At 36.2% G+C, this 288,358-nt stretch overlaps 7 protein-coding genes and 4 long non-coding RNA genes across 22 annotated transcripts in view; 4 read left to right on the top strand and 7 right to left on the bottom strand.

Annotated features, from left to right (window-relative positions):
• LOC127863454 (zinc transporter ZIP12-like) overlaps positions 1 to 6,809 on the top strand; it is an 11,227-nt gene extending 4,418 nt beyond the window's left edge. Inside the window, exons 6-12 of the mRNA XM_052402984.1 lie at positions 90 to 254; positions 1,124 to 1,201; positions 1,659 to 1,740; positions 4,364 to 4,516; positions 4,781 to 4,968; positions 5,804 to 5,936; positions 6,799 to 6,809. Coding sequence (XP_052258944.1) covers positions 90 to 254; positions 1,124 to 1,201; positions 1,659 to 1,740; positions 4,364 to 4,516; positions 4,781 to 4,968; positions 5,804 to 5,936; positions 6,799 to 6,809 — 810 coding nt within the window. The remainder of the gene's footprint in view (positions 1 to 89; positions 255 to 1,123; positions 1,202 to 1,658; positions 1,741 to 4,363; positions 4,517 to 4,780; positions 4,969 to 5,803; positions 5,937 to 6,798) is intronic.
• A 6,279-nt stretch (positions 6,810 to 13,088) lies between these two features.
• LOC127863462 (uncharacterized) lies at positions 13,089 to 19,249 on the bottom strand. The gene is made up of 2 exons (XR_008041064.1): positions 15,289 to 19,249; positions 13,089 to 14,055 (listed from the first exon to the last, which is right to left on the bottom strand). It is a non-coding gene; the product is annotated as an uncharacterized LOC127863462 (long non-coding RNA).
• A 2,616-nt stretch (positions 19,250 to 21,865) lies between these two features.
• LOC127863461 (uncharacterized) lies at positions 21,866 to 38,769 on the bottom strand. Of its 2 annotated transcripts, none has more exons than XR_008041063.1 (2): positions 38,542 to 38,769; positions 21,866 to 22,833 (listed from the first exon to the last, which is right to left on the bottom strand). It is a non-coding gene; the product is annotated as an uncharacterized LOC127863461 (long non-coding RNA). The 2 variants fall into 2 exon arrangements; XR_008041062.1 differs by lacking the exon at positions 38,542 to 38,769 and adding an exon at positions 24,067 to 24,411.
• Positions 38,770 to 52,698: 13,929 nt separating this feature from the next.
• Positions 52,699 to 71,848, top strand: LOC127863468 (thyrotropin-releasing hormone-degrading ectoenzyme-like). Of its 7 annotated transcripts, none has more exons than XM_052403003.1 (23): positions 52,699 to 52,805; positions 53,183 to 53,326; positions 55,296 to 55,824; positions 56,335 to 56,490; positions 56,940 to 57,063; positions 57,416 to 57,536; positions 58,591 to 58,739; positions 59,383 to 59,437; positions 59,640 to 59,698; positions 59,901 to 60,044; positions 60,429 to 60,494; positions 61,078 to 61,143; positions 61,727 to 61,902; positions 62,780 to 62,877; positions 63,272 to 63,455; positions 64,317 to 64,464; positions 65,471 to 65,538; positions 67,634 to 67,741; positions 68,536 to 68,691; positions 69,026 to 69,154; positions 70,014 to 70,095; positions 70,445 to 70,501; positions 71,216 to 71,848. In XM_052403003.1, the coding sequence occupies exons 1-23, from the start codon at positions 52,742 to 52,744 to the stop codon at positions 71,294 to 71,296; spliced, it is 2,964 nt and encodes a 987-aa protein (XP_052258963.1). In that variant the 5' UTR covers positions 52,699 to 52,741; the 3' UTR covers positions 71,297 to 71,848. The 7 variants fall into 7 exon arrangements, with proteins under 7 accessions (XP_052258963.1, XP_052258962.1, XP_052258965.1 ...); XM_052403002.1 differs by having other exon boundaries at positions 70,014 to 70,099; positions 70,449 to 70,501; XM_052403005.1 differs by lacking the exon at positions 69,026 to 69,154.
• A 5,932-nt stretch (positions 71,849 to 77,780) lies between these two features.
• Positions 77,781 to 103,426, bottom strand: LOC127863466 (hepatic leukemia factor-like). 2 transcript variants are annotated; one of them, XM_052403000.1, is made up of 4 exons: positions 102,690 to 103,426; positions 100,257 to 100,499; positions 98,609 to 98,815; positions 77,781 to 84,354 (listed from the first exon to the last, which is right to left on the bottom strand). In XM_052403000.1, the coding sequence occupies exons 1-4, from the start codon at positions 102,787 to 102,789 to the stop codon at positions 84,038 to 84,040; spliced, it is 867 nt and encodes a 288-aa protein (XP_052258960.1). In that variant the 5' UTR covers positions 102,790 to 103,426; the 3' UTR covers positions 77,781 to 84,037. The 2 variants fall into 2 exon arrangements, with proteins under 2 accessions (XP_052258960.1, XP_052258959.1); XM_052402999.1 differs by having other exon boundaries at positions 98,609 to 98,824; positions 102,690 to 103,415.
• Positions 93,905 to 95,094, bottom strand: LOC127863467 (uncharacterized). Its single transcript, XR_008041065.1, has 2 exons — positions 94,571 to 95,094; positions 93,905 to 94,418 (listed from the first exon to the last, which is right to left on the bottom strand). It is a non-coding gene; the product is annotated as an uncharacterized LOC127863467 (long non-coding RNA).
• A 2,910-nt stretch (positions 103,427 to 106,336) lies between the features above and the next one.
• Positions 106,337 to 130,546, top strand: LOC127863475 (ataxin-7-like protein 3). Its single transcript, XM_052403026.1, has 12 exons — positions 106,337 to 106,590; positions 108,637 to 108,752; positions 112,996 to 113,012; positions 113,643 to 113,835; positions 114,829 to 114,914; positions 117,803 to 117,886; positions 118,800 to 118,883; positions 121,458 to 121,483; positions 121,744 to 121,787; positions 124,504 to 124,572; positions 126,965 to 127,107; positions 128,563 to 130,546. The coding sequence occupies exons 1-12, from the start codon at positions 106,543 to 106,545 to the stop codon at positions 128,688 to 128,690; spliced, it is 1,038 nt and encodes a 345-aa protein (XP_052258986.1). The 5' UTR covers positions 106,337 to 106,542; the 3' UTR covers positions 128,691 to 130,546.
• Positions 130,547 to 133,141: 2,595 nt separating this feature from the next.
• LOC127863473 (uncharacterized) lies at positions 133,142 to 233,770 on the bottom strand. Of its 4 annotated transcripts, none has more exons than XM_052403020.1 (27): positions 233,645 to 233,770; positions 218,808 to 219,074; positions 215,903 to 216,065; positions 214,730 to 215,518; positions 209,780 to 209,902; positions 206,304 to 206,413; positions 203,431 to 203,612; positions 200,670 to 200,771; positions 199,058 to 199,189; positions 197,535 to 197,649; positions 196,631 to 196,790; positions 196,254 to 196,369; positions 194,916 to 195,155; positions 193,738 to 193,981; positions 192,808 to 192,949; positions 189,354 to 192,094; positions 164,389 to 164,571; positions 153,981 to 154,194; positions 153,051 to 153,163; positions 149,704 to 149,828; positions 148,895 to 149,011; positions 146,121 to 146,267; positions 143,912 to 144,076; positions 140,808 to 141,028; positions 139,571 to 139,654; positions 136,440 to 136,604; positions 133,142 to 135,684 (listed from the first exon to the last, which is right to left on the bottom strand). In XM_052403020.1, the coding sequence occupies exons 2-27, from the start codon at positions 219,045 to 219,047 to the stop codon at positions 135,474 to 135,476; spliced, it is 7,344 nt and encodes a 2,447-aa protein (XP_052258980.1). In that variant the 5' UTR covers positions 219,048 to 219,074; positions 233,645 to 233,770; the 3' UTR covers positions 133,142 to 135,473. The 4 variants fall into 4 exon arrangements, with proteins under 4 accessions (XP_052258980.1, XP_052258976.1, XP_052258977.1 ...); XM_052403016.1 differs by lacking the exon at positions 233,645 to 233,770 and adding an exon at positions 222,936 to 223,080; XM_052403017.1 differs by lacking the exon at positions 233,645 to 233,770 and adding an exon at positions 222,936 to 223,080 and having other exon boundaries at positions 193,738 to 193,978.
• On the top strand, positions 226,647 to 231,530 carry LOC127863476 (uncharacterized). Its single transcript, XR_008041066.1, has 2 exons — positions 226,647 to 227,084; positions 231,354 to 231,530. It is a non-coding gene; the product is annotated as an uncharacterized LOC127863476 (long non-coding RNA).
• Positions 233,771 to 260,567: 26,797 nt separating the features above from the next.
• On the bottom strand, positions 260,568 to 266,773 carry LOC127863453 (mucin-1-like). Its single transcript, XM_052402982.1, has 4 exons — positions 265,672 to 266,773; positions 265,164 to 265,622; positions 264,418 to 265,125; positions 260,568 to 260,908 (listed from the first exon to the last, which is right to left on the bottom strand). Exons 1-4 carry the CDS (start codon positions 266,771 to 266,773, stop codon positions 260,568 to 260,570), a joined length of 2,610 nt encoding a protein of 869 aa, XP_052258942.1.
• Positions 266,774 to 274,413: 7,640 nt separating this feature from the next.
• On the bottom strand, positions 274,414 to 274,911 carry LOC127863452 (AAC-rich mRNA clone AAC11 protein-like). Its single transcript, XM_052402981.1, has one exon. The coding sequence runs from the start codon at positions 274,909 to 274,911 to the stop codon at positions 274,414 to 274,416; it is 498 nt and encodes a 165-aa protein (XP_052258941.1).
• Between the last annotated feature and the right edge of the window lie 13,447 nt (positions 274,912 to 288,358).

The raw sequence follows: 288,358 nt of genomic DNA, 5'->3' as shown, positions 1-288,358 counted from the left end.
GACACTTTATGCACATGAATTTAACCCCGTTTTTTTTTCAAATCAAGACTCATATAAAATATTTGATACCACACAATTTTCTGATTTAGGCTTTCGGCGTTCATGGTCACGAGGAAGACGATGAGGATGACGACCACGCGCATGCGCACAGCGAGGCCCACTTCGCGCCCTTCCTAGGATACAGCCTGATAGCTCTAGGCGGTATCTACGTATTCTACTTGTTCGAGAAGATAATGTCCATGTACAGCGGTCACGTGAGTGAAGTTTTGATGTTGTTGTTGTTATCATTGTTGTTGTTGTTGTTGTTGATTTAACATATTTTACTTCATGCTTTCAAACAAATCTATATACTTTAGTTTTCTATTCGTATTTTGTGGGATAAAGCTTCAGTTTACGTCCTTGAATTGTTTGAAATTTCTTACCGCCTTTTATTGGTTAATATCTGGTTCAAATAGGTTTAAAGGAGTTTTAATTCAGAAATGTTAAATCAAGATAAACAAGACTATATAGACTATCTGGATGGTTAAAAGCTTAAGGATTTGTAAATTGAAGCATAAAAATCTATACAAAAAGTATTGAAAAAAATGCACACAATTATTTGCGCAAAATTAAATCGCAAATTTAAAATGTCGTTTGTACGTGTGCGTTTTTATTTCCTCTTCTTTTCAATTACAAAAATCACGATTTAAAACCTATGATATTCTGTCACTTTGCATAACTCTCGAGCTTAAATACCAACTATTTGTTCGTAATAAAATAGACATAAAACTGTTTTAACGCCACTTTGTCTTCAAAATTGAATTGATGTGTTGGCGCCCATTGACATCAAACACGATTGTCAAACATAAAATTTCACTTTCAAAACAAAAAACCTACTTATAAACAGGTGTCTTCTTTATAAAGCGCTTTAATGTATAGCTGTTTAATAACACGGTGTCCACGATGGTGCTTTAGTACGTTAGTAAGATTGCTTGGCGTCACAAAGTGACTCACGTCAGTGTGATGAGTAATCAGTGAATAAATATAGGATTTTACCAGCTGCTGATTAAATGTAAATGTAAGTACAAAAAAAGATTTAGTCAATAGGTGACTGAGTTTATGCGGAGTGTACTTTGTGATCCAGGGTCGTAGCCACGAGGAGGACGATCCCGTTGAGATGGTGATGGGATATGGTGGCTCGTATCCTAGCAATGGAAACAAGGTAGAACGGGCGATCTCGTGTGATTGATGAACATAGGTTGATCTACATTTAATCGATTGACCCCATTATTTTTTATTGTGACATTAATGCGTTCAACCCTGGTTTATCAAATCCATGTGTGGTTTGTATCTAATCAAACAAATACATAAACGCATATGAATAATGAGTGTTTTAAATTGTGTCTAATATGAGTTATGATGTATAGGGAAATTGCAGACGTATTAAGTTCCTGCCGTAAATCATGATCATAGATATCTAATTTTAAAGATACTAATCGACATCTGATACAAAAGAATGTTTTAGTTTACAAATTACACGCGTTTTCTTCTCAAAGATATTAATCTAGGTTAGTTATGCCTGTTGTTCAAATATGCAATTCCGGTCTAAAGAAAATATCAGTTAATGTTTAATTGTGAATACACTAAAGGGTATTTTATATCGTTTCTTTATTTTCTAGCACTCACATGGCAACGGGTTCGGCTCCAATGTGACCTTGCCTAGATATGACGAAGGTCACCAAGAGGAACGTCCTAAATCCAGTAAGCCCGAAATATGTGTGTATTATAATCTGCTGTTGATAAGTGTTCATCGCATTTAATTGAATTTTTATACGTACATTGTAGTCCATTTGGAGAGTGTATGTAGAAGACGTAAATATAGGCGCTGTCATCACATGAGGCATAATTTTAAGTTTAACAACGATATATTTGCTAAACTGATGATATGTTTAATTCCTCTTCAGTCAAGTACAAAGATACTTCACTATATGTGGTGTCTGTTCTTCCTGTTCGACAGGAAGAATTTCGATATTACAATAAGGGAAGGTTATGATGTTTGTATTATTGCAAGAGATGATAGAGTAGTGCTTCGTGTATTGACAATAACATTATATTAAAACTCAATATATTGCATTTTAGAAATGTCTTTCATAGGTAAGTTATAAATCGCTTGGCTCAGGTGTGCGTGTGTGTGTGTGTTGTTTTATAGATGATATCCATTATACTTGTAAATCTTAGTGAAATCAGGGTGTTGCATTATATAATTTGTATCCACATTGATCAATTCAATTTTAGGAATGATTGTTAAATTTATAAATTCTGTGAAAACCGCAATGCGATCATCCGAAATCCATGCTGCAGACATTAATCGTACATATAACGCATTGTTCCTTGTATTATATGTAATAAACCACTGTTGTTGATCATGATAAGTATAACCTGTTTTCTTTACGATAGTGGACTTGAGATATAAAATTTCATTTGGTGTGTTTGTCTATTTGAAATTTACTTATGACAACTTCATACATGTAACTAAAAGCAAATTTAAAAAGTATTTTGTACATGTCATTTTATGCATGTGTAATGTAGTTTCTGAATGTATACTAGTTTAGGTTACCGATATTATTTAGTAAGTATAACCAATATAATAATATGCTTATTTTCCCGAAATGAAGTTGAAATAAAAGTCCGTCCGGTACAAATATTTCTTCCAATTAAACACGAACATCTGACGACATAGTCCTAGATCAGCTTTGTTTCGTATACACTTTCTCAATATGATTACAATTTACTATTATTGTTATTTATTTTCAGTAAAAAATGGTTTCAAAATTAACAAAACAAAATAACCATTGAAACGTATGAAAGTATATGCTTCTTCAAACTTTGCCTTTTATTTGAAGACGAATTAGTTTTGTATATGAACTACTTATTTATTTCCATCTTTCTATTTTAATATTATTTTTATTATTTAATATGTGTTTCATTCAAGTTAATAATTCTATAAGCTCACCTTAGCAGGTAGTGCTTATGTGGATCTTTAAGAATATCGTAATGTACGTAGTCCGTTAGTTCATGCGTACGTGAAGGCAGCGTTCGTGTGTTAACCCATTTATGCCTAGTGGACTCTCCCATCCTTCTAAATAGGATCAATTTTATTTCCAAAATTAGGGATGGTCTGGTATATTTATTTATATTTTTAGAATATTTCTCACAGAGGTTCCTTTAAGCAAACAGCGCAGACCCTGATGAGACGCCGCATTATGCGGCGTCTTATCTGGGTCTACGCTGTTTGCCAAAGCCTGTTTTCTAGACGCTAGGCATAAATGTGTTAGCTTTTTCTTCTAATGACTTCTTCTCCTACACCTTATGACAGATTTAAACGAAACATTACAGGCATGAACGTTGGGTTATCGTCTTTCAAGGTGGTTCAGATAGTTCCGATCCATAGCATATATTGGTCATCAGAGCTAAAGTTAAATGTAAAAATAAAAACTTCAAAATTCTTCATCTCTGAAAATACATGGCTCATGCGTTTTATTTATGGCGTGTTACACCGTCTAGTGGTCCTCTGTCTTTTTTTCAAATCTTGCCCCTTAGGTTAACAATGGCCGGATCCTGGGGAGAATTTTGTTTCCTTGTGGGTATATTGTAAACACGTTTTGTGTGTATAGTCGTATGGTGGTCCTTTACCAAGTTGTTTTTTTTTTCAAAATGTTCCATCCTTAGTGTTACTTGATTCCTTTATATGTATAAAATAAATACTCTAAACATTTTTTTCTTCTCAAACCACAAGGTTCATCTGTTGTGTTTTATTTAACATTATATGATAGGCATCTACATAGTTTGTTCAAGTAATGCCCTTCGGGTCTAAATTGATTACAGCCTTTCTTTCTAAACAATGGTTATGCCATGAAATAGTTAATACAATTTTCGTCCTTTTATTATATGCATGTACAGTTTATATTTACATTTAATATTTAATATAAGTTTTATTAATTGAAAGATATTATATAACATATGTAATTTAAAATCTATATGTGATTTTATATGTTGTTAAAAATATATACTACAACATACACTGCATATTTCATTTGTTGTGTACATTCACATGAAAGCGCGATGTATGATCTATATACGTTCTGACCGCAAGATTTTTTTGCAGTTTGCTATAAACAATTGTGCGAACAAATCGTGTGTGTAAGATCGCAATAGCAAGAGTGCATTTTATATTAAAAATTCGCCAGCTTTAAACAATTGCTAATAAACTACATCCATGCGGTTGTGAGCAAAGCAAACGGCTGCATTTTGCGGGGCGTTTCGCACGAGTCACAATAAGGCGAATATTACGCATGCACATTCATCGATATCAACTTTTTTGCAGACATGCCTCCAATCGCCATAATGGTGGTCATCGGCGATGCGATTCACAACTTTGCCGACGGGCTCGCGATCGGAGCCGCGTTCACAGAGAGCAACAGTCTCGGTATCTCCACCAGCATAGCCATCTTCTGCCACGAATTCCCACATGAGCTCGGTTGGTGCTAGCTTACAACGTCGAATTATGAAATAATAATAATAATAATAATAATAATAATATTATTATTATTATTATTATTATTATTATTATTATTATTATTATTATTATTTTAATTTTTTTTACTATTATTATCATCATTATTATTGAAAGAAATACAAATACAATATTTTGCATGATGTTGCCTATTTTTTTTAAACATATATCTCCCTGGCTATGTAGCACAAAATTCGTCTTTGTGATGCGTTATCTCAAATAATTCAGGCGATTTCGCGATCCTGCTCACGAGCGGCTTGTCCTTCCGGCGGGCGCTCCTGTTCAACTTCCTGTCCTCGTTGACCGCCATGATTGGTCTTTACGTCGGCCTCGCCGTCTCCACGGACCCCTCGGTACGCAACTGGATCTTCGCCGTCACCGCGGGCCTCTTCCTCTACATCTCTCTCGTCGACATGGTAACGCTCACTTCCGTTGATTTGTAATGTGAGGCTCGCTCTAGGAAAACGGAGTTTAATGTATGTGCGTACATTGTCGTCCCAGATGAGCATGTGAAGTCCGCAAGGTTCAATAATGAATGACAATGTTAGGTTTCATGGTATTTGTAGTTTGAAGGAAAGTATCTTCTTCGAGAAAATGCAGTTTTAGGCGGAAAGTATCGTCCCTTATTAGCCTGTGCGGACTGCCCAGGGTAATCTGGGACAACACTTTACGTACGCATGCATTAAAACCCTGTTTTCTCAGAGATAGTTTAAATTGTATATACCCCCCTCCCTTTAACAAACATCGTCTGCGTTTCCGAATTTAAAAAAATATTCAATATATTATAAGACGACTTTTAACTTTGTGTTACTAGATCTTTTATCGTGGTTTATTCGACCGATATAAAAAGGTGTATGCTTCAGTCTTAACGAGCGGTTCACATTTTAGCGCCGAACAATATAAATTAATAATAGATGTACATTGTAGTTAAAACATAGCTTCTATTCTAGTCATCCCATTGTTTTTGTCTTTTTTAACGAACAGAAACAAAACACACTAAATATTATTATATTGTTGTACAATTAGTAGTATGCTCAAACATAAATATCGTAGATGACTTTTTACTTTGCATCTCTATTTTTATCTCGGTGCTGATGAAATAACGATAAGTTTATGAAAATGGTATTTGTTTCAATTGGTGGAAAGAATATCACGTCTTCGACACGGTGGTGTGGAACATGCTTGATAAATATTTTGTTAAAGCTTAAAACTTAAGGCAGCCTTCCTCTACCAATCGTTTATTTTTTCCAGCTTCCGCAGTTGCTTGAGAAGCGGAAAGAGAAGCCCCTAACGAACTTCATCTTCAACAACGTGGGCATTTTCATCGGACTCGCCATCATGCTGCTGCTAGCGGTGTTTGAGGAACAGATCCGAGGTATAGGAGGTAAGCAGTGCATTCCCAAACCACCACTATGTTTAGATTAAGCCTGTTTATTTTGAGTTCGATTGATCGTAAGTTTAAGGCTTATTGAAACTATCGAGTCTGTTTCCTGGATAGAACCAGGACGTGGTGTCTTTGTGGAGAGCGAAAGAACGGATCGCTGTATTTGCATTCAAATAATTATACTCGATACAAGATAAGATACTTTAAGGATTTAAGATTTATCAGTTTAGTGTGCATCCCGATAGGTTATTTCTTCACTTACAAATAATGAACTTTCAGGAGTACGTGTATTGCAAACTTGTCGCAAGGGTTACTTCCCCTATCGGGACGGCGGTGACTTGGGATATGCTTGTCTGGTTTTACGTTGCAAATATAACACCAGAGTTACTCCTGCTGCTACAAAATGTTTATGCTGTTAAAGAACCAGAACCCATTTATTGTTGTTGTTTTGTTTTGTTGTTTTACAGACAGCAGTTCGGTTATTCATATGGAATCATTTAACTTAGAAGGAAACGAACAGTAACATATGTAGGCATAGATACAAATAACTGCAGCAAACAAAAGAGATTTGATAGTTTGTGATATTAAAAATATGCATGTACTTGTATTGACGTCGCGTCTGACACAGTTTATTCATTCGTAAATTGTGTCAAACAATTTTATTTTATATGGTTATGATACGTTTGAATGAAGACAACATTCTTGTAAAAGCGCCATTTAATTAGTAATCATTGTAAAAAATTTGAAAAGACGACGGTTTTATAGGCCTGGTCTGACATCTTCCTTGTATAAGTATGAACATTGTCTTTATAGTAATATAACATAAAAACACAGTAATATATGATTTACTTGTATGTTTCAGGAACCGCTTAACATATTAACAAGAGGAAGGCCAAGTCCACGACCATAATTAAAAGTACATAGGATTTAGTGCACGTGTGTCAGGTTTCGTCCTAAACTAGTGTGTCATGTTTGCACTTTTTGTTTTAAGAGTGCAGAAGTGAATTATGCTTAGAAAAGACCGTGTGAAAAGTAAAATACTGAAAATAATAAAATGTTAAACCATACTTACTAGCCTAAGAACTGCGATTGGTGGTCAGCCTAGACACATGCGCATTATTCTGCTTGTTGATTGGTAGTCAGCCTAGACACATGCGCATTATTCTGTAGTCAGCCTAGACACATGCGCATTATTCTGCTTGTTGATTGGTAGTCAGCCTAGACACATGCGCATTATTCTGCTTGTTTGGTAGTCAGCCTTGACACATGCGCAGTATTCTGTAGTCAGCCTAGACACATGCGCAGTATTCTGCTTGTTTGGTAGTCAGCCTAGACACATGCGCAGTATTCTGCTTGTTTGGTAGTCAGCCTAGACACATGCGCAGTATTCTGCTTGTTTGGTAGTCAGCCTAGACACATGCGCAGTATTCTGTAGTCAGCCTAGACACATGCGCAGTATTCTGCTTGTTTGGTAGTCAGCCTAGACACATGCGCATTATTCTGCTTGTTTGGTAGTCAGCCTAGACACATGCGCAGTATTCTGCTTGTTTTTTTCTATGCATATACTTCGCAACAATATGAATTTTGTTGTTACATGGATCGTTTGTGACAGCGAACAGATTTTATAAACATGTTGTTTTATTTATATTTAAAATATGAACCATTTAAACTAACATACGCGTAATGTATATTGTTTATTGATTTATTAATGATACTGGTTATAAAAGAGTCATGTTTGAATTGTGTTTTTGTTGTTTTTGTTGTTGTTTTTTTTTTTTTTTTTTTTTGCATTTCAGATAAACCTGTAATTGTAGTCAAAATATTTTGGATATTATCAAACAAGTATATACGAGATATGCTAAACATTTTCTATACACAAAAGTATCCGGTATAAAATGAATCAATACAAACTACTACTTGTCCATGTTAAATTTTAATTAATATATGTATTGCAATAGTGTCATTTGTTATCTTTACTTGTAAAAAAAACTTACAACACAAAACGCGATGTTGCTTCCCTAAAATGGTTTTAATTAGAAAATACATAATTAGAATGTTTCCTACTGACGGGACATTTTTTACATTTTATTGCATATAACATAGGCCAATACTTAGGACAGACGCAATGTAGGCCAATACTTAGGACAGACGCACTGAAAAATCTGATATAGCTTTACAATCGTTCCAAAATACGTTTTACTAATTTTAACTGTACTGTGTCTGCTATAACGACAACAAAACAATAAATTGTTCATGTTATATCTTCATAGAAAGATATAAAGTATGATATTGTACCAATATAAATGTAATTTCATGAAAGTAGAAATTAATTTTCATTTAAAGGGGCCTTTTCACGTTTGGGTAAATTGACAAAATTGAAAAAAAGTTGTTTCAGATTCTCAAATTTTCGTTTTAGTGATGACATTTGTTAGGAAACAGTAATACTGAACATTTACCATGCTCTAAAATAGCCATTATATGCATTTTTTGACGATTTAAAAACCTGAAAATTATAAAGCGTTGCAACGCGAAACGAATTGATAATTTGGAGAGTTCTGTTGTTGTCCTTATATTTTGTGAAACTACGAGGATTGCTTATATAAAGTATAAAATACACCTAATATTGCATCAGGTAGGATAGCCGAGTGGTCTAAGTCTTTTTTACTCCAGGACTCCAGGGTCAGTGGTTCGAGCCATGCTGAGGGTTACCTTTTTTTCTTTTTTTAATTTTATTCTTGAATTTTTACTGGAGCTTTTTAGATCCAATGTTTACATTTATCAATATCAAGCATTTAATGACAAACTTCAAAACATGCCAAAATCTGTGAAAATGCCCCTTTAATGAAAAGAGACATTCATAGCTCTGGGGCCTTTATTCCTGTTTGCATGATTGATTCTGTGACATACAATATCGTTAAGCATGGCTTCAAATATTTTAAGAAAGGTGTGTTTTACTTATTTTTATTTTATAATTGTCTTTAATTCTTTAGCATACAGGTCATCGGCAAATTTAGCAATCTGTCCAAAAAGTTCATCGCAGCAATTTCATATCTATTTAATCAACATATGTATATTTATTTCATGATTTTACATATAGAAAGGAATATGTTTTATTTCAGATCTTGCATTTCATTGAAATTTATTCTTGTCAAAACAATAAACAATGTAAAGTCGACAATTTGCTGATGAATGCATATATATTGTATAGATCATTGAATTGCACCTCTTTGTATTGTATTTTTTATTATACAATACTATTATTTAAATCATTTATGTCATGTTCATTGTGCATACATAATTGGATTTTTATTAAATTGTATCATTGATTTGAAACAAATTTAGGTATTGACCTACTATTTTGTAAATTTGGTAAATATATTTACTGTCAACTGCTGTAGATGACCAGACATTCAAATGCTATACAATTTATTTGCAAAGAAAAACTTGCTTTTTATATTGTGTATTGTTTCATCTGTAAAATTATACATTTGTAAATTGCCAATGTGTTTGATCGAGATGTTAATATAAACATAACAGTAAATGTGCATTATTTGTGTACAATATGCAGCTAGCCGCACTGAAGCAGTGCAAAAGCAGATGTTTATGGAAACTTCGAGTTTAGTTGCCCGATTAGTTTTCATTTAATCTCACGTGTTAACGGGAAACAGTTTCTAAAAATTGTGTGTATGCCATTAATTTATCGAAGCTATCCGTTGAAACGTTATGCGACAACGTCGGAAACGGAAACGTATATACACAAATATATGAGAATTGTTGTCGAGGTTTTCAGAATTGTGTCTTTTTATATCAAGAATTCGATTTTTTCTATCAAGAATGATTTTTAGTTCTTGATATCAAAAAATTGGTTTTGTTATATAAATACATTTTGATAATACCAAATCAAATATTTCAAAATCTTGGTATCAAAAGATATGAACGATTTCTTGATATCAAAAATGTTTGTTTTTTTATCTAGAATTCGATTTTCGAATATCAATAATGATTTTTCTTTATATCAACAATTGATTTTTTTATCAGAACATATATCAAGAATTATGTTTTAATTTGAACAATTTTTTAAATTAAATATCAAGAATTGGAATAATACGTATAAAAATGTCTCAAAAAAAGTACAATCGTTCGATCTGCCATGAAAATAAGGCATTCAAACAAAATACAAAACATATTTTGTGACGAGTAGAGTGTTGAGACCAGCTCTTTGTAACTTACGAGAACCCGTATTCGGGAATTGATGAACATTCCAACTGCTATCAGCTGATATTATTTGATTTTCAATTAGTAAATGTGTCATTATGTCATCATAGCAGTAAGTTGACATGACTAGTATGGAGCAACCAGGAATTAATTTAGTTCACGTTAAAATGAGCTTAAAACTGTTTTATTATATTCCAAGAAATTTACTTTTTAGATCGTGACAATTGATTACTTTCTTTTTTAGCTTGATATTGCTTGTTTTATAATAATTTATCTAATCGAATAAAATTTCTATGAGATATTAAAATAGATTATTCATTTTCTTTTATTCCACATTGTGACGAAATCCGTCGGTGAGTAATCGAAAAAAAAGTAAGTCGTGCGTTATCAAAGCCTCTGAGTGAATATGAATATTCATACGATTTTTTTTAAGTATTTCATAATCATTTGATAATATTCCAAAAACGTGCTTTTGTAGATAAATCACTTATAAAACATTTGTCAGTTTTAAAACGAAAATGTGTGAACGAGTCTCTTTTTATACACACCGTTTGCTTATCCATGGGATAAAAATGTACTTGTTATACTATAATTTAAACATTTTTCTCAGTACTTAACATTTAATGACACTGTTAGATAATCGTTTTAATTTCAAAAGAATACATCATTTGCGGTGTTTATATTTTATTAACACGCAGGACATGTCATTTACAGTTTATTTTATTCTACATGTTTACCAGCAATACTAATATTCTGATAAAAAAATATTCTCGTCTTAGAAACAGGAATGTAATACAAGATGACAGTGGTCTTACAGCGGTAATAAATACGGAAAGAAGTTGCCTCCCTTTGTTAGTAAAAACATAAATCATAACGCTCAGTCTGTTTGTAAAACAGTTGCAAAACTAAAATATAAATACGGAAATAGAAATAAAAAAAGACTTACATATCGACAGACTAGCGCCACACTACACATTCGCAAATATTACACATCGTTCATTATATTTACACATCCATTAATTTCAGTTTCACTATTTGAACAACGTGCATAACAAATACATCAAACATAAGAAGCATTTCAAGTTTGAAGATTTTCCCGATAAGAATTTGAAAACATAGAATTTTAATAAATTGTCGGAAAATAAACACTACAATTGCAAATATTACCAGTAATGTGATTAAATGATTTAAATGCCAATCAAACACGCCTTATCGCGATGTGTTTAACCCATTAATGACTAGTGAACTCTCCCATCCTTCTAAGTTGGATCAATTTATTTCCAAAATTAAGGATATCTAGTATATTTATTTCTATATTAAGAAGAATTCTTACAGAAATTCCTTTAAGCAAACAGCGTAGACCCAGATGAGACGCCGCATCATGCGGCGTCTCATCTGGGTTTACGCTGTTTGCAATGTCCTTTTTTCAGGACGCTAGGCATGAATGGGTTAATTCGAACGGTTTTTGACTAATTACTTCGCAGTAGCTCGTAATAGTCATATAACATTATTATCAAAGCATCATATAAAATCTAACTTTTTCTATGAAACGAGAGGCATGTGTTTGAAATGCGATTAATCAAAAGGGTATAAGCAATTTCCAAAGCTACTTTAATGCAAATACTTATCCACACAAGATTACCGATAGGTGGACTGCTTCAAACCACAGGTGGTAAGGGTGTGGCTATGATATTAATTAGTAAAAAAAATAATTTTGAAAAAAAAAAATTATAGCCACACGCTAACCGCCTGTGCTTCAAACACACAATTTCTAAAATGCCGTATTAAACCTGTAGAAAGATTAACAAAAAAACGTTAATTTTCGTACGTTGCACATTCAAAGGTACTTACGAACAGCATTTTTTTTCTTTGAAAATTTTTAAGTATGTCAAATGGAATGTTTAATACGAATTTCATTTTGTTCAATAAGAACCTATGTAACATCATATATATTTTATGACCTCAGTCTTAAGTTGAAAACACATTACTGTACACAATTTGCGATTCTGTCCAAACATCGTAGTGCCTATAAAAGAAATTTCTAGTGATATAAATGGTCGATTATTAAAACCTCAGTTTTCAATGAAGACTTGTATGTCCGATTGAAATATATTTTAATAGATATGTTCCAAATATTAGAAGTCTCATGAAAAATCTGCAAATTAAAGAAAAAACACGTGTGCACAGTTAATTACTGATATATTTGTGTGCTTTTTCGAAGTGTTAATGTTATCTAGCTATGTCTTTAAATTTTGTCAATAGGATAGCACCAAGTATTTTAGCCTCGCTCTGTGAAAATGGGGTTTTAAAGCATGTGTGTCCGCACAGGCTAATCAGGGACGATACATTCCGCTTTAATGATATTTTATGTTTAAAGAAAGTCTCTTCTTATCAAAATCTTGTTTGGGCGGAAAGTGTCGTCCTGATTAGCCTGTGCGTACTGCACAGGCTAATCAGGGACGACACTTTCCGCCTAAACTAGATTTAATCTGGGACGACACTTTACGCACATGCATTATGTCCAATTTTCTTAGAACACGACTCATTTATTTGTACATTGGAATACTGCGTTTGTATGAATATGCAAGACACATACCACATATATTATGACATTCGTATGTGCGTATGTACGATGAAACTTATACGGATCGTTTCCCTTATTGTATATGTTACGAATGATACGACATTTTACTATTTGTACGAACTTGAAGGCACAGATTGCTGTCTTTCACAAAGCTCGTAGAAACGAAGAATACGAAGTGTTTAAGTATTGATACTCGCAATTTTAAATCGCGAAAAACATATGAACTTGTTTAATTATGGTATTCGGTATATCTGAACTGAATCACTAAGCTATGGAATGGCAACAAAACCTCATTAAAATCAGGTGTAAAAGAACACAATAAAAGGTTTTAAAATAAAAAACAAACGTATCTCTCCTTGTTTTTCCTTCGTTTTGTTCATTCAAGTGACCACGCGACTTGCTTTTGAAACAATTTTCTCGCACAAGCATTCGTGCCATAAAAATATAAATACGTGTTAACCGCGCAAATTTAAATGTTGTACAAAGCAACTTATCATATTATATCAACTAATCAAGCACACTTCAAATCACAGTACTGTATGTTGGCCTTCAAAATGACGCGCGGTGATTGGTTGACGCGTTGACACCTCTCGGCAGGTGCTTGGCGGAGTCCTTTTGTTCTCGTGAGCACTAGCAAAGTTTGCACTTCCATTGTACTGACTATTATTATTTGTATTCGTGGATCTGACGACGGCACTATCGAGATCGCCCACAGTTCCCGATTGTCCATTTGCATTCCCATTATTCTCCTTTTGGCCTTCACCACCAACACCGTTTTCAAAGAATTCCGGTTTGTCTAAGATTCCGGACCGTTGTTTGTTTTTCTGTTTGAACCGTCCTGACCTGGAAATCGACATAGTGTGTCGTAGCCTCGCGTTCTTTTCCTTTTCGGTTTCGGTCTGCACGCCGCTTTCCTCCTTAAATGACTCAGATCTCGCGAGATCAGCCCTCGCTTTCTTTGAGGATTTCTTTCCCCAGAATTTTAACCAAGACATTTTAAGCTGCTAATTTTGTTTCAAGTAAAGTCATCCAATAAAATACAATCCACACACGACTCAAAATATCTTGCACAGTACCAGCTTAATAAAAAAAAATAAAGTCGGATATGGTTCAACCAAAATAAAAAAGACCTATTTATTTGTTTAATAATTCTGAGTAAATCATTAGTATTTTGTTCCAACGCAGTTTCGTACCCAGACGACACTCCGAGTAAATGTTTCAGCAGTAAACTGAATAATCAGCCTCCACAATAGTACACCGTGTACGTGTCACATGATGACCTGGGATCTAACCAATGCACAGATAGGTCTAGCTGCGTCCCTGAAAATATAACAATCATTCACTTAGAGACAAATGTTTGATATCGGATTGTCTCCTCACATGTAATGTATATTAGTAAGTTCGAACGGAATATGAAGCAAACGTGTATTTTACATGAAAACACAACCCGTGATATTGTGTTATACCGTTGCAATAATTAAAAATATACAATATGCGATTTCGAAAAAGGAACATGAGTCGTCTTAAGAAACTGAGAACCGTAACACGAACATCATTCTCGGTGAAAGTTTCGATTATGTACCTGTATCAGGTCATTGTAAAACACTTGATCCTATAAACCACCGTGAGTTTAACTTTTGAAATGCACGCAATAGCAATCGATTTGTCAATAAAATCCATATCGAGCAACCAATTTATGTGATACTCCGTTTGAAGATAAGCACACCTGATATTACGCACACGAGTACAGGATCTACCAAACATTATCATTATTCCTTATACTACTGAAGCTGCGGCAGCTGCTGTCGCTGTTGTAACAATAACAACACAAACACGAACAACAGAAACGAAGTACAACGATAAAAACAATACCGTAATTATATCACATAATATTTATGAATGCATAATATATGATTAGGATGCTATATTTGCTATGTTGCTATTTATGCTTAGGCTATGTGGGATTTAATTGTGAAACTGCATGGTTTTATTGAATACTTATGTCGCATGTGTAAGAAATATCGAAAACAAATATGTTCATAGTTTATACATTTTTTAGCAGTATATAGTAGCTGCGAAGCCAGTTGTTGGGTATTAAAACTTGCAAAAGCTAATGAATTAATAATCCTTCTTTAGTACCACGAACCTATTGAATAATAACACTTGCTATGAATGAAGCCACATAATCCTATTACATGTATATACTATGCGCATTTTCTATCCGAATGAAAGCCGATATCATACCAAATATGCAAAAAGCGTGATCCTTTGGCGAAAGGGAAGTTCAAGCATTCAATTAAAAGCAAAATGTTGAGGTTTTGTCGGGGAAAAAGTCAAATCTTACACATTTGTCACAATCATTAAGAAAATGCGACATGTTGCAGAAATTCACATGCATAACTGTAGATATTGTCTCATTCGGATCCAAAGGCAATGTAATATGTCATATCATATAGTTTGTCTGATGCGAAATCTTGTAGGTGTATTTAAAATAACAATCAAATACAAAAATTAAACAAAAAATAGCAAATCAGTAACAAAATATTGCCGTACCTTACTAGTAATCTCGAAAGTTTCAACGATATGAATCACTACAGTCAATATAATGAATATTCAACTTAATTTCTAAATCAAAATATAATTTGTCGCACGTTAACACGCAGCTGTGCGAAAGTCAGATTACGATATGATGTCCCTAATCAACCTCCAGCGTGTCTATTCAAACCGAATGTTTACCGCAGAAGGAGGGTTTTAGGCGATATAAAAAGCGTTTGTTTGTCAAGATTATATTTGCTTTTAACAAACAAAACCTACTGTCGCGTAGATAAGAAAACCAAAATCAGCGTCGACAGGCCCGCAACCGCGGAACGCATCCCGGGTACATCGAGGTTTGCAATCATTTATTCTGCATGTATTGGATAAAAGAGACCACAGCAATATGTGTGTTCTTAAATTTTAATTTTTCCTGCATTTTTTTAGTGTTTTTTTATAATTGTTTTACTTACGTCACATCTGAAAGGCTGACTAGTTCTTTTCGTCCGTGTTTTTCATGCAGTCACAACCGTTTTGTCGCGGTGACAAAGTGATAGTGTTCCCTGTTTTGACAATTATGCTTCCATGTCGCTTAAAACTGCATGTCAGTTGTCATAACCAAGGTGATTTTTAAGTTCTCAGATCAAACCGTGTGTACGTAATTACATATTTGTTACACGCAAATATTCTTTAAAAAAACAAAGATTTGCTTATAGACTTGTTCTGATATATGTGTCCAAAATACTAGCATGTTCATTGGCACTTACCACAGACTCGTTAAGTATAAAGCATCTTGTATTTTGTAAATGATTAACCTATATTCAATCGTCACCTTCAGTGATTTATCATACCCTGGCATTATTGTTTCTAAGCTGTTTACCCCTACCCTCTGATTTGCCTTTCTTAACTATTACGTCAGCATACATAGTCTGTCTATTAATACATCATGTATTTGGTTGCAGCCGTAATTGTTTCAAACCATGCATTTATACTGCTAATCCTTCTTATCTATACATATATGTATAGCTATCAACGTTCATGGCAGGTATTCGTTAAGACGTTAAGACGGTGTATGTGAAGGATTATGTTGAGAACATTTCAATGTCAAAAACAAACAAGAGTAGATTGATTGTATTTCGTTCTTCAAGTTTATCTAAGGTCATTAAAAACTTTGTGAACAGACGTTCTAGATCTAATAAAGTTCTACTGAAACACACAGTGAATGTCAGGTGTCTCACAACACAGGACCATAATTATTAAACACTGGACGTGATGATATATCCAATGACTGTTTGGAAAAAAAACACAAAATGTGTCAACTGATTAGAGTTCTTAGTCTCGAGATAAATAAAATCAACTCGTTCCTATTTGACCATGATTTTCGCCATGAAGCTAATATGTAAAAAGAAACCAAATCAATAATATCATTACAATCAACTCATATACAAGTTCAAAACACCAAACTTGTGTTAGTCGGATCTTTGTATAGCAACAATCACAAACATGTTAATCGTGGTTCACTGTATTCTCGAATATTCTATTCAGTATGAACATTATGTTTATAATCAGATACTGAAAGACCATGCATGAAAACATTTGCGCGGCAAAATCATTGAGCTTGAAACACTGCACTGAAAGTAATTTAATAATGATAGAAGATTAAATACAATTTCCATAGTTCGTGAGTTCAACAAATACTTTCAGAAAACGTTATATGCATACAGATATACCGGTAAACAGATAAAAACATCAGACCGTCAACACATCACGATTGGTAAATTTTAACAAGGGAAAGAAAGCTTAACGTTGCAAGTTACCAATTTGCATTTGTAGAAAAAAAATGCAATATCAAGAAGCCTTTATCAAACAAACAAATCCCAACAATTTAGCAGCATAACTTAATTTATCTCGTTGAAAGCATCGAAATACATTACACATTGAAATTGAGCTGCGCAAAAGTCGAAAAATTGAACTTAATGCTAAAAATTGCATCCGGAAAAAAGAACACATTGTCTATTTTTGCTATAATGATAAAATGGCATTAACTCAAACAAATATAAAGCAAAAAGCATTTTTGAAAATACTGAATCAATAAATTAAAGTCACATCAAAGCCACCAGAGCGTTTCAAGAGCATCGCTGCAGTCGTGTCAACAAATGGCATAACTGCCAATGCATGGTAATTCGAGCCAAAACAAATACACATAGAACATAAATTTGAGCCTGACTTTGTTTACTGTTTAACAGATGTGCTACTATTAAAGGAACACCGTGACCAAGGCATACTTCTGCCAAAGTTAAAAGATGCGGTCACCAACAATGGTCATCAGCAATTTTATCCGGAATAAACGACTTGGTGTATAATATGTGACTTGTTGCGAGGAGAGTATGGGAAAACATTGCACGTAAATGGAACACATACTCAATATCACTTTCAGCTAGCGTGTGAGATAGAAAGCACACAAACACACAAATAGAATCATCAAAACAAGATAACTGGTTTGTTAATGAGTTGTGTCAAACACCGGTATTTAGGGAAAGTGCAAAACCATCGACAGTATTTAGTATCTGAGGTAGTCCGGTCGCATTTGCGAAATGCATGGATTTCCGAGATTAATTGAAGATTAATTGAAATTTATATACGCATGTTGATCCATTCTACATAAACACTGATACTTGTGGTGGAAAGGTTTTTGGATACAGACTGATAGAGACTCTGGATTTATGAGAATTGTCAAACATTAAGATGTCCATGCAAATCGGCTCGAAAACAGCCAGCCTCGCCGAAAGGTCTTATCCTAAATATAGTCAGGTCCTTAAAAGGGTCTAATCCAAAATGTGGAAATTTTCAGAAGAGACGGTCGTATCTGTAGAAAGACAATCGGCCTACGGAGGGTCTTATCCTATGACGAACATTATTAATGTTGTCTCAGTGCCCTGATTATTGTTTCCAGACACATTATCAGTTAAGGCTTGTTATACTACCCATGGCTTACATTTATATAAAAAGCTACATGGATCTAACACATACATATTTCAAAAGACTGTAATTGAAAACTTGAAGGTAACATCCAAGTCTATTTTCTTTACCAGACTCCATCATTTTACATTATTTTATGATGCATTGAGAAACATAATAGAAAGAACGTGCAGCCTCATTGGTACATATACCGATGTCACTTTATATACATGTATTTCAAGCACCATGAACATTAACTACATCATGTACTACCGTGATAAAGTACACAGTTGTTTCGGGGGCACTACCGGGGTATGTACTGACATAATGGTGATGATGACACATTCAGTTGGTCATTTGGCGTTCAGTTACTACTACAGGCTGATGAATAGTCATTTAAGAACGTTCGAAACCTTATATAGATAAACATTGCAAGCCATCATCGCAAAGTAGTATTCGTGTCAACTGTGGAAATAAACGTAAGTACTTTTTATTTAAATTGCATTTTTGTTTTTTTAATGGGGACACCTACATCGCATGTAGAACAAGTGATTGTAAAAATAACGATGTATACAGTTACATGTGTTTATCAGAAGATAATGAGATTTCTAAGAACGCCGTATCTTGGTCGTGCAATTTTCGTTGATATCAGAACATGATTAGATATTAGATATGGATACGTTCGGTAAATATACGTATATATGAAACAACAAAGGGGACAGATGTCAACTGTATGTCCATAATATGTGACGATTAGCACAGAGCCAATCTGGCGTTGGAAAATACATGTTTTCCAGATAGAATATATTTGGGAAATTTAGTCATACGAAGAGCTTTATCAGTTAATCGATTAGAGCTGCTTGATATATATTGACCACATCACGAACCTGGTTCTACCAGTTCATTTATAATTCACTCTTTTGTTGTTGCACGAGATCTTAATAGGTACACATTGCTCTAGTCCAATGATACGGAAGTATTTTATATTTTAGTTGATTTCTAAGTATAATACATCAGACATGAAAACCAATCGCTTACCGATAACAAATCAACGAATGTATTAGTCAGCACTGTGACAAATTGCTCCATGATAGCCAAAATGCACAAGGACTTGCACACAAGAAACCGTTTGAGATAAGACACATAACTCAACACTTTTCACAGTATAAAGGTTGTCATACCTTAAGCCTGTGACTAAATTTATCATTTTTTCTTCGACATCAAGTTTGTTTTGTAACACAGCAACGGGGTTTCGACTTAAAATGTTCAAATATAATAAAGTTTGAGGATAATTTTGTAGCTTCTACTTTATAAAATGTGTATTCTGATATTTAAATTAGCTTTTGTTGTGAATGTAGATAACATCAAATAACCCATTCTTAAATAGGTCTAGTAAAACTGTCATTTTTGCGTGTGTTTTTTTTTTTCAAGAGAATCCAGTGTCTGGTACAAGCACATAAAAATAGAAAAGTGATCAACTGTTTTAATTTAACATGTGTGTGAACAAATATTTAAACATTTATTGAATCAAATATGTCTAAATTGTCTTATATTTTCCGAAATATTTTTTTCTGAACCAAGAACCGCCACGCACAATGGACGGAAACTGAATGTTGTTTAGTACAACAATATTTTGCAGTGCAATCTTACATTGCGATTCATATACATGTTCCCCTTAAAGACTGACGGGATGACTAATTCAACCTGCACTTTACACTTAAGATTGTCCTGAGCTCTGGCTGTAATCAGTTTCAATTGAAAATTTGGAACCAATCCAAAAACTATTTACCTGATACGCAATTGCACGATGATTGGTAATCGAGGAAGAAAATGCATAAGAACAGCAAATGTGCCGGTAAAACGAGGCCAAGTTTTTCCTTCCTTAAGCAGCACGGTGACTCATTTACAGGGTTGATGTAGATAATAAATGAAATAATAGGTGCTTAAACATAGGTCGGAGAGCATGTGGTAAGTTCACAATTGATGAAGGGACAATGTTATGTGATTAAAAACAAGAGCACCGCATAACGGGTGCCACGCTCGGCTACGGGTGCAGTTTTGAATAAATTAAAGCTTGTCAGAATTTAATTTTTTGAAGTCACAGTGACCTTGACCTTTGACCTAGTGACCCCAAAGTGGGTGTGGCGTGTATAACTCATCAAGGTGCATCTACATATGAAGTTTTAAAGTTGTAGGTGGAAGCACTTTGATTTTAGAGCCAATGTTTAGGTTTTAGCACGACGCGGAAGGAGGACGGCGGACGTCAGACGGCGGACGTCGGACGGCGGACGACACGACGAGCTGGCTATGACAATACCTCGGGTTTTCTCCGAAAACGCCGAGCTAAAAAACACTAAAATCAACCGAATATCGTACTCGTATTAATATTTCTGTGTTTCTTATAAGAAATATTTTATCAGTGTTAATCCGATCTATATGTTTTTAAAAATAAATCGATCATGCAATCAATAAGCAACAAATATTGTATCATATAAAACAAGCGCAACAAGAATATAATGAGCATAGTATCGACAAATGAATTTGTTGTCTTAGCTTTGCGACTAGGAATCTAATCTTCATTTAGCGCCGAAGCCATGTTTGACTTTCGTTATCAGGAAATCTGAAAACACGGCAATAATCTTTATCGAGTAAGAATCAATAGAGTTTCGTTGCAAGATCTATAATCAAATTACAAGTCGACATTGTTTTTTGCGTTTTATATTGGCTTTCAATGAAACCACGGAACATAATATTGACAGTGTCGCCATATTTGAAATGTATTCATAGAATTACACTTTGTGCAAAATGCGCAGAGGTTATCGCGTGTAATTTAAAAATATTGCAAAACAAGTCACCGTGAAAACATATTTTTCATTCTTAAAGCGCAGATATCTTTAATATAAGGTGCACACATTATTTATTTATGTGTCTCTGCAATATTAAAATGGTGTGTTTTTGTAAACATAATTTGCAATAATAACACCGTATAAATTGCACATCAGCATTTATTAAAAATTATTTTTCACAAATTGCATACATGACAAGTAATTAATATAGCCTCCCATTTGATCTTTTAATCAGTGAAGTGGAATCGTTTTTATATAACCATTAAACTGTATTAATTGAAAAGTGTGTCATTTATTAAGTAGTTTAAAATGAAAGAGTAATAAACTGTTGTTGTGGTTTTTTAAATTAAAACGAAATTAATTCAATTACATTCAATTGCCGTAGAAAAAAGGCACACACAGACAGTGATATGTGAATTATTACATGTGTCGAAAGTGTTTAATGTCCATGCGCTATAAATTTCAGAAAACATATAACATGATTAAGTAAATGGTTTTAAGATTTTATTTTAATAGCTTGTTTCATTTATGTTCATGTACAAATGGAACTCGGTAGATACACACGCGCATCGAGAGTTAATGTTTAACAATCTCAAATGTGTGTGTTCTATAAATGCATATGTATAAGACAAAGCCCAAAGTAATTAAATCAATACATACATGATACAAAAGCAGAGTTTATTTGATATTGTATGAACTGAATCACTAAGCTATGGAATGGCAACAAAACCTCATTAAAATCAGGTGTAAAAGAACACAATAAAAGGTTTTAAAATAAAAAACAAACGTATCTCTCCTTGTTTTTCCTTCGTTTTGTTCATTCAAGTGACCACGCGACTTGCTTTTGAAACAATTTTCTCGCACAAGCATTCGTGCCATAAAAATATAAATACGTGTTAACCGCGCAAATTTAAATGTTGTACAAAGCAACTTATCATATTATATCAACTAATCAAGCACACTTCAAATCACAGTACTGTATGTTGGCCTTCAAAATGACGCGCGGTGATTGGTTGACGCGTTGACACCTCTCGGCAGGTGCTTGGCGGAGTCCTTTTGTTCTCGTGAGCACTAGCAAAGTTTGCACTTCCATTGTACTGACTATTATTATTTGTATTCGTGGATCTGACGACGGCACTATCGAGATCGCCCACAGTTCCCGATTGTCCATTTGCATTCCCATTATTCTCCTTTTGGCCTTCACCACCAACACCGTTTTCAAAGAATTCCGGTTTGTCTAAGATTCCGGACCGTTGTTTGTTTTTCTGTTTGAACCGTCCTGACCTGGAAATCGACATAGTGTGTCGTAGCCTCGCGTTCTTTTCCTTTTCGGTTTCGGTCTGCACGCCGCTTTCCTCCTTAAATGACTCAGATCTCGCGAGATCAGCCCTCGCTTTCTTTGAGGATTTCTTTCCCCAGAATTTTAACCAAGACATTTTAAGCTGCTAATTTTGTTTCAAGTAAAAGTCATCCAATAAAATACAATCCACACACGACTCAAAATATCTTGCACAGTACCAGCTTAATAAAAAAAAATAAAGTCGGATATGGTTCAACCAAAATAAAAAAGACCTATTTATTTGTTTAATAATTCTGAGTAAATCATTAGTATTTTGTTCCAACGCAGTTTCGTACCCAGACGACACTCCGAGTAAATGTTTCAGCAGTAAACTGAATAATCAGCCTCCACAATAGTACACCGTGTACGTGTCACATGATGACCTGGGATCTAACCAATGCACAGATAGGTCTAGCTGCGTCCCTGAAAATATAACAATCATTCACTTAGAGACAAATGTTTGATATCGGATTGTCTCCTCACATGTAATGTATATTAGTAAGTTCGAACGGAATATGAAGCAAACGTGTATTTTACATGAAAACACAACCCGTGATATTGTGTTATACCGTTGCAATAATTAAAAATATACAATATGCGATTTCGAAAAAGGAACATGAGTCGTCTTAAGAAACTGAGAACCGTAACACGAACATCATTCTCGGTGAAAGTTTCGATTATGTACCTGTATCAGGTCATTGTAAAACACTTGATCCTATAAACCACCGTGAGTTTAACTTTTGAAATGCACGCAATAGCAATCGATTTGTCAATAAAATCCATATCGAGCAACCAATTTATGTGATACTCCGTTTGAAGATAAGCACACCTGATATTACGCACACGAGTACAGGATCTACCAAACATTATCATTATTCCTTATACTACTGAAGCTGCGGCAGCTGCTGTCGCTGTTGTAACAATAACAACACAAACACGAACAACAGAAACGAAGTACAACGATAAAAACAATACCGTAATTATATCACATAATATTTATGAATGCATAATATATGATTAGGATGCTATATTTGCTATGTTGCTATTTATGCTTAGGCTATGTGGGATTTAATTGTGAAACTGCATGGTTTTATTGAATACTTATGTCGCATGTGTAAGAAATATCGAAAACAAATATGTTCATAGTTTATACATTTTTTAGCAGTATATAGTAGCTGCGAAGCCAGTTGTTGGGTATTAAAACTTGCAAAAGCTAATGAATTAATAATCCTTCTTTAGTACCACGAACCTATTGAATAATAACACTTGCTATGAATGAAGCCACATAATCCTATTACATGTATATACTATGCGCATTTTCTATCCGAATGAAAGCCGATATCATACCAAATATGCAAAAAGCGTGATCCTTTGGCGAAAGGGAAGTTCAAGCATTCAATTAAAAGCAAAATGTTGAGGTTTTGTCGGGGAAAAAGTCAAATCTTACACATTTGTCACAATCATTAAGAAAATGCGACATGTTGCAGAAATTCACATGCATAACTGTAGATATTGTCTCATTCGGATCCAAAGGCAATGTAATATGTCATATCATATAGTTTGTCTGATGCGAAATCTTGTAGGTGTATTTAAAATAACAATCAAATACAAAAATTAAACAAAAAATAGCAAATCAGTAACAAAATATTGCCGTACCTTACTAGTAATCTCGAAAGTTTCAACGATATGAATCACTACAGTCAATATAATGAATATTCAACTTAATTTCTAAATCAAAATATAATTTGTCGCACGTTAACACGCAGCTGTGCGAAAGTCAGATTACGATATGATGTCCCTAATCAACCTCCAGCGTGTCTATTCAAACCGAATGTTTACCGCAGAAGGAGGGTTTTAGGCGATATAAAAAGCGTTTGTTTGTCAAGATTATATTTGCTTTTAACAAACAAAACCTACTGTCGCGTAGATAAGAAAACCAAAATCAGCGTCGACAGGCCCGCAACCGCGGAACGCATCCCGGGTACATCGAGGTTTGCAATCATTTATTCTGCATGTATTGGATAAAAGAGACCACAACAATATGTGTGTTCTTAAATTTTAATTTTTCCTGCATTTTTTTAGTGTTTTTTTATAATTGTTTTACTTACGTCACATCTGAAAGGCTGACTAGTTCTTTTCGTCCGTGTTTTTCATGCAGTCACAACCGTTTTGTCGCGGTGACAAAGTGATAGTGTTCCCTGTTTTGACAATTATGCTTCCATGTCGCTTAAAACTGCATGTCAGTTGTCATAACCAAGGTGATTTTTAAGTTCTCAGATCAAACCGTGTGTACGTAATTACATATTTGTTACACGCAAATATTCTTTAAAAAACAAAGATTTGCTTATAGACTTGTTCTGATATATGTGTCCAAAATACTAGCATGTTCATTGGCACTTACCACAGACTCGTTAAGTATAAAGCATCTTGTATTTTGTAAATGATTAACCTATATTCAATCGTCACCTTCAGTGATTTATCATACCCTGGCATTATTGTTTCTAAGCTGTTTACCCCTACCCTCTGATTTGCCTTTCTTAACTATTACGTCAGCATACATAGTCTGTCTATTAATACATCATGTATTTGGTTGCAGCCGTAATTGTTTCAAACCATGCATTTATACTGCTAATCCTTCTTATCTATACATATATGTATAGCTATCAACGTTCATGGCAGGTATTCGTTAAGACGTTAAGACGGTGTATGTGAAGGATTATGTTGAGAACATTTCAATGTCAAAAACAAACAAGAGTAGATTGATTGTATTTCGTTCTTCAAGTTTATCTAAGGTCATTAAAAACTTTGTGAACAGACGTTCTAGATCTAATAAAGTTCTACTGAAACACACAGTGAATGTCAGGTGTCTCACAACACAGGACCATAATTATTAAACACTGGACGTGATGATATATCCAATGACTGTTTGGAAAAAAAACACAAAATGTGTCAACTGATTAGAGTTCTTAGTCTCGAGATAAATAAAATCAACTCGTTCCTATTTGACCATGATTTTCGCCATGAAGCTAATATGTAAAAAGAAACCAAATCAATAATATCATTACAATCAACTCATATACAAGTTCAAAACACCAAACTTGTGTTAGTCGGATCTTTGTATAGCAACAATCACAAACATGTTAATCGTGGTTCACTGTATTCTCGAATATTCTATTCAGTATGAACATTATGTTTATAATCAGATACTGAAAGACCATGCATGAAAACATTTGCGCGGCAAAATCATTGAGCTTGAAACACTGCACTGAAAGTAATTTAATAATGATAGAAGATTAAATACAATTTCCATAGTTCGTGAGTTCAACAAATACTTTCAGAAAACGTTATATGCATACAGATATACCGGTAAACAGATAAAAACATCAGACCGTCAACACATCACGATTGGTAAATTTTAACAAGGGAAAGAAAGCTTAACGTTGCAAGTTACCAATTTGCATTTGTAGAAAAAAATGCAATATCAAGAAGCCTTTATCAAACAAACAAATCCCAACAATTTAGCAGCATAACTTAATTTATCTCGTTGAAAGCATCGAAATACATTACACATTGAAATTGAGCTGCGCAAAAGTCGAAAAATTGAACTTAATGCTAAAAATTGCATCCGGAAAAAAGAACACATTGTCTATTTTTGCTATAATGATAAAATGGCATTAACTCAAACAAATATAAAGCAAAAAGCATTTTTGAAAATACTGAATCAATAAATTAAAGTCACATCAAAGCCACCAGAGCGTTTCAAGAGCATCGCTGCAGTCGTGTCAACAAATGGCATAACTGCCAATGCATGGTAATTCGAGCCAAAACAAATACACATAGAACATAAATTTGAGCCTGACTTTGTTTACTGTTTAACAGATGTGCTACTATTAAAGGAACACCGTGACCAAGGCATACTTCTGCCAAAGTTAAAAGATGCGGTCACCAACAATGGTCATCAGCAATTTTATCCGGAATAAACGACTTGGTGTATAATATGTGACTTGTTGCGAGGAGAGTATGGGAAAACATTGCACGTAAATGGAACACATACTCAATATCACTTTCAGCTAGCGTGTGAGATAGAAAGCACACAAACACACAAATAGAATCATCAAAACAAGATAACTGGTTTGTTAATGAGTTGTGTCAAACACCGGTATTTAGGGAAAGTGCAAAACCATCGACAGTATTTAGTATCTGAGGTAGTCCGGTCGCATTTGCGAAATGCATGGATTTCCGAGATTAATTGAAGATTAATTGAAATTTATATACGCATGTTGATCCATTCTACATAAACACTGATACTTGTGGTGGAAAGGTTTTTGGATACAGACTGATAGAGACTCTGGATTTATGAGAATTGTCAAACATTAAGATGTCCATGCAAATCGGCTCGAAAACAGCCAGCCTCGCCGAAAGGTCTTATCCTAAATATAGTCAGGTCCTTAAAAGGGTCTAATCCAAAATGTGGAAATTTTCAGAAGAGACGGTCGTATCTGTAGAAAGACAATCGGCCTACGGAGGGTCTTATCCTATGACGAACATTATTAATGTTGTCTCAGTGCCCTGATTATTGTTTCCAGACACATTATCAGTTAAGGCTTGTTATACTACCCATGGCTTACATTTATATAAAAAGCTACATGGATCTAACACATACATATTTCAAAAGACTGTAATTGAAAACTTGAAGGTAACATCCAAGTCTATTTTCTTTACCAGACTCCATCATTTTACATTATTTTATGATGCATTGAGAAACATAATAGAAAGAACGTGCAGCCTCATTGGTACATATACCGATGTCACTTTATATACATGTATTTCAAGCACCATGAACATTAACTACATCATGTACTACCGTGATAAAGTACACAGTTGTTTCGGGGGCACTACCGGGGTATGTACTGACATAATGGTGATGATGACACATTCAGTTGGTCATTTGGCGTTCAGTTACTACTACAGGCTGATGAATAGTCATTTAAGAACGTTCGAAACCTTATATAGATAAACATTGCAAGCCATCATCGCAAAGTAGTATTCGTGTCAACTGTGGAAATAAACGTAAGTACTTTTTATTTAAATTGCATTTTTGTTTTTTTAATGGGGACACCTACATCGCATGTAGAACAAGTGATTGTAAAAATAACGATGTATACAGTTACATGTGTTTATCAGAAGATAATGAGATTTCTAAGAACGCCGTATCTTGGTCGTGCAATTTTCGTTGATATCAGAACATGATTAGATATTAGATATGGATACGTTCGGTAAATATACGTATATATGAAACAACAAAGGGGACAGATGTCAACTGTATGTCCATAATATGTGACGATTAGCACAGAGCCAATCTGGCGTTGGAAAATACATGTTTTCCAGATAGAATATATTTGGGAAATTTAGTCATACGAAGAGCTTTATCAGTTAATCGATTAGAGCTGCTTGATATATATTGACCACATCACGAACCTGGTTCTACCAGTTCATTTATAATTCACTCTTTTGTTGTTGCACGAGATCTTAATAGGTACACATTGCTCTAGTCCAATGATACGGAAGTATTTTATATTTTAGTTGATTTCTAAGTATAATACATCAGACATGAAAACCAATCGCTTACCGATAACAAATCAACGAATGTATTAGTCAGCACTGTGACAAATTGCTCCATGATAGCCAAAATGCACAAGGACTTGCACACAAGAAACCGTTTGAGATAAGACACATAACTCAACACTTTTCACAGTATAAAGGTTGTCATACCTTAAGCCTGTGACTAAATTTATCATTTTTTCTTCGACATCAAGTTTGTTTTGTAACACAGCAACGGGGTTTCGACTTAAAATGTTCAAATATAATAAAGTTTGAGGATAATTTTGTAGCTTCTACTTTATAAAATGTGTATTCTGATATTTAAATTAGCTTTTGTTGTGAATGTAGATAACATCAAATAACCCATTCTTAAATAGGTCTAGTAAAACTGTCATTTTTGCGTGTGTTTTTTTTTTTCAAGAGAATCCAGTGTCTGGTACAAGCACATAAAAATAGAAAAGTGATCAACTGTTTTAATTTAACATGTGTGTGAACAAATATTTAAACATTTATTGAATCAAATATGTCTAAATTGTCTTATATTTTCCGAAATATTTTTTTCTGAACCAAGAACCGCCACGCACAATGGACGGAAACTGAATGTTGTTTAGTACAACAATATTTTGCAGTGCAATCTTACATTGCGATTCATATACATGTTCCCCTTAAAGACTGACGGGATGACTAATTCAACCTGCACTTTACACTTAAGATTGTCCTGAGCTCTGGCTGTAATCAGTTTCAATTGAAAATTTGGAACCAATCCAAAAACTATTTACCTGATACGCAATTGCACGATGATTGGTAATCGAGGAAGAAAATGCATAAGAACAGCAAATGTGCCGGTAAAACGAGGCCAAGTTTTTCCTTCCTTAAGCAGCACGGTGACTCATTTACAGGGTTGATGTAGATAATAAATGAAATAATAGGTGCTTAAACATAGGTCGGAGAGCATGTGGTAAGTTCACAATTGATGAAGGGACAATGTTATGTGATTAAAAACAAGAGCACCGCATAACGGGTGCCACGCTCGGCTACGGGTGCAGTTTTGAATAAATTAAAGCTTGTCAGAATTTAATTTTTTGAAGTCACAGTGACCTTGACCTTTGACCTAGTGACCCCAAAGTGGGTGTGGCGTGTATAACTCATCAAGGTGCATCTACATATGAAGTTTTAAAGTTGTAGGTGGAAGCACTTTGATTTTAGAGCCAATGTTTAGGTTTTAGCACGACGCGGAAGGAGGACGGCGGACGTCAGACGGCGGACGTCGGACGGCGGACGACACGACGAGCTGGCTATGACAATACCTCGGGTTTTCTCCGAAAACGCCGAGCTAAAAAACACTAAAATCAACCGAATATCGTACTCGTATTAATATTTCTGTGTTTCTTATAAGAAATATTTTATCAGTGTTAATCCGATCTATATGTTTTTTAAAAATAAATCGATCATGCAATCAATAAGCAACAAATATTGTATCATATAAAACAAGCGCAACAAGAATATAATGAGCATAGTATCGACAAATGAATTTGTTGTCTTAGCTTTGCGACTAGGAATCTAATCTTCATTTAGCGCCGAAGCCATGTTTGACTTTCGTTATCAGGAAATCTGAAAACACGGCAATAATCTTTATCGAGTAAGAATCAATAGAGTTTCGTTGCAAGATCTATAATCAAATTACAAGTCGACATTGTTTTTTGCGTTTTATATTGGCTTTCAATGAAACCACGGAACATAATATTGACAGTGTCGCCATATTTGAAATGTATTCATAGAATTACACTTTGTGCAAAATGCGCAGAGGTTATCGCGTGTAATTTAAAAATATTGCAAAACAAGTCACCGTGAAAACATATTTTTCATTCTTAAAGCGCAGATATCTTTAATATAAGGTGCACACATTATTTATTTATGTGTCTCTGCAATATTAAAATGGTGTGTTTTTGTAAACATAATTTGCAATAATAACACCGTATAAATTGCACATCAGCATTTATTAAAAATTATTTTTCACAAATTGCATACATGACAAGTAATTAATATAGCCTCCCATTTGATCTTTTAATCAGTGAAGTGGAATCGTTTTTATATAACCATTAAACTGTATTAATTGAAAAGTGTGTCATTTATTAAGTAGTTTAAAATGAAAGAGTAATAAACTGTTGTTGTGGTTTTTTAAATTAAAACGAAATTAATTCAATTACATTCAATTGCCGTAGAAAAAAGGCACACACAGACAGTGATATGTGAATTATTACATGTGTCGAAAGTGTTTAATGTCCATGCGCTATAAATTTCAGAAAACATATAACATGATTAAGTAAATGGTTTTAAGATTTTATTTTAATAGCTTGTTTCATTTATGTTCATGTACAAATGGAACTCGGTAGATACACACGCGCATCGAGAGTTAATGTTTAACAATCTCAAATGTGTGTGTTCTATAAATGCATATGTATAAGACAAAGCCCAAAGTAATTAAATCAATACATACATGATACAAAAGCAGAGTTTATTTGATATTGTATGTGATTGATTATCAAAGTGGTATGAATATATAACTTCATATGTCATATAAAAAGAAATGTTTAGGAAAGAAAATGCATGAATATTTTCAGAATACATTGAATTAACTATGATTCAACATTTTAAAAATATAGACGTTATTCGTATTAAATGAATACTGCAAAACATTATACATTATAACAGCAACATGACTAGACATATAGTTCGGCGCATCTGTCTGCGATTGGTCACAATTAAGAGATGGTCACGTTAAAAATGTTAACACAACCTATCTTACAATGACGGTTTAATGGTCCAACGATTGTGATGATGATGAATCGATGATGAAATATTGCTGGTGGTGATTGGAGTGGTCGTAGAGGTTCTGACGATGTAGGTAGTTATGGTATTTATGGTTTTATCCCCCTCTTTAAACATTTGGCATGCTATAATTCATCTTGGTGTGCTATTACTGCAAATGCATATTGAGATACTGTTTGTGTAGTTATATTTGTTGTTCTTAAGTTATAGTGTTTTTAGGTTGTTTTCAATCAGTTACATTCCATGGAAACAATTTAATATGATCACTTTTTTCCAATGATTTGAACCATAGATACGTGTGATTTATTTCTCTAAAACAGAAACGAAAATGTGTTCTTGGCTCACACAGCTTTTGCTTCCTCTTGAAACACGAATATTTGTATTCACCTCATCACGCTGTTAATACCTCGTATCACACATTGCGTACCTGTTTCCACTAGGTTACTACCTCGCATCATACATAGCGTACATTGCGTACCTATTTCCACTAGGTTACTACCTCCTATCACACATTGCGTACCTATTTCCACTAGGTTACTACCACTTAACACACATTGCGCACCTATTTCCACTAGGTTACTACCTCTTAGCACACATTGCGCACTCTTATCACACTTAACATACCTTTTATCGCAATGTTCACACTTTTATCAGACTGCTCACACCTCTGATCACACTTTTCACACTTCTTATGTCATATTATTAATAACTTTTAGCACACTTTTCACACCTCTTAAAACACTGTTCTTACCTCTTTTCACACTTTTCACACTTTTCACACGTATTATCACACTGTTCAAACCTCTTTTGTCTAGTCATTTTACTTATTTTGTTTGAGTACAAAAATGCCTCCAGCGGATATGATATTAAAATAAAATAGCACCAATAGATGTATATAAACATTAATATTAAACCATTTTCTCAATTAAAACTTGGCTTTTATACATAAACGTCGCATATCTAGGATGGTAGTTTTATTTTCGTGCAAACTGGTTTTTGTCTATTCATTGAGGTACAACCTTACAAAAAAGCAGTATGACAAAAACAAAACTAGTGGGTTTTGCATTAGCACCGACTGGCCCTCGTTCGTAACAATAGGTAAATCACCGCGTCTGTCAACTATATGTAACATTATAGCGGTGACATAGGTACTTATAGCGAGCTGGCGGTGATACTATCTAACAGAAGGACGACACTGTTCAGTCTGTTATTTAAACGGGCAGACTTACCTCTATGTATGTAGGAAGCCAAACAAAGCAAACAGACATGTTTATATTAAACGCAACATTCAGCGGGTTTTATAATATTAAACGATTTATTTATCGGATCTTAACCTTATACGATTCGTCATTAATGTACTTACCATGGTTTTCTTTAATGTTTATTATACTCTAAATAAATGCTTTCGACCAATATATTGCATGAACAGGCATCACGTGTTTTACGTAATAGTACAAAGAGACATATATGCAAAACGTTTATGCACTTAAACTTAAATTTTGAGATTTCGTTACCACAAGCAAAATGAACCGCGTCAAATGGGTCGTATGTCATACGCGGCCAGCGTAGCTCCAGACCAGCCTAAATCCGAGCAGTTTGGTCAGGAGCTTCCCCTTTCCGTTAATGTGACCAAAAACCTTGCGTGACTTAACAGAGGACAGCATCCCTACCGACCAGCCTGTGCAGATGCGAATGCTGGTCTGGAGATGCGCTAGTCGAAATTCGGCGTAAAACCCATTTTCGCATGATGCGACTCAAATGATAAACACACATGTTTGAGAAAAACAATAAGAAACTTTCATACTTTAAGAATCTATAACAAGCGTATATGTTTTGCATTGAATTAACATAATTATACTTTACATACTATACATTTAATGTGACTATTTGAATTTCAATATTTAATTGATTTTTTTTTAATTATCCAACATGTAATTTACACTCGCTTTCTATGTTAAATACTCCCATTATATTAAAGTTAGTGGTAGTGAAAACTGAAACTGCATTATATCAAATGAAGCTACAAAGTTATTAAGGACATTTGTGGTTATAAGATATTATTAAAAATAAGCATTTGCTGAACATCAGTGTTCTTTGTATAAATTGTAGCCAGTATATTATGACATTTTCTTTATTAATGACGCCGTCATGCAAATGCAGCCACGAGCCATTGGATGATCAAAGCAAATGTAGTCTAGTCACTTTATATTTAACTGAATTTAAAATCTACTTTGGTTTTTAAACTACAAAGCCGGATTTCAATGGTAAAGTGTCGTTAAATATAAAACATTGGAGAAAGGCAACCCCTTAAAGGTACATTGTCGTTTAGTGCAATACTTTGTTGAAAGGCAAATGTTTAAACAAAACGGTCGTTCAGTACGCAACATGGATGTATGACCCTTCAAGGACACAATGTTCTTTAATAATAAATGGGATGTACAATCCAAACATGAAAAAAAGAAAACTGATTGCCGGAGGAGGGGGTGGGCGGGGGAAGTCGGAAAAATCTACAGGCTGCTGTGTATATATTTATAGATGTAGCATTCAACTACTTCGAGTATACATACATCAAAACAAGAACAACTTACAATTCCTGTTTTACTACATACACACAACATTAGTTTCGTATTAAAGCATTAAAAACATACATTTCAAACGGCTCCCAAATCATTCAAAATAGCAAATTCGGCAAAATTTTGGTTTCATTTCTTAACGGTCTGAGAACATAACTTTTTAAATATTGAAGAACTCCGCAACACTGCAGAACTTTGAAAGTTTTTTAATTTGGACGCCAAATGTTTTATTTGGGACGGTTTCGGGGCGTTTTAAAATCGGCAATGGTTCGGAATGTTTTGGAACCTTCCACAAGTGTCTCGTAATCTTCGGAATTTTTTATCGAATCTTGAGAGGATGCGGTAAGATGAAGAAAGCTTAACGACGATGAAGAGTTTAATAGTTCTGGTTGGCTCTGTCTTAATAATACGTCAAAAAGCCTGCCAATGTTTTCCGAAGATACAAACTTACAAGCGACAGGTTCCTGTGTATATCCGAGAAATATAATTTCCATTTGACATATTATTTTGCATCCTTTGGGGATCTGCTCGGGTGGATGAAAAAAAATAATCTTGGCAGAGGGCTTCCCTAAGATATTGAGTCAATATAGATGTGTTCCGAATGGTTGCCGCTGATTGGCCGATTAACATGAAAAAGTACCGAGTTGAAAACTTGGCGTCCAAACTTTGACATTATTAAACCTTGGACGCCAAAGTTGTCTATTTACATTAACGATCAGGTTCCATATCGCTGTAGCAGCGGTACGATCAGACACAGAAAAGGCCAATATCGTTGCTAAGACACGCAAAAACAGTCCATTTTGGCAAATTTTCTTGGAGATTCTAATGGACGGCAGATTTCATGTCAGTTTTTGAATATAATTATTATATTTTGGGAAGCCAAAATGTGGCCATTACCCCCGCGATATGCTACTATTTATCCATTGTATATGGGTTTACACTTGGTCGTAGTTTTCTTTATTTTAGACCTATCGATGCATCTTTTATCGCGAAATTTTGACAATAAGTGGATAAATCACAACATCGTAATCTTTTATTCTCTAGTAGAAACATTTTATGTTATCTTGTCAAAAAGATGAATAAATTACTACCTAAAAACTGTTATTAGAAATGATCGAAGTTTACGCCCCCCCCCCCCCCTCCACCCAAACCGAAAATCCTGGAACCGCCTATTTCGTTTAATGGGAAAAAATAAAATAGTGCAAAATTTTGCAAATGCAGGATGCTTCAATCATGTATACGTTTAATAGCAGTATGTACAAAATACAAAGCGTTAAGCCAATGGATATTTAACTTTTTTCTTCTAATCAGTTTTTATTTTGTATTGAAAGTCCAACGATGCATAACAATTCAATTAAAGAAAGGACCGCGTTTATGCCTTAAGGGAATAATACTTTCATAATTCATATTATGGCAGTTAACTATCCAGATTTACTTAAACAAAAACCAAATAAACACGAAATAGCGTTGGGAAATGCTATTCATATTGCTGAAAGAAATTAAAAAGAAGGAGTAACAGTTAATGGCTTATAATCCTGTCACTTCATGAATGATTAAAACATTTTGCATTTAATGTTTACTTAACTCGCATCGTAAAACATAGCAGGCTCATGGGTCAAATTAGTTAGTTTCTTCAACGGTTACAAACGTTTGTATATTATAATTGTCGACCTTTCTATATGACTAAATACTAAATATCAATATTAAGTAATGTATAAGTGTTTAGAGTGTCATTGTGGTACTACAGCCAGAAGCATGAAAAGGGACAATTGCGTGTGTAAACAGCCTATTGTTAGTATCCGATTTTGTTGTCCATACTCCAAAACATAAACAATTGCAAAACAGTAACAGCGCTAGTTTACGTCGTGAAATGTTTATATGGAATAAATAAAAATTCTCTATTTTTTCTTTTACTCTTATTTTTGCGTCAAAATCACAAACCGGATTCATGACTTCGCCAATTAATAAAAATGATCTTATGAGAGAGAAAGGCGAAAATAAATGTAAACTCGCAAATTCAAAGCATTCTACAGTAACAATTTATTGTGTGCACCTAAAATAGCACTAATCAAAGTACAACTGAAGCAATCGAAATTTGAGTACCAATGTTCTAAAACGGCGACTTCGATATGGCGACTTCGATATAACTTGTGCATACCCAAAGCTTGATCCTGACACCATCGTCTTAAAACTTTGGTACGTAAAATCAGACTTGTTTTAAGGCGTACTAGTAGTTAAACTTTCAATGCGTTTCGTAATTGGGCTGTTAATCCTTTCAAATCCTTATAAAAGTCGCTCTTGTATCAATATAAATGGTATAAGTAAGTAAGTTAGTAAGTAAGTATACATGCAAGTGTATTTAAAAGTTTATTTAGCTTTACAAACTGTGACACTTGCGTGAACTCTTGAACACCTAATCGAACTAGAAAGTCAAACATTATAGGTATAATGCTTTCAGTAAGCATTATTAAATTGATTGTTGATAAACAAATTATGTTTTCATTTTATTTAATATTTTTCTAAAGAAAACATTGAGACAATTCTAGTTGAATGCCCCTCTTTGAGACTTTCGGTTATGAAAAGCCATGTAAAAGTTCGAATTCTAGTGCATGTTGTACCATCTGTTAGTATCATTAGTATCATTAGTAGTTGGTTTTTACCTGATATTGTAAAACACGATCAATTCACAGAAATCGATGTTCATGCAACAAAAAAATCCGCAAGCATTCTTTTATGTTGCTAATAATGTTTTAGCATCCTCTATACCGAAGAAATAATGTTCTGCAATCCGAAATTACATTGGAGTTAAATATTATATAGATAAGATGATTTCCTTTCAATTACAATATACATTTGACATGCGTCACGCGTAAATGGATCGTATGTCATAAACGACCGGTGTAGCTCCAAACCAGGCTTCGCGCCAGGAGCTACATTGAATGTTGTAAATTCATGCCATATTTCCAGTTGTCATTGATAGCTACACTGGTAGTATATGACGCGTGCCCTTTTAGAGAAAGGTGTTGTTTTCAAGCCTTAAAGGGTTACACTAAGTCTTTTAAGGAACCTGTTAGTGTTTATCAATGTTTTGTGTGATGATACGATAAGCTGCCTTTTATGTATTATGAATGTTAATAGTTTAGAATACTTAGTTAAAAAATGAAATCGTAAAACCTATGAGAAAGTTCGTGCCGGAAGAAGTCATGTAGTTCGTATTTCAATGTACATTTTTTGCTTTGGGCAGCCACATTTTATAATTTTCTGTCAGTATGATCATACGGGAAATATACATATTCTACCTTATGACAATGTGATGATAATATAAAGTGTTTAAAATGATATCATACAATCTCTTGTTTAATACTATGTAGACTTCATCAACGATTTGTATGCGTACGTGCTTAATTTAATATGTGTCTTGTTCTGATAAAATTGGGCTTAATGCATGTGCGTAAAGTGTCGTCCCAGATAAGCATGTGCAGTCCGCACAGGCTTATCAGGGACGACACTTTCCGCTTTTATGGTATTTTTGGTTTCAAGGAAGTCCCTCCTTACCCAAAATCAAGTTTAGGCGGAAAGTGTCGTCCCTGATTAGCCTGTGTGGACTGCACAGGCTAATCTGGGATGACACTTTACGCACATGCATTAAGCCCAGTTTTCTCAGAACAAGGCTCATTTGATAAAAATGTGAGTTCAATCATATCGATCAGAGTCAACATATTTTTTTTTTTTACTTCATATGCTGATTTCAAATGATTATACTATGTTAACTTTCGTTGAATAGTTCGACGCCATTAGCTGGGATTCAATACACATACTAGTATATGGACTTTATTGCACGAAGCCATAGCTAATTTTGGCTTACCAGTAAACGGAATTGGTTCATAACACAGCTGTCATCACATGAGCTAATATAATAGGGACATAAAAATAAACCTAACGTCGACAGGTTCGCACCGATTTGTGTCTGTTCGAACAAAAGTAGGAAGACAATCGGTTTAAACCTGGTATAACTGGTATCACCATTTAATTTATAATTATGACTATTTTGTTAGATTAGTCAAAGCCAGAGTGACTTAATATCGGACCAGTAATACATGAACGAACCATTGACAAATTGCACGTCAACATGAAGACTACCGTTTGACAGAATTATTATAATTTAATGTCAGTATAAACAAATACAACCTGAATTTCCAAATTATATGGTCTTCCAGCGCCTAAGGCTGCATTATGTGAGGACACTTAGTGTGCACAGAACTTTTTTTATTATTTACTTGTTAGACTTAAGAAAGTTGAGACGAATTTTGGAATATAGTTTCAATTTCTAGCGATTCACTTTTAATGGACAAACATTTAATTTGGTGCGGCGTTGCGCCTTTCGGGGTCTCAGGATCCCTCCTGTCCGATATATATTGACCACCAACCAACCTCACAATGGCCGGGAGCGGGCATTCATCCCGGGTCGCCTATGTGAGAAGCGCGTGTGATACAAGTCAACCAAATACAAAGTGGATGTTGTTCGGAAGTAAACGACGCGCTATATTTCTTATTTTAGATATACCTAAATGTGATCACACTGTACGATTATAATATACATTTAATGTTTAAACTTACCGAATCAAGATTAACCCCATATACAAGTAAATATTGGTTTGATCCGCCAAACATAAATGCATCTAAATTACTGGCGAATTTTACACAAATATGCACATTCAGCTTTATCAGGCGCTTCAATTAAATATTGCTTATAATTATAATCAAATCGCCATCAATTGTCAAGATAACGACATCCTGATACAATATTTAAATACAGTTATTAAAGCCAATATACGTGTACATATGTTTTCATTTGAGTATAAATATAATGAATATATATTATATAATTTTATTTGATAAACTCAAAATATTATACTGCCTGGCTAGATTGCCCTTTAAACATGCAACTAACTTAAGTGTGTAAGTCTGTTTTAAGGAAATACATCTAAATGTAATTTAACACTGATCATGCATTCAAAGGTTCACGCTAACCTAAGGAAGTTCAACGCTAACATAACAGCCATCAAACATACTAGAAATACAATATATTTAATCACAATTAACTATTAAAAAGAAAACGATTACTTACATTTACCGTGTAAGCCACATGATATTTAAATACACACACTGTATTGAGACAAATCCCGATAGTTAAATGAAGGCATTTGGTTGACAGCTATCTATGGGAGTTCTACGTGCTCATTGATTATACGTATCGTGTATTGGGAAGTGTTCAACACCATTCATATAGCCCATATACCCCGGTACTCTTATTACTGTAGAGCCATGTGAAACTGTGCGTTGAGATTTTTTGCGCCAACGTAAAACTTCACTAATTGAATGTAAAAATAATTTGAATCAAATCTTAGTTGTCAAATGTGTTATATTTCACAAATTAATTGTTTTACTTTTATAAGCATGTATATTATTATTTACATTATGAATGTACACTATTCGTATAAACTTGTTCATGATTTAGTTTTTATTTCCTTATAATGCAACATAACTCCCAGTCCCTGAACAAACCCTGACATTGGAAATAAAAAATGACATTTTTTGTGCACTTGTTGTTGTTCTTGTTGTTTGTGTCTATTTTAGTTGTATTGCTATTGTTTGATTATTGTTGTGTCTATTTTTGTGAGTGTGTTATGGGGTGGGGAATGGGAAATTATTCAGGTTCAAATCGACTTTCTTTCAATTTATACAAATTCCAACACAAAAATTGTACAGTCGGAATGACATTCTTAATTTTAAACGAAAAGTACACTACCGCGCATTTCATTGACTGTTTGTCAGACGAATATCCATTTGTATACATTTAGAATAAACCTAGTAGTACTTGTTAACAAATAGACCTATCCATTGAATACTTTATCTATAGAGGTGTTAGATCGTTAAAGGCCTACAATGTACTCGCTCAACAGGCGTTCGTTAAACTCGGGCCCAAGTAGGGTATATCAGTATAACAGACCGATTGAAATCAATTTGGAGACAACATCGTAAACAAATCAAGATTATTGGGGTATCGCAAAGCCATAAATTGAGAGCGTGTAAAATATGTATTATTTCTAGTGCATACATTATATAATTTAATCATTCTCACCGTGATCGTTGGTAATACGATTATTAAACCATAAATATACTAAAACCTAGCTTACAAACTGAGTTGCGTTTGTTTGTAGTAAATTTGACAAAAGAATACAAGATGAACATTCGTTAAATTAAAATGCTCATACGTTCAATATTCAAACCATGTCCATTGATATTTAAAGATAAAAAATTAAAGTGCTTCTTTTATATATCTGTTTATTTTATGAGATACATATGCCAAAAAGTATAAATTGAACTAAAAGTCAAACTGAAGAAAGGACTGTAGTCGCTTAAACTATATTGAACTAAATTAAGATCGTTATTTGATAATCATATTAAATTGATATACATTTGTACTTGGAACGAACACATATAATTTAAATTGAAGTAATTTAAAGTCGCTTTAACCGAAGACAGCTGAATTAAAGAAGTCTACTCAGTATTCGATATTTCTCTGAAAAAGGATCAATTTCCCTCAATACAAAATGCATGACAGAGTATTGAAATATGGCGCTTTAATATATGTATTTATGTAATGATTATGCACTTGTTGTACAAGTCGTAAATAAACTTATGTTCTGTTCTGTTCAATGTACATGTAAATTTGGCTTAAACATCGTGTATGGTCTGTGCGGTACCAGCGTTGATAATGAGCACTAAAGGTAAATGCTGATGGACCCTCTGGCGTTTTGTGGACGATATGATACGTCATTTATGTATTTTAATGCAAATGGTTTGAATAAATTATTTTGAAACAACATTATCTTTCAGAGATATTTCTTTCATGTAAATATTTACTAAATGTACATTGAAGCTTAGCAATTGTAAACAATTCACATACATGTATTATTTGGAATGCACTCTATAGATGATATTTATTTTATCGATGTTGCTATAAGTATGGTGGTTTAACGAGTGTCATAATATGTACCATGGTGTAGCTAAATGATATTTGTATTTTGCATGGACTTTTTCTCGAAAAAAACATGCTTGCGAATATGTAACGTCTTTATATATGCCAAGAAAAGTAACTGACACTAGTAGAAAGATGTTATTGTGGAACAAATATCGCTATGCGTTTTCATACTTTTACTGCAGTGAAATTATTTAATATTATGTTTTCACTGAAACTAAGTTAACTTTTACTAACAACATTTCAAGTTCAATTGCTAAACATTTTTGAAAAAAAAATAGCATGCATGTATGTAGTATTGATGTTTAGATCATCATGTCGTTCGAGAGTAACGTATTTGTTTCCCTAATGATGCTGATCGGCCGACAACACCCCCGGGCCGTACGAGTTGAATGCAGATTACATTTACACGTGGGCTTCGAGATTTGATCCGTGTGTCAAATTGCATTGAGATAAGTAATTAAGAAGATCAATCTCATTGCAGAGCACGTACAGGTGTTAATTACTCACACGGGCAAGTTGAAAACCACGAGGACGTGTGAAAGTATGTGATTATGTCAATCTTAAATGCAGAAGATAATTAACTTTAAAGAAGTTACCCCAAATTAAAGCTTTAGCCGGTGTAAACTGCTTGTCAAAATATTCAATTAGAAACAGCTTTTTTTCCACATGTATTTTGGATAAGTCTCGTTATTGTTGTTGTTGTTGTTGTTTTCAATAGCAAGATGACAATATAATCAATTATTTTGCTTATTTTAGCTGAATATGCTATTTACATGTTTGGAGCATAGTAAACATTAAAAGGAAACATAATACATGCCTCTGTAGTTTTAAATTTCCCTTTCCCCAACGACAGTATTTGATGTTTAAATGTTCACACATGAAATAATAATCGTGATTTACGGAAAGGAAATGACTACAGTTCGTGCACATAAATAAAAACTAATGACATGAAAATGCAAGTTTTCAAATGTTCCGAAAATAAAAAATACGCTTTCTCTTGTTCTGTCACTTCAATATATGCTTGTAAGCGACGTTTCTCAACATTTAGACATGAACAATGTGTTAATAAGTTGTGGTTTGATAAGGTTATTAAAATATCTGAAAACTACACGAGTAACTCTGGTAACAAAACAAACATCGCCCACGATTTCCACAGGTTTGAATTACAAACACGTGCACTTTTAGTCGGTTTTGTCATTAAAGTTTATTCGGATGAAAACTTTTTGTATGCATCTGAAGTTAAAACAACAGAAAGCGACATGTTCGTCAACTGAATGAATTTTACTGAATATCTGCCGCTCGACTAAGAAATTGTGTTCGTGTATACGTAAACCACTAACATGCATGACTACCATTAAGAGTATTTACTTAACATTTCAAGCATATCAACAAACTAACTGACCAACAGACCAATCAACGAAGTCGATCCAGTATTCCCTCCTTCGAATTGTGTGCGTGCTCTATAAATATCCACAGATGTTATCAAAACATGAAATATAAACCATTAAAAATGAAGACCAAATAAACCTTCTAGTACAACATTTGATGGGCGGACACAAACTGAAATTCTCAGCAAACATTGACATTAGGGCAACACATTGAGAAGGTGATTGTAAATCGTTAGACATTGCTAATTACTAATAAATGAGTCACTTAATGTCAATTAGCTGACAGTACATTTGTTCTTTTTTTTTCTTTTCTCACAATTGTATTGCTTGGAAGTGTATACAGGTATATGTATTGTGGAAAAACAACATCAGTAATTGCGTTTCTGTGTGTGCAATTTATTCATTAAAACATTAAGTTTGTTGGCAATATATCTACCGGGTACAAGTTTTTCCCAAAACTATAATTTCCAAATGGCACATCTGGATTAAAAAAAAACATGTTTTTTTGGTTTGTCTTTGTGTTCGTCAGCTGTCTTCACTGTTGTATTAAGTCGTTTTTCAAAGCTGTTGTTATAAATATTATGATTGATACATATGTGTTGAATAAAAGTGTGACTTCTATGCATCCAACACGTATAGCATAAGTTAAAAATCATATATTAATAGACATAAGACGACCGTCACTTATCTCAAATATTCTTGTTTGAAATGACATTTTTATGTTTATTCAAGAACAATTAACCCTGATCAAAATTTGTGAATCTTAATATTTGGTAAAAATGGATACAGCGGAAAGCATGAGAATGCCTACAATGCTGTTATCTTCTCATGCTAAACAAATGATAAAGTTAGCGACAAACCGGTGATCGAATGCGTTGGTTGCTTATTAATTGACTAAATGACTAGTATAACAAGTTGTAAAACATATCATTATGTTTCACTGTGAGCGCATTGCGAAAATAAATCATTTTAACGAGTTTGACGTCGGTCAACTCTCCTTGGCCGAATTGGACCAATTGATTTTCTCAACAAAGACAACAACAAACAATAACGCAACCATTAATGCATCAATCATTTATCAAACAATGTCGCTAAATTAGCAAACATGACAATAAAATTGCGACATAAAGATGTCATTTGAAAAGTAAGAAATTTGGCCACCTTCACGAATACTGAAATTAGTTGGACTTTTTCTGCAGACCAACACCTGATAATAATTTTGTTTTAGAGGTATACTGTAGGGAAAATATCCCACGTAATATAAACAATTATATATATTTCCAAAAATAAAATCGGTGTACCAAGGCACAATAAGACCTCACTTGGAACACGCCTCCAATGCCGGAATGCCGGCTGCTCAGTTCCTCCAGCAAACATTGGGCAGAGTCCAGAACCGGTTCAGTGAGATACTTGCCAATGAGAGAGATGGAACAGACCACACGCATTCCTCCTTAAGCAGATCACAAAGGCCTGATTCTCAGAAGATCACCTGATGCCCAGCAAAGCAGAATTAAGCATTTAAAGGGCAATGTATGTCCGAGAAAGCAAAGCAATTTTAAGAAAAAAATCATAACCAGAAGCGCACTGATGAGCTGCTCTTCGCACGAATTATCCACATCTGTCCAACAGCCCCACATCTCACAACAAAAGAAGAGCATAGTGATGCTATTCTTGGGGAAAGGTAACCCCAGAAGTCATGGAAAGAGCCTAAACAGATGGGTCAGAAACAAATGTAGTCATGAGATCGGAATTTAGATACATGCATTTCCCAGAGTCAGTCAGACAGAGGAAATACCAACATGCATCCACTGCACAAGCACAGAGCTTATGTGAAAGCCTTGATCCATACTGCAATCATTTTATGCAGCTGAAAAGACTCGCATATTGTTTTCGTAAGAGATTCCCCTTTCAATCCTGGAAGTAACAACAGTCAACACACTTTCTCGCCTGACAGCAGTGATTAAAAAAGTGCTTCAAAATCGTATTTTAGTGTTTCGCTCTTACAGCGCAATACAAAGAAATGATGCGACAGAGAGAATGCAAAGGCTGGGGGCGGAATAATACCAACAGGAGAACGGAGTCAGGTAAAACAAACGAACCCTATCATCAAGGAAGTGTTCAGAACTTAACTACAAGGGGACAGCTTTCATCCCCTTTTCCAGACTAGAACAGATTATTACCCTCCGACTGCTTACAGATACTCGAGGGAAAACGTATGCCAGGAACCTGCGAGCCTGCAGAAGAAGATGAACGGACAGGTGGAGGTTCAGAACGGACAGGTAGGTGGAGGTTCAGAACGGACAGGTGGAGGCTCTACAGAAAGGCCACCAGTTTCTCCAGACTGCTATAATATCGGCGATCGGGAATGAGAAGGAGAAGAAGAACAAAATAGAATCGTGTAAGAACTTATTTAGTAACGTACTTAACTGAAATAGACCAGTAACAAGAATTAGAAAGATGAACAAATACAACCTGACACTTGGAATTTTATTTTTAAAAGCTTCTTGATTAAAACAATGTTGAGTGTTGCGAGGTGTGTGTAAATGTAGTTCATGATTGTGTACGGTATGCGTGTGTACTTCTCGGTTTATAAAAGACAATTAAGGGTCACGAAAACAAGTGCACTCGTATGATGGTTTTGCTTTTGATGGCCTATTATTTTATACACAATTGGTCACTTGCCTCAAATAAAAGGATATCGCATGGTTACAGATGGTTCTTTTATTTCATAAAACATATATTACATATTCTACAAACTTTATTCCGAACAGCCAAATGCGTTTATTGAGGAATAGATCTCGTTTTTAAATATTTTTGTAAACTTCGACCCTCATTCACTACCCTGAATGTATATACAAGTATGCCTCGTTCTGAGTTTGCCTTTTTAACGTTTTTTTGCGCTAAACATTAGAGGTTTCTAAAACCATAAAGTGACTTAGATGGTTTGCGATTGTCATAAAGAGATTTATATAGGCGGTATGTCGGTTGCATGTGCCTATCTGTCCAATTCACACAGAACGCTATAAAACTGTTGACAACTTATCGCGGTTTCCTGGAAAATGAATCATTGTACAAAGAGCGCATGTCGTAAATGTTAATTAAAAGTGAAACGGATTTGAAAACATTGTAGTCTTGTGGTCAATCATCTTCATGTTAAGTCGTATTCCACACCATTAACTGTAGCCCTCTTTGGATAAAATGCTGCACATGGTTGCATGACTTAAGAGATTGTACATGTTTGTGTATAGTGTGTACATAACAACAAAACGAAATGTACTGTAAGGTATAATCGTTAATTTTTTGATTAAAAATAATGTCCAAAGTTTCGGATCAAAATAAATAGAGAAGCTTGGGACTCAGGTTATTAATAATGATGGGAAAAATAATAAGATCTTTAAATTTAATAAACTAACTGTGTTTTATATTAAAATTTAATATTCTTTGTTCGTTTAGAGCGTCGTTTACACAGCGTGTTACTCGTTATATCATTAATGGGACTGTCGAGGAGATACATACAAAAATATATGCAAATAATATGCACTTGACTTGAAACATGACCTCGTCTAGTAAACGAGTTTCCTGTTCATTCATTAAATATGCTTAATTTTGCTTAAATTACTGGTTAAACTCAACTACAGTATATACATGCAAGAGTGAAAATGTACGTTATAAATATATGATCTCCAACATTAAATATAACCTGGGGGTACAATCGATGTACATGTTTTGTTTTAAGTATTTAAACCAATAATTAAATGATATTTCACACGTTATCAAGACATTGCGTGTTATGAAATCCCCATAACATTTGTTTTGAAGAATAAAACAGTTTAAATTCAATGGGGATTAAAGATTAGCCATTTCAAAACAATAATATGCAGAGCTTACGTGCAATGCAGCACATTATTGCATTGAATATCAAAAATATTATCGAGATTTTGCGATTGAACAAAGCGTGTGTACACGAATTTGCGATACGATCGCAGACATAAAAAAATAGCATGACCATCAATGTCCATCAATAAACTATTTACAAAGTTATTATTAATGATTACAAAATGGTACAGTGTCATAAAACGCTATATGAACGTTGACCTGTCACGTGATTGGAACGCAATAACGCAATCCTAAAGGCAATACGTCTTTAAGCTCGCACATCATGTCTAAACCCCCTAAAACAGCGTATCATGACATCTGACGTTTGTAAAGTAACCAAAATAAATCATTACAGTTACTGTAAGTTGCATGAAAATGAATCAATTTAACGTCTTTTCTACAGGAAACAAGCGAAATGTTGTTCGTGATTTTTTGAAGAATAAGAAGGAGAGGACATAGAAAAAAAAGAACAAATAGTAAAGATGAAATAGACAAACGGACAGAAGTAGGAAGAAAGACAAATAATTTACTTAACTTTTACTGCATATGTTTGTGATGTTAAAAAAACTGCCTTGAATATTACGATGACACATCCCATTGCGCGTAAATGTCTTTACCATGAAAATACGGGGTTTTAACAGTCTTTAATCTCCGGCAAGTGTCACTGCTTTTTGTTTTGGTTTTACATAAATTGTAATTATATTTTCAATTTAAGACGACACGAATATGTTACAATAGGTGCATTCACTCAGTTCACTTCCTTATTTGCCAAAGCGATTGTTACGATTGCTAAACAAAAACTTCCTTTTCTTAAATCATTTGTGAACGTTTGCATGTTAAGTCGAAAAACTCTCTCAAATAAAGCCGTACTCTATTTGTTTAAAGCCATACGTCTCTTTCATAATACTATCTGCGCCGAATAAAACATGTGAATAAATGTACTCAGCAGATTTAAGAAAATTATCAACAGCATATAAATAGAAACAAACTTTAAAACAAAATAATCACTTACCAGCATTAAGGAGTTATTTAGGATTAACAATCCTTGGCTAAGGGGTTTCCTTATCGATGTTTTCGCAATCTCCATTTACTGCATACATGTTTCAGTGCAGTTTAGTGCACTGTAACCTATTTATTACGCAACGAACAGCAATTCAGATTGTGTCTGCAAGCATTGCAATAGTACAAAGCAGTTTCATTTGCCAAAAAATGTCAACAGTAAAGCGCACACAGTTTACTTAGTTAAGTCATTATTTGGAAACACTCGATATCCGCAATCAGTATCCTCGGTATGTTATGGGGATTTGTATAACTGCGCCGCAAAATATCGACGAGCGCAAATATCGATCTGTCAAACTCGATGACAGCTATCATTAAGAAAGACTTTATTGATATGTCTGTGCATACACTTCCGCGCAATTTTGTCTGTGCCTGCGTGTGTACAGTCACAGGTGGTTAGCGTGTGGCTATGATATTAATTAGTGAAAACATCATTTTGAATGATAAATAATCATATTATAACGAAAAATTAACTTTTCTGAAAAAAAAAATTCACTATCAAATCACAGGTGGTTGGCGTGTGGCTATGATATTAATTAGTGAAAACATCATTTTGAATGATAAATAATCATATTATAACGAAAAATTAACTTTTCTGAAAAAAAAATATTTCACTATCAAATATATATATAACAAGGTATGCAACTCAAAATCACCCCAAAACGGGGTGCATCGCTTTGAACAGCCATATCTTCATCAATTGTGCAGCGATTTTCACGATCTCGGTCTTATTCAACGCAGAAATGAATTTCCTTTCTGGAAATGTATATGTCTTGCAATATTTTTACAAATGCTGGGTCAACTTTTAAGAAATAACACGATACACAACACGCATGACCCAGTTGACAGTGATCATGTATTCTTTATGAATGAAAACTCCAGTTGTAAAGACACACCTCCGCATTGGACCAATGAAATCACTCGTATGTTTAAAATGTCAGTTAGTTGAAATGTATGTAAACAAAGGTTTCAAACGGCGCTGGACAGTTAGTCTTGATGCAGAATGTAACGACAAGAACGGTAATAATGTTTTTTCATACGTTTTATTGAATTATGGTATCGAACTACATGAACTTTGTAGGGAAGTTGCCCTTTACTCCGTGAAGATTTCAGTCTTAAAGACAGCATGATCACTGTCAACTGGGTCATGCGTGTTGTGTATCGTGTTATTTCTTAAAAGTTGACCCAGCATTTGTTAAAATATTGCAAGACATATACATTTCCAGAAAGGAAATTCATTTCTGCGTTGAATAAGACCGAGATCGTGAAAATCGCTGCAAAATTTATGAAGATATGGCTGTTCAAAGCGATGCACCCCGTTTTGGGCTGATTTTGAGTTGCATACCTTGTTATATATATATTTGATAGTGAAATATTATTTTTTTTCAGAAAAGTTAATTTTTCGTTATAATATGATTATTTATCATTCAAAATGATGTTTTCACTAATTAATATCATAGCCACACGCTAACCACCTGTGTGTACAGTCAGCTATAGCGAAAACGGAGTATTAAAATCGCAAGAGATAACGAACCACAATAAATATATAATCATTTCGGATTTGCTTCCCTTGATAATAGAGTTGTTCTATGAGGTACCCGGTAAGGGCGCTTTAAAACTGTAATAATGTCACGTCTATTGCGTACTCGTTTTATTGAAACTATGGAAATGATGAATTGCTTAAACAACATATGTTTATATGTAGAATGTATAGGATAAGATACATAAATGTGACTGTAATATTGCTGTGCGCGCGTAATATAAATTAATTACCCATCGCAGAAATAATTAAATCTCTTTAAACTTATATTCGTACATAGTAAATCCGTTGTTTTGTCTATATATTTGAAGCGAACAATTCTTAAATTAATCTGCAACACATGCACGATTAAAAAATCAAAGAGCGGAGAACAACTTTGCTGTTGGTTGCTATCGTTTAACAGTGGGCGCGCAAGTTTCTCGCATCACGCTCTTAAAAATTATATGTGTATAGCAATTAAAAGTTCAATGTATTACCGGTAACGCACATATTTAACATGTTGGTGAAGTAGTTTAAACATCATAGGATGTTATCTTAATAAACAAAGCATAACTTTATCCAAATTGCCTTTTGTCTGCAAGATGTGGATTACACAATATTTCTACACAGTATTTTTTTCTATTTTGTTAATGGGCCGGTAATTAGTATCAATATAAATCCCAACACGGATCATATACGGCACGATCCGGCACGTGAACCGTGTAGCGGTCGTGTTGCTCCGTGACGATGGCAGCATACGGGTTGGTTGATCCGTGTAGCTGCCGTATAGGTTCGGGGACAGCCGTATTTATGCCTTGGTCGTCCATGTGCATCCTCGACAGTCTGGGAACACGTTTCAGTGAAACATGTTGTAATTATATGGTATTAATTATCTAGAGAATATATGTGGTTAGTGTGTTGAACGAGGATAGTTTATAGTGCAAGGCGTAGAAATGTTATACGGTGAGCCGAGCCCAATACAGTTTCCCCATCTAGGACACTATCCATGTATTAATTTTATCCCGATGGTTCCATTTTTTTATTCTTTCTTTAAATCTTCTCGCCGTGGATATAAAATTGCAACGTCGATTCAACTCAATAGCAACCGTCATTAGTTAATTGCGGCAAATCGGAAAGGCAATGCACCCCATTATCCGGCAGTAAATATGGCAATTGACAACATTCTGAATAAAAAATGACAAAAGAATCACACGAGTAATATAAATGTATGCTCACACTACTCTGCTTTTCTCTCTCGCTATGTGAGACGCCAGGAGTTGTCAAGCCTCTCTTCTTGTTTAACAATCCTGACGCTCACGTACCAGGTCTTCAACATAGGCCTTGACTCCAGAATAAGCTCTGCTGCGTTTTAATTCTGTCTTCTTTGTCGTGTTTATGTATTTCTTCTTGCTCTTCGTGTAAAGCATTTGCTTCTAATTGAGCCAATCGACCATAAGGACACCATGTGCCTCTTTCGGGACGAGGGACGTCTTATTTTTCTTTGAGCGTCAATTTTCGTGGGTGGTGCTGATGCATGTAGATCTTCTTGTGAAGCTGATTGCGTTCTTGATCTGGACCTCGAGCTTATTACTTCTTGTTTCTGATGTTTTTCACCGGAAGCGGATGGTGCTCGTAAAGATCGTTTGTGAACTGGAAGGCCCACTTTTACAGTACGTTTTATTTTGACTGGCGTTTTAGCTATGTACACGGAATAAGAAGTGTGGGGATGCGTGCGAACGTGTGCGCGTGCGTGTGTGCATTTCTAAGTTTATGACTGAGGCTGCATTATGTGAGGACCTGGAGTGTGTCCCAGCACTCCAGGCAGTATTATGTGAGGACCTGGAGTGTGTCCCAGCACTCCTACAATACCTGCAATTTCCAGCTCTTGTTTACTGCAAGATTTCAACACTAGTGTGGTCTTGTGCTGTTTGGGGGGAATTCTGAGTAACCGGAGGAAACCCATTCTGTCCGGTATAGTAACAACCAACCAAATTCACATGCAATACCATTAATGTAATTGTTTCTAAGTGTAATGCTACACTACAATTAAATGTAATTGTTTCTAAGTGTAATGCTACAATACAATTATATATAATTGTTTCTAAGTGTAATGCTACCGGTTAGACTAGTATGGCATACAGGGAAAAAAAAACATTTTTAAGGATTAAAATTGGACATTCATTCCAATGCCATTGAAGAATAATTGAAAATCTAATGCCATAAACTATTCCATAATACAACACAACACCAATGCAGGTACATTCATATTCACACAATCGTTTTAAAATCATCTTAGCATTGTGTCCACAATGGGACACTTGATAAGTATAAATCTTGATTTTAGAGACGAATATGATATATTATGCCTTAAGAACTTATATGAACAAAAATAAGTAATAAGTTATTCGACTGCATTATGTGTGGACCCGGAATGTGTCCTTTATCATCACAGACTAATTTATTTAGAACTCCAAACCATTGTGGCGAATTTTGAATAGGGGATTCAATTTCCAGCTGTTAATTTTAAGCAACTGATGTTTTATATTGGCTTGCTCTTGTTCATTGTGAGTGGCGGGAACAAGAGTACCCGGGGAATGTTCCACCTGTTCACCAGCAAAACTCACGTGTGCATGGAGTCGGAAAGGATCCCGGACTGTGCAGGCGAGCAATAGCAAGTCAAACAAGTGCAAACCATAAGCATATAAGTAAAAACAAGTGATAGAGGAAGATGAAGTTGGGGTTTTAAGCGAAGAATTGAGTAGGCAACTGAACATGCCGAAATAATATTCATAAATACGATGTTCCGTTATTGACGTCGTTGTTTTGCGTTAACGTACTCTTGATAACAATGACTGGAACGCGAGAATACGATTTGCATGAGCGAATTCAATATGCGTGTACTAGCGATAACGATGCAAGAACTTTGCTTCGTGTCGCGTTCCCAGCCCTTTAACCCAAAGGTCGCTAGCGCGAAATCATTTTGCGAGATAACGATGCGAAGGTGCGCGAATACGTGATAGTAATAACTCGATATCGCATCGTGATCTCGCGTTCTCGCATCGTTATCTCGTGTTCTCTCATCGCGAGTTTGCTCCTTTGTGTCGTTTCCAATCGTTGCCGCCTTGTAATCAAATGATTGTCTTATATACACATATTACTGCAAGCATGACCCTTTGTTGAAGGGATAGGCTTAAGAATTCACCTTTCAGGGTTACATACCACTCAACAATCAACGGTGTATACCTCGGGAGGGGCTACAAAACGTTGTGTATAAATAAACTTTGTAATAAACAATTACATGTATTGCTTTCGATAACATAAACAATGTTTCTTTCAGAAAAGCGTAACATTATTCTTGGCAACAAGTCCGAGATATGAATATCGCAGTGTGCATATCAACTTGTGAGTCAAAACAATCGTAAAACGTAAAATATGATGATACAATGGATATTTGTTGTAATTGTAAACTCAATTGCATGTAAATTATACAAAGAGACATATAGACATTTGCGTTTTACATCTTATTGTAACGGATCTTTACATGTACATGTATGTATAAAATGTATATTTCTTCTTCCTTACATTCCCCTTTAAGGCACTTATATGTCTGTAAGATCTAAATGCCGGTCCTTATTATATGACATCCATTCAATATTGGCACCCATTGAATAATGTGTGACGTTTTCTTATGCAAGTATACTTACTATTTCCGAAAACCCTTAATTAAACCACATGGCACCCAACACTTGACCTATATCGCAATATCTGAGGGTAATTTAAGGAGGTTCGGTTTTCTTTCCACTCGTTCAAAAGACGTTGACCTTGGTACCGTAGAAGTATGAAACTTATGTATTTTGTGAAAATAGGGAACGCTACAAGCGAGATTAATGATACTTGTTTTGGCAATTTTAATGATGAATAGATAAGAGAAAAAAAAGAAAGCAGGCAAACATGCGTTTGCAATTCAGAAAATAACGTTAAAGACGTGCAACATATCAATAATAAGCAGATTAATAGAAACATTATAATATGCGTATACATCTCTTGAAATTTATAAAATTGTTATAAAGTCGAAGTTCGTCCACATGAACTAAAATAATATAAATGAGGCGTGTGTTGCGAAAACCGCGGTTTATATTGCACATGCTTTATGTGTCCATCCGGATCAAAATTCCGCACTTTCCATCTGCAGTAAGTCTTTAATAGATATCAAACAGAACAGAAAAAAACATAAATGAAGACATTATCTTTGACGACACTTTATAGGCGTGCATTCATTGAAGCCCACGATGACCACATATTCAACGTACGTAAAGGAAATACAAAAACTGATGCCCCTTTAACCTTACGACAGTTCCATTGTCGAAAAAATTAGTGCAACTCACTTGACTATTTTACACGCAATCGTTATTCTTTCTCACAATATTAAATCTACAAGAAGATGCAGAAGCTGTTTTCTTTGATTTGTCTTTATCTTTCAATAGGACTATCGCAAGCTAAAGCACGTAAGCATAACTGAGTTATTTAAAAAAAAGTGTTTGCTGTTCGTTACTTTATGATCTTGTTATACGAACTTCTTCTTAACGAAATTAGCTTTTGATGATGGTGATGATGATGATGTTGCTGCTGCTGCTGCTGCTGATGATGATGATGATGGTGGTGGTGATTATGATGGTAGTGATGACGATGATGATGATGATGATGATGATGATTATGATGATGATGATGATGATGATGGTGGTGGTGGTGATGATGATGATGATGATGATGATGATGATGATGATGATGATGATGATGATGATGATGATGATGATGATGATGATGATGATGATGATGATGATAGGTCGGCGAATACGGGGCTTGATATATGTTCCCGTTCCAGGGAGCGATTATGACGCCGTTGCTAAGGAATGCACGACTTCCCTTAGCGACTTCCCTGACATCCGGCTACCAGGGGCACTGCGACCAGAGCGATACCACCTTGACATAGTACCAAGCACCAACGGTCCACCCTATATTTTTCACTGTAACTAACTAGTTTAAAAACAAATCAGTTCATATGCAGTTTTTATCAGCATAAGATTTATAATATGTGCTGAATTTATCAACAAATATTTGTATCACACATACTATATTTAACTGTAACGAGATATTATTATTTTTACCGATTCGAAGCTCTGATATAAAAAAAAAACATCTATCCAGGTACACTATGTTTTCGAAGTTCAGTTCGATAAGCAATTACATGATTTCTTATGAAGTTTATGCAGGTTGTTCTTATTGCCAAAACCTACCGATCCATGGATTTCCAAGATATCTTCTAATTACTTTTGTTAATAAATTATGTAAACTTTAATTAAATAAGACACGATCAATTTATTTCGAAAATCATACAATTATGATCTAAAGTGATGTGTTTGTTAACATTCACAAAATCATGACGTCCATCGCAGTTAGGTTTTTTAACAGTAGCTATGTTGCAATCGTTACCGGTATGTATATATATGGTATTGTAAACTAAGAATATGCAACTAATTTAGTTTAAAATTATTGATTTATTGAGTGGCATAAATATGTAGAGATCCGGTTAGCTTCAGCGAACATTTATATTAAGTATTATAAAAGCTGAAGTTCCTTTTGCCAGCAAATGGCAATTTTAAATGGTGTCATGAATGTTATGATAGTTAGTCTCCGTTAAATGAGTCTGAAAACAAAATGTTGCAAAAACAGCCACCAGTGGAAATTAGGTCATTCCACTTCTTTGCCGACAAAAGTTCGGGATTTCAATGTATTGTAATTATTGCTCGGACATTGATCCACAGACATACACTCTGACATACCGACTACAGAATCCGGGTCTGAGTTCGCCACATAGGACGATAATCTCTAAACCTGACGACAAATCAAATATCATTTCCCTCCTTGCATGGAACTATCTTCATAAACAGAGGAAATAATAAAATACAAACACAATCCCCTATAATTTTTAAATGCACGATTAACAATTTTCAGGAAGTATAACTTCAGACTTTCCGACTAATGTTTTCGACCTGTGCTTATTCAAGCTTTAAACGAACACTTTAAATCGCACTGATCTACGGTGGCATAGAGGTGACATTCACTCCTCCTTTTTATTCATTTGTATTGCACTTCTCTTTTTCTATCACGTTCCCACGACATAATATCTCGAGGGAACGACTTACTAACTCGTGGGAACGAGTAAGCTGTGTCGTGGGAACGACTTACTAAGTCGAGGGAACGAGATAGAAAAAGAGTAGTGCAAAACTAAATAAAAAAGAGTGGTGCAGTAAATTATTCAGTTTTCTCGCCTTTTATATTTTGTCTCCTCGACCTTTATATATTGTTTTCGCTATCTTTATATTTTGTTTTCTCGACATTTATATTATGTTTTCTCGACTTGCATATGTTGCTTTCTCGTCTTTTATAATTCAAATGAAAGGATAGTTCAAATACTCAACTACAACATGTATTTGGAAGGAAAACCTTTAAATCTCATTGGTTAAATAATCAGAATCTTGATAGTTTTGCACTCCTCATTTTTATCTCGTTTCCTCGACTTAGTGAGACGTTTCCACGACAAAGCTTACTCGCAATCTCCTCTTTTGTTAAATGCACCCTCCTTTATTTACTGCTCCGCTCTTTATTGCATTGCCCTCCTCTTTTATTAACTTTTGCATTCCTCTTTTTTCTATCTCGTTCCCTCGACTTAGTGAGTCGTTCACACGACATATCTAACTCGTTCCCACGAGTAATTAAGTCGTTCCATCGAGTAAGCATGTCGTGGGAACGAGATAGAAAAAAGAGTAGTGAATGTCACCTCTATGCCACCGTACTGGTCTGATTAAAACAACTTCAAATATTGTGAAACAATTAAATTACTTTCGCATTGACGTGCGTGTGCTTATTTGTTATTATTATGCACATGCATGTATGAACTGTTAGTATTCCAGTTATGTCAATGGACTATCTTTCAGGTACAACGACGATAATACTCATCTGCAACGAACCGACGGAATACATTCGTCTACACTCGCTAAATCAACTATTCCTGTCCATACGTCTCGAGCTTCTTCCGGACGATTACATCTTCACAAACAACTGGACCCACGCGTACCAGCACGAGACCGATATCTCAAATCATACCAGCCCCTTCTACAATTTTGATACATTTTACGAATTTGTAAAGGGACGTTTTGTAGGTACTCAAAATAGCGAAGTTGATCAGTTTTTGGCCGGAAATTCCACCATTTTTGAAGAATTGAATAAACCCAACGAACAAAATGAACCGAACGGAAAGGCGAGTAAAACCGAAAGAGAAATTTCTGGATATAGCATTATATCCTGCAGTCAAACGCCGCACGAAATGATAGAAATGCAGGTGAACAAGCCTCTTACCACCGGGCGTGTTTATAAATTGGAATTGAAGACCATGAGCATAATAACAAGCGATTCAATCGGACTGTATCATGCTGCGTTTACAGACAAAGTAACTGGGGCAGAGTCGTAAGTACTCGTGCTAAGGATTCTTTAAAACATGTCGAAGCTAAACTATTGAAGAATGTTTATACGTTTTAAACCTCTGTCATAAAACTGAAGAATTTCTATAATAACATATGAGAGCCATTCGCGGTGGAATCAACGGCGGTTGTTTTTCGTTTCCCTGTTTTCGGCGTAACTGAGGCACTTTTGAGCTAGTTTTTTTTTTGCGAAAATATAGACAGCGGCAAGATTGAACGCAAATCTAATAGCGCGAATTTAAAACAGGAAAAACATACATAATGCAGCTGTTTTAATAAACGAACAAAAATTGCATTTAACGATTACAATTAGCAAAATAATAATAATCAAGGATTTTATATAAGCGAATGAGAATATAAATAACCTCCACTATAGCATTGAAAGTAATTTTGCATTTTTTTTGTGATCTCGTAAATCATTGTAACTAAGAAGGGCCTTTAATTCTAATTGTTTCTGTCGACAATAATAAGACAATTATTGTCCATTTTCCGGAAGTGACGTGTTGACGACGATGTTCGAGCCGACACGTGCGCGGTACGTGTTCCCGTGCTTTGATGAGCCGGACTTCAAGGCGGTGTTCACAGCGACGATCACACGCGCAGAAAACAAGATCAGCATTATGAACCTGCCCAGACGGATGACCCTTGGACCGTAATTATATTATAATAATGTATTGTTGCTGCTGCTGTTGTTGTTGTTTCATGACGATGTTATTGTTTGTTGTTAATGTTGATTGATGATGATGATGATGATGATGATGATGATGATGATGATAATGATAATGATGCTGCTGCTGCTGCTGCTGCTGCTGCTGATGATGATGATGATGATGATGATGATGATGCTGCTGATGCTGCTGCTGCTGCTGATGATGATGATGATGATGATGATGATGATGATGATGATGATGATGATGATGATGATGATGATGATGATGATGATGATGATGATGATGATAAAGGATGATGATGATGCTCATGATGATAATTATTATGATGGTGATGGCGAAAGTGCATGACTTTTTTTATAATTTTCTTTAAAATTATTTTAAAATGTTCAGACATTTCGATTTCGTTGTAATACGCTCTATGTTCTCACAGGGACGCTAACGGCAATTACGTGGACGTGTTCGACGAGCCGCGCGATGTACGAATGTCAACCTACCTCTTAACATTCGCCATCGGTGAATTCGATTCCATAGAAGGAAACTACAATGATATACAGGTAGGTGTTTTTGTCTGGCTGGAATTAAGTACTTTTTTCGAGAAAATAGCGCGAAAATACGTAATTAATACTTTTTCATACGTTATATTGGTAACGTTGTTACATAAAGGGCAGCAACAATGATATATTTCTTGCTCTTCAGTAACGAAAAATAAACTGTACTTGCACGCAAGACATTGGATACACGATCTAATCTGAAGTTTAACAAACACCAATAGAACAACCACGCCAATACGATTATTTAATGGTCTTGATAGGGGATGGTCGCATTTTCTAGAAGCGGGTTTGTTTTGTATATCCATGGCACCAACCTAGTTATAGGCCGTTATAGCGTTCATTTCCATGGTTTCAGACACGCGTGTTTGGCCACAGAAGTTTTATCAACGACGCGCAACTGATTCTTGACGTCACCAAGCTCGGTTTGGAGTTCTTTGAACACTACTTCCAAATCCCTTATGTGTTCCCGAAATTAGGTAACCAGTTTGGAGTTCTTTGAACACTACTTCCAAATCCCTTATGTGTTCCCGAAATTAGGTAATCAGTTTGGAGTTCTTTGAACACTACTTCCAAATCCCTTATGTGTTCCCGAAATTAGGTAACCAGTTTGGAGTTCTTTGACTTATGTGTTCCCGAAATTAGCTAATCAGTTTGGAGTTCTTTGAACACTACTTCCAAATCCCTTATGTGTTCCCGAAATTAGGTAACCAGTTTGGAGTTCTTTGAACACTACTTCCAAATCCCTTATGTGTTCCCGAAATTAGGTAACCAGTTTGGAGTTATTTGAACACACGTCTTCCAAATCCCTTATGTGTTCCCGAAATTAGGTAACCAGTTTGGAGTTTTTCGAAAAGTCCTTCTAAATCCCTTATGTGTTCCGATATAAGATTACCAGTTTGGAGTTGTTTTTTTTTAAACTACAGGTACTCCCAAATCCATGTGTTCCCGATATTGGGTTACCAGTTTGGATTTTTTTCGAAAACTACTTCCGTATCCCTTATGTGTTCCCGATAATAGGTAACCAGTTTGGATTTCTTCGAAAACTACTTCCGTATCCCTTATGTGTTCCCGATATTAGGTAACCAGTTTTGATTTTTTCGAAAATTATTTCTAAATCCCTTATGTGTTCCCGTAATTAGGTAACAAAACGCGAGCGTAGCATAAGAAGTTTGAGAAGTAGGGTGGGGGGATACATTAAATGACTTCAAAGCTTTTAACGCATATACATTGTTCATATTTAGTTTCCAACATTACGGTTGTGTCGCGCGAAATGATAATAAATCACAGACTCTTTGCGCATCACGTAACATCTTTGATGCGGGCAACATAATACGCACTCTGGTATCATATCTCGATTATTAAAAGTATGTTTTGGTATTAACAAACAAGAATTACAAATGTAACAAACAAAACATTGACAGTCAAACGTTCAGGGGTGTTACTGTTTTCAAACATGTCATTTTCCAACGGTATTTTGAAAATAATAAATACACGTTTTAACATTTTATTTGTATGTACGTTGACTTTCAGACTCAGTTGTCGTACCCAAGATGGACTTTGGTGGAATGGAGCACTGGGGTCTCGTGACATATAACAGGAAGGCGGCCATATTTGAAAATATAGATTCGTATAGCTTTGTCAACCTGAATACCCTAGTTGCCCATGAAGTCGCCCATCAGGTTCGGTCATACGTGTAAAAACATTCGTTTTTGAACCGCGCAGATCGTCGCATGCAACAAAACTAACTGCATCCTTGATAAATTATTATTATACATCAACCAATATCGTTATTGCTAATGCATGTGTTAGTTGACACCTCCTATCAGGTTTGGTCATACGTGTACAATTTTCTAACATGCAACGCGCAGATTTCTCAATACAACAAAACAAACTCTATCCTTCATGAAACATGGTTATCTTAATTTAGGATAGATTTCCTCTGGTTTGGTCACCTGTGTTAAGTATATTTAATTCTATTTGTTTGGTGGCAACAATCAGTAAATATTTCCAATCGTTTGTAAAACTATAATCAGTGCTTGTTTCCAGTGATGTTGTAACCCATTTATAATTTATATTTTGGTAGTTTGTCGAATTATATACACCATATATTTGTATTGGTTTGGTAACCTTTTTTTAGCACTTATTAACCTTGACTTTGGTAACCGGTATTCAGCATGTTTTCCAGTGGTTTTGTAACGTATGCTCAGCTCATGTTTCCTACTAATCTCCATTGGTTTGTTAACCCATATTCAGTTCCTGTTTTTTGATAACATATATTCGTATATATTTCATTTGAAACTTATATTATGTAAATATTTCCAGTGGTTTGGTAATCTGGTGTCTCCGTCATGGTGGGACGATCTGTGGCTTAACGAAGGTAATGTACATCCATCGATGTGCAATGGGGAATGTTTAAGCAAGAACTTGCAACTCGTTTGCTTTTCATTTCTTGATGGGACTGTAATATTTACATATTCATGATAGTGAATTAAATTAGCCCAATCCGTCGATCATTTTACTTCACTTTGACTTTCTATAGATACGCATTGAGGCATAACATGTTTCTTTTTGGTGTGTAGGTTTTGCAACTTATATGATGTACTTTGCCATGGACAAAATGAGTCCGGATTTACAAATAGTAAGTGCACAGTATTTATCAATTGAATGTGTATGTTCCCATATGTCGCGATTATTATTTCAATAAAAGCGTGTTTGTAATCAAAATTATAGTTTTAGTTTTCCATGCAGCAAATGCATTAAAACATTATCCAGATTAAAAGCTAACGAACTAGACCTACCTGTTACTAATACTCTTGGTAAGCATACTTACATGTTTTCAGGCGGACTTGTTTTTCACGTCCCCCGTACGCGGCATCCATGAAGTGATGACTGTGGACCAGAAGAACAACTCCCATCCCATATACGTGCCAGTTAAGGAACCTCAAGAAATCGAAGAAATCTTCGACGTGATATCGTACGCTAAGGTAGGATCCCAGAGAAATTTCAGGACATATCTGGAGCGCGCTAAGCGAGTTTATATCATCGAAATTTAATGTTTTACGAAATTTCAATTAGATTTTAACCGTTTTATCGAGTACAAATTTTTAACACGAAGTTGTATGTTAAAACCGTATCAAGCGTTAATCAATATATTTTGGATTGCCTTGTCTATTTGAAGCGGACATTTGATTTCACTAATTATGCAATAATTGTTGGTAAAAAAGACATGCATATTTATACGAGTATATATAATCATAACAAACACAAAAATGAGAAGGTATAGAACTATAGATACATTATTCCCACTAATATCTGCCTTAAACACTGTGAGGTGAGGCTCTTTTTATGCGACCTTGTCCTTGCTGCAGGGCGGTGCGGTGATCAAGATGATGGCATTCTTCCTTGGAGAAGGCACATTCCAGAACGGGCTCAAGGTAAGAATTTCATATTTTCTCTCGGTCAATTTAATAGGTTGATCAGTTTTTGAAAGAAAAAAGTGTCTTTCAATTTAATTCGATTTACAGGTTTCATTTTCAAAACGAGGAGTATGGCATGACATAATGTACTGACATCCATCTTGCAGTTATTAAAATGTGTGGAGCAGCAGAAACTTTTAAAAGTATGTTGTTTGTTGTTGTAGTTGTGTTTTATTTCAAAACACCGATGCGGCAGATTGTCATGAAAGTTAAAAAACAACTTTTTATTAAATCGCCGATGAAAGAAGCAAAATAGACGCCTTTTTATTTTGTCTTGTATGCTTAATGATGAAATATAAACGTGTTTCGAGTTGATGATGAAAAGAGAAAAAAAAAATTTATACATGTTTTTATAACGTGTTATTGTGCTTATTACTTATTCATTTGTTGTGCAAATTGTAATTTTCCCATATGTGTGAGCAAGTCCCTTTAATGACCGTCCGTGCCTAGTATCATTTGCAGCGCTAAATTGTCATTTTTCCAATATGTGTGAGCAAGACCCTTTAAGCACATGCCGTGCCAGTTCTGATATCAATTGCAGCGCTACCTGATCAAGCACAGCTTCAGCACGGCCTCTCACAACGACCTCTGGGTGGCGCTGTCAGAGGTGGGTGACACATGATGTACTGGAACTCAGTTCGTTTAATCGCGATACAATAAGTATTCTGAATAACGCGTGCTTACAAACATATTGTCACTTATTAAAAACAAAACGCCGTAATTTATCCCGTCGTTTTTAATCCGGTTAAATTAATCAAACTGTTTTCCGAATACGCTAATATACATTCCGGTTTGCGGAAGACGATGGTTATAACAAATCGACTTGCCCTTTTTCCCCAAAAAATTACAACTTTTGTTTCAACCCCGTCCCCAACATAAATTACAACTTTAACTCACTTTTTCCCACCGCAAATAATATTATAAATCTCGCGCTGGAACGTGACTGAATGCATGTGCATCAAGTGTCGTCCTGGATTAGCCTGTGCAGTCCGCAAAGACTAATCAGGGACGATACTTTTCACCTAAACTGGAGTTTCGCTAAGAAAATGCTTCTTTTTTAACAAAAAAGAAAAAATACAAGCGCAAATGGCGACCCTGATAAGCAATTGCGGACTGCACAGTCTTATTTGGGACGACACTTGTCGCACATGCATTATGCCACATTTTGCCCGATTTTCTTGACCTTCCAGCAAGCCAAAGAGGACGGGTTACCGATGACAGACGTCAAATCTGTGATGGACACGTGGATCCTGGAGCCTCACTACCCGGTTGTCATGGTTACCATAGCAGACGACATGAGCAGCGTCTGCTTCGAGCAGAGTGTCTTTGTGGAGACCGCGGGTCAGGAGTCACGTGCTGACGACGTGTACGCATTTGATAGGGAGTTTGAACATGTCATACCAGCACAAAACACAGACCCGGGCCCGTAATCACCAACCCATGCTAAGAACCAAGAAAATTACATCCAGCGTTAGAATATATACAGGCTTCCACTGGTGATTATGTCATTGACAAAAAATGTTCTACGTGAAGAATGCTGTAGATAGATATGGTTAATGCCAAGCTTTGACTCGAACATGAAGCGAATCCTATATATTCAAATATAAAGAATATTCTTCATTCTTCGATTTAAGTCGAAGAATGGTTTCTTAATGCCTTTTCCCCTCATATCAACAATTTTTATATTTATCTTAGCTATCATTACCGGTAATTTCACTCAGATATCGTGCGGCAAAAGATGCTGAATATGTAAAATAATAACATTGTTTTGCAAATAAACGCATTCTTTTTGAAAGATATACATAAAACAATACAATTGATGAAGATTCGGGGTCGTCTTAAATCTCAAAATGAGTTTTATTGCATATTAATGTGGCGTTTGTCACAGAGTTTCGCTGGTTGGATGATTGCTTTTGGTGAAGCCCGACGTCATCGGAACTTTCCATGTCTGCGCGTCGGTAAATGCTAATGTCTTCGAAAATATGGGTAGAAGGGATTTTTCGAAACCTTGAGAAATGTGAAACAGTGCAAAAGTGCAAAACTATTTTTGAAACGAAAGATATCAACGCATATATGACAATACACATATTCAGTCTCTTTCACCTTAATGTTCCAACCTATATAACACCAGACACCTTTATGGTTCGTCGTTACACAAATTAGAAAGGCGTTGGACTAAGAGGTCAATGCGAACTCTTCATAATAATTATTATTGTGTTTATTTGCCGTATTTCTGTTCGCAGGATCTGGCAGATACCGATTGCCTGCACGTCTGCAACAGAGCTGGACTTCGAGAAGGGACCCGATGACATTATGTGGCTACAGGAGAAACGGCAATGTTGTGAGTATATTGCGTCATAGCATACTGCGCATGCGCATCACTTTGTTACGCTTAAGCGGTTGTGACAATGGCACTGCTATATTTGACATACTACCAGGGTATTTGCTGCATTTTAATCAAGATGCTCTCCCCATTCGATCATACCTCGTTTTATTAAAACTAATGGGGTCGGAAAAAACGATGAACGGGCTACTTTTTTCACAACGATTGCACATCGATAAGATGCGCTACTATTCAGTCTCAAAGCACGGAGCGTATATTGGTCAAGAGTCCGTGCTCAAAGTAATAAAATTGTATTTAGATATCACATTAGGTACATTATGTAAATCGTATACTTGAAGCTAGGGTATTGTGTAAAATTAAAACTGACTGACAAGATAGTGCCCTGTTCCAGTTGCTATAGATATCCTTGCGCCGGGTGATTGGTTGCTATGCAACGTCAAGCAGGAGGGTTTCTACCGGGTGAATTACAGTCTGGAAAACTGGCGCCGCCTGACGGATCAGCTGAACTTGGATCACACGGTTATTCACTCGATAAACAGAGCGCAGTTGATCAATGATGCCTGGGAACTCAACAAGTAATGTCCATCCCAGTATAATTATTGGCCTCGCTTTTGGAAAACGAAATTTAATGCATGTGCGTACGTCGTCCCAGATTAGCCTCTGCGGTCTGCATAGGCTAATCAAGAACGCAACCAGTCGCAAGAGTGGATTTTTGCTAAGAAGAGTCCCTATGTAAACGAACAAACTTTGTTTTAAAGGCGGAAAGTGTCATCCCTGATCAGAGTGTACGGATTGCACAGGTTAATCTGGGACGATACTTCACGCACATGCATTGAACCCGTTTTCTAAAAGCAATGCTAATATTATTTACTGAATAAAGGTTATGTATGAAATAAAAGTTTTCATCAACAGTTAATCAAGCACTCCCGAAATAGCAAACGGTTCGCAATTAATGTTTAATTGTAGATTTTTTTCTCTCTCAATTTTGATGTTTCTTCAAAATAGAAAGCAGATTACAATAAGTTACGCAAAATTTTTGTGCGAAATGTTTGGGTTTCATAACGTTGTTACTACGGAGAAATGTGCATACCGTATACAATGTTTTTAATTTATATATATCCTATTAATATAAATGTTCTATGCTGCGTTATCAATTTAGCCGCGTTCTGGGAAAACTGGGCTTATACATGTGCGTAAAGTGCCATCCCATATGAGCCTGTGGATTCCGCGCAGGCTAATAAGTGACGACAATTTTTGGCCAAACTCAATTTTCCTTTGAAAGAGACTTCCTCTCAACGAACGATTCTATCAAAGCGTTAAGTGTCGTCCCTGATTATCATGTGCACACTGCACGGGCTAATCTTGAACTACACTCTACGCACATTTATGAAGCCCAATTGTTCCAGAACGAGGCTAAATTAAACATTGTAAATCAGGATGGGACATGTTACCGCGTCCGTAGCGCTAGAGACGTTGGAATACCTGGAAAAGGAGGCGGAATATCTGCCATGGAAGACGGCTTCTCTCCACCTGGAATATTTAGACCAGCTGCTGCAACTCTCCAGACACTACGGGCAGTTCCGGGTATCGCCTTTATGAATTTACCTAGTATCACGAACATACTGAAGTCAATATTCTGATCAAAATTTGAGTTTTTGCTCATTTTTGAGCTCCCCATCATTCTCAATACTCAGATGAGTGGGAACTCAAAACTCGTATTCTACGTACGTTCAGCTTAAAACCTAAACATACTATCATTTTCGTTAAAAAAACATGAAATAACGGATACAACATTAAGATGACGGTATAGTCCGACCCCTCGGACAGTGCCGGGTTTAACTGTTACATGGTTTGATCTCCAATAGTTGAAAAGTTAAATGATGCTCTCAACTGTTTAAGCAGTCTGTTGAATTTTAAACAAAGTGTATACCACACAAACTATCTCGTTTAAAGGGGCCTTTTCACATATTTTGGCATATTTTGAAGTTCGTCATTAAATGCTTTATATTGACAAATGTAAACATTGCCTGTTAAAAGCTCCAGTAAAAAATCAAGAATAAAATTTTAAAAAGGAAAAAAGTAGCCGGTATCAGGGCTAACACCAGTGATCCCCGGAGTCCTGGAGTTAGTCTGAAGTAAAAACGCTTTAGCCCTCTCGGCTATTCCGCCGGGTTTACACATTTAAGTATTTTATACGTTATATAAGCAATCTTCGTAGTTTCGTAAATTTAAACGACAACAACAGAATTCTCCAAATTATTCAATCGTTTCGCGTTGTAACGCTTTATAATTTTAAGGTTTTCAAATCGTCAAAAGATACATATAATCGCTATATTGGACTATGGTAAATGTTCAGTAATACTGTTTCCTCACAAATATCATAACTAAAACGAAAATTTGCTAATCTAAAACAACTTTTTTCAATTTTGTCAATTTACCAAACCGTGAAAAGATCCCTTTTATATAAAAACAAACCATGTTGAGCAGTATTTATCACGAGAACAACGAAACTAAAGATATTTTGGATATATAGAGTTTTTATTATCTTTGTGAGCATTAAAACAATCTCCTTATTTTGTTGGTGTTTTAGATTTACATGAAAAGTAAATTGGAACGTGTGTATTGCAAGTCATCGCATCGCTCGACTCTTCAACAAAGGTATTAATACACGCATTCAACGTTTTTAAACACCGTTGTTCGTATTTCCGTTAAATGTAGTACGTTAATAATCAGAATGAATGTAAGTAACAAAAGGCATATGCATTCAACAAAGATACAATGAACCACATAAAGGTACGGGACGAGTAAGCCGTATTTAAGTTCTAACGTAGGCATAATGAATATGTACTTGCAGTAGTTGTAGTTGAAATGAGCATGTATATTTTAATAAATGAAATCATGGAGTATTGGGGTGGTTTAATTTTTAAGATTGATCACAGTGACCGACTCAAAACAACATGACAATAATTTTAAATTCGAATAAATAGAACATTAAATGAAGCTTCATTCTAATATATTTTTTATAGATAAAATAATATATTGAACTTCATCACATGTTATTCCGTGTTTCTTGAGTATTACATCCACTACTACATGTTACATTTGTATCGTAAACATATACAAGCTAATAGTTGCAGCATTCCCCATTGGTATACCTTCTGTAGATAATATCTCCTTGGTTACTCGGTACTTACTTTGGAGCATTTCCTATTGGTTACACGAACTTTGGAGCATGCCCCAGTGGCTACTCGGTCTTTGGAGTATTTCACATTGGCTACTCGGTCTCTGGAGTATTTCACATTGGCTACTCGGTCTCTGGAGTATTTCACATTGGCCACTCGGTCTCTGGAGTATTTCGCATTGGCCACTCGGTCTCTGGAGTATTTCACATTGGTCACTCGGTCTCTGGAGTATTTCACATTGGCCACTCGGTCTCTGGAGTATTTCACATTTGTCTTTGGAGTATGTCCCAATGGCTACTTGGTATTTGGAGTATTTCTGATTTATTACTCGGCAATAGGGGCATTTCCCATTTGCTTCTCGGTCTTTGGAGTATTTCACATTGTCTACTTGGGCTTTGACGTATTTCAGATTGACTACTCGGTCTTTGGAGCATTTCCCATAGGTTACTCGGTCTTTGCAGCATTTCCCATTGGCTACTCGGTCGTTTGAGTATTTCACATTGGTTACTCGGTCTTTGGAGCATTTCCCATAGGTTATTCGATCATTGGAACTTTTCTAATGGTCATACGGTCTTTAGATCATTTTCCATTTGCTACTTGGTCTTTGGAGCATTTCCCGTCGGCTTCATGGTTTTGGGATTAGTTAAAAATGGCTACTCGGTCTTTGGACTATTTCCCATTGGCTATTTGGTCATTGAAGCATTTCCTAATGGTTACACTGTCTATGGAACATTTCCTATTTGCTTCTCGGTCTTTGAGGCATTTTCAATTTGCTACACTGTTTTTTGAGTATTTCCCAATGGCTTCTTGGTCTTTGGTGTATTTCAAATTAGCTACTCGGTGCATCGAAGCATTTTCCAATAGAAGCACGGTCTTTGGAGCATTTCCCTCTTGAAACTCGGACTTTGAAGATTGGAGTGTTTCTGATTGCTTCATAGCCTGTAGAGCATTTCCGATAGGCTAATCGGTCTTAGGAGAATTTCCCATATGCTACTCTGTCTTTGGTGCATTTCACAATTGCTTATCGGCCTTCCGAGCATTTCCAATTGGCTACTCGATCTTTAGAGCATTGCCCATTTACGACTCGGTCTTTGGAGCGTTTCCCATTGGCTAATCGTTCTTTGGAGCATTCTGAATACTGTAGCTATTCGATCTTTGGCGCATTTCCGATTGGTCATTCTGTCTTTGAGTGACGAATCGCATGTCGCTGTTTTTTGGAATAAAAAGTAGTAAACCGGCTTCACGTCTGCAAAAAAACAGGTTTTTTCAACATGTTTGGTACACAAAGTTGTTCAAGTATTGAAAAAAAGTTAGTTCTTACAATATCAAGTTCAACGTTCAACTCGTCCATGAAACTCGTTAAAAGACTCATATAAAAAACGAATCACCAATCTCATCAAAGCAATGAGATATCACAAGTTCAATGTTTAAACTTTATTTGTGACTTCTACTAAACAAAGGGAAATTAATAACTGGGGTAGTTAAAATAATTTACGACAAAGGTCTGTGTTTGAATTAAAACAAAAATTACCGCGTATTGACTGTGTCGATGTGTTTGCCCCATTTTCTAGGATGCTACATCGGACAGTCACACGTTGGGCCTGCGAGTTTGATCTGCCCTCATGTATTCAAGACATGCTCGATATTTACACAGCACATGTCCAGGACGAAAACATTCAGTAGGGACGCAAGTATACGCGGTTATTAATGCAAATGTGTCAGAAATTATAATATACTAGTAATTGACATTTAATTGCAAAATAAATGGTGCATTTGCATGCGGTATGTTTATTTCGGACAGTAAAAAACGGGTTGCCACAAAACCCAAAACTTTGAAACAATTAGAATGACTTGCATTATGGAAGCTAAAAGATCAACAAAAGACAGAACTTTTTCCGGCTCAATATATGAGCCTAGTTTATGGAAAGGTGGGCACATGCTAATCAGGGAAAACAACTTTCCGCTTTTACGGAATTTTTCGTTTAAATGAAATTCCATAAAAGTGGAAAGTTGTTTTCCCTAATAAGCATGTGCCCAGCTTTCCAAGAACTAGACTACTATTTTGATCCGGAAAATGCATACAGTTCAGTTTTCCCATAACGAACCTAATATTTGTCGTTTCATTAAAAGCAAAGAAAAACTATAACCAACCGGTGGTTCATTTGAAAACATGCGTTGATATGTTAAAACCTCGTCCACCCTTAGTAACAAGGAATTAGAATCAAGTCAAGAAATCAAGAAATGTAAAAAATACAAATGAACATAGCCAAATGACTTATAATAGAAAATAATGCAGGGTAACAAATACAATAAAAATGAACGTGGTGAAAAGTAACAATATTATGCACGATGTGTATGAATTTGTATTATATACGCATTGCAACATCTTGCAAGAACAAGTGTGTGTTTTTATTAGGTCAGGTACTAATATTAAACAAACAACTTGTTCTTAATTTCGATTCACATGTTTCAGGATAGAAGCGGATATATTGAACACAGTGTTTTGTGTGGCGGAACGCGAAGGTCAATATGTGCCGTTAAGCAAGCGGAAGGAGGCACCATTTCAAAACGAGGTGGACGCTGAAATGCTCGCTTCCGGTTGCGTGCGCACCCCTTGGGAAATAATGGAGTAAGTGCAGCTATGCAAAGCATTTGCGATTTTTTTTAAGGTTTACATAATATAAATTTATAAATGCGTTACAATGCAGAATGGTTGAATATAGTATATCTACTGGGAATTCATATAAACACACATCGCTTCTTGATCGCGAAGATTAAATAGTAAAAGATTGCTCAAATATTGTTTTAAAATAGATTTATTGCTCTATAAAAAACGTTTTGATTGAGATGTGGTTATTTTGCTGTCTTGCTTCCCTGTTCAGTCATATTTAACAGTTTTAGGCATTTAATTGCATTCGAACATTTTGACACGTGACAGAACGTGTATTCACGAAATTTTTTAGGAGCCTGGACTTTCAGTTACATCAACCTTTCCCCAATAAGGGTGTCCTTGACCGCTTGACCGCCACTCCGACTGGCCGACTCGTCGCAACTCTTTACATGCTGGACAGATGGCCGGACATCGCTAACATGTCGGTGGATATTTTTGTTGTCTTTGAATTGTCACAGAAAATCTCGTCCTTTTCATTTCGAGTATGATATGCCGCTACAGTTTATGTAAAATTATGCATGTAGTAGGTAGGCAACGTAATGAATCAACTGTTCTTGCCCAATGATGATTCTATATATAAAATTAGAAAACTACGTACTATGTCGTTTCTAGACTAGTCCACGGATCTACTATGTTCTAGGTCTGCTGTTAGTTGTGTACACTGTTCTGCTATGTTCTAGATTCGCTGCTGGTCGGGAAACTGCCCTTTTATATTCTAGATCCGCTGATACTCTCATCCAGTGTTCTACTATATCCACGGTTATTTGCTAGTTTTGGTACACTGCTCTGCAATGATCTTTGTACGAATGCTAGTATTGATCACTGCTCTAGATTGTTCTAGGTCAGCTTCTAGTTTGGTACACTGTTTTTCTATGTTTTAGGTTCGCTGCTAGTCTGGTACACTGTTCTACTACGTTCTAGGTACGCTGCTAGTCTGGTTCACTGTTCTACTATGTTCTAGGTCTGCTGCTTGTTTGGTTCACTATTCAACCATGTTCTAGGTCCGTTGCTAGTTTGGTACACTGTTCTACTATGTTGTAGATTCGCTGCTAGTTTGGTACACTGTTCTACTATGTTCTAGCTTTGCTGTTATTCAGGTACACTGTTCTACTATGTTCTGGGTCCGCTGCTAGTCTGGTACACTGCCCTTACTTGTTCTAGGTCAGCTACAAATAGGGTGCACTCTTCTATTATGTTCTAGGTTCGCTGCTAGTCTGTTTCACTGCTTTTTATGTTATAGGTTCGCTACCAGTCTGGTACACTGTTCTGCTATGTTTCAGGTCTACTGCTGAACCATATACTACTGTATTATTTGTTCAGGAATTGGTGGAAAAAATCAGCACGCAATGGGAGTTACAACAGGCAAGTTACAGATGACCTGACTGATTTCCGGACAGTTTATTTTGTTTTGTTTTTGCGTGACATTCTATCAAAAAATACACTGATAATCTAATATCATATAAAAACGTGAATACTTTTTTTTATAGAAAAATCACATATATAAAATGAATGCATGATTTATCTTTATGAACGCGATGGGCACACCTACGATTCAATTCGGTTTACACATATTTTATCCGTTAAAATCACGATACAACTAACTTTTTCAATTTTAATGTCATAGATCCAATGTTGAGACGTAGTCAATGTTGATGTGCTAATTTTGAAGAAACGGGCCAGTTTTGTAACTAAATTTCACGAACTGTAACAGGTAGAGAACGTGCTGAATATCGATGACGTCGGAAGGGCCATACTGGTTCAACAGAAGGTACGTGTTTGGGGACTTAGCCCTGCTTTGACCATAATACGATGGTCATTTGCTATTTTTAATAACGAATGTAGGTTATCATAAGAATGGTGTTGTTTTGGATTCGATATATAATAAATGTATGTATAAATGCATGTGTTGATAGAACGTAAATAACCTTCATTAATTGTAGGCAGGTATAAACTTACATAAGGTGTGTTAAAATAACTCTACCTATATTATAATACCCAGATGAATATTTTTTTATTGCATATATTGTATTTTCTTGCTTTCGTTATACCTTGTCAAGCTAAAAAATCTTGACATTGTGAATAAGTGTTTATTATTCAACTATGCATTTATTTGGTATCACATGTTCAATAAATGCATGGCATCCAATTTCGCTCAGTACTGTATATCTTTTAAAGTTTGTAAGTTAACTTCATTCAAACAAAACGATATTAAAAGACACAAAGACCGCCACAAAACGAAGTATGCAACCATGAAAACGTCAGTTTATTTTAGTTGTTTATGACTGATTATTAATATCTATCAACATCATGTAATTGTGTTCTACACCGCCTGTCACTGTATGTGATTGCTACAAGCATCTGTTCAATTGAGCCGCATGTATTCAATGAAATGTAGAAATGTGTTGTTAAATATACATGTGAACACTGTTTGAATGTTGCAACTCATTTCTAAGTTATATAGTCTAACTTGTCTGTTATCCAGGGTCTAATAACGGCTCGAATCAACTACTGGGAAGAGATACAAGACGAAGTGATATCATGGCTGTACAGACCGAGGGAATAATAATTGTAGACCTTTGTTTTGGATCAGACAGACACGTAAAACAGGCGTGATAACTTTTCTACAGCTAGTATTAACATACTTATTTCCATGCATTCAACAGACGAAATAAAAGCACCAAAATACAACAAAAGACCCGCGCAGTATTTTCTTTCAAAGATTTTATTAAATTTTAAGTGCTTCTTTAAAGCGAGTGCTTGCCGTTTTGATTTGTCTCCAAACAGAAACATGTAACCTTTCATGCGAAAATGTCACTTAGTAAAATTGACAAAGAGCAATACACGTAAGATTCATACAGTTCCTTCCGTTTAATTTCAATGAAAAAATCGTCTAGATTGAACTCGCACTCTTTATTGTAAGTTTAGTGTTAGAAGGTTTATTGTTAACCGTGTAATATTTCATTGAAATTAATGTATAAAGTGCAACTTAATTTGCACATTAATGAAAGAGATTAATTAGTATATGGACTGGTCATTCAGAACCGCATTTGATACGGGTGATATACTTAATACGAGTCGTTCTTTTCAAAAAGTTTGATTAAATATGTATTAACTATGTGAAGGTTATTTCATTATTTCCTTTTATGTACTGTGTGTATCTATATAAAATATGTACTTTCGTATTAAACGGTGTATTCGGTCCTAAGACAAAGTCATTCATTTTACATGATTTCAACCAGTGGTAAAATAAAAAACATTGGTAAAGTGTCTATTAAATCTTATTTATTCGCGCGATTATAAACGCTCATTGGCACGTTTTCCTCAAGTCAGTAAAACAAAACTCAAATGCCATGATTGTCCCATACAAGCTGTATGGTGGTCTAGGAATCGGAATGTCCTTGTTTTAAATTCCACTCAGGCCACGGAATTTTCCTGAGCAAAAAATTACTCCCACACTTGATCCTCTCCTCCTCTCCACCAATGTGTATAAATGGGTACCTGTGAGGGCAATAAGTCAATGTGTATAAATGGGTACCTGTGAGGGCAATAAGTCAATGTGTATAAATGGGTACCTGTGAGGGCAATAAGTCAATGTGTATAAATGGGTACCTGTGAGGGCAATAAGTCAATGTGTATAAATGGGTACCTGTGAGGGCAATAAGTCAATGTGTATAAATGGGTACCTGTGAGGGCAATAAGTCAATGTGTATAAATGGGTACCTGTGAGGGCAATAAGTCAATGTGTATAAATGGGTACCTGTGAGGGCAATAAGTCAATGTGTATAAATGGGTACCTGTGAGGGCAATAAGTCAATGTGTATAAATGGGTACCTGTGAGGGCAATAAGTCAATGTGTATAAATGGGTACCTGTGAGGGCAATAAGTCAATGTGTATAAATGGGTACCTGTGAGGGCAATAAGTCAATGTGTATAAATGGGTACCTGTGAGGGCAATAAGTCAATGTGTATAAATGGGTACCTGTGAGGGCAATAAGTCAATGTGTATAAATGGGTACCTGTGAGGGCAATAAGTCAATGTGCCGTGGCTGCATACTGCACCTTGATCCTCTCCTCCTCTCCACCATTGTGTATAAATGGGATCCTGTGAGGGCAATAAGTCAATGTGCCGTGGCTGCATACTGCACCTTGATCCTCTCCTCCTCTCCACCATTGTGTATAAATGGGTACCTGTGAGGGCAATAAGTCAATGTGCCGTGGCTGCATACTGCACCTTGATCCTCTCCTCCTTTCCACCATTGTGTATAAATGGGTACCTGTGAGGGCAATAAGTCAATGTGCCGTGGCTGCATACTGCACCTTGATCCTCTCCTCCTCTCCACCATTGTGTATAAATGGGTACCTGTGAGGGCAATAAGTCAATGTGCCGTGGCTGCATACTGCACCTAATGTAAACGGACGACCTATATCCCATTGCTTGGGAGGTACATGTTAAAGTCGGTTGAAGATGAATCCTGTATCATAATCAGACTACAAACCCATGCCTTTACATTTAATACTAATTTTATCAATATTTTGACCGCTGTCTTGTTACGTGTATTTTGCTTTGACCGAAGAGCTAGGCAAACGTGTTGCGCGACACACGCTGCCATCACACAATCATCGGTGGTGGCAAGTCATTTGCCTGATACGATAACGTTACAATTTGGCAAACTACATTTTGGCCATATTTGCCACTGGAAGCCATACGTTTACCTTGATATTTGACATCGTGGACTTCATGTGTAAGATGCGACAGGTGCCACTTGCAATTGGATCGACTCTGAGTGGTGCAATCAATGATGTCATCAACTCAGCGTCACTTATATGTGAAGGGCCAGAGTATATTCACCTTGTACTAGAATCATACGTTGAAATGTCTTTATAGGAATGTGAATGGTTGCGGCGCGGAGACAAGGCAACATGTATTGCGATTATTGACATGAGCAGAGACACAGCAATTCCACAACAACTCAATACATTTAGACATTCGCGGACAACAAGCGTAATCGTCAACTATTGGGAAGGGATACAGCGTGCAACTACGTCTGTGCCAACCTTATTATTGCAAGTTTAGTTGTCTCTGACAATCAAGCTGTTCTGCGATAAAGTCTGGTAATGAAGAGATTCCTGAACTGTTAAACTGGATTGAGGAGGCCAATGCCAGGGTAGTGACTCATGTTGAGTGGACTGCTCGTATCAAACAGTGTCAAAGAGCTTCAGATAATTATTAAATGTGTCAATATTACGTAAAACTTGCACAAAAATACTGTAATCGAATTAATTACGTCAACATGTGTCACAGTAAAGTTTATACACTAGCTACTACTGTCACAATGTCAACTTATCGCTAAAGTATCATAGGACCGTGTACTTGACCTTTCCGGATCAATTACACTCAATATTAAACATGACCTCTCATAACTGGGTTCTAACCGAAACAAATAACAAGAGCGCCTGAAAGGCCTAAAGTCGCTCACCTGAGATAACAAGATATTATTGGGACAAAGCTTCTGACCAAGTTTCATGAAGATCGGAAAATCAATGTGGCCTCTAGAGTGTTAACAAGGTTTTACTATAGCCATATAAGGAAAAATGCCCCGCCCCCTGGCAGCCATGTTTTTCAACCAACCGGCATCATTTTTGAACTCTCCAAGATATTATCGGGATGAATCTTCTGACCAAGTTTCATGAAGATCGGACAGTAAATGTGGCTTCTAGAGTGTTAACAAGCAAATTCGTTGAATTGATATCCCCCGCCATTATACTTCTGGCCACAAAAGTTTTCTGGACGGATGGACAACGCCAACATGCATCATCCTCTTATCAATATATATACTCATACCATGTTTCAATGAAATCCGTCAAAGCACTTCCAAGATATGGCTCCGGACACACACAAAAAGCATTTTTTCAAGATACAAAGGGCCATAACTCCATTATTATCCGATGGTGTATAATGCCATTTGGCGTGCATCATCCTCTTATCCATACATATACTCATACCAAATTTCAAGGAAATCCCCCAAAGCACTTCCAAGATATGGCTCCGGACACAAAAGTGCCGGACGAACGGAAGGACGGATAGACGGACAACGCCAAAACAATCTCTCTCCACATATGGCGGGGGATAACAAGATTTTACTATAGCCATATAAGGAAAAATGCCCCGCCCCTTGGAAACCATGTTTTTCAAGCATACATAATTATGTTCGATCTCATCAAAGATATCATTGAGACCAATCTTCTGACCAAATTTCATGAAGATTGGACAATATATGTGGTCTCTAGTGTGTTAACAAGGTTTTACTAAAGCCATATATAGCCATATAAGGAAAAATGCCCCGCCCCTGGTGGCCATGCTTTTAAAGCAACCAAAACCATTTTCGATCTCATCCAAGATATCATTGGGACAAATCTGAACAAGTTTCATAATGATCGAAAAATAAATGTGACCTCTAGAGTGTTAACAAAGTTTAACTATAGCCATATACGGAAAAATGCCCCGCCCCCAAAGTGGCCATGTTTTTCAACCAACCGGCATCATTTTCGAATCGTCCAAGATATTATTGGGATGAATCTTCTGACCAAGTTTCATGAAGATCAGACAATAAATGTGGCCTCTGGAGTGTTAACAAGATTTTACTATAGCCATATATAGCCAGATAAGAAAAAATGCTCCGTCCCATTGGCAGCCATGTTTTTCAAGCAAACGTAACCGTTTTCGAACTCATCCAAGATATCATTGAGACCAATCTGTCATGAAGATTAGACAATAAATGTGGCCTCTAGAGAGTTAACAAGGAAAATGTTGACGGCGCACGATGGACGACGCATGCCGGACAAAAACGATCACAAAAGCTCACCATGAGCACGTTGTGCTCAGGTGCGCTAACAAATTAAGGGGTAAAGCATTTGATTTTACTCCAAATGGCAAAATTTTTTCTTTCCAAAATGGCCGTCGGCAGCCATATTGGATTTTGATATTTTGAGGCTATTGCCAAAGACTAGCAAGAAACTCGGTGGTTTGTCGTGTATCGTGACTAATAAACTCACATCAAGTGATAAAATCTCCAAGGTCAATTTTGCGAACGGGTAAACAGGCATAGTCGTGCACTAAAAGTCGCAGTTGTCACGATGGTCATATCGTTTGCATTTTGGGAAATTATTATAAAATTACCTGACGAATTAATAACGAACTTGCAGTATGTCGTGCAACATTATGCATATTTGTAATTTGACCACGTATATGTATCTTTGAGCTAGTGGCACAGATGCAACATGTGACGACCCGTCTTCACGTAGTGATCATTTTGGGCAACGTATTTACCGGTCAATGTGCCATATATATGATAAATGACGCATTTACAATCAGGACAAGTACAGGTTTTTGGACAAACGGACCTACAGGCGGGCACATTCTTTGCTTAATGCTTCCCACTTTCCGGTGACATATTACTGAGTCGTTTACTATAACGATGGTTTATGACATTATTTTTCTTGAACATTACAATTAGTCCAATTCATTAAAAAGAGAAGCGTCAATGGAGGCGAAAACATTGTTGAGGAAATATTATTGTAGTTAGCGATATCTAACATGTATAGTACAATTCAATATTGTTATTTGAATTCTACGAGTCCAATGGTGTATATGTTCTAAAAAACGCCGTTCATTTTTCACAAATAAGTGCTTATGAATATACCTTCGTCGTGGTCCAATCAGGACAATCCGTTTGAATAAGGACTTGTGGGTCAGAAAAAGCTCTTCACGTTTGATAAAATCAGTAGACAAACGCATGTTTCATGTTAAACGATGTCCATTTTACAATGTTTACAATATTAATTGGCGAATACCTCAAGTGTAACTGGTTCGATTGGGTTCAACTAGGCGCCAGAATAAGATCATTAAAGGAAATCTATTACAGAGCCAACTTGTTGACAAACAAGCGGCTATATCTCTGGTCCACAGTTGTTAGTGGACGCCAAGTTGTGACATTGTGGCTTAGTGAAAGTGAGATAAAGATTAGAAAGGGCATGCCGTATCCCTGCTCCACAATACGAAGATTTTGTCTCACAAATAATGTGTATTTAGGCCATACACAAGATGTTAAGGTTTGTTCACGATAACGTTAATAATGACGATTGCATTTCGCATCAAGTCAATATTTCTGTTATTTCATGACAATGGGACATTAACTGCGGGGAAACTGATCCCAACTGGTCCACTATCAAAACATAAATAAATTGTAGTCATGCTCAAACTTAGGTTAGAAAAGATTGAATATAAAGGGAATTATATGATCTACGTCTTACGCACATCTGATTGGCCGATTGTGATTTATCGATCATTTTTTATTACAACTGAACGGTTTATATTTTAGTGGACGTAATGGCATCACATAATCATTTACTGCAAATGCTAGTATATACAGAAAGGCAATTGAATTTGAAGTGTACTGTTCACACTATGTATATAAAACACACACACACACGCACCACCTCCACACAAATGCAATATTTTTTATGAGTAAACATGTTAAACACAGTCACAGAATAGTGTGGACAACACTTAAAACGTAAGGCTTGTTTTAAATAAAGACAAACAACGAATGTAGTTTGCATACTTTATAGTCAAATACACTCTACATTTGTGATTTCAAGGCATGTATACGAGCCTTGTTATGGTAAAACTGGGCTTAACGCAAGTGTCGTCCCAGAGCCTGTGAACTCCGCACAGGCTAATCAAGGAAGACACTTTCAGCCTAGACTGGTTTATTGCTAAAAACATACTTCCTTTAAACGAAAAATCCCATAAAAGCGGAAAATGTCACTCCTAATTAGTCTGTGCCGACTGCACAGGCTAATCTGGGACATTTCATGCAGATGCATTCAACCCAGGTTTCCCAGCACCAGGCTAACATATTCACATATAGTTCACATGTTTCATAGTAAAGTCAGAATACAGAAGAGTAAATATTATCTATTAGAATTATACTGTATAAGGCATCAAACATCGTTCTGTTGACCCACATTCACAGCTGTGTCAACAGTGTCATACACCAAAAAATCTCTGTTTCGGAATATCTATTTAATCAATCTTAAATGGTGGCTTAATACTTCGGTTTTAGAAACAATTGTGCTTCGAAATACCTGCTAGTGTACTTAGTGTCACTTTCCCTAACATCATTACAGAACGCTGGAACAGAAAACCTATGCAATAAATATACTTAACAGTACACACATTTATATTAATAAAGAACCAAACAAAAAAGGATTTGCCTTAAATTTCCAGCATATTATTATTATGTTTGGATACAATTAACTGAAATTTCTATGAGTGGTGCAAATCTGCCCAACTAATCAACTAGTATTATCCAGTCAGATTCGCAAATTAGATGATTTAACAATAAAGGTACGTTAATAGTGAACATTTCTGACCTAACTGAGCAATTTGTCAGTAACTTGAAAAAAAGTTAGTTTTCAATTCAGCATAAATATTATGGTAACAACACTCGGAATTGACAAGAATTGTAAATACTTTTCATAGTTAATAAGCTCCATCATATGTGAACATCAACTCGGATGCAATATAACAATTTCACCCTCAACTGTCATATTTTTAATAATTTCACCCTCAACTTTCATTTTCTCAACAATTTCACCCTGAACTTTCATATTCTCAACAATTTAAATTTTACCTGTCACAAGCACACTTTCAAAAATACATTTACACAGCAATCAAATAGACACAAGCTTTAAAGTGTGTGTAAACCTCACCGGTTATGATATAATACTGGCACAATAATCAACGAAACACCTGACGAAAAATGGGTATTTGCGTTAAAAAAATGGTTAAAGTTACCACAGGAAAACATAAATGTGAACAATAATCAAATGTTTTTAAAAATAAAAATATGCATGAAAGTGAATTATAAAATCTTCAACATTAGGTATACACAATTTTCTTCCCTTATTCAATTTAAAACTCTTTCATGGCATTGGAAGCTATAAACCAATATTAATACTAAGAAAATAGAGGATTTTATTGTTTGTTGTTTGAGAATGCAAAAAGTATTCAACTGTTCCTTTATTAAATAGCTCTGTAACTGCTGCGCCTGAAATCCCTCCCCACGTTGCGACTTTGTCTGAGGGCATTAAAAGTTTAGGAAAAATAACTAGTTACGCAATAATGCAAGCTATATGCCTACTAAGTCTCATCTTGACACCTTATATACTTGTCAAAATATGTCCCTGAGAAAATTTGAGCAAGCATATTGTCTATTGCAATACAATTATGAAAGCAGGAAATATGTTTTTTACGCACTGCACTTCACCTCATTGAGACTAACCTAAATAGTAATTTCAAAGTTTAATTAACCTAGCTCTTATAGCTTTAAAGATATGCTTCAAACAAAGTTCAAATAATAAAACTAATTAAGGCAATAACCCTCAGAATATGGAAGCAATAGTTATGGCTCTTGTAAACTTCACATCCCTTAGTGAAATACCGGTATACAACTTACAAGCTTCAATTTGATATCTCTAGTTTTGGAGATAATTTAATTTAAATATTCAACTAAACAAAGAACATGTTGTTTTTGATTGTTTAAGTTAAAAAGGGGCATAACTTCAGTATTTCTAACATAATTCATATCAAGAGCAATGCCTAAACGTTGTAGGTTGAAAAATTAAAGAAAACGTGTCCAACCAATTTTTGGTCTACAGATAGGCGTCCAATACACTACTATATACCCTTTTCTATCAAATTTTGAAAACCACTTCACTTAAGTTTAACAAGCAATACAATAATGACATATCAAAGGTCAATAACAACTGCATAACTAAGATACTGTTCACAAAATGTTACTGGTTTTATTATTTTTGAGCAAAAATGTAGAACGCATTAAAGAAATTTTTCATAACAATTAAACTTCAATTGTGCTTCTTTTGGTTCCTTACAAAAGAAATTTCATATCACAAGCAACCTAATTCAAAATACATATACAATTATCATTTCGATAAAAGAGTTACACATTTGACATAAAACATGCATTATGTAAAACAAACATCATACACAGCACACATTTTAAGTGGGATTTCAATCAACACAGCCCGATATGACCGAAGACTTGCAAATATGGGTCTTATGCCATATGTGTCCAGTGCACTCCAGGTTAGCCTGTGCAATCACACAGTCTCGTAAGGAGCTACCCTGTCAATACGTGACAATTCAGCGGACAGCGTAACTCATTACCAGATTGCGTGGGCTAGTCTTGAGTTAAGCTTGCAGCTTACAGCATAAGACTATTTTTTGCATGACACTGGTCATCTAGTATATACATACTCAACAACACAATGGATACAATGTCAATAACTTTTTCACTGAAACTTTGTTTTATACATCAACAAGTAATATCAGAATAGTCACGATTTAAAAAAAATCTGCTTCCAGAGTTTGGTTAAACAAGAGGGCCTGAAAGGCCCAAAGTCGCTCACCTTAGATAAAAAGAAATGACCTGTTCTTTGCAGTCCAAGATATCAATGGAACAAATGTTCTAACCAAGTATCATGAAGAATGAACAACAAATGGCCCTTTTGCGGCCATGTTTTTTTAACAGACCTGAACCATTTTTTAACTCTTCCAAGGTATGTCCAAATTTCATGAAGATTGGGAAAAAAATGTGTCTTCTAAACTGTTCACATGTTGTCACTACATGTATATACATATAAAGAAAACTGCCCCACTCCCTGGCTGCCATGTTTTTTCACTGATCAGGACCATTTTCAAACTCGTACAAGACATCCACATAACTAATGTTTTGACAAAATTTCATGATGATAAGGCAAAACATGTGACTTCTAGAGTGTTCACAACCGATCCAAGCCATTATCGAACTCAACTGTCCTATCCAGGTGTGGTAGTGCGGTCTCCTTTGCTTACGCAAATGAACAGGTCACAGGACAGTTACAAAATGGTGGTTATCACAATAAATAAACTTAATTTGTAGAAATTGTGCTAGTTTACAATGAGTGCATATAACATGTTTACAAATACTAACATAATGCTTTATATCACACATGCATATGAAATTGGAGTATTTAAATATTATCAAAATACAGATGTACATATATAATAATATGGTTATCTGGTATGATAATAAAAACAGAGTTACAGACAATGGTTATATACCCAAATAAAGCTATTGCTACATGTATGCACAAAATCTAAGGCCAAAATGTTATTACCTGAAATGATATAAACAGTTGCAAATATTTAAAGCTTTAGTCCAGAATGAGAATCAAAATTTGCAAAAAGAAACATGCAGAATGATTAAAATCTACAAATAAGTAATCAATATAATACTTCATCTGACAAAATACAAATAACATGACTTCACAACAGCAGCCTACAACAAATAACATCCCGTCGACAAAAAATGCTAGTCATTAAGAAACTCAACAAATGAAATACACTACAGGTCATCTAGAACAAAATGAAATACACTACCTTTCTTGAACAAAATGAAATACACTACCGGTCATCTAGAACATTGAAATACACTACCGGTTATCTAGAACAAAATGAAATACACTACCGGTCATCTAGAACAAATGTGTGCCTTACTCTGGGATATCAGGGCTTAATGCATGTGCTAAAATTTTGTCGCAAATTAAACAAAGCAGTGTGCTCTAACTGCATTTTTTGCCTAGGGCCTGACTCTTCATAGCAAAAAATCAGTTTTGGTGGAGAGTGTCATCCCTGATTGCCAGGCGCACGGGCTAACCTGGGATGACATTTTATGCATATGCATTAAGCCATGTATTCCCATAGCCAAGCTCATAAACATATTGCAAAACATCACTGGGTGGTTTGTTGTAAAAATGAGTAATATGATAACATGAAATACATCAAATATCCCTGAAGTTTTTTTGAGCCGATTGTACTAAATGACTATAATTTGAATACATTAATACAATAATACCCGTAACAAAAAGATGATTTATATTTATATTCAAGGACACTCATATTGAAAAGCAACGAAAATATCTAAAACTACCAACTGCTGATTGAACTACGGGGAAATGCAACTCAAATAAAATAAAGTAACATTTGTTGCTTGTAATATCAACAACAAATAAATGACATGAACAATGTGGTTCAGGTTTTTTTCTTGATTATGTGGAAAAAAGAGGAAGAAAGGGATTTATAAAATGTTGCTTAAATAATGTGCGATACATGATGTTGTATTCGCATGTACCTCATTTTAGGATTACATAATTCCCGGTGTTATGACCAAGCACTGTGCTTTACGGACCTGTACCAATAATTTATTTCAGGGGCTGTAGTCTTAAGGTGTGTTTCTTTTTTCCAAATGAAAACAAAAAATGATCAATGAACTGAGAACACATACATCTATAAAAAAAATCTGAGATCGAACTGTTAACTTCCAACAATTTGCTGGCATTAAAAAACATATGAAAATCAAAAAGTGAAAACAAATTATTTTAAAGTATCAGAATTTCAAATTTTATGGCCCTGTCTATCCACATTCAGGGATAATAGTTTTTGAAAACCAATAGCCAATTGTGCTTGATATTTTCACGGGTCACATGAACTTTTCAGGGGTCAAAATACTGAAATCTAGATATTAGTTGATTGCTCTACAAATATTGCTTTGTATAACTTTTAGTATATCTTGCTTAACAAAAAACCAACTTTTTGTATAATAAAACGTACGTTTTATATTAATTTCATGGCAACATTTGCATTAAAATGATGCATAGAAGATAATTTGGGGGAGTCAAAAGTGACAAAATTTAACAAGAAACCGTCGGAGACGGGTGATGCTCCCCAAAGGTTTTTTTTGTCACAATATTGCACTATAAATTCAGATAAAAGGAAACGTCTTGAGGGCACAGTAGTTGGGGAGACAAGAATTTTTAATAGAAAATTTCAAAGGGCCATAACTCTGTGAAAAATCATCCGACCAGAACCTGCTGATAATATGCACATCTCCTCTTGGTAGTAGAGCTTCCCATAAAGTTTCTTCCTATTTTGTAGCACATACGGATCAATGATTAAAACCTAATAAACAAACATGTTTCAAGTAAGAATGCTGGGGAGGTAACTGACCAAGGTCTCCCATTCAGTGTTATCAAGCATGAATAGCAACACAAACAAGCGGCCCCATTTCACTATCTTAAAACTATTAATTTTTCCAAAATAAATGTCTAAAAATTCCAAAAAGAAGATTCCAAAATGTTGGACATATTTTGAATGTAACAGAAGGGCAAACAACTACAGTCACTTTAGCCCTTTATTTCTAGCACAGGTACTACAGTTGCTGAGAAATTGCCCGGACAAGAAATGCACTATATGTTCAGTTAATGGAAAATTTCAAAGGACCATTACTCTGTGAAAAATCATCCAAACAGAACCCGCTGATAATATGCAAATCTCCTCTAGGTAATGAAGCTATCCATAAAGTTTCATTCAATTCCGGTCATCAGTTGCTGAGAAATAGCCCGGACAAAAATGGTGCACTGACAGACACACAGACACACGGATGGACAGACAAATCGGCGACTATATGCTCCCCCCCCCCAATTTTTTTTTGGGGAGAGCATAAAAATGCTTGCATCAAAAAGCAGGAATCTGCTTCAATTAAAAGCCCTGACATTATAGTAAAACTATTTTTTTAAACATTATCACCTGTAAAAGAATATAACCAGTAACATAAACATCTCAACAGCACTAGCAGTTAAAAAGCACAAGTGCAAACAATAACAACAACCTCTTGTTTATAAGTAACTCAGACAATATATTATATATCCCAGAATACATTTAAATATTTGACTGTTGTTATTTAATTTGCTTTGAAAATACAGGCATACAGTAGATAAATGTATTATACACAGTATCTGTTAAAATACTTGTTTTAAAAGTAAAACCCATAACTAACAGCAATAGTTCTAGCATAGTAACATGATGCCTTATCAATACGGCTATAAGGCATAATAATGGCTTTAAAAACTGTATAAACCCATAAAATATAAAATATAGGCAACATTTAAGAAAATTGTACATACAAGACCCTGAGTGTAACTTGAGAAGACATTAAAAACTGGGATTAAAACAATCGGTCAACAAACATAGCACAAACTCAACAAAGAACTGCGAAGAGCAGTTATCACAGCAGCAAAAATGCTACCAGAAATCTTTTCTTTAAAAAATCTTATAACAAGGTATGGTTTTAACAAAAGCAAATAATGTTTACAATCAATATATACTACAACAAATCAAAACTCAATGTCTTGCGGTCGAACGTTTTTGCAACAAAAGCTGTCTCAGAGAATTCGCCTCTTCACGTAAAGTGCCGACTTGAGCGCGCAAAATTGCATTTTCTTTTTCGAGAAAACTTGCTCGAATTGCTATCTCATCTTCGCGTGCTTTGCGGGAATCCCTGGATTTTTTTGCTGCATTGTTGTTGCGTTTTCGTCTCTCAAAATATTTGTCGTCCTTCTGTTCGTCTGGGATCGCCTTCTTTTCACTACGAGGTCTCTTCTGAGAGTGGGACATGGCAGCCAAGGCACGGGCAAATGTTGGGTTGCTGCTTTCTGGCACTGAAAAAAACAACATGTTGGTTTAATTTAAATATGGGATGTGTAATCTTTAGTTTTAAGTTCAAAACCTGTATGATATATGTTTATAAATTTATCTTATTGATATTGATTTTTGTTAATTGATGTAGAGTCTTATCTGTTTCATAAAAAAAAAAACATATCTAGATTTTCCCTTCTGAGGATTGAACTTTGATATCTAGGTTGCAAAAGTCGCAATGCTTTTTAGCAGACCTCATATTCACTACTATCTGTGTAAGTCTTAAAATGTAGTTAACATTGCTAATGGCTGAATCCTACATGTACCCTGGGCTAGTTTTCCAGTAAAAATGACAAGATTCAAGATTTCTTGCAGAGAAAAACACAACAAATGTAAAACATAGCAACAAACTTTTCAAAAAGGAAACAATTGAAAAATATTCCTAAGGTATGACCCTGTTACCATAACGCTCAGTATTTGTTACATTTTTTTATACTTATTTGTAACTCCATTGCACACTGAACCGGTGTTCTTACTGCATTTTTACTGCAACTCAAGATGCAGCAGTATTGCCATGTAAATAAGTCTTTCGTCTTGAGAACATAGTAAAGACGAACACTGAGATTTTTCATACTGACAGCATCCTTGCTAGGAAGTAAGGAACACTGATGACCCCATTAACCTAGCAGCAACACAGTAGATAAATGAGGAACACTACAGGGACGCACAAAAAAATCTTCATAGACGGCCAGATATTTTCCAGCTATCTTACTGTGTTCTTAGTTGGTCTATGGTGTTCTTATTACAGTGCAAACGCCAAGGTCACAGTAAGGCTTTAAATACATGCCAAGAAGGTAAACACCATGATGTCAGATGATCGCTGCATGAACGCCAAAATATAAAAACATAAAAGCAGTGAAAATGCTTGGGATGTGGTGAGAATGCTGCGTACAGCCTCACAAAAAAGGTATCAGGACACTGGTTCAAGTTTTGATGGTATTTGGAATTAAGAAAGGAAAACACTACTGAGTGGGGCTATTGGAGTTTTCCAAAAACTGGCTTTTGGTCATAGTAAGGATGCCATGAATGTCTTTGACCTGTACATGAAATTGCATTGAGCTGTAATAACTGTGTGGCTAGGCATAACGTATCATAACAAGTACTACAATTAATTTCAGGAATGACTGACATTAAATTAAGTACAATTAAATAAAAATATTAAGATTAAACAATGAGGGATCATCTCACTTATTTATTTCATAAAATACAAGAGCTGTCACCATAGGATGACATATGACCCGAAAAAAGCAGATTTCGGAACCTAAACGCAGACCCTCAGTTCAAGGTCAAAGGGGTCAAAATTTGTGTGCTAGGGAAGGGCCTTGTACATATACACATGCATACCAAATATGAAGGTTACATCTGAAGCCACAAAGAAGTTATGAGCATTTTAAGAAACCTAAACGCAAACGGTGACGGACAGACAGACAGACAGACAGACGGACGGAAATGCAATAACTATATGCCCACCTTCAGGGGCATAAAAAGCAGGGTTCAAATTAATTAATGTAGCAACAAACATGCATATAGTATAAACTCTTATACACAGGTACATTTTTTTTCACAGGTATTGGCTTTCAATTAAGTGTGCACTACATAACCTTCTAAATATATTGTTTACATAAGTATGGGCATTATTATTGTAAAGGCTCCTAACATCAATTCACTCAGCAGACTAGTTCACAATAGCAGTGATGTAACTGAATGGTTCAATAGTTTACCAAGCATTATTATTGCATGAGTAACCAAACTTGGTTACAATAATTGAGCAAAATCCACTTATTAAGAACAAAACACACGATTTTTTCCTGTGACCATTGTGAAAATTATAAAATGAACAACAGATAGTATACTTTTGGTAATATTCACTTTATTTTTAAGAACTTGAGCAGCCTTAAAAACTTTTTTGAGTCAGTTAAGAAGAATACATTTTGAAAGAATCAAGAAAAGTGAACTAATCATGTTCACTTGCGGCTTAGTTTTAAGCTACATGTACTCTTAGCAAACCAAATTATGTTTTATGTTAACAACAGCCTCAAACATTTGTAATTCTTGTGGCAATAGTTGTTATTCCAATACAAGGGTGAGAGTTAAACTCAAAGGTTTACATAATTGAAATTTTACAAATCACATCTCATGATTATTTATTCATTACCCTAAAAAGAATTGAGTTTTATTGGATGAGTCTTATCTGCTATAAACATCATTAGCAACTTTTTGCATGTTTAACATGATTGACTTTTGATAAGGCACATTCAATTATCAATTTTTAAAACTGTCGAGTGACTGATATATATCTTTTACCCCACATTGACGACACTGAAAACGGGTTAGCTCCTAATCCCTGAGGCGAGGAACTTCCATAGTTTCCGAACCCGGAACTGAATGCTGTAATGCTTCCCATATCCGAACCTCCATTCATAATGTTCTGACCCGGAAAATATGTCCGCGTGCACTCCAAAAATCTCTCAATCATATCTCCCATGGCTGCCCTGGTTTCAAAGTTTCCAAAAATCTGTCAGAAGTATTCGCAGATTTCTAATGTTTTTCCCTAATCACTGTCAGAGGTAACTCTTCTTTTATTTTGTTTAAATTGATTTCTTGTATAACATTTTTAGACCTTTACTCTTATATTACTCTCTTCATATTAATCAAATTTCTAAAACTTCACAACTATTTGGCATAATGTGACTTTTTGCTCACACTATTCAGCATAATGTTATTTTCTTCTATATTGCAATTATGCAATTAAGTAACTCTTTATTTACTTCTGTGAAGTTTTTCCCAGCAACAAATCCCAGAATGCATTTAAATGCTCAACAGTTTATCTAATCTCATTTGTTGAAGTGTACATATACAGAGAGTTTTTTTGTTTCCTTTCATTTAAAAGCCTTTCTCATTGTGGAGTCATTCACTTTAGTATTCTCAACAAGAAAAAACAGTAATTAGTACAAATCAAATCACTCAAATCAGTTATAATCCAAAACATTAACTGTTTGGTAACTATGCTTCTGATGAACAACTTGCAAGTGTTGGCTAACATTGGCTGGCCAAAAGGTGATATCTAGACAGCCATAATTGAATATGTATTGAATAAAATGCAGTAACGTTACTTAATGTTACGTCATTGCGCAACATTACGCAATTAAGTAATGATGTTAATAATAGCTGTACCTCCAGGGGTTTGGCCAATACACACAATAATACAAACAATCTAGGATTAAATAAAATACTTGTCTAAGGAGATTACTGAAGCACTTTATGTTTAAATCAGAATTAAGACAGATGTTGCTATCCATTTCAATATATTTTGAGGCGCAAATATTAATACCATGGCACAAATTCAATTCGGTTTTTTTCCTCAGCTTGAGACAAACAAGGAAACAGATCACATAAATGTTTGCTTTTAAATCTGTAACTGTCAAAAAGCAGACAGGACCACTTCACAAGTTCAATTTGAGATCTGCATAAGGAAGACACATGATATATTGCAGTATTTTTCATCAAAATCAACACATTAAATTTAATTTTTTTCCCAATTTAAACTCATGTTTATTCTGTAGAATTTATTTTTATTTTCTAAACATTCACAGCTATCAACAATTTTTCCCTTAACAGTTTTAGTTGATTTTGAACACAAGCTCACAGATAATGTGCACTTAAATGAGAATTTAAAATTTCACATAATTTCAGTTATTATCATAAAAAATGTATACACAAACGGGGACTGTATGTACATTTCATTAATAAAGATTTTAACGATACTAGCATCTTTGTTCATGGGCCAGCAAAAAGTGACCAGGGGGGAGCGTTTATAAACATTATTATTAAATTAAGCTAGGAAAGAATCCCAAAGTTTACAGGGTGTGCTAAAAAAGAGTGCAGTGGAAAGCCTCACTAGTGATTTGATATTTATTAACAAGAACTTAATTACATATGAGACACGCTCTGTGAAAAGAGACTGCGCAGGCTTATTTAGGACACAAGCAGATGCATTAAACCCCTTTTTCACAGAGCGAGGTTCATTTGATCTTATCTGGTCGTCAATATGAGCTGCCACAACAATGTTTAATTTCAATTATCTACCATAACTTTCCTCATAACGTAAAAAGCTATTTGTATATACAGAAATGCTTTGAAAGTATACCCTTCCAGTGTACCATAATAAACAGACTCAACAATGTCTTATCAAAGCTTCTTTTCTGTAAATCATTTGGTGGAATTGACTGCTTCATTTTTACAGACTTATAATCCTGCCTTGATCCAGTATTTCATCATGAGCATATGCAGTTGTGAGTTATTCACTAGCAAACAACTTACAAAGTAGACAAAATTTCATGTGGTTTAGAAGTAATATGATTAACCCAACAAAAATAGTATCTTTAATCTTTTTTGTAAGAGATGATAAATTTATCAAAAATATTCATTAATAAAATAAATATTGTGCAGTGCTCCAGCTAGGCCTAAATGGAATGGCACCCAGCCCTTCCGAAGCCCCGCCCTGCCCTTCCGACAATTAATTTATAAATCTATTATTACATTGTAATTAATTTACTCCTTGTTGTAGTCATTTTATTTGCATGGTTTAATAATAATGGGAATAATATATTCTAACAATTATTAATAACATAAAAGTTAATATGCAACAGACAACAGGGAGCATTCCAGATACGCCTGCGCGCTTGCAAGTGCCCTTTTGACAAAATACTGCGTGTCAAAAGCGCCCTTTTGACAAAAAAAAGCCCCCCCTGCCCTTTTCAAATCCTTGCTGGAGCACTGATTATGTATATAAAATGTTAAATTAACTAATTTTGTACAAGTAAAAGATATATTGTCAAAACAATAACTGCATACAAACATAACGTATTTGACATGTTGAAGAAGAGAATATTTATTTGTATTTAAATTAACACATGTTGTTTCGCCTACTTAGGTTGCTATACTTTGTTGCATAAATAGACAGTGATAAAATTGAATTGAATAACTGTCCACACCCACCCCTGTGTTTATTTTGTTGTGATGAAAAATTTGATAATTGCATGTTTGCAAAAAAAGTAAGTATTAGTCAATTTTACAGCTTTGCATTTCAAATAAAAATCTTAGTAACAATTACGGCAAAAAATAGTTAACTACACAATGAACAACTTTCCTTCATAAAAAATGAATACAGTGGAAATTTCATTTAGCTAATTGGAAATATGATTATGACATCAAACTTAGTAATTTTCTCACACGAATCTGTTTATTTCATGTTCTCATATTTTTGTAATATTCTGTCTTTACTAAATGTACATCTACTAGTATACTTAAGCAATTTTTTAAATAGTTTTAACTGTATGTTTAAACAGTATTCATGCAAGCATGGACAGGGTTTCATTTTTTTTAAGGTTAAAAATATCCAATTTAACATTCTGTTTTTGTAGTTAAATCAATTTAAATGATGAAAGTATATAAACAGGTGTCTACTTAACTTAAATTTTGTCCCAATTAATAAATTATAACTTGCCAGACTGCAGATGATTCATTGTTAAAAAAGCAAATTTTATTCCAACATTGATGGCTTATTCCAACTAGTATGTTTTATACATTCTTTTCAGATTTTAATGTCTTCATTAATATAGACACTGAACAAGTTTGATAAATCGGATGAAAACTGTGGACTTAATGATCGCATAAACAAGACAAGATGTGTTTGTGAAACACAATGTCCCCCTATATGATGTTTGACCTTGTAGGATGACCTTGACCTTGTGAAGGATGACCTTGACCTTTCACCACTCAAAATGTGCAGCTCCATGAGATACACATGCAAGCAAAATATCAAGTTGCTATCTTCAATATTGCAAAAGTATTCATAAAATAAGCGATTTGGGCCGCATATATTTGACCTCTGACCTTTAAGGATGACCTTGACATTGACCTTTCACCACTCAAAATGTGCAGCTCCATGAGATGCACATGCATGCCAAATATCAAGTTGCTATCTTCAATATTGCAAAAGTATTTATAAAATATATAACAGTTAATAATGACCATGTCAGACATCACTGACAACCAAGGCCTGTGGTTTAAAAGAGATCATAACCAGAGTTGATCAAGAATCTATGGACATAAGTCCACAGGTATGTAATGAACATCAAAGAAATTATAATATTATCATTTAAAAAAAAACTTTGACAAATCAATCATTTGGGTTATAAATAATCAAAATAATAAATCTGTACAATAACTGTGAAAAGAACTTCAATTCTTGGTAAGGAAATATATAATATGAGATTTATAATTATATAAATTACTTCCCTTGAATATAAATGTCTGTAACAAATCTCTATTTTTAGAAGCAAATAATTAACTACTGTGACTTTAGATGCACCACTCAAAATGTGCAGATCCATGAGATACACATGCATACCAAATACATGTATATAAAGTGGCTATGTTCAATATTGTATAATTTTCTCCCTTTTTAAAGCTTATTTCTTCTCTTAAATCTGTATCTTTTACCATAGACCGTAGAGGATGACCTTGACCTTTTACCACAATGTGTTTGTAAGAAACACAATGCCGCCTACTGCGCCGCTTTGATTTATTTAACAACAAGAGCTGTGTTTGTGAAACACAATGCCCCCTACTGTGCCGCTTTGAAGCCATATATTTGACCTTTGAACCTGAGGATGACCTTGACCTTTAACCACTCAAAATATGCAGCTCCATGAGATACACATGCGTGCCAAATATCGAGTTGCTATCTTCAATTTGACCTTGAGCTTGAAGGATGACCTTGACCTTTCACCACTCAAAATGTGCAGCTCCATGAGATACGCATGCATGCCAAATATTGAGATACTATCTTCAATATTGCAATATTTGACCTTTGAAATTAACCTTGAAGGATGACCTTGACCTTTCACCACTCAAAATGTGCAGGTCCATGAGATACACATGCATGCCAAATATCAAGTTGCTATCTTCAATATTGAAATTTTTTTACCTTTGACCTTACCCTTGAAGGATGACCTTGACTTTGACATTTCGACACTCAAAATGTGCAGCCCCATGAGATATGCATGCATGCTAAATATCGAGTTGCTATCTTCAATATTGCAAAATGTGACCTTTGACCTTGACCTTGAAGGATGACATTGACTCTTCACCACTCAAAATGTGTAGCTCCAAGAGATATGCATGAATGCCAAATATTGAGTTGCTATTTTCAATATTGCAATATTTGACCTTGACCTTGAAGGATGACCTTGATCTTTCACCACTGAAAATGTGCAGCCCCGTGAGATACACATGAATGCCAAATATCAAGTTGCTATCTTCAATATTACAAAAGTTATGGGCAATGTTAAAGTTTTTGGATGGACGGACAGACTGACTGACAAACAGACAGACGGATGGACAGACGGACAGTTCAAAAACTATATGCCACCCTTCGGGGGCATAAAAAAGTCATGGCGAATGATAGTTTTCGTACGGACGGATGCCATATACTTGACCTTTGACCTTGAAGGATGACCTTGACCTTTCACCTTTCAAAATGTGCAGCTCCATGAGATACACATGCATGCCAAATATAAAGTTGCTATCTTCAATATTGAAAAAGTTATGGCCAATGTTAAAGTTTTTGGACAGACGGACAGACGCAATATATTTGACATATGACTTTGAAGGATGACCTTCACCTTCACCTTTCACCACTCAAAATGTGCAGCTCCATGAGATACACATGCATGCCAAATATCAAGTTGCTATCTTCAATATTGAAAAAGTTATGGCCAATGTTAAAGTTTTCGGACGGACGGACAGACGCCATATATTTGACATTTGACCTTGAAGGATGACCTTGACCTTCATCTTTCACCACTCAAAATGTGCAGCTCCACGAGATACACATGCATGCCAAATATCAAGTTGCTATCTTCAATATTGAACAAGTATGAAACATATAAAAGCAATATGTCAAAGGATATAGGAAATATTTAAGGTAGTACCCAAACTTTAACATAGATTTATCAATAGTATACATATTCTAAGTATAAAGGGGCAATAATTATGACAAATGGTTGATAGAGTTGTCTGCTCTTGTTTATAGATTGGGGTGATGTTGGTTAACAAGTATGCAAAATATGAAAGCAATATGTCAAGGGACAATGAAAATAAATGGGGTAGTACGAAAATGTTAACATTTGCACGCTAACGGAAACGGCACAGAAATGGAACGCCGACGTGAGTAGGATAGCTCCACTATATATATTTCATATATAACACTTGAGCTAAAAAGACCATTGAAATCCAAAACTCACAAAGCCAAAGGCACCATTTGCAACCAATTAAGCAAATTAATAACAAATAAACACAAAGTGTGACGGAAAGACGGACAGACGGATGGACAGTCCGAGCACTATATGCCTCTCCTTCGGGGGCATAAAAAAGAGCTGTCACCATGGGATGACATATGCCACCTATAAACGCTTTGATAGAAGTTATGAGCATTTATCTAAACCTAAACGCAGATTTTGAAACCTAAACACGGACTGTAAGTTCATGGTGAAGGTCACAGGGGTCAAAATTTGTGTGCGTATGGAAAGGCCTCAGCATACCAAATATGAAGGTTATATCTCAAAAGAACATAGAAGTTATGAGCATTTTTCGAACTTAAACACAGATTTCAAAACCTAAACGTGGACCCTTAGTTCAAGGCCAAGGCCACAGGGGTGAAAATTTTTGTGCGTTTGGAAAGGCCTCGTCCATCTACACATGCATACCAAATATGAAGGTTATATCTCAAGGGACATAGAAGCTATGAGCATTTTTCGAAACTTAAACGCAGATTTCGAAACCTAAACGCGGACCCTAAGTTCATGGTCAAGGTCACAGGGGTGAAAATTTTTGTGCGTATGGAAAGGCCTCGTCCATATTCACATGCATACCAAATATGAAGGTTATATCTCACCGCACATAGAAGTAATGAGCATTTTTCGAAACTTATACGCAGATTTCGAAACCTAAACACTGACCCTAAGTTCAAGGTCAAGGTAACAGGGGTGAAAATTTTTGTGCGTATTGAAAGGCCTCGTCCATATACACATGCATACCAAATATGAAGGTTATCCAGGGGTTTCGCTGTCAATCGCCATTCGGTGCTAAATTTTTAAAAGTGGCTCCAGTTTTTTAAAAGTGGCGAATAAAAAAAATGGTAAAATCCTATCCGAAAATGTACTGCGAATCAAAAGCACGCGACCGCGCATTAGCGGCCAGCATCTGTCAGTTTTAAATATTGATTTACGACGATGTAAGCGACCTACAGTGCAGATTGCAATCGCTGAAGCGTGTAAATGTTACAAACGGTGTTTTTACTGCTATTGTCAAGTTTTATGGGGGTTATTATCGGATTAACAGCTCCTTTATGATATTGAGCAATAAATCAAGTAACATGGGGACAAACTGTCACGACGATCAATAATTATAATGATTATTAGGGCCACTATATCTTTTATCAAAACCATGAGGCAGGCAAAAGCATTTAATTTCTCCACAAAAACAAATACAAACTTGTTTCAACAGGTATTTGTGAGCATTTCTGTTTAATAGTTTCATTATTATAATGTTCTGGAAAGGATATAATTTGATTAAGATACCAACAATTTCTGAAATAACAAGATGCGTTTGTGAAACACAATGTCCCCTTATATGATGTTTGACATTGTAGGATGACCTTGACCTTGTGAAGGATGACCTTGACCTTTCACCACTTAAAATGTGCAGCTCCATGAGATACACATACATGCCAAATATCAAGTTGCTATCTTCAATATTGCAAAAGTTTTCATAAAATAAGCGATTTGGGCCACATATATTTGACCTCTGACCTTGAAGGATGGCCTTGACCTTTACCTTTCACCACTCAAAATGAGCAGCTCCATGAGATGCACATGCATGCCAAATATCAAGTTGCTATCTTCAATATTGCAAAAGTATTCATAAAATGAGCAATTTTGGCCACATATAATTGACCTCTGACCTTGAATGATGACCTTGACCTTGACCTTTCACCACTCAAAATGTGCAGCTCCATGAGATACACATGCATGCCAAATATCAAGTTGCTATCTTCAATATTGCAAAAGTATTCATAAAATGAGCGATTTTGGCCACATATATTTGACCTCTGACCTTGAAGGATGACCTTGACCTTGACCTTTCACCACTCAAAATGTGCAGCTTCATGAGATACACATGCATGCCAAATATGAAGTTGCTATCTTCAATATAGCAAAAGTTATTGCAAAATGTTAAAGTTGGCGCAAACAGACCAACAGACAGACAGGGCAAAAACAATATGTCCCCCACTACTATAGTGGGGGACATAAAAACAACACTGCATTAATGCACCTGATTTACAATATCGATGCCTGTTGATTATAATCAACAATTTATGCTATTTAAAATGAAAATAACTTCAATCACAACCATATACAATTTATTATCCATAATTCAGAAGTTGGTATTTAATAATGAATGAGTGCTTGTTCAATATTTATTTTACTAGGTTTGCACTACAAACAGTTTTTTTTAAGGTGTTTAAGTCCTGAGCTGTTTATAATTGCAATTATTACATAGATGCCGATGGCTTGTATAAGATCAATCCTTTAATTGTGCATATGGTGTTAATATGTAAATTCATTCAGGAAAAATGATTTACAAATTACAATTTATAATTACATGATAAGAGTTCCATGCATGCAAGTTTGGAAATCCTGCGACTAAAACTGTGACCTAATTTAATCAATACAAAATCTCCCTCAACAAAAGCGCTGTATTTGAACCACTTGTTTGTAAGTTCAGTCCAAAATAAGATTTCATGCTACTTAAATGCTATATTTGCCATATGTTATCACATTACAATCACGCGCTACACCTATACTATCAAAATAATCATTTCAACGGTGTCATAACCCCTCGTAAACTGAGGTTTGCCTCACCAAAGATGGGCATTGCATAGGGACACCAAAGATAACACTATCTAAACTTGAAAATCAACTGATGTAAAATGAATTCTACATGTTTAAACCTTACACAATATATCTGATAGACTTAATTATAGAACATTAATATGGAAAGGCAACAGTCGAGAAATAAAACAGACTGTACACTTAAATTTGTTGAAAATCAAAGCAAACATTTAAATATTCAACACATATATAGAGACAAAATAATCCAGTTACTCTCAATTGTTGCTTGTTTGTTTTGTTGTTGTTGTGCACAATCATATAATTCATAAAAATATGTTACACACAATGTACATTTACCTATATGACAGGTACGGTATGTCACTTCTGATGATATTTTAACAGTTTCTTTTAATGATATGCTACCACACCAGCAATTGTATTTTCCAATTGGGAAAAGTACCTGTACCATATCAAATTGAGAAAAGTACCCGTACCATATCAAATTGAGAAAAATTACAGCAAACCCTGAAATTGGGAAAATTTGCTTTGTGAAATCTTCAGTTTGGGTTTTTTATTGCTTGTTATAAATTGCACAAATCAATTCAAATATTTATTTAGTTTTATATGCATTTTGGCTTGAAATGTTCAGTTTATGATTTCATTTTATTTGTTAACTTGCCGATAATTAAGTTTTGGAACAAAAGTGACCAAAATATCCCTCCTATTTGTAATTTTTTAGACAGTAAATAGGAACTTTATAAAGAATATAAATAATCACTTCACACAATGACATTAAAGCTGAAAAATCATTTTCACCTTCAAACGGAAGATTGAAGTCACCACTTCACCAGCCACACAGTTCCTTTTCTAATACCCTAACATAAAGCAAAACAAGAGAGCTTTTATGGCTAAAAGTGCCTGTCTAAAAACAGACAATTTTAGAGACCAGCGCTTCTAAGATTTGAAACTAGATACTGCCACCACAAAATGGACCTTCAAATAATTGTGCAAAATTTAGCCATAATATCAAACTTTATGCCAGTTAAAGACAAAATTTTCTCCCAATCCTTACCATAGTTACCAAGCTCTACAGTCTTTACCATGGATCTCAAGCTTAGTTAACAGAATCGCAACACTGTTCAGGTTGTATGCGTACCTGAGTGGTAAAGGTTTACTAAATTAACTAGAAATGGCCCGGCAGAGGCTGACGCGTATCCCCACTCCGCATGTTTGACCCAGGGGCGCCCCAGGGTTGGTAATGGGGCCATGCATAGTTGAGATTGACCGTATTGTAATAAGAGAAGTTCAGTATCAATTAGAAGTGAATCAGTGAAGAAATGAAGAAATTATTGTAAAAGGCAATTTTGGGTGGACGTGGCCTATGTGGGCGGGGCGCCCCAGGGTTAATAATGGGGCCATACATAGTTGAGATTAACTGTATTGTCATAAGAGAGGTTCAGTATCAAATTGAAGTAGATCGGTGTAGAAATTAAGAAATTATAGTAAAAGGCGATTTTGGGTGGGCGTGGCCTATGAGGGCGGGGCGCCCCAGGATTGGAAATGGGGACATGCATAGTTAAGATTGACTGTATTGTCATAAAAGAGGTTCAGTATACATTTGAAGTGAATTGATGTAGAAATGAAGAAATTGTAGTAAAAGGCAATTTTGAGTGGGCGTGGCCTATGTAGGCGGGGTGCCCCAGGGTTGGTAATGGGGCCATGCATAGTTGAGATTAACCGTATTGTCATAAGAGAGGTTCAGTATCAATTTGAAGTGAATAGCTGTAGAAATGAAGAAATTCTAGTAAAAGCAATTTTGGGTGGGCATGGCCTATGTGGGCGGGGCGGGGCGCCCAAGGGTTGGTAATGGGGCCATGCATAGCAGAGATTGACCATATTGCCATAGAGAGGTTCAGTATCAATTTGAAGTGAATCGGTGTAGAAATAAAGAAATTATAGTAAAAGGCAATTTTGGGTGGGCGTGGCCTATGTGGGCGGGGCGCCCCAGGGTTGGTAATGGGGCCATGCATAGTTGAGATTGATCGTATTGTCATAAGAGAGGTTCAGCATCAATTTGAAGACAATCGATGTAGAAATGAAGAAATTATAGTAAAATAACCTAAAACAAGAGTGCCAAACTGTCACAAGATACGCCCCTTTTAAGGCTTTGGACAACTTGATAACTTTACCATGACCCATATTTGAACTTGACATACGTATCATCTAGACACAACTTCTGACCAAAGTTGATGAAGATCTGATGAAAACTACTTCACTAAGAGAGCGGACACCATGCTAAATGCTTGAAATGCACTAAGTGACCTCGTGACCTAGTTTTTAATGAGGCATAACCCATATTTGAACTTGACCTACATGTAGATATTGTCTAGACACAACTTCTGACCAAATTTGGTGAAGACCGGGTGAAAACTACTTCAATTAGAGAGCGGACACCATGCTAATGCTTGAAATGGTTAAGGTGACCCTGTGACCTAGTTTTTGACCCAGCATGACCCATATTCGAACTTGACCTAAATATTGTCTAGATACAACTTCTGACCAAGTTTGGTGTAGATCGGATGAAAACTACTTCAATTAGAGAGGGGACACCATGCTAAATGCTTGAAATGCACTAAGTAACCCTGTGACCTAGTTTTTAACCCGGAATGACCCATATTCTAACTTGACCTAGATATTGTCTAGATACAACTTCTGACCAAGTTTGGTGAAGATCGGATAACAACTATTTGAATTAGAGAGCGGAAACTGCACTGCTGTGGACGCCGCCAAGGTAAAACTATAATACATCCCGTTTTTTTTAACGGGCGTATAAAAATGAGTACAAATCTCTGACCCGGTCCCACCCCAACCCCATAACTTTTGACCCAGGGGTCAGATCAAAATTCAGAATAGAGCACGTCGCACATATGCACATAGCTACCAAGTGTGTAAGTTTCAAGATTTTAGTGCTAATAAAGTAGGAGATAATAGTGGCCAGGATGGACGGACGGACAGAAAGACGGACAAACGGCGAAGATAACCACAATATCCCCACGCTTTTCAAAAAGTGTGGGGATAACTAGTTCTTAAGGTGCAGATTACACAAGTTGAGCCTATATATATATAACGTTATGCCAGTTAAGAAAGAGACATTTGTCTTCAAATTCTTACAATTATTCATCTAAGCAACGCTTCACATTTATGAACTTATAGCTTATGATAAACTAACGAAAACCTCCATCAGAATGAGGTTTCTTACAGGCAGGTATTTCTATAGTCGGTGGCTGTGCAGGTGTCTCAGAGAGGCTGCTCCTACCATGGCTGACACGTTTGTCTGAAATGCGTCTCATTGGCACTGGCTTTGCGAGGAGGTTGTGGTTGAAGGAAGACGGCATGCCAACCATGGACGCCGGGTGGGAGTTGCTATGGTAACCATGGTGGGTGTTGTGAGCTTCTTTCTGCTCTTCTGGGCTCCCTTGAGGGAAAAATGCGACCATTTCATTTTGGCCATGACAAGTATACAATCATAACAAAAATTTGAGTTGCTTACTATTGACATAAATTGAATCAAGCAAATTCCTTAAATTGATATCCCCCACTATGTAAATGTTGTTTATGGATGGATGCAAACACCTAAATATACAAAATAATCATAAAACAAGGGCTATTTGTAAAACATGCATGCCCCCCATATGGGCTGTCCGTTGTAGTGGCAGCCATTGTGTGAATACGATTTTTGTCACTGTGACCTTGACCTTTGACCTAGTGACCTGAAAATCAATAGGGGTAATCTGCAAGTCATGATCAATCTACCTAAAAAGTACCTATGAAGTTTCATGATCCTAGGCGTATGCGTTCTTGAGTTATCATCCGAAAACCATTTTACTATTTCGGGTCACCATGACCTTGGCCTTTAACCTAGTGACCTCAAAATCAATAGGGGTCATCTGCGAGTCATGATCAATCTACCCATGAAGTTTCATGATCCTAGGCGTATGAGTTCTTGAGTTATCATTCAAAAACCATTTGACTATTTCTGGTCACCGTGACCTTGACCTTTGACCTAGTGACCTCAAAATCAATAGGGGTCATCTGCGAGTCATGATCAATGTACCTATGAAGTTTCATGATCCTAGGCCCAAGCGTTCTTGAGTTATCGTCTGACAACCACCTGGTGGACGGACCGACAGACAGACCGACCGACAGACCGACCGACATGAGCAAAGCAATATACCCCCTCTTCTTCGAAGGGGGGCATAAAAATATTTATTGTAGGGTGTATAATGCATTGCAATTCACCTGATTGAAATCTTTTCACTTCTGATATAATATTTTATGGTGAAATCTTGTTGTGTACTTGACATACAGTCAGCAGATATAGCCCAAAACAGTTACATCATACAAAACAAAAAAGGGCAATAACTCTTATTTAAACAAGGGCAGGGTTATGATTCTAAAGGCATTAAGCATGGCACTGATTGAAAGCAATCAAGCTTCATGTTCATATCTTATATAGTTTCTGAGATACAGCCCTGAAAAGTTTGTGACAGACGGATGGACTGACAGACTATGCTTATTCTATATCCTAATGTCTTTGGCAGGGAATAATATTTTAAAGCTTAAAAGTTTAATCAATGAAATTTTTAATTTGCACATGCACACATACTTTTTAAAGGTCTGTGACTGGTTCGGTAAACTGGCCCAATAAAAATAAGATATGCAAGCCTAAATATTCTGAAGTTTGATAGACAACAAGAGAATTTTTACTGTTTTACTAACCAGTAATCATACTGGATGACATTCTATATAGTACATGTACATAGAAGACAAGTGTAGGATTATGCTAGATCATAGATGAACACCACATGAATACTTCATCTACATGTACTGTAAGACTAGCCACTCACCAGGGGGTGTGGGTGGTAAACCTTTTTCGGATTTCATCGCGAAGTTTACTGCATTTTCATACGAAGCCGCTGCCGAAGCCTGGGACATCATTCCCGCCAGCAGCATCTCTTGGTTGCCATGGTTACTCACTGACATGGCCGACATGGCCAGGGAGTCCATGATATGCGAGGGTAGACTCTGGGCAAACTGCTCCATGTAAAAGCCTGCAAGGGCTTTGCTGCTGGCACTGTGGTGGCCATCCCCTGAATGGATGGGATTCAGGGATTTTTTTTTCAAGATATGTAATAATTCAGGGACCGTATTCACCAAACCATTCTTAGACTTAGGAATAAAGAATAGACTAAGAACCAAGAAAAATGCGTTCAGTGTTTAAATGTATACAAGCTAGTCCACTGGTGATAATTTGATTCACGAAATGTAAAAAAAAAACAAGAGGGCCGAGATAGCCCTAGTTCGCTCACCTGAGAGGAGTCGGTTCATTAAATCTTTACCAAACGTCAAACTTGACCTAGATATTGTCCAGACAAACATCCTGGTCAAGTTTCATCATAATTGAACCAAAACTTTGGCGTATGGAGTGTTTTTGTTTTTGTAAGATTTTACCTGGTGACCTATATTTTTAGTTGACCCCCCCCCCTTACCAAACATCAAACTTTGCTTAGAAAAATAAATATTTTGACCAAGATTCATAAAATCTGAAACAAAATTGTGACCTCTAGAGTGTTAACAAGGATTTTGTATAAAACATGTACAATGAAAATTTGGACAATCCAAGGGCATTCATTATGGGATTATTTATGTGATTTTGCTTATTATCAAACTTGACTGAGATCTTTCATCAACTTTCATAAAGAATGCTTGAGAAGTGTGAATGCTAGAGTGTTAACAAACCAAATGTGGACGAACGGACGGCGGATAAAGACCAATTCTAAAACCTCTCCTCATCAATCAGGTTAGCTAAAAAGTGTGTTTCACTGATCTGAGCCATTTTCCAACTTGTCCGAGAAATCAATAAAACCAATGTATCGACTAAATTTCACGATGATTAGGCAAAAAATGAGACTTCTATCGTGTTCAATCACAAGGTTTCTCTCTAGTCACACTAGGAAAACTATTTTGAACATTTGCAAACTCATCTGAGATATATATAAAACGAATCATTGCACCAAGTTTCATGATGATTGGGCAAAAAATGTGACTTTTTTACTATATAAATATAAGAAAACTCCCCCCCCCCCTCCCCCGGAAGCCATGTCATTCAACTGACCGGAATCATTTTTTTAACTCAACTCTCGTATCAAAGAAACAAATGTTCTGACCAAATTTCATGAAAATTGGGCCAAAAATGTGACTTCTACAGTGTTCACATGTTTTCACTATATACATATATCGAAAAATGCCCGGCCCACTGGTGGCCATGTTTTTTCACCGATCTAGACCATTTTCGAACTCGTCCGAGAAATCAATAAAACCAATGTTTTGACCATCTTTCATGATGATTGGGCACAAAATGACTTCTAGAGTGTTTACAAGGTTTCTCTATAGCCAAATAAGGAAAACTTCCCCGCACACTGGCGGCCATGTTTTTCAACGGACCAGAACCACTTTTAAACTCAACTAACATTTCATTGAGACAAACATTTTGACAAAGTTACATGAAGATTGGGCATGAAATGTGACTTCTACAGTGTTTACAAGTTTTTTACTTTTTTTGACCTAGTGACCTAGTTTTTGACCCGACATGACCCAGTTTCAAACTCAACAAGATTTAATTGAGACAAAGCTTCTGACCAAGTTTCATGAAGATCGGACAAAAAATGTGGCCTCTAGAGTGTTTACAAACAAATGTGGACGGACAGATGGACGGACAGACAACGGCCAAAGACCGGTCACAAAAGCTCACCATTTGATTAGGGTCATTCATGGCATAAAACTAATAAAAACTGTGTATTTAAATACATATGCAAACAAATATGTAACAAACAAACCATATTTATATAGTTTATATACAACGTCAACTTATTTTCATTTTAATGTATTGGGCACGAAATGAGCCGGTGATAATTGGTTATTTTATCACTGCATCCTCAGTGAAACAAACTCACTGGCGACCAGTCTATAAACGGCGCTATGTAGGTCATGTCATGGGTCAGTGCGTGCTGACCATCCCACGTTCGCAAAATGGCCTCCAAATTACGCCAGCGCGCAAGCAATAGCATGGTCATCAAGCCATATTCGTTGTTTTACCCTTAACAGACGTTAAAATACAGCCTTCGAAATATATGCTGCAAAATCTGATAGCATAGAAGCAAGTTAAGCGTTTTCACGACTGATTATATAATGGTTATTTTGTTATGCATTTAGAGGTAACAGTCGAAGGGCAGAGGTTAACATACATGAAAAAGATGAGAGCGCGTAAAAACAATATTTACCTAGGTTGTCCGCTAGACCTCTGCCGCTATATCCGGCCATCTGTTGCAGCATGGCACTATCAAGCTGACCGGGAAAATCACAGAAAGTTCCATCACTCATTTTGGAAAATTGAAGAACAATTAAAGCATGTTACACACTGATTAACAAGATAGCCATTACGTCATTTCGGCCAATTGACACAACCTGTGTACTGAATGCGCAATAGGGCAACACCATGTTGATGTGGGGAATGTACTATGACGATAGCAATGGATTCGTAGTTTTACTCGACGGATTTTATTTACGAACTTTAATTAATGTACTTTTAAAACGTTTACTTAATACGTTGCCAGTTGTACTTTAGCAGTGACTTGTTTAATTGATAAAGTACTGTCCGGTCAATGTGAACTCCCCATGTTTGCTTCAGTTGGACCAGTCCACAACTGACCAGTCACGTGATACACTGGACACTACAGAGAGGCGCCTTAGGGCGGACTTACAACAACTTCCCTTTCCTTGAATACAGAAGATCGACAATTTTGACACAGAACACAAACTTTTATTAATTGTAAATTCAATAAACACCCTGTTTTATTGCATAACTTGTTTGTTTAAACTAATTAAAGTAATGTCAACAACTACTATGAAGACATGGTATAAGGTTACACGTAACCATGTTTATAGAAAATAATTAAGTGCATAGGCATGAATATTTGCATATTACATTTTATAATTAGTTAATGATCTTATTTTAAAGGTAACATGCAATTAAACTTAAACTAAGTCACTCGAAATAATGACGATTATCAACCGAATACGACTCTCTTGATGATTTGGCTGTGTTTTATTTTATTTATTCAGTAGATATGAAATAACAAACTAATATCATTGATAAGTAAATATTTATCATAACGTATACCGGTAGCTATTTTCTCGTGTATCGAAACATTTAAAGAATACTGCCCCTCTTTCTATTTCAAGAAAATTCCAATATATTGTTTCTATCGTCTTCAATTTAATTTTCAATATCGCTGGTATATTATAGTGTAAATTATTATTGTGTGAACAATAATATAAACTTGCGTTTGGGCAAAAACGTACGGTAGATAACTACGTCTCTGGTTTGGAGAAAGTGCGCGATTTTCGGCGAATATCATGAAATTTGGCGTGAATCCTAAGCACAATTGCCAAATGTTACAACTGCGACTGCGCGGGATAACCATATCGGAGTACGGGTCGCACGAGCCGCGCTTGTGCCTGTTATATTTTGGGAACCGAACCATATTTTCTAAAAACATAATTACATAAGTGACTTTAACAATATTTTTCACTTGTCTGCGACTCCAAAGAAAAGATGCCATTGACTGCAAACATTATTAGTCTTGTGGCCGCAATCATTATCAATAAATCAGTCCACGAGATTGTAGGAGGCCTGCGAGAATCGGCGGGTAACTGCTTTGATTCTAAGTGAAACACGATGTTATTTTCCACAGTCATACTTTAAACATACAGATTACCGGTACATATCATTTATCAAAACGATATCCAGTAAATGCTTGATAAATAAATTTTGCAAAAGAAAAAAAGCGAGACAAACCATTTTCATTCTTTTTATGAAAGGTTTAACCGAAATACTGATAAAATTAATTTCGATATATTTTTTAAACGCGTATCTTAGTTAACTCAATGAAATGCTCAAGTTTTGTTTGTATGTGGTTTTTTTTATAACTTGTACACGCAAATTGTTTAGAGTCTCATTCTCAAATTGAAAAGTCGTTTGAATGAAAGTTTAGTAATGGCGTAAAACAAGTAGAGATCATTAACATTAAGTGCTTTGACACACGTTTATCATTGGATTGACTATGATCAAACTGAAAACCGTGCGTTCTGCATACCAGACACTATTTTTATGAAAACTTGATTATTTGGCCCATCAAAAAATTAGCTGACTTTTAAGATCAACTCATTTCTGTACAAACTTTTTGCGAACATAAAAATAATGTCAGAATGTATCGGGTCTCTGCAAAAATATATTTCCTACCCGAGGACTGTGGCGAATTGGCGAGTTGACCGTGCTAGCCATACTTACATGCACAGCGTTTGCTTGCAAATATATAACCTAAGGAATACCGTTAGGGTCATCGTGGTTACACTTTAAAATCCAGAGGGCGACAATTCGATAGTGCGATAGAACGATGGCGACATTGCGATAGTACGATGACGACAGTGCGAAAATACGATGGCGACAGTACGATAACGCGATAGATGGCGACAATGCGATAATAAGATGGCGACGATACGATGGCGACAGTGCGATAGTACGATGGCGACAATGCGATAATACGATGACGACAGTGCGATAATACGATGGCGAAAGTGCGATAGTACGATGGCGACAATGCGATATTACGATTGCGATAATGCGATAATACGATGGCGACAGTACGATGGCGACAGTGTGATAGTATGATGGCGACAATGCGATAATACGATGACGGCAGTACAATTACGCGATAGTACGATGGCGACAATGCGTTGATACGATGGCGACAGTAAGATATGACTATCGCATTGTCGCCATCGTATTGTCGCACTGTCGCATTGTCGTCATCGCACTATCGCGTTGTCGCTTTGTCGCCATGGTACTTTCGCACTGTCGCCATCGTACTGTCGCCATCGTATTATCGCATTGTCGCCATCGTACTATCGCGTTATCGTACTGTCGCCATCGTATTGTCGCACTGTCCTAATCGCACTATCGCAATGTCGCCATCGTACTATCGCACTATCGAATTATCGCCCTCTGGATTTTAATGTGTATGCACGATGGCCCTCACGGTATTCCGTAATAACCCACAATCGCTTTCAATGGGGGAATATTGGATACTATGCTTCATCTCGAGTGAACGCAACATTGCATCGACCTTAGTAAAATATTTTTGTTAAATCCTGAGTAATACGCGTGTTTTTTTTATCCGAAAGTCGCCGCAACGACTTTCAAAGAAATCAAGTACATCGGTACGATATTGACTTTTTTTAATTGGTGCGACGGCCATGCGTTAATTGTCGTTGGACTACTACCATGGTTTCATGCGACGAATATAATTGCTGTAGCCATCACAAAAATTGCACTTGAGCGGATCTTCTAACGTTTAATTCCTAACTACTGTATGCCACCTTCGATTAAAATTCATGTTGCGCAAGAATGAAATTCACTAATTATAATGAAGTGATATTGTACGCTGAAAGACTAAAATTAGCGATATGTAAGCCAAATACATGTGCTCCAAAATTGCATGCTAGGTGTGTATATATATAGACCCTTTGTGATAAACAAAACCCACCGCCACTTCTTTTATGAGACTGTGATGGATACTTACGAAAAAAAATGTATAACCTCCCTAACAAAAAATGCACGTAATGGGTATTTTAGAGCATGGTAAATATTCAGTATTACTCCTCACAAATATCATAACTGCAAAAAAAATGTGCGAATCTGAAACATTTTTTTCAATTTTGTCGATTTACCAAAACGTGAAAAGACCCCTTTAAGTTTAACGTATGGTCAGTTAATTTACGTTTAAATGCTGCTCAAGAACTGCGAACGATTTGGGTAAACATCCTTGTAAAGTTGTGATATATATTTATGTTGGAGTCTGGCATGTTCACAATTTCCAGTGCAATATTCAATTTTTAAACAGTTTACAACTGTGTTTTGTATTTTTTAGATCTAATACATAATATAAACACTTGATTTTTTTTTCGAACGCGTTGGCACGTTCTCGGAAAATCTTTCGATTTAGTAAGCCGCGGTTTAGACATGTTTGTGTACTTCCGACAAAATAATAACAAACGAATAAAAGTTGTTACGAAATGGCATTAAGCTGTGATATAGAGTCGTTGAATATTGACGATTTAAAGGTATGTTTTAAGCGAGGAAGCAGTAAAAGAAGGATACATAAATTTATTATTTAGATATGTTACTGTTATGCGGACTTTGTCCGAAATTACTGAAGGTCCGAATTGATCAAGTTTGTAGGTTACATTCAACCAATCATTTATAATTTTTCGTTGGAAACAATATTATATGTTAAAAGGCTGGTGAACATACATAAACTGACGTGGGCAAGCAAGCATATTTTATTTTGAAAATGTATAAAAGGTTAAAGAACTCGGCAATTCCTAGAATAATCCTTAAACCAGATTCCAGAAAAAACCTCTAAACTGTCAACTATTGAACTAACACACTGTGAAGGATGGAAGTATAACAACTAGGCCCACACTAATTTAAACACTGTGCTTTAAGACTGTTTTAAGTCCATTTTAGGCAGTATTTTTCTTTAAATAAATTGTATTTATTCACCCTATTTCCAAAAACAAAAAATCTGCTCTCAAACTCATGGACAAATAAATACAAATACATGTCACTAATATAGCGCAAAAAATATTATAAAAATATTCTATTGCGCTGCACAAACACTGCACATTGGTTATCCGTGAAAAAGATTGAAGAAATGAGTTTTAAGTCTTGATCTAAAACAGCCCTCATTGTCAATGATTTTTAAGTGGCTTGGTAGATTGTTCCACCACTTCGGGCCAACAACAGCTAAAGATCTATCCACCATCTTAGTTCGCCTCCTGGGAATAACAAGATTACAAATAACAACACAATAAACTACAACATACATACATTACAGTAACATACATCATACATTATTGAAGCATTAGTCTTATCTTAATTTTCATTTCTTTCATGCCCTTAAAATAATACTTAATAAGTATGACAATTGTTATTAGTAAGTAAAGAGGTAAGGAAAAAACAAATTGATCAGATGTTCTTATGATTTGCAGCACTTATCATTTGAAAAATGCAACCAATATAATTATTTATGGTCCGTTTTCCCAGCATCAAATTTTTGTAAAAAGATGCTTTTTCCCCATGCAGTTTGGGGCATACTGCAGCCTTTTTATTCAAAGAACTTTTTATTGTTTGTTAAATATTTATTTGTACAAAATTGCAGATTTAAATAAGATGAAGCCTGGGCAGAAATGTTCTAAATATATATCTTTTTTAATATAAAACAATATTTGGTTTTGAATTCTACTCTTTGCATTTTCCTCTTATTACATTAAAATGGAATACACTATTTTTATTGCTTTTCTTTTATTCCTTTTTCGGGGGCCAAATTTAGTCAAACAACTTATCAATAAGTTGTGTATTGGTTCTCAGTGCTCCAGCTTGGCCTAAATTGAAGGGCGCCCCGCCCTGCCCTTCCGAACCTCCGCCCTGCCCTTCTTAGGGTCCCCCCTGCCCTTTAAAAAGAAAAATTATTTTTTTTTACATTATTATGTTAATTAATAAATCTCGTATTACATTGTATTTCATTTATTCCTCATTGTAGACATTATATTTGAATGGTGTAATAATGGTTTCATAATAATGGGAATAATATATTCAAACAATTATTAATAACATATAAATTAACATGCAACAGGAAGCATTTCAGAAACGCCAGCACGCTTGAAAGTGCCCTTTTGACAACAAACTGCACGTCGAAAGTGACCTTTTGACAAAAAAGCCCCCCTGCCCTTTTCAAATCCTATTTTCGGAAAAAAACCAAGGTATTGTCATAGCCAGCTCGTCGTCCGCCGTCTGACGTCAACTGTCTGACGTCCGCCTTCTGCGTCGTGCTAAAACCTTAACGTTGGCTCTTAAATCAAAGTGCTTCCACCTACAACTTTGAAACTTCATATGTAGATGCACCTTGATGAGTTCTACACGCCACACCCATTTTGGGGTCACTAGGTCAAAGGTCAAGGTCACTGTGACCTCTAAAAAAATATAAAATAAATTTTTAAATTCTGACAAGCTTTCATTTATTCAAAACTGCACCGTAGCCGAGCGTGGCACCCGTTATGCGGTCCTCTTGTTTATGAACAAATTTGCTGAATAATTCTTTTTTTCAGGAAGAACTGGCTTTTATAGTAAATGACATCATTGATGACGTAACACTTGGCTTGTGTTTCGAAGTCCACCGTTCCTGTAAGCTGGGAACTCTATTTCTGGGAGATACAGATCCGCAGTATGTAAAAATGTTGGTTAAAAAAGACATTTGTATAGGTTTAGGAAAATACAAAAGGGGCAGTGTCCTGCTTTTTTAGCTCACCTGAGCACAATATCGTGCGTGCGCCGTTTGTCATCAACTATTTGCCTTGTGAACACTCTAGAGGCCACATTTATTGTCCGATCTTCATGAAACTTGGTCAGAACTTTTTTCCCAATGATACCTTGACCGAGTGCGAAACAGGGTCATTCTGGGTCAAAAACTAGGTCACTAGGTCAAAAAAAAGAAAAACCTTGTGAACACTGTAGAAGTCACATTTGATGCCCAATCTTCATGTAACTTTGTCAAAATGTTTGTCTTAATAATATGCTGGAAGTCACACTTTTTTGCCCAATCATCATGAAACTTGGTCAAAACATTGGTTTCATTAGTATCTCTGATGAGTTTGAAAATGGTCCAGATTGGTAAAAAAACATGGCCGCCAGGGGCGGGACAGTTTTCTCTATATGTATTTAGTGAAAACATATGAACACTCTAAAAGTCACATTTTTGGTCCAATCTTCATAAAATGTTGTCAGAACATTTGTTTCATGGATACGACAGTTGAGTTTGAAAATGGTTCGGATCGGTAAAAAAACATGGCCGCCATGGTTGGGGGGGGGGGGGGGGGGCATTTTCCTTATATTATATAGTAAAAAATGCTTGTGAACACTCTAGAATAAACATTTTTAGCTCATCTGAGTACAACATGCTCATGGTGAGCTTTTGGGATGGCCTTTTGTCCGTCGTCCGCCGTGCGTCTGTCGTGCGTCCGTCGTCAACATTTTACCTTGTGAACACTCTAGAGGCCACATTTCTTATCCGATCTTCATGAAACTTGGTCAGAACATTTGTCCCGATGATACTTGACTGAGTTTGAAAATGGGTCATGCTGGGTCAAAAACTAGGCCACTAGGTAAAAAAAAAAGAAAAACCTTGTGAACACTGTAGAAGTCACATTTGATGCCCAATCCTCATGTAAATTTTGCCAAAATTGTTGTCTTAATGATATGTTGGTTAAGTTCAAAAATTGTCACGGTCCTTTGAAAAAAATTGTCACCAGGGGGCGGGGCAGTATTCCTGATATGGCTATATAGAATTGGAACACTCTAGAAGTCACAAATTTTGCCTAATCATCATGAAACTTGGTCAAGACATTGGTTTTATTAATATCCTGTATGATTTCGAAAATGGTCCAGATCAGTGAAAAAACATGGCCGCCAGCGAACGGGGCAGTTTTCTCTATATGTATATAGTGAAAACATTTGAACACTCAAGAAGCCACATTTTTGGTCCAATCTTCATAAAATTTGGTCAGAACATTAAATTTTGTTTCCTGGATACGACAGTTGAGTTTGAAAATGGTTCAGACCGGTAAAAAAAACATGGCTGCCAGGGGGGGGTCTTTTTCCTTATATTTATATAGTAAAAAAGCTTGTGAACACTCTAGAAGTCACATTTTTGCCTAATCATCATGAAATTTGGTCTAAACATTGGTTATGTGGATGTCTCGGATGAGTTTGAAAATAGTTGTGAACATTTGAAAAACATGGCCCTATTAACAGAGGATTATTATGTTGATGATTGGGTGGGGATGAAGTGCAACAAACGTATTTTTGCCATCTGAAAACCCTTTATTAAATAATCTCAAAATTTTAAGTAGTAATATTGATTTCACAGAAAAATTACTTAGGGGAGAAACAACTGTATATAACAGTTTAGAGTAAGGCTCCAAATTCCTGTGCTGGCCACTTTTCACACATTTTGTTGCATGTAATTTAATGACCTCAGACCAATGAAATAACCATTAGCCACAGCAGGTACCTCATTATCTCTGACAGTTGCTTGATGCCTAACCCCTTGTTTACAGCCCTTTGCAGTGAACAGCATGGAACAGCAATTGCTATACAGTGGTTTCAATATAGAGATAAACACATAGATACACCTGTCTGGCATTTATTTTCGTATAAAAATCAGCATGCTGACTGCATAAAAAGAACAGATTACAATACTGAAGCAAGCTCTTGAAATAGCAAAATTATGTACTTATTTATTTCCAAGAAAGGTTTATACAATATATATATATTTAATGGGCGTGATATTTCATATTTCTTAGCTTTAAGTACAGTGATGCCTGATTGAACTTACTCAATATGGCTATTACTAGTATTTAACTTATAACTATCACACAAGCCCAGTGTATACATTTTGTATTTTGAATATCAAGAAGAAAAAGTAAAGATATGTACGTAAAAATATCCTTTACGGCTTAGGCAACAACTGTTGTCAAAATTCAATTATATTGATTAATAAAAAATCGATTGAAATATTCTCCAACTTTACTGTTGAACATTTATTGACAAAAAACTATCGTGTCTACATTTACACATATCATATCACAGATATACTTTGTTCAAGAATTAAAGAGATAGAGAAAATGTACTTAAAACCAACTATTTGCGATACTTATGATATTAAATGCAGCTTGTATTTGAGAATGAATTTCACAATTAAAATGCATTTTAGTTTTGCATTGGTTGTAAACAAAGAGTAAAAGCGTAGAGGAATTGTTTACAAACATTCTTACAAATGTGAATAATTAACAAAAATTAACTCTTAAATGAAGTATGAAATTTCATTTTAAATCATAAATACAGATTGATATACAAAAGTCATGTTGGCCTACATGAATAATATGTGAAATACAGTATTATGTGAAAGTCAGAAATACCATTATGCTAATTAATTTTATATACAGACGTCATGTATGATATGTGAAATGCAGTATTACTTAAAATCAGAGTATCATTGTTTTAAATAATTTTAAATGGAAAAACAGTGAAAATGTATTTTAATCATAGAGCACACTAAGTCTGTACTACCGCCTCTCTGCTCAGCACTCGTCCTCTTTTGAAGATTTTACACTAAATAATCGAACTATAAAGCGCAAGTTAAGTATGTACACCTGTCTGTATGAAGTACCTTTATTATTTTGAACTCCACCTTCCCAGAATAGTTAAGTTCCTTTGGGTCTAGGTGAGCACCTTAGGGCCCATGGCCCTCTTGTTTGCTTCCCTTGCTACCTATTTGGACTGGTCAACATGACTAATGTAAAATGTTTTGAAATTGAATAATGTTATGCAAATACTCGGTAGTCAATGATGAATGAAAAAACTCTGCTGAAAAAATCAGAAGTATAATTGTTAGACTTAGAAATTCCTTGAATTTACATAATTTACAGAAAATGTCATAATAATGTTCTAGGGTTTTGATGCCTGGGGCTGTATTCCAGTAGCTTCTTAAGTTTTCACTTAAGTTAAGAAATTTCTTAAATAAATTTCTTAAGTTAAATTTGAAATGTCAAAAACAAAACATGAGACGCTTAGTATTTCTCTTTAAGAAATTCCTTTAAAAGTTAAAGGAAGTCAACTTAATTTAAAATATATGAGTAAAAATACACAGAGTAAAGAAATTTATTAAGTTAATGAAGCTACCAGAATTTAACCTTAGTGAAATCTTATGTTAAAAGAAAAAATGGCGGAGATAAAAAAAATTATTGCGCAATATATCAACTTAAGTTATTTTTTAACTTAAGAAGCTACTGGAATACGGCCCCTGGATATCTGCAGCTCCAGTGATACCAGTGAAATTATATTATATAGCCTATAACAATTCCTGATTTCAATTGGACTGACATTCAAGTGGAGGTCTATAAAAAGTGATATAGACCTTATATACGCCTGATTGGTAATTGTTGGCACAAGTACACTTTTAAAGAATCCATCTACTCTTCAGTATAATTCAGAGTACCAGGTGTAAGGACAATATTCTAAAAAGTACCTTGAGGTATGGCCGGTGCTTTTAAGTGTATTGACTGTACCCAGGGTAAATTGTAGTTTACAAAAGAGTACCCCGCGACCGGGGTACTTTTAAGTAATACCTGAGCCGACAATGAGCAATTAAAAGCCTTAGCCAATCCTTGAGAGCAGCAGACGACATTTCAGTTTTACACATTTTGAAAATATACAACATAAAGTCATAGATACTCATATTTTTAATTACACATGGCAAAAATATTTGCACTCTTACAAAGGCTTTGTTGAGATAATTTCATTCTGCCCTTTTAAATGTTGGGTTTATCATTGTCATATTAATTCTTATTGATGTATGAAGTTGTTTACTTATACTTGTTTACTTACATGTGTTCCTTGGTTTATTTCAGATCCCAGAGGGAACATGGTAAGGCCAATACAATTATTTTAAACAATAAAATGTTTTTATGCCCCCGAATCGAAAGATCGGGAGTATTTTGTTTTTTGGCCTGTCTGTCATTGTATGTGTGTGTGTGTGTGTGTGTCCCAAAACTTTAACCTTCTTCATAACTTTTGCAATATTGAACATAGCAACTTCATATTTGGCATGCATGTGTATCTCATGGAGCTGCACATTTTGAGTGGTGAAAGGTCAATGTCAAGGTCTTCCTTCAAGGTCAAAGGTCAAAAATAAAATAAAATTGAAAGCTGCGCATTAGGGGGCATTGTGTTTCTGAAAAACACATCTCTTGTTTTATATTACTTTATTTGCTTGAAAAATAATATTGTTCTCTATTATAACAGTTCTGTTATCGGATGTTATGTTCATAATGAAAAGTAACTTAACACAATTACATGTAAACACATTCTGTAACACTGTTAAAATTCTTATATAATTACAAATATTTGTGTTTGTAGTTAACATTTGCAGAACATAAAAAGTAAGATGATGTTACTTTTGAAAATTGAAAATACTGTATTTGAAATGAAATAAAAAAATTATATTAATAATTTACAAATTGAAATGTACTGATAATTATTGTGTTTGTGTTTACAGCCATTGTAGATGAGCCTGGTGTGGATGTGTTTGGGAATCCTCCAGCCAGGAAACAGCTTGAGTGTGTCTGTCCCAACTGCCAGCGCAACCTTGCGGCCTCTAGGTTTGCACCCCATCTAGAGAAATGCATGGGAATGGGCCGTAATAGCTCCCGCATTGCCAGTAGACGCTCGCAGAAAGCTTTGAAAGACAGGTTGGATTTTTTGTTTGTTTTTTTTTAAAGAGGGATTTCATGTTTGTTTAATTTATATTTTGCATAATTAGTAATAAAACAACAAATGAAGAATGCCACTAACAAAAACAAAAACGATGAATTTTTTATAGAATTGTTTTTTTATTAAAGGTAGAATTTATATTTGAATTTTATCCACTTTGGTTATAACTTGTTTCTTATTTTTATGCTCCCCCAAAATTTTTGAGGGGAGCATATAGTCGCCGCTTCGTCTGTCCGTGTGTCCTTCCGTCCGTGCACAATTTTTGTTCGGGCTATTTCTCAACAGCTAATGACTGGAATTCAATGAAACTTTATGGGAAGCTTCACTACCAAGAGGAGATGTGCATATAATCAGCGGGTTCTGGTCGGATGATTTTTCACAGAGTTATGGCCCTTTGAAATTTTCCATTAACTGTACATTACTGTGCAATTCTTGTCCCCCCAACTACTGACTGGAATTCAATGAAGCTTTATGGGAAGCTTAACTACCTTGAGGAGATGCCGTGTTATTTGTGGGTTCTGGTTAGATGATTTATTTAGAGAGTTATGGCCCTTTGAAATTTTTAAGTTGCTAAACCATCCATCGTATTATTTTGTACAAAGTTATGTCCCTCAAGACGTTTCCTTTTATCTGAATATATGGTGCAATATTGTGACAAAAAAAAACTTTGGGTTGGGGAGCATCACCTGTCTCCGACGGTTTCTTGTTATGTTATTGTCCTGAAAATGAAATGTATTAATGAAATAAAATTGTGCACATTTAAAGCATCTTTGATGATAAAGTTTACAAAAAAATGTTGAACTTATGAATAAGATAGCCTTGAGATTTAGCAGTGTTTGGATTGGTAATTGGAATACATTTTGACTGTAATAAATTTTGACCAGTTTGTTTCCATTACCTTATAATGGATGTTCTCACAATTGAGTTTTTTTTAATTTATTTATTAATTTGTTATATTGTATACAATCAAGAATTGAGGCAGATGGTAAACCAGACAGTGGAGATAGTGAGGATGATTACAATGATGCCGACTGGTCATTATATCCTGATAAGAAAGGTGAGAATGGCATATGGATTTCCCTTATCTTTCTGTCTTTGCGTAGGTCCTTCTGTTCATCAAGCTCATTTTTATGCTCCCCGAAAATTTTCGGGGGGGGCATATAGTTGCCAGTTGAAGTTCCTTACTTCCTTCCTTCCGTCACACTTTTGTTACAGTTTCTCATTGCGCCTTCAATATTTTACTGATCTCTTACATATTTGGCACGTAGGTACCTTCCATGGACCTCTACCTTTTCATGCTGTTTGAGGTCACTGGGGTTGAGGTCAAGTTCACCGAGGCTAATAATATATTTTGATGTCTCAATTTTTTTACAGTTTCTCATAGCACCTTCAATAGTTTTCCGATCTCTTACATATTTGGCAAGTAGGTACCTTTTATGGACTTCTACAGTTTGATTAGGTTTGAGGTCACTAGGGGTCAAGGGCAAGGTCACCGTGGCTAATAATAGATTTTTCTGTCACAATTTTGTTACAGTTTCTCATAGCGAGTACAAAATTTCACCGTTCTCTTACATATTTTGCATGTAGGTACCTTGCATGGACCTCTTCCTTTTAATGAGGTTTGAGGTCACTGGGGTCAAGGTCACCGAGGCTAAAAATAGATTTTTCAGTCACAATTTTGTTACAGTTTCTCATAGCGCCTTCAATATTTTACCGACCTCTTACATATTTGGATTGTTTGTAAGTACCTTGCATGGACCTCTACCTTTGTATGAGGTTTGAGGTCACTGGGGTCAAGGTCACCGATGCTACTAATAGATTTTTTATGTCCCCCACTATAGTAGTGGGGGACATATTGTTTTTGCCCTGTCTGTTGGTTGGTTGGTCTGTCTGTCTGTCTGTCTGTTTGCGCCAACTTTGACATTTGCAATAACTTTTGCAATATTGAAGATAGCAACTTGATATTTGGCATGCATATGTATCTCATGGAGCTGCACATTTTGAGTGGTGAAAGCTCAAGGTCAAGGTCATCCTTCAAGGTCAAAGGTCAAATATATGGGTCAAAATCGCTAATTTAATGTACACTTTTGCAGTATTTCAATATTCAAGATAGCAACTTGATATTTGGCATGCATGTGTATCTCATGGAGCTGCACATTTTTAGTGGTGAAAGGTCAAGGTCAAGGTCATTCTTTAAGGTCAGAGGTCAAATATATGTGGCCCAAATCGCTTATTTTATGAATACTTTTGCAATATTGAAGATAGCAACTTGGTATTTAGCATGCATGTGTATCTCATGGAGCTGCACATTTTGAGTGGTGAAAGGTCAAGGTCATCCTTCAAGGTCAAATATATGGATCAAAATTGCTCATGTAATGTCACTTCTGCAATATTGAAGCTAGCAATTTTATATTTGAAATGCATGTGTATCTCATGGAGCTGCACATTTTGAGTGGTGAAGGGTCAAGGTCAAGGTCATCCTACAAGGTCAAATGTCATATAGGGGGACATTGTGTTTCACAAACGCATCTTGTTTTAGGTGGTTATCAACACATAGATTGACAAAGCGCATCATCGGGGAGCATCCATCAGTTTCACTGATATTCTTGTTTGTGTCATGTGTTACTTGAAAAAAAGGTTGCTTTATGGATTAAACTTTGAATATACTAACATACTAACCAGCATGTGAACTTGAAAGCCTACACATTTGGGTTCAGATTTTTTTCCTTTTTAGAAAAAAAATAACACAACAATTTTTAAATTGTGTCAGGCATTGCCCAAAAAGTTCTGGAGGAAGATTTGCAAACATGTTAGCCATCATGTGACCTTGTACACTTTGATTGTTTGGTTCACAGGTTTTCAACACAACTGTTTTTTTGTCTATATTTAACAATATTGTAAAAGTGTTAAGATATTTTCTACACAACCAGAATTATGGCCCTTATTTAGAAAAGAAGAGTTTTTTTATTATGTGTAGTGCATTAGTCAAAATATTGCTATAATAGGGCGGGAACTTTAAAACAGTGTCCAACAAATACAGAGCCCGAAGCCCTGGGCTACCATAATTTTCATTCTGGCTATAAAAAATGGGCAATTGACAGGCGACTGTAAATCTCTATCATTGATAGCCGAGTGTAATCAATGATCCTGAGAGGGTGACTATCCATTAGAATAGGATCAATACATTATCTAACAAAACAGTTGTTTAAAGGCGTTTTTTACAGCAAACTCACGTTTGAATGTCATTTTATTTTGATTACGTACTGAAACATTCAGATATTAATATAATGAATCACAATATGTCAGTTTTCAACACATGCCGTATGACGTCAATCCACAATTTAGGTGACATTGTTTAACACATTGTAATGTCTAGTTTATGACCTCTTTGGATTCATTTTTAAAACTCTAAAAAGGTACGAGTAACAAAATGTGATGATATTTTGACTTTTTACACATTGCTCGATGAGCAACTCACAAACTTTTGGCAGTACGAATTTCAGTTAATTTCTTCCCCTATAAATCAGATTGTATGCTAGTTATTGGTATTGTTCACTGTTGCATAGTAGTGCTGTTAGTCTGTCCTTAATAACTGTTCTGATATATTATAACAGTATAAGGTAATATGAGCCATGTTTTGCAAAAATGGATGTTCTGCAATATTTAGCCAGCGTACCCTCAGACCAGTCTGACGACTGGCACAGTCTGCTCAAGAGTAACCCTGTTCGCTAATGAGACATAGAAACCTTGCATTACTTTATAATGGACAGGGAAGTGATTGTGCAGGCTTGTCTGTAGCTACACCGGCTGCAAATGACATAAGACCCATTTTCGCATGATGCAACTTTTAAGATAAGGGACATTTTTTTTCATAATATTCGTTACTGGGGAACATTTGAGTAAAATAGATAAATATTTTATTTTGTTACTCATGATGTGTTGCAGTAAAGCGTTTGAAGAAAGAGAAAAGAAGTAATTCACCCCGACGCCATAAAACTTCAAGACTGAAAAATGGTTCACAATACACAGGTTTGAGAGTGTTTATAATGGTTTTAAAGGGACTGACAACCACGAAGACGAAGAAAAGAAAAGTTGTGAAATACCATATTTTTTAACAATTATTAGTTTATATTGATTAAAATATCACCACTGGTATATAACATTACTCGAAAAAAGTTAATATTTTCAGTTTATTCAGTAATAAAATTTCGGGATGTGAAATCAAAAGTACATCGCGAAAATAGGTGACATAACGATATACAAACTATAAATAACGCAAGTAGATTGATCATTTTATATATATAATATTTACAATTCACTACGCATGCACAATTTGCATTCCTTGGTTTACCACGTGATGATGATGATCAATCTACTTGCGGTCATTTATAGTTCACTGGTAGTTACCTGGTAGACATACCCAGTAAAATGTATTACCGAATATACTGAAAATATGAAAACTTAACAACTTTTTTCAAGTAATGTTATATACCAGTCGTGATATTTTAATCAATATAAAGTAATAATTGTAAAACCATACGGTATTTTATAACTTTTCTTTTTTAAGTCGTCGTGGTTGACAGTCCCTTTAATATTTGCAAAGTAAGGTCTTTGTGTGGATAACTCAAAGTCTTTAAGGACAATTTGAATATATTAATTTACAAGTGAGTTTTTTTTTAAACCATATATACTAGTACAGTTAAAAAACACACAGATACACATTTTTCTGGTATTAAAAATACACAAATAAGATGCTAAGACTAGTCTTGACAATCTTTATCTAAACTCAGTCTGGTAATTATTTTATATTGTTATGGCTATTTGTGAAATTTGTGTGAAATTTTAAACAAACAGTACATCCTTATATTGATGCCAGGATCTTAATAACTGTATTGCTCTGTTTGTGGAGTGTCTTTGCCAGTAAATACTGTCTTGTTTGTAGGGGACATGACTGCAGAGTCCACTATAAAACAAGAGAGAGCTGATACGCCAGATTCCATAGGGGGCTATGAATATATGTCATTAGGTAATTTAAGAGGGGCAGGTTTTATAGAGGCTATGAATATATGTCATTAGGTTATTTAAGAGGGGCGGGTTTTATAGGGGCTATGAATATATGTCACTAGGTAAGTGAAGAGGGGCAGGTTTTATAGAGGCAATGAATATATGTCATTAGGTTAGTGAAGGGGGGCAGGTTTTATAGAGGCTATGAATATATGTCATTAGGTAAGTGAAGAGGGGCTGGTTTTATAGAGGCTATGAATATATGTCATTAGGTTAGTGAAGAGGGGCAGGTTTTATAGAGGCTATGAATATATGTCATTAGGTAATTTAAGAGGGGCAGGTTTGATAGAGGTTATGAATATATGTCATAAGGCAAGTTAAGAGGGGCAGGTTTGATAAAGGCTATGAATAGATGTCATTAGGTTAGTGAAGAAGGGCGGTTTAATAGAGGCTATGAATATATGTAATGAGTAAGTGAAGAGGGGCGGGTTTTATAGAGGCTATGAATATGTGTCATTAGGTTAGTGAAGAGGGGCTGGTTTTATAGAGGCTATGAATATATGTCATTAGGTTAGTGAAGAGGGGCGGGTTTTATAGAGGCTATGAATATATGTCATTAGGTAATTTAAGAGGGGCAGGTTTTATAGAGGCTATGAATATATGTCATAAGTGAGTTAAGAGGGGCAGGTTTTATAGAGGCTATGAATATATGTCATTAGGTAATTTAAGAGGGGCAGGTTTGATAGAGGCTATGAATATATGTCATTAGGTGAGTTAAGAGGGGCAGGTTTTATAGAGGCTATGAATATATGTCATTAGGTAAGTGAAGAGGGGCGGGTTTTATAGAGGCTATAAATATATGTCATTAGGTTAGTGAAGAGGAGCTGGTTTTATAGAGGCTATGAATATATGTCATTAGGTTAGTGAAGATGGGTGGGTTTTATAGAGGCTATGAATATATGTCATTAGGTACCGTAATTAAAGAGGGGCAGGTTTTATAGAGGCTATGAATATATGTCATTAGTGAGTTAAGAGGGGCAGGTTTTATAGAGGCTATGAATGTATGTCATTAGGTAATTTAAGAGGGGCAGGTTTTATAGAGGCTATAAATATATGTCATTAGGTAATTTAAGAGGGGCAGGTTTTATAGAGGCTATGAATATATGTCATTAGGTGAGTTAAGAGGGGCAGGTTTTATAGAGGCTATGAATATATGTCATTAGGTAAGTGAAGAGGGGCGGGTTTTATAGAGGCTATAAATATATGTCATTAGGTTAGTGAAGAGGGGCTGGTTTAATAGAAGCTATGAATATATGTCATTAGGTTAGTGAAGAGGGGTGTCTTTTATAGAGGCTATGAATATATGTCATTAGGTACCGTAATTTAAGAGGGGCAGGTTTTATAGAGGCTATGAATATGTGTCATTAGTGAGTTAAGAGGGGCAGGTTTTATAGAGGCTATGAATATATGTCATTAGGTAAGTAAAAAGGGGCTGGTTTTTATAGAGGCTATGAATATATGTCATAAGGTTAGTAAAGAGGGGCGGGTTTTATAGAGGCTATGAATATATGTCATTAGTTTAGTGAAGAGGGGTGGGTTTTATAGAGGCTATGAATATAAGTCATTAGGTAAGTTAAGAGGGGCAGGTTTTATAGAGGTTTAGGTCAGTTTAAGGGGATCACATTTCACAGGGGAGGGGGTGGGGAATAAACATTTGTTATTATATAAGTTCAGAGGGGCAGACAACATAGGTCCGCTTCAAATGTATCATTAAGTAAGTTTAAAAAATTGAAGATGTAATAGGTGGTCATGAATGTTTGTCATTAGGTCAGTTCAGAGAGACAGATTCCGGGTGGGGGGGGGAGGCTATGAATATATGTCACCAGGTAAGTTTGTAGGGGTAGATTCCATAGGGGACTAAATATTTGTTATATGGTCAGTTTGTAGGGGCAGATTCCGTAGGGGGCTATGAATACATATTATTTGATAATGATAAATGGCTATTACCATTAGGGGCTATGAATATATGTCAGTTAGTGATTTAAAAGGAGCAGATTCCATAACTGCAGTATGAAATTAGGTAAGTTTTAAAGGTCAGACTTCATATGGGGCTTTGAACTATGTTATAAGGTAAGTTTGAAGGAGCAGTTTTTAGGGTATTCAACTAACCATTCCTGGTTTTAAAGTTTTAGAAAGTGTGACATCAGTACCCTTAGGTCAAGTTAAAATCTAAGTGAAAGAATTGTTTGAAGTCACAATGTCTACATTATATAGATATTTATGCTTTAACAGCATAAATTAAGTATTATAATGTAAAGTAATAAATCATAAATGTATCAATTGACCACTCGCCAGCTGTCAAACAAATTGACGTTATTATCAACAAGATTTCGTTTATTGTGGCCACATGATCCGACAAACAAAGACTGTCGGAGTAATGGAATAAGCGTTTTATGAAAACACAACTTAGTGGGCAAAGCGATTTTGTATTTGGCGACTGGTAAATTATAAACAATTAATATTGTAACCAAGAGATTGATACGCATTTGACTATGAAACAAATATCTGATGGTTGTGTTTGTCTTTTATTTTTCAGAAGAAAAGAAAACGCTTCTTATGTCCGTATGTACCATACTATTATCTTCTCTTGTTCCACTTTAAAAATGTGTATATTATTATCTGGTACTTATACAATAAAAAAGAAATACTGACCTAATGGTGATGCTTGATTTATTGTGTTTACCCATACAGAACTATAGGACTTAATTTTTTGACACATCTGTCTTCTAATAACATTCATACACTGTCAGTTGTGAAATAAATTTGCGTACGTAAAACCCTATTTTCAGCAACAAATTGAATGGATGTTTATTTTTTTTCAGACTTGCGGTGTTATATCTGGACATACCAAGAAAATGTGCACAAGGTAAAACAGTGATCTTCTTTCACACTTAATCTTTTTAAAAGACTATGGTTTGTACAGTTTGTATACATAACAGTAAATATTTAGAGACCACTCAAGGGAGTAATCAAAAGTGGTCTCTCAATAAATTGGTCATGTGGACCTTCCATTTTAAATCAATATGGGAATGTCTCCTTGTGCCACAATGTTTTCAACCTCGTTAATCATATGAATATTAATTAATGGAATAAAACAATGTTATACTTCCAATATGTTTTACTATCTTCTCTTATTTATTGGTGTGCAATTGCAAAAATTTCACAATTTCAGCGAATAAAATAATGGTTTGGTGAAAATGCGTGGTAAAGATATTTTCTTGTTTAGTGCCGTCCTTGAAAGTAAGCTCTTTAAACATGGTTCAATACATCCCTGTGTTATTGAACTGAAAAATTGATATGCAGGCTTCATCAATTATGGTCAGAACCGGTCATCGAGACAAAGGAAAATGACGGGCGTGAAAACAAAACAGCTAAGATAAACAATTAACTCTGATTTGAACCTTAACAGGCAACAGATTTTCAAATTTTACCCCCAAGTGGTTGCTACATCCTAGATTTGGACATACAAATACTCAAAAATCAACAGTTGCAAGTTGGGTAAGAGAAAAATCTCTTAATACAAAATCAAAATAGGTGATCAAAATAGAGTGAAAAGGCTGAGGGGGAATTCAAACTGGTTACATAATACAAAGTTGGCTTAATTCAAGTAGTCACATGCACAAGATTGATTGTACATTCAAGAGTTATGTTTCTTTTTTTATGATTGGAGACACATACAGTTTCCACTGTCAGTTTATCAGTATGTCCTCATTGTTTGGTTTACACTCTCTAAATCAGTTTTCATCTGATCATCAACAAACATTCTCAAATTGTTTAATAGAATAAAATGGCGGCCAAATGAAATAACAGCCCTAATTTCACCAGGCGCATTGAGACGTAAACCTTGAATTTAATAAAATATGTCGCTTTGATGATTTCCGTTCTCTAACTCAACCAGTTTTCATTTGATTGTCTACATGCTTTTTTCAACTGTAAAACATCTCTAGAATCCATAACATCTGTCTTCTTACATGTCAAGGTCACACTTAGAGGTTGAAGGTCAAACTTGGCCATTAAACAGCTTGAACATTCCTTGCTCATCCATAACTTTGCAATTAATTAATGCATTTTAAAAATAACTTGGCTCAAATTCAAACCATCATAAGATGCCATTTTTCATGTAAAACATGTCTGTCTATCTTATATTAAAGGCTAAGTTCTTGAAGCTCTAATTTTGCCTTAAAACAGCTGTAACTTTGTCAGTCATCATGCGGTTTTAAAATAACTAACATCACATGACCATCATTACACTCTAATTATCACCTTAAAGGCAGGTCTCAGTGGCATGGTGAATATGGTGTCTGCCTAGAGATCAATAGGTCACAGGTTCGATACCTACTTAGGGAGTGTTCTCAAGATCTACTCTTAAACAACACAGAATTGGTTCTACCCTGGAAAGAGACTTGAGAGTGTCAAGGTCACATTTACAGGTCAAAGGTCAAATTTGGTCATAAAATTGTATTTCTGGACTGTAACTTTGTCATTCATCATTCAATTTAAAAATGATGTACCACAAATGACCACCATGAAGACAGTGAGTGTCGAATGCATCAATCATCTTATTACCTTAAAGGTCAAGGTCACTCTTAGAGGTCATAAGTCCAATTCACTATTAACAGGTTATTTTTTACGTAAGTGTAGTTTTGAGACATAAGTGAAATGTGGGGGCATTTTCGCCTTATTGACAGAATGATGTCTTGTTATATTTATATTAATCATACATATTATACAAACCTTGTTTAAAAAAAAGTACAGATAAGTTATACTTATCTGAACAAAGTTCTGTAATTGTGTCAAATGACCATTTGCTACATTATACTTTTCTTTGCCAGTCTGTCATATCCATTAGATGTAATGGAAATGGTCGAGTATCTCTCTCGTGTGAATTGGGATAATAAGCAGCTACGGGTTGCATAAAATGTGAACTATTTTGCTGCAAAGGTGGTTTTTGATAATGCTAGTTGATATGAGCGATAAAACATAAACTAAATTGTGTTGAAGTATTGATGAATTTCCTCAAAATTTAGATAAATCTTAATTAAGTCCATTCATTTTATAAAGATGTAAATCAGTTAACAGTCATCATATGAATGACTTTAGCCTGACTCTGGGAAAACTGGGCTTTATTCATGTGCCTTAAGTGTAGTCGCAAATCAGCCTGTCCCTAATCATCATGGACGCTGCTATCCCCGTCTATGGATCTTTTTTGTCAAAATGGTTAATTTCTAACAGAAAATCTAATTTAACCCTTTCCCCATTAGAAGGAAAGTGAAAATAGCTTTTGCAACCAGCATAAAACCAGAACAGCCTGCGAGTAACTCGCAGTCTGTTCAGGTTTTATGCTGTTTGCTGCTCATCAGTAACTAATGGTTTGAAATAAAGCCTTTAAAACTTGAATTTAGTAAGAAAGGTATTTCATTAAATTTAATTTTCTATGGGACTTCAAATGTGTCACAATAAGTATCTATGTGGTAAAGGGTTAAGTAGAAAGTGTCGTCTCTAATCTTGGACGACACTTTATGCAGATGCATTAAGCCCAGTTTTCCCAGAAAGCGGCTGAATGAGGAGTTGTAACTTTGTAGGTCACACAAGTGTCCGCAGCATACTGATAGTCAGAGACGACATGTACGACAGTTCCTCCTAGGAACAGGGTAAGTCAGTGCCATTGTTGGACATTTTTAACCAGGTTTTCCGAAGGAAAAAACTGGTTATTAGATTGGCGAATGCGGGCGGGCTGGCGGGCGGGCGGAACAAGCTTGTCCGGGCCATAACTATGTCGTTCATTGTCAGATTTTAAAATCATTTGGCACTTTTGTTCACCATCATTGGACGGTGTGTCGCGCAAAATAATTACGTCGATATCTCCAAGGTCAAGGTCACACTTTGAGTTCAAAGGTCAAAAATGGCCATAAATGAGCTTGTTCTGGCCATAACTATGTCATTCATTGTGAGATTTTAAAATCATTTGGCACATTTGTTCACCATCATGAGATGGTGTGTCGCACGAAAGAATCACGTCAATATCTCCAATGTCAAGGTCGCTACGACTAAAAATATATTTAAAAAAAAAAAAAAAATTACAAAGGGGGTTAATTTTGTTTGTTCATTTCAAAAGTTCAGTTTGAGTTTTCTCCCTTTATCAGATTTTTTTTCACAATGAAAACCTGGTTTTGTGACAATTTTGTCCCTTGTTAGTTACATGGCTTCGTAATGACCCGAAGCAGTGTTATACAGAGTAAGAACATTATTGGTAATGTTGGGCTGTAGCATAGCTGATTTACATTGTTTATTATCCTCCGCCATAGGCGGGGGGATATTGTTTTGGCGTTGCTGTCCGTCCGTCTTTCCGTCGGGCACTTTTGTGTCCGGAGCCATATCTTGGAAGTGCTTTGGTGGATTTCATTGAAACTTGGTATGAGTAAATATATTGATAAGAGGATGATGCACGCCAAATGGCATTGTACACCAGCTGTTAATAACGGAGTAATGGCCCTTTCTATCTTGATAAAATGCTTTTTTGAGTGTCAAATATAACACTTTTTAGTCCAGAATGTATTGGCGGGGGATATCAATTCAATGAATTTGCTTGTTCCATTAAGAATGGAGATGGGAACGGATACTGAAATGATTTTTGTACATAATTTTTAATGTTTGAATATATACAAATATTTTGCCTTTTAAACTTTAGTTTACAATGTCAAAATTAACGAACGTCAGACACAAGGCAAAGTCCTGATTGCCACAAATACCACTATAACTCATATCTTGTAAGCATCTTAGAGGATAAGATTATTATTTCTTTAAACAATAATTGTATACTGTATTATGTTCCTCATTTTTCTCTTATTAAATGATTTTTATGCCCCCCTTTGCAGAAGAGGGGGTATATTGTTTTGCACATGTCGGTGGGTCGGTCGGTCAGTCCGTCGGTCGGTCGGTCCGTCCGTCCACCAGATGTTTTCCGGATGATAACTCAAGAACACTTAGGCCTAGGATCATGAAACTTCATAGGTACATTGATCATGACTGGTAGATGACCCCTATTGATTTTCAGGTCACTAGGTCAAAGGTCAAGGTCACAGTGACTAAAAATAGTAAAATGGTTTCCAGATGATAACTCAAGAATGCTTAGGCCTAGGATCATGAAACTTCATAAGTACATTGATCATGGCAGGCAGATGACCACTATTGATTTTCAGGTCATTAGGTCAAATGTCAAGGTCACAGTGACTCAAAACAGTAAAATGATTTCCGGATGATAACTCAAGAATTCTTACGCTAGGATCATGAAACTTCATAGATACATTGATCATGACTGGCAGGTGACCCCTATAGATTTTCAGGTCACTAGGTCAAAGGTCAAGGTCACAGTGACTGGAAACAGTAAAATGGTTTCCTGATGATAACTCAAGAATTCTTACGCCTAGGATCATGAAACTTCATAGGTACATTGATCATGACTTGCAGATGACCCCTATTGATTTTCAGATCACTAGGTCAAAGGTCAAGGTCACAGTGACTCAAAACAGTAAAATGGTTTCATGATAACAACTCAAGAATAATTAGGCCTAGGATCATGAAACTTCACAGGTACATTGATCATGACTGGCAGATGACCCATATTGATTTTCAGGTCACTAGGTCAAAGGTCAAGGTCACAGTGACAAAAAACGTATTCACACAATGGCTGCCACTACAACTGACAGCCCATATGGGGTGCATGCATGTTTTACAAACAGCCCTTGTTTCATAGTGTATTTATAATTTCCTGTAAGCATATGACCATAATCATCATGTATTTCAATACTGTACTTCATGTTGCCTTTATCAAATGCCTTGAGCGCCTGAGATAATTTAAATAAGCTATTGAAAACAAATAATTAATTTAAAAACCTTCACAGTCGTTATCCCCCACTTAAGGGGAAGGGATATAGAATTGGCTTTGTCTGTCACAAAATCTATTGTTGGCGGTGGATATCAATTAAACAAATTTGCTTGTTAGAATCTAAATTTTAGATGGATCCATAGAGTGCTATATTCCAGGCTATGCACGGATGATGATGACCCTGTGGATATCGACACATACGTGGACGGTGACAGCCAATCCCTGCGGGAGACTCTCCAGTGGGAGGCTGCCTCAAATACCTCCTCTCCCACGGACTCGACCTCCACAAATAACAGTACCAGTATGTGTACAGCAAAGGCTCAGGCTTTGTCATATGGTTAAATACTGTTATCTTTATAAAATTGGGACCATCAAAAGTTCCAAGGCTTTGTGGCTATGGTGTCCATGTAGCGACTGGACGTCTCGGATTTCATCTCCCTTAAGATACCAAGTATTGGTTCTACTCAGGAAATGTACTTGAGGGTGTTTCAATAAGCATAAGGCTTATGATGCAGTCCTGCATAAATAAATAGGTTTAAAACTAAAAAGTAATCATAAAAAAAAAGTTTGATAAAGCAATTTTCTCTATTATACTTACACAGTATATAATAAAGAATGAATGGCCCTGCAGGGAATATTATGTCACAAACGACCTGTGTCATACCACTTGAACACCATAGTATTGAAATATCTAACTTATGAAAAAAAAGCGCATTTTAACAGTAGAAATTAAAACAAAATTTGGTAGAAAGACGCTCATTAATACTTTGTATGATGTACACGACCCAATAATTTGTTTGAGCATTTCCAAAGTCACTTTGGACCTTAAGGATATTTACAATACATAAAAGTAGTCAGTTCAATTTCCCTTTGGTTACACCAGGAAATGGACATCACACAGTGGAATATAGGTATCCTATGGAATAAATTGTATAGAGATTGTATGGAGATACAACATTAAATATGTATCATCATATATTTTGTTGTGGAGATACCCCATTAAATAAGTATTATCATGTATTTGTTGTGCTGATACTTCATTAATAAAGTAAAGTAAGATTATCAATAGGTATATAATAAAATACCATGTTTCACTATGTATATACTAGTTTTACATGCCCATGAAGATTTGTGAATTCAAGTGTAAGATCCTAAAAATCTTTTGAGTTTGCAAAATTGTTTTTTATGTACATGTTCAACAAATAAAAGACATAGAATTTAAAGATATACATTCTGCAAGTATTAGACTGAGCACTTGAGAAGTTAGCACTTCAAAAGTCAAAGTACTGTACGTACAATAAATGTTGATTGTTAATCCATATTTCATTCAGCCACAGAACAATCACAGGTGCAATGACTTCTCAGTCATCATACCTTTAACCCTTTAAGCGCTGGAACTGCATTTTAAAGGCCTTTGCACACAGTTTGGATCAAGATCAGACGCCACAAAACGTGGCGTCTGATCAGGATCCAAACTGTTTGCTATTCTGATAGTGGTCTTTGAAAAAAAAGGTGAAGAAAATGATGATTTTAGAAATTCAGCAGACACCAATTTAGCAGATGACAAATATCCCAGCATGCAAAAGGTTAAAAGGCAGATTGCGCTTGGGTGCAACTTTGAATTTGACTTTGCTAAGACATTGTGACACCAGAATTTTAGTTTGAAATAGAAAAAAACCCTAAAGAGGCAGGTTGATGCCAGCTAGCCACACTTCAAAGGTCATGCCAGCTGTATCCGATGCATTTGTTTTTTCAGGTAACTCGAGTTCAAAAAAGCGTCATGGTAAAAAATCATCAAAAAAGCGGAAGAATCCGAAAGGCCACTCCTACCATTCTGGGAGTGGAAGTGGTTGTCAGACCCATGGCTTGTATGATTTGGACTGACAAATGTGGTAATCTAGCGTGTGTGCCAATCACTTTGTGGTCCAAATGAGGTAGTTCTATGGCATGAAGGGGTGTTGCATATGGCATTAAAAGCTGTTGCCTATAGCATTAATTAGTTTTGCCAGTGGTATCAATAAGTGTTGCTTTAATTGTTAATTTCAATATCCAGTTGTTGTGACAGTGATTTTAGTCTTGAGTGCTAACATTTCATGTGTATGATTTTGATTTAAGTCAAGTGCTTTTATGTTATTGGATGCTTTATGACATGGTGGGCTTATCATTTGTTATAAATACACATGGTTATATAAAAAAGAAATATTAGGCTAGTCAATTGTTCTAAGAGTTTGTATCAGTCTAGTGGCTTGTGTTATGAAGTATCACACGAGAGTCGGAGTCTCGAGTGTGATGCGAAATAGCACAAGCCACGATATATTCCATATATCTTTACATTTTCTTTTGGCAGATATAAAAGGGGCTTATCGCTGTTTGTGGAAAACATTAATAAAATGACGGTCTTTCAGAAACAATCATAAAAGTGTAGCATTTCAATATATGGATTGTATAGAATAGTTGAACATATTATTTTATGTGTAGAAAGGGGTCATCTGAACACAACAAATATCAATCAGGAAAATTAGTATTTATACAAATGATGTGTTTATGTATGAGGTTCATTGTACACATGGTTACTGATTGGCTTTAATATTAAAAGTATGGGGCTGTCTTATCAAAGATCGTACGACATTGTTAACTTACGATTGCATTTTGTAATTTAAAAATATAAGTGATTATAATTTGTATGTTTCAAATATAATGGATATTTGACAGCTTCTTTGGAAATGAATGGAAATGTTCAACAAAAGTAATTATAAATGCGACGGTTACGTTTATATGGCGCCTCGAAAATTGCATCGTAAGGTGAGAATGCCGTACGATGTTTGATAAGACGGGCCCCTGATTCCTAGCTTTAAGAATTAAGATGTCTTTCTTCTGTTACAAGATCTGATTGATGTCTGAAATGTTGTATTATTGGATGAATGGAACTTGCAAGTTATTGTTCATAATATGTATTGATATTTTGTGTATCACAAACAGCCAGTTAATTTTCATTACAAACATGTGAAGGCATTACTATTTATTAATTTTAGGAGAAAGTACAGACTTGCCAAAACTGAAATCAAGTTTAGGTTAGATTTACACTGTCAGAAAATAGTTAGATAAGCACTTCTGGGAACACTTACCCATATAACACAAATATAACCGTAACTGATTTGCAATTGCATGTATACAACACACATTCAAGGGGCACCTATGTAACAAAAACAGGAGAGTGTTTACAAATATGCTAAAGGAAAATAACTTTCATATATGGAACTTTCACTTTCCAAAGTCTTTTAGATGTTTAAATGATGTTTAAAATATAACCGGGGGAAAATCAAAAGTAGGACTTTCAAAGTTTCATAGGCTCTCCATGGTTATCATTCCCATCTTAAAGTTGGAGCTATTCCCTTAAGATGTTCAAAATTGAAGTACAATAAATTCAGTTGCTGTATGTATATAGTTATTTGAATACATATATACATTTACCTATTTATTGGCCATTTTTACACCTTAAATGACTTTCGTTAGTAGCCTGAAAGACTCTAGCAGATACTGCATTTAAATGAGAATTTATGTTCAGAAATTATAAATATGAACCTTTTTTAAGCAAAGAAATTCAGAACTTCATTATTATGTTAACTTTCTGTTTATCACATATGTATACATGTACGTAAGTGAGATACAAATACCGGTTGTTTATTTTTTGTTACCTGTAATGTTTCTTTAAAAGAAATAAAAAGTAAATATCAAAGTAATCTGGGTTGTCTTCACTCCATAAATATTGATAGAATGTGTGCCCCAGCTGGGATTTACAGCTACATTGTACCCTATTTAATGAAATTATATCTTAGTAGATATTAAGAGCATATGCAAGAGCATAAATCAAGGGAAACAAAGCATTTATGTAGTTTATCTAAAATACTATTAGATTAATAAACATATCTGTATTGGTTGTTGAACAAACTTATTTTTAAATGGTGGTCTTGGCGAATTGTGATTGCTTTACTTACACAGATTTTCTGAATATAGGTACAAAACTATAGGAAGAATAAACCAAAAGCTGTGTTTGATGAACTGGTAATGTGATGGTATGTCTTGGTGCTTGACAGCCGAAGGAAGTCAAAACAAGCAAATTCGTTGGATTGATATCCCCCACCTATTTCAAAATTTTGTGATAGACGGACAGACAACGCCAGTTCCAAATCCTGCCGCCTTTAGCAGGGAATTACAAGATCATGACCATCTTGACCTACTAGGTGGATAAGAAAAGATTGTTTCAAGTATTTCCTTGCACCAACACTCCAAAAAATAGCGGTGATCCAGAAGTTAAAGGGGCCTTTTCACAGATTTTGAAGTTTGTCATTAAATGCTTTCTATTGATAAATGTAAACATTTGCTCTAAAAAGCTCCAGTAAAATATCAACAATAAAATTTAAAAAAGACAAAAAAAAATAACCCTCAACAGGGCTCGAACCACTGACCCCTGGAGTTTTGGAGTAAAAAGTCTCAAACTTAGACCTCTTAACCATTCTTCCGCATAGAATGTCAGATGTATTTTATACTATATATATAAGCAATCATCGTAAATCACAAAATTTAGCGACAACAGAACTCTCCAAATTATTCAATCGTTTCGCGTTACAACGCTTTATAATTTTCTGGTTTTCAAATCGTCAAAAGATGCATATTGTTTGTATTAGAGCATGGTAAATATTCAGTATTACTGTTTCCTCGCAAATATCATAACTAAATAGAAAATTTGCAAATCTGAAACAACTTTTTTAAATTTTGTCAATTTACCAAAACTGAAAAGGCCCCTTTAAACTAATCAAGTGTTAAAGTGGTCTGTGTTGTTGTAAGATGAAGTGGTAAAATTAAGCCTACCTGGTATGAACAGAATCACAGATGGGAATAACTCTCATACCCCACCCCTAACTTAGAGATGCATAAAAATATCAACATGTCAAAAATGTCCTCTCCCCCCCAAATGCTTTAGTGATGATTTTGTTTCAAAAATTACATTAGATAACAGTACAGAAAATACAATCGTTCACAGAAGAATTTCTGTGATGATAATCATACTAATTTCACTGAAATCATTAGCGTTTGATGCTTAACAACCACAATGCATAGCACATTGTGTAAGAATTGAGTTTAGTTTGCATCACTGTCAGGACATTTTCGGAACTGCTTGTAGGATGTGTGCAGAACAAAACGAAGGTATATTTTTTGTGTTTGAAATGAGAACGAATTTAAGGATGCCATGACTATAAAGCACAGGTCAAATAAACATTATTTTAGTAGAATTTTTGTAGTTTTCAATAGTTTTTCAGTCACCGAAGTTGGTAAACCAGTTGACACTTTTTCTGGGTTGGCAACTTAGCGTAGTTTTCTCTAGTTACTAGAAACTACCCTACTTGAATCAGTGACACTACTATATGACCGTAAAAAAGATTTTATGACCAATATCCTCATAAATTGTGGTCAGGCCTGAATGGAATTAGGGATCTGCAGATTTCTAGTACAGTGCTATACCAGTTTCCCCAAAAGGGATCGCTCTGCCCACTTATTTTTTTGCCCCCGGATCGAATGATCTGGGGTATATTGTTTTTGGCCTGTCATTGTATGTCTGTCATTGTATGTGTGTGTCTGTCCCAAACATTTAACCTTGCTTATAACTTATGCAATATTGAAGATAGCAACTTGATATTTGGCATTCATGTGTATCTCCTGGAGCTGCACATTTTGAGTGGTGAAAGGTCAAGGTCATCCTTTAAGGTCAAACATATGGCTTCAAAGCGCAGTAGGGGGCATTGTGTTTCACAAACACAGCTCTTGTTTCTTAAGTTAAATGCTTGATGCTTACCTCAGACAGCTTGCAAAAGGTGAACAAGCAGCTGGGGCTGACATTATCAGCTGGAACCAATGAGACAAACATTTAATATAGCAGCAGCACATAGAACATTCTTGAGATATTCAATCTAGATATCTAAATAGACACATTTTATTAATGATAAGTAATTATAAAATTTTAAAGTGTGATTCTTCTTCATATTCTGAATTGCTCTAGAGTTGAGATGTTGGCAATGTCTTGATCATAATTTAATATTCTTGTTGGGAATGAACACACAACATTTTGACATATGTGTGAATTGAACTTTTGAGGTAACAATTCAGTTTGTTTAACCAAAGGAGATAGTTCAAATGTTATTGCCCAATTTAGCATATCCCACAAGTTGAGATTACATTGTGCAGCTATCCATTGTAATTGTCTTAAAAATAATAAACAACAACAAAAAAAAACCTATCCATTGTAATTGTCTAAAAAATAATAAACAACAAAAAGAACCAATCAAAACTACATTTTATTGCAGCCAACATTTTATTACATAGACGCACTAATCAAACACAATTTCAAATCAATACATGTATATATAATACTAATAGTTTTAATAGATAAATTATTTGCACAGACAATACAATGTCATTAAGAGACTATATACAAACAACATTTTTACAGAGAAATACCCAAATCTAATCAGAGATTTTATTTGTGAAAAGCATGCAAATTGTTTACATACACAACATGGATGTATACAGTTTTGGTTAAAAGAAGTCCACAGGACATTGAACTGTCATACCCAAAGCTTGTATTCAATATGGAATCTTAACTTAGGTGAATTGTTCAGTAAGAATTGTTGAATTAAAATTGTATGCGTTTCTGTAACATACATATCAGTATGACTACAGATTGTTTATTCAAACTAGCAGACACACCATTAACAACTTTGAAAGTTCTATTACAAACAGGCATTTTAATTGCTATAAATAAAGGTTTCAAAGATTTCCATTATTTCATTTTCAATTTGGATCATGCATTTATAATCCAAAAGTGCCAGTGCTTTGGTACTGATGAATGCCATCACATCATGTATTTGGAACTGTTTTATGTACACCCACAAATGTAAATTAAATCAGTGCTGTAAACTACAAACAATAGCTCATAATGACCCTAAAGCACTTAACTGATTTCAAAGTTCAGCAATTGGTGAAGACCATTCCAGGCAAAACATACTGACCACACTTGACACAGATTTTAACTTGTTATTAATAATGTAAAGATAAACGTTCAGATACTGTTTCATCAAGCTGAGAAAATTTTGTTTGCTTCCAGAGTGGGAACAAGTAGTGTTTTGACATTAGACCTAGTGAACCAATTTTTGGGACATGTGTCCTACAATCAATCTGGGCCAAGACATTGTAAACATAAACATTTTGACCAAGTTTCATCGAATTTGAGTCATAGATATGCCTTCTATAGTGGTAACAAGCTTTTTCTAAGTTAAGACATGGTGACCTATTTTATGAATACGCATGACCCATATTCCAATGTGGGTAAGATATCATCAGGATAAACATTCTGACCATGTTGAACCAAGATTGAGTCATAGATGTGGCCTCCAGATTGGGAAGAAGTTTTATTAACATTTGACTTGTTGACCTAAATTTTAGACATACTTGACCATGACAAAAACTTCCTTTCTATTGCAAATATAAACATTTGCAGAAAGTTTCAAGATTGAGTGATAAATCAGACCTCTACAGTGGAAAGCAGTTTTTTCCCCCAAGATTTGACCTGGTGACCAAGATTTGGAGAGTAGGTCGCAGTTGTAGTTAATGAAGACAGACAATCAAGAAATAGAATTAAGGTCGCCTTTCTTGCTTTTAATAAATAAAGCATTGCCATAAATGTTGTTTTAATGAAATAAAAGAAAATATCTACAACAATTGCAACTATATTTACAAATACTAAACACATGCCTATACCTATTGAATAGAATTTGACAATCAGAGCAATATACACATACCATGTGAATTCTCTTTCTTGTTTTGTTTTTATAAATATTTTTCATAAATTCATAAAATTTAATGTTGAAAAATGAACATAAAGATAAAAAAAATCAGTTACTGATATCCAATTACATAGCAAATAAAAGTGTTTATCAGTACTTATACTTTAAACTGTTGATTCGTTGATATGTTTCTACTTCTCAAAGGAAAGTTAGGGAACAATTTACAAGAAAAAAAGCAATATAATGAGTTAGTAAAATTGAACAAAGGGCCAATATTTACATGAACCATATGTTGTAATGTAGCAATAAATTCTATGCCCGAGGTAGAATATCAAATCTCAAACATGAATCATATATAGGGGTTGTAAACATGGCATAGCAACACCATTCATGAAATATATAGGATAATCAAATATGAGGATTTTGTATATATTTTTATTATTATGTATGATAATACAATGACATAACGCACAACCTTGAACAGGACAATACCAAACTTCATCAAATATAAATTGTGCGTTTAATTTTCTTTTCAAATATTCGTGTTTATGAAGCAAATTTGAATAAGAGTTGTCCCAAATGGCCTCAAAGCTCGTACTTAATGGCTGAAGGCTGGACCAAGATTTCTCCCATAGTAGCAGTGTAATGATATGTACAGTTTTCTGCCCAGCAGTTTTTTGCTATTTCAAATGTTACCCCCTCCCCCCAGTACATGTATAATGTTGTCTGGTTTTCTGCATAGAAGCAGATTTGTGCGATTTCTTTTTTTTCTTTCAGTAGTGATTTTTTTTCTGCTCTAAGCACTAGTTTAAATCTGTTTTCCTAGATATCAGTCCCTGTTATCAATATGCAGTGGCAGCCCGTACACCACTACAGCACAGCCGTTGATATGCTTCATCTTGCAGACCTTGCGCGCCTCCTGCACAGCCAGTGTCAGGTAGGAGCCCCTCGGCGCTCTCAGCGCCCTCTCCAGGCAGTCCTGCGTGTACTTGTCGATGTCTTTGTCAGTCACGTCCCACAGGTTGGCTATCATCATAGGGCTACAATACAACAATAGTGATAACATCCACTGCAAAAAGAAATAACACAACATGTAAAAACCAGGCTTCTTAGAATTCAGCTCCTACAATGATGTTTAAATATGTGTGTCAGCCACAGTCTACTAATTATTAACCCCATTAAGTAAAACCGGACCCTGGAGTTTTTTATTTTTTAAAACCTGTAATGGAAAGGAATTTTCCAGTTATATTAAATGAACACATTTTTTTATATTAACAACGGTCAACCCAAATTCTTGAAACCCAGCTTTTGTTCTTTGAAGATCAATCAAAATCAGAAATTATAAACAGTATGTTTGTGTGAGTCTTTTTCTGAGAAAACAGGGTTTAGTACCTGTGCATAAAGTGTCGTCCCAGATTGGCCGGTGCAGTCCGCACATGGCCGGTGCAGTCAGCATAGGTAAATCAGGTAAGAAACTTTCCTTCTAAACTTGATTTTTGGTTAGAAGAGACTTAATGTACACAAAAAAATCAATAAAAGCCCACTGTGTTGTCCCTGATTAGCTTGTGCAGACTGTACAGGCTAATCTGGGACAACACTGTGCGCACATGCATTAAGCTCAGTTTTATAAAAACTATGATTATGAGAAGTTAAGATATCATCTTTTTATTTTTCAATTTATTGATCTGTTAAGTTTTAAAGTAAAAAATAAGGTTTAAAAAGTTGTGTTTCAAGTTTGTTTTGTTTGACTGTACTAAGTATATAAGTATAGTCATGTGTCCCATGGATCACCTACCAGCCAGCCAGGAAGTAGCTGTTCATCATGCCGGAGGGTTCAAGCTGCCCCTTGACCAGCATGCGCCCACTACTGCAGCCCATCAGCATGGTAACCGCCCGCCCCTGGAGTCTCTCAAGCTCGTCGCTGGGGAAGAACTGACCACCGCTACCATGACCGCAATACCTGCAAATGTTTTCACCAAAATTAATAATGATCTGGAGATTAATGTGACCACAGTTTCTGAAGTGTTTCGTGTCGTCTTCCGAAGTAATTAGAAATCCAATTTAACATTTCTGTGTTCTAAATGCAGAACATATTGCTCACATCTTGCATTCCCTCTTACTGCTTTAGTTATGAAAACACATACCAAGGGTCATGTAAGTTTTTCAAGCTAACCCCTCGACCCACACCCCAGGGCCAGTGAAATGTAATAAAATGGTAGAAATTGTATAATGTATTAAGCCAGGCTATTGAATATTTCAGTTGTTACTATTATTATATAATGATTCCCTTCACTAGTAATAAATATTATTGATGAAACTAGAAATAATTTTATTAGTTATACATTCTTTTACTTCATATTTAGTGAGGGTGTAGTTTAAGCGCTATATAAATTTACTAACCTGTATCATGGATTCAGAAAGAAGCCATGTATCAAATTTATCTAACAGAGTACCATACTTCCATTCAGCATCAACATAATAACAGTACAACAGTTAGCTATACAATATTCTATGACGTCTTCTTGTTAATTTCTGGGACGTCATTTGACATTACTCACCTTTTTTTTAAAGTCAATGTAAGACATACAATGTACAAATGTATAGGATCATAAAACAAAGTGATACAATGTAGCAGCAATAATGTTCAAACATGTTATACAAGATATGCTTATATCTACTTTTTGACCTTGTGATTTCCTTTTGATTAAAAAAAGGGTTAATATGTGTTTGTTTCTTTGGCTGTTTGTAAAAAAAACACACACAAAAAAACAACAAGCAAATTCGTTGAATTGATATCCCCCGCCAATATGCTTCTGGACACAAAAGTGTTATATTTGACACTCAAAAAAGCATTTTTTTGAAGATACAAAGGGCCATAACTCTATTATTATCATATGGTGTACAATGCCATTTGGCTTGCATCATCCTATTATCCACATATATACTCATACCAAGTTTCAATGAAATCCCCCAAAGCACTTCCAAGATATGGCTTGGGACGGACGGACGGAAAGACGGACAACGCCAAAACAATATCCCTCCGCCTATTGTGGGGGATAACAACAAAAAGAATAGTTATGAATAAGGATGAGTTGCATAAAGCGGGTAGAAAGCATACTTGACTTGTTTATGAAAGTTTAATGTTTTTCCATTTTTTTCCATGGAAAAAAGACGTTGCTAACCTAACATGAAAAGCTTCTGATCCAATATGGAAAAATACAGTCAGCATGTGACCTCCCTTAGCCAATGAAAAATAATAATTGTGTACCAAATTGTGTAACATTTAGAACTATTTTGTAAAGCAATTTTGGTACTGAAAAGTACCTTTAATTTCATTTCATTCATTTGAATATTACAGAATGTGGATGGTTGCAAAAAGTGATACCTGTATGAACCCATCCCACTCTTTAAGGTGAAGCATTTAACTGCCATGTAACAGGGCATTCCCAAAATGAACGAAATGTTTCTTTTGACACTTTCACAGTAATGCTTTTATTTATAATTGACTTAACAAAAAAATATTGTTCATGGCTTTTAGTCATATGTATTTAAAACTAAAATTTTCCAATTGTTGACAGTTGAATGCCAATAGCATTATTGTTTCACAGTGAATAATTAAAAGGTTACAGTCAATTGATTTTAGTGACTGATTTGAAACTTAACCATTATTTTTTCATGAACAAATTAAAAATCCAGAAAAGCCTCAGCTGCTAACAATTTCAATGCCAGTTTTCAATACTTGAATATCCCATAAACAAACCAATTTCAATGCCAGTTTTCAATACTTGAATATCCCATAAACAAACCAATTTCATTGCCAGTTTTCAATACTTGAATATGCCATAAACAAACCAATTTCAATCCCAGTTTTCAATACTTGAATATCCCATAAACAAAACAATTTCAATGCCAGTTTTCAATACTTGAATATGCCATAAACAAAACAATTTCAATGCCAGTTTTCAATACTTGAATATCCCATAAACAAAACAATTTCAATGCCAGTTTTCAATACTTGAATATCCCATAAACAAACCAATTTCAATGCCAGTTTTCTATACTTGAATATCCCATAAACAAAACAATTTCAATGCCAGTTTTCAATACTTGAATATCCCATAAACAAACCAATTTCAATGCCAGTTTTCAATACTTGAATATGCCATAAACAAAACAATTTCAATGCCAGTTTTCAATACTTGAATATCCCATAAACAAACCAATTTCAATGCCAGTTTTCAATACTTGAATATCCCATAAACAAAACAATTTCAATGCCAGTTTTCAATACTTGAATATCCCATAAACAAAACAATTTCAATGCCAGTTTTCAATACTTGAATATCCCATAAACAAAACAATTTCAATGCCAGTTTTCAATACTTGAATATCCCATAAACAAAACAATTTCAATGCCAGTTTTCAATACTTGAATATCCCATAAACAAAACAATTTCAATGCCAGTTTTCAATACTTGAATATCCCATAAACAAAACAATTTCAATGCCAGTTTTCAATACATGAATATCCCATAAACAAAACAATTTCAATGCCAGTTTTCAATACTTGAATATCCCATAAACAAAACAATTTCAATGCCAGTTTTCAATACTTTAATATCCCATAAACAAAACAATTTCAATGCCAGTTTTCAGTACTTGAATATCCCATAAACAAAACAATTTCAATGCCAGTTTTCAATACTTGAATATCCCATAAACAAAACAATTTCAATGCCAGTTTTCAATACTTGAATATGCCATAAACAAACCAATTTCAATGCCAGTTTTCAAAACTTGAATATGCCATAAACAAAACAATTTCAATGCCAGTTTTCAATACTTGAATATGCCATAAACAATCATTAACCATATGCATTGCAATAAGTATTCTTATGATTGAAAACAAAATAATGGGTAACTTACAGAAAGAAGTCCTTGGATGTAAGAAGATTCATGAATTCATTGGATGGCGGTCGTTTTCCTATAAGGCCTGTCCATCCTTTCTCCCTGGAAAGATCACATGCACAGTTAATAGCGCTCAGTGCGCAAACAGGAGTCCTGCAGAACAGTGACGAAGGATGAACATTGCTTCTTTTATGTTTATTGGATCACAATAATCAAAAGGCTTCCAATTACAGTAAGCTACAAACCCTATTTATAATACATATACACATAGGAAGAAGCATTCATGTCTCTTTAAGACCTTATGAGCAAATGGTCTTATGCCATACGCGGCCAGCGTTCTCCAAACCTGCCAGCAAAATCACAGAGTCTTTTCTGGAGCTGTAATGTGCGCCCTACAGTCAAGAAAGACTTTGTGGTCTAATAAGTAGACAGGTCAGCTCCTGTACAGACTACGAAGCTACACTTCACCTGACTTGCTATGTATGGCATAAAACCCAATTTTGCACGATGAAGGTCAAATAGAAAATATGACAACACTTACATTTTGTTGTGCTTTAATATTCATATTCATACTGATGTCATCAGAAATCTTCTATTCATGCCTCTTTCTAAATGTAATTCTGATAAAAAATACTTTCTAGTAAAACCATAGTAAAAATCAAATTCGTTGAATTGATATCCCCCGCCAATATGCTTCTAGACACAAAAGTGTTATATTTGACACTCAAAAAAGCATTTTTTCAAGATACAAAGGGCCATAACTCCTTTATTATCCAATGGTGTACAATGCCATTTGGCGTGCATCATCCTCTTATCCATATATATACTCATACCAAGTTTCAATGAAATACGCCAAAGCACTTACAAGATATGGCTGCGGACAAAAAAAGCATTTTTCCAAGATACAAAGGGCTATAACTCTGTTATTAACAGATGGTGTACAATGCCATTAGGCGTGCATCATCCTCTTATCCATATATATACTCATACTAAGTTTCATTGAAATCCCCCAAAGCACTTCCAAGATATGGCTCCGGACACAAAAGTGCTGGACGGACGGAAAGACGGACCGACGGACAACGCAAAAACAATATCCCTCCGCCTATGGCGGGGGATAATAAATTTCAACTTGTCTTGTCCATACACGATTTTGTTTATTATAGATTACTAATAACAAATGTATTTTCATAAAATTCGTTTAAGATTCATTACTTATAACAAATGGATTTTCATGAAATTACAACTCCAAGCTCACTTTTCAAACCAGTCCTTAAAGAAGGCCTCTGTGTTGGGTATGTCATTTCCGGGGTTGAGCAAGTAGCAGGTGCTGCGCATGTTGATGCCCCTTGTGAGCAGGGAGTCAACCGTGGTCCGCTGTTGCTCCAGCTGTGTGTAGACATGTGACAAACATGGCATCCGCGTCACAGACTTGGTGCTGAGCATTGGCATGCTCTCCCAGGGCATGTTCTGTACTGACTGGACACAAGAGAAATTCAAATGAGCCAAATTCCGGGAACACAGGGCCTAAGTCAGTAAGCTGATCGTCAAAATGCTTCAATCTCACCCAATCTGCATTTATGCCTCTCTCTGAGAAAATGAGAGATTAATGCATGTGCGTCAAGTATTGTCCCAGATAAGCCTGTGCAGTCTGCACAGGCTAATCAGGAATGACACTTTCAGCCTTAGCTAGATTTTTCGCTAAGAAAAGACTTATTTTAAAAGGAGAATTCTATAAAAGAAGCAAACGTTGTCCCGTATTAGCCAGTGCAGACTACAGAGGCTAATCTAGGACAACACTTTACACACATGCATTCAGTCCCATGTTCATGCATTCAGTCCCATGTTCATGCATTCAGTCCCATGTTCATGCATTCAGTCCCATGTTCATGCATTCAGTCCCATGTTCATGCATTCAGTCCCATGTTCATGCATTCAGCCCCATGTTCATGCATTCAGCCCCATGTTCATGCATTCAGCCCCATGTTCATGCATTCAGTCCCATGTTCATGCATTCAGTCCCATGTTCATGCATTCAGTCCCATGTTCATGCATTCAGTCCCATGTTCATGCATTCAGTCCCATGTTCATGCATTCAGTCCCATGTTCATGCATTCAGTCCCATGTTCATGCATTCAGTCCCATGTTCATGCATTCAGTCCCATGTTCATGCATTCAGTCCCATGTTCATGCATTCAGTCCCATGTTCATGCATTCAGTCCCATGTTCATGCATTCAGTCCCATGTTCATGCATTCAGCCCCATGTTCATGCATTCAGTCCCATGTTCATGCATTCAGCCCCATGTTCATGCATTCAGTCCCTTGTTCATGCATTCAGCCCCATGTTCAATTAGCTGTGACAAACACTTAATCCGCTCCACTAACCAGTGCTTAGCATTGGCATACTCTCCCAAGGCATGTGCTGTACTGACTCTGAACACCAGCAAATGGATTAATTTAACTATAATTGACTCTATTTTTGGACATCATTATCACTAAGGAAACTATAGAATTACCCTATAAAATATATTAGCCAATTTCTGGGTAAACTGGGCTTAATGCACATGCATAGTGTCATACCAGATTTTCCTGTGTATTCTGCACAGGCTAATTAGGGAAGACACTTGCTGTCTAAACTAGATTTGGCTAAGAAGAACATTGGGACAACACTTTATGCACATGAAGTAAGATCCATTTTCCCAGGGCACGCCAAAGTCCAAGAATTTTATTATTTAAATATTTTCTGACTTATATATTCAGTGGCAAGAAAATAATCTTCAAATATGTGATGTAAACACTAGAGCTGCACCGATTCGATACGATTCATCGAAAATCGATTCGAAATGCTTCGATTCGATTACGATACCAAACATACCAAATTCGATTTGATTCTTTAACATAATATATACATATATATACATAGATACGTAAAGCGCGCTGTATTCTGCCTATTGAAACAAGAAAGTTGTAGGTTTATCTTTACCTATAATTAAGACGCGCGCGATTGGTTGCTTATTACTTTAGTCATCCAATCAATAAGCCCGTTACGGTCTATTTTCGGAAAAATGGTCAAAATGGCTGAACAAGTTGTTGCCGACAAATCGAAATTATCAGATGCGCCTAAGAAGCTAAAATCAAAAGTGTGACAGTATTTTGGGTTTCGGGATGGTAGCCCTACCGATAAAGCAAAGTGTAAACTGTGCTTCACGGATGTGGCGTACGCTAAGTCCGGCTCAACCACTAATCTAATGCAATATGTCAAACGCAAACATAACGTTGATTTAGCAAGACTAAGACTAAGAGGTCGCACAAGTGCAACTACTCAAGTCGCCAGCCAGAAAAGTAGTTATATTTCTATTGGAGTTTTGTTAAGTTTATTAGAGAATGTGATTTGTTCTAAAGGTAACAGGTGATGCGGTCATGGCACAATGGTAGACATGCTTATAGCGGTTTTGGGTAAAAGTATAATAGTGATAATACTACCATTCAACTGATTCCAGATACGTTCTTATGATTATTTTTTTTTTATTATTGTGTAATCAACACAATCTTCTAGTCAGAAGTTTTTATATAAAAATTGAGTCCTAATTTGATATTCTTTTTAATGTGTTTTATTGAAATCAAATTTGAACAGAAATGTTAATTTTGAGGCATAAGAGTGAATATATGATAAAAGTAGGTTTGAAGATGAATCGAATCGAAAAAATCGGTATCGGAATGTCTGAAATCGAAATCGAATCGAATCGAGCTGTTGGTGAATCGTTGCAGCTCTAGTATACACCACCACAAGATTTTCTGGTCACAGCATATGGCATTCATTTGCATGTCATGGTCCAATAGAAAAAGATAAAGTTGTCAGGGTACTTAAAGCATCCATTTGAAAGAAATGGACCCATACAGACAATTGAAAAACATTTTACTGTGCCTGTGGCAAAAAATTATCTACAGGACCAATCATTTTGTAAACTTTCAGTAGTTTGAAACCAAAGAGAAACTTATCTAGAAAACATTCCTTAAAGCACCATTTGTGAACAGAAAATGTTTGAAAATGTCAAGCTTTGCTTGAGTGTTTTTTTTTTATCATTCAAAAAAATGATCATTAATGATCATTCAGCAAACTGACTATTTTCTTCTAAATTCCGTTATCACTTTGCGAATAATTAAAAACTCACAAACTCCCTTCTGAATTTCAACTCCACTTTGTTTATGTTAATAATTACTGCTCACAAGTGCTCAGCCTGATTTCTATTAATTAAATATACCTCTACCATAAATACTCATAAACTTAAATATATTTATTAACTTATTTAAAACAATAGTAAAACAGAATATTCTTGATAAATACTCTACTCAAGTTCTACCTTGTCCAAGATGAGCACTGTATGGGCTGTGAAGTTTACCACTCCGTCCCGGTACTTCTGGAATGTTCTCACGAACTCCTCCACGTCTGTGTTGCTAGGCAGCAGAGCCTTACAACAGCCGCTCATCTCTTCCTCCGATAGGATTCTTATTGCAACCAGTAGCAGCTGTGAATAGAACATGGTAGCAGTACAGAGAACATGATAGCTGTGATCAGAGCATGGCAGATATGAATAGAACATGGTAGCTGTGATCAGAGCATGGTAGCTGTGAATAGAGCATGGTAGCTGTGATCAGAGCATGGCAGATATGAATAGAACATGGTAGCTGTGAATAGAGCATGGTAGCTGTGAATAGAGCATGGTAGCTGTGAATAGAGCATGGTAGCTGTGAATAGAGCATGGTAGCTGTGAATAGAGCATGGTAGCTGTGAACAGAGCATGGTAGCTGTGAATAGAGCATGGTAGCTTTGAATAGAGCATGGTAGCTGTGAATAGAGCATGGTAGCTGTGAATAGAGCATGGTAGCTGTGAATAGAGCATGGTAGCTGTGAACAGAGCATGGTAGCTGTGATCAGAGCATGGTAGCTGTGAATAGAGCATGGTAGCTGTGAATAGAGCATGGTAGCTGTGAATAGAGCATGGTAGCTGTGAATAGAGCATGGTAGCTGTGAATAGAGCATGGTAGCTGTGAACAGAGCATGGTTGCTGTGAAAAGAGCATGGTAGCTATGAATAGAGCATGGTAGCTGTGAATAGAGCATGGTAGCTGTGAATAGAGCATGGCAACTGTGAATAGAGCATTGTAGCTGTGAATAGAGCATGGTAGCTGTGAATAGAGCATGGTAGCTGTGAATAGAGCATGGTAGCTGTGAATTGAACATGGGAGCTGTGAACAGAACATGGCAGTGGTTATTAGAACTTGAGAGCTGAGAGGAGAACATGACAGAAGAATATGACAGCTGTGAAGAGAACATTACAGCTATGGATAGAACACAGCAGCTGTGAATTGAACACAGCAGCTGTGAATAGAACATAACAGCTATGAATAGGACACGGCAGCTGTGAATAGAACATAACAGCTATGAATTGAACACGGCAATGTAAAAATGTAAAAAGGATATATCAGTTGTGGATATTACACACCAGCTGTGAATAGCACATAACAGCATTGTAAAGAACATGATGGCTATGAAGAAAACAGAAGCTGTGAAGAGAACGTGACAGTGGTGAAGAAAACATAAAAGCAGTTAAAACAATATTGCAGCTGTAATAAGAATAGCGCAGCTGTGAAATGAACATATCAGTAGTAAGAAGAAAACTTTTCAGCTGAGAGCAGAACGCAATCTGTAACAGAACATAGCATATGTGAAGAGATGATGTCCGCTGTTTATAGAACATAGCAATTATAAAATGAACATATCAACTGTGATCAGAACATAGCAGCTACAAAGAGTATACTGTGAAAAGAACACAATAGCTGTGAAAAGAAAACAACAACTGAGAAGAGAACATATGCAAAGAGAAAAAGATATCTGAGAACAAAACATAGCAGCTCTGGACAGATGTTCTGAGAAATCTGTGAAAATATATCAACTGAGAGAAGAACATAACAAGAAGAGAACCCAGCAGCTGTCAAAATGGAACAAGAACAGAAGTGGTGGTTGTATTGATAAAATATCAGCAGTAACGAGGATATAGCAGAGTGTGCATACAATAAAAACTACCCAAGAAACATCACAGGTATGAAAAGACAGTCTGCGAATGAGCAGCATTACTCCTGGGATATTAACTTTTGTTGATTGTATGGGTAGACCAATCCTGGACTTCAACACAAACACATGGAAAACAACTGACGCAAATTTTTCATATTTCTTTTCCTTTTCCAAAATAAGAAATCGTGAATTTACGTGTCCATGAAAGTCATTTTTTGAAAAAGAAGCTTGTATGAATTTTTTTAAGAGGTCACAGTGACCTTGACCTTTGACTTAGTGACCCTAAATGGGTGTGGCGTGTAGAACTCATCAAGGTGCATCTACATATGAAGTTTCAAAGTTGTAGGTGGAAGGACTTTGATTTTAGAGCCAATGTTAAAAACCTTTACAAACACGGACGGCTGACACGACGAGCTGGCTATGACAATACCTCGGGTTTTCTCCGAAAACAGCCAAGCTAAAATTATTACACAGTATTTCTCACACCAATCTCATTACCTTGACAACCCCCACATCCAGACTGAGCCCAAAGACTTCTCTGCATGTTTTCAGAGCCTCATCTACTGAGGCAGCTGAGATTTCCGGTGGGTAGAGCAGACAGCGCCAATTTTTCAGCCATATCCTTTCCATCTTTTGAAGCAGTTTCTGATAAAATTGGCATACCAATATTTGTAAATAACATATACCATACCATTTACACCTCTTAGAAAAAAAAATAAGCATTGGTTTTAGAAAACAGAGCTAAATGCATGCGCCTGCCCCGAATTGTCTTAGATTAGCCTGTGCAGGTTGCACAGGCTTATCAGGGGCAACACTTACTGCTTTTATTGCATGTCTTGTTTTAAAGGAACAAGAGCTGTCACCATAGGATGACTTATGCCCCCTATAAACGCTTGATAGAAGTAATGAGCTTTTTTTGAAATCTAAACGCAGATTTCGAAACCTTAACATGGACCCTAAGTTCAAGGTCACCGGGGTCAAAAAATTTGTGCATATGGAAAGGCCTTGTCCATATACATATGCATACCAAATATGAAGGTTATATCTAAAGGGACATAGAAGTAATGAGCATTTTTCGAAACCTAAACACAGATTTCGAAACCTAAACGCTGTCCCTAAGTTCAACGTCAAGGTCACAGGGGTCAAAATTTTTGTGTGTATGGAAAGGCCTTGTCCATAAACACATGCATACCAAATATAAAGGTTATATCCCAAGGGACATAGAAGTTATGAGCATTTTTCGAAACCTAAACACAGATTTCGAAACCTTAACGCGGACCCTAAGTTCAACGTCAAGGTCACAGGGGTCAAAATTTGTGTGCATATGGAAAGGCCTTGTCCATATACACATGCATACCAAATATGAAGGTTACATCTCAAGGGACATAGACGTTTTGAGCATTTTTCGAAACCTAAACGCAAAGTGTGACGGAAAGATGGTCGGACAGTCCAATCACTATATGCCCTCCTACCGGGGGGCATAAAAATCTTCTAAGCAAAAACACTTAAGTGGAAAGTGTCATTCACTTTATGCACATGCATACAACCCAGTTTTTTAGAATCATACCCAAATATTCTTTTTATTTATGATTGATTTGTTAACTTATTCCAATACATGTATAGCTAAAAATACATTCAACGAAAATTGTGTCTTTTTTATTGCAAGTAATATAAGGAAAACACAAATGTCCTCCTTCTGCTTTCCTGGCAAATAAAGACCTTAAAAGAGAGTATTAATATGAGTAAAATAAGCTTTTCTTAACCTTTACCACTAACATACATATTTTGACGCACTTGTAGTCATTTTAAAAGTTTTATTAAATTGAAGTCTATTCTTATTAAATTCAAGTTTTAAAGGCTTTATTTCCAACCCTAAGATACTGATGAGCTGCAAACAGCATAAAACCTGAACAGACTGTGAGTTACTTGCATGCTGTTCTGGTTTTATCCTCATTACATATAGATAAATTCACTATGCTGTTTGCCATTTTCACTTTACTTCTGAGTGGGAAAGGGATAACCTTTCCTGCTTAGATACATATTTTGATACGTTTGTAGTCCTTTACAAAATAATATTAAAGATTTTTCTCATGAGATTCAAAATTATAAGGTGTCATTTGAACCATAAGACATTAGGGTGATTTGATAAATAACTATACATCATAATGAGAGAAATGTTAATTGATCAATAATTTGTGATGCCAAAATGTTTGGATTGAAGGATGATTTCATAAATATTTTGCAATTGAAACTAGAGCTTTGTCACAGACGTGACGAATACCCCCACATGCCGCATTGACACAGAATATTTTGCATTTTGTTTTCACAAAAGCAGCGGACAACATGCTCAATGTTTAAAACGCACTAAGTGACCCCGTGACCTAGTTTTTAACCTGCCATGACCCATGTTCATACTTGACCTACACATCATCTAGATACAACTTCTGACCAAGTGTGGTGAAGATCGAATGAAAACTACTTGAATTAGAGAGCGGACACCATGCTCAATGTTTAAAAGGCACTAAGTGACCCTGTGACCTAGTTTTTGATCCGGCATGACCTATATTCGAACTTGACCTAGACATCATCTAGATACAACATCTGACCAAGTTTGGTGAAGATCGGATGAAAACAACTTGAATTAGAGAGCGGACACTCAATACGAACCGACAGACAAGCTCACTCCTATGTACCCCACTAAACTTCATTTGCAGGTGTATAATGAGATCAGGCTTGGGACATCTTCTTTTCAATAAATAACTTACAAAACAAGAGATGTGTTCGTCAGAAACACAATGCCCCTACTGCGCCGCTTTAAAGCCATATATTTGACCTTGAAGGATGACCGTGACCTTTCACCACTCAAAATTTGCAGCTCCATGAGATACACATGTATGCCAAATATCAAGTTGCTATCTTCAATATTGCAAAAGTTGACATTTAACCTTAAAGGATGACCATGACCTTTCAACACTCAAAATGTGCAGCTCCATGAGATACACATGCATGCCAAATATCAAGTTGCTATCTTCAATATTGCAAAAGTTATGGGTCATATTAAAGTTTAAACTTTTTCAGTTTACTCAGTAACATCACATCTAAATTGTCAAAGCTTTTTTTTTGTCAAAGCTTTTTTTGTCAAAGCTTGCGGGAGTGCTCTTTAGAACTCTGCTAAACACCCAGGCAACATACTCCATTGTGTTTTTATAAGCCATAGGCTTTCAATGCAATCCAGCTAAAATAAAAATGTTTTCACGTAAATCAGCCGTTACCATGCAATCCATGTCAAGACTTTGGCGTTTGGTCCACCAGGTCAATCTGCATGACACCTCTGTGTTGTCATGAACGCGGGTCATCAGACTGTCAAAGTCCTCCGCCATATGCACACCCTACGAGAAGCAATAAGAAAGCATTGTTTATCAGTCAGTAAACAATAGTAAAGACTACAGATGATAATACACACACACACACACACACTCAACCTACATGTAACAAATAACAAAGCATTGTTACATGTATCAGTCAGTAAACATTGATATAGAATACATAATGATAAACACACACAACATAAAAGTAACAATAACAAAGCATTGTTTTTCAGCTAGTTAACAATTGTAACTGATAAAGAAGCTAAGGAATAAGACAGATAAGTTAAAAAGTCTAGCTTTAAAACAAAGAATTATTTAACTTACTTAGATACATATTTTGACGCATCTGTAGTCCTTTAGAAATTTAAATTTAATTTAAGACCCTTCTTACTTGATATAAGTTTTAGAGGCTTCATTTCCAACCCTTAGATACTGATGAGCAGCAAACAGAATAAAACCTGAACAGACTGCGAGCTGCTTGCAGGCTGTTCTGGTTTGATGCTGTTTGCACATAGCAATTTCCACTTTGCTTTTGAATGTGAAAGCGTTAAAAGCTGAAATGAGATCTTATTGGAATATTGGAAGAAATAATTTTTGTTTTATCAACAAGATTTATGTTCATAGTCTACCAAAAAATCTATGAAAAGCATTCAACGACTTTCGACTTAATACAAAAACCTGTAATTTAAAATCATTCAACTCTATTTTCAAACCTCCAGAGTGTTGAAAGCTGGAATCTTGACTACAATTGGCTGGGCACCCTTTGAGAACCTTGTGATGATCATCTGCTTCCACGATTTTGCTACATTCACCACAGAGATCTGAACAACTGCCCACTCTGTTAAAAAAACAAGTAACAACAAGGTTCAACCGGCCAGCATAAACTTTAAAAGGTATAAATATATGATTTTTATATAGATTTCAGACAAAAGGCAAAAAACTTAAATCATGCAGTTAAACAATAAAACTAATGAAGGAAAAGCTTAAATATTGTAAAAATTAATTGATGAAAGCAGCAACTTTTGTAGCAATTATTAATTTATGTAATCTAAAAGTCAACTGATATGACATCTTTGTATGTAATCTTAACCAATTTACAAGAGCTGTCAGAGGACAGCCCACTCGACTATTTGAGTGCTTGACAGTATAACACTAGAAATGGCGCGGCAGAGGCCGACGCGTATCCCCACGCCGAATGTTTGACCTAGATGTGCCCCAGGGTTGGTAATGGGGCCATGCATAGCTGAGATTGACCGTATTGTCATAAGAGAAGTTCATCATCAATTAGAAGTGAATTGGTGTAGAAATGAAGAAGTTATAGTAAAAGGCAATTTTGGGTGGGTGTGACATATGTGGGCAGGGCGCCCCAGGGTTGGTAATTGTGCCATGCATAGTTGAGATTGACCGTATTGTCATAAGAGAAGTTCAGTATCAATTTGAAGTGAATCGGTGTAGAAATGAAGAAATTATAGTAAAAGGCAATTTTGGGCGGGTGTGGTCTATGTGGGCGGGGCCCCAGGGTTGGTAATGGGGCCATGCATAGTTGAGATTGACCGTATTGTCATAAGAGAGGTTCAGTATCAATTTGAAGTGAATCGGTGTAGAAATGAAGAAATTATAGTAAAAGGCAATTTTGGGTGGGTGTGGTCTATGTGGGCGGGGCGCCCCAGGGTTGGTAATGGGGCCATGCATAGTTGAGATTGACTGTATTGTCATAAGAGAAGTTCAATATCAATTTGAAGTGAATCGGTGTAGAAATGAAGAAATTATAGTAAAGGCAATTTTGGGTGGGTGTGGTCTATGTGGGCGGGGCCCCAGGGTTGGTTATGGGGCCATGCATAGTTGAGATTGACCCTAATGTCATAAGAGAAGTTCAGTATCAATTTGAAGTGAATCCGTGTAGAAATGAAAAAATTATAGTAAATGGAATTTTTTGGTGGGTGTGGCCTATGTGGGGGGGCGCCCCAGAGTTAGGATTGGGGCAATGCATAGTTGAGATTGACCCTAATGTCATAACAAAAGTTCAATATCAATTTGAAGTGAATCCGTGTAGAAATGAAAAAATTATAGTAAATGGAAATTTTTGGTGGGTGTGGCCTATGTGGGCGGGGCGCCCCAGGGTTGGGAATGGGGCCATGCATGGTTGAGATTGACCGTATTGTCATAAGAGAGGTCCAGTATCAATTTGAAGTGAATCGGTGTAGAAATAAAGAAGTAAATGTAAAATAACCTAAAAAAATGAGTGATAATTTTTGACGCGGCCCCACCCCAACCGCTATATCTTTTGACCCAGGGGTCAGATCAAAATTCCAAATAGTGCAGGGTCGCACATATGCTCATAGCTACCATGTGTGTAAGTTTCAAGGTTCTAGTGCTTTTAGTGTAGGAGGAGATAGTGGCCAGGACGGACGGACAGACAGACAGACAGACAGACGGACGGACGGACGGACGGACGGCGGAGATAACCACAATATCCCCACCTTTTTTTCAAAAAGCGTGGGGATAATAAGCCATCATGGGGAAATTGTTTATATTCAATAAGGTCATGGTAATATAGTCATATTCTAAGTGGAAGAGGACCATAATTTAAACATATTGATCGCTTATGTTTTAAAGAAGTTGTACTTTATAGACGATTCTGAGTTCAGGAATATTTTCAACAATCTATTGAACATTTGTAAAGACATAAAACCAACATATTAGATTTTATTAAAAGTTTGATAGCAAAAGCTTGGGTGGGATGGTTGGACGGTCCTTAAAAAAATAAAATAAATAAATATTTTTTTATTTTTATAAACATATTTCAAAGAAATAAAATCTTTTTTTTTTGGGGGGGGGGGGGTAGGGGGTGGGGGTGGAGAAGGGGTATAATGTGGGTGTGTGGTCATTTATTAGATGATCTTAAAAAAAAAAAAGGAAAACAATTTTTTTTTGGGGGGGGGGGGGATTCTGGGGTAGGGCGCGGGGGATGGTTTGGGTGGAGTCCATTGTGGTATGTCAGGTAAGTGTTGTTTTGTCAAAGTATGAATCAAATCTGATCATAAATAAAGAAGTTATGGCAATTTAAGCAAAATTTATTAATTTGACCTTAAGAGCCTAGGTTATTCAAAGGTCAAGGTCAAATTTAACTTGCCAGGTACAGTACCCTCATGATAGTAAGAAAGTATTTGAGGTTTGAAAGCAATAGCCTTGATACTTGGAAAAAGTAAAGTGGATCTAAACACAAAACTTAACCAAATGTTCAATTATATAACTATACAAGGGGCCATAATCCTGTCAAAATGCTAGTCAGAGTTACATAAATTTGCCTGCACAGTCCCCGTATGATAGTTAGTAAGTGTTGCAAGTATGAAAGCAATAGCTTTGATACTTTAGGAATAATGTGAACCGAAACACAAAACTTAACCAAATTTTCAATTTTCTAAGTATATAAAGGGAACATAATTTTTACAAAATGCTTGATAAAGTTGTCTGCTCTTGTTTGTAGATTGGGGTTATGTTGGTAAAGAAGTATGCAAAATATAAAAGAAATATGACAAGGTACATAGACAATATTTGATGTGGTATGCAAACTTTAACATAGATTTATCAATAATATGCATTTTCTAAGTGGAAAAAAGGGCCATATTTCTAATAAAATGCTTGTTACAGTTTTCGGCTGTTCTTTATAGTTGGGGTCATGTTGGTGAAGAAGTTTGCAAAATTTGAAACCAAAATGATAATGCCAAGAGACATAGAAAATATTTGATGTGGTACGCAAACTTTAGCATGGATTTATCAATAATATGCATTTTCTAAGTGGAAAAAAGGGCCATATTTCTAATAAAATGCTTGTTACAGTTTTCAGCTGTTCTTTATAGTTGGGGTCATGTTGGTGAAGAAGTTTGCAAAATTTGAAACCAAAATGATAATGCCAAGAGACATAGACAATATTTGAGGTGGTATGCAAACTTTAACATTCCAACGCTCACACTCACGCCGACACCAGGGTGAGTAGGATAGCTCCACTATATATATTTAATACATAAAAGTCAAGCTAAAAAAATCAACTGATATGAACCTTCAGGAATTGCATCTATGATGGTTTGGAAGTGAGTCATATCAGGATTGAAGATGTCATCCAAGGTTTTATTCCACAACTGGATGGTGGCAGGCTTGGCGTCTGGCATCTTCCTGTGGGAGCGAGACACAACGTAAGAGCAGTGCCATGAACCAAACTGGGTATTTATGTCTGAATATAACACATCTGGACACATTGAACTATATGCTTTATAGGCCAACAACACTTTCTAGATTTTGTTTTTTTTGAGTGATGAGAGAAAAATACATGCTTTGTCACATAAACCAATTTGGTTTTTATTGAAATGTATAAAAAACAAGATGAGTTTGTGAAACACTATGTCCCCCCCATATATTTGACATTTGACCTTGAAGGATGAACTTGACCTTTCACCACTCAAAATGTGCAGCTCCATGAGATACACATGCATGCCAAATAGTAAGTTGCTTTCTTCAATATTGCAAAAGTTATGGCAAATGTTACAGTTTGACGCAAACAAACCAACAAACAGACAGGGCAAAAACAACATCTCCCCCAGTATAGACTGTGGGACATGAAAATGCATAAAACCACAATGGAATGCTTCAGCTGCACACACAGAAATATTATTTTTGAATAACTGCATTTTTTTTCCTAAGAAAACATGAGAAACCAGACCTGCCTACAATACACATATGAAAGGCAAACACAAGCATTTGTTCCATGTTGATTCATCACTTTCAATGTTGAAGCAGGTGTTTTGCAGAGCTCTTAATAACAAGCCTAATTTAAGGATAAGTATCATTTTAAAATAAAACTTTCTAAAACATGTATATAAAATAATTTATAGTATGGAAGAATAACATCCAAATTAGAGATGAAAACAACAAAACAATCTTTAGAAATTGCAACAAATTACAACCAAGTCCAACAAACATGAAGTTTTCTCACCTGAGTTTTCTGGCTATGTTTAGCCTCAGTTGATGGCGAAATGTGATTGCTACACCATCGCTAAGGTAGAATGCAGCCTTGGTCTGGTCAGTGCCTGCGTAGCGCAAGGCCAGCGCGTAGCAAACCTCCGCATGCTGAGGGCTAGGTGGCAGCTTGCACAGACGCTTGTAAAGATCGTGAAGGTGTTCAAATATGTCCTCCCCAGCAGTAAGGTCTATGAGAAATCATGTATACAATCAGTGTGCTGACAATCTTACATCTATGAGAAACCATGAAAACAATCAGTGCATGGTGACCCCGGGTTTATCAAGATCTCGATAGTCCCGAAATCTCGCGATCCAGACGAAAGTCAAGGTGAACGGATTTTATATGCAGTTTTTTGCCCCATTAAGTCCGGAATCTCGCGTTCCGGATCCGGACATAAATTTCACACACCAATCTGTGAATTTAGCTGTAATTATGTCTCATTAATCCAGATGCTTCCCAACACGGGGTCTTAATCGCCCACCCGCTGTATAAACAAAAGAGCAATCACCAAGGCGTGAAGTATTGTTGTTTAAGGCTTTATTGCCAACCTGTTGTTTAAACAAGATGCATTTGTGAAACACAATGTCCCCCTATATGATGTTTGACCTTGAAGGATGACCTTGACCTTGTGAAGGATGACCTTGACCTTTCACCACTCAAAATGTGCAGCTCCATGAGATACACATGCATGCCAAATATCAAGTTGCTATATTCAATATTGCAAAAGAATTCATAAAATAAGCGATTTGGGCCACATATATTTGACCTCTGACCTTGAAGGATGACCTTGACCTTGGTCTTTCACCACTCAAAATGTGCAGCTCCATGAGATACACATGCATGACAAATATCAAGTTGCTATCTTCAATATTGCAAAAGTATTCATAAAATGAGCGATTTTGGCCACATATATTTGACCTCTGACCTTGAAGTATGACCTTGACCTTTCACCACTCAAAATGTGCAGTGTCATGAGATACATATGCATGCCAAATATGAAGTTGCTATTTTCAATATAGCAAAAGTTATTGCAAAATGTTAAAGTTGGCGCAAACAGACCAACAGACCAACGGACCAACAGACCAACAGACAGACAGGGCAAAAACAATATGTCCCCCACTACTATAGTGGGGGACATAACAAAAGCTCGATCACCGAGGCGTGAAATATTATTGTGTTCAAGCGTGAAAGTTTATAGGCGTGACTTAACATGATTCAACTCCAACTTTAAACTTAAATTGAGGTCTACATTACACAATGCATCTTAAATGACACAATGATTTTCTTTAATGTCCTTCATGAGCTGAACACGGGACTAATTAAGATGCTGATTACAATCGTACATACATCGTGTGTGAAAAGTTGTGCTATGATTATTTAAGCAATCCATTTAAAACGCATTGAACGTTATGTGTCGCTATTTAAAGCATTTAAACATTCTGTTGTATGAAAAAGGTAAAAAATAAAGATATTAAAACAGTATGGCAGTTATATATATTATTTCCATTTGCCTTCAACACCCTTGATTTGTAACTCTGTGACACCACCCGCTAACAGCTCGCGTTCCACCCATGGCAATGTCTTATAACTGCGGCAGTATCACACGAGATACACTATAGTCCTCATGGAAATTGTATACAGCACTGAAATATTGATTCAATACTAAACTATCAACGCTAAACTGTGTGATTGTAACATTAACAAAGCTTTATGTCATGAATGTACATTTACTAAAATTCGTTTACACGTTTTTGTTTTTACAGTGCTTAACAGCATTAATTTTTTAAACTAAATAAATGTCTGCGTAACAAGAAAATATCATTCTTGATGCGAAATAAGTATGAAAATGTACATAAACATAAGGTTTATGTCAAGTAAATTTTAACTCTTGACACAGCACTGCTTCGATAATCCGGAAGATTTGTTAATCCAGAAATTTCTGCCAGAATGGACATGTCCGGATAAACGGGGGGTCACTATATTGACAATTTAATGTCTTCCAGAAACCATGAAAATAATCAGTGTGCTGGCAATATAATGTGTATGAGAAATCATGGAAACAATCAGTGTTTTCACAATCTAACATCTATGAACAAGAGATGTGTTTGTCAGAAACACAATGCCCTCTACTGCGCTGCATTGAAATAACAAGGGACAAAATTGTCACAAAACCAGGTTTTCATTGTGAAAAAAAATCTGATAAAGGGAGACAACTCAAACTGAACTTTTGAAATGAACAAAGAAAATTAACCCCCTTTGTAAGTTTGTTTTAAAATAAATCTATTTTTAGTCGTGGCAACCTTGACATTGGAGATATGCACATGAATTTTTTTTTTTTGACCTTTGACCATGAAGGATGACCTTGACCTTTCACCACTAAAAATGTGCAGCTTCATAAGATACACATGCATGGCAAATATCAAGTTGCTATCTTCAATATTGCAAAAGTTATGAGCAACGTTAAAGTTTTCGGACGGACACACGGACGGACGGACGGACGGTCAAAATTTGTGTGCGTATGGAAAGGCGTTGTCCATATACACATGCATACCAAATATGAAGGTTATATCTCAAGGGACATAGAAGTTAAGAGCATTTTTCGAAACCTAAACGCAGATTTTGAAACCTAAACGCAGACCCAGACTTCAAGGTCAAGGTCACAGGGGTCAAAATTGTTGTGCGTATGGAAAGGCCTTGTCCATATACACATGCATACCAAATATGAAGGTTATATCTCAAGGGACATTTATGGCCATTTTTGACCTTTGAACTCAAAGTGTGACCTTGACCTTGGAGATATCGACGTAATTATTTCGCGCGACACACCGTCCAATAATGGTGAACAAATGTGCCAAATGATTTTAAAATCTGACAATGAACGACATAGTTATGGCTTGGACAAGCTCATTTATGGCCATTTTTGACCTTTGAACTCAAAGTGTGACCTTGACCTTGGAGATATCGACGTAATTATTTCGCGCGACACACCGTCAAATGTGCCAAATGATTTTAAAATCTGACAATGAACGACATAGTTATGGCCCGGACAAGCTTGTTCCGCCCGCCCGCCCGCATTCGCCAATCTAATAACCAGTTTTTTCCTTCGGAAAACCTGGTTAAAAATTCTATTTATCATTTGGCAGGTATAGAAATAATCTCCCTTTAAAGGTTATTACTTCCCTTGAATTTTGTCCAATCCAACCCGGGGGGGGGGGGGGGGGGGGGGGGGGGGGGGGGGGGGTCTCACAGTCAATAATGACCAACGCCTGTGGTTTAAAAGAGATCATAGCCAGAGTTTTTTCTTTTTTCATAAAATTTATTCATCACATACCTTAAGGTGTAGAGCGCCCCAAGTACCCGTTAAAAGAACCTTAAATTTATTGATACAATACATGGTTACATTGATAAACTTTTTAAACTTTAACAAAGGAATAAAGAAAATTAGTTATTTGATATGTATAATACATTCTTTTTACTACGTCTGCACGTGTTAATATTATGATATTTTAATTGTTCCAGTCTTTTCACGTCTGCACATATATTTGAGGAAATAAAAATCAATTTTAACAAAGACCAGGTCATACACGGGTACTCCCTGTGATGGTCTGCCAGAAACATACAAGAAAGTCTGCAGCTGCCCCAGATGATGGAGCTGAAGCACGTGAAAGCCTTCAGTACCACTCCTCACCCGCCCCACCATCCAGTCAGGCTTGACATTAGTGTGAATATATACGAATTAATAGGAAAATTCCGTATTATTGTGTAAACAAGTCTTATTTCACAATTTTCTCAAATTTAAGGGGAGATAATTCTGGACTTTTTACTCTGATGTAGCCCATTTTCAATAGGTTTGGAGTACTCATTAATATAAAGACACTGAACAAGTTTGAAAAGAACTGGATGAAAACTGTGGACTATATGATTGCGTAAACAAGAAAAAGTCTAAGGCAAACACGCGCGGACGGACGACGGACACCACGCCATGACATAAGCTCTTCAGGCCTTAGACCAGTAGAGCTAACAAGAGCACCGCATAACGGGTGCCACGCTCGGCTGCGAAAGCTTGTCAGATTTTTTTTTTCTTCTTTTTAAGAGGTCACAGTGACCTTGACCTTTGACCTAGTGACCCAACAAGAGATGTGTTTGTCAGAAATACAATGCCCCCTGTTGTTGAAATAAAATTTCTATTTCATTTGGCAGGTATAGAAATAATCTCCCTTTAAAGGTTATTACTTCCCTTAAATTTTGTCCAATCCAACCGGGGGTGGGGGGGGGGGGTGTGGGTGTGGAGGGTCTCACAGACAATTATGACCATGTCAGACATCACTGACAACCAAGGCCTGTGGTTTAAAAGAGATCATAACCAGAGTTGATCATGTAACTATGGACATAAGTCCACAGGCACATAATGAACATCAAAGAAATTTTAATTATATCATTTAAATAAAAACTTTGAAAAATCAATCAAACTTTGAAAAATCCATCATTTGGGTTATAAATAATCAAAATAATAAATTTGTACAGTAACTGTGAAAAGAACTTCAATTCTTGGTTAGGAAATATATAATATAAGAATTGATAATTATATAAATTACTTCCCTTGAAAACAAATGTCTGTAACAAATCTCTATTTTTAGTAGCAAATAATTAATAGCCACTACCGTGACTGTAGATTCACCACTCAAAATGTGCAGCTCCATGAGATACACATGCATGCCAAATGTATAAAGGGGCTATGTTCAATATTGAATAATTTTCTCCATTTTTAAAGCTTATTACTTCCCTTAAATCTGTATTTTTAACCGTAGACCGAAAAGGATGCCTTTGACCTTTTACCACAATGTGTTTGTAAGAACCTACTGCGCCGCTTTGATTCATTTAACAAAAATATATACGTGAGATGGTCAGATAACAATGTCCATTTAAAGCTTATAACTTCCCTTGACTTGGATTTTTCGACCCTAGACCTTGAAGGATGATGTAAACCTTGAAATTTTACCACTCAAATGTGCAGCTCCATGAGATACACATGCATGCCAAATATCAAGGTGCTATCATCAATATTTAAAAAATTATGGCCAACGTTAAAGTGTTTTTTCGGACGGATGGACAGACACACTGACTGACGGACAGTTCAACTGCTATATGCCACCCTACCGGTGGCATAAAAACCATGGTAACAATCAGCTTACTGACAATCTAATGTTTATGAAAAACCATGGAAACAATCAGTGCACTGACAATATATTGCAAAATCATAGCCTTCAAGTAAAACACCAATCGTAAAACATTGACTGAATGTATCACATAGATAGATGTGCAAATCTGATTAACAGTCACTACATTCTGGCTCATACATGTACCAGGGGTGTGATTGAGGTGAAGTCTGAGGGGAGGACAATTCTGTAAACTGATTTTGACTATGCCAATCACATGCATAACAAAATTACAAACCTTTAAAAAAAGTAATTTAAATATACACAAACTTAATCTTACTAATAATATTTAATTTTGAAAATCTTTTTAAATTTAAATTATTATGCAAAGTCATAGGTATTAATTGTGATTAAAATCAATGTGTGTTCCAATTCCTGTGAACAATGATGGCAATCTTTTGTTTGAGCTCAATATATTTAAATTCAAAATAAGGTTAACAATTTTACAGTGTTCAACTACATGTAACGACATTTTACCACAGGATCAATAGTTCATGATTTTTTCACATGGAATATGACTTTAGCCTTACTCAGACAGTCGATCTTCTGTACCCATTCAGAAAGTGGTATCTCTTTCTGATTTATATCCATTGTTGTTTCTTCCCTTTCCCATTTAAATTTGTCTTTCTATATTTTTTCTATCTCAGAGATTTTGTGAGATTCGTTCGTCTGTTCAATAATCTTCATTATTGTTTCACAAAGGCGCCATTTGCAAATGAATCAGCAAAGATATATAAAACACATTTTAAAATACTGATTTTAGTTGGAAGAGTGGAAAAAGACACCCAATGTCATCGCTCACTTCAAGAAATGCAGAGGCAGGATCTACTAGTGTAATATACGGAGAGGTTTCACAGGCCGCGCATTTTTCGGGCCGGTTATAAAGTAAGCCCGTGGAATCAGTCGTAACCCCCTCCCCCATTTTTAAAAAAGAATTTACATGAATCACTGTATTACCCCTGGACAACCCGATCTGCGGAAAAATCTTACCCCTGATGTATGGTTCAACAGAAAACTCTTCATAATCACTTTTATCTTTCATTTTCACCAAATTTTCCTGCTTAAGTTGCGAGAAATATCACATTCAAATCCCTATAATGCCGGTTCGTTATTGAGAGCACTAACATGTGTGAAATTTACATCACTTCTGGAAAATGGCAAGTATATCCGACTGTGTGAAAATTGGCGACTAATCATTCTTGCTAATAACACCGTTATTGAATTGACATAAGGTGCAAAATCCGCGACTGTGTTGTAATTGTTCACGCTAATAACACCGTTATTGAATTGAATTGAAGTGAGGTGCACAAAATTGCGACTTTGTTGTTATCGTTCTCGCTAAAAACACCGTTATTGAATTGAAGTGAGGTGCAAAAACGTTTTAACATGTACTATTTGATATTCGATAAATAATGGGTTTTTATGTGTTTTAAAAAGAACAGTATTTCTCCTTTAGTTTAGATGGTATTGAGTCTGGTCCTATGGATATAGTGTAAGCCACAGCTACCTCCAGCCCAAGTGTGCCAGTATTTTCAGCAGTATTTTCAGCATGCTGAATCACCTTCTAGAAAGACCCACACAATACCTGTACCTGGTCTTGAGGACATTGTGTCAACCTCATCAAATTGCAACATTAATATAAGCATTTGCAGTGGAAGTTTTAGCATTATTCAGAAAAACAGTATTGTTGATGTAGGGTTGAAAGTGGTTTATATTTAGGTGTCCATAATCTCAAATAATCATTGTGGCTATTTCAAACTGATCAATACTTGGTCACGATTTCATGGACCTAAAACTGTGTGAAAGAATAATACCAGATTACTGTAAAAATAATATAAAATTTTCGTGTCCGAAAACTTAGATCCGAAAAATATTAACAAAATACAGGTGTCCGAAAACTTAGAGTCGAAAATGAAAGTGTCCGAAAATAGCGTCAATTGTATCTATAAATTACAGTTATACATGTTTGCACTGCATTTTAAATAATTGTAAATGCATAATTTATTTAACAGAAAGTTACTTTAAGGTTGTACTTTGACCAACGAGTTCAAAAATGAGCATGTGATGTACCGATACACGCTTGTATGAACCTGTAATTAACGCAATAAAAAAGCAAACTATGAATTCTTGGTTTGTTCATTTCCGATAGTTGTTGTGTAACACCTTCCATTGTTCGTAAAACTTGTAATAGGGTGCATCACATTTTGAAACATTTAGTATTTGTCACAGTTATTTAACTGAGAAGGGGTAGTACCATTGCGGTAGATAATTGAACTGTTAATTGACACTACCCCTGGTTATTGTCATAACGCTTATGCGATCGGGCGAAACCATTGTTTTATACCGGTTTACAAGGTTATTTACCCAATAACGCAAATGTAATGGTCCATTGCCCTCAGGCATGCACCCGCAATGATTTATGATGTTAATCTGGTTGTAAAACTCCATGATCAAAGTGTCATTAGATATCAAAAAAAGGTTCGAAATTTGGTAAAATAACGATGTAAAATATACTGTCCGAAAACTTAGAGACATGAATAACGGACGAAAACTCGTGTGTCCGAAAATAATGAGTCACGAAAAATAATTATTTTTGCTAAAAAAGCGGGTGTCCGAAAACTTAGAGTGTCCGAAAACATAGAGCAATTACGGTAGTTCTGTGTTAATCCACTGTTTGTTTTCTAAAGCCCTGAGCAACTCTGAACCACTGAACCAAGATGGAACTAGAAATGGCGCGGCAGAGGCCGACGCGTATCCCCACGCCGAATGTTTGACCTAGGTGTGCCCCAGGGTTGGTAATGGGGCCATGCATAGCTGAGATTGACCGTATTGTCATAAGAGAAGTTCATCATCAATTAGAAGTGAATTGGTGTAGAAATGAAGAAGTTATAGTAAAAGGCAATTTTGGGTGGGTGTGACATGTGGGCAGGGCGCCCCAGGGTTGGTAATTGTGCCATGCATAGTTGAGATTGACCATATTGTCATAAGAGAAGTTCAGTATCAATTTGAAGTGAATCGGTGTAGAAAAGAAGAAATTATAGTAAAAGGCAATTTTGGGTGGGTGTGGTCTATGTGGGCGGGGCCCCAGGGTTGGTAATGGGGCCATGCATAGTTGAGATTGACCGTATTGTCATAAGAGAGGTTCAGTATCAATTTGAAGTGAATCGGTGTAGAAATGAAGAAATTATAGTAAAAGGCAATTTTGGGTGGGTGTGGTCTATGTGGGCGGGGCGCCCCAGGGTTGGTTATGGGGCCATGCATAGTTGAGATTGACTGTATAGTCATAAGAGAAGTTCAATATCAATTTGAAGTGAATCGGTGTAGAAATGAAGAAATTATAGTAAAGGCAATTTTGGGTGGGTGTGGTCTATGTGGGCGGGGCCCCAGGGTTGGTTATGGGGCCATGCATAGTTGAGATTGACCCTAATGTCATAAGAGAAGTTCAGTATCAATTTGAAGTGAATCCGTGTAGAAATGAAAAAATTATAGTAAATGGAATTTTTTGGTGGGTGTGGCCTATGTGGGCGGGCGCCCCAGGGTTGGGATTGGGGCCATGCATAGTTGAGATTGACCCTAATGTCATAACAAAAGTTCAGTATCAATTTGAAGTGAATCCGTGTAGAAATGAAAAAAATATAGTAAATGGAAATTTTTGGTGGGTGTGGCCTATGTGGGCGGGGCGCCCCAGGGTTGGGAATGGGGCCATGCATGGTTGAGATTGACCGTATTGTTATAAGAGAGGTCCAGTATCAATTTGAAGTGAATCGGTGTAGAAATAAAGAAGTAAATGTAAAATAACATAAAAAAATGAGTGATAATTTCTGACGCGGCCCCACCCCAACCGCTATAACTTTTGACCCAGGGGTCAGATCAAAATTCCAAATAGTGCAGGGTCGCACATATGCTCATAGCTACCATGTGTGTAAGTTTCAAGGTTCTAGTGCTTTTAGTGTAGGAGGAGATAGTGGCCAGGACGGACGGACAGACAGACAGACAGACAGACGGACGGACGGACGGACGGACGGCGGAGATAACCACAATATCCCCACCTTTTTTTCAAAAAGCGTGGGGATAATAATCTGCATGTCATGCAATCTATTCATTTCTTTATATGGTCACTGAATAACCCTGTGCTGTTTTTCTATTGTCAAAATAAACCTTCACAAGAGGTGGATTACATGATGTCATCCAGTTCCAATTATCAGACATGGCGAAAGTCAATAAACAACCCATTGGCATTTTGATGCTATTTTTACAATTGGTTTTATCACGCTCATGGTTTATTGAATAATTAGTCATATCTGTTACAAAATTGATATGAAATCTTTATGTTTTGAGGCAGCAAGAGAAACAAAATTATTTGAGTTATAATTAACAAGGAGTAAAATATTTTTTAGTGATAACTGTATTCAAATTATCATACAAACATGTCAGTATAACATTATTTGTCTTGAACTGTAACTATATGTGTCTTGTTCTGAGAAAACTGGACTTAATTCATTTGCCTAAAGTGTCGTCCCAGAACTTTTTAGTTTCAAGGAAGTCCCTCCTTACCAAAAATCAAGTTTAGGCGGAAAGTGTCGTCCCTGATTAGCCTGTGCGGACTGCACAGGCTAATCTGGGATGACACTTTACGCACAAGCATTAAGCCCAGTCTTCTCAGAACAAGACACATATGAATAAGTTTGTTGCTTAAATATGTTGATGTTTATTGATAAAGATATGATACTTCTTGACCACAATGTAGTTGCAACAGTAAGTAGTAGTGATAGTAGAAGTAGTGGTGTTAGTGGTAGTGCATGTAGTGGCATCAGCAGCAGAAGTAACAGTAGAAGTAGTAGCAGAAGTATTAATAGTAGTAGTAGAAGTAGTAGTAAAAGTAGTAGTAGAAGTAGAAACAGCAGCAGAAGTAGCATTAGCAGTACTAGTAGTAGCAGTTTCACCCCATACCTGCTTACTGCAATTCAAAACCATAACACCATCCGCATCATACCCTTTTAGTTTGTCCTGATGTGATTGATTCAGCCACATACGTACACCTTTCCTTGATAACATTTTTTTAGCCACATCTATGTAGGGATCATCAAATAGCCCATGTTTGTCCTGTTTGCTCAATCCTACCACCCTGCTGTTTCCCTTTCAAAAGGACAAACTCCCAGACATACCTGTTCTTGAGGAGACTGTGTCCGCAACAGCTATATCAGGTTCATCAAGCAGCCCCATTTTGTCTTGAATACTGTAGAGACGCCCACCCCTCATGGTCTCCATGCCTCTGTCTCCTTCAAGCGTGCTCTCTACTTCCCCACAGTCCACGTCTCTTACAATGGTCTCTGGGATCACTATTGCACCTGCAAAAGAAAGGCTCATCTCTGCTATATCTGAAACATTATTGGAAGCTTTTGTTTAAGATAATAAACACACAAGCAAGACCATTTCTTTTTCCAGAACAACACCAAAGCACTCACCTGAGTTCAGGGTATACACATTATTAAGAACTTGACCTGTTGACCTCGTGTTTGAACCCAGTAACCCAGATTCAAACATGATGTTGATATCATAAAGATATACATTCTAATCAAGAGCAAGAAAAAAAAATGTGTCTATTAAACTAACTTTTTAAACTTGGACAAGATATTGACAAGATAAACATTCAGACCAGGTTTCAAGAATTAGACTTACATGTGGTTTCTAGATATGTAACAATGTATTAATTGACCTTGTGTTTGAATGCATGTGATCCACAATCGAACTTGGCGAAGATATTAATAAGATAAACATTATAAACAAGAGATGTGTTTGTAAGAAACACAATGTCCCCTATTGCGCCGCTTTGAAACCATACATTTGACCTTTGACCTTAAAGGACAACCTTGACCTTTCACCACTCAAAACATGCAGCTCCATGAGATACACATGCATGCCAAATATCAAGTCGATATCTTCAATATTAAAAATGTTATGACCAAACTTTAACGAAGGTTAAAGTTTTAGGAAAGAACAAGAGATGTGTTTGTAAGAAACACAATGCCCCCTATTGCGCAGTTTGAAGCCATATATTTGACCTTTGACCTTGAAGGATGACCTTTCACCACTCAAAATGTGCAGCTTCATGAGAAGTAAGTAAGAGATTAAATGGAGAAATGAATTAATTTTTTTAATATTTGACCTTTGCCCTTGAAGGATGACATCGACCTAGACCTTTCACCACTCAAAATGTGCAGCTCCACGAGATACACATGCATGCCAAATATGAAGTTGTTGTGTTCAATATTAAAAAAGTTATGATAAAACTTTAATAAAGGTTAAATTTTTAGGAAAGAAAAATACAATGATATTTGACCTTTGACCTTGAAGGATGACCTTGACCTTGACTTTTCACCACTCAAAAATGAGCAGCTCCATGAGATACATTGAGATTGGATGGAGAAATGAAAATCAATTTATTTTTTTTATTTTTATTTTTTACCTTTGACCTTGAAGGATCACTTGACCTTTCACCACTCAAAATGTGCAGCTCCACATGCATGGTAAATATCAAGTTGCTATGTTCAATATTGCAAAAGTTTTCAAACTTTAACCAAGGTTAAAGTTTTGGGACAGAATGACTGACAGACAGACAGACATACAGACAGACAGACATACAGACAGACAGACAGACAGACAGACATACAGACAAACAGACAGACAGACAGACAGACAGACAGACAGACAGACAGACAGGCAGGCAGGCAGGCAGGCAGGCAGGCAGGCAGGCAGGCAGGCAGGCAGACAGACAGACAGACAGACAGAACAAAAACAATATACCCCTGATCTATCGATCCTAGGGCATAAAAATACAATGATATTTGACCTTGAAGGATGACCTTGACCTTGACTTTTTACCACTCAAAATGTGCAGCTCCGTGAGATACACATGCATGCTAAATATGAAGTTGCTATCTTCAATAATGCAAAAGTTATCAAATTTAACCAAGGTTAAAGTTTTCACACACACACATACAATGACAGACAGACAGACAGACAGACAGACAGACAGACAGACAGACAGACAGACAGACAGACAGACAGACAGAAAGACTGAAAGGCCAAAAGCAATATACCCCCCATCTTTCGATCCGGGGGCATAAAAAGTTTCTATCAAAATTGAGTAATAAATGTAGACTCCAAAGAGGAAACAAAGTTTATCTAAGACTTGACCTGGTGAACAAGTTGTGGATGCAGGTTGAACAAATTCAATTTGGGCCAATTTATTGTCGAAATAATAATTCTGACCAAATTAAGTAAAATTGTGACTTTTAAAGGGATAACTAGGTTTTTCTAAGACTTTACCAGGAGACTTTGTTATCGGAAGCATGAGATCGCGAACGCAAAGAAGAAGAAGATCGGAAGCATGAGATCCAGATTGTGAGTTGGAATAGGTATTGTCAGATAAACATTCAGATCAAGTTTCATCAAGATTGGATAAACAAGAGATGTGTTTGTCAGACACACAATGCCCCCTATTGCGCCGCTTTGAAATTAAAAAAAATCAATATATCATTTTGCAGGTTTTAAAATGATCTCCCTTTTAAAGCTTATTACTTCCCTTGGATTGTATTTTTTTACTTTTGACCTTGAAATTTCATCACTCAAAATGTGCAGCTTCATGAGATACACATGCATGCCAAATATCAAGTTGCTATCTTCAATATTGTTAAAGTTATGGCCAATGGTAAAGTTTTCGGACGGATCGATGGACGGACGGACGGACAGTTCAACTGCTATATGCCACCTTACCGGGCGCATAAAAATGAGACCCCTAGTGTGATACAATCCTAAAAGTTGAAAAAACATGATGCAATGGAAACAACGCACAATGAGGATGCCACAACATAGCTCACCATTAATACTTTGCGCTCAAGTGAATAATGTCATCAAAATAAAGAAGATTTCAGAGTTTAACCCTTTCCCCCACAAGAAGCAAAGTAAAAATTGCTTTGGAACCAGCAAAAAACAAGAACAGCCTGCGAGTAACTCGCAGTGTGTTCAGGTTTTATGCTGTTTGTTGCTCATCAGTAACTATGGGTTGGAAATGAAGCCTTTAAAACTTGAATTTAATAAGAAAGGTATCTAAATAAATTTAACTTTCTAAGTTACTAAAAACATGTAAAAATACGTAAAGGTTTAAATAAACACATGATATTGTTACCCTGTTATTGTTATTAAATTGTTTATCCCTTCGTAATCAAATTTTACCATGTTAATAGAACCCATAGATTCTTAATAACTATATTAAATAATATTTTGTTAATCAGCTAGTGGTCTTAGCTGTCCAGTTAAATCATGGAAAGCCATTGTACCAATACACTCACATTTACACCCCCATAAGCTGTATGTCTAGCTTCCCTTTTAAAATGTTCTTTGGTTTTCTATAAAAACAAGGTCACAGTAAAACGTGTGACAGTAATTACCACCAGTACCATGTCCCAATAGGTGTTTTAACAGATAATCATAATATTATTAAAACATGATCTGCAATTCAATAGGACCTAGGATTAATATTAGTTTATACTACTGAAATTAGTAATTCAGTAAGATTTAAAGGTTAATCCAATGTTCTGAAAAGAAATCTGGAACGCAGATTACTCTATGTAAGTGACAAAAACAGACACTGAGTACCAAGTAACGAGAGTTAAACATTACTTTCAACTCACATCTGTATTTTCATTAAGGGGCCTACATTATTAACTGGAAAACTAAACTAGGCTGTCACAAGAAACTGTGAAAATGGAGAAAATAAGAATGGATCATATGAAACTAGTTGCTTTTATCATACAAGCTGTTATTCAGTTTGCTGATGGCCAGACATACGAAAACATGACTAAACTACGCTCAGACATGCTTCAAAACTACCATCCTGATGTGATGCCAATCAACAATCAATCAGAGGTCATGAAGGTGAACGTAACCTTGAATTTGTATCAAATAGTAGAGGTTGACAGTGTACAGGGCATATTGACTGTCGTCTGCTCGACATTATGCACTTGGGTCGATGAGAGACTAAAATGGAATAGCCCAAACAACGGCGGCATAAAACGAGTTCTGTACTATCAAAACGAGGTATGGAAGCCTCCCATCGCCCTTGGTACTCCAATAGAATTCACAACCATGTGGGATTCAGAGTTGCATGTAACAGTTTTAGCTAATGGACACGCATCAATGAATCCTGGCGACGTGATTGAAAGCGCATGTAAGTTCAATATGAAATACTGGCCATTAGACAAGCAGGTTTGTGATATTACGTTTTTTACTCTGGATTATGATTTTACACAAATCCAGTTAAACACCCCGGAGGGAGGTTTTGCAGTCTATTCTAATGAAACCGCTGAGTGGATTGTTGAGAGAATAGACTTTTTTTCAAGACAACAGCTTGATCAGTCCACTGTTGTGTATCGTGTATACCTGAGGAGGCAATCAATGTTTTACATTATGGTAATAATACTGCCGATCATTGGCATGACAATAGTAACATCACTTGTGTTTCTGCTGCCATACCAATCGGGGGAGAGGGTCGGCTACTCAATCACAATGATGCTTGCGCTAGCCGTGTTCCTGACAATTGTGGCCGACCAGATGCCGAAAACTTCGCAACCTTTAGCGCTTGTCACCGGTTTCTTATTCACAGGCGTCATTGTCAGCCTACTATCCATGGTGATTGTCATTCTCAACATGAGGGTGTACCATAAACCGGATAACATACCTGTTGGAAGATGGTATCAACTTCTGATAAAAGGTGTTAATCGTATGCTGTGCAGTGCAGCCAAGGTTAATCCAGAAACTATGAAAATGCAAGACTCCAAATCACAGACCGATGGGACAGAGGAAGCAGCAAACAATAACATGAGATCGAGCATAAGTAACCAAAAATCACAGCTTCTCTTCGTTATGCCACAAGAAAGTGAGATTTCACCCAAAGGCAAAAGCAGTGCTGGAAGCCAAGATGAAAATGATGTTAAATTCTCATGGCAAGATGTCGGCCAAGCTATAGATATTGTAGCGTTTGTGATGTTAACTCTCTTCACTACCATTATAAGCACTGTGTTTTTTATATACCTCGCAGTTGGTTCAGACTATGTTGAACCTTCATTTTTATAAGAGCATAACATCAGGGGACCGTTTCAATAAGCATCGTAGTACACATTTACGATATGATACATTTTTCGAAGATGCAAAATTGCTAAATTCCATATCATATGATTATAAATTTTCAGTACTTAATTAATTGTATTGGCATCTCTAGCGCCGTATATATTTGATGAGCATGGCGATCTAGTTCGTCTACTTATATAGATTACAAAATTCTCTCGTAAGTTATAATTGTCACACAATCGTTTATGAAACGGCCCCCAGACTTGTTTTTTAGTTTGGAACCAGACATCAACATGGTGACTTTCTCAATCAAAATATGTTGACTTAATGTTCTGGCAGTACAATTGTAATATTCTGTCCATATTTTTAAATATAACAAGCACTTGTCAAGTACTTTTTGTTTAACCTTAAAAGCAGGCACTTTAATGTAACTAAATAAGTTTTTCTCCTAGAAAGTTTTTTTTCTTGAAAAAATCAACTTGTTATTATTTACATTAAGGATTTATTAATACTTTGTGGATTATGAAACGGTGCCAAAATTAATTTTGTTATCAGAACATTTCAGAAAATGTACAGATTGAGCATCTGTATAGTTTTATAGTAAATCTAGTTTTTTTTCTTCTTTTGTATTACTCTTAATACATATAAATGCAGCCTTTTTTTTTTGCCCCATTGGGAAAAGTACCGGTACCACTTGGGGAAAAAGTGTTGTCAAGTTGTCAATATTATATTTACTTAGGTTCAAACTATAGAGCTGCATAGGGAAACTAACTAAATGTTGAATTTTATTTATAAAAAAAAACAAACATTTTTTTTTTAGAAACCTTCATTTGGGAATATTTTTGACAGCAATTGGGAAATTTGTAGTTTTTTCCTCATTGGGAAAGTGCCGTTTTCCGGTACTTTATAACAAGGAAAATAAAAATGCTGAAATGTTCCATTCTTTACATGGTATAAAAGCAACAATACATCTTTCATTTTATTGTTAGTGTGGGTGTGAGAACCTTAACAGTGCCCCTATAATTCAATATTATTATTTTTACCACCATCTTGTTGACCCTATGTTGAATTATGATTACAACAAAATCATATTTCATGTGATTGGAAGGACTATAAACATGCCTTTAAAAAAATCATTACCTTTTGAAAAATAAAAAGGTTTTCCCACAATACTCAGCGTGAAATGTGCTGATATGTGGGAGATAATATATTGACCGAAGTAGGAAGAAAGCCCAGTATTTTGTCTACTGTCATAAATAAGAAAGCAGCTATCTAAAACTAAATAGTCTGTTAGTTTAAATCATTACCGGAAGTCCAAGACTAAATTAAGCTATCTTTTTACCCTTTGTCATCACGCTGCATTATTTTCTTGTTATAATTATTCTTTAAACACTTCATTTTGTGAAATTTTAATACTTAGACATTAAATGAACATGATCGTTTGTTCTTTTTCTCATACATTTTTATGACTGTTCATTTCCATGCAATGTCATATGCTTGTTGCAGTCTGTAAATGCTTTAATTGAGTCATGTTCTGAGAAAACTGGGCATAATGCACATGCATAAAGTGTCATCCCAGATTAGCCTGTGCAGTCCGCTAAACTAATAAGCGTATATTTATAAATGAACTACACGTACAAGGGTTTAAATGAAAGTTCTTTCATTTTAAATAAAAGTGTGTTGGAACAAACAAAAGAAGCAGCATAAAAATTTGCGTCCAAATCTGATTATGAACAGATCCACATACATCTAATTCACACCATGAATAAAGTACCAGGTCACATGGTGAACAAAGAAATAGAAATGTTTTTTTAGGATCCGCACTCCGGTAACACGTATGATAAAAAACAATGTCCTAAAGCATACTGTGTATAAAGAAATCAATTTTAACAAGCAAATTCGTTGAATTGATATCCCCTGCCAATGTACTTCTGGACACATAAGTTTTCTGGACGGATGGACAATACCAACATGCATCATCCTCTTATCCATATATATATTCATACCAAGTTTCAATAAAATCCGTCAAAGCACTTCCAAGATATGGCTCCAGACACAGAAAAAAAGCATTTTTTCAAGATACAAAGGGCCATAACTCCGTTATTATCCAATGGTGTACAATGCCATTTGGCGTGCATCATCTTCTTATCCATATATATACTCATACCAAGTTTCAATGAAATCCGCCAAAGCACTTCCAAGATATGGCTCTGGACACAAAAGTGCCAGACGAGCGGACGGATGGACAGAAGGACGGACGGATGGAAGGAAGGACAACGCCAAACAAATATCCCTACACCTATGGTGGGGGATAATAATGCATTTACATTATCAAATGTCTGATTACTGTTCAAGATGAATAGCTTATGTTAAAAATGTATAGTTAAACAAGTGTGTTATTTAACTGCTAGACTAAGTAAGAAGCATTATTTTAACGTCACTTAGTTTGACCATTTTATTGGCTTAAATGTAGTATTCTGGAACGTAGTTAGGATGGGCACTCAATCTAATTGTACTCATATTCATTGGTTTTGTTTACTGCCTATCATCTTGTCAATATGTCATTTCATTGCCATTCATGTTCTTGTTTCCTTGCTTTCATACTTTCAATATGATCAATAGTAGTAATAAAAACATCCATTAACAGCAGTCAGGTTATTAATGAATCCATTTTTTATTGTTTACACGTTTTTTATTTAAGGTTTGCCTTTTTAAATTCAGAACAATGAGATAAAAGAATGTCAAGCAACTTTTGAATACAATCTTCTGAAAAGAAATCTGAAACGCAGATTACTCTATATAAGTGACAAACACAGACACCAAGTACCAAGTAACGAGAGTTAAACAATACTTTCAACTCACATCTGTATTTTTAATCAGGGGCCTACATTATTAACTGGAAAGCTAAACTAGGCTGTGACAAGAAACTGTGAAAATGGGGAAAATAAGAACAGATCTTATGAAAATAGTTGCTTTAATCATACAAGTTGTTATTCAGTTTGCTGATGGTCAGACTTACGAAAACATGATGAAACTACGCTCAAACATGCTTCAAAACTACCATCCTGATGTGCTGCCAGTGAACAATCAATCAGAGCTCATGAAGGTGAACGTAACCTTGCATCTGTATCAAATAGTAGAGGTTGACAGTGTACAGGGCATATTGACTGTCGTCTGCTGGACAGTATGCACTTGGGTCGATGAGAGACTAAAATGGAATACCTCAAACTACGGCGGCATTGAACGAGTTCTGTACTATCAAAACGAGGTCTGGAAGCCTCCTATCACCCTTGGCACTCCAATAGAATTCACAACCATGTGGGATTCAGAGTTGCATGTAACAGTGTTAGCTGATGGAACCGCATCAATGGCACCTGGTGACGTTATCAAAAGCGCATGTAAGTTCAATATGAAATACTGGCCATTAGACAAGCAGGTTTGTGATATTATGTTTTTTACTCTGGATTATGATTTCACACAAATCCAGTTAAACACCCCGGAGGGAGGTTTTTCAGTCATTTCGAATGAAACCGCTGAGTGGATTGTTGAGAGAATAGACTTTTTTTCAAGACAACAGCTTCATCTGTCCACTGTTGTGTATCGCGTATACCTGAGGAGGCAATCAATGTTTTACATTATGGTTATAATACTGCCGATCATTGGCATGACAATGGTAACCTCACTTGTGTTTCTGCTGCCATACCAATCAGGGGAGAGGGTCGGCTACTCAATCACAATGATGCTTGCGCTAGCCGTTTTCCTGACAATTACGGCTGACCAGATGCCAAAAACTTCACAACCTTTAGCGCTTGTCACCGGTTTCATATTCACAGACGTCATTGTCAGCTTACTATCCATGGTGATTGTCATTCTCAACATGAGGGTGTACCATAAACCGGATAACATACCTGTTGGAAGATGGTATCAACTTCTGATAAAAGTTGTTAATCGTATGCTGTGCAGTGCAGCCAAGGTTAATCCAGAAACTATGAAAATGCAAGACTCAAAGTCAGAGACTGATGGGACAGAGGAAGCAGCAAACAATAACATGAGATCGGGCATAAGTAACCCAAAATCACAGCTTCTCTTCGTTATGCCACAAGAAAGTGAGATTTCACCCAAAGGCAAAAGCAGTGCTGGAAGCCAAGATGAAAATGATGTTAAATTTTCATGGCAAGATGTCGGCCAAGCTATAGATATTGTAGCGTTTGTAATGTTAACTCTCTTCACTACCATTGGAAGCTCTGTGTTTTTTATATACCTCGCAGTTGATTCAGACTATAATGAACCTTCATTTTTATAAGAGCATAACATCAGGGGACCGTTTCAATAAGCATCGTAGTACACATTTACGATATGATACATTTTTCGAAGATGCATAATTGCTAAATTCCATATCATATGATTATAAATTTTCAGTACATAATTAATTGTATTGGCATCTCTAGCGCCGTATATATTTGATGAGCATGGCGATCTAGTTTGTCTACTTATAAAGATTACAAAATTCTCTCGTAAGTTAAAATTGTCACACAATCGTTTATGAAACGGACCCCAGACTTGTTTAAAAGCAACAATACATCTTTCATTTTATTGTTAGTGTGGGTGTGAGAACCTTAACAGTGCCCCTATAATTCAATATTATTATTTTTACCACCATCTTGTTGACCCTATGTTGAATTATGATTACAACAAAATCATATTTCATGTGATTGGAAGGGCTATAAACATGCCTTTAACAAAATCATTACCTTTTGAAAAATAAAAAAGTTTTCCCACAATACTCAGCTTGAAATGTGCTGATATGTGGGAGAAAATATATTGACCGAAGTACGAAGAAATCCCAGTATTTTGTCTACTGTCATAAATAAGAAAGCAGCTATCTAAAACTAAATAGTCTGTTAGTTTAAATCATTACCGGAAGTCCAAGTCTAAATTAAGCTATCTTTTTACCCTTTGTCATCACGCTGCATTATTTTCTTGTTATAATTATTCTTTAAACACTTCATTTTGTGAAATTTTAATACTTAGACTTTAAATGAACATGATCGTTTGGTCTTTTTTTTATACATTTTTATGACTGTTCATTTCCATGCAATGTCATATGCTTGTTGCAGTTTGTAAATACTTTAATTAAGTCATGTTCTGAGAAAACTGGGCATAATGCACATGCATAAAGTGTCATCCCAGATTAGCCTGTGCAGTCTGCACAGGCTAATCAGGAATGACACTTTCCGCTGTAATGGTATTTTTCGTTTAAAGGAAGTCCCTTTTTACCAAAAATCTAGTTAAAGTGAAAAGTGTCATCCCAGATTAGCCTGAGCGGACTGCACAGGCTAATCTGGGATGACACTTTATGCATGTGCATTATGCCCAGTGTTCTCAGAACGCACCCAATTATAATAAAGACCAAAGACTATGTCAAACATGATTGTATAATTATTTGGTTGTATGTTAATTGGTTTTTTGTATACTTTATTTTGGGAGTTTTCTTTTTGCTTTGGATTGGGGGGGGGGGGGGGCTTAAAAAATTCCATTAAATCCAGCACTTTTCTATTTTTTGTTTTTAGGGCGTTTTTTTTAAACAATTTGTAAGGCAGGAGAAATTAAAAATAAAATTGCAACTTTGACCAGTTGACTAATTAAAATGAAAATACAATTGGAAAAAGGGCTTTCTTTTATCTTTTGCAAATGAGCTGAATTGTTAAATTTTTAGCCGAAAACATTATAAATATATTTAAAAATATTTGTTTTATATACTTTAAATCTGAATTTTGAAACACTCAAATTGCTTTTTTTTTTAATATTGCTCATATACATGTATTAATATGTTTTCATTTTAATGTGTGGGTATATTACAAACTTTTACCAATCTTATTATTAAATACTTACAAATAAGCGTATATTTATAAATGAACTACATGTACAAGGGTTTAAATGAAAGTTCTTTCATTTTAAATAAAAGTGTGTTGGCACAAACAAAAGAAGCAGCATAAAAATGTGTGTCCAAATCTGATTATGAACAGATCCACTTACATCTAATTCACACCATGAATAAAATACCAGGTCAGATGGTGAACAAAGAAATAGAAATGTTTTTTTAGGATCCGCACTCCGGTAACACGTATAATAAAAAACAATGTCCTAAAGCGTACTGTGTATAAAGAAATCAATTTTAACAAGCAAATTCATTGAATTGATATCCCCTGCCAATGTACTTTGGACACAAAAGTTTTCTGGACAGATGGACAATACCAACATGCATCATCCTCTTATCCATATATATATTCATACAAAGTTTCAATGAAATCCGTCAAAGCACTTCCAAGACATGGCTCCAGACACACAAAAAAAGCATTTTTTCAAGATACAAAGGGCCATAACTCTGTTATTATCCAATGGTGTACAAAGCCATTTGGCGTTCATCATCTTCTTATCCATATATATATACTCATACCAAGTTTCAATGAAATCCGCCAAAGCACTTCCAAGATATGGCTCCGGACACAAAAGTGCCAGATGGACGGACAGATGGACAGAAGGACGGACATATGGAAGGAAGGACAACGCCAAACAAATATCCCTACACCTATGGTGGGGGAATATAATGTATTTACATTATCAAATGTCTGATTACTGTTCAAGATGAATAACTTATGTTAAAAATGTATAGTTAAACAAGTGTGTTATTTAACTGCTAGACTAAGTAAGAAGCATTATTTTAACGTCACTTAGTTTGACCATTTTATTGGCTTAAATGTAGTATTCTGGAACGTAGTTAGGATGGGCACTCAATCTAATTGTACTCATATTCATTGGTTTTGTTTACTGCCTATCATCTTGTCAATATGTCATTTCATTGCCATTCATGTTCTTGTTTCGTTGCTTTCATACTTTCAATATGATCAATAGTAGTAATAAAAACATCCATTAACAGCAGTCAGGTTATTAATGAATCCATCTTTTATTGTTTACACGTTTTTTATTTAAGGTTTGCCTTTTTAAATTCAGAACAATGAGATACAACAGGGTTGGCACCAATCGACCGCCCCCGGTTTTAACCAGAGGTTTTTACCGGATAAAACCGCCCCGGTCAATACTCCAGAAGTGGTCATTACTGGTCAATACTGGTCGATTGAACTTTACCCCCAATTTTGATTAATATGACATGCTTAATTAAACAATATTGATCATACAAATTAGACAGACATGTTGCAAACAATGTCTTAAGCTATTAATACCCACTATTTAAACCTGTTCATGCAATTTGTAGGCCGCTCTCTAAAAAATTTGCAAATTAGTCAAAGTTGCCGTTGGTCAATTGGATTTTCTGGTCGATCGAACTTTGTTTTCAATTCTAATGAATGTTCAGATAATTCTGTGCTTGATTCAACAAGAATAACAATATGACACACCAATGATGTGCATTATCAAAAGTATATTAAATGTTTTTGAGACAAAAAAATGTTGGGGCACCCAAGACTGATAATAGGGCCTTAAATGGCACCTATCTGACACGACCCTTACTTGCCATGTATTCTTGCCTAGATTTCTTTAAATTCTTTTTAAACAAAATAGTGAAATAATATTTTATTTTCCATTGATATCAAAACAAAAAAATAAAAATAATTATTAAAAGAAAAACTAATGGAAGAGTCTAGAGTAGACCCACAATTGGACATTATTTTTTGGCAAAATCAAAAACTTTGATTGCTTATTCATTTGAAGACTAATTGAGCTTTTAAACATGAATGGAAAAAAACAACTTCTTAATACAGAAAGGCGACACGTTAGATGTTACTATTAAATTAAAATCAAGTTACACTGTATATCTCCTTTTGTGTGAGTGAAATGAAATAGTATAAGGGCAGATTTGCTTCATTGTCAATATCAGAGACAAAACGCTGCATGCATTTTATTACCAATTAAGGCTTAGGGACCAGATTTATGACCCTAGAAAACACAACAGTTCTGTTTGTCCATCTGCTTATCAAATAGATATATCAATAGATCAGTGAAATACTATGGTATTAAACTACAATAGTAATACTACTTTAGTTACAGATGTGATACACTAATATAAAGATATTGCCTTAGTCCTTATGTATTATAGGCCGTTTCTATAAATAATAAATAAGTAATTTTTTACAGCTTTAAAGATTTTTTTTACAATAAATAACTCAAAAAAAGTTTATCAATTACAGAATAATGATTGATTTAATATAGAATAGCTTAAAGTCTTTGTTTGTGATGTTTAAATACTATAATTTTTAATCAACCAGTAATGACCAGTAACAACCAGTATTGACCGGTTTTAACCGGGTATTGACCACCGGCTCGGTCAATACTCAAATTGACCGGTCAATATGCCAACCCTGAGATCAGGGGTGTGATTGAGGCAAAGTCAGAGGGGAGGAAAATTCTGTTGACTGATTTTGACTACGCAAATGGCGCGCATAACGCAATGACAAACATAAAAACAGACATTAAAATAAACAACTTTTTGAACTTCATAACAATATTTCTTTATAAAAACCTGTTAAACTTCACATTAATCATACTGAGGATGCAAAGTAAACAGTTAAGTAAGTATTTATTGTGATCAATAGCAGCAGTTTTTCAATGTATTGAATGACAGTTAATAGACAAAATATAAACAAACACACTTGAGTGTTCGTCTGGTGTTAATGATGTATTAACTGAGTTAAATTAATATATTTAAGTTGTTAACCTTTCAATATCTTGCATTTCACATCTTCACTCAGTTCAAAGCTATTTCAGTTAACTGAACAGCGTGACAAACATAATAAAGCAGAATATGCATATGAATCTGATTATACACAGACCCACAGACATATAAAAATCAAATCATGTTTGTCTATTTCCATGTTCGAACGATACTCTCTAAATTGTTTTACTTCGCGAGTAGACTACACTCCAATTTGCAAACACTGGTTTCCGTGACACAAATTCAGTGGGCACATTTCTTAACAAAATATGTGTTGCTTGTATCTAAAACGTAGTCTTTTTTTTTGACAAACACATTTCATTATTCCTATCAGACTAGGTGGTCAGTTGTTAATTCCATTGCTATTTGTTATTTCAATAATCTTAATTTTCTCTTCTCAACAGCGCCATTTGCAAACAAATCACAGAGCGCATTTTAAGAACAAGATTTTAATTGGAAGATTGGGAAACGACAGCCAATTATATGGCTCGTTTTAAAAATGCTTAGGCAGAATCTACCAGTGTAAAATGCGGAGAGATTTCACGGGCCGCGGATATTTCGGGCCGCTTATGAAATACGTCCGCGGAATTGGTGGTAGCCTCTCTCCCCCACATTTTTTAAAACGAATTTACGCAAATCTCAGAAGTGACATCCGGGACAACTCGATCCGCGGAAATCCGCAGAAAAATCACACCCCTGGAGATAAAAGAATGTCAAACAACTTTTGAATACAATCTTCTGAAAATAAATCTGGAACGCAGATTACTCAATACAGTAGATTCCACTTAATTGAATATCGGATAATCGAATAATTCGGTTAATTGAATATAAATTGAAAACACCAAACCATTTGCATATCATCCCATTGTAAAAACTCCACATATTCTGATAGGAAATACGGCGTATTTCGGTTAATTGAATAGTCAATTTTCTATTGAACACTATAATCCAGCAAAGAATGTCATAAATCTCCAAGGATACGCATCGTATCAACGATTTTGACAGACGCTCAATTGACTGCCTTTGTTTTCATTTCACACCATTCATGTATGCAGCGTCTGTCAAGCGTCACGTGACTAACAGGTGTAGTATGCGAGCAAGTACAATGCAAACACTGGAGTCTCCAGTGTGCAGTCAGGTGCAAACTTTCGAATGCAAATTGTCGAGTAACACACTTCAACAGTTTGTTGTCGCTTAGAAACAATTAAAGAGTGTGTTGCTGATTAGAAACAAACTGTTGACGTGTCTTGCTCGACAGTTTGCAATATGTTACACTATATTCTCAGTTCGTGTGTATAAACCTACACAAATGCCATACATTCCATAAAGTTCCAGACCGATTCCAGGACATTGTGCTAAATTTTCCGGGACATTGGCCGATTTTCCTGGACATGTACACAAATAGCGATATATGAAGTCATACATGTTTTTTTGGTACGCATTTTTTTCGCGATATTCAATAAGTTAAATTACTTATGTACTTACCTGGAATAAACAAATTTAACATCCATTTAAGATCAATGCACAAAAAACGTTATTTAAACAAGAATAAATTATAATTAACATCGTAAATTGCTTAAACAATTGACAAATTAAACATTTCTACATCCGTTACTAGATACAAGCCACGTGTTTTGCGTGTTTGAAAAGAAATGTATTTAAACATGAGATAGTTCAGTGCTGATTTAATTTTCAGTCACTGTATACACTTAAAACGTGGACTGCGTGTAACACGGGTGATGAATTCGGACGTTGTCATGGTGGCGCGCGCGGTGTAAGCTATGACGTCAAACTGTTACAACTTACATTGTATGCGCTGAGCGTATTGGCGTGTTGTTTGTCGCAATATGAGTGTGAATGAATCTGACACCGCGAAAATCTGGGTGAAACTGGATTTATTTATGAATGTGCATCGCGTAATCCGTTAAAACTACACAGCCATCAATTTTGAGCAAGCCAATTCACAAAGAATTGTTTGACTGTGATTACGAGACAATCGACAAGATAATAGGACCCCCCGTCAATTGATCGATTTTGACACGTAGCGTTTTTGCCTAATCGTGTCGAAACGATGTTTTGATTATTAATGAAAAGCACAATTTCCAGGACGATTACACCCGGTAGTGAAAACATTTGAAAATCTAATTGATTCCGTATAATTGAATACTCCGGATAATTGAATACTCGAACGTGACAAATGGGCTATTCAATTAAGCGAAATCTACTGTATAAGCGACAAACACAGACACCGAGTACCAAGTAAGGAGAGTTAAACAATACTTTCAACTCACATCTGTATTTTTAATCAGGGGCCTACATTATTAACTGGAAAGCTAAACTAACGGTAGGCTGTGACAAAAAACTGTGAAAATGGGGAAAATAAGAACAGATCTTATGAAAATAGTAGCTTTAATCATACAAGTTGTTATTCAGTTTGCTGATGGTCAGACATACGAAAACATGATGAAACTACGCTCAGACATGCTTCAAAACTACCATCCTGACGTGCTGCCAATGAACAATCAATCAGAGGTCATGAAGGTGAACGTAACCTTGAATTTGTATCAAATAGTAGAGGTTGACAGTGTAGAGGGTATATTGACTGTCGTCTGCTAGACATTATGCACTTGGGTCGATGAGAGACTAAAATGGAATACCTCAAACTACGGCGGAATTGAACGAGCTCTGTACTTTCAAAACGAGGTCTGGAAGCCTCCTATCACCCTTGGTACTCCAATAGAATTCACAACCATGTGGGATTCAGAGTTGCATGTAACAGTGTTAGCTGATGGAACCGCATCAATGGCACCTGGTGACGTTATCAAAAGCGCATGTAAGTTCAATATGAAATACTGGCCATTAGACAAGCAGGTTTGTGATATTATGTTTTTTTTCTCTGGATTATGATTTCACACAAATCCAGTTAAACACTCCGGAGGGAGGTTTTTCAGTCATTTCCAATGAAACCGCTGAGTGGATTGTTGAGAGAATAGACTTTTTTTCAAGACAACAGCTTCATCTGTCCACTGTTGTGTATCGGGTATACCTGAGGAGGCAATCAATGTTTTACATTATGGTAATAATACTGCCGATCATTGGCATGACAATGGTAACCTCACTTGTGTTTCTGCTGCCATACCAATCGGGGGAGAGGGTCGGCTTCTCAATCACAATGATGCTTGCGCTAGCCGTGTTCCTGACAATTACGGCTGACCAGATGCCAAAAACTTCGCAACCTTTAGCGCTTGTCACCGGTTTCATATTCACAGGCGTCATTGTCAGCTTACTATCCATGGTGATTGTCATTCTCAACATGAGGGTGTACCATAAACCGGATAACATACCTGTTGGAAGATGGTATCAACTTCTGATAAAAGTTGTTAATCATATGCTGTGCAGTGCAACAAAGGTTAATCCACAAACTATGAAAATGCAAGACTCAAAGTCAGAGACCGATGGGACAGAGGAAGCAGCAAACAATAACATGAGATTGGGCATAAGTAACCAAAAATCACAGCTTCTCTTTGTTATGCCAAAAAAAAGAGAGATTTCACCCAAAGGCAAAAGCAGTGCTGGAAGCTGAGATGAAAATGATGATAAATTCTCATGGCAAGATGTCGGCAAAGCTATAGATATTGTAGCCTTTGTGTTGTTAATTCTCTTCACTACCATTGGAAGCTCCGTGTTTTTTATATACCTCGCAGGTAGTTCAGACTATGTGGAACCTTCGTTTTTATAAGAGCATAACATCAGACTTGTTTTTGAGTTTGGAAATCAACTTGGTGACTTTCTAAATCAAAATATTATACCTCACATAAATTTGTTTCTTCTTTGCGTATATAAACTTCATAGGTCTGTTATTTTGAATAGTGCCTTCGGCTTCTGTCCATATACTATTGAGGCTGCCTGGCTAGTCACTATTCTGCCATAGGGCCCTCAGTGAGGTTTTCTATTTCTTAAATATGTTTAATGTTCTGGCAGTAAAATTGTAATATTCCGTCCATACTTTTTAATATTACAAACACTTTTCAATGATTTTTGATTTAACCTTAAAAGAAGGCACTTAAAATGTTAGTAAATAAGTTTTTCTCCTAGAAAGGTTTTTCTTCTTGAAAAAATCAACTTGTTTTTATTTACATTAAGGATTTATTAATACTTTGTGGATTATGCAACGGTGCCAAAATTAATTTTATTATTGGAACATTTCAGAAAATATACAGATTTAGAATCTGTATACTTTAATAGTTAATAGTTTTTTTCTTCTTTTGTATTACTCTTAACATATATAAATGTTCCATGGTATAAAAGCAACAATGCATCTTTTATTTTATTGTAAGTGTGGGTTTGCAAACATAATCAGTGCCCCTTTAATTCAGTATTAATTTTTTAACCAACATTTTGTTGACCCTATGTTGAATCATCATTACAAACAAGAGATGTGTTTGTCAGAAACACAATGCCCACTATTGCGCCTCTTTGAAATATAATTTCATTAGAATTATCTCCCTTTTAAAGCTGATTACTTCCCTTTGATTGTATTTTTTGACTTTTGACCTTGAAGGATGACCTTGATCTTTCACCACTCAAAATGTGCAGCTTCATGAGATACATATGCATGCCAAATATCAAGTTGCTATCTTCAATATTGCAAAAGTTATGGCCAATGTTAAAGTTTTAGGATGGACGGACCGACAGACAGACTGTTCAACTGCTATATGCCATCCTATCGAGGGCATAAAGTCATATTTCAAGTGATTGGAAGGACTATAAACATGTCTTTTTAACAAAATCATTACCATATGAATAATTAAAATGTTTTCACACATCACTCAGCTTGGAATGCGGTGGAATGTGGGAGAAAACATCTTGACAGAATTAGTAAGAAATCACAGTATTTTGTCTAGTGTCATATGAAATCTTAAACTAAAAAAAAAAAATCTGTTAGTTTTAATAACTAGTCCAAATATAAATTATGCAATCATTTTACCCTTTTCCATCACGCTGCATTATTTTTATGTTATAATTATTCTGTGAAATTAAACACTTAATTTTGTGAAGTTTGAACATGATTGTCTTTTTCGCATACATTTCAATGTAATGACATATGTTTATTGCAGTCTGTCAATACTTTCATTATAATAAGCACCAAAGACTATTTCAAACATGATTACTTAATGAAAACTTAACAACTTTTTTCAAGTAATGTAATATACCAGTCGTGATATTTTAATCAATATAAACTAATAAATGTAAAAAAAATATGGTATTTTAGAACTTTTCTTTTTTCGTCATTTTTGGTCGACGGTCCCTTGAATGTTTGAAACTATAATATAGCACTTACCATGTTGCTATTTGTATTTTGTATATTCACAAAAAACAAAACATCCTCTCGATAAACTATTGTTTGAAAAGCAATTATAATATTCGCATTTGTTGCTGTTGTATTAGCTTTTAATTCTAGCTTCAAATAAACACTGCTTCATGTATTTCATGTTGTTTCTTTGTCTCAATAAAAAGCACGCGAAAATTATGCAGGCATTAACAGCGTCACCTGAAAAGTGTGGATGTATTTATTATTGTAAAAAATTATGAACAGCAGGTCAGGCAATTTACGCATGTTCAGATTGGAAAGCCCTGTCCTGATTGGACATCGGCCGTGGATCCCATTTTACTTGTCATCGACTTAAATATTTCCCCATTAAGAGATGCTCACCATTAAATCCAGTTTGACCCAGTATTTCGCCCCTTCACTGCGTCTCGTTGATAAGTGTTTATAGTGGGACAAACAATACATCCATAAGCTCAATACCATACAGTTGGGGTCCTCGGCGTAAAGGGCACCTGCCACCCATGACAACGTCCTTTCACTGTTCATAGCACCCAAGTTACACGCAGTCCTTGAGGAATATACATCAACAAAATATGTAATCAATAATGAACAATGTAAATGGTAATTACCCAACAGAAACAGCGTACTCATTCAGTTTTGTTTTAAGAAATCAAATGCATAATTATTGTATGCGATCACAATCACCAAGTTTTGATACTACGCTCTGCAGTACAATTTTTTTAATGAAAGTAGTTTCTATAGTTCTCATGGTTTTCTGCACTGTAATTTTTTTTTATATCTATACACCCACACTTTTCAAGCAAAGGACATGTGGGGTGCACTTTTAATAAAATTTATTTTAATGTCACGTATAAAGTGGTATTCAGATACTACGTCATAATCTTCTTCGTATACGTCATTACCAAGTGCGCAATGGGCATTCTGTCACCATCTCTCTATCTAAAACAAGATGTCAACAAAGCGAGCATTCCCCATATCGTTTAAACTTAAAGTTGTTGCTTACAGCAAACAACATGGAAAGAGTGCAGCTGCCAGAGAGTTCAAGGTAATTGTCATCGCTCTGTATGTTATACAAAAATCCCCAATCCCGGTCATTCTATTTAAATAAAAGACTTATTCTGTGATAAATGTTTTGCCATGATTTATATTTGCTTATCTTTTTTGTAAAATAATTAACTATTTTGTTGCCAATTCTTATTGTCACTTGCCCACCAGTAAGCAACTTTAAGTTGTAAGATAATCATTCATTTAGGTTCATGGCCGGCGTGTCCAAGAATGGACGCAGAATAAAGCGTATCTTGCGGTTGCGCCAAAGTCTCAAAAAAGAATGTCCGGGGCTGGGTGACCCTTGCGATACCCTGACATTGACGCACTGCTTTGCGATACCCTGACATTGACGCACTGCTAATAAAGTGGTTTGAAGACCGGCGCAAACATGGGGTTCGGGTTACTGGGAAGGGATTGAGAAGGGAGGCCCTTCGGCTCCATAAAGAAAACGGGAGCCAGTCCTTTAGTGCATCCAGCAGCTGGTATAGGTGATTCAAACAGGGGGTTTTCTGCCTATTTTGGGAAAAGGAGTCTGACCAAATTGGGATTTTTTTTTCGACAAAATTGTCCATTTTGGGAATTTTTGCTTCGAAGAAACAACTCATTTTGGGAAAACATTGTGAATTTATCATGCTTAAATAAGTCAGTGGTTTAACAAATAAATTTGTTTTTATTTGTTATTTTGTCTTCTTTATATAAACACATGCAATATTGGGCATGTTAAACGTCTATTCAAGTACTGCAATTTTGTTTTTCAGTTACAATTACACTCTGAGATAAGAACTGTATAGTCAAAAACTTATAGCAGATATTTTTGACCAAAACAAACACTGGTTAGTCACAAAGGTTACAGCAAAAATTTTCTCTGCTTTCTGTTTTTGAAAGAATCATAAAGCTCCTCCAATGTTTTGTCATTCAGTTCTAGACCTTCAATGCAGGTAAGCATCAGATGAGTAAGTTTGATTTGTGTGAATGTGCTGCGTAATGGGGAGCACAGCAGGTTCATGGTGCTGAATACTTGCTCAACCACAGCAGTGCTTGTTGATACGATAAACATCAGCTGAACGAGTTGGAACATCAATAATCTAATAATCATAAGTCATAAGACACTTCTTTAAAAAAAAAATTTTTTTTTTTGTGGAAATTGGGATTTTTTTTTATAATTTCGGTTTGGGATCGGGTCCGTTTGCTCTGGGCATGCCTCCGTTTTTCAGACAAAAACCCCTGTCAAAAACGTAATAACTTAACATTTAGAAGAAATACACATGTGGCTCAGCACTCGGTAGAAGTTACAAGTTACTGACCAGCATATTGATTCGTTTCTTAAGTTTGTTCTCCGTATCAGAAGAACACACTGGTATACGGACGCAGAAATGCTAAACATGGACAAAACTCCTGTTTGGTTTGAAATGCCTGGCAAAAGTACTTTAGACACTAAAGGCATGAAAGAGGTCAGCGTCTCCTCCACAGGACATGATAAACAAGAGATTGCCAAGCAATATGGTCCCCTACAGGTTTAACTCACCCATTGTCAGTAATAAAAAAATAAATAAATATTTGTTGCCAAATCAACCAAAATTCTTGACGTAGGAACAAAATGAATTAACGTGCATAATCTCCATATTGCCATCTGTCCATGTTTCAAGTTTCATGAAAAAATATGAAGAACTTTTAAAGGTATCGCAGGATCCGGAAAAGTGTGACAGACTGACAGACAGACTGACGCACAGAGAGCAAACCATAGGTCCCCTCAGGTTTCAACGGTAGGGGACAACAAAGAGTTACTGTTACTCTTGCTGCCTATGCTGATGGCACCAAGATAGCACCGTTAGTACTGCTTCCTGGGATTGGGCCTCTCCAAAAGGAGGATGTTCCCTCAGGAATAGTGGTGTACATGTGCGTTGCCAGTCAAAAGTCCTGGGCAAATGAGGAAAGCGTGAAATTCTGGCTGACCAAGTTATATGGCGTGAACAATGAACATCGATGACTACTTGTATGGGATGCGTTCAGAAGGCACTTGACTCCGGACGTAAAGCAGCTCATTAGGACAAAATTCAACAGTGACATGTCTGTTATTCCCGGTGGTTGCACATCCAAGCTGCAGCCCGCTGATGTGCAGTGGAACCGACCATTTAAGGCAACAATTGCCGAATTATACAACGAGTGGTTGTTAAGTGGGCCAGCAGAGATGACCAAATTTGGTAATCGAAAACCACCACCAAAGCCGTTGCATCTCCGATGGATTAAAGAGGCCTGGGCAACCATCTCACCAGATACAATTAGGAAGTCGTTTAAGAAGTGCGGGATCTCCAGTGCACTCGACGGTACAGAAGACCACCCTTTTCAGGCGGCAACTGAGGATTCTGGGGATGAGTTTGAGGGGTTTTCTCCAGATAACGTTGCAGAAGGAGAACATGCACATATACGTCATGGTTACGTATTGTTACCAACTATTGTTTTATTGTCATCCACGACCTCTCAAATACAAATTACACGTGTCATATTTTGAAATCATTGTTTGCTATAAAAATCTGGTACATAGTGATGTAAAGCCGTTTTACTATGGTCTATTGTCACCAGAAGTTACTGTTGTTGGCAGGTATTCCACTTTGAAAATAAGTTGACTATCATAAAAAAGATGTTACAGTTCAAATGCTTGTCTGTCTAACATGTAATTACAGGTTATGGAAAACCTTCTTGCAGAACCAGGGACAGAACCAATGGTTTTGTCAGACTCCGATGATCATTTGAATGACGAGGAGCTGGATGTTGAAACAGACTATGATAGCGCTGGTCATTAGACCAATATCATTTGTTTGCTTGTAATGAAAGAAGAAATAAAACGAGTCTATATCTCTATGATTTATCACTCACCTGTGCTGATGACAATAATTATTATTATTATTGGTTTGTAATCAACGTAGTATACTCACACGGTAGCATATTTACGAAGTCACTGTGTTACAAACAAAATGGCCACAAAAACAATGTATTTAGATGTTATGTGCAACTCTTTAATTGATTACGCCCTACATTAATCTTATCTTATGCGTCCGATAAATTCCGATGAACCCCAGATAAGACGGCCTGCACGTCTATTAGGGCATAAGCGTCAATAAGGACATATACAGTATATGGAATTGACCTTAACCTAAGCACCAAAGTTGGTCCCCTTCAAATGATAAATATTTTTTGCTCCTACACTAAAAGGAAATAGAACTGACATTCACCTGAGCATCAACCATCACTTATACCAAATAAACGCTATGCACAAACTTCAAGCGTAAACTGTGACCTTGACACAACCAACATGGTTGTTTCATGTGACACATCATTCAGATTACATTATGATTATTTGTGCCAATTTATTTCAAAATAAAAAAATGCATCCCTGCATGTTTTTGGGATAATATAAGGAATATGCACAAAATACAAGTGTCCACTGTGACCTTGTCCTTTAAGCAATTTGTTTTCATGATGTATTAATTATTTGTGCCATTTATTTAAACTCAACTATGCGCAATTAAGCTATAGGTCAGACACAAACAATTCACAACTGCAAGTGTCTACTGTGACCTACACCCTGAAGCTAGCAACAGTTACATGATTGTTACATGCAACTGGTCATATTGATATGATCATTTGTTCTTGTGTTTCTGAAATCCCATCATGAACAACAAATTTATGGGTTGGACACAAAAATGTAATTTCCCTTTATGCATACAAGGAATATGCAAAAAATTACAATGACTACTACAGTGATAATTTTTCATTTTTAACAATTGAGTTTTTAAAGTGCACATGTGCTGAAATAATGATCTTTTCCAAAAACCAATGAGCTTTTCAAATTGTTCAGAAAAATCTTGAATGTTGAAAAATGGATTTAAGCTGGGATGCTTGGATAGCAGCAATATGGTCTGATAAAGAAGCTTAAAATTCTGATTTTGGCAGCTTTGGCGCATGCCCTTTCTCATACCATACCAGTGTCAGGGCATAGGCCACAGTACATAAAGTCGCTGTCATATTTCAACCAAGTATAAGTTGTTTTCCATTTAGGCAAAAACTTGTTAGAAATAGTACTCGATGTACTTGCCTGGCTGTCTGATGATTCTTTAGGTGATTTATCGACAATTCCAAATACAGCCTTCAAGGTCATTTGATCTTGACTTACTAAGGTTTTAATTTCTTTTCAGGAGGCATTTTGAGCAATATGAAAGCGGATGGGAACGTCGTCTTTTATCAACCGAAGATTTCATGCACAAAGCAGAGAACCAGTAGGAATGCAAATATGAATGATATAGTATAGTTATGGCGATGATACAGTAAAAATCCCCTATTACACTCCATAAAATGCAGAAAAATACAGGTTGTGTTACAAAATGTTTGACAAGTAATGAAGTATATTTCCAATTTTTTCTCTTCTTGAGAAGCAATGCGCTTTTTTAGAGGCAGATCTTTTTGCCATATGCGCTGGTAATTTTAATGCGCAAATAACTCAAAGCGCACATGAAAAATTATCACTGCCTACTACATTGTTTTGCAGGTAACATGTGGTATTAATATGGTCATTTGTGCCAATTTAGTGCAAAATCACTTCATCCACAACGAAGTTATAAGCCGCACACGCACATGAAATGCATTACACCAACATACTTAAACACACACTGAGATGGGTAACACTATTAAAAGTCGATGGACATACGGCAATTGCACATCACAGAATTCCTCTAGTTCACTATGAGCATGTTGTGCTTTTAATGTTAAGCTTCACTAAATTTACTTAACTGTAAATATACTAAAATGTGACAAGAGATGCTGTTATTTCCTGCCAATGCCAGTGCAGTCATGAATGAGAACAGTTCCATTGTTGCACTTACCTTCCACTGTGGTATTCTTGATACCATCATCTGTTTCCTCAGTTCCAGTTTTTTCTTCCTCCTCTTTCTCACCACCATTGCCTGATGCTGTTGCTTTTTTACCACGCCTAGTGGTTCTTCTAGTTGGTTTCACATCTCCTCTCATGATTTCCATTGGCTCACTCACATTTGAACAATCATGTTCTGACTGAATTTGTACGCAGGCATTACAATCAATGAAAACATTAGAAGCTTCAACTAAGTCCGCAGCAAGACCATTTCCATGTTCTTTGTTAACTCGATAGAATTCTACAGGTAGCACTTCTGGGACTGGTTCAATAATAACTAAACTGGTTTCAAAGTTGTCACACAAGAGATCTAACCCCATTCCAACACATGGTTCTTTGGCCCCAAATGTCTCATCAAAGTCATCATCAATTTCAGAACTATCATCAGTATAGTTCATCTCTGACTCATTAAAGTCTTCATTTAACTCACCATTCAAGACAGTATTGACCTCCTCTAGTTTATTGAAAGTTAACTCAGCACTCAGGTCTCCAACATTTTCATATCCGAACCTAACTGCTTCAATTTCTTCAATCTTTCTTTTGCCCCTTACAGGTCTAGTTTTACTTTTATTCTGTTCATCTTTTACTGTCTCAACATTTTCCTTGTTGTCTGTTTTTCTTGTGGATCTCACCTTTATTGCTCTTTCTTTCTTTCTGGTTCCTTCGGGAACATTAAGACTATTGTCAATTACATCTGTTAGTATCATAGTATCTTTATTGATGGTAACATCAGTTTTTGTTTTTGTTTTTCTAGTTGATCTACCTGTTTTTGTTTTATTTCCCACAGTATTGTTTTTAACAACTGGAGAAGCTTCCAATAAAAAATCATATACATCCACCTTTGAATCAGTTCCTGTAATTTCATTGCTCACATCTATAATTTCCATTGCTTCTGAAGACTCAATAATAGTTGTGTTCCCTTCTTTGTAAACACTTCTTTTACGTATTGCTTTGACGCTTTTTGTAGGATTACATTTCTTTCCAAGTTCTGTTTCAAGGCTTTCTTTGTTAAACAAATCTTCACTATCTACTGTCTCAGCTTTACAATTCTGGTGTTCCTTTTTGGTGGACTTCATTCTATTATTGGCTTTCAAAACAGATATTGGAGGTGGATAATTTAGATTTTCTTCATCACCTGATATGTCTATCACAATTGGTGAAACTTGTTTGCAAGATTTCTCAGTTTCAGCCTTTTTAGTTCTGCCTTTAGATTGATTGCTCTTTTTAGTTGAAGATGATGCACAAATTATATCTTGACCTTTGGTAACATTATTCTTCTTATCTACAGAAGAATTGTCATCTTCAAAGATGAATAATTTACATGCAAGTTTTGCATTTTGTTGATCCTCTGCAGTCATTTTGGTAATACTACTAACAGTTCTGGAAACAATATCAGTTTGAGGCTTTCGTTTTCTTACAGACTTTGCCACTGAAGGCGTTATCGGCTTGGTCTTTGGGAAAACAATGTCATCATCCTCATCGCTATCAATCAACTTCTGAAGTTCAGCAATCCTGTTATTGTTTATCTGATTCATTAATGCTGGTCTTTTTGTTGTGCTCAGCATGCCTTTCTCAAGCGAAGGCATTTTTGGTGTGCAAAGGGCATCAAACTTGCTCTTTGACTTCATTGGTGTTGCTTTGATGTCTGCAGTTGTTGGGACAGCAAGCTGGAGATCCTTCAGAATGTTCTTGGCAACACCCGTTTTCTTCAAATCTGCACAACCCTCAGCGGTGAATCCAGTGTTTCCTTTCTGTGACAGCATCATTGCTTCCATTTCCATCTCAGTCTCTAACAAAGTCTGATAGGAATCCTTGAACAGGTCGGTAGATGTTAAAAAGAATGCTGCAGATCTACTCAGAGCTAGCCTCGACACCAGAATGGTACCATGGACCAGGTTCTTCAACATTCCACCCTCTTCGAAATCCTTAACCATTTGGTACATGCTATTAACGCTTTCATAATCCTTCTCTATGAGATTGAGCTCAGCTTTAACACAGCTTGCTGTTAGACAGGTTGCCAGTACATCTGGGTGGTGTTTGAACAATGACTGTTCAATCATCATTTTCTTCTGCTTCGGAGACCTACTGAAATACTGGCTGGGCTTAAGGAAGGAGTGATCTCTGAACACGTCTAAGCTTGTGTGCAAATGATGGAGAGTCTTTCTCACCGCATCGTGTGATCCAGAGTCCATCAAGAACTCTGCCATGGCTACACCCATAAGCAAGCTCATCTTGTGCATACAGGTATCAGAGTAAGAAGGGGCTCCAACTTTGAGACATGGGCACTCAGGAACTGCCAGAACCTCCAGTTGGCGTTTCTTGTCACTGTTCAACACCGTGCAATGACCAACTCTTTCAGGTGTTTTGTTTCCGTCAGTTTTCTCTTGTTCCATAAATTTACTCGGTGTGATCTTCTCTTCTACTCCAATACAATTACCAACATCAAGTTTATTATTATCCCAATTGTCTTGTTTGTTTTCATTTTCTAATTTCCCTCTGTCTGGTTCGGAATTGCTTGACTTGTTATTTGTTTCCTCTGAACTGGTAAGCCCTGCGTTCAGTGTGTCCTTGCCTTCAGTGAACTTGTTCTTCAAGTTGAAGGTCAGGTGGATGGCATCTAAGACGTTGAAGGCCTTGTTTACATTCGCCTGCATACCGTGCATTCTCAGCATCTCACACAGGAACTGACACGACCTGTATTAGTCGTGTTTTGAGAAAACTGGGCATAATGCATGTGCGTAAAGTGTCGTCCCATATTAGCCTGTGCAGTCCGCACAGGCTAATCAGGGACGACACTTTCCGCTATTATGGTATTTTAGTTTCAAGGCAGTTCCTCCGTACGGAAAATCAAGGTTAAGCACTTTAGGCACATGCAATAAGCCCAGTTTTCTCAGAACACAACTCATTTGTTTGCAATATAACAGTCACATTAAATGGGAAGTGTTTTTTCAACATTTTGGAAATGGGTTCAAAGTTCGTTTGGATTGGGAAACATCACATCATTAAGACTAACATTGGGAAATTAAAGTTGTTTTTTGCGAATACTTATAAGTTATATTGATATACTCAATACAATTTGAGAATTAAAGTGTGTTCAACATTATATTTACCAAGGTTCAACTTATAGAGCTGGATGGGAGATCAACTAAATAAAAAATAATTTTTTTTTACTTATTATAAACCATTAATTGGGAATTTTTAGGTCCAATTTGTATCCAGTTTTCATGGGTCAACATAACCCCAAATAAGTAATAAATTGCAAGGGTCAGACTAAATGAGTAAGGTTTATTTTGAATTGTAAATGTGTCCATACATTATAGGCAATTTAAAAAATGTTACAATAGGGAGTCACATCTAAAGATGGCAATGACATTTCTAACTGGATGTGAATCCATATAATTGCTCACCATGAAGGCAGGTTCTGATAGTGTGCTGCCCGATACCCAATGTTGAGGTAGCAGATTGCCTCCCTTGGCATTCCCACACTCCGGTACAACTGGCACAGGTGGTACACAGACTGCAGGAACTCGTACAGGTAAATCCAGGCGTCTGGAACAGGGAAACAGTCACGGAAATAAGCAGCTCCGTACATCAAGCCATGAAAAAAAACCTTTGGTCACTTAGTTTCATTAGTTTATTTTTATTTATTTTAATTTGATATCTTCAAAAGCCAAAGGCATATTTAAATGTTCTCAAGTTCATTTCCTGGGTAGAACCAGTACTTGGTGTCTTTGGGGGAGATCCATAGAAGGCTCCCACAGTGGGTATAAAACCCATGACCTCCCGGTCGCTAGGTGGACACCATATCCACTACACAACAGGGACCTAACATTTGCTTGTGAATACTAAAGGACACACAACATTTTTTATTTTGAAACAGGCATGCATCTAGATGTGAAAAGAAATCTTCAAAATAAAAAGAAGAGTGACTGAAATGTAATCAAAGGCCATAATTTTACAAATTCTGGGGTTGTTTGGCTGATAAGAAAAAGTTCTCAAATAGTATTATGCTCCTAAACAATCTTCTAACGTTTTGGTCAGACGGCAGAAATGAAGACAAAAGAAAAAGGCTATATGACACTAGCATAAAACCAGAACAGCCTGCCTGTTCCTCGCAGTCTATTCAGGTTTGTGTTGTTTGCTGTTCATTAGTAACTCAGGGCTGGAATATGAAGCCTTCAAAACTTGAAGCTAGAAAGAAGATTATTTTTTAAAGTTTCTAAAGGACTTAAGACATGTCAAATTGTGTATCTCATTGGTAAAGGATTAAATAAGTTTTTGACCAACCAACAACATTTAAATTAATTTAGACTATAGGATAACTATTGAAATAATACCTATCTGACTCATGCCTTTCTGGTAAATGAGCACGTAATTGAGCACAGAGATGTGACAATGCACAGCGTCGTAGGCTAGAGTAAGCAGGTGGTACTTGCTGGGCACCTCCCAGTCTCGTCTGTCAGACACACACAGACACACGGACATTAGCCGGTTAGCAATTCCCTCGTAAAGCAGGTGGGACACATTGTTGGATTTCTCTCGGCTCAGGATCTTTGTAAGGGTCTTCACTGCACTCTCCTTCTGGATAGGAAATATGGATGACTGTTTCATGTTTGATTAACATTTGATAGTTCACTTTATTACTATTATGCTCTATGTTTCTTAAAAATATGCAGGTACAATCTAAATGTACAGTCACTATTTTTCATTTGAATAAAGCTGGATTCATTTTTGTTTGCGTGGACATAAAATTTCATAGAATTGAAGGACACTACAGCAATTAACAAGGGACAAAATTGTCACAAAACCAGGTTATCAATTTGAAAAAAAAAAGTCTGATAAAGGGAGACAATTCAAATTGTGAAATGTTACTGATTGTTCCTAGTTACCCCCCTTATGTCAGATTCAATCTATTTTTAGTCGTGGCAACCTTGATTTCAATTTGAAAAAAAAAGTCTGATAAAGGGAGAAAATTCAAAATGTGCATTGTTACTGATTGTTTCTAGTTACCCCCCTTGTGTCAAATTCAATCTTTTTTTTAGTCGTGAGGACCTTGACCTTGGAGATATTGACATAATTCTTTCACATGACACACCATCCAATGATTGTGAACAAATGTACCGAGTAATTTTAAAATCTCCCAATGAATGACATAGTTATGGCGCGGACAAGATCATTTATGGCCATTTTTTACCTTTGAAGTTCAAGTGTCACATCGCATGACACAACGTCCATGATGGTGAACAAATGTGCCAAATGATTTTAAAATCTCACAATGAACGACATAGTTATGGCCCTGACAAGCTTGTTCCGCCCGCCCGGCAGCTCGCCCGCTGACATTTGCCAATCTAATAATCAGTTTATTCCTTCGGAAAACCTGGTTAAAAAATATCATAAGACTACCCCTAATGAGAAAGGAGGTCGCCAGCAAAAAACATATTGGCTTTGGGAAACCATGCTTTTATTAAACAACATCATCACAAGGCTACAAATTCAACCATCGTTCACTGTATACCTTGTCCATGTAAATCTGCAGGTAAGCCGTCATCAAGGTGATGTACGTATCCGTGGAAACCAGAGACTTGATGGCAGTCTCAGCGTCGCTATAGCGGCCCATAGCAACAAGGGCATGCACCATCTCCGTGACGATCATGGTCTTCTTGTTCTGCAGCTGGACTTCAGGAAGTTTCTTGTCCACCACAAGTGTGCAAACAACTTTCTGAGCAAGGGTGAGAGCGCGCAGGGCAAGTTTAGGCTAAAATGAAATACAAATATACAACACAAATGTTTTACAGTTGTAATGTTTGTTACAATTTTTACTGTATTTACATACATAAAGCAGCGCAGAAATATATTAAATAATGAGCAGTAAACTTCAAACTTTGATTTAAAGAAAATTCAGATAAGACTAAGTAAAATACTTTAGTCAATGATTACCTTGGCAACAGGACTGGTTATGCAAAAAAAGAACAAGTTAAACAAAATGACAGGCAGTGTTTCATTTTGCAGTGCATCCTGAGTTCTACACTTGTACAATTGGCTGGGTACTTATTGCAATTTTAAGATATTTCATTTTTACACTTTGGAATTCATTGATTTATGTATGTAGGGGAAAAAGGACACATTGATTGCAAAATGAAAATGAAACACTTTACATGTGTTTGCCTTTAAAATCAATTAATACTGATATAATTATATTCTCTTGAAATGCAATCTTTGAAGCATCCTTTCTAGGGTGCATAAAAATTTAAGAAAGAGAAAATTTAATTTCTAAGTATGATAATGAAAGAAATTGAAACTACAAAACTCTTAAGCTAAATCATATTTTATTGTATGGTGGCAATGCATTTTAACAAACACGAGAAATGGATTTAAACATGATGATTGAAAGGTGAGGCAAACAGCCAAGTCCAATTGCTATATTGAACCAACAAACCTTGAATTATTGAGTTAATGGAATTTACCATACCCAACACACACATACACACACACATCAATTGGAATTAACAATATGACATTTCTTTAAAAAAAACACTAAAGCATGTCACAATTGTGATAAATATCCCTCCCCAACCAAGTATAAAAAAAAATCCAAATTTAAAAATGGGTTTGAGTTCATCCATTTTTAACACAAAATCAATAAAAATGGCACATACACAAGTTCATTTTATAAGAAACGATGCATGCAAGTTTGAATGTTGTATGCTGAAAAGTGCAGGAGTAATTAGTCTGACAAATTGTCTCTACAAACTGACCGACTGACATTTAAAAAAAAGAAAAGAGTCCAGTATACCCCAACCCTAAATCATCTTTATTGCAGGTTATACGAGTTAACACACAAAACCATTGGTACCTGTAGCATGATGTTGAGGCGAACACCACACTGGATCATGATGTCACAATGGGCGGCTGGCGGAATCAACGAGTTGAAGTCAGTCATGGCTGTATCTGCAGGCACTGTAACATTTCCTAAATAGTAATGTTGTAGAACCTTCACATTAGGTCACACAAGAAGGTTTGTATCAGATGACTTTATTAGGCAACACACAGAAAGAATGGAATTGCACTAAAAAACATGATAAAAAGAATGCAAAATAGCTAATAATTAAAATAAACAAGTCCAAAGAGAAATAATGTTATTTTCAAATCCATGCAGCCACTACATTAAAAGACACTGCCAAAAAAACACTCAATCGACAAAGAACAAAAGAAAACTAATGCATGTTATACCTTTCTGGTAGATCTCAGCCAGCCCTTTCTCCCATTGGTTGATGGCATGTTCCAGGCGGCTGATGTAGGTCATTTCTGGCTGGAGCTCACAGGTAGCTGTGGTAACATCCTGGAGTGCTCCTGAGGTCACATCCTTCTTGGTTGTACTCTCTTGAGCTACCTAGTAACACGGCAACAGCCTGTGATTTTGGAACCATCTCAGCGGAGGAAAATAATCTACATTAATAGCCCCACACTGACAGCGTTTCTATAAAATCTTTATTTTAAGCAGCGGGTAAGTTGGCATGGAAAGAAAGGATATCAGCTGAAAGGAGGATAAATCACAATCCTGACAGAGAAATGACCTTGACATTGTGTAAAGGCTGTGACAAAAGCATACACATTCATACATTTGTATAAGGGAAGGGAACAAATGTAGAGAATTCATGGTTTGTGCCAAAATTTAGAAAGTTTAACCGCTGGGACATTATCTGGGGCTTCATAAAAGAAAATAGTGCAAGCTTTAGCAATAACATTTTTAAATTTAAGTCAGCATCTACCATGTATATCATGGATTCTGGTCTGCATCAATTATCAGTTGTAATGGGGGTCCTTTGTTTATGACATGTTGATCTTTAGTTGTCATATTGGTTAACTCGTAACTTAACCCACACACCAGCCAGACTTGCAGTCAAGTTATCAATATCGTAAATAATTGTTCATAGATCGTTTATATACTGCACTCTCAAGGGATCTTGAAACTTGTCTCAACATGTCAAGTATAAAAAATATGCACATAAAAACAAAAGCATTAATGATTTTAAAATTGCTGCAAACAAACCGAAATATAAACATTCTAGCTTGAACACAATGAAGATTATTAAAACATAAATGCAAACACACTGACAACTTTCACCAGACCCACCTGCATACGTTCATAGTGGTCGATGAGGTACTTGAGATAGTAGCAATGTCCCTCGAATAGCAGGTGCTGGTCCTTAAAGAGCGCTAGGCACTCTTCAACCACGTCTTGTAGACTCCTGTGAAGGAAAAACCAACAACAACATTGAAACACCATTGTTTGTCCAATATCAAGCATTGAATAAATAACTACCATGGGCCCTGCTTTGGCCTTGGTTAATGATAACTGTGGTTGTCAAAAATTAACATGTACCAAACCTATTTCTAGATTTTTATCAATTAGCCGTATTCCCAAAGATAATTTTTATGGGGTTGAACACATGGTTATTGCTAATAAGCTCCTTTGAGTATTGCTGATTTGTTTGGGAAAATTTCTGATCATTGACCCCAAAATGTCTGCAACTTGTGTATAGATCTGTATGGACATTTCTGGGTTATATTATGCAGGGAACAATATTATACCATTGGCAAATGATGCTCTGTTGTTTCTTTTTATAATCTGTTCAACCATATTAAAGCTTTTAATTTAGAAAGCAAAATAAACTTCAATGACATTTTTTAACCTCATAATGATATTGTGATTTGTGTAGACCACATTTTGAGTTCGTTTTATTCATCTGATGGACATTGTGACAGTGGGCAATTTTCTAATGCGCATTGATTAAAAAACCTTTAGATTGGATTAATCCTTGGCATCGAAAAAACAAGTTTTCTGCAAATGTCAGCCTCCATAGGAAGTTCATACAGGTAAAGAAGGAGAACATTTTCTCAGACTTTTAACTGTTGTTAATTGAACAAATTCTCAAAAAAATTAAGATAGGCTTGGGTTATGGTATAAAATTAAATGTGTTTAAAAACATCAGAAAATTATATTTTAAAAGCTGCATCTTTCATTATAGGTGTATCATGATATGTTTCTCGTGTTATTAACTGTGTTCTTAGTATTGTTAACATTTATGTTTAAACAAGAGATGTGTTTGTCAGAAACACAATGCCCCCTTATGCGCCGCTTTTTTTTTTACCTTTGACCTTGAAGGATGACCTTGACCTTTCACCACTCAAAATGTGCAGCTAGATAAACATACATGCCAAATATCAAGGTGCTATTTTCAATATTGCAAAAGTTATTCAATATTGCAAAACTTTAACCTAAAACTTTAACCTAGGTTAAAGTTTTGGGACAGACAGACAGACAGACAGACAGACAGACAGACAGACAGACAGACAGACAGACAGACAGACAGACAGACAGACAGACAGACAGACAGACAGACAGAATGACAGACAGAATGACAGACAGGCCAAAAACAATATACCCCCGATCATACTATCCAGGGGCATAAAAAGTAAAGTTTGCCAGACATGAAATCCTTAACCTTGAAATGAAGTGAATCTCAAATAAAAATGTCATTTAGATTTCCCCCAAAGACAACCAGTACTGGTTCAAGTCAGTACTAGAGAGCGTTTCAATAATCCCTAAGCTTTTGATGCAATCGAGCTAAAATAAATAGGTATAAAACTACTCACTTGTCAGGCAGGGTGAGTCCGGTCATCATCATGCAGTTGACCAGCTCCATCAGTATTATGCCCCGCTGTTCTTTCTGTAGGTCACAATCTATCAATTTCACCAGGATATGGAATTCAACATCAAATCGTCTCCTAAAAAACGTGCAAAAACAAATTGTGATTACCTATAACAGTAAATCTTTGATGTGATATATCCACTTAGTTTGTTTATAAATGAAAGAACCATCCTGTAACCAGATTTTTATTCTATGCTGGTTTTAAACAGTTGCAAACATACCGTTATTACTTTTGAGTTTTCAGACACTTCAATATTTTGTGACAGAACATTTTGAGATACACAATATTCAAAAAATGCAGTGTATGAAAAATTCAAGACAATATGTAATTACACCTTATCTAATAATCTCGTGTATAATGACACCTGCCTGATGGCTTACATTTTATATGCTGTAGCAAGAACTTTATTTGCATTATCGATATAAATAAAATGTGAATTGGAATAATTGTGATTTTCTATTGTTTCAACGGGTCATTTGCATGGGCATAGGAATGTATGCTAACAAGCAAATTTGTGTAATTGATATCCCCACAAAACAAATTATGTTTATGGATAGGGGCAAATCCTTTGATGTAAGCATGATTAAAACTTAATATTTCAGTGAAGGGTATTTGTTTTTATGCGTTTAAATTTTGTAGCATATTTGAGATATAGTCCTGACAAATAACATACAAAAACAACCAAGGGCAATAACTCTTATTTAAGAAAGTGTGGGGTTATGGTTTTTCTGCAAGGCTGTTCTCCTCATTGATATCATTATACCCATGAAACTTTATGTTGAAATCTTAAATGGATTATGAAATGTAGCCCTGAAAGGTTAATCATATGAAATCAACAAAGGACAATAACTCTTATTAAAGAAAGAGCAGGGTTATGGTTGTTGTGCATGGCACTTCTTCTCATTTTTATTGATATCAATACACTTATGAAATTTTATGATGATGTCTTATATAGTTTCTGAGATATACCCCAGAAAAGTTTGTGACAGACAGAAAGAAGGACTGACAAACAATGCAAATTCTATGTCCCTCGCCTTTGGCAGTGGATAATTACATATATTAAGAAGGGCTCACTCTGCCAGTACCCTAGTGAGGCAATGGCTTCAAAATTGAATATCTGACATAACAAAAAAACCATTGTATTTGTATACAGCAATTAAGCTATAAAATGTATGAAAGTTGATCAAAAGATGAGCAATATGACATATAGTAAAACAGTTTGGCAAAGCTGCAGACCAAGCCTCAATTGTTTATTTAAAAGTAAACCATATTATGATTATAAAGCTACTTATTGTACTTTATGTATTCACGTACTTGTAAAAGTAATAATGTAGTCAATAACATTAATGTAGAGTTAATTAAATGAATTTTATTCATAAAATATTAGTACTATTAGTACTAATCATTCAAATACAAAACTGTATAACATTAATGTGATTGACTATATTAATAAGGTTGGAATAACCGACATATAGTTGTTTTACATCATGAAAAAGTTCCATCAACTTTTTGGGGCAAGTGAAACCTCTGGCACTGCCATCGCTAGGCAACATACTTAGAGAAAATCTTCCAGCACTGGTACTCAGCCAACAGCATGTCTGGGTATGTCAGGTGGGGAACCGTCCTCCCAGACTCCTTCACTACACATGCTAACGTCCTTAAAAAATAACTTTGAAATAAAATTTTTATTTATCATTTGGCAGGTATAGAAATCATCTCTCTTTAAAGCTTATTACTTTATAAGTAAGGGGGGGGGGGGGGGGGGGGGGAGGTCAAACATGACCAAGTCAGACATCATTGTGGTTTATCAAGGAGATCATAGCCAGAGTTCATCATGTATCTATGGACATCACAGGTATGTAATGAACACTACTATTAACAAATAAGTACACGAAAGAAATGATAATTATATAATTAAAAAAAACTTTGACAAATCAATCATTTGAGTTATAAATAATCAAAATAATAAATCTTTACAGTAACTGTGAAAAGAACTTCAATTCTTGGTAAGGAAATATATAATATGAGATTTATACTTATATAAATTACTTCCCTTGAAAATAATTGTCTTTAACAAATCTCTATTTTTAGTAGCAAATAATTAAAAGCCACTACTGTGACTGTAGATTCACCACTCAAAATGTGCAGCTCCATGAGATACACATGCATGCCAAATATATAAAATGGCTATGTTCAATATTGAATAATTATCTCCCTTTAAAGCTTATTACTTCCCTTAAATGTGTATTTTTTACCGTAGACCTTAAAGGATGACCTTGACGTTGACCTTTTACCACAATGTGTTTGTCAGAAACACAATGCCGCCAACTGCGCCGCTTTGATTTATTTAACAAAAATATATATGTGGGCAGGTCAGATAACTATGTCCATTTAAAGCTTATTACTTCCCTTGACTTTGTTTTTTTCGAACCTAGACCTTGAAGGATGATGTTCACCTTAAAATTTACCACTCAAAATGTGCAGCTCCATGAGATACACATGCATGCCAAATATATAAAATGGCTATGTTCAATATTGAATAATTATCTCCCTTTAAAGCTTATTACTTCCCTTAAATGTGTATTTTTTACCGTAGACCTTAAAGGATGACCTTGACGTTGACCTTTTACCACAATGTGTTTGTCAGAAACACAATGCCGCCAACTGCGCCGCTTTGATTTATTTAACAAAAATATATATGTGGGCAGGTCAGATAACTATGTCCATTTAAAGCTTATTACTTCCCTTGACTTTGTTTTTTTCGAACCTAGATCTTGAAGGATGATGTTCACCTTAAAATTTACCACTCAAAATGTGCAGCTCCATGAGATACACATGCATGCCAAATATCAAGTTGCTATCTTCAATATTCAAAAAGTTATAGCCAATGTTAAGGTTTTAGCACCACGCCTACGGCTGACGGACGAGCTGGCTATGACAATAGCTTGGGTTTTCTCTGAAAACAGCCGAGCTAACAATGAAATTGCATATAAATCCCACCATATTGCTAGCTGGATACATAACGCTTTTCAAGGTGTTGTGCGCGCATCGGGCAATGTTCAGATTAAGAAATAACAGCAAACAGACTAGTGAATTCAAATTTAGATTTAATGCAACATGTTCACTTTTTTTCCTGAAAACAGGGGGATAGTGGAAGTAAATAAATGTTAACAATAAACCTGCTTTTTCTTTTATTTGAATAGTCAGAATCACTTATTCAATTTTTCTTGGCTATTATGTTTTCATATGCAGTTAAGAAGAAGAACCAACGGTCAATTCAGGGCTTAACATTAACCTAAAAACCAACTTGCCAAAGTACTTAGAAAATCTACTTGCCCTGAACGTTAAGCCACTTGCCCAAACATTAAATATCACATTAACTGTAAACCTCATATTTTTTTATAAAAACCAAACAATCAAGCTCACGTGATGAACTTTTTTCATGCGTTTTTATAGATTCAAGGCGAAAAGTAGTGCACCCAGAAATGAACGATGAGCTCTTGTCATCACTGTACTGATCACAGGGTTTGCAAAACATTGCTTCTAACGATTCATCATATTTCAACCATTCAAAATCACTTTTCCATTTTGGTAAAAAGTTGCGTTTTCGCTTCAATTCGTATTTTTTTGGCACTTTCTAATGATTTTCTGTGCATTTTTCAGACTTACAGTTACTTGTAAAGCCAAAGCTAAATAAACTAGACATTTCTCGTCTGCTAGCAGTACTGTAAACAACATGTGAACCTTAACAAAAATGTCATCTCAATTGACGTAAAGCAAAAGATTGTTGAAAATGAATGTTGCAAGATATGAAATATATATATACAAAAGCTATTTGTTGGAATTTTTATAAAATTTAATAATTTGAGTAGTTTTCTTCGTGACTGAAAACACCAACGATATTATTTGTAACAGAGTAGTAATGAAAAAGATAAACTCAATAGCATTTGAAAGCCGATGTTTGGAATCGCAAGCCATTTACAGCGTTTCTAAAAATAAGTTTGGAAATGCCTACACACCATGCGTAGTTTGTTCGGACTTTCGCAAACAACAATCGCCGAGGTAAAATCGTGCACAAGTCAAATCGTTTGCGATTATTTGTACTTTTAAACCACAGAAACACACATTTTTCTTTGTTCTTTTTTTCGCACTTGCCCCGGCGGACAACTAGATTATAAAATAACTTGCCCGGACCCAACTTTTACTTGCCAGGGGCAATCGGACAACCGTTAATGTTGAGCCCTGCAATTGCATTATATGCCTTAAAGCATCTGTTAAATTATAACTACTTTTAATAACTCACAGTTTTTACTTACATTGTCTGAAAGATGTCTTGTTGTGCCCCAATGGCCTCACGTTTAAGCTTCGCCCAGGCCATAGCAATTGGATGCAAGAACGAGGGGTCCTCCGCCAGTCCCCTCACCACAGCAGCGGTACCCAGCATGAAACTGTGCCCATGCTGGTGAGACTCAATATGGAGGTCGTACACTTCAACTTTCTTTTGAGAAAACAGATATGTGCTATTATAAACCCTTTCCCGCTCAAATAGCACACTTTAACCCCTTTGCAGTCTCTTAGAAAATCAACTTAAATTTAGAACCTTTTCCAATAGATTCAAGTGTTAAAGGCATTATTTCTAACACTAAGATACTGATGAGCAGCAAACAGCATAAGACCTGAAATGCCGCGAGTTACCCGAAGGCTGTTCTGGTTTGATGCTGGTTGCACAAAGGCATTTCCACTTTGCTTTAGAGTCAGAGTGTGAAAGTCTTAATTGATTAAAAATGAGCTGTTAGAACTTATTTTAAACCTTTAACATGAAACAACAAACTCTGTAATTAAAAGAGTAAACAATGCAACAGCGCTTCCGTTAGTGGACGTCCGGGCATAAATTACGCCCGAAAACGGCAGTCGTACGTCCATTATGCAAATGGTGGAAGTCCCTTGGACGTCCGATAATCCGCATGTGCACTATTTTCTAATACACAACACATACAAATGTCAACAGTTAATCGGGTTATTCAGACCATTAACTCCGCATAAGAGCTACTGTTTTCAATGAATTTCTCAGCGAGTGGCCAATATTGATTTTTCCAGCTGTCAATCAAAGTCTTCTTGGTAAGCGCATCAGCCAATCGGCGCTCAGGCAGTCGAATACATGCTCACCCCACGTGAAGCTGTATACAATAATATTAGCGACCTCTGCGTTACAAAGTTTTTATTCGGCAATCAAATATTTTAGCCCACGCTTTCCCGAGGAAGAATGACGTTATGTTGTACATGAAGTTTAATTTTCGCATGATTTTCACCTGTACACGAAATACACAAGATATGTTTATTTGTTGCAAGAATTTTCGTAACTTTCTGTGAATAATAAAATCTGGAAATGATTTTGGATAACACATTTGATTATATGCATTTGAAAATGAGCAGTCTGCAAAATAAACCCATCGCCTGATTGCCAACGCGATGAAATCTTGGCTCTGGCAATAGAAAAATTGTCTATCGATCGCCTGATTTGTGATAAAAAAATCTGAAAATACAGTTTGGAAATGATCTAACATGTAATCAATGCACGAAAATTCGTTCGCGTGCGCGATCATTTGCGAAGGAATTCAATAGTCAGCATTCCGGAAATTTTTGCTCGTTATCAATTTTCTGCGGTTTTTTATTTATTTATTTCCAATTTTTTAGCAGATGGTACTGACATGAACTGCAACTGACGAAATATCTCCGCTAGTTTCCAAAAATCTTAAAAGTCAAATGTCGGCCATCTTGAAATATTTTAAGAATGGATAAGCAAAGTAAAGTAGTGCAATAGCATATTGTAAAGCAATATGTTAACCAAATTATATATTGATTACGTATTAAATGAGTAGTTGGTTTTTATTTTCTGCAGTCAAACGATATGCACAGATTAATTCATGTGCAAAACACGTACATTTTTTCGGACAGTCGTTTTCGGATACAGTATTTGTCGTCGATCATAATTTACATGTAACATTTTAAATTCAGTCGTTGATTTGTCATAATTACTAAATATGAACAATGCTGTATGCTCTTAAATCGCGCACATGATTAACGCATGTTCAATGGGCATTCCCCCATCCCTCAAGTCAACTTGCGTAAAATGGCGGACGTTTGCAGAAGTCAATATTGTCCGTATTTTGATTTTTGAAAAAAGAAATCATAATAATACTTGAGTATCGGGTATTAGATAGAGTTGGAACATGAACGTATATTAAAATTCTAAAATAAAATCGGGACTTCAAAATTTATGTCTGGGACGTCCAAAATTTTAGGCTTGAAAGTCAGGACTTCCAACTTTTAAAAGCTAACGGAAGCGCTGATGCAATAATTAATTAAAAGATGTCAGAATAAATCAAAGGCTTATTATCAACTTTATAACCATGTTTAAACAAATTCAAAGACTGTAATGTGTATGAAAACCACTTTCTTACAAATCTTTTCAATTATGTGAATGATACCAGGAACCTCTGAAATATGAAGTTAGCTTTGTAGTAAACTTCTTCATAGCCCCATGGTGTGAAAAAAAAACACAATGCAACCTATTATTATATCAAAACAAGGCTATTGTCAAGCAATATGATCCCCTACCGGCTCAACCATTGTCAGAAATTCCACCATTTTTAGAAATTATTCTTTTTGGGTTGCCATAACAACCACAATTTTTTGACATAGGAACAAAATGAAATGACGTGCATAATGTCCATATTACCATCTATCCATGTTGCAAGTTTCATGAAAAAATATTTTAAGAAATTTTAAAGTTAACGCAGGATCCAGAAAACCACCATTTCAACAGTATTTCTAGTCTATTTGTTGCCATAGCAACCAGAATTTTTGACGTAGGAACAAAATGAAATGATGTGCACAATGTCCATATTGCCATCTATCCATGTTTCAAGTTTTATGAAAAAATATTAAGAACTTTTAAAGTTATCACAGGATCCAGAAAAGTGTGACAGACAGACTCACAGACTCAGGGACAGACAGACGCACAGAGCGCAAACCATAAGTCCCCTGGCCTCCGGTGAAACCAGTAAGGGACAATAACCAATAAGAATTCAAACTTTGCCCATGGGGTAAAAGAAGGCTATGTGGTTTTTGCTTAGAGAATGGCGCCATATTCAGACCACTAAATGCCTTGAGAAAAATGTCTGGGTACCTGTCCCCCAATGGGCAGGAGGTCAAAGGTGGCCTTGGTGATTGCGTGCAGATGGGAGTACAGGGCCTTGGAGCGCAGTGTCCTCATAGCTGGCAGCAGCAGACTGTCCACTAAAAAATATATATAGGGAGAGACTTGCATGAATAAAGTAGTTATAGATGCTTAATGACATGAATACAGTATTTGAAGATATTAAATGGCATGAATAAAGTATTTGAAGATATTAAATGGCATGAATAAAGTATTTGAAGATATTAAATGGCATGAATAAAGTATTTAGAAATGTTAAATGACATGAATACGGTATTTGAAGATGTTAAATGGCATGAATACAGTTTTAGAAGATGTTAAATGACATGATTAAAGTCTTTGAAGATGTTAAATAAAACGAAAAAGTATTTGAAGATGTTGAATGGCATGAATAAAGTATCTGATGATGTAAAATGGCATAAATCAAGTATTTGAAGATGTTAAATGGCATGAATAAAGTATTTGAATATGTTGAATGACATGAATAAAGTATCTGACGATGTTAAATGGCAACAATAAAGTATTTGAAGATGTAAAATGGAATGAATACAGTATTTGAAGATGTTGAATGGCATGATTAAAGTATTAAATGTTTAATGACATGAATAAGACATTTGAAGATGTTAAATTGCATGAGTCAGGCAGTTGCAAATGCTCAAAAACAAAATGTAAGGGATTTCTAAGAACAACTTTGCTGATTGTTGGTGTGGACAACAGTGCTTTCCACAAGATTTTTGTCAGGCGCCCCGGGGCTGATAGTGGTTGGGGAGGGGTGTCTCCTCCCGCCGTAGATTTAAAAAAAAATTAACGTGTCAATTCACGTTCTGTGGTGCGTTATAACTCAAAGAAAAACAGCGTCAAAAGAAGTCATTTGGTGCGCTATGGCTCTTCAAGAAAATCCCCCAGTCATTAAAAAATATATATAATTTTTTTAATTGTTTAATTGTTTTAAAACTTTCCCACACAGATAGTAAAATTTTGACTCAAACAATTCCCCAATACATCCGTTTCAACCCGACTCTATTACTGTATACTAACTACTTTTCAAATTTCTATTTATTACCCGATTATCCCATTTACTCCGTTTTTATAAATCACTTTCTGGTAAATATTTACGATAAAATCTCTCAATTATTTCTTTAACACAAACCTTGCCGTTTTTCTATAGTATCAAATAAAAAAATTTAAGTGACTATTTATAGATTTGATAAAATATTGCCTCTGAACATGCGTCAATCCCCTGACCTGTTGTGTGCTTGTTAACACGCTCAATACACACACGCTTTTCTATGCAAATGACACAACATTGTTTATGCTGCATAACTTTTGCGCTCTTTTTAATTGAGAGAAAGATTCGACACAAAATAAATTTGCACTGCTAATTTGAAGCAAAAATATTTAACGTTGCAGTAAAATTTACATTTGGAAGCGTGTTTCGGATTAAAAACGGGTTAACATCGACTTACAGGAATGAGTTTCGGATAACAAAATTAAATATTCCCATTTGAGATTTCAGCAAATAATAACAGTTGCGTTATGAATTCAACGATAATTTTTTTAAACACTTTACGTGTGGAATTAATGTTTTGACGGAATTATGCATGAAATACACGTGTCCACAAGGATTACGTCCGGTTGCCATCATCAGTCTTCTAGCTATCGATTATCGGACGAAACATTTACAAGTTTGCGTAATTAATTCAACGAAAATTTGTAAAAGCGCATTACGTGTCGAATAAATGTAAGAAAAACGAGGTGAATCATTTCTTTAAATGGACATGATGAAATATACATGTACTGGAATTGTTATCACATAATTGTAAACGGGAGTCATTTGCACAACTTACTCGATATAAGTATTAAGTAATTAATTGTTTACCACTTGCAATTAATTTCTCGTATTAATTAGAGTCATAGGTAACACTTGTTTACAGTAAAAAGGTGTGGTGATGATGACCGAAACCGTCTTTAATGTACTGTACTGTACTAATTACCAATTTTATATTACGTATATTACGTAAATGGTACAACTTCTTGCTAATCAAGCTGCGATAAACTCTTACTTCATGCCCGATGTCAATCAAAAATAATGGTTGATAGTTAACCCCGCCCTCATAAGCATTCGTGTAACCGATTGGACGATGAACATCACAGTTTGACGACTGGAAAGTTACCAGATACATCCTTGTCAGCATTTAAATGACTAAGTAATGTGGCTAGAATAATCGATACGCGCTTCGTGCTATTCTCTTATCAGTGGATAATCCATTACCCTATGTGGTGTTTATGGCGATTACTTGTGAAAGTAGGTACCGAGTGCTTTTTTAAAACAGGGAATATTGATACACTGATAGAGAAACCTTGATTTGACGATCTACACTTTCTTTTACTGAAAAATACACTTATCTGAAAATTTCAAGTGCCCCGGGGACTCTGATTTCGAAATTCAAGCGCCCCGGCGAGGGATCGTTAAATGGCCTATGGAAAGCCTTGGACAATGGTTGACGATCAGTGAAATCAATGTCTATTTTGAAGGTTCTTCTCCACTTCTCTTCCGACATGCAAAATAAAAATTTGAAGACTACTAAATGGCTCCCAAGGGGCCACCGTAGTAAATCATATTGGCATTATGTTTACCGCACTCATTCATGCTCAACATTGTCATGTCATGTAAGACAGTGTCACTGAGATGTTTATCCTTCTTTATAAAGTACCCATAACAGGTACTTCCCAATTGATGAAAAACTAACAAAATTCCCAATTAACATCTGCACACTTCCCCAAAAGAAGGAAAATTACGTCAATGTTGTTCCAAAAGTGGATTACACATATCTGCAAGTGAACAAACAAGAGCACCGCATAACGGGTGCCATGCTTGGCTACAGGTGCAGTTTTGAATAAATGAAAGCTTTCAGATCTTTAAAAAAAAAATAAAGGTCACAGTGACCTTGACCTTTGACCTAGTGACCAAAAAATGGGTGTGGCGTGTAGAACTCATCAAGGTGCATCTACATATTTAGTTTCAAAGTTGTAGGTGGAAGCAATTTGATTTAAGAGCCAATGTTCCAAACCGTAACAAAATGTTAAGGTTTTAGCACGATGAGGATGGCAAATGTCGGACGACGAGCTGGCTATGACAATACCTAGGGTTTTCTCTGAAAACGCTGAGCTAATAAAATGAGCAATCACACTTAACATTTCAAGCAAAAATGCAAGAACATGAATATTTGAATTGGTTAGGTGCAATTTGTATCAAGCAATTCAAAAGACTCTAAATTCCTAATCTGAAGATTTCATAAAACTTTACCGATTTCGGGGTTTAAGCACTAATTTTTCCTAGTGTAATAAAGTCTTAAATAAGCACATTGTTAACATGAAAACAGCTAAGAGAATTCGAAAATAATATGTTTTGCATCAATTTGAACACAACTTTTAAAATTACATACATAAGAAGGCTGCGTAGCTTTTGGTGGTCTCTTTTAGCATGGGTACAGCTTGTGTCTCCTTCAAGGTAGTAATGTAGTCCTCAGAAGCCGCTATAAGGTCTTTTGCAGCCTGGCTTTCCTCTTCTGTAATATTTAAAGGGACTGTCAACCATGACGACGTAGAAAAGAAAAGTGGTAAAATACCGTTTTTTTATAGTTATTAGTTTATATTGATTAAAATATCACGACTGGTATATTACATGACATGAAAAAGGTTGTTAAGTTTTCATATTTTGAGTATACTTGGTAATAAATTTTACTGGGTATGTCTACCAGGTAACAGGCTGTCAAGTGACCTTTTTTCAAAAAGTAGGAAAAAATAGGAACTACTTTTGCAAGAAAAGTAGGAAAAAAGTAGGAACTTTTCCCTCAAAAGTAGGAATACATAATACTTATTTTTTAGACACAGGTCCAGGAAACATAGCTTGAAACAGAGCAGGAGTGCCATCACATGTTCTGTATGGATACCCACTTGAAGCTACCTTAAGGGCCCAGAAGATTTCAGCCTTTTGTACCTGTTCCTTGTGTGATGGATGTACTTGCATACAGATAGATTTATCCCCACAACCCTGAGAGCCGCTTGGCTTTTGGGCACTTCCAAACAAACGCTTTTGTGAATGATCATGCATGTATTTCATGTTTTCCTTGTGTTTTTATCCATCTGCATGACTTATAAGTTGATTAGCACCAGAATTACTACAAGATGGACTTCATTCAGACAGTACAATATCTTGCAAACTCATTGCCGGTATCTCTCTTGCACCATGATCCCAGTGTTTTTCCACTGTTGTCCAACTTCTCCATCCATGAAGGGTTAAACTTTGTTTTCCCACTAGGAATTTTAGCACTTATAGTGTATCTATGATAATTAAGTTTCAAGCAAAGCTACCCTGATAAAGAAGTATACATGTAATTACATGCTGTTCATTTTGGTGTATCATCAAATAAGTGGTTAGAGGTCTTCTGTGTATCGATATAAAAATGGTAATTATATTGTGCATGTTATATCCTTAAGCAGAAGACCAAATTTATTTAGTGATACAACAACTTGTTGAACAAGATTAATACTTGTATATAAAGCAGTGTAAATGCTCTGCTACAGCTACATTGTGAAACCTTTAAATTGACAATAGGGTGCAGTTATAATGACTTAAGTTACATTCAAAATGACTGGTCATTGCAGAGCAGATTATGCAACTGGAGATAGGACCTTATCACCTGACATCTTTTATGACAGCATTGATTGGGCAATGAAACAGTTGCACTACATTGTTTATTCCACTTTCAAATAATGGCTTTTACATTATTGATGACTTTGCGGGAGTGTAATAATGCCGTTTAATAATTTTAATACTTCGCTTTAACACCTTGAAGTTATGGCATCATTAGACAAGAATTGTGTTTGTCCGAAACACAATGCCAACTATTGCGCAGCTTTGAAATAAAATTTCAATATATCATTTGGCAGGTTTAGAAATTATCTCCCTTTTAAAGCTTATTACTTCCCTTGGATTGTATTTTTTAACTTTTGACCTTGAAGGATGACCTTCACCTTTCACCACTCAAAATGTGCAGCTTCATGAGATACACATGCATGCCAAATATCAAGTTGCTATCTTCAATATTGCAAAAGTTATGGCCCATATTAAAGTTTTCGGACGGACACACACATACAGACAGACAGACAAACGGACTGACAGTACAACTGCAATATGCCACCCTACCGGTAGCATAAAAATGTATCAGGGCATTTAGGCTCTGTGCATTTATCTTTAATTACTAAACATGATGTACCTATGATATCAATAGAACATCATATCCGTTGTCATGTAATACAGAATTTATTACGTTATATTTGTAAATGATGAAAACTCGGCAAAGCATCAGTTTTAACTTTTTTCCAATAACTTGTGTAATAAATTCCATATTACATAACCACTCATACAATACATGTATCTCTATATCTCTACATTCCAAACAGCAATATCATGTAAACATGCATAAGGTTTGGTCAAATTGTTGTCAATGGAAACAAAATAAAACTGGAATAAACAATGGGTTCCCTCAGCTCTTGCATCACTGGGAACTGTGTAAGGTAGTGAAGTCTGCAGTGTACAAATGCTAAGGAAGTAAACAAGGCACTATTGTTACTTCAAAAAAAAACTTGTCAATAATTTTTAAAGTTACATAAGAAATAAATATTTATGCTCCTGAAGAGGTGCTAGCAGACAGTCAGCATGGGTTGTCAGGTCTCATCTAGATGAATGCACATTAACAGGGATACAGTCATGCCATAGATTCATTCATCCTGCAAGTTTACTAAATAAACTCTTTAAAAAAAATAATTCTCCATTGAAAATGAAAAAGTAGGAATAGTAGGAAGATTTGGTAAAAAAATAGGAAAAAGTAGGATCCTGATGAAAAAGTAGGAAATAGTAGGAAAAAGTATGACCGCTTGACTGCCTGACTGGTAACTACCAGTTAACTATAAATAACGCCAGTAGATTTTTCATCATCGTCACGTGGTAAACCCAGGAATTCTAATTGAGCAATTGTATATATCCAATGAAGAAAATGATCAATCTACTAGCGTTATTTATAGTGTGTATATCGTTATGTCACCTATTTTTGCGATGTACTTTCGATTTCACATCGCAAACTTTTATTACCAAATATACTGAAAATATGAACTTTTTTCAAGTAATGTAATATACCAGTTGTGATATTTTAATCAATATAAACTAATAATTGTAAAAAAAATATGGTATTTAGAAATATTATTTTTTCGTCAATCGTGGTTGACAGTCCCTTTAAGATGCTTCGTTTAATGTACATGAGCCTCTGTGATTTGGAAAACAGAGCTTAATGCGAGTGCACAAAGTGTTGTCCCAGATTAGCCTGCGTAGTCCTCACAGGTTCATCAGAGATGACACTTTCTATAGAGACTAGATATAGGTTTAGAGGAGTTTACAGTGGGTTTTTATGGCAATTCGGAGCCGATATTCGGCCTCATTCCCCTAAAAAAAGAGCATATATTTTCCCCCCATTTAAAAAAAAAAATTCCTGCCAGAAGTTTAAAAAAAAAAATTTTTTTTTTTTTAGAAAGAACTGTCTCATAATCATGATAAATATATCTCAACTATATTTCATAAACAACTAACAAAGTGTATAACTATAATTTATATTATTTTGAATTATTATAAACAGTTGTATTAAATAGTTTTTCCCAAATCAGTGGACTTTTTACATTCATTGCATTTTTCTCCCAAAATGGCAAAGAAAAGGACTGATGTATCTATATTGTGTCAATATTTGTTGATGAAATTATTTCAATTTTGTCATTTTATTGATAAAAAATACTCAAATTTGCCATTTTATCGATTTAAAAGATCCCAATTAGACTCAAAATGACTAAAAAAACTGAGACTGTGCATGAAGGCTGAACTGTCTAAAACTTATGTTGAAAAAATCATTGATATATATTTTAATATTAAGAAAAAAGACAAAGTCATTCAGCTGTGAATATTATATTCATACAAACATGTGTATTAATATAATAACAAGGACTGTTTGTAAAACATGCATGCCCCCCATATGGGCTCTCCGTTGTAGTGACAGCCATTGTGTGAATATGCTTTTGTCACTGTGACCTTGACCTTTGACCTAGTGACCTGAAAATCAATAGGGGTCATCTGCCAGCCATTATCAATCTACCTATCAAGTTTCATGATCCTAGGCATAAGCGTTCTTGAGTTATCATCCCGAAACCATTTTACTATTTCGGGTCACTGTGACCTTGACCTTTGACCTAGTGACCTAAACTACCCAAAGCAGGGGGAATTTTCGCGGTGTTTCCCTTTTGGGGGGGATTTTTTACTTACTCTCTAATTATAACATTTGTACATGTTTGCACTATATTCATTGCTTTTTTCATAATAGTATGTTTGACAAGATTAAATTAAAACAGAATTGAGATATAATAATCAAGAGACGTATCTATCTTTATTTTTTATTTTTATTTTAGGGGGAATTTTTCCCCCAGAAAGGGGAAAAAAGTATACTTTTCAGGGGGGGGGGGGGGGGGATGTGTCCAAATTTCGGCCGTGGATTTGACAAATTGAGGGCCCTGGTACCTATGAAGTTTCATGATCCTAGGCCCAAGCATTCTTGAGTTATCATCCGGAAACCACCTGGTGGTCGGACCGACCGACAGACATGTGCAAAGCAATGTACCCCCTCTTCTTCGAAGGGGGGCATAAATATCATGACATACAAACAAGTGCATTTTAAATTTTCCCCTTTTCCTAAAAAACGACGCATTTTTTCCCCTTTGGACGGGCCCTGCCACCATTCCACTGTAAGTTTAAAAAACACTGATCCTAGACTTACTTTACACAAACAATACAATCAAAGTGTCATGCCTGATTATTATTAACCTGCAACACATGTTAATCTGGGAAAACACTTAACGCAAATGCATTTAGCCCCACTGTCCCAAGACCTCCTTTTTCAAGAAGTTGTGATACCAAACTCAACACACATGAATTAAGCCAATTTTACCATAGTTTTCATAGATTGCACTAAAAGCTAAATTATTCAAAATAGCAAATGGAATATTTTACCTTGCTTAACGTTCATTAAAAAAAAAAAAACGAAAAAACTTTCTACAACTGAGTTTGTTTATGTGAATTTTGGATTTTACAAATGTTCTAACAAATTATGCAAAAAGTAAGTTCCATAATTATAAACATATTTTTTAGTTCTGGAAAAAATGTTATTAATGAACCAATTTCAAAGTGCAGTAAATCAACATTGAAATAGACTTTTAATGTGGATATTCAATAGGAGTTCAATAAATAATGTTTGTCAGTAGAAAATGCAAAATGACAAGTCTTTAAAAAAATATTTTACTTGATGCCATCGTCGTCTCCTTGACAATATAGGCAGTCAACTGCAGTATTCTAGCGTAGACACGAAACTTCATGGTCGCAACTGTTGTCGCGTCATCTAAACTCATGCTTGATTCAGAGACAGGGTATGCTTTGGTCACCTTCTGGACTGATTGGAAGACTTTGCACAGGGATTGAGCAAACCATGTGTCTTTGCCCAGCCTGTTGCTGATGTTGGAACAAGCCTGAATCATCAATATGATGCAGTGAGAAAACTGCACATTCTCCACGTAATTGACATCGCTAGATTGTTCAAATGAGTCCAACTTGGAGCACAAAATTGAGGCCAGTTTTGCCCCTTCATTTAGATCCCTAGTGTCGCCTGCTGTCAGTTTGGTCAGAAAAACGGTCATGTCTATCACTTGTTCAAGACCTGCCATATATGTGAGTCCACTGAACAATCTCAGGCTGAACATTATCTCAGAGATTTTATGGAAATGGGACAATTTCAAACTTGCTTGAAGAAAGGAAACATGTACTTGTAACACCATTGTAGCTAATTGAGTCTTTACACTTTCCTTCTTATTGTCTTTATAAAGATTGTTCAAACAACGGGTACATTCTGTGAAGAGTTTGTAAAATGCTGTCAGAACGCTGTCATCATTTACATGTGGAAAGTCAGTGGCCGTACTTGCATAATGCTTGCAAGTGCATGACACGAATTCTGAAACCTTGGCCCACTTTTCAGGAAGTCTAAGTGCACACATTATTGATAGATGCCTTGCATGCAGGAGCTGGCAATATTCTTCCACTGAAAAAAAAATAAGGACACAATCATTTAAATTTTAAGATTAATAAAACAGTGTTGATGCTAAATCGACCCCACATGAGCAATATAAGGCATCAACTAACTTACCAATATAAAACATGTATAGGGTGTTACTATTTGTGAAAGAATAAACATTTTGAAATTTCTGATGGATAAGTGTTCAACAAGTAGTACTTGACATATCATCAAATGTTGTAATTTTGGACCTTTCTCTCATTTTGAAGGCAAAACAATTTAAAAAAGGTAAATGTAGACCTTTGACCCCACATAATAGCCTCGGGCATGGCTAAAGTCCGACTCTTAAACCCGGAAAACAACTACATCAAAAATGTTAACATCACTAAAGCAGTCAGAACCATTATCTACCTGTTTCTACAGTCTTGAAAATCCGTGTTGCCCCATTCCAGAAAGCGGCGTAGCAGTATTCAGCAACATACTTGCCCTTCTCTGACTTGGACAGGTCTAGGGACTCGTGACTCACCATTTGTAGCGCCAGGTCACATAGCTCCAGCTGCTGGCCGAAGTGCTCCTGAAAAAAAACACTCAGGGATTTTTTCACCAGCTTGGGAATGAGGCCTCGGCCCTTCAGTTTGGGAACATTTTCTTTGTTTTGACTAAAATTGGGAAATTAGTTTTGTTCTTTTTGCTATAAAAAATTCAAAATTGAAGAATATGTGTTTTCAATGTATATTTATTAATGTTCAATTTATAGAGATGAATAAGGAAAAATTAACTCCATGTTGTAATTATTAAAAAAAAGGTGGTCTTTTACCTTCAATTGAAAATTTAAGACACTCATTTTAGAAAATTACATTCTCTTTTAGATTTGGAATTGGGCTAAATTCTGCCCCCATATTGTACCAAAAATTACAATACCACTCTACAGTTTTAATCAAATAAAGCAATTAATTTTCCATAACCCCCTGTAGTGCTGCAACAATACGCCAAAAACCGTATTGCAATATATTGTCAGTTAAAAAACCCGTAGTGCAATATATCGCAATATATTGCTAACTTGTACCAAAATTATAACTTGCCAATTATCTGATAATCCCGAATATGCCAGTTTAAAAGCAAATTTTGGTAAATATTTACTATATGCCGGTAAATATGCTCAAGAATAACAAGACACACAATCATTCGCAACTTTTCTTATATATCAAATACATTTTGGCATTTGTTACTATTTAAAGATGTGATGAAATAACGTCCAACCCAGGCATTGTTTTCCACTGAACACGCGTAATTCACCTGACGTGATGTTCCCATTTTTATACAACACAAAATACACCCATACTTTCCATGCGATGTCCTACATGTCTGTATCATTTTCGCGCGCTCTTTATTGAGACAAAGGATAAAGCACTTTTTATTTGACGCTATATTTTTTTATTGTCACATTAGCATTAAAATTTTGAAGCGTATTTCCGAAATTTGGATTACAAATTTAAAAATGCTCAATTTAGAATCGAACGAAACATTTACAGCTGTGCGCAATTAATTCAACGATAATCTCTTCAAAAGCATCGAACGAATGCTCTGATGTAACAACGTTACTCCGTATAATATACTTTTCAGAATGCTATTTTAACGAAACAAAAAATTACACTGCTTATTTTGTTTACCTTGTTATTATTTTGGATGGCTTTTCTGGACGAAATGTGAATTAATTTTTGTACCGGTATGATGAAAATCGTATCGCAATACAATATGCAGATTGCGTATTGCGATATATACCGATATACCGGTATATTGTTGCAGCACTAACCCCCTGATGCATTAAAATAATTATATTAATATCACCTTTAAACAAGCGATGTGTTTGTGAAACACTTTGTCCCCATATATATGACCTTTGACCTTGAAGGATGACCTTGACCTTTCACCACTCAAAATGTGCAGCTCCATGAGATACACATGCATGTCAAATATCAATTTGCTAGCTTCAATATTGCAAGTGACATTAAATGAGCGATTTTGACCCACATATTTGAACTTTGACCTTGAAGGATGACCTTTACCTTTCACCACTCAAAATGTGCAGCTCCATGAGATACACATGCATGCCAAATATGAAGTTGCAATCTTCAATATTGAAAAAGTTATGGCAAATGTTAAAGTTGGTGCAAACCAACAGACATGGCAAAAACTATATGTCGCCCACTATAGTGGTGGGGGACATAAAAAACACAATTCTACACGGGGGGGTGGGGGGGGGGGGAATTAGTTGCTGTGTTTGATTAATAAATTTAGAAATCTAAGTTTTATTCGCTGTGTTGGGCCATATATGGACTTATTTACAAAGACAAAAAGTATACTTTCCCACTTGTTAACAGCCTAAATTCACACATTGGCCGGAAAAAAATCCAATCCAAAGGGCAGCAGGCCTTGGCCCCCCAATTTTGTGAAAAAATGAGTTTCGAACTGTTTGAAATTGTGAAAAAATGCAAACTAAAACTAAAATTGTTAACTTCTTGAAATTGTGAAAAATTGAGTCGCAAACTTCTTGAAATTGTGAAATATTGAGTCACGAATTTCCCAAAATTGTGAAAAACGGCCATTCTCACAGAAGGAAAAAAGCCCTGGACAGAATGATGAAAAATACACATCAGTACACGTGTAAATTAAACTATTACTGAAGCAAAAGAATTTCCATAATTTAATTCAGGGATTTTGTATTTGTTCTCATGCAGATTTTTTTTACTATATGATGCAACTTTCCTTTGTTTGGGGATTTTTAAGGCAAGCCATTGGGAAGTTGTAATTTTCCCCTAATTTGGAATGTGGCACTTACCAGCACTTTATAAAAGAGGAAAAACATTGCTGAAGTTATTTATAAACAAGAGCACCGCATAACGGGTGCCACGCTCGGCTGCGAAACCTTGTCAGATTTTTTTTAGAGGTCACAGTGACCTTGACATTTAACCTTGTGACCCAAAATGGGTGTGGCATGTAGAACTCATCAAGGTGCATCTACATATGAAGTTTCAAAGTTGTAGGTGGAAACACTTTGATTTTAGAGCCAATGTTAAGGTTTTAGCACGACGCCTACGTCGGACGGCTGACGTCGACGACGAACAGGCTATGACAATACATCGGGTTTTCTCCGAAAACAGCCTCGCTAAAAAAGACGTTTCATAAAGCCTACATTGAAACTAACCAATATTCTTGTTTTTCTAAAATGTTCTTTCTGTCTGACTCACACTCACAATAATACGAAAATAATTTAATTGCACTGTCCCTTTCAAGTCTGTAGTTGTATACGCCATACCTGGTTTACATTTCCATGTAAAACTCTGCATATCAGATTTGGAACAATGTGCTTCTTGTCTACTGGTATATGGTTGAGGATGTCATTCAGGCGTTGACTGCAGATTTGAAATATCCTGAACACCACAGTGAGGTCATGGGAAATCTTCACTTCAGGCACAATTGTTACAACTGTTACAGTGAGTGCATGCATCCAGTTTTCAATGACTGCTTTCTGCACCAGAATGGCTTGCTTGTCCATTGTGGTGAGGTCTTTTTCAAATACATTCTGAAACAATAATAACAATTATAAGTTTAAATATATATTAGGGCCTGCATTGAAAAATCCTACAAGAATTCAGAATTCTAGATTTTTCATTTAGCAAAAAGAGACCAATAATTATTCTTATTATTTAGCATGTGATCTTCAAAACTGTTAAGAAATAGAATGTAAGACTTAATTGCATACAGTTAATAATTGAACAATGCAGCAATTATATTAATAAATTATGATTGTTTCTCCATCATGCAAGCCTTAATGTCCTCTAAATAAATAAATATACTTTTTGATTGAAAATATTATTCAGGGTTTTTTTTCCACTTTTTGGGAAGATAGCCCATGGCTTTGGAATTGGGAATTTTATCGGCATTTTCATGAAATCGGGAAAATAAATTCATTAGCCTTTTTTTCCACACGAAAAGTCCACTGATTAGGGAAATACTAAATTTGATATAACTCTTAACAATCATTCAAATTAAAAGAAAAAAATCATATAATACTTTGTTAGATGTAATTGAATTACAATTGAGATAAAATACACATAAGACTTCTTTCTAAAAAAAAAAAAAAAAATTTTTTTTTTTTTTTTTAAATTTTTTTTGGAAATTGGGAATTTTTTGCCACATTTTGGGAAAAAAGTATACTTTTTGGGATTGGGAACATAGCCGAATTTCGGCTATAAAATCGGGCCAAAAAAAACCCTGTTATTAAACATATTTTTATATGATACAGGGTTGTCATTATTAACCGATTGCCGATCAAATTCATCGGTTAAAATCGCCAAAAAATCGGTTGTTTTTGCCGAATCTTTAAAATTGCGATCGGAAGTTTTGATCACGCAAACCGACAATAATTGATGAGGAATAACTGTAGTATAGTAGAGCGACGCCCATTCAGCCAGTCCATTAACTCCGCCTAAGAGCTACTGTTTTCAATGAATTTCTCAGCGAGTGGCCAAAATTGATTTTTCCAGCTGTCAATCAAATTCTTCTTGGTAAGCACGTCAACCAATTTGCGCTCAGGCAGCCGACCCCACATGAAACTGTATCAAATAGCTGTACATTTCACAGATTATTACTGACCGTATCTCAACGAATGTAGCGCTGTAGAGCGTAATTAACTAGTTTTTTTTAGTTAGAGAAAAGGTTTCCACAAATTAAAAAATGCTCTTCGATTTTCTACCAAAATAAAAGATATTAGCGACCTCTGCGCTACGAAGTTGTTATTCAGCATCTAAATATTAAAATCGACGCTTTCTCCGAGGAAGAATGACGTGATGTTATACATGAAGTATAATTTTGGCATGATTTTCATCTGCACATGAAAAACACGAGAAATGTTTCCCTGTTGCTAGAATTTTCTTAATTTTCCGTGAATAATGAAATCTGAAAATGATTTCGGATAACACATTTAATTATACGCATTTGAAAATACCTCAATTAAATAATGCATTTTGTTATACAAATGGTCATAACATATAATGTAATAAGTAGGTAAATAACGTGTTTTGAGATTGCCAAACTATGCATACATTAAGGTCTACATGCATGAATGACCTGACAACTTATATCACGATCCGGAATGAAAAGTACTCGGTAAAATTTAAAACAAGAGATGTGTTAGTCAGAAACACAATGCCCCCTATTGCGCCGCTTTGATGCCATAAATTTGACCTTTGACCTTGAAGGATGACCTTGACCTTTCATCACTCAAAATTTGCAGCTCCATGAGATACACATGCATGCCAAAATATCAAGTTGCTATCTTCAATATTGCAAAAGTTATGAAGAAGGTTAAAGTTTTGGTTAAAGTTTTTGATTTTTTTTTACCTTGAAGGATGACCTTGACCTTTCACCACTCAAAATGTGCAGCTCGATGAGATACACATGCATGCCAAATATCAAGTTGCTATCTTGAATATTGCAAAAGTTATGACCAAGGTTAAAGTTTTGGGACACCAAACACACACACAACTACATACAATGACAGACAGGCTAAAAACAATATACCCCCGATCTTTTGATCCGGGGGCATAAAAAGACGCGCTTTTATTCTCAGAAATTCACTTTCGCAAACTTTTCTGAAAGGAGGTTCATGTAACAGTTTAGATTGAGTCGTCGATATGTCGTAATTACTAAATATAAACGGTTTTCAATGCTCTAAAATCGCGTCACATGATTCACGCATGTTTAATGGGAATTCCCCTATCCCACAATTCAATTTGTATATGCACTTGCGTTTAATGGCGGACGACATTCATCGTCAATATTGGCCGTAATTTGGTTTTGAAAAAAAGAATTCGTTATAATACTGGATTATCGGGTAATGGATAGAATTGGAACATGCAAAGATCTATCAATATAATTTGTTTTCATATTGTACAGTATACTAAAAATGTGAAAATCTTAAAATTTTCTATTCATTTTAGACCTCATTTTAACTTTTTATGCTCTGAGAATAACAGTATTTTGTCCCTAAAATGTCTAGAATTCGTTTTCGGTCCCCCCTACCAGGGCCTTGCCTTGGACCTAAAAGGGGGCCTAGGCAGCCCCCTTGACCCCGGCCGAATCGGTTACTTTTCAAAAATAATCCTTTGTTTACAATCATAATGACAACCCTGTGATAGTGTGCTGGTAAGGCCCCAAAATGTGATTTTATCATATGAAATAATAAAATGTAAAAAAAAATGGATCTTTACGACTTTAGCAATTTATGTTGCATACAAAATTTTGCAGGATATTTTGTCCAAATTGTAAAAAATCTACAATCCACATTCTCTTAGTGTACAGAGTACAAATTAAACTCCTGGTACTTTGAGATTGGTTAATCAAATATGGTGAGACAATCACAGTTAATCAATAACGTCATGAATTAAAGGTTTGTATCCATATTGAAGAGTTTTTGCTTTGTTTTCCATGATGGAGTTGTCTGCTGTATAAACAATTACAGCAAAACACCTCCATTCATACTGAGTTATTAAAAGGAATAGCTTTTCCCCATATATCATGTAAGTACCTGTTATCGAACAGCACCTATTATCGGACGTTTTGTTTTTGTTCTGTATGCACATGCGCAAAAGTGCGCATGACGTCACATTGAAAAACGAATGGTCGCACATGAAGTCCATGACCTACTTGCCTACTTAGCTTGAAACAAATGCGCCAAAAACAGGTTAAAGGGATGCATTTATTGTTATTTACACCGTTTTATGTGTTTTTTGCTACTACTTTTTGAATGCATTTATCAAAACGTACATTTACACACCAAAAAGCATATTTCCGTTTGCAATTTTGATTGCAGCAGACGCAGATTTTTTCGCTGAGTCCGGATCACGTGATATTCATGTGACTTTGTATATACTGGAGTAGTATTTATGAAGTGTCGGGTAATAGGTCATGTTTACATTGGCCACCATTTTGTTTTGTCTGCTAGGGGTGACAATAACCAGGGAATCATTGTTATAAATTCTTGAAGGAAGTTTGCTGGAAAACTTTACAGATAAATCATTCAATGATTGAGCTGTTAGTCATTTGTTAAAACAAAATGTTTTTGTTATTTTAAGTGTTTCAATTTTAAGGAAATTTAAGGTAATTTCTTATCCGTGTTCAATAACTGGTTCGTCCACCATACATGTAGAATAAAAGTAACCTTGTCTGACTGGCCCCAAATGCACACATGATCATAATGAAAGCTACATACATAAACAATTTCATCAAATAGTTTCAATCCTACACTTTTTTACAAACACAAAAACCCACAACAAACGAAACAGAAAAATGTTATACAAATATTTTAGTTTCAGTTTTACGTAATTCTTAGTATCGCGAATTTATATTACTTTATCGTTACGATACAACCGTATACAGGTACCTCGATTTTGTGTGGAATGCTTTGCAAATCGGAAGCTTTTATGAGCTTTAAAATTTCTTTTTCGTCACACATTTTGACATAGTTTGAATGCTTCACGAAAAGCTCGAAATATGTGAGTTTATTTTGTTTGAAAGATCCGCCGATAGAGGTGTGCGGAAATGATTTAGTTGTAAAATCAACTTTTGAAAAACCGTGCACCGGAAGTTGTCGCGAGCGCGCAGCACAGCTCGCCTGCAGAAGAAAATGGCTACGAAATATAGAATGACATGCGTATAGGTTTTATTTTATTTTACTACTTTATTTCCAAATGAATTTATATTTAGGCCATAGCTGTACACGACGTTTTGTCCGATTATTTTTTGAAAAACTTCCTTTGAGTTTAACTCTAGTTCATACAAACCATTGGCGTAGCTAGCATTTTTTTTAAAATGTAGGCCCGGTAATGAAACGGGTGGTATGGGGGTCTTCCCCCTGATTTTTTTAAAAATCCTATACGCCTGTGGTGAGATTTAAAGCATATCTAGACAAATAATATGATTATAGGTGCTACCTAATTTACGGGCAAAAGCTTTTTAAGTTTTTTCGATAACCATGTATTATTAATAAATATATGGACATGATTGTGTTCAAAATATGATAATTGTTGCAATAATTTAGTAATGCATCCAAAAAAATCAATCTTAAAACGAGTTACATGTTCCAAGCTTGAAGATCTAGCATCTTATATATTTTTTTGTTTTCTAGCCACAGGAATTTATAGCTGGTTCGGTGTTTGTGGTATAGTGGATGGGGTGTCTGCTAACTGGCTTAGTCACTGGGAGGTCTCTGTATTGATCCTTTAAGTGGGAGCATTCTTTAGATAACCCTAAAGACATACTATGGCGTACCATTTGGGTTGAAAGTCAAGAAGACCTACACGTTAAAAAGAGAAATGTACGTCGAAGTACAATAAGTACGTCGACATGAATATAAAATACACTTCAAAGTATATATTTGTACGACAAAGTACAATTTGTACTTCGACATACATGTTTGTACTTCTACGTACACATTTTCTGAACAGCCAATCAAAACACTAGTCTCTTGAGCCGCTTTTCCTTCAGATTTATTCATAATAAATGTTTAAAACTTTAGTTGAGGACAAAATGAATAAAAATATCAGAATGGCAAAATAACGTCACATAGAAGTTTCAAGTATTTAATGCATTGAAATAGATTATATACAAATTTGAAGAAGATTCAATTGTTACCTTTTTAAAATTAAAATTGTTCAGCATATTGTGTGTCTGAAATGATCATGCGGGGCGAAGTATCACGACCGTCCAGCGCATTACTGTGTTGGAAATTCCCAACGGTAACCAGTTACCAAGCATTAATGGGATAAATAATGTATTATAAACTCCCCGTTGGTGGTATTTTGTGATAACCATAACTTGCATAAGTCAGAGGTTAATTCCGCCACGCCAGGTCAATAAATACGCACAATATCTATGAGTGACGCCAGGTCAATAAATACGCACAATATCTATGAGTTAGCGGTCGATAGTCGCATAATTTGGTATAAATTATAATAATAATAATGTTTCATAAATACGCACAATATCTATGAGTAAGCGGTCGATTGTGGCATAATTCGGTATAAATAATAATAATAATGTTCAATGTCAAAAATCTCTAAAAGCAACAGACGTAAGGTGTCTTCTGATTGGCTAACACTCAAGGGTCGGTGAAAATTGTACGTCGAAGTACATTTCTCGATCTACTTAGTAGGTCTTGCAGACTTTCGACGTCATGGTACGTCATATAGACACTAAGTACTGGTCCTACTCAGGAAACAGTTTGTTTCATCAAATGTCTCAATTCAACTTGACAGCTTGCTAAAGCAGTTGCATTTAGCATACAGTACACTGATTTAACATAATCAAAATCATGTGATGTGTCAAATCAATTTTGATTGACAAATTTGACAGGATTTTTGTTTAATCCAATAAGTTTTAGACTGTCAAATAACACACACTACGTATTGAAAGCCATACCTGGAGCTTTCGTCTGTATATCACTGACTTCATCAGAAGAATGATTTCTACTGTTGGGAAACGTTAACACCACTAATTGTCTTCTTATTTATTATCAATGTATAATTATGTGTAACAGCATAACAACATACTTGATTCGCAATTAAAATATTTAATAAATACAGGTATCTTGCAGGTTTCTAATTTTCTTTCGCAAACTATTGTTGAATAGTTTAAATTTTGTCGCCACTAAAAAACTAGCCATTTTGTAGCAATTCTAAAATCACAGTCTAAACTGCATACACTTAGCTCTATAGTTACAATATGAATACAAATATTAGAATGCATCATGTTATATCATCCATTTTTTTTTTATTTAAACATTCAAATAACACATAACACAGTACATATATAAAAAGGTATGTGGTATTGTGTGGAGATACAAAACACTTCACATCATTTATTTGCACATAAAATAATAGTTACAAAATAAGTAAAACTAAAACACAATCATCAACCTACATTTCAAGAATATTTACGTATATGAAATTACTACCGGTAAGTGGTGTTATTGTATTACCTTTTACAAAATTAACATTGCTGGTTTTGTACTAGCCATAAAACATTTATCATGGATTAACAAGTAACAACCAATTTATTAATTACACAATAGAACGGAAATCATATTAATTACATTATGCATTTACTAAACAAGCTATTTGCTACTGTTTAGAATTACACTATCTTACTAAAAATGATCACAGGTACTTAGTGCTTTTACATACTTGTGGTAAGTTTTGTATTACTAGTTTGACAATTATCGGCAGACACTTGTCGATATACAGACAAAATTTGCATGGGAACTTCCTTTTTTTCCAGCATAATTGCCTTCAAATTGTTAATTTAACAACCCTTTGACATTGTTTGCACATCTGATCTTATTATACAATAGCTGATTTTTGTTTATAGATAGACATATAGACTTTTCAAAGTTCTATAAAAGTTCACACATGTTCCATCCAAGTAAACAAGCAGAACCAATAAAGATCACCACAGATAATAACTGTGTGTATAGCTTGGAAATTTGATAGATCAGGAATCCCTCCTTTGTTGATTTCTGTAAACCAAAACTGTCAGTTTTGCTGGATAGAATGGCTTGTATGATGCTCAGCTCTTGCCTTCGGCTTCGCAGAACAGCTTCTAAAAACGGAAAACCAACAAATATCTTAAAATTTGATCAATAATGCAGACAATTTATAAATGTCTTGTTTTTTGTTGATTTCGAATCTGGAAGATTTTTTACGTAAGATTGTAGCACGAAAATCCAACGGTATCGGATTTTGTGGTTTTAGGCCTAAACTAATTATAGTGATATGTAACCTTTCGGGATATCGGTAAAGTGCGAGCAGACGAGGTGTAAATACGTTAAAAATTAAAGCTAAAAGACTAAAAAGTTAGATCGGAATATCTTTAAATTTTGTGAATAAATGTGTTTCTGGTGGATAACAACGACAACTTACCAGAATATTGCTCATAATCACACGTAAAACGTCTTTCTGAGACATTGTGTACACACCGGTCTTACTCGCAATAACGAAGTGACGTCACCATCTATGTATAGAATGATTTTTGAGAGCGAATGAAAATGCGTCACATATTCTGACAAATAAACAGTAGGGTGTCGTTATTGAAATACCCAGGGTTCCCGCTGTCGATCGCCATTGGCGCCAATTGCGACAAAATAAAAAATCTGGCGACAAAATTTCGTAAATGGCGATTTTAAAAAAATCGGCATTTTTCTGCGTTCATATTTTCTTAAAATGACAAAAGACGCTGTGTTTACCAGCCGCTTTACGGCAGTCGTAATACTATAGATTTCCATGGTGTAAGCGATACAGCTGTAATCAATGGAGCGTGGTGCTGACTGCCGACTACCGCAAAGTGGCATGTTATGGTGATAATTGCGATTATCTGGGGTGTTGTTGCAAGTTATCTTAATTGGTCGGCAGTTTTATTGCTTCAGAGATAAGGCAATATTGAAATATACCGACTTTGCGCTTAAATGTGAAGTGTTTGTCACAGTGTTCGAAGCAGATTCAAGACCGTTAAATTGACAACAATGACAATCAAAAAGGTAAGTATCGATTGTTTTTAGAAAAATCGATGTAATTATAGAAAATAGTAAAACATTTTACATCTATTGGTTCTATTTAAACGGTGACATATTGCTGTTTCACTCGTCAAAATGGCAAGTTCAGAGTGTAAAACGACTTTTAGAAAGTGAACATTAGATGCTGCTTATTTTGAGACTCATTCAAAATGCAAACGTTCCCACCGCTATTATTCACCAGCTAACAAACAAAAACCAAACAAAGACAGTTGTTTATCAGAATTTAATTTCCTTCAATATGATTTCCAACACACAATCTATGCTGTGTGAACTCTTTATATCCTAAACACTTATCAATTCATTCACTACCGGATGTACCTTAAAAAAAAGGTAAACATAGTTTAGCACATGGAAATCAATTTGACATTTGATATACACAAATGCTTATTTTATTTGACTGTTGTGTTAAGGGCTCTATGTAGTAGATCATATGCTAGCACACATTTATACGGGCAAAAGCCCGCGAAGCGGGCGTTGACCGTTCATACATATGGGAATTTAGACATAAAATTACATAAGAATACCACATATGGATACGTCTCAAAAAAATTTGCCACGCGACATATATTTTCGCGATGCTATTTATGGCCTTGAACAAATCAAAAACACTTTGACATATGCTAAATCACATAAAAATACATACCTCAGGAAAAGTTATATCAATGACATCATAATTGTGTAGCGAATCGCACTGAATATTCTCGCATTATTTGTTTTTCTTCGCAACCGTTCCAGAATTAAGTCATTACTCAATTATCTCCCCTGAATGCTCTTCTTCAGTGAGTATAAGCCGAAGACTGGTTCACTACATATAGTTACAGTCTTTACCAAACACAATTTAAGTGAACATAACCCGTCTTAAATATATTGCCGAATCTTAGATTTCTGTCGAATTTATTTGCTTTGATCTTTTCGATATCTTATTGTTATTATTATCCTGACAAATCACAAACGCTTGTTAAAAAAATATTTGTTTTAAACATTATAGTTGGCATCTCTATTCTTCCAGTATTCTCGCGGTATTTCAATAACGACACCCTACTGTTTATTTGTCAGAATATGTGACGCATTTTCATTCGCTCTCAAAAAGCATTCTATACATAGATGGTGACGTCACTTCGTTATTGCGAGTAAGACCGGTGTGTACACAATGTCTCAGAAAGACGTTTTACGTGTGATTATGAACAATATTCTGGTAAGTTGTCGTTGTTATCCACCAAAAACACATTTATTCACAAAATTTAAAGATATTCCGATCTAACTTTTTAGTCTTTTAGCTTTAATTTTTAACGTATTTACACCTCGTCTGCTCGCACTTTACCGATATCCCGAAAGGTTACATATCACTATAATTAGTTTAGGCCTAAAACCACAAAATCCGATACCGTTGGATTTTCGTACTACAATCTTACGTAAAAAATCTTCCAGATTCGAAATCAACAAAAAACAAGACATTTATAAATTGTCTGCATTATTGATCAAATTTTAAGATATTTGTTGGTTTTCCGTTTTTAGAAGCTGTTCTGCGAAGCCGAAGGCAAGAGCTGAGCATCATACAAGCCATTCTATCCAGCAAAACTGACAGTTTTGGTTTACAGAAATCAACAAAGGAGGGATTCCTGATCTATCAAATTTCCAAGCTATACACACAGTTATTATCTGTGGTGATCTTTATTGGTTCTGCTTGTTTACTTGGATGGAACATGTGTGAACTTTTATAGAACTTTGAAAAGTCTATATATGTCTATCTATAAACAAAAATCAGCTATTGTATAATAAGATCAGATGTGCAAACAATGTCAAAGGGTTGTTAAATTAACAATTTGAAGGCAATTATGCTGAAAAAAAAAGGAAGTTCCCATGCAAATTTTGTCTGTATATCGACAAGTGTCTGCCGATAATTGTCAAACTAGTAATACAAAACTTACCACAAGTATGTAAAAGCACTGAGTACCTGTGATCATTTTTAGTAAGATAGTGTAATTCTAAACAGTAGCAAATAGCTTGTTTAGTAAATGCATAATGTAATTAATATGATTTCCGTTCTATTGTGTAATTTATAAATTGGTTGTTACTTGTTAATCCATGATAAATGTTTTATGGCTAGTACAAAACCAGCAATGTTAATTTTGTAAAAGGTAATACAATAACACCACTTAGTAATTTCATATACGTAAATATTCTTGAAATGTAGGTTGATGATTGTGTTTTAGTTTTACTTATTTTGTAACTATTATTTTATGTGCAAATAAATGATGTGAAGTGTTTTGTATCTCCACACAATACCACATACCTTTTTATATATGTACTGTGTTATGTGTTATTTGAATGTTTAAATAAAAAAAAATGGATGATATAACATGATGCATTCTAATATTTGTATTCAATTGTAACTATAGAGCTAAGTGTATGCAGTTTAGACTGTGATTTTAGAATTGCTACAAAATGGCTAGTTTTTTAGTGGCGACAAAATTTAAACTATTCAACAATAGTTTGCGAAAGAAAATTAGAAACCTGCAAGATACCTGTATTTATTAAATATTTTAATTGCGAATCAAGTATGTTGTTATGCTGTTACACATAATTATACATTGATAATAAATAAGAAGACAATTAGTGGTGTTAACGTTTCCCAACAGTAGAAATCATTCTTCTGATGAAGTCAGTGATATACAGACGAAAGCTCCAGGTATGGCTTTCAATACGTAGTGTGTGTTATTTGACAGTCTAAAACTTATTGGATTAAACAAAAATCCTGTCAAATTTGTCAATCAAAATTGATTTGACACATCACATGATTTTGATTATGTTAAATCAGTGTACTGTATGCTAAATGCAACTGCTTTAGCAAGCTGTCAAGTTGAATTGAGACATTTGATGAAACAAACTGTTTCCTGAGTAGGACCAGTACTTAGTGTCTATATGACGTACCATGACGTCGAAAGTCTGCAAGACCTACTAAGTAGATCGAGAAATGTACTTCTACGTACAATTTTCACCGACCCTTGAGTGTTAGCCAATCAGAAGACACCTTACCTCTGTTGCTTTTAGAGATTTTTGACATTGAACATTATTATTATTATTTATACCGAATTATGCCACAATCGACCGCTTACTCATAGATATTGTGCGTATTTATGAAACATTATTATTATTATAATTTATACCAAATTATGCGACTATCGACCGCTAACTCATAGATATTGTGCGTATTTATTGACCTGGCGTGGCGGAATTAACCTCTGACTTATGCAAGTTATGGTTATCACAAAATACCACCAACGGGGAGTTTATAATACATTATTTATCCCATTAATGCTTGGTAACTGGTTACCGTTGGGAATTTCCAACACAAAATGCGCTGGACGGTCGTGATACTCCGCCCCGCATGATCATTTCAGACACACAATATGCTGAACAATTTTAATTTTAAAAAGGTAACAATTGAATCTTCTTCAAATTTGTATATAATCTATTTCAACGCATTAAATACTTGAAACTTCTATGTGACGTTATTTTGCCATTCTGATATTTTTATTCATTTTGTCCTCAACTTAAGTTTTAAACATTTATTATGAATAAATCTGAAGGAAAAGCGGCTCAAGAGACTAGTGTTTTGATTGGCTGTTCAGAAAATGTGTACGTAGAAGTACAAACATGTATGTCGAAGTACAAATTGTACTTTGTCGTACAAATATATACTTTGAAGTGTATTTTATATTCATGTCGACGTACTTATTGTACTTTGACGTACATTTCTCTTTTTAACGTGTAGGTCTTCTTGACTTTCAACCCAAATGGTACGCCATAGTATGTCTTTAGGGTTATCTAAAGAATGCTCCCACTTAAAGGATCAATACAGAGACCTCCCAGTGACTAAGCCAGTTAGCAGACACCCCATCCACTATACCACAAACACCGAACCAGCTATAAATTCCTGTGGCTAGAAAACAAAAAAATATATAAGATGCTAGATCTTCAAGCTTGGAACATGTAACTCGTTTTAAGATTGATTTTTTTGGATGCATTACTAAATTATTGCAACAATTATCATATTTTGAACACAATCATGTCCATATATTTATTAATAATACATGGTTATCAAAAAAACTTAAAAAGCTTTTGCCCGTAAATTAGGTAGCACCTATAATCATATTATTATTTATTTACTTCACATTCATTGATTATTATTAGTATTATATTAATATTATATTTCCCTTTTTGTATTTTCAGAATACCATAAAGCTTCTGAAGCACCAAAACTGTGGCAACATATTCAGGCTGCTAAGAAGGTGTCAATCAACAAGAGTTACAACTGATTGAATGTGCCTTTATTTAATTAACAATGTTAAATGTGTTGTTATTATTAATACTACTGTTATTAAATCAATTCCTTTAACATACTGTAAATGCTCAGTTTTTGTTTGTATTATAATAACATGATCTTCATTGCCCAAATGTAGCCCCAGTGTGGCGACAACTTTTTAAATTTGGCGAAAGTAAGTGGCGACAACTTTTGAAAGCCCAGAGGGAACCCTGAATACCGCGAGAATACTGGAAGAATAGAGATGCCAACTATAATGTTTAAAACAAATAATTTTTTAACAAGCGTTTGTGATTTGTCAGGATAATAATAACAATAAGATATCGAAAAGATCAAAGCAAATAAATTCGACAGAAATCTAAGATTCGGCAATATATTTAAGACGGGTTATGTTCACTTAAATTGTGTTTGGTAAAGACTGTAACTATATGTAGTGAACCAGTCTTCGGCTTATACTCACTGAAGAAGAGCATTCAAGGGAGATAATTGAGTAATGACTTAATTCTGGAACGGTTGCGAAGAAAAACAAATAATGCGAGAATATTCAGTGCGATTCGCTACACAATTATGATGTCATTGATATAACTTTTCCTGAGGTATGTATTTACATGTGATTTAGCATATGTCAAAGTGTTTTTGATTTGTTCAAGGCCATAAATAGCATCGCGAAAATATATGTCGCGTGGCAAATTTTTTTGAGACGTATCCATATGTGGTATTCTTATGTAATTTTATGTCTAAATTCCCATATGTATGAACGGTCAACGCCCGCTTCGCGGGCTTTTGCCCGTATTAAGTTAAGAAAATATAAGACTTTTGCCTGTTTTTCTTTGATATTTTACCGTTTTATCTCATTGTCAGAGAACTAAATTTTACTGTATTATCTTTATACCAGAGAAATGCATTTTAAAACAATATGGAACAGAGAAATATTAAGAAGTATAACACTCCACTTATTCACAAGTCAAACCATGTGAATTCTTTCCAATAATACTGTTTGCATGTCTATAACAGCACCGTATTCAGTCAATGGATTTGGATACGGGGCATGTGCTCAATTTTAAATTTCTGCGGTCATAATGATAAAGATAAAGAAGCTTTATTTAACGTCGCATATAATCAACAAGTAACATTAGCTATACAGCTATTGTGCGACAAACAAGGTATCCACTAAGTCATAAACATTATTCGGAATGTTTCTTAAAAATCCAACAATAATCAATTACAACTTACTGTAATGTTGAAATGGAGACAAGTAGATCTACATGTAGATCTATGTAAACTTGTAATAGCAAGTAACGTGAAAAGAAGCGAACTAGAATCTAGGCACATAGAAAGAAGTAGAGTAACTGTTGATAATTGAAAGATATGTCCTTTGAACAGTTACACAACCAGAATCCATTGTCTGACGATAATGTCAATATGAAACGCAGATTTCTAACACCTCACCCCCTCGGGGTCAACATTTAAATGCGTTTTTCGAAGTTGAAGCATTTTTAGTTGTTTTATGTTTCAAACAAATGTAGGCCCGGACCTGCTGTGCCAAATTGCAGCTACGCCCCTGTAAACATCAGGGTGCAGAATCAACAGGGTTTTCAGCGGTTTACACACGGGCTGGACAGAATGTAATCACACCGTTGAGAACTTTATTTTTTACAAATATCTTAAGTTATTGAAATGCATTTGCAAAAATGTAAAGTGCATAAAAGACAGTTTTTCTTGCAGTTTGTGCCGATATCTGAAGGTATAAGAATAAATCAATCCTTCTACATCTGAAATTGGTGACAAAATGTTACGTTGTGTGAAACATATCCGGCCATTAAATGTGTAAAATGTATGCAGTAAAAATGAATTTTTTGAACAAGAATACATGCCTATTAAATAAAGTAATTGTGATGTATTTCACAGCAGCATAAAAGTCTGTATTTTATGCACAAGTTGAAATTCTTAAGTATATTCTGGAAATAAAGCACCACTTACCCCTTTGTTAAATCCATGTAAGTTAAAAAGTGGAACCCCAAAAAGTCTCCCTGACGTACTCCCGCAGGCACTTGGCATTAGTTACTACCTCCCGCCGGCTTCTACCCCCCTCACAAAACTCTCAAAATCGTCCGTTTGTTATACAAAATAACAAGACAAAAAATGTTTGTTACCAAGTAAGGAAAGCGATGAATTAACTTCAAAAACACATTAAATTTACCTGAGTTGCAGCCTATGGACATAATCCTTTGCATGCAACCTTAAAAACACTTTGATGTTTGAACACACTATTCTTGCTGACATTTTCATTGTAAAATTTAGAACAGTGTAAAATATTGAACATCTGTTTGACATTGATATGAACTTAGATCAAATATCAGGATGTGCAAAAGATTGGTCTACTCCAACCTAACTGATAGCGATGCTTAGTCAGTTACATTACAACAGTTTCCTGATATGGTGGATAGAGCGTACACAAAAATAAAAATACAAAGCAATTATTTCTTGCTTTAATGGTACCATTTGCATGAGTTTGTTCTTTAGACAGGCAAACGTTATAAGTTTTTGCAGTATCAGTGTTCCTTAGAATTTTCAGTGGTGATCGAAGGTTGCACCTTTGGATAAAAGATGTTCTGCAGATGTTTTGAGTTATAAAGCTGAGAGTTGAATTATTACAACTAAGTTTTAACTCTAGACTAGTATGTATAGGAAAAGTTCTTGCCTTATCACATGCATCAGAGTCTGATTAATTTAACTCTGCTAATCTTAAAAAAACTTAGACTCCAGTAAGCGCAGTGGTTTGTTCATGTGCTTTTCACTTCTGCAACTCTGGTCCAATCCCCTTTCCCTGCGCATGTAGTTGGTGGTCCCCATAAGGGACAGGTTTCCTCCGGACTCGCCGGTTTCCCCCTACTGATTCATGGGGACCTTTAAGAAAAATACTATAAATATATAAAAGGGATACAAATGTCAACTTTCCTGGAAAAGACCATGGTAAAAGCAAAAGATGTGCTTCCAAAAACAAAAATTACACCAAATCAAATGTGAGAAAGTGTTCCCAATATATTTCACACCTATGCAATGCATGTTATATGTTTCTAATTTGACCAGCTCACAACCTATTTTATACACAAATATCAGTGGCATAAAACTGCAGTGGGACAAAACATTCATAATTTGTTTATTTTCCCAACTTTAAAAGTACTGTTGAATACATAAAGGGGAAAATGATAAAAGAGAGTTCCTTTATTATGATTCATATTTCTATAAGCATCTTTATGCTGTAATACAATCTTTGTATTTCTTAAAGATTATTTTTCTTGTAAATTCATCTCCTAGTCATTTCAAAGGCCTATATGGTATGATCTTGTTGAGTTTTGGTTTCTATTTGAGTCGTGGTTATCGAGATCACATATAAGCCCTAGATAGAACTTTCGCACATGATGCAGTTTGTTACAGAAAGTGTTGACACAGTCTCCATAGTTTCATCATTCATATAGCGTTTCTATGTAAAACGGTATTGTTTATTTATGAGTATTTTCCATGCTACATGTACAATGTACATTGACTGTTGACATTTTTTCCACAAAGCATTAACCTCCCTTGCAATGTCAATTTTAAGGCTATTTATAGCATGCAAATCTTGAAAGGTATAATAAGAATCCACGACTCTACAAAAACCCTATTTCATAATGGCATTACAACTTTGAACCACTGTATATGTAATTCTATTTTTAGAACAATTTTCACCTCTACAATCTTTACCTTTGATAGAGATTTGTCTGGGAGGGCTCTTAAGAACAAACCTGTTTCGTTTTGACCAGAGTACAAAGATCATCACCCGCAAGTATGGTTGAAAGTTGTTCCGCCTAGTTGTCCAAAGTCACCTACATTCCCCACAAACTGATGTGAATTTAATGTTATTTCTCTGGTGAAAACGGCCAAGCCATCAATTTGATGCCTTGAAGTTTGTTAACCCCACTTCTGAAGTATAGAAAGTCTTTGTCTTGAAGCATGGGACTAGAGAGTGGTTACCCAGTGACCTTGCTGTCTTAAACCACTCCCACAAGAGATTGTTTATGTTGTCAACCTGTGATATGGTACACATCCTGTTTATAGCTTTGCCTTGATTCTTTTCATAACAGTATCAAAATTCAGCTTTTCTTTTCAGAATGATTTGAACCTTACAAAGGAAAATCAAGAACATTTAGCATGGGTTATGAAATAAAAAGTTGGAATTGCAGAAGACTTCACATCTGTAGTTTTTTTAAACAAAGTTAAAACAGGGTTCTCATAACAAGCATTTTCTGTTTGCTCAAATTTTTAAATGGCTTATGCTGTTAAAAAATCACTGATCCAGCTGTCATAACAATACATCCTTAGAAAATTATGAAACAAAAAGAGAACCACTTTATGAATATTTTTTTGTGTCACTGGTGTCAATAGGTTATCAGCCGCATAAAAATCTAATAAAGCAGTTAAATGTGCAAATATCAAAATGGAGCTGAGCAAACAACGATTTGTATTGACATACACATTTTAAAATAAATACATAACTGCGTTTTTCCAATGCCAAATAAATCAGCCAACTACCGTTGAGATTTCTAGCATTGATGAAATCAGTCTTTTCTTTTCAGCGTTTTTCCTCTATCTAATGTTGGTACCGTAAAACGGCACCATCCTCAATACAACCATTTTTACCAATTTCAAACACAACAATTCCCGATTGACATAACAAATTCCCAATTTGCCAAAAACTAAAAGAGTTGTGTAGGCACACATTAGTCCTTGTGTCAAAACTTGGCAGTCAACACAATATGTCAGTATACCTGCTACACCTTCTTTCACAACACCCAACACTAAATCCAGTTTTGTCCAGATTTTTATGTTTAATCAGTACTGTATACAGTACAATAACTATTTTGATAATGACTATTCCAAATCATTTCGGATATAATTTAGTTAAAATGAACAACATTTTTAACCAAAATTGAAAGCTTTTAATGTTCTCTACGCTTTAAAGTCTTAATACAAAACTCAATTCACGCACTCTGCATGCGAATGGCGTGAAATTGTACATGCTGCATAATTTTTGCGAGCTTTTAATCAGGATAAAGGATCAATACAAAATATATTAGCACTGTTTATTTTGAAAGTAGAATTAGAAAATGTTGTTTTATCATTAAAATATAGAAGTGTTTTTCTGATTCCACATTTAATTATGGTCATTTGAGAATGCAACAAAACATTTACAATTGTGTGTAATTATTTCAATAATAATTTGTTGAAATGCTTTACTAGTGGAAATAAATGTTTTGACAATATTAAAGGGGACTTTTCACGTTTTGGTAAATTGATAAAATAAAAAAAAGTTGTTTCAGATTCGTAAATTTTTGTTGTAGTTATGATATTTGTGGGGAAACAGTAATCATTTACAATACTCTAAAATAGCCACTATATGCATCTTTTAACGATTTAAAAACCTGAAAATTATAAAGCGTTGCAACGCAAAATGATTGAATAATTTGGAGAGTTCTGTTGATGTCGTTATATTTTGTGAAACTATGCAATGGCTTTGTACTCAAACCCAATGGAACCATCACTCCCAATCAAGTTAGTTGTTAAAGTAACTGGTCATTTGGCGAGTGACAATTTAGAGAAATTTTGTTGATTGATACTGACTGAAGTGGTCATAATAGCCAGAAGTAGATTGGTAAGATAAGTGATTGTAATGAACATTAAAAAGAAGGAACAAATGGGAATGAAAAATGGTGGTTGTTGCATGGAGTTGGTTGTAATGATCGGATGGTTGTTTATAGAGTTTTTACCTTACAAACATTCATGCTGTTACTTATAGCAATTTGTCCGCCAGTATGAATAAACAATGCCACTCTGTTGTTATCTGTAGATAATAGGCAGTAAGAATAACTTCCAGGGGTGTGATTTTCCGCGGATCCGCGGATTTCCGCAGATCGGTTTGTCCCGGAGGTCACTTCTGAGATTCGCGTAAATTCGTTTAAAAAAAATGTGGAGGAGAGGGGCTACCACCGATTCCGCGGACGTATTACATAAGCGGTCCGAAATATCCGCGGCCTGCGAAATCTCTCCGCATTTTACACTGGTAGATTCTGCCTAAGCATTTTTAAAACGAGCGATATAATTGGCTATTGTTTCCCAATCTTCCAATTAAAATCGTTTTTTAAAATGCGCTCAGCTGATTTGTTTGCAAATGGCGCCATTGTGAAGAGAAAATTAAGATTATTGAAATGACAAATAGCAATCGAATAAACGACGGACATCACCTAGTCTGATAGGAATAATGAAATGTGTATGTAAAAATAAAGAATACGTTTTAGATGCAAGCAACACATATTTTGTTTAGAAATGTACCCACTGAATTTGTGTCACGGAAACCAGTGTTTGCAAATTGGAGTTCAGTCTACTCCCGAAGTAAAACAATTTAGAAGAATATCGTTCGAACATGGAAATAGACAAACATGATTTGATTTATATGTCTGTGGGTCTGTGTATAATCAGATTCATATGCATATTCTGCTTTATTATGTTTGTCACGCTGTTCAGTTAACTGAAATAGCGTTGAACTGAGTGAAGATGTGAAATGCAAGATATTGAAAGGTCAACAAATTAAATATATTAATTTAACTCATTTAATACATCATTAACACAAGAAGAACACTCAATTGGTTTGTTTATATTTAGTCCATTAACTGTAATTCAATACATTGAAAACTGCTGCTATTGATCACAAATAATACTTAACTGTTTACTTTGCATCCTCATTATGTTAAATGTGAAGTTTAACAGTTTTTTATAAAGAAATATTGTTATGAAGTTCAAGAAGCTGTTTATTTTAATGTCTTTTCAGGTTTGTCATTGCGTTATGTGCGCCATTCGCGTAGTCAAAATTAGTCGACAGAATTTTCCTCCCCTCTGACTTTGCCTCAATCACACCCCTGACTTCTCTGTCAGTTCTTACACATAACTTGCTTGTTCCAGTAATTTTGTTTGCACTCTTACAAATACAACAGACAAACTAATATTCTTCATAACTGTAAATTTGAACAAAGCAGCCAAATTGTAACCAAAAGGAGTTGGATACATCATGTATGTCTAAGCTTGGATATTACCTTGTGTGTAGTTGTACTAACATTGGGTACATCATGTATGTCTGTGCTTTGATATTACCTTGTGTGTAGTTGTATTAACATTGTGTACATAATGTATGTCTGTGCTTGTATATTACCTTGTGTGTAGTTGTACTAACATTGTGTACATCATGTATGTCTGTGTTTGGATATTATCTTGTGTGTAGTTGTACTAACATTGTGTACATCATGAATGCCTGTGCTTGGATATTATCTTTTGTGTATTTGTACTAACATTGGGTGCATCAGGTATGCTTTTATTGGATATTATCTTGTGAGTAGTTGTTCTAACATTGTGTACATCCTGTATGTTGTAAGTGGATATTGTCTTGTGTGTAGTTGTTCTAACATTGTGTACATCATGTATGACTGTGCTTAGATATTACCTTTTGTGTAGTTGTACTAACATTGTGTACATCATGTATGTCTGTGCTTGGATATTACCTTTTGTGTAGTTGTACTAACATTGTGTACATCATGTATGCCTGTGCTTGGATATTATCTTTTGTGTATTTGAACTAACATTGGGTGCATCATGTATGCTGTTATTGGATATTATCTTGTGTGTAGTTGTTCTAACATTGTGTACATCATGTGTGTCTGTGCTTGGATATTATATTGTGTGTAGTTGTACTAACATTGTGTACATCATGTATGTCTGTGATTGGATCTTACCTTGCGTGTAGTTGTACTTACTTTGTGTACATCATTTATGCCTGTGCTCCGATATTATCTTGTGTGGAATTGGACTAACATTGTGTACATAATGTATGTCTGTGATTGGATATTACCTTGTATGTAGTTGTACTAACATTGGGTACATCATGTGTGCAAGTGCTTGGAATTTACCTTGTGTGTAGTTGTACTAACATTTTTCTTGTACTAACAATAGCTTGTATTCCAATATGAATGAACAAAACATATATATTGTAACCAAAGGGAGTTGGGTACATCATGTATGCTTGTGCTTGGATATTACCTTTTGTGTAGTGAAACTAACATTTTGCTTGTACTAACAATAGCTTGTATTCAAATATGAATGAACAAAGCAGCCCTTTTGTAACCAAAGGGAGTTGGGTACATCATGTTTGCTTGTGCTTAGATATAACCTTGTGTGTAGTTGTACTTACATTTTGCTTGTACTAACAAAAGCTTATATTCCAATATGAATGAACAAAGCAGCCATATTGTAACCAAAGGAAGTTGGGTACATTATGTGTGCCTGTGCTTAGATATTACCTGTGTGTAGTTGTACTAACATTTTGTTTGTACTAACAATACCTTGTATTCCAATATGAATGAACAAAGCAACCATATTGTAGCCAAAGGGAGTTGGGTACATCATGTGTGCCTTAGCTGGCAGGGGTGGCGAAATCAAATGTCCGAGTTGCCCGAGTCGTACATTTGCTTGTCTGGGCAACTGCTTTTTTTCAATTAAGTTGTCCGTGGACAACAAGTTTTTTAAAAGTCGGGTCCAGGTATACAAAAAAATACATTGTATTAAAGCCGTAATTAAGTTTTACAAAACCGGATGTTGACATGCGATTATATTGCCAGTGCTATTTGCGGAGCAATCAAGCTAAAATACGGGCACTCTCCTACGCAGTGATCTCCCTTATTCTATAAGAGACCAGGAGCATGCCACATTTTAAACATTTGGCCCGACTGTTAGACAGTGTACAGACTGGTTTCTTTATTCTTACAATCAGACGGAAATAAAAAGTATCAAAGTAAGATAATCAAAACACGGTCTACCTTGTTATTTAAGACGACTTTAATGGTAAAAATGGAATATTTAATTTTTTTAAATCTTCAACAACGGAGCAGAAACCCAAAGCTTTGAGCAGTCCACCTCCAAAAAAATTAGGAAAGATTATGATAAAAAATATGATCTAAGTAAACGCACCAGAACTTTTCAAGAAACTTGGCTCACAGATTTTCAATGGTTACCAGTTGATGATAATCAAATTGCTACCAGTAGCGGCGCAGAGCCTCAGTCTGATGAGGTCGACATATTGGACTAGTTTAATTTGTTAAGATTACGATGTACTTATGTTCAACACATGTTTTAATAACACTAGCATTGCAAGATCTAAAGTTATAGAAAGTCTTTTTATTGTTTATAATATACTGCTATAATGAATGTACTATTGAAATACAACTATAAACAAAACTAGCAAATCATACTCATTTTGGTATATTCCACATTGTTTTACATTAATCAATAAATGCGTTAATAATTTATATAAACATTAACGGACGGACAAGTGTAGTTCAGCAATGGACAAGTTAAATTTCCTAAATGGTTGTCCGTGGACAAGTATAGTTTTTTGAGATTTCGCCACCCCTGGCTGGGATATTACCTTGTGTGTAGTTGTATTAACATTGTGCTTGTACTAACAGTACCTTGTATTCCAATATGAATGAACAAAGCAGCCATATTGTAACCAAAGGGAGTTGGGTACATCATGTGTGCCTTAGCTTGGATATTACTTGTGTGTAGTTGTATTAACATTGTGTGCATCGTGTTTGTCTGTGCTTGAATATTACCTTGTGTGTAGTTGTACTAACATTGTGTACATCATGCATGTCTGTGCTTGGATATTATCTTGTGTGTAGTTGTACTAACATTGTGTTCATCATGTATGTCTGTTATTGGATATTATCTTGTGTGTAGTTTTACTAACATTGTGTACATCATGTATGTCTGTGCTTGGATATTACCTTGTGTGTAGTTGTACTAAAATTGTGTCCATCATGTATGACTGTGATTGGATCTTACCTTGTGTGTATTTGTACTAACATTGGCTGCATCATGTATGCTGTTATTAGATATTATCTTGTGTGTAGTTGTACTAACATTGTGTACATCATGTACGGCTGTGCTTGGATATTATCTTGTGTGTAGTTGTACTAACATTTTGTACATCATGTGTGTCTGTGCTTGGATATTATCTTGTGTGTAGTTGTACTAACATTGTGTACATCATGTATGCCTGTGATTGGATCTTACCTTGCGTGTAGTTGTACTTACATTGTGTACATCATTTATGCCTGTGCTCCGACATTATCTTGTGTGGAATTGGACTAACATTGTGTACATAATGTACCGTATGTCTGTGATTGGATATTACCTTGTATGTAGTTGTACTAACATTGGGTACATCATGTGTGCAAGTGCTTGGAATTTACCTTGTGTGTAGTTGTACTTACATTTTTCTTGTACTAACAATAGCTTGTATTCCAATATGAATGAACAAAACATATATATTGTAACCAAAGGGAGTTGGGTACATCATGTATGCTTGTGCTTGGATACCTGTTGTGTAGTGAAACTAACATTTTGCTTGTACTAACAATAGCTTGTATTCAAATATGAATGAACAAAGCAGCCCTTTTGTAACCAAAGTGAGTTGGGTACATCATGTATGCTTGTGCTTAGATATTACCTTGTGTGTAGTTGTACTTACATTTTGCTTGTACTAACAAAAGCTTATATTCCAATATGAATGAACAAAGCAGCCATATTGTAACCAAAGGAAGTTGGGTACATTATGTGTACCTGTGCTTAGATATTACCTGTGTGTAGTTGTACTAACATTTTGTTTGTACTAACAATACCTTGTATTCCAATATGAATGAACAAAGCAGCCATATTGTAACCAAAGGGAGTTGGGTACATCATGTGTGCCTTAGCTTGGATATTACCTTGTGTGTAGTTGTATTAACATTGTGCTTGTACTAACAGTACCTTGTATTCCAATATGAATGAACAAAGCAGCCATATTGTAACCAAAGGGAGTTGGGTACATCATGTGTGCCTTAGCTTGGATATTACTTGTGTGTAGTTGTATTAACATTGTGCTTGTACTAACAGTACCTTGCATTCCAATATGAATGAACAAAGCAACCATATTGTAACCAAAGGGAGTTGGGTACATCATGTGTGCCTTAGCTTGGATATTACTTGTGTGTAGTTGTATTAACATTGTGCTTGTACTAACAGTACCTTGTATTCCAATATGAATGAACAAAACATATATATTGTAACCAAAGGGAGTTGGGTACATCATGTGTGCCTTTGCTTGAATTTTACTTGTGTGTTGTTGTATTAACATTGTGTGCATCGTGTTTGTCTGTGCTTGAATATTACCTTGTGTGTAGTTGTACTAACATTGTGTACATCATGTATGTCTGTTCTTATATATTACCTTGTGTGTAGTTGTACTAACATTGTGTACATCATGTATGTCTGTGCTTATATATTACCTTTTGTGTAGTTGTACTAACATTGTGTACATCATGAATGCCTGTGATTGGATCTTACCTTGTGTGTAGTTGTACTAACATTGTGTGCATCATGTATGCCTGTGCTTGGATATTACCTTGTGTGTATTTGTACTAACATTGTGTACATCATGTATGTCTGTTCTTGGATATTACCTTGTGTGTAGTTGTATTAACATTGGGTGCATCATGTATGCTGTTATTGGATATTATCTTGTGTGTTGTTTTGCTAACATTGGGTACATCATGTATGTCTGTGCTTTGATATTACCTTGTGTGTAGTTGTGCTAACATTGTGTACATCATGTATGTCTGTGCTTGGAATTCACCTTGTGTGTAGTTGTACTAACATTGGGTACATCATGTATGCCTGTGCTTGGATATTACCTTGTGTGTAGTTTTACTAACATTGTGTACATCATGTATGTCTGTGCTTGGATATTACCTTGTGTGTAGTTGTACTAACATTGGGTACATCATGTATGTCTGTGCTTGGATATTACCTTGTGTGTAGTTGTACTAACATTGTGTACAGTCCTTCCCAAAATGATAATTTATTACCGGCCAGGAGGTCCTATAATCATGCATCCTTGGCCGGCCCAGAGTGATCAATTCCGGCCTCAAAAAGAAAAAAAGATGAAGAATGATAAAAATGAGACTTTTTGTCAATAATATTTGAATATTATTATTATATCAATATTCATACATATCACTAACAAATAATGAAACTTCCTCCTAATAAAAAAATGTACTTCTGAGAGCTTCACTTCATTTATTCCATTAGGAGCAAGTTAATAATTCAATTATATATATGTTACTGTTAATGTTATTTGTTTTTTAACTCCTCTGTTGATGTTGACAGTTTGCAGGAAGGCCACAATGAATTTCGTTTATTCCCTGCTTGCTTACAAAATATTTCCGTTAAAACGGAAACTAAAACGGAATCTAAAACGCACATGCTTGTCAATGTTTATTCTCTGCCTTTGCGAAATGTACTCATATACTGATGACGTAGTGTGTTATTCGTTTGATGATGCAGCAAAAATCTTTTGATACCATATAAACACTTATGTCATTCAGAAAAAGCAACCAATGAAAAATGTTTTACATTATTGGAGTATTCATTAATAATTTGGTAAAATCAAACTTTTGCCTTGAAACTTTTCTGAAAATAGCTTATGGAATTCCGAATTTCGCCGTAATTTTATTACCGGACACGAGGTCCTGCAATATAAGAATCATTTCCGGATTTTCAAATTTATAATCGAAAAAATCCGAGGACCGACGGTATTTGGGAAGGACTGGTGTACATCATGTATGTCTGTGCTTGGATAGTACCTTGTCAGTAGTTGTACTAACATTGTGTACATCATGTATGTCTGTGCCTAGATATTACCTTTTGTGTAGTTGTACTAACATTGGGTACATCATGTATGTCTGTGCTTGGATATTACCTTGTGTGTAGTTGTACTAACATTGTGTACATCATGTATGCCTGTTCTTGGATATTACCTTGTGTGAAGTTGTACTAACATTGGGTTCATCATGTATGCCTGTGCTTGGATATTACCTTGTGTGTAGTTGTACTAACATTGTGTACATCATCTATGTCTGTGCTTGGATATTACCTTGTATGTAGTTGTACTAACATTGGGTACATCATGTATGTCTGTGCTTGGATATTACCTTGTGTGTAGTTGTCCTAACATTGTGTACATCATGTATGGCTGTGCCTGGATATTACCTTTTGTGTAGTTGTACTAACATTGTGTTAATCATGTATGTCTGTGCTTAGATATTACCTTTTGTGTAGTTGTACTAACATTGGGTACATCATGTATGCCTGTGATTGGATCGTACCTTGTGTGTAGTTGTACTTACTTTGTGTACATCATTTATGCCTGTGCTCTGATATTATCTTGTGTGGAATTGGACTAACATTGTGTACATAATGTATGTCTGTGATTGGATATTACCTTGTATGTAGTTGTACTTACATTGGGTACATAGTGTGTGCAAGTGCTTGGAATTGACCTTTTGTGTAGTTGTACTAACATTTTTCTTGTACTAACAATAGCTTGTATTCCAATATGAATGAACAAAACATATATATTGTAACCAAAGGGAGTTGGGTACATCATGTTTGCTTGTGCTTGGATATTACTTTTTGTGTAGTTAAACTAACATTTTGCTTGTACTAACAATAGCTTGTATTCCAATATGAATGAACAAAGCAGCCCTTTTGTAACCAAAGGAAGTTGGGTACATCATGTATGCTTGTGCTTAGATTTTACCTTGTGTGTAGTTGTACTAACATTTTGCTCGTACTAACAAAAGCTAATATTCCAATATGAATGAACAAAGCAGCCATATTGTGACCAAAGGAAGTTGGGTACATTATGTGTGCATGTGCTTAGATATTACCATGTGTGTAGTTGTACTAACATTTTGCTTGTACTAACAATAGCTTGTATTCCAATATTAAAGTACAAAGCCGCCATATTGTAACCAAAGCGAGTTGGGTAAATCGTGTATGTCTGTGCTTAGATATTACCTGTGTGTAGTTGTACTAACATTTTGTTTGTACTAACTATACCTTGTATTTCAATATGAATGAACAAAGCAACCATATTGTAGCCAAAGGAAGTTGGGTACATCATGTGTGTCTGTGCTTAGATATTACCTGTGTGTAGTTGTACTAACATTTTGTTTGTACTAACTATACCTTGTATTTCAATATGAATGAACAAAGCAACCATATTGTAGCCAAAGGAAGTTGGGTACATTATGTGTGCCTGTGCTTAGATATTACATGTGTGTAGTTGTACTAACATTTTGTTTGTACTAACAGTACCTTGTATTCCAATATGAATGAACAAAGCAGCCATATTGTAACCAAAGGGAGTTGGGTACATCATGTGTGCCTTAGCTTGGATATTACTTGTGTGTAGTTGTATTAACATTGTGCTTGTACTAACAGTACCTTGCATTCCAATATGAATGAACAAAGCAGCCATATTGTAACCAAAGGGAGTTGGGTACATCATGTGTGCCTTAGCTTGGATATTACTTGTGTGTAGTTGTATTAACATTGTGCTTGTACTAACAGTACCTTGTATTCCAATATGAATGAACAAAACATATATATTGTAACCAAAGGGAGTTGGGTACATCATGTGTGCCTTTGCTTGAATTTTACTTGTGTGTTGTTGTATTAACATTATGTGCATCGTGTTTGTCTGTGCTTGAATATTACCTTGTGTGTAGTTGTACTAACATTGTGTACATCATGTATGTCTGTTCTTATATATTACCTTGTGTGTAGTTGTACTAACATTGGGTGCATCATGTATGCTGTTGTTGGATATTATCTTGTGTGTTGTTTTGCTAACGTTGGGTACATCATGTATGTCTGTGCTTGGATATTACCTTGTGAGTAGTTGTGCTAACATTGTGTACATCATATATGTCTGTGCTTGGATATCACATTGTGTGTAGTTGTACTAACATTGTGTTCATCATGTATGCCTGTGCTTGGATATTACCTTGTGTGTAGTTTTACTAACATTGTGTTCATCATGTATGTCTGTGCTTGGATATTACCTTGTGTGTAGTTGTACTAACAATGTGTTCATCATGTATGTCTGTGCTTAGATATTACCTTGTGTGTAGTTTTACTAACATTGTGTACATCATGTATGTCTGTGCTTTGATATTACCTTTTGTGTAGTTGTACAAACATTGTGTTCATCATGTATGTCTGTGCTTAGATATTACCTTTTGTGTAGTTGTACTAACATTAGGTACATCATGTATGCCTGTGATTGGATCTTACCTTGTGTGTAGTTGTCAGAGCTCCAGATAAGGTTTTGTGAAATTCTTAACATTACTACCAGATTTGCAAAAAGAATTCGTTACTCTGAAATTTTATTCTTAACGTTACTACTCAGTTTTGGAAAATAATTCTTAACTTTTCTAAATGACCTAAAAATAAATAATAATGGTTATTTTCATGCAAAAAATCAAAATAAACATACAAGCAACTTTATTTATACGAGTTCAACAGTGTCTATTCAGTATTATACAATTTTATTTTTCAAATAACTTCATATGCCCAAACTGTGCTTAGATTGCATGCCTTCGATGAATTGTTACATATTTCACAATTAAAACGGGTCTCCCCTTCAATCTTTTCAATGATTAGCCACGGGAATTGTCCCTTCCACTCGTTCAATGTTTTTTTGTTTAAGTTTGGACCCATAGTGTCGCGTTTTTTAAAGCTTTTCCGGTTGTGTCAGCAACTGAACATACAACATCGTATAAGCTCTTTTCTATAATGTATTTCTTAACATTTAACTTCGGCTCACTTTGCGTACAATATGTTAAAAGCGTATTTTGCACGCTTTGCAGCTTTTTAGGACGCTCTCTGGGCGCCGCCATTGTTTTTTGACAGACTGTAAACGCCGCTTTTATTGGAAAAAATGCGCTTTGTTAAACAAACCCGATAACCATTTTATATAAGCACTGAAAAGATCTTGATTACGGGAAAAGAACTCAATAAAAGTCGATACTTACCGATGTAAAAATAATATTCGTTACTTGATTTTGTAATTCTAAATGGTACGACAAGATTTTAAAATAAATACGTAACGAACTTGAAAATAATTCGTTACTAGAAATGGCGCGGCAGAGGCCGACGCGTATCCCCACGCCGAATGTTTGACCTAGGTGTGCCCCAGGGTTGGTAATGCGGCCATGCATAGCTGAGATTGACCGTATTGTCATAAGAGAAGTTCATCATCAATAAGAAGTGAATTGGTGTAGAAATGAAGAAGTTATAGTAAAAGGCAATTTTGGGTGGGTGTGGTCTATGTGGGCGGGGCCCCAGGGTTGGTAATGGGGCCATGCATAGTTGAGATTGACCGTATTGTCATAAGAGAGGTTCAGTATCAATTTGAAGTGAATCGGTGTAGAAATGAAGAAATTATAGTAAAAGGCAATTTTGGGTGGGTGTGGTCTATGTGGGCGGGGCGCCCCAGGGTTGGTAATGGGGCCATGCATAGTTGAGATTGACTGTATTGTCATAAGAGAAGTTCAATATCAATTTGAAGTGAATCGGTTTAGAAATGAAGAAATTATAGTAAAGGCAATTTTGGGTGGGTGTGGTCTATGTGGGCGGGGCCCCAGGGTTGGTAATGGGGCCATGCATAGTTGAGATTGACCCTAATGTCATAAGAGAAGTTCAGTATCAATTTGAAGTGAATCCGTGTAGAAATGAAAAAATTATAGTAAATGGAATTTTTTGGTGGGTGTGGCCTATGTGTGCGGGCGCCCCAGGGTTGGGATTGGGGCCATGCATAGTTGAGATTGACCCTAATGTCATAACAAAAGTTCAGTATCAATTTGAAGTGAATCCGTGTAGAAATGAAAAAAATATAGTAAATGGAAATTTTTGGTGGGTGTGGCCTATGTGGGCGGGGTGCCCCAGGGTTGGGAATGGGGCCATGCATGGTTGAGATTGACCGTATTGTCATAAGAGAGGTCCAGTATCAATTTGAAGTGAATCGGTGTAGAAATAAAGAAGTAAATGTAAAATAACCTAAAAAAATGAGTGATAATTTCTGACGCGGCCCCACCCCAACCGCTATAACTTTTGACCCAGGGGTCAGATCAAAATTCCAAATAGTGCAGGGTCGCACATATGCTCATAGCTACCATGTGTGTAAGTTTCAAGGTTCTAGTGCTTTTAGTATAGGAGGAGATAGTGGCCAGGACGGACGGACGGACAGACGGACGGACGGACGGCGGAGATAACCACAATATCCCCACCTTTTTTTCAAAAAGCGTGGGGATAATTATGAAAATACGACCCTTATCTGGAGCTCTGGTTGTACTAACATTTTGCTTGTACTAACAATAGCTTGTCTTCCAAAATTTATGAACAAAGCATACATATTGTGACCAAAGGGAGTTGGGTATATTATGTATGCTGAGGTTGGTTATTACCTTGTGTGTAGTTGTACTAACATTTTGCTTGTACTAACAGTAGCTTGTATTCTAATATGAATGAAGAAAGCAGACAAAAGGGACCAAAGGGAGTTAGGTACAATCATGTTTGCCTCTGTTTGGATGTTACCTTTCGTGTAGTTTTACTAACATTGTGTACATGATGTATGTTTGTGCTTAGATATTAGCTTGTGTGTAGTTGTACTAACATTGTGTACATCAAGTATGTCTGTGCTTGGATATTACCTGTTATTTCAATATAATTATAATTTTTGGACACCTCAATTTTTATGTCCCCCACTATAGTAGTGGGGGACATATTGTTTTTGCCCTGTCTGTTGGTTGGTTGGTCTGTTGGTTGGTTGGTTTGCGCCAACTTTAACATTTGCAATAACTTTTGCAATATTGAAGATAGCAACTTGATATTTGGCATGCATATGTATCTCATGGAGCTGCACATTTTGAATGGTGAAAGGTCAAGGTCATCCTCCAAGGTCAAAGGTCAAATATATGGGTCAAAATCGCTCATTTAAGGTACACTTTTGCAGTATTTCAATATTCAAGATAGCAACTTGATATTTGGCATGCATGTGTATCTCATGGAGCTGCACATTTTGAGTGGTGAAAGGTCAAGGTCATCCTTCAAGGTCAGATGTCAAATATATGTGGCCAAAATCGCTCATTTTATGAGTACTTTTGCACTATTGAAGATAGCAACTTGATATTTGGCATGCATGTGTATCTCTTGGAGCTGCACATTTTGAGTGGTGAAAGGTCAAGGTCAATGTCATACTTCAAGGTCAGAGGTCAAATATATGTGGCCCAAATCTCTAATTTTATGAATACTTTTGCAATATTGAAGATAGCAACTTGATATTTGGCATGCATGTGTATCTCATGGAGCTGCACATTTTTAGTGGTGAAAGGTCAAGGTCATCCTTCAAGGTCAAATATATGGGTCAAAATTGCTCATGTAATGTCACTTCTGCAATATTGAAGCTAGCAATTTTATATTTGAAATGCATTTGTATCTCATGGAGCTGCACATTTTGAGCGATGAAGGGTCAAGGTCAAGGCCATCCTACAAGGTCAAACGTCATATAGGGGGACATTGTGTTTCACAAACACATCTTGTTGTCTCTAAATTTTCGGACATCTGTAATTTTTGTATATTTTTGTATAAATTTTCGGACACATTGTTTAGGGTTGATCATGGTTGCCAAGGTTTTAAAACCTCTTCCGCCTTTCGTGGGTACCCTAATTCCTCTTGGATTGTAGGAAGATACCTGTCCATATGGCATCTTACACTGCCATGACCTCTATTGAAGTTTTATGGAAATCTTCCACGGAATCCTTTCCTTGGAAAGTTTTTTCTGCTGTGATCTTATCTTTCCAAGATTAATACTTGTCTCACAATTCTTAACTTTCTTAGCAATGTAATCCCCAAACAATTGGGTTGTCAAAGGTATGATATTTCTCTGAAACTGAGTTAACATCACACTGTAAAGAACAGGCCACACTAATTAAATCTGACAAAGATTGTAATTGCTGGGACTTAAACTTTAGTTTTAATTTTATTCAATGTCCAATCTGATTGATCATCAACACATTTCCAGAATCATACTTAGTCGCTTCCTCTCCGGAGGAGTTCAGTCGCCACTTCCACTTGTTTAAGAGCTAGAACTGAAAACTGGAGGATCTGCCTCGGACTCTTCCATGGCATCTCCTAGGGCTGGTTGAAAACAAAATAAACATAAAGTATCATACTTAGTCGCTTCCTCTTCGGAGGAGTTCGGTTCCCACTTCCACTTGTTTTAGAACTTGAACTGAAAACCAGAGGATCTGCCTCGGACTCTTCCATGGCATCTCCTAGGGCTGATTGAAAACAAAATAAACATAAAGTATCATACTTAGTCGCTTCCTGTTCGGAGGAGTTCGGTTCCCACTTCCACTTATTAACCAGGTTTTCCGAAGGAAAAAACTGGTTATTAGATTGGCGAATGCGGGCGGGCTGGCTGGCTGGCTGGCTGGCGGGCTGGCGGAATAAGCTTGTCCGGGCCATAACTATGTCGTTCATTGTCAGATTTTAAAATAATTTGGCACATTTGTTCACCATCATTGGACGGTGTGTCGCGCGAAATAATTACGTCGATATCTCCAAGGTCAAGGTCACACTTCGAGTTCAAAGGTCAAAAATGGCCATAAATGAGCTTGTCCGAGCCATAACTATGTCGTTCATCGTCAGATTTTAAAATCATTTGGCACATTTGTTCACCATCATTGGACGGTGTGTCGCGCGAAATAATTACGTCGATATCTCCAAGGTCAAGGTCACACTTTGAGTTCAAAGGTCAAAAATGGCCATAAATGAGCTTGTCCTGGCCATAACTATGTCATTCATTGTGAGATTTTAAAATCATTTGGCACATTTGTTCACCATCATGGGACGGTGTGTCCCACGAAAGAATCACGTCAATATCTCCAATGTCAAGGTCGCCACGACTAAAAATAGATTAAAAAAAAAAAAAAAAAACTTACAAAGGGGGTTAATTTTTTTTGGTCATTTAAAAGTTCAGTTTGAGTTTTCTCCCTTTATCAGATTTTTTTTTCACAATGAAAACCTGGTTTTGTGACAATTTTGTCCCTTGTTTTAGAACTTGAACTGAAAACTGGAGGATCTGCCTCGGACTCTTCCATGGCATCTCCTAGGGCTGGTCGAAAACAAAATAAACATAAAGTATCAGTCACTCTCTTCTAAACATCTTAGAAGAAAACTGATAGAGTAATCGTGATTTCAAAACAATAAGGCTATAAGAGAAGGGGGGGGGGGGGGTGCTGGTTTCAGGATGAAATAAAAAAGATAAATTTTAAACCCATTTATATTTAAATGAGAACATGTTAACAGTCTTTATTAATAGTTGCATATATGTTTCCAACTTTTAATTATCGTTGAAAAGAGTTTTAGTTTTTCATGAAAATGTCTTGGTTGTTCATTGTTAAAGCGTTGTTATTTACAATAAGGCTTGTGGCATGCTTCTTACCAGTGTATGCAATCTTTCGTCACTGTCCGAATTAATCGAACCTATGTGTGCAATTTGTTGTTCAGACAAAGTTTGTCTTCTTTCAATCAACTCTTAAACAAATATTTTGTTGATTTTCTTTGAATTTTTCTTCATGCATGTACATTCTGTGCAATTAAATTACACAAGGCTCTTTTTACTTCCAAGACAACAGCCATGGGCAACTATTTCACAATTTTGAAAATGAAATGTGAACAAGTATAACACAGCAACAATAAATGACCAAATAAAACATTGCATAATGTGAAAATTTGACTTTTTGGCTCAAAACTGTCAAAATATCTCAATTATCAGTTAAAATTATATTCCACTTTACTGTTTTCACTTATTAGTTCCTTTCAATCATGGTGAACTTTACATGAATAATGGAAAGGCAGTCAATTGTTTTATATAATCAGATACAGGATATTATGGGCAGAAGGATCCAGCGGAATACAATTAAAAAGTTACTGTAATACAATTGTAATACACTATTATATGTTTTTGGAACCCTATTTTCTGAAGGAAGAAATTGGTAACTAGATTGGCGTATGTTTGCGGGCTGGCAGGCGGTTGGAAAAAGCTTGTGTGGGCCATAACTTTGTCGTTCATGGTGAGATTTTAAAATCATTTGGCACATTCGTTTACCATCATTAGACAGTGTGTAGCTCGAAAGAATTATGTTGATATCTCCAAGATCAAGGTCACACTTTGAGTTCAAAATTCAAATATGGCCATAAATGAGCTTGTCCGAGCCATAACTATGTCATTCATTGAGAGATTTTAAAATCATTTGGCACATTTGTTCACCCATCATTGGACGGTGTGTCGCAATTACGTAAATATCTCCAAGGTCAAAGTCGCCATGACAAAAAAAGATTTATTTTGAAACAAGGGGGTAAACTGAACAATCAGTTAAGTTTGAGTTGTCTCCCTTTATCAGACTTTTTATGCTCCCCGAAATAAATTAAAATTTATAGTTGCCAGTTTGTCCTTACTTACTTACTTCCTTACTTCAGTCACACTTTTGCTACCGTTTCTCATAGCACCATCAATACTTAATCAATGGCTTTCATATTTGGCATGTAGGTACCTTGCATGGACCTCTACCTTTTGATGAGGTTTGAGGTCACTGGGGTCAAGGTCAAGGTCACCAAGGCTAATAATAGACTTCCTTCTGTCACACTTTTGCTATCGTTTCTCATAGCGCCTTCAATACTTAACCAATCGCTTTCATATTTGGCATGTAGGTACCTTGCATGGACCTCTACCTTTTGATGAGGTTTGAGGTCACTGGGGTCAAGGTCACCGAGGCTAATAATAGACTTCCTTCTGTCACACTTTTGCTACCGTTTCTCATAGCGCCTTCAATACCAGAGCTCCAGATAAGGGCCGTACAGCCGTAAATACGCCTTTTTCATGAAGATTTACGCATTTATTTTTATTAACTGGATGTACAATTACGACATTAATATCCATTTTATGCATTTAAGAAAAAAATCTGGCCGTACCGATACGTCTGCGTTAGCACGGCGTTTTTTGTTGGTCACTAACCTAACGGCGCTTTTTGTTAATTTAAATTACCAAAAAGTTGTAGACTGGGTTCATATATTATTGTCTATTCTGTCGCGTGATTTCCTGTAACTTGTAAATCCGTCAAAAACGATATGTCTGCGCACAATTGAATGCCGGCTTAACCGAAAGCGGCTCAAAACAACACTTTGTTGTCATATAATGACTACATATGGTGTCTTCTAACCATCCTGAAATAAATCTGTAAACCCAGAAAAAGACATTGTCACCCCGATATTAAACGATTTGATTGCATCGGTGGCGTAAAACATTAGAAAACACGATGGGAAACGGAGTGAGACAGTGAAATAAGTGTTCATTTACTTAGCTTACTAGTTGGCTTGTGTTTTCTTGTCAAGAAAAATGAAGAAATAGTATTAGTCATGAGTTTTAATGTGAAGTTGTATTTATAATAGCATCATAATTCAGAATGGAATACCTAATACAGTAACTGTTTAAGAAGCTACATATATTTATTTTAATTGCTGCAAATGTTTCTGTAAAGTCAGTTATACGCCCAAGAACAATGGTAGTACAGTACTACCTGTATTTTTGGATATGGTAGTACAGGTACTAATTGATTTTAAGCATTACTCCTTTTCTTTCTGTCAGTGGCAGTACCGTTACTAATTTCACAAATCCTTATCTGGAGCTCTGAGGGGGTATATTGTTTTGCACATGTCGTTCCGTCCCTCCGTCCACCAGATGGTTTTCGGATGATAACTCAAGAATGCTTAGGCCTAGGATCATAAAACTTCATAGGTTCATTGATCATGACTTGTAGATGACCCCTATTGATTTTGAGGTCACTAGGTCAAAGGTCAAGGTCACAGTGACTCGAAATAGTAAAATGGTTTCCGGATGATAACTCAAGAATGCTTAGGCCTAGTTTCATGAAACTTCATAGGTACATTGATCATGACTGGCAGATGACCCCTATTGATTTTCAGGTCACTAGGTCAAGGTCACAGTGACTCAAAAATGGTAAAATGGTTTCCGGATGATAACTCAAGAATGCTTAGGCCTAGGATCATGAAACTTCATAGGTACATTGATCATGACTGGCAGATGACCCCTATTGATTTTCAGGTCACTAGGTCAAAGGTCAAGGTCACAATGACTCGAAACAGTAAAATGGTTTCCGGATGATAACTCAAGAATGCTTACGCCAAGGATCATGAAACTTTAAAGGAAAATTGATTATGACTGGCAGATGACCCCTATTAATTTTCAGGTCACTAGGTCAAAGGTCAAGGTCACAGTGACTTGAAATAGTAAAATGGTTTCCGGATGATAACTCGAAAATGCTTACACCTAGGATCATGAAACTTCATAGGTACATTGATCACGACTGGCAGATGACCCCTATTGATTTTCAGGTCACTAGGTCAAGGTCACAGTGACTCAAAAATGGTAAAATAGTTTCCGGATGATAACTCAAGAATGCTTAGGCCTAGGATCATGAAACTTCATAGGTACATTGATCATGACTGGCAGATGACCCCTATTGATTTTCAGGTCACTAGGTCAAAGGTCAAGGTCACTGTGACTCGAAATAGTAAAATGGTTTCCGTATGATAACTCAAGAATGCTTACACCTAGGATCATGAAACTTCATAGGTACATTGATCATGACTGGCAGATGACCCCTATTAATTTTCAGTTCACTAGGTCAAAGGTCAAGGTCAGTGACAAAAAACATATTCACACAATGGCTGCCACTACAACTGACAGCCCATATGGGGGGCATGCATGTTTTACAAACAGCCCTTGTTAAGATTTAAAGCACAAAAAAAGACAGATTCCACCTTGTAACCACCAGATATATTTTTTAATTGGCATACTGTGAAACCATTATTATTCGTCGGACATTAATTTTCGTCTCTTTTGTCCTTCTACCAATGGACGAATTCAGGATCCTAACGAACAATCATGTCCCATATTTGAAACAAATAAGACTGAATTACCGTAGGCATTAGGCATTTAAATCCAGCGTAAGACAGGCATATACACAGGGCTTGAAATTAACACTGGCACACTCGCAAAATGCGAGAAAAAAAGATTGCAAGGTAAGTTATAAGCCACTAGTATTTTTTGCAAGTAAAGAAATAGTGAAAAAAAACGAGTTATATTGCTAAATGCGTTCGACGGCCTGAACGCTAAACCGTAGGTCAATTTTTTGAACGTCCGAATAACAATTTGCGGAAGCGGGCACCTTGTTTGTAGACTGGTATACTTATAGTACAGATACCCGGATGGTATTGATACAAAGAACATGAAACAGTTGACTATTCACACTCAAGTTAAATCTGGTTTTGACACAAAGGGGTGTACATTATACAGTGTACTGACAACTGACATTTCCTGTAAAACGCGCATGCAATAAGGCTGTATCAAATGCGTCGACTTCGTTTAGGTATTATAGTGTTGATTTGCGCTAATTGTTAACAACTTTATTACCCATTGTGTGTATTGTGTTTTTCAGGGGTGTTGCAGATTATACAGCCAACACGCGGCGAATCCGGATTAAAGACAATACTATTAAACGCAATTAAAATATGACGATGTGTGATCACACCTGACTGAAATATATTATGCCCTTTTATTACAAATTAATAAAGAACATATTGATTTGTGTATGGTTGTCCGTGATTGTAATGGAAAAAGACTAATTGGCAATTGGCTTCGTTGTTTAAAACACTCGTTAACGGTTATTCAGTCCCACTTATCCACTAATCATAACAAAGAACGTGTCAATGACATAAAATAATAAGGGACAGTTACTATCACCTGAAATAACAGACTTGTTAATTGGCATATGCCAAACAAGGCCTGCAAGTGACTACCAAGTGTCACCCCTCTTTCCCCAGCACGATTTTTTTTGCAACCGCGTATTACATGCATTACAAACATTACAAACAAATCGGACGCTTTTTTTTCAAAACCAGAAATGGACAAATTTAAGTGCTGACGAAATAGTCATTTTTTTTTTAAAGGACGAAATTTCGTGCTGACGAAAATAAATGGTTTGACAGTACATAAAATTTAATCTATAGCCTAGTTAGCAAGTAATTTATTATTTTTCAAATGGTACAACATTTAAAACTGAAAGTAGGATTTCTAGACGTATAAGTCCATTTCAACAAACGCGAATATTTTGAAGTTTAAAGCGCAAAAGAAGACGGATTTCTACCTTGTAGCCACCAGATATCTTCTAATTGGCATAGATAAATGTTTCTTATTTTTACTTAAATTTACTTTCATTTCAAGGTGTGTGGCTTTAAGTTTACAGCTGTCGGGCTGCAGGAAGTCTCCTCCGATAACACACTGCCAGAATTTTAATAACCATAAAACTTTACATAGAAATACCGCATATCTTTTGTCGCATTGAAAGCTTGCATGTAACGATTTTTGGATGAAAAATTTGTAGCACAGAGAACATTGAGATCTGTTGATTTCGGTTAAAAGCTGCGTTGGTCAATATAAATTTAACAAAATTATATCGTGAATAATTTGAAATTGACATTTCCTATAAATTAATTATCCCTCGCCATAGGCGGAGGGATAATGTTTTGGCGTTGTTCGTCCGTCCGTCTTTCTGTCCGTCTGGAGCCATATCTTGGAAGTGCTTTGGCGGATTTCATTGAAACTTGGTATGAATATATATATGGATAAGAGGATGAAGCATGCCAAATGACATTGTACACCATCTGTTAACAACAGAGTTATGGTCCTTTGTATCTTGAAAAATGCTTTTTAATATAAGCTTACAGCTTTATCTCTTTTTACACATGAGAAAGAGCCATGAAAATGCCATAATTGTTCTCAATCATCTGGGGGTGCTTCACATTCAACACCCATAATCCTGGGGGCTAAGGTCCAGGTCACACATTGAGGTCAAAGGTAACAAATTTGATGAATTATTCATTATTTAGTAATTCCTTTACTACAGGTTTTTTAGCTCCACTGGCCAAAGGCCAGCGGGGCTTATGTCATGGTCCTGTGTCCGTCGTGTGTGCGTCCGTGCGTTAACTTTTTCTTTAAACATCTTCTCCTAAACTACTGGTCCAATTCTGATGAAATTTCTCAGGAATGTTCCTGTGGTGAAGCTCTTTCAAATTTATTCAAATTATGCCCCTGGGGTCAAATTTGACCCTGCCCCTGGGGGTCAAAAAATAGAAAATTTGCTTATATAAGGCCTATTTTGTGCAAACTTTATAAATCTTCTTGTCAATAACCATTGGGCCTAGGGCTACCAAATTTGGTATGTAGTGACATCTTATAGTCCTTTACCAAGTTTGTTCAAATTATGCCCCTAGGGTCAAATTTGACCCTGCCCCGGAGGTCAAAAAATTGAAAATTTGCTTATATAAGGCCTATTTTGAGCAAACTTCAAAAATCTTCTTGTCCATAACCATTGGAACTAGGGCTTCCAAATTTGCTATGTAGTGACATCTTATAGTCCTCTACCAAGTTTGTTCAAATTATGCCCCTGGGGTTAAATTTGACCCTGCCCCGGGGGGTCAAAAAATTGAAAATTTGCTTATATTGGGCCTATTTTGTGCAAACTTTAAAAATCTTCTTGTCCATAACCATATGGCGTAGGGCTACCAAATTTGGTATGTAGTGACATCTTATAGTCCTCTACCAAGTGTGTTCAAATTATGCACCTGGGGTCAAATTTGACCCTGCCCCGGGGGGTCAAAAATTTGATAATTTGCTTATATAAGGCCTATTTTGTGCAAACATTAAAAATCGTCTTGTCCATAACTATTATAACTAGGGCTACCAAATTTGGTATGTAATGACATCTTATAGTCCTCTACCAAGTTTGTTCAAATTATGCCCCTGAGGTTAAATTTGACCCTGCCCCGGGGGGTCAAAAAATTGAAAATTTGCCTATATAAGGCATATTTTGTGCAAACTTTATAAATCTTCTTGTCAATAACCATTGGACCTAGGGCTACCAAATTTGCATGTAGTGACATCTTATAGTCCTCTACCAAATTTGTTCAAATTATGCCCCTGGGGTTAAATTTGACCCTGCCCCGGGGGGTAAAAAAATTGACACAACACATCCATTGTACCAACCAATGATAGCAGTTACTTTAAATTATAATGGTTGATATGGTGTGTGATTTTGATAGGATTATCAAATGGGTCAGCTTAATTTGTACAAGCAGACTAGTGGGTTTTCCAAAAGGTTGCATATATTCCAACCCTTTTTTTATGCCACCCTTCAAAGAAGAGGGGGTATATTACTTTGCTCATGTCGGTCTGTTGGTCGGTCTGTCGGTCCGTCCGTCCACCAGGTGGTTTCCGGATGATAACTCAAGAACGCTTGGGCCTAGGATCATGAAACTTCATAGGTATATTGATCATGACTTGCAGATGACCACTATTGATTTTAAGGTCACTAGGTCAAAGGTCACGGTGACCCAAAATAGTAAAATGGTTTCCAGATGATAACTCAAGAACGCTTAGGCCTAGTATCATGAAACTTAATAGGTAGATTGATCATGACTCGCAGATGACCTCTATTGATTTTCAGGTCACTAGGTCAAAGGTCAAGGTCACAGTGACCCGAAATAGTAAAATGGTTTCCGGATGATAACTCAAGAACGCTTATGCCTAGGATCATGAAACTTTGTAGGTAGATTGATAATGGCTGGCAGATGACCCCTGTTGATTTTCCGGTCACTAAGTCAAAGGTCAAGGTCACGGTGACCCAAAATAGGAAAATGGTTTCCAGATGATAACTCAAGAACGCTTATGTCTAGGATCATGAAACTTCATAGGTACATTGATCATGACTCACAGATGACCCCTATTGATTTTCAGGCCACTAGGTCAAAGGTCAAGGTCACGGTGACCCGAAATAGTAAAATGGTTTCCGGATGATAACTCAAGAACACTTTTGCCTAGGATCATGAAACTTGATAGGTACAGTGATCATGACTCGCAGTTGACCCCTATTGATTTTCAGGTCACTATATCAAAGGTCAAGGTCACGGTGACCTGAATTAGTAAAATGGTTTCTGGATGATAACTCAAGAACGCTAATGGCTACGATCATGAAACTTCATAGGTACATTGATCATGACTCGCAGATGACCCCTATCGATTTTGAGGTCACTAGGTCAAAGGTCAAGTTCACGGTGACCCGAAATAGTAAAATGGTTTCTGGATGATAATTGAAGAACGCTTATTCCTAGGATCATGAAACTTGATAGGTAGATAGATCATGACTCGCAGATGACCCCTATTGATTTTCAGGTCACTAGGTCAAAGGTCAAGGTTACGGTGACCTGAAATAGTAAAATGGTTTCCGGATGATAACTCAAGAACGCTTATGGCTAGGATCATGAAACTTCATAGGTACATTGATCATGACTGGCAGATGACCCCTATTGATTTTCAGGTCACTAGGTCAAAGGTCAAGGTCACAGTGACAAAAAACATTCACACAATGGCTGTCACTACAACGGAGAGCCCATATGGGGGGCATGCATGTTTTACAAACAGCCCTTGTTTCAAAAGCATCTGTGGAACCTGTGCTAGTAAGGCCCACTGGGTATTAGCTCAGATGATGGATACCACATTTGTGGAAGGCGGTTTGGATTTCCTAGCAACATATCAGGTGTTAAGATTTGTCATGAAATACATTTCTTTTCTTCATCCTCCCTTAATTCATATATACCGTAATTACTCTTAAGTTTTCTGACACTTAAGTTTTCGGACACCCCCTTTTTTAGCCAAAATAATTATTTTATGTGACTCTAAATTTTTGGACATACTGGTTTTTATCCATAATTAATGACTCCAATTTTTTCGGACAGTATATTTTACAGCGCTATATAACTAGATTTTTGTCCTGTTTACGTTTATCTGGGACCCTCTAATCATGGAGATTTACAATAATAAAACCTTGCATAGAATGCCCCGAAAATCAGCTGTAATTTGGAGAAAAAAATCACTTTATATAATTTTAAATTTAGTTTCAATTAATTTGTTCATGCAAAAAGTGACTTGCAAGTGAATTGATAATATATTCTTACCGTGAGCGCTCTGCTGCCAGGTCATCTGCCGGGTTCACTGACGGGTCCGCTGCCGAGTTCACTGCGGGGTTCGCTGCCGGGTCCGCTGCCTGGTTCACTGCGTGGTCCGCTGCCGGGTGCTCTGCGGGGTTCACTGTGGGGTCCGCTGCCGGGTGCACTGCCGGTATCACTGTGGGGTCCGCTGCCGGGTTCACTGTGGGGTCGGCTGCCGGGTTCACTGTGGGGTCCGCTGCCGGGTTCACTGCGGGGTCCGCTGCCGGGTGCACTGCCTGGTTTACTGCCGGGTCAACTGCTGGGTTCACTGTGGGGTCCGCTGCCGGGATCACTGTGGGGTCCGCTGGATGAAGCATGCCAAATGACATTGTACACCATCTGTTAACAACAGAGTTATGGTCTTTTGTACTTTGAAAAATGCTTTTTAATATAAGCTTACAGCTTTATCTCCTTTTACACATGAGAAAGAGCCATGAAAATGCCATAATTGTTCTCAATCATCTGGGGGTGCGTCACATTCAACACCCATAATCCTAGGGGCTAAGGTCCAAGTCACACATTGAGGTCAAAGGTAACAAATTTGATGAATTATTCATTATTTAGTAATTCCTTTACTACAGGTTTTTTAGCTCCACTGGCCAATGCCAGCGGGGCTTATGTCATGGTCCTGTGTCCGTCGTGTGTTCGTCCGTGCGTTAACTTTTTCTTTAAACATCTTCTCCTAAACTACTGGTCCAATTCTGATGAATTTTCTCAGGAATGTTCCTGTGGTGAAGCTCTTTCAAATTTATTCATATTATGCCCCTGGGGTCAAATTTGACCCTGCCCCTGGGGGTCAAAAAATAGAAAATTTGCTTATATAAGGCCTATTTTGTGCAAACTTTATAAATCTTCTTGTCAATAACCATTGGGCCTAGGGCTACCAAATTTGGTATGTAGTGACATCTTATAGTCCTTTACCAAGTTTGTTCAAATTATGCCCCTAGGGTCAAATTTGACCCTGCGCCGGGGGTCAAAAAATTGAAAATTTGCTTATATAAGGCCTATTTTGAGCAAACTTCAAAAATCTTCTTGTCCATAACCATTGGAACTAGGGCTTCCAAATTTGCTATGTAGTGACATCTTATAGTCCTCTATCAAGTTTGTTCAAATTATGCCCCTGGGGTTAAATTTGACCCTGCCCCTGGGGGTCAAAAAATTGAAAATTTGCTTATATTGGGCCTATTTTGTGCAAACTTTAAAAATCTTCTTGTCCATAACCATATGGCGTAGGGCTACCAAATTTGGTATGTAGTGACATCTTATAGTCCTCTACCAAGTGTGTTCAAATTATGCACCTGGGGTCAAATTTGACCCTGCCCCGGGGGGTCAAAAAATTGAAAATTTGCTTATATAAGGCCTATTTTGTGCAAACATTAAAAATCGTCTTGTCCATAACTATTATAACTAGGGCTACCAAATTTGGTATGTAGTGACATCTTATAGTCCTCTACCAAGTTTGTTCAAATTATGCCCCTGAGGTTAAATTTGACCCTGCCCCGGGGGGTCAAAAAATTGAAAATTTGCCTATATAAGGCTTATTTTGTGCAAACTTTATAAATCTTCTTTTCAATAACCATTGGGCCTAGGGCTACCAAATTTGCTATGTAGTGACATCTTATAGTCCTTTACCAAGTTTGTTCAAATTATGCCCCTGGGGTTAAATTTGACCCTGCCCCGGGGGGTCAAAAAATTGACACAACACATCCATTGTACCAACCAATGATAGCAGTTACTTAAAATTATAATGGTTGATATGGTGTGTGATTTTGATAGGATTATCAAATGGGTCAGCTTAATTTGTACAAGCAGACTAGTGGGTTTTCCAAAAGGTTGCATATATTCCAACCCTTTTTTTATGCCCCCCTTCGAAGAAGAGGGGGTATATTACTTTGCTCATGTCGGTCTGTCGGTCGGTCTGTCGGTCGGTCCGTCCACCAGGTGGTTTCCGGATGATAACTCAAGAACGCTTGGGCCTAGGATAATGAAACTTCATAGGTACATTGATCATGACTCGCAGATGACCCCTGGATTTTGAGGTCACTAGGTCAAAGGTCACGGTGACCCAAAATAGTAAAATGGTTTCCAGATGATAACTCAAGAACGCTTAGGCCTAGGATCATGAAACTTCATAGGTAGATTGATCATGACTCGCAGATGACCCCTATTGATTTTCAGGTCACTAGGTCAAAGGTCAAGGTCACAGTGACCCGAAATAGTAAAATGGTTTCCGGATGATAACTCAAGAACGCTTAGGCCTAGGATCATGAAACTTAATAGGTAGATTGATCATGACTCGCAGATGACCTCTATTGATTTTCAGGTCACTAGGTCAAAGGTCAAGGTCACAGTGACCCGAAATAGTAAAATGGTTTCCGGATGATAACTCAAGAACGCTTATGCCTAGGATCATGAAACTTTGTAGGTAGATTGATAATGGCTGGCAGATAACCCCTGTTGATTTTCCAGTCACTAAGTCAAAGGTCAAGGTCACGGTGACCCAAAATAGGAAAATGGTTTCCGGATGATAACTCAAGAACGCTTATGTCTAGGATCATGAAACTTCATAGGTACATTGATCATGACTCACATCGATTTTCAGGCCACTAGGTCAAAGGTCAAGGTCACGGTGACCCGAAATAGTAAAATGGTTTCCGGATGATAACTCAAGAACACTTTTGCCTAGGATCATGAAACTTGATAGGTACAGTGATCATGACTCGCAGTTGACCCCTATTGATTTTCAGGTCACTATATCAAAGGTCAAGGTCACGGTGACCTGAATTAGTAAAATGGTTTCTGGATGATAACTCAAGAACGCTAATGGCTACGATCATGAAACTTCATAGGTACATTGATCATGACTCGCAGATGACCCCTATCGATTTTGAGGTCACTAGGTCAAAGGTCAAGTTCACGGTGACCCGAAATAGTAAAATGGTTTCTGGATGATAATTGAAGAACGCTTATTCCTAGGATCATGAAACTTGATAGGTAGATAGATCATGACTCGCAGATGACCCCTATTGATTTTCAGGTCACTAGGTTAAAGGTCAAGGTTACGGTGACCTGAAATAGTAAAATGGTTTCTGGATGATAACTCAAGAACGCTTATGGCTAGGATCATGAAACTTCATAGGTACATTGATCATGACTGGCAGATGACCCCTATTGATTTTCAGGTCACTAGGTCAAAGGTCAAGGTCACAGTGACAAAAAACATTCACACAATGGCTGTCACTACAACGGAGAGCCCATATGGGGGGCATGCATGTTTTACAAACAGCCCTTGTTTCAAAAGCATCTGTGGAACCTGTGCTAGTAAGGCCCACTGGGTATTAGCTCAGATGATGGATACCACATTTGTGGAAGGCGGTTTGGATTTCCTAGCAACATATCAGGTGTTAAGATTTGTCATGAAATACATTTCTTTTCTTCATCCTCCCTTAATATATACCGTAATTACTCTAAGTTTTCGGACACTTAAGTTTTCGGACACCCCCTTTTTTAGCCAAAATAATTATTTTATGTGACTCTAAATTTTTGGACATACTGGTTTTTATCCATAATTAATGACTCCAATTTTTCGGACAGTATATTTTACAGCGCTATATAACTAGATTTTTGTCCTGTTTACGCTTATCTGGGACCCTCTAATCATGGAGATTTACAATAATAAAACCTTGCATAGAATGCCCCGAAAATCAGCTGTAATTTGGAGAAAAAAATCACTTTATATAATTTTAAATTTAGTTTCAATTAATTTGTTCATGCAAAAAGTGACTTGTAAGTGAATTGATAATATATTCTTACCGTAGGCGCTCTGCTGCCGGTCATCTGCCGGGTTAACTGCCGGGTCCGCTGCCGGGTTCACTGCGGGGTTCGCTGCCGGGTCCGCTGCCTGGTTCACTGCGTGGTCCGCTGCCGGGTGCGCTGCGGGGTTCACTGTGGGGTCCGCTGCCGGGTGCACTGCCGGTATCCCTGTGGGGTCCGCTGCCGGGTTCACTGTGGGGTCGGCTGCCGGGTTCACTGTGGGGTCCGCTGCCGGGTTCACTGCGGGGTCCGCTGCCGGGTGCACTGCCTGGTTTACTGCCGGGTCCACTGCTGGGTTCACTGTGGGGTCCGCTGCCGGGTTCACTGTGGGGTCCGCTGCCGGGCCAACTGTGGAGTCTGCTGCCGGGTTCACTGCTAGGTCCGCTGCCGAGTGCGCTGCTGGGTTCACTGCCGGGCTCACTGCGGGGTCCGCTGCCGGGTTCACTGTGGGGTCCACTGTCGGGTTCACTGTGGGGTCCGCTGCCGGGTTCACTGCGGGGTCCGCTGCCGGGTTCACTGTGGGGTCTGCTGCCGGGTGCGCTGCTGGGTTCACTGCGGGGTCTACTGCCGGGTTCACTGCCGGCTCTGCTGTCGGGTTCACTGTGGGGTCCGCTGCCGGGTTCACTGTGGGGCCCACTGCGGGGTTCGCTGCCAGGTTCACAGCGTGGTCCGCTGCCGGGTGCGCTGCTGGGTTCACTGTGGGGTCCGCTGCGGGGTTCAATATATTCTTACCGTGAGCGCTCTGCTTGCTGCCGGGTCATCTGCCGGGTTAACTGCCGGGTCCGCTGCCGGGTTCACTGCGGGGTTTGCTGCCGGGTCCGCTGCCTGGTTTACTGCGTGGTCCGCTGCTGGGTGCGCTGCGGGGTTCACTGTGGGGTCCGCTGCCGGGTGCACTGCCGGTATCACTGTGGGGTCCGCTGCCGGGTTCACTGCGGGGTCCGCTGCCGGGTTCACTGTGGGGTCTGCTGCCGGGTGCGCTGCTGGGTTCACTGCGGGGTCCACTGCCGGGTTCACTGCCGGCTCTGCTGTCGGGTTCACTGTGGGGTCCGCTGCCGGGTTCACTGTGGGGCCCGCTGCCGGGTTCACTGCGGGGTTTGCTGCCAGGTTCACTGCGTAGTCCGCTGCCGGGTGCGCTGCTGGGTTCACTGTGGGGTTCACTGCCGGGTTCACTGTGGGGTCCGCTGCCGGGTGCAATGCCGGTATCCCTGTGGGGTCCGCTGCCGGGTTCACTGTGGGTTCTGCTGCAGTGTTCACTGTCGGGTCTGCTGCCGGGTTCACTGCAGGGTCTGCTGCTGGGTTCACTGGGGTCCGCTGCCGGTTTCAATGCGGGGTTCGCTGCCGGGTCCACTGCCGGGTTCACTGCGTGTTCCGCTGCCGGGTGCGCTGCGGGGTTCACTGTGGGGTTCACTGTGGGGTTCGCTGCCGGTTGCACTGCCAGTATCTCTGTGGGGTCCGCTGCCGGGTTCACTGTGGGGTCGGCTGCCGGGTTCACTGGGGGGTCCGCTGCCGGGTGCACTGCCTGGTTCACTGCGGGGTCCACTGCTGGGTTCACTGTGGGGTCCGCTGCCGGGTTCACTGTGGGGTCCGCTGCTGGGCCAACTGTGGAGTCAGCTGCCGGGTTCACTGCTAGGTCCGCTGCTGGGTACGCTGCTGGGTTCACTGCCGGGTTCACTGCGGGGTCCGCTGCGGGGTTCACTGTGGGGTCCACTGTCAGGTTCACTGTGGGGACTGCTGCCGGGTTCACTGCGGGGTCCGCTGCCGGGTCCGCTGCGAGGTTCACTGCCGGGTTCACTGGGGCCGCTGCTTGGTTCACTGCAGGGTTTGCTGCCTGGTCCGCTGCGGGGTCCGCTGCCAGGTTCACTGCGTGGTCCGCTGCCGGTTGCGCTGCCGGGTGCGCTGTGGGGTTCACTGTGGGGTTCACTGCCGGGTTCACTGTGGGGTCTGCTGCCGGGTTCACTGTGGGGTCTGCTGCCTGGTTCACTGTGGATTCCGCTGCCGGGTGCACTGCGGGGCGCACTGCCGGGTTCACTGTGGGGTCTGCTGCCTGGTTCACTGTGTGGTCCGCTGCCGGATTCACTGCGGGGTCCGCTGCCGGGTGCGCTGCGGGGTTCACTGCGGGGTCCGCTGCTGGGTTCACTGTGGGGTCCGCTGCCGGGTTCACTGTGGGGTCCGCTGCCGGGTTCACTGTGGGGTCCGCTGCCAGGTGCGCTGCCGGGTTTGCTGCGGGGTTCACTGCCGGGTTCACTGTGGGGTCGGCTGCTGGGTGTGCTGCTGGGTTGGCTGCCAGGGCTGTTGCTAGGGCTACTACTGGAACTGCAGGTGGGTTTGCAGGTGGGAGTGTGTCCTCTGCGTCCATCAGGTCAGCTGCCGGGTGCACTGCCGGGTTCACTGTGGGGTCAGCTGCCGGGTTCACTGTGGGGTCCGCTGCCGGGTTCACTGCGGGTCTGCTGCCGGGTGCGCTGCGGGGTTCACTGCCGGGTTCACTGCAGGGTCCGCTGCTGGGTTCACTGTGGCGTCCGCTGCCAGGTTCACTGTGGGGTCCACTGCCGGGTTCACTGTGGGGTCCGCTGCCGGGTTTGCTGCGGGGTTCACTGCTTGGTTCACTGTGGGGTGCCCTGCGGGGTCCGCTGCCAGGTTTGCTGCCAGGGCTGTTGCTAGGGCTACTGCTGGAGCTGCAGGTGAGAGTGGGTCCTCTGCGTCCATCAGGTCCGCTGCCGGGTGCGCTGCTGGGTTCACTGTGGGGTCCGCTGCCGGGTTCACTGTCGGGTCCGCTGCCGGGGCTGTATTTGGAGCTGCAGGTGGGGTTGCAGGTGGGAGTGTGTCCTCTGCATCCATCAGGGCTGCTTCCTCTGTCACTGATAATAATATAGTTTTCGTTACATACAGTTGAAATCCGATGGCCTGAATTTGCGCTGGCCGACAATAAAGTTTGAGGCATCAGTAATTCCAGCCAACCTGTTTCTTATATACTGTATTTACTAGGGATGCAAGAGGTTATTAAAATCATTAACCGGTTAACCTTTTTCTGTAAGTGGTTATTAACAGGTTAACCGAAATGCCTTAAGTACGTAAACAATGTCATACCGCTCAACCCGCTCTATAGAAACGAAAGTAATTCAAATTTGAAATCGCTTGCGTTGATAACATGCCAGTTTTGTAATAAAATGAAGTATACAATTTTAATAATTTTGTAAATGTATGCGACATATTTTATTTATTTTTCCTGCGTAAATGCATTGGAGTAAAAAATTAAAGAACTACACAGTGTTAATTTTCACATGTTATTAACTTATTTTTAGTTGGGCTGCCTATATTACGTTCAAGTCTTATCGCTCACAAAAATGGTGAGGGGACTGGGCAGGCAATTAGTACATTCTGTTTTAATGTTTGGAATTCAAATTGAATTAATATTCAAATGTTTTTTCCCTATCAGTTCGACGTTAAGTTTTTGTTGTTGCATTTTAGCGTCTGTAGCCAAAGTATTATCGTTTGATATTCAATGTACATTTTAAAAAGTGGGTTAACTAAAGGACACAAATGCAAATTAAATTAATTTTGAACGAAATGTTAGTTGTAAATGTAATAATTTATATACATAATCAGTACATTTATTTAATAGCGAAGTAACTAAGTATTATGATCTCAAATACTGAGAGTTACATATGTTTGTTGAAGTACCATAGCACGCAAATTTTAAGCAATTGCACAAATACTAAATTTAACAGTTTTATTTTTAGCTCATCTATTTTTTGAAAAAAAATTATGAGCTATTGTCATCACCTTGGCGTCGGCGTCGGCGTCTGCGTCGGCGTCGGCGTCCGGTTACGTTTTGCGTTTAGGTCCACTTTTCTCAGAAAGTATCAATGCTATTGCATTCAAACTTGGTACACTTACTTACTATCATGAGGGGACTGGGCAGGCAAAGTTAGATAACTCTGGCGTGCATTTTGACTGAATTATATGCCCTTTTTATACTTAGAAAATTGAAAATTTTGGTTAAGTTTTGCGTTTAGGTCCACTTTTTTCAGAAAGTATCAATGCTATTGCATTCAAACATGGTACACTTACTTACTATCATGAGGGGACTGGGCAGGCAAAGTTAGATAACTCTGGCGTGCATTTTGACAGAATTATGTGCCCTTTTTATACTTAGAAAATTGAAAATTTTGGTTAAGTTTTGTGTTAAGGTCCATTTTATTCCTTAAGTATCAAAGCTATTGCTTTCATACTTGCAACACTTACTAACTACCGTAAGGGGACTGTGCAGGCAAAGTTATGTTACTCTGACTGGCATTTGGACGGAATTATGGGCCCTTTATAATTAGAAAATTGAAAGTTTGGTTAAGTTTTGTGTTTTGGTCCACTTTACCCCTAAAGTATCATAGATATTGCTTTCATACTTGGAACACTCGCAAACTATCATAAGGGTACAGTAAAAGGACAAGTTGCATAACTCTGGATATCATTTTTACGGAATTATGGCCCTTTTTTGACTTAGTAACTTTGAATATATGGTTTAATTTTGTGTTTCGATCCACTTTATTTCTTAAGTATCAAGGCTATTGCTTTCAAACTTCAAATACTTTCATGCTATCATGAGGTTACTGTACCTGGCAAGTTGAATTTTACCTTGACCTTTGAATGACCTTGACTCTCAAGGTCAAATTATTAAATTTCTCTAAAATTGCCATAACTTCTTTATTTATGATTAGATTTGATTGATACTTTGACAAAACTACTCTTACCTGACATACCACAATAGACTCCACCCAAACCATCGCCCGTGCCCCCCCCCCAACCCCCCCCCCCCTATTTTTTTTTTTTTTTTTTTTTTTTTTTTTTAAGATCATCTCACAAATGACCACCACACCCTCACACTATACCCCCCCCCCCACCCCACCCCCTCCCCAATTTTTTTTTTAAACGGTTAAAAAACAAAACTATTTATTTTGATAATTTTATGTTTGAAATACCGTCCAACCATCGCACCCAAGAATCCCCCCCCCACCCCCCCTCCCCCCACCCGAATCCCCCCCCCTATATTTTTTTTTTTTTTTTCTTTTAAGATCATCTCACAAATTACCACCACACCTTCACACTATACCCCCCACCTCACCCCCCCCCCCCCCAATTTTTTTTTTATGAAACGGTTAAAAAACACAAATATTTATTTTTATTATTTTATGTTTGATATACCGTCCAACCATCGCACCCAAGAATCCCCCCCCCACCCCCCCCACCCCCCCACCCCCCGATTTTTTTTTTCCTTTTTTTCGCATTTTTAGAAGAAAATGTAATAAATGTCCACACCCCCACACAATGCACCGCTCTTCACTCCACCCCTCCCTCCTTTGTGATTGAAAATGAGAGTCCCTTCACCTTTAAAAAGAAAATAGATGAGCGGTCTGCACCCGCAAGGCGGTGCTCTTGTTAAATATTTGCTCCCAGTAGGGTGGCATATAGCAGTTGAACTGTCAGTCAGTATGTGTGTCAGTCTGTCCGTCCGTCCGAAAAAAACTTTAACGTTAGCCATAACTTTTTCATTATTTAAGATAGCAACTTGATATTTGGCATGCATGTGTATCTCATGAAGCTGCTCATTTTGAGTGGTGGAAGTTCAAGGTTAAGGTCATCCTTTAAGGTCAAAGGTCCAAAAAATAAAATCATTTCAAAGCGGCGCAGTAGGGTGCATTGTGTTTCTGACGAACCCATCTCTTGTTATACTTGTAATGTTTCCTTCTCTCATCTAGATACATACTCTTCCTGTCTTGTTGTTGGTCTGACTGATCTCACTGTCTTTGTCTTCTTGCCTGCAATACATAAATAGGTACGCCTATTGAAAATATCTCACTAATGAATATTTGTTCACTATTATCATTAATGACAAAACTGAACAAATGATTTTTGAAATTGAGATTTGAAATTTAGTCCAGATTCAATGCATTATTTAATGACTGACAAGGTTAGGGATCAACTCGTAATATCTTTTTTTCTCTGTTTCATAGGTAAAGTGATCATCCGTGATACTGTTTTAAACAGTCAAAAATTACAGATTTAATATGAAATGACTTCACTACATAATTATTCAAGTGAAATTCTCCAGTTTAAGTCTCAGATTGTATGATGAGCTGTAGATCTATACGAGCATACAAAAGGGCCATCTGTTGTTTTTCTGTTAATTATTATTCACTGGTGATTGTGGCTGAAAATTTAAATTTCTCTGATAACTCTTGAGTTGAAATAAAAAATAAACAGAGACCAACAAATATCTATATAATACTGATGTTGAACTTTCATACTGAGTCGTTTCCTCTTTGGAGGAGTCTGATCCCCACTGCCTGAACTTGTTTTCGAACTTGTTTTAGAACTTTCAAAAGGATCCATGGCATCTCCTTGTGTATCACTTGACTCTGAACTAACGGAATCTAATTGATGAACTTGTCTCTCAGAAAGAGTCTGTCGTCTTTCAATGATCTCTGAAACAAATATTTTGTTGACTTTATTAGAATTTTTCTTCATGCATGTACATTCTGTGCAATTAAATTACACAAGGCTCTTTTTACTTCCAAGAGAACAGCCATGGACAACCATTTCACAATTTTGATACTGAAATGTTAACAATTATAACACAGCAACAATAAATGACAAAAAACACATTGCTTAATGTGAAAATTTGACTTTTTGGCTCAAAACTGTCATGGTGAGCTTTTGTGATCGCTTTTTGTTCGTTGTGCGGCGTCAACATTTGCCTTGTTAACTCTCTAGAGGCCACATTTATTGTCCAATCTTCATGAAATTTGGTCAGAAGATTGGTTTGAATGATATCTTGGATGAGATCGAAAATGGTTACGTTTGCTTGAAAAACATGGCTGCCAAGGGGCGGGGCATTTTTCCTTATATGGCTATATATGGCTATAGAAAATCTTGTTAACAGAGTACTCTAGAGGCTGCAGTTATTGTCTGATCTTCATAAAATTTGGTCAGAAGATTCATCTCAATAATATCTTGGACGAGTTCGAAAATGATGCCGGTTGGTTGAAAAATATGGCCGCCAGGGGGCGGGGCATTTTTCCTTATATGGCTATAGTAAAACCTTGTTAACACTTTAGAGGCCACATTTAATTTCCGATCTTTATGAAACTTGCTCAGAAGATTTGTCCTACTGATATCTTGGATGAGTTTAAAAATGGTAACCTTTGCTTGAAAAACATGGCTGCCAAGGGGCGGGGCATTTTTCCTTATATGGCTATAGTAAAATCTTGTTAACACTCTAGAGGCCACATTTATTGTCCAAATTTAGTCAGAAGATTCATCACAATAATACCTTGGACGAGGTCGAAAATGATGCAGGTTTGTTGAAAAACATGGCCGCCAGGGGGAGGGGCATGTTTCTTTATATGGCTATAGTAAAACCTTGTTAACACTCTAGAGGCCACATTTATTTTCCGATCTTCATGAAACTTGGTCAGAAGATGTCCCAATAATATCTTCTTATCTCAGGTGAGCGACTTTGGGCCTTTCAGGCCCTCTTGTGTACAATTTATTCATATTTTACTACTTCTATGATTTTCTCGCGCATGTGGTTATAATTTGTCGAAGTTGCAGTGAAACACGCTATAATTTTATGTATATGGCTATAGTAAAACCTTGTTAACACTCTTCAAGCCACATTTATTGTCTGATTTTCATGAAACTTGGTCACAAGATTCGTTCCAATCATATCTTGAACGAGTTCAAACATGATTCTGGTTGGTTGAACAACATGGCCCCCAGGGGGTGGGGCACCCCAACACTATATAACCCCTCTCCACCCAGGGTTTTTTTTTAGAGAAAGGGGAAGACGCTGGACGCTGGGTGAAAGGGGAAAAAAAGAGTGCGAAAGAGACATTTTAGGGAAAAAAATAAAAACTGTTCATTTCAATGTCTATCACTCATCAAAAGAGGCTTGTCTCTGTCCTTTTTGTTCTTAAACACATTTAACACGTATTAAAGTCAAAGTCCTTAATTAAGTTGCAGGTGTAGATCTAATTGTGGGAAATGTTTTCAACTATATTCCTGTACTGGGGCCGGGGGACGATGTCAATTTTGTGATTTCAATTTCATGATGAATGGGTTGACGATCTTGATCTGCTACCATATTGAAAGGGAAAGGAGCGGCAGCTGCCGATTGACTACTTTCACTTTCACAATGTTCGATGTTGATTACCTCAGAATCCTGCTGGGTTATAACGGTTTTCGATGATTCTTTCCTTTAAAATGCCTCGATGCGTTCAGTATCTTCCGAGTCTGAATGTTTTATTTTGTTTGTGTAAGAACGCCAATTGTGAGACATTTTTTCTGTTTTCACGTTTATATCTTGGCTTGCACATAGCCCGGATGAAAATTCGACTGGTTTCCGGTAATTTATTGATGAAACACCCTTCTCGCGCAAGACCGGTATCCAGTAAAATAGTCACATGATTATTACGATTAGTTGCCCAGTTTACATGACGTAATTTAAGAGCTATATTTAGAATAACTGGGATTCCCAGATTTTTTGTGTTCGTCTGGAGAGAGAGAAAGATCGTTGTACATGGTGCAAATTGGATAATTGTCGAATGCTCAAAGGAAAAATAAACATTTCTTTGAGAGAAAATATTATATTTTGGTGAAAAATGATATTTTAAGTGGGGAAATTGTATTTTGAGGGGAAAAATTCTGGTAGGGGAAGACGCCGAATATCGGCGTCACTTTCTTAGTAAAAAAAACCCCTGCCACCCCACCCCTCCCCCTTTTTATGCCCTCGGTAGGGTGGCATATAGCAGTTGAACTGTCTGTCAGTCCATCCATCTGTCACAAAACTTTAACATTGCCCATAACTTTCGCAATATTGAAGATAACAACTTGATATTTTGCATGCATGTGTATCTCATGGAGCTGCACATTTTGAGTGGTGAAAGGTCAAGGTCATCCTTCAAGGTCAAAGGTCAAATATATGGCTTCAAAGCGGCGCAGTAGGGGGCATTGTGTTTCTGACAAACACATCTCTTGTTGATTGAAGTATTGAGATAGGTCCCTTCACCTTTAAAAAGAATAATAGATGAGCGGTCTGCATCCGCTAGGCGGTGCTCTTGTTTTAGATCCACTCATTCACGTACTCCTGGAACATGTTTTGTATGTGGGAAATTACTTCTTTTGGGTTTGTGAACTGAGGATGGAATCTATCAGAGAAGGCGAAGGAGGCTGTTGTTTCATCATAGACACAGTTAAGTGATGTCTGTGTCTCCGCCTGTTGATAAACCTCGTACAAGGTCAGCTCCGAAAACAAAGGATCCTCATCTGTATGCAACCACAAAGATGGCGATGTTGTGGATGATGTTTAATGCATGTTGATGACAGGCGGCCCTGTGGGTTCTTCATCTATCATACTGTCTAACCAATTATCAAAATCCATTTCGTCTTCCAAAATATCAAAATATGTACAGCAATCAGTGAGAGGCATGCATTGTTGCTTAAAACTTCCTTCACAACTGTAATGATGAACTGATAAATGCTCTCTGGGGTGTAATGTTTCCTAACATTTTCTGTCTCTTTATTAATGATAAGTTGTTTCAAACTTACTTTTTCTGATTTAAAGTTGTCAAATCTATGTTTGTTCATTAAATGTTAAGTGGAATGAATTTAGATTTACATTCTGTTGAAGAATGTAAATCTAAACAGTAGGCTGCTATCTGGCATCTGGTTTTCTTGGTCGCTGACAGGCTGTAGAGGCTGTCAGTTGGCTGACTGCCCAAACAACACCTCCAACCGCTCCTGTCCAGCTTCCAGCTTTGTGAGGCGCTTGCCCATGTTGGTCATTGCTCGTGTCTGCTCTGCCAGGCAGGCTTCGATTCGGTTGAGCAGCACAAGAACATATCCCAGGCTGCCGGGTTCCGTAGGTGTACAGACTCTTCTGGCAGGCGTGGAGATAGGTCTAGTGATGGTAGTGGTAGGCGTGGCATTGTTTGTGCTGCTAGTCTAGTGGTAGGGGTGGCGATTGCTGGTGTTGCTGGTCTCGTGGTAGACGTGGCGATTGTTGGTGTTGCTGGTCTCGTGGTAGGCGTGGGGATTGTTGGTGTTGCTGGTCTCTTGGTAGGCGTGGCGATTGTTGGTGCTGCTGGTCTTGTGGTAGGCGTGGCGATTGTTGGTGTTGCTGGTCTCGTGGTAGGCGTGGCGATTGCTGGTGTTGCTAGTCTCGCGGTAGGCGTGGCGATTGTTTGTGCTGCTGGTCTCGCGATAGGCGTGGCGATTGTTGGTGTTGCTGATCTCGTGGTAGGCATGGCGATTGTTGGTGTTGCTGATAGCGTGGTAGGTGTGGCGATTGTTGGTGTTGCTGATCTCGTGGTAGGCGTGGCGATTGTTGATGTTGCTGGTCTCGAAGTGGTTGATGTGGAGATGGTTGGTGCTGCTGCTATAATGGTGGTAGGTGTGGTTATGGTTGGTGATGCTGGTCTTGTGGTGGTAGCCATGTAACATGACTGGTTTTGTTGTTGATCCATTAACAGATGTTGTTGGATGTGTGTCATCCCTGGGTGGCGAAACAACAGACACCACTGTGGCCTTTTTCTTTGTGACCTTGGTGAAGACTGGTTCAACAACTTATCATTAACGAAGAGACAGAAAACGTTAGGAAACATTACACCCCAGAGAGCGTTTATCAGTTCATCATTACAGTTGTGAAGGAAGTGTTAACCAACAACTTACTTTTGCTGATTTAAAGTTGTCAAATCTATGTTTGTTCATTAAATGTTTAGTGGAATGAACTTAGATTTACATTTTGTTGAAGAATGTAAATAGAAACAGTACATTTTAAGTATAATATTTTGTCTTCATGCTTTTTATGCTTCCCCAAAATTTTTTGGGGGGAGCATATAGTCACCGCTTTGTCTGTCCGTCCGTGTGCAATTTATGTCCAGGCTATTTCTCAGTAACTAATGACTGGAATTTAATGAAACTTTATGGGAAGCTTTACTACCAAAAGGAGATGTGCATATTATCAGCCAGTTCTGGTCGGACGATTTTTCACAGAGTTATGGCCCTTTGAAATTTTCAATGAACTGTACATATAGTGCAATTCTTGTCTAGGCTATTTCTCAGCAACTAATGATTGGAATTCAATGAAACTTTATAGGAAGCTTCACTACCAAGAGGAGATGTGCATATCATCAGCCGGTTCTCGTGGGATGATTTTTTACAGAGTTATGGCCCTTTGAAATTTTCAATTGTACATATAGTGCAATTTTTGTCGGAGCTATTTCTCAGCAACTTATTACGGGAATTCAATGAAACTTTTGTGGGAAGCTTCACTACCAACAGGAGATGTGCATATTATCAGCCGGTTATGGTCGGATGATTTTTCACAGAGTTATGGCCCTTTGAAATTTTCTATAAAGTGTACATATTGTGCAATTCTTGTCCGGGCTATTTCTGCCTAACTACTGACTGGAATTCAATGAAGCTTTATAGGAAGCTTAACTACCTTGAGGAGATGCGCATGTTATTTGTGGGTTCTGGTTAGATGATTCATTATCCCCCGCCAACGGGGGAGGGATATTGTTTTGGCGTTGTCTGTCCATCTTTCCGTCCATCGGGCACTTTTGTGTCCGGAGCCATATCTTGGAAGTGCTTTGGCGGATTTCATTGAAACTTGGTATGAGTATTGTAGCAAAATTTAAACTTCAACGGTAGCGCAATCAAAGTTAAACTTTGCAAAAATTAACTCTACTAAATTTTTTAATTTAGTCAAGAACCTGTGGTCTTAATTGCGGTTGCTGCCACCAGTCCATTTGGACAAATTCCCATGTAACTTCTACAACTAGCCGAGCCAGTAGAAATTAAGATAAGTCATTTGTTTTTTACCACTACAGTTTATTTACAAACGTATATACACTTTATTTTCAACATTTCCAACAAAAGTCAAACATTCAAAAATATGCATCATGTTAAAACATGCTAAGTTTAATTTCCTATTTTCTATGTTATATTTCTAAAATTTTAACCAAATCCATTTCTAAACATTCTAAATCTAATTTCATTTTCCATCAACCCCCCTCGTTTTTTTTCCTTTTATAGTCCCTGTCATTAAATAGCTGAGACGGCAGGGAAAGGTTACATCACTGACGTCAAATTGCCGCCACGAAAAATTTACATCATTGCTGTTAAGGCAATAGTTACATCATTGCTGCCAGGAAATAGTTACATCACTGCGCCACAACAATAGTGACTGCAGAGATAAACTATCCATGTTAAATCAATGGGTTACTGGCAAACGGTCATGGTTTAATTGCCGAAAGATATGGGTCATTACCATTAATTTAGAGGTACTTACAGGAGAGATATTGGCCTACACCTGGTAATTATCAGAAATATGTGAGACCAGCTGTTATAAGACTTTATCATAATTAAATGGCCAATATAAGCTTATTAAAAAAATGCAACAGTATATATATGAATAAGAGGATGATGCATGCTAAATGGTTTTGTACACCATCTGTTAATAACAGAGTTCTGGCCATTTGTATCTTTAAAAAATGCTTTTTTAGTGTCAAATATAATACTTTTGTGTCCAGAAGCATATTGGCGGGGGATATCAATTCAACGAATTTGCTTTTAAAGAGAGTTATGGCCCTTTGAAATTTTTAAGTTGCTAAACCATCCATCGTATTATTTTGTCCAAAGTTATGCCCCTCAAGACGTTTCCTTTTATCTGAATGTATAGTGCAATATTGTGACAAAAAATAACTTTGGGGAACATCACCCGTCTCCGACGGTTTCTTGTTCTTGATATGGCAAGAAAGATTCCTTTTATTTAAATATTTTTTAACACATGTATTGCATTGAGCATCACCCATGATTGGAATGTATAAAGTGCGTATTGACAGTATGGGAGTACGCTTTAAAAACTGACCGAGACTTATATACATTCACTTTACAGGAGGAAATCGAGCACTGTAATCTCAGGTTGGCCGAGTTTAGCTCTGTTCGTCTTTGTTATGCATAACATCTCCCAGATTGTGTTATTTTATGGTAGCACATTTTTATGTCCCCCACCACTATATTAGGGGACATATTGTTTTTGCCCTGTTTGTTGATTTGTTTGTTTGTTGCTTTGTTTGTTTGCTCAAACTTTAACATTTGCCATATCTTTTGCAATATTGAAGATAGCAACTTCATATTTGGCATGCATGTGTATCTCATGAAGCTGCACATTCTGAGTGGTGAAAGGTCAAGGTCATCCTTCAAGGTCACCCGTAAAGGTCAAAGGTCAAATATATTGGTCAAAATCAGCACCTGGGCGACTTGTCCTTAAATGAATTTTGCAGCAATGCTTTTCCAATCATGTCGCTGCAACATTTGATCATTTCAAAAACACATGCAAGCTCTGAATGTTGTCTTTCTTTAGCCAATGACCAATCAAAACACCTTCATGTATGCGCTAATCAGCTGTGTGTGCATAAGGGATTTGGATAAGGCCTTTGAACGATATACGGATCATTTATGGGGTTCAATTACGATGTTTGTCCACTAATAATGTTCAAAAAATTATCAATCATCACTGGTACACATAGCATTAGAGCAATTCAAGGCATTCTTAATGTGTTTGTTTTATTTAAAATGTTTACCACTCTTTCAGGGGTGTTTCAAAAATAAACAGTAACTGGTGTTTGTTGCTGTAGTGAATTGAATTTATAATTATAATAAATTGGAGTCAGACGTCTAATTTCATTGCTTCCATCAAATTATTTTTTAACTATTCTCTCAACAGCAACTATAAATTTACAGCACCAACATTTGATTAATTCATATCTAATAGGTTATATGTGAGGACAATTATGATTTGATCTTGCGTAGTAAAATTTGTATCTACACATTTTTTATGTAATTTTCTATACATGCACTTAATAACAAACATTTCATTCGGTAGATGTGCAACTATTAAGTGAAAAAAAACAAAAAAACAATATTACTTAAACCTTTGTTTTTTATTTCATAAAAGTAAATTTTTAACCAGGTTTTCCGAAGGAAAAAACTGGTTATTAGATTGGCGAATGCTGGCGGGCTGGCTGGCTGGCGGGCGGGCGGGCGGAACAAGCTTGTCCGAGCCATAACTATGTCGTTCATTGTCAGATTTTAAAATCATTTGGCACATTTGTTCACCATCATTGGACAGTGTGTCGCGCGAAAAAATTACGTCAATATCTCCAAGGTCAAGGTCACACTTTGAGTTCAAAGGTAAAAAATAGCCATAAATGAGTTTGTCTGGGATATAACTATGTCATTTATTATGAGATTAAAATCATTTGGCACATTTGTTCACCATCATGGTACGGTGTGTCGCACGAAAGAATCACGTCAATATCTCCTATGTCTAGGTCGCCACAACTAAAAATAGATTAAAAAAAAAAAAAACTTACAAAGGGGGTTATTTTTGTTTGTTCATTTCAAAAGTTCAGTTTGAGTTTTCTCCCTTTATCAGATTTTTTTTTCACAATGAAAACCTGGTTTTGTGACAATTTTGTCCCTTGTCTATGTTTATTTCAAAGTCAGGATATAAGCCGAATATCTTTTTAGCTCACCTGAGCACATGGTGAGCTTTTGTGATGGCCTTTTTCCATCATACGTTGTGTGCCGTCAATATTTGCCTTGTTTTCACTCTAGAGGCCACATTTATCGTTTGATCTTCATGAAACCTGGTCAGAAGATTTGTCTGAATAATATGTTGGATTAATTTGGAAATGGTTCTGGTTGGTTGAAAAACATGGCTGCAAAGGGGCAGGACATTTTTCCTTATATAGCTATATTTAAAACTTTTTAACACTCTAAAAAGTCACATTTATTGTTCAATCTTCATGAAAGTTGGTCAGACTATTTTCTGTTATGATATCTTGGATGAGTTCTAAAATGGTAAGGTCCGTTGAAAACCATGGTCACCAGGGCGTGGGGCATTTATCCTTATATGCTATAGTTACCGTATTTTCCCTTGTATAGCGCGCAGACTGTTTTATTAATGCAAAAATGGAGAAAAAAATATTTAAAGACAATAAAACCACCAAATCGGACCGAAAATGGCCGCCATTTTACTATTGCCCAATTCAATAATCCGGGGCATTGCAAAGCTTAATTAAACATTCAAAATAGGAAGCGTCATTATGATTAGGAGCATGGGTTGCATAGCTCTATACTTTTCTGAGAATTTTGTAATTTTCTTGCAACAGATTAACAGTCCACGTGCATTTCATGTAAAATGTGAGAAAATAAGAATGCATGCACATCGTGTCATTCTTCCTCTGGGAAAGCATGGACTTTAAATTTGAATGCTGTATAAAAATTTCATGGCGCATGGGAGACAGGGTTACTGCAGTTGTTTAGATATGTCAGTATTGACGTGAAACTGTTATTCTATTATGTTGGACAAGTTGGGTTATTTTTTGTCACACTACACAGGCGCGAATGCGATGAACAATGAAGTCACAAAAAACCTGGATCAAAGAGGAAAACTGCACTTAAGAAGTTCCTGTTCACACCTACCGTTACCTGCAAAAAAGACAAAATACCTTTACCAGTCCAATGTAAGCTGCCTAATTGGACCGAAAATGGCCGTAAAAAAGCACAAACACAGACAATTAAAATGTTCGCATACATTATTCAAACATTTTATTTTTTGTAATTATAAAATAACTAATGCTACCCCGTTCATACCTGCCTTTACCAACTTTTTGTTGTTTCGACAATTGCCCCTTCAGTCTGTAAGTTTATAGGGTGTAGTTTTCTGGAATAAAAAAATGGCAGCTATTATAAATATTACAATACAAAGGAAAATATGGCAAACCTTTTTATCCTTATATAGTTAAACCTTGTTAGAAATTTTAAAGGAACATTTATAGCTCACTCTACATGAAACTTGGTGAGAATATTTGTTCTAATTTAATGATATCTAGGGCTGCACAGAACAAGTCAGTTCTTTTGTATCTCAGGAGAGTGACTTTGGGCCTTTCAGGCCCTCTTGTTTAAAGATATTTCTTGTTTGGAATGTTGTTGTTGTTTTAAAAAGCAGTCAGTTGCGTTGTTTTTCCATTTAAGGAAATAAAGTTATTGGAATATTGGTGCAGTGTAGCCCAATCATGATATTCTGTGTCTATGACAAGGTTGTCAGACTGCCAGAGTACTTAAATGAATTGCAAGCCTTCTTCACAGTCCATGCTGTGGACGTGAGGTGTGCATGCCTACATATTAGTATTATATGGCCAGATTATTACCATGTATGGTGGAAATAGCCTGTCCAGATGTTTACTATGGTCAAGGTCCTTCCATTAAATTTTCCTTTACGGTGAAGATATCATGAAGCTGCACTGCAATTATAAAGGAATGGGTTTAAACCCATTATTGGTGGCAATTCATAAAACATTTTATTTACATTTTGATAAAACATTTTAGCTTGATTCTTTCAAGATAAAGCCTCTTGACAGCTCTGCAAAATATTTTTATTTAAAAACTTCGCCTTTTGAACTTGAAATATATTTCTTTGTCATCTAATTCAACATCAGTTTTTAACAATATCCATTACGTTATAAGTGTTTTTATTCTCGTAGACTTTCATGTTCCATGAATTGTTTGTTCATGCAGCCTAAGGTAAAGTAATGTGGTAAACCCTTTGCATTGTCATCAACTCATTAATTTCCAGTCATTTAAATGTGTTTATATTATCAATGATTATGCCCATGTGCATTTAGATATTAAGATTCATGTTTTGTTTCAGAAATTCTCACCTCGATTTCAGTGAGATATTTCTTTAATGTATTTTAAATTTTATTTTTGTCATTAATTTCAACATCAGTTATTTTTGGACTTTGATTTTGTTTTGCTCTTTGTTAAGTAATATAATGATTTTAAAGTATTTGTTAACAAGAAATATCTTGAAACAGATATTCTGCGTATAACATACCTTTTGAATAAAGGTAGAAAATTCAGTTTTAGAAGTTATTAAATTAAAAAGAACAGTTAAATTATTATTGTGTTCTATTTTCATTTAAAAGTCGCATATCCACCACATGAAATGTTTGTTATGAAGTGCACATATATTAAAGGGATCTTTTAACAGATTTTGGCATGTATTGAAGTTTGTCATTATATGTTTGAAATTGATAAATGTAAACATTGAACTAAACAGCTCAAGTAAAAAACAAGAATAAAAATTAAAGAATTGAAAAAGTCATCCTCACCTAGGCTGGATTAACCACTGAACCTTGGAGTTTAGGGGGGCTTAAGCTGGGTAAAGAGAAACATGTAATTGACATAGGATCATAAATCAGCTCTCAAAATATTCAACAAAGTCGGTATAGCTTTGATCTTATGATTGACTAGTTAAGTAGTAAAGCTTAGTAAAGCACGGGAGCAATCCTGATAATGAAATAAAAAATAACAATAACAACAGTACTCTCCAAATTATTCAATTATTTAACACTTTAAATTTAAAGGGATCATTTTACAGATTTTGGAATGTATTGAAATTTACCACTCGCCAGCTGTCAATCAAACTCAAGTAATATTCAATCAGATTTTGTTTATTGCGGCCACAATGGTCCAACAAACAAAGACTGTCGTAGTCATGGAATAAGCGTTTTATGAAAACACAACTTAGTGGGCTGAGCGATCTGGTATTTGGCGACTGGTAAATTTGTTATTAAATGCTTTAAATAAATAAATGTAAACATTGGAACTCTTATCCTCTACTGACCTCGAACCACTGACAATTGCAGTAAACCATTTAAACCACTTTGCCATTATGCTCATATAGTGAGCAGTGTATTTTATTCTTTATATATATAAGCAATCCTTGTAAAGTTACAAAATATTACGATAACAGAACTCTTCAAATTATTTGTTTCCCTTTTGAAACGGTAATATTATAATTTGCAGGTTTTTATGCCCCCGGATCGAAAGATCGGGGGTATATTGTTTTTGGCCTGTCTGTCATTGTATGTGTGTGTCCCAAAACTTTAACCAAAACTTTAACCTTGGTCATAACTTTTTGCAATATTGAAGGTAGCAACTTGATATTTGGCATGCATGTGTATCTCATGGAGCTGCACATTTTGATTGGTGAAAGGTCAAGGTCATCTTTCAAGGTCAAAGGTCAAAAAAACAAATTCAAAAACTTTTACCAAAACTTTAACCTTCTTCATAACTTTTGCAATATTGAACATAGCAACTTGATATTTGGCATGCATGTGAATCTCATGGAGCCGCAAATTTTAAGTGGTGAAAGGTCAAGGTCATCCTTCAAGGTCAAAGGTCAAAAAAATAATTCAAAGCGGCGCATTAGGGGGCATTGTGTTTCTGACAAACACATCTCTTGTTAATCATCAAATGATGCATTTAATGTATATTTTAAAGCACAGTATTACTGTGTCCTCACAGAAATCATAACTACAATGAAAATTTGCAAATCTGAACTTTTAAAAAAAAATTGTCAATTTACCAAAATGTGAAAAGGTCTCTTTAAACCAAATAGTAGAGTAAGTGTTCTTATATACAAATTTTACTACATTTTATCACATTATATTTGTCTTCACATGGCTCTAACCCTGTAAGCCATAGTTCTACACATGATATCACCCAGTAAATCATAGTCCTACTCATGACTCTAACCCTGTAAGACATAATCCTACACATGACTCTAACCATGTAAGCCATAGTCCTACACATGACTAACCATGTAAGCCATAGTCTTACAGATGACTGTCACCCTGTAAGCCATAGTCTTACACATGATTCACACCCTGTAAGCCATAGTCATACACATGACTTGCTCTGTAAGCCATAGTCTTACACATAATTCTCACCCTGTAAGCCATAGTCCTACAGATGGATCTCACCCTGTAAGCCAAAGTCCTACACATGACTAACCCTGTAAGCCATAGTCCTACAGATGGATCTCACCCTGTAAGCAAAAGTCCTACACATGACTCTAACCCTGTAAGCCACAGCACTACACATGACTCTAACCCTGTAAGCCACAGCACTACACATGACTCTAACCCTGTAAGCAAAAGTCCTACACATGACTTACCCTGTAAGCCACAGCACTACACATGACTCTAACCCTGTAAGCCACAGCACTACACATGACTCTAACCCTGTAAGCAAAAGTCCTACACATGACTTACCCTGTAAGCCACAGCACTACACATGACTCTAACCCTGTAAGCCACAGCACTACACATGACTCTAACCCTGTAAGCAAAAGTCCTACACATGACTCACCCTGTAAGCCACAGCACTACACATGACTCACCCTGTAAGCCACAGCACTACACATGACTCTAACCCTGTAAGCCATAGTCCTACACATGACTCTAACCCTGTAAGCCATAGTCCTACACATGACTCTAACCCTGTAAGCCAAAGTCCTACACATGACTCTAACCCTGTAAGCCATAGTCCTACACATGACTCTAACCCTGTAAGCCAAAGTCCTACACATGATATCACCCTGTAAGCCATTGTCCTACACATGACTCTAACCCTGTAAGCCACAGCACTACACATGATTCTCAACTGGTAAGCTAAATTCCTATTCATGACTTTCAACCTGTAAGCCATAGTCCAACACTAAGTCATACACATAGTCATACACATGACTCTTACTCTGTAATCACAATACCATTCATAACAAAAACTTGCACAATTATAGAATAATAAAAAACAATAACAGAGGTCCTGGATGCATAATACATAATACAAACTTTGTCCAGGCTTCTGAATTATGAATGAGATTGAAGTAATAATATTTGAAATGAAGCATGATGCAAAAGCTAAGTAAAAAACAAAACAAAGAGCAAAATCTTACAAAAAAGGAAAGCAAACAAAAATGCACAAAAATACAATTATTTTGCTGTTTTAAAGCCTTCATACTTATTATTACTTTGCCTATGATTACATTGATCTCTTCTTGTCAGAGAAAGACGTAGTAATTTCAATTTACCAACCTCCTGAATATTTCCAAAACAAGAGCTATGTTTGTATTAACAAAATTCTTAAACACATTTTTTGTCAATAACAGCAACAGTGCTTTGTTGATTTGTAAATAATTATTAAATTGCAAGGCTATGATATTTTAAACTACTTTCTGGATTTGTTAAATAAAATAAAATTATACATTATATGGAGTCGCATCAATTGTCGTTATTTTTCTTTTACAATTTTCGTTTGTTTGACTTTTGAAACAAACATACACAAATTTGTATATTCCAAGGCATAAACAACTAGATGAATTACAGAGTTTGACAGTAGTCATATAGGTATTCCTACCCAATGGCTGTCAGTTGTAATTCATGTGCCTCAGTTGATGACTTCATTTCGTCAATGCGCCTCTGAAACAATAACAAAACTTGACCTTCTCATGAATTTATTATGTTTTAAATCATTTTTATTTGTAGGCAATATTAATTTAAAGCCACACACCTTATTTGGCATAGTAAATTTAAGAATAAATAAGAAACATATTTTATATATGCCAATTAGAATATATCCGGTGGTTACAAGGTAGTAATCTGTTTTTTTTGCGATTAACAACTTAAAAATAATCGCGTTTGTCGAAACGGACGTATACGTCCAGAAATCCTACTTTCGGTTTTAAAAGCGGTACCCTTTGAAAAATAATAAATTATTTGCTAACTAGGCTATAGATTTAATTTTATCTAAGCCAATTATAATATATCTGGTGGTTACAAGAAAGAAATCCGTCTTTTTTTAGCTTTAAAACTTAAAAATAATCACGTTTTTCGAAATTGACGCACACATGTATACGTATGGAAATCCTACTTTCGGTTTTAAAAGCCATTTGAAAACTAATAAATTACTTGCTAACTAGGCAATAGATTTAACGACAATTTTGCACACTTTCAAATTGCATCGATATGTTTTAATTAACGTGTATTTCATTTCAAGGTGTGTGGCTTTAAGTATTGTCTGCTAAAATGCAAAGAGAAATTAAATACCGTAAATCCACAATACGCCATCGTGTACAATACGCACCCCCGATTTTGGTCCAAATTCATCGGTGAAAATTGAAACTCCGAATATAATACGCACACAAAAAGCGTGTCCGAAATCGACCATGACGCTGTCATTTCCGAAAACATGTGTCGATATATTTATGTGTTGTGGAAATAGCAATCAACAATCTGTCTCACAGTAATACCTCGGCATATTGATCGCGATTTGTTATCGGGCCGTTGTCGTGGCAATTGCATAATAAATATCTATGTCTATTGTTTATATTACCGTTGATTGATTTATTTACGCAAATATAATTTATGGATGATTTGATATGATTACAGTCATAGATTTTTGCAGATACAAAATGCTTTACTTGTGACACAATTAATTCCATTTTTATTTCCCGCGAATATATATTCATACGACACACAAACACTAAAATGGTACCATGTTAGTGTTCATGTGTCGTATCAATAGATATCGTTGCAGTTTATATTACCGTTGATTGTTTTATTTACGCAAATATAATTTATGGTTGATTTGATAAAAATTTGACAATTTTAAGACAATTCTTTCTTAAGTAAATGGGTGCCCTGAAAAGGGCTGTTTTGTTGTTTCGAGTGACGATTCGATCAGAGGTCACTTTCGTCGAACCCCTCGAAATCGCTCTCGTCATCGTCGCTTTCGAAAAAGCGGGCAATTTCTTCCGATGACATGCCTTGCGGCGGATCAACATCAGTGTAGTAATTCTCCTCTCCGGTTTGATCATTCTTTTCATCTGCGGCGAGGTCCCAAACTGGGGATCTGGTGGCAATATGATCCTCGAAAAGTACGTCGTCCTCTGTGCCATCAAACTGTTGCTGATGCAGCACTTCTTAAAAGCACACTGGATGATTGCAGGATCTAGTTGCTGCCAGCAGTCAACTATCCACTGGCAGATCTCCTCAAGTTCCGGCTTTCTTCGTCGCCCCCCGGCAGTGTATGACTGTGGACCGCTGCAGTACCACTCATTCCACTTCAACTGCAGCATTTGTTTCATGGGTTTGTTGACGCTGACGTCTAGTGGCTGCATCATGCAGGTCATCCCTCTGGGTATTACTGCCAGATGTGTCTTGTATTCGGACAATAGTGACTGTTTTACATCATCCTACTTATGTGCCCTGAAGGCATCGAGTACAAGTAGGGAACGCCGGGAGAAACCACCTGGACGACAGCCCCACACGGTCTTAATCCAGTCATGGACAAGGTTGGTGTCCATCCACCCTTACGAATGCACCCGCACTTCTACGCCCTTCGGCCACTTGACCCCTTTGGGCATGGTCTTGCGTTTGAAAACTACGTAGGGTGGTAACTTGCCCCCGTCAGCTGTACAGGCCAGCATAACGGTGAAGCGTTTTTTTTTGTTACCCGTTGTTGTTATCAAAACTGACTTCTGCCCTTTTGTTGATACACTAGTATTTGTTGGTAAATCAAACGTCAGTGGCGTTTGATCGGCATTGCCAATCTGGCTCAATGGGAAGTTATGCAGCTGTCGTTGTCGGATTCAATCAGCTTGTCTTCATAATCTTCCGGCAGATTCTGTCCTATGTGGGTGCGCTGTCGTACTGAAAGGCTGTGGCGCTGCATAAACCTCAACACCCACATGCGTGAGGCCTTGAATGTTTCCGTCCCTTCCATCCCTTTTGCGAGTTTTCTGGCTTCGAAGCCCAGTACCATGGTTGACATTTCCCTGTCCCTGGAATTTTGACAACAGAAGTTTTTGGTTTTTTTTATTCTACTGATCAGTCAAGTGAGAATTGAATTTCCATACCTGTCAGTTGTTTTGGTATTCTCCATGTATATCAGCGCTCTTTTGCTTTCTCTCAGGCTCTCGGTCAAAAGAGTTTTCAGAAGCTCTATTGTATTCCTGGAATAAAAAAAACAACATTTTTTCTGATGACATTGTATGGTGCATGGGTGATAGTTTGGTTTCTGGATCACAGCAGAGGCCATTTAAAAAACTTTGATTTTTGCAATCTGGAAGCAGCCGAATATCGGCAGTAATTTGGGAAAAAAAATCACTTTATATAATTATAAATTTAGTTATAATAAACTTGTTAATGCAAAAATTGACTAGTAAGTGAATAGATAATATATTCTTACTGTGGGTCTGCTTCTGGGGCTGTCACCACTGGGGCTGTCACCAGTGGGGCTGTCGACACTGGGGCTGTCGCCACTGGGGCTGTCGACACTGGCTGTCGCCACTGGGGCTGTCGCCTATGGGGCTGTAGCCACTGGGGCTGTCGCCACTGGGGCTGTCACCAATGGGGCTGTCACCAATGGGGCTGTCACCAGTGGGGTTGTCACCACTGGGGCCTCTGATGGGGCTGTGGCCAGTGGGGTTGCTGTGGCTGTTTCCAATGGGTCTGCTGGGTGGGCTGCTGTGGTTTCTTCTAGGTCCATCAGTGCTTCTTCCTCAGTCATTGATAAAGTCACCACTGGGGCTGTCACAACTGGGGCTGTCGCCACTGGGGCTGTCGCCACTGGGGCTGTCAACAATGGGGCTGTCACCAGTGGGGTTGTCACCACTGGGGCCTCTGATGGGGCTGTGGCCAGTGGGGTTGCTGTGGCTTTTTCCAATGGTTCTGCTGGGTGGGCTGCTGTGGTTTCCTCTAGGTCCATCAGTGCTTCTTCCTCAGTCACTGATAATAATATAGTTTTCGTTACATACATTTGAAATCCGATGGCCTTAATTTGCAGGGGCTGACAATAAAAGTTTGAGGCATCAGTAATTCGAGCCAACCTGATTTCTAATATACTGTATTTACTACAGATGCAAGAGGTTACAAAAATCATAAACCAGTTAACTTTTTGCCAACCGGTTAACCAAAACGCCTTAAGAAGTTAAAAAGATTAAGAGTATGTAAACAAAGTCATACCGCTG

This window comes from Dreissena polymorpha, unplaced genomic scaffold (assembly GCF_020536995.1).
Source record: "Dreissena polymorpha isolate Duluth1 unplaced genomic scaffold, UMN_Dpol_1.0 chrUn009, whole genome shotgun sequence".
Lineage (NCBI taxonomy): Eukaryota > Metazoa > Mollusca > Bivalvia > Myida > Dreissenidae > Dreissena > Dreissena polymorpha.
Note: the sequence above shows the minus strand (reverse complement) of the source record. Positions and strands in the feature narration are given on the sequence as shown.

Excerpts from the sequence above, each read along its gene's own strand:
- LOC127863468 (XM_052403003.1), top strand. The coding sequence starts at position 52,742 with ATGCAGAAGCTGTTTTCTTTGATTTGTCTTTATCTTTCAATAGGACTA. Across the intron at positions 64,465-65,470 it reads GACACTACGGGCAGTTCCGG|ATTTACATGAAAAGTAAATT; the intron begins GTATCGCCTTTA and ends TTGGTGTTTTAG. Across the intron at positions 68,692-69,025 it reads ACCCCTTGGGAAATAATGGA|GAGCCTGGACTTTCAGTTAC; the intron begins GTAAGTGCAGCT and ends GAAATTTTTTAG.
- LOC127863466 (XM_052402999.1), bottom strand. The coding sequence starts at position 102,789 with ATGAGTGATGGAACTTTCTGTGATTTTCCCGGTCAGCTTGATAGTGCC. Across the intron at positions 100,500-102,689 it reads AGGTCTAGCGGACAACCTAG|GGGATGGCCACCACAGTGCC; the intron begins GTAAATATTGTT and ends CCATCCATTCAG. Across the intron at positions 98,825-100,256 it reads TTTACCACCCACACCCCCTG|GGAGCCCAGAAGAGCAGAAA; the intron begins GTGAGTGGCTAG and ends TTTTCCCTCAAG.
- LOC127863475 (XM_052403026.1), top strand. The coding sequence starts at position 106,543 with ATGGCATTAAGCTGTGATATAGAGTCGTTGAATATTGACGATTTAAAG. Across the intron at positions 113,836-114,828 it reads CAGAAAGCTTTGAAAGACAG|AATTGAGGCAGATGGTAAAC; the intron begins GTTGGATTTTTT and ends TATACAATCAAG. Across the intron at positions 121,484-121,743 it reads AGAAAACGCTTCTTATGTCC|ACTTGCGGTGTTATATCTGG; the intron begins GTATGTACCATA and ends ATTTTTTTTCAG.
- LOC127863473 (XM_052403016.1), bottom strand. The coding sequence starts at position 223,007 with ATGTGTGACGAAAAAGAAATTTTAAAGCTCATAAAAGCTTCCGATTTG. Across the intron at positions 215,519-215,902 it reads TTTCAAGACTGTAGAAACAG|TGGAAGAATATTGCCAGCTC; the intron begins GTAGATAATGGT and ends TTTTTTTTTCAG. Across the intron at positions 135,685-136,439 it reads AGCTACTTCCTGGCTGGCTG|CCCTATGATGATAGCCAACC; the intron begins GTAGGTGATCCA and ends GTTGTATTGTAG.
- LOC127863453 (XM_052402982.1), bottom strand. The coding sequence starts at position 266,773 with ATGGACGCAGAGGACACACTCCCACCTGCAAACCCACCTGCAGTTCCA. Across the intron at positions 265,623-265,671 it reads ACCCGGCAGCAGACCCGACA|GGATACCGGCATTGCACCCG; the intron begins GTGAACACTGCA and ends CGGACCCCACAG. Across the intron at positions 265,126-265,163 it reads GGCAGATGACCCGGCAGCAA|CGGACCCCACAGTGAACCCA; the intron begins GCAGAGCGCTCA and ends TGAACCCCGCAG.
- LOC127863452 (XM_052402981.1), bottom strand. The coding sequence starts at position 274,911 with ATGTTACATGGCTACCACCACAAGACCAGCATCACCAACCATAACCAC.